Here is a 288,358-nt window from a genome sequence, read left to right as displayed (position 1 = left end):
TTGCTGCCTGTCACCATCACCATTACCCAGACACCACTGCTCCCAGGCCCACTGTGTGCTCACACCACCGACACTCCCAGTGCTTGCACCTCGGCTGCTGCTCCTGCCGCATCTTCTCCATCTTCTGCATCTTCTGCGTGCACTACACCTGCTACCTCTGCTGTGTCTGCTATGGCTGTCATTACTGTGTCTGCTGCTGAGCATTCTCACAAAGGCCACGAGTTAAAGGACGTGCTGTCCACGTGAATCCAAAGCTCCAAAACTGTGAGCTGCTGGCCACAGGCATTGGCTCTAGTGACAAGAAGTGAATGGGTACCCGTGGCCAATGTACTGTTGGGTCAGCCAGGAGAGGAAGGAAACGTAAAAATCCCTAAGAAGATAGTGGGATACAAAGGAGACACCTTCACTCCAGGTGGCCAGACAGCTTCTTGTGCAACCAGAGGCACAGTACACTAGTCAACTATAGGGGAATATTCTAATAGTCCTATTGGATGCTGGTGTGGAAAACCCAAGCCTTCTTATTGTCCATTACCCAATAGCAAAAGACACAGCCTTAAGAAGGCCCTTGAGGGATAAGGAGGGGCTCTGTGGGTGAAGTTCCTATCACATACATATGAACACCTGGGTTCAGGTTTCATGAACAAAGCAGGGCCTGGCAACACACATCTGAAAACCCAGCACTTAGGTCGGAGTCAGGCACATCCTGGGGACTCACTGTCCAGCCAGTGTACCTGAAGGGGTGAGTTCCAGGTTTAGTGAGGGCCCAGTGTTGGATGTGGTGGTGCATACCCATAGTCCAAGCACTCTGGAGGCAGGGGCAGGAGGATCTCTGAGTTCAAAACCAGCCTGGTCTACAGAGTTAGTTCCAGGACAGCCAGGGATACAGCCGTCTCCAAAACAAACAACAGAAACAACAAAATATGCATAGATGGACACCTCTACACACATATATATACACACGCCACACATACACACACATCATATATACATACACACATAGACACACATAGACATTCAGACACATATACAGACATACCACACATGCACACACACACCACACACATACACACACCACACACATATATATACCATATACATACCATATATATACTACACACACACCACACCACACACACACACACACACATACATACCACACACACACCACATACCACACACACATACACACACACACATCCCTACACACACTGCCTTTCACCAATAAGCCCAACTCCTGGAACTAAATCAGGAGTCAAGGTCATGTTAGCAGAGTATGCTGGTGTGTACCTGTACTCCAGTACTCTGGAGGCTCAGGCAGGAGGATTGTGAGTTTGAGGCTAGCCTGGATTACAATAAAAACAGAGGCAGCGAGAAGACAACATATCCCCAAAGCTTGGAAAGTACAGTCAGATGTCCGTTTCTCAGGGAATGGATGTCCTGGGGTGTCATCTTTCTGAGGGAGGGAATATTACACAGCTTTGAACAATTATGGTAATAAAGAGCCTGCCACTGGGGGGAAAAGCAAAGTATGACACAAATAGCATTTACATTGTGCTTAGAGTACTGTAGGGTGTGTGGTCACAGGCTCGAGCTAGAACAAAGCACACAAAAGCAGTAATAATTGCCGGGCGATTTGGACAGTCAGACTAAGGGATTTCTAATGCGACTGTCACGTTGCTTCATCAATACAAATGAAAAGCAAACACCCAACCGTCTGCTGACGGGTTTTCTCCCCCATGATAAGATAGCTGTGTCTATTTAAGGGATTTCTCTTCCAAAACCCTACTTAGCACAACAAAGACGGTCTAAACTTTTAGTTCATTTCGAATGAGCCCCTCGTAATAGGTTTATTCCCATTCACGGCGTGTGTAATTTGTGCATTTTAGGTGATTGATTATACAGGAATTCAGGGGTTTTCATAATTTCCTGATGGGTTTTTGAAGCAAACAATGCGCATTTCCTATTTCCTAAACAATCTGGATCACAGAAAATATCCAAAATAGCTCTGCCCGAGCCGTCCTTTCTTTCCTCTAATTTCGAGTGCGTTTTAGTTGTCCCTCCTATACTCCTGTGAGGAGGAATTCTGCTTTTGAAGCTGCCTGTCCTCGCAGACAAGAAATTATAGTCATCTTACCCTAATGTGCCGCTGGGTAAGAAAAGGACTTATTATCCTTCAAGAATCTGCACACAAAGGCTTCTTCCCAGCAGGCAAATTCCATCTCTGTGGGACAGGTAAGCATCAAAGCTGACCCAGAGGCTTCTGAGCACTGGGAAGTGGTGTTTGCGTTGCTGTCAACACCAGCAATTGTACAGATTCCTACACGGTGGGGTTGGACCTCCAGGTTACCGTTCAGCCCCATCGTTTCGCGCCTGGGGAAACTGAGGCCCAGCAAGAGGGCTGTGGTTTTCTCAAGCCTGTCTTGCCCGGTTACTGTTGGATGGGGACTACCTCACCATCGTTGTTGGGTTGACACAACTTAATCAAAACTGGGGCCAAGCAAGATGAATGCACCTGTAATCCCAGCAGTCAGGATGCTGAGGCAGGAGAATCCCGGATTTAAGGCCATCCTGTCTACAGCAGCAAGTCTATGCACCCGCAGCCCCCAAAATAGAGCTGAGTCTTCTAACAGGTGAGCGTGTCCTACTTGGTTAGTTTTCTTATAATGCACAGAGGTCAGGAGACTACACACTCAGGAGACTCAGGACATGATGAAGAGAGGAAACACTGCTAGTTCTTTTTGTTTAATTGTTTTATGTTGTTCTTTATAAGGGAAAAATTTATTTAATTATACATATAACTTTTTTTTTTTTACTTTTTGAGCCAAGGTTTTTTCTGTGTAGCCCTGTGTGTCCTGGAACTCACCCTATAGACTAGGCTGGCCTTGAACTCAGAGATCCACCTGCCTCTGCCTCATGAGTGTTGGGAGTAAAGGTGTACACCACCACCACCCGGCACATCTAACTGTTACTACAAGAGAAAACAGGATTTGAAACAAATGCGTTCCATCACAGTATTGGCTGCTTTTATGTGCCAACTTGACACATGCTAGAGTCATCAGAGAGGAAGGAGTCTCTGATGAGGAAATGCCTCCATGAGATCCAGCTGTAGGGATTTCTTAGTGATCAAGGGTGGGGTAGGGCCCATTGTGGGCGTGGCCGGCCTGTTGTGGGTGGGGCCAGCCCATTGTGGGTGGGGTCATTCCTGGACAGGTGGTCCTGGGTTCTACAAGAAAGCAGGCTGAGCGAGCCATGTGCAAACGAGCTAGTGAGCAACGCCCCACCATGGCCTCTGCTTGAGTCGTTGCCTCCAGGTTCTGCCCTGTTTGAGTTTCTGCCTTGACTTTCTTTGGGGGAAACCGAATAAACCCTTTCCTCCCCAGCTGCCCTTTTGGTCATGGTTCTCCATCCCAGCAATAGAAACCACGAATGAGAAAGATGGTTTGGGGGAGCCACTGGCAGAGGAAGACAAACCCTGATGAACATACACTGACCCTGGACCTAGGATGCTCGCAAAATGGCTTTGTCCCGGAAGAGGAAGAAGCTCCCAGTTTAACCCTTTTGTATTAGTGAGGATTCTTAGAGTCACAGAACTTATGGAATGTCTCTCTATATTGAGGGAACTTATTGTGATAAGTTACAGTCCAACTAACCCAACAACGGGCAGCGGTGAATGGGAAATCCAGGAATCCAGTAGTTGCTCAGTCCCAATAGGCTAGTTGTTTCAGCTGGTCTTCTGTAGAAGTAGGTTCCAGAGGGGAACGGAGAGGAGAGGGGGGAAGGGGATAACATTTGAAATGTAAATACATAAAATATGCAATCGAAAAAAGAAGTAGGTCCCAACAGATATGCTAGTTCAGCTAACCCTTGGCTGATGGGGGTGGGAGTGGGGTGGGGGAGTGGGATAGCTCCCAATGGGATATTAAGAGCAAGCAGGCAAAGAAGAGAGAATCTTCCTTCTTCCAATGTCCTGTGTAGGCCTCCAGCAGAAGGTGTGGGCCAAATTAAAAGTGTGTAAAGGTCGGTTTTGTTTCTGTTGCTGTGACAAAATATCCCAGCAAAATTAACTTTAAGAGAAAAGGAGTTTATTTTGTTTATAGTCTGTAATTGCAGGCAAGTCAAGGCAGGAGCAGCCACAGTCAAAGGCAGAGAAAGAATGAACAAACATGCTCAACTTTCCTCTATATGTGGACATCCAGGATCCAAACCTAGGGAATGCTGCTGCCCGTAATGGGCAGAGCTTCACACATCCATTAATATAATCCCAGCGTGAACACACCCACAGGCCAACTCCATCCACACAATCCCTCGTTGGGACTCACTTCCAAGGTGATTCTAGGCTGTGTCAAGTTGGCAATCGACACTAACAGTCTCTTACTGCTTCAGTGGCAGTCAGGAAAGGCTGGTGTAGCTGTTGACACAGACAAGGAATGAGAGAAAGTGGGGCTGGAACTAGGACCAGGATGTAACCATCAGATAACCTGGAGACCTACTTCTGCTAGCCGGGCCCCACCTCCTAAACCTTTCACAAAATAATGCCCTTGGATGAGAAAACATGTGTTCAAAACATGAGCTGTGGAGGGAAAAGTTCAGATCCCAGCCATGACACCTACCAGGCTCTCTGCTGGAAGTTCGTGGGGTCATCCACATTCTTCACAGAGCTGAGGGCGTGACTGCTTTGTCCCACCCTACGCAGGTCAGGCAGTAGCTCCGAAGATGGTTCAGGGCAGTAGCCTTCTTCTTTCAGGTCTGAGCGGATGCCAGTAGCCTGCCAGGCCACTACGCGTGAGGCTTGGCAGCAGCACAAGTGTTGGTTTTCAGCTGAGCCCCTCCAACTCCCTCTGAAGGAGTCCATTAAGCATGGCCTCTTCCCAGCGCAGTACCTGAAGGTTAAGCTCCTCAGAGGTAGATGTTTATTTTGAGATAGCCGCCGGGTAGGCTATTATCCCTCGCCGAAGCGCTTCCTTAAGACAAAGGTCACCAGAAGCTTCCACTGAGGAGAGCCTTGCATAATGCCACTCACGGGGGACCGAGTGGCAGGGGAGAAAGGAGTCTTTTATGGAGAGGAGGAGGAATTTGCTGAAGGGGAGAGAAAGCACCATAGAAAAGTGTTTTTGTTGTTGCTGCTGCTGCTGAAAGCACGTCCCCCATTCAGTGGAAATAGATTTCATCGAGCTCATTTTTCCGGCGGTTTGGGATGACAATGGTGTGCCTATAGGACACAACAGAGGGGCCTTGAACACAGGACTCCACAGACCAAGGTGACACTTGCTTTGTGGCGCTCCACCTATGTGTTTATTTCATGGAGTGCATTTGGGGGTGGGGATGGGAATGGAGGAGCTCCTGCCGGTAGAATGGAGCTGGAAGGAGGCTGTAGGGCCTCTGTGGTCTGAATGCTGGAGGTTGGCGAGAAGCTTGAGGACCCAAGATGCTTTTGTGTCTTCCCAGTGTTGCTTAGTCTGTCTCTCTGTTTCTCTGTCTGTCCATCTCCTCTCCCTCTCCTCTTCCTATTCTCTCTCTCTCTCTCTCTCTCTCTGTGTGTGTGTGTGTGTGTGTGTGTATGTTTGCGTGCATGCACATAGGTGCCCACCCATGCGTGTACACACATACACACGCACAGGCTGACATCAAGAATCATTCCTCAGGAGCCGTTCGCCTACTTTTGAGACAGGGTCTCCCACTGACCTCGATGTATCCAAGCTGGCTGGGCTGGCTGGACAGCAAGCCGCACAGTCCCACCACTACCTCGGCATCCCTGGAACCACAAGCACACACCACCACACACACAGTTAAAAGGAATAAAGCAACGTGATGGTGTCAGGTTCTCCGGCTTACGAGGCTAGCGGTTCACTGACTGAGCGCCTCTCAGTCCTGAAGACCTGTGATTCCAGCCTCTCCTCCCAGACACCTATAGGCAGTTCCACCCTTTGAGTCTCAGGAGGTGCCTGAGTACATGAGCTGGAACGTTAACGAAGATGCTTCATCTCTGCAGCCCAGGGAGAAGCCCTCACCCACGCCGAGTACACAGCTATTGCCTTGGGGTCACCCATATATTCGTTCAGCCTGCAGCTGTTCTCTGGGCTGAAGCCCATAATGGGCAGTGGTAGCATTGTACGTTGGTTTGTAGTTGGGATCCTACGGAGAGAGGGTAGATAGCTGTGAATGGGAAATGAACCAAGGAAGACTCAGGCTCCCTCTTCTGACTGCTCCACCGGACAGCCAAGCCTCTGACACTGTTCTACCCACATCTGGCCACTGGGAGGCATCTGGCTTAATGTCCCACCTTGTTCTAACCTCTGGGGCCACTAAGCAGCCCTCACCTACCCAATTCACACCGTCTTAGCCCTCACCTACCCAATTCACACCGTCTTAGCCCTCACCTACCCAATTCACACCGTCTTAGCCTTCCTTTGTCTTGAAATCCTGCCTTAGTCTCTTTCCTGCCTCTGCCCACCCTTCAGCTAGCTGTACTTCCCGGCTCACATCTGAGTCCTAAAGCACACAAACACCAAAAATGCCCTTGTGCCCATCCCCCCCGCCAGAGTCACCGTTCTGTAATTAGGGATGAAATCATCTTCCCAGGGCTGGTGGCTGAGTCAGGAAAGTCCTCACTTTGCACACATCAGGGCCAGAGTTTGATTCCTCACATTAAACTAAGTAAGTAAATAAATAAAAGCCAGGGGACATGGCAAACATCTTGTACTCCGGGAACAAGAGAGTCCCCAGAGCTCTCTGACCAACCAGCCTAGCCTACTTGGTGAACCGAAAAACAAAGTCCAGGCCATGTCTAAAAAAATATCTTACACTGCTCTTGCAGAGGAGCAGAGTTTGGTCCCAAGCACACACACTGATTGGCTCACAACCACCTATATAACTTTAGCTTCAATGGATCAGGTACCTCTGTCTCCTGGGGCACCTGCTTTCACACGTACATAATTGCACACAAACATAATTAAAGACAAACATTTGAATATGAATATATTTAAATAAATAAAAATACAGTTTTTACAGAAGTTTGAACAGAAGTATCTTGCATAGATAGACAATATTGGTAGATCATTAACTGAAAATCTTAGTGCCAGGCACATGATACCTTCCTAGGAGTCATTGGTCAAGCCCTCAGAACAACGCTGCCCATTACCATTGGTCCTAGTTTCAGGCCGTAACTACATGGTGAGACCCCATTGACGAAGGCAACACACCTTGGTTGCAGGACAGAGAAAGCAACCTGGCACTAACATGGAAACCTCCTCCCTGCTGACTAGGGTTCAAGGTGGAGAGTGGGACTCATACAGCCTTCTGTGGTCGTACCTAATCCTGGACCCTGCAGGCTACAATCCTAGGCTGCAAGGACAGACATGCCTACAGGTGAAATAGTGTCCAGGTGGTGACCAACCCAGTATGACTGCATTTAGGGTCTGCTCCAGAAGAAGAAATTCATGCCTGGTACATAAACCTCATTGAAAGCCCGTAGCCAGGCAGGTCAAAAATCCTGGCCCTCTACTGCTTTGCTAAATGATCTAGGTACTATGTTTACACTGAGAGGTTAGAGCTGCTCTCCACCTTGGTCGGAGAGGCTTCCTTTCATTGTGGATAGTAGCAGTTTAGAGACTCAGAATTGGCTGAAGGGTTGAGGCCAAAGGACTCCCGAATGCTCACCCCTGCGTGGAACATTCATATCAATCCTTTTGTACTCCAAGGCTCCAGGAGCATTGCTAAGAGAGACCTCCATGTGAGTGGCTACTGCCACTTTATTTCAGTTGCCAGTGTAAACTGTTGTGGGCAGACCCAGGGAGTGAGGGAGACATGCAGCAGGGGCCTGCTCACCAGTATCCCGGTGAGAATAATGAAACTTGAAACCCATGCTTTGGGCTGGAGCGATGGCTCAGTCAGTAAAAGTACTTGTGCAAAAGTGAAGACATGAGTTCTGATCCCCAGCGCGGTGCTCAAAGCCAGGCATGGCACTGCACATCTCGGGACTGGAGAAACAGAGACAAGCAGATCCCCAGAGCTCCGGCTTTGAGGTTACAAATGTGTGATTCCTGCCTCCATGTTCAGGGACAGAGCTTATTTAAAAGAGAAAATAACATGACAGCCACCGAGGAAGACACCTGTGCTGCATGCACACCTGTGTTCACATATCTATACAACTAACTAACAAGTCCTCATCTCTCTCTCTCTCTTTCTCTCTCTCTCTCTCTCTCTCTCTCTCTCTCTCTCTCTCTCTCTCTCACACACACACACACACACACACACACACACAACCTTGACTTTGAGAGGGCTTGTTTGCATCGATTAATTGCTAATACATCTTTCTCCCAGTGACTGTTGCACCCCTACCACAAAGCCCTTCACTCCTGAGAGAGATCCTGGCAATCCTTTCCCTGACAGCCCCACTTCTCCAGGCAAGAATTCTGCTAAAATATCCCCACACTTCAGACCAATTGCTGGTACGTCTCTCCCCGAGCATTACATTAACAGAATGTTCTCCTAGGGAGAGAAAGCAGCGAGGCAAAGGCCTCTGAAGGAAGCCTTTGTTGGGGACAATACCTTCAGAGAAGGTGCTCACGGTCCCAGATCAGACACTTAGCACGTGTCTTGGTTGGGGACAGAGGTCTCCCTGAAGCTGCCCACTTCAGTTTCTTCATTGTCAAAGGAAGGAACATTCAAAGTGCTTTGTGCGTTTGCCAAGCAGAGCGTTGCTGGCTGTGTACTTCATCTTCATTACCCAGTGCTCCCTGGAGCACAGGAAGACCTTGACTCAGACACTGCCGCCTTCTGCTTTGGGCACCTCCGCCCACGAGATGTGGGCATTGTTTCCCAGTGTAACCGATGCCAGATGCGTAGACATTGCAGAGGGCACTGCTCCAGGTAAATGGACCCACTTTCTGCTTCCTTTCAAGGCGTTGAGCCTTTCCCTCACCTCCGATGAAGCTGATGGATTGTCTTTGCTTAGGAGGCCAGCAAAGGCTCAAAGGGAAGTATGTTCCATGGGGACCTCCACTTGTCTCAGTAAACGGTGTGGGACACCCCAGGAGGACTGTGGCGTGGCTGAGCTGTGTGCTCTGATATGAGGAGGCTGAGCAACAGGCGTGAAGGGGTATACGAGGTAATTGATTTTATTTTTTAAAATTTTACACAGTATGAGTGTGTGTGCGTGAGTGTGTGAGTGCATGTATGAGTGTGTGAGTGTATGTGTGAGTGTATGTGCATGAGTGTGTGAGTGTATGTATGAGTGTGTGAGTGCATGTGTGAGTGTATGTGCATGAGTGTGTGAATTTGTGTGTGTATGTGTGAGTGTGTGAGCGCATGCATTTAAGTGTGTATGTATGACTGTGTGTATGTGTGAGTGTGTATGTTTGAATTTGTATGTGTATATGTGTTAATGTGTGTGTGTGCGTGTTTATGTGTGCATAAGTGCGTATGTGTGCATGAGTGTGTGAATGTGTGTTTATTGTGAGTGTGTATGTGTGTATGTGAGTGTGTGTGTGTGTGTGTGTGTGAGTGTGTGCATGTGAAGAGAATGTACTCAAAAGCCAAAGCCTACATGTAGAAGTCAGAGGACCACTTGTAAGAGAATGTTCTCCCCAGTAAGGTCTCCCCTTCTGCCACGTGAGTCCCCGGGGAACGGCATTTAGGTCATCAGGTTTGGCAGAAAGCACCTTTATCCACTTAGCCACCTCCCTGGCTGCTAATGGACTTTCTAAAGCACTCTTATGCCACACAGATGCCTAATCCACCCTGGCTGAGGATGAAATAGAAAATGCCCAAGAGTCCTGCTTGCTGGTCTGGGATGCACACTCCCTGCGTACCTCTGAGACTGTGTAGATGGATCCTGTCCTGCCCTGCCCTGTCCTCACCAGCTATGACAACAGTCACCCAGTCTCTGCTCAGACCACAAAGCAGCCATATCCAATATGGCATTTTTACACACACACACACACACACATACTTCATGATAATTGAAAACAAGGACATTAATGTGGTTATCATTTCAGTGTGTATATTAAGGAGCACCAAAAACCTCCATTCAGCAAACTTCGAGTGTGCAGAATCTGGTTACTAACGAGTTCTTACTCTGTGTATAAGACCGCGTCCCCTTTCCTAATGCAGCGTCACATTCTTTGATGTAATGTTTCTCTTTTCCTCATTGGGTGTGGTGGCTGGCTGAGAATGGTACATGTAGGCTCAGATGTTTGAATACTTGGCCTCCAGTTGGTGGGACTGTTTGGGGAAGGGTTAGGAGGTGTGGCCTCATTGGAGGACGTATGTCACTAGGGTTGGGATTTGAGATTTCAAAGTATCCACACCATTCCCAGTGTCTCTCTCCACCCCTTCTTGTGAATCATAACGTGAGCTCTCGGCTGCTGCTCCAGTGTATTTCTGTCTGACGGCTGCCGTGCTCCCTGCCACAGTGGTGATTAATCACTATCCTATTGCTATGAAGGCCATGACCAAGGCAACTCTTATAAAGTCAGAGTTTACCTACAATCTCAGAGGTTTAGTAGTTATCACCATGGCAGGGAGCGTGGTGTTAGGCAGACATGGTCCTCAAACAGAGAGAGCAACTGGGCCTGGCATGAGCTTTTGAAAATTCAAAGCCCACCCCCAGGGACATACTTCCTCCAACAAGGCCACACCCCCTAATCCTTCTCAAACTGTGCCGTTTTCTGGTGACTAAGTATTCAAGTATACGCACCTATGGGGGCAAATTATATTCAGACCACCACAGTGATGGACTCCAGATCTTCAGGAACGGCAAGCTCAAAATAAACTCTTGCTTCTGTGAACTGCCTTGCTCCTGGTGTTATATCATAGCAGTGAAAAAGTAACTTAGACATCTGGCAACCATCATTTTACTCCCCCTGTTCAACTTTGTGTGTGTATGTGTTTATGTGTTGTGTTTATGTGTCTCTCTGTGTGTTGTGTGTGTGTGTCTTTGTGTGTTTGCATGTGTATGTTTGTGTGTATTTATGTGTAAGTGTTTTGTGTGTTTATGTGTATTAGTGTGTGTGTTTGTGTATTTGTGTGTGTGTGTGTGTGTGTGTGTGTGTGTAAAGATCTAAGAGTGAGCTCGGGTTTTCAGGATTACATTTAACCCACAAGCGTCCTTACCCACTGAGCCACCTCATCAGTCCCCTTCCACCTTTCTTAAAATATTAATTCCACATAAAAGAGGCATCAGGTATAATTTGTCCTTGTGTCTGGTTCTTTTGCTTAGCATGATATCCTCAAATTTTATCCATATGGCCAAAAATGGTGAGCATGCTTTTTTTTTTTTGTCTCTTGTCAAAGGGCTGAGATGCCTCCACTATTCCAGCTTTGCTGACTGCAACACCTTTCTCCTCTGAGACTGGTTCCCTCCCTCCCCTTGAGAGTTCTCCCTGGCACATAGCTCATGGCTCTGGCATCTCCAACATCTTGGGGTCTCCAATATAATCCAGGCTTAACCCCACAGCTCCACACAATGGCCTTTTGGAACCTCCACACAGGGACTCCCCTGACCTAAGTAGCTTGCCTTACCTCTGACAATGGTTCTCCAAACCCCTTTCTTTGTGTATTCTTTATGACTCTAAAGCCAGAACCACGTAAATTTGATATGCTCACATCTTGATCCACAGACAGACCTGCCACATCTGTCGGCCTGCTCAAGATGGAACCTGGTCCTTCAGAACAGCTTTTGTTTATTGTTGCTTTTTAGGAGCAGAAAATTCCTTAGGATTTTCACAAGTTGGGAGCTTAGCTGGGGGGGGGGCTACCCTGAGGCCACTCCTACCTCTATTCCATTTCCTCCTACACCCCTAATCTCCTCATCTCTTTCAGCACAAGCCTTGGCCCCAACATTCAATGTCCCAGTGCTCTGTTTCTCTTCCAACTGTACATTTTTTGTTGTGTCTCGAAATCTCTATCAAATAAATCAACCCATTTCTCTTCACCTTAGCCTTGGGCAAGTTCTCAGGATAAGGGCATAAGGCAGCCATGTTTTTTTTTTTTTTCCAAACTACCACAAGAATGGTCTGAAGTCCACTTGCAAGTACGTTACCTTCTGAGCTGGGCCTCTGTAGTCCACATGGCTCTCAGCACCCCTGTCTTCCTTCTAGGATAGTCCACTAAGGTCTGCTTCAGCATTCAACTCCATCTCTCTTCCGGCACCCTGAAGCCTTCCACTTCGTCAAAAGAACCATATGGTCAGATCTGTCCAGAAATAGACCACTCCCTGGTACCAACTTCTGTTCTAGTCACTTTTCCATCACTGTGACAAAACACCGTGACCAAAAACAACTTATGGATGGAAGCATTTCATTTGGCTTATGATATCAGAGGGTAAGTCATATGAGCGAAGGCTCAAGGGCCCTCAATTCACGGGTCACCAGGACAGAAGCCTCAGCTGTTGGCTTTGATTTTAACCTCTCTTCTAGCCCACCACCCACCAGAGGGAGTAGGAGAGAAAGGTTATTAGGCTAAGGGAAAAGTGGTCCATCTGGAGCCCAGGACTTTTGAGAAAGTATGCGAACATCAGCTCCTCTATCCTCCAAAGCTTTGCTCATGCCATCCATCTGTACCTTGGGTCTCTGAGCATTGCCCATTGTCTGCCAGAACACAAATTTCCCAGTACTCCCACAAGCCCCTGGGCATAGGGAAACACAAGTTGAGCAATTCTATCCTCTGCGTCAACTAACATCTCCTTTGTCACATGTCATAGGCTTTATTTCTTCCTTGCTGTCGTCATCCACTACACCGGGATGCATAACAAATCCTTGAGAAGTTAATCCGCTTCTTCCCAAGACTGTGCCCACTGTTCCTGAAGGCAGGGGACCAGACACACCGGCGGGTGACTTGTAACACTTGACACACACTCCAGTGCTCGGGAGACAGAGGCAGCACCCAGGAAGGTGACAGCCATGAAGACTTTCAGGCCCAGGCACCTTCTCCTTTACAAAGCCGCTCTCGTGGTTCTAGGAAAAAGAAACTTAGAGATTTTTCTAAGAATGAGGAACTAAAGGCAATTAAAGAAGGGGGGCAATCAAATGTCATTAATCTTCAGAGGAAGCATTTCGAATGCTGACAGAAGAGAAATAGCAAAGCGGGTGTTCCCGTTATGTTTCCAGAGGGACGGTGGAGGCGGCATGAGGATACGGAGAGCTGTGTGAACTGGGCTCTGGGGCAGGGGATGCCTGTTCTTTGGGGGCAGGGAGAGCCACAGAAGAACACTTTAGAAGCCCTACTTAATTTTGAAAGAAAAAAAAGGGAAATTATTTGCGATTTCAATCTTAGCTGTGGCACAGGCCTCTGCCACCAACAAGGCAAGGGAAATTAGTTGTCATGGCAACCTCAGGTTGCATCATTAAGAATTTTTAAAATGTTGAGAGTTGGGAGGGAGGGTTTAAACACTGAAGGAAGAAAGAGGAAAGGGGGGAAGCAGGGAGGAGGGGGGAGCTAAGAGGCAGAGAAATAAGCCAGGGACAAGTGACAAAAGAAAAAATGGAGGAATAGAGGAGGATGGCTCAGTGAGTAGGGGAACTAGACGTGAAAGCAAGACCTGTGTTCAGATTCTGCAGTTCCATGTAAAAGCCATGTAAGTCCTGAGTTGAACAGAGACAGTTGGATCCCCAGGGCTTCTTGGCCAGATGGCCTGCTTCAAGTTCAGCAACACGCTCTGTCTCAAAAGATAAACTGTCACAGAGGAACACACCTAATGTCCTCTGACCTCCACATGGAGACTCATGGTTGCTCACACCCGCACACCTACGTATGCCATACACACACACACTCACACACACTCATACTCACACACACTGATACTCACACACACACACACACACACACACACACACACACACATCTGAGAAGAAAGGAGAGGAGAAGGAAATAATTCAAGGGCTTGGGAGCAGCAGGCATTTCACCCCGACTTGGGCTCCTCTTGTGTCCTAACTTGAGCATTTCCCTCCTCTTTTTCTACAAAAAAATTCTTTAGAAAGATGAAGAGGGTTACAAGGAACAAACTTCATTTGTTTTGTTTTTTTGAGAGTATTGAGCAGATCGTTCAATTTCATGTTCTGTTTACAGAATTCTTAACCTGAGTTCACCCGCTAGACAAGAAATTAAAAAATTAAACTTTGTAATCAACATGCAACTTCTCAAAATTCCCCTGTGGGCCTTCCCGTGCAGGAACAATAATGAGGTGCTCTTAGAAAAGTTGTCATTCAAAGAAACATGATGAAGGCGCTTGTTAGCTATCACTTCAGCATTATGCATGTGTTCATGTGTATGTGTGCATATGTGTGTATACATATATGTCCATGCATATGCACATGTATATGTGTGTTCATGCATATGTGCATGTGCATATGTGTATGCATGTATGTATATGTATGTGCATGTGTATATATGTGTATATATGAGTTTGTGTGCATCTGAATGTGTGTATATATTTGTGCATGTGTATATATATGCATGTGTGTGCATTGTGTATATATGTATGTACATTTGTGTATGTGAGTATGTATATCTGAATGTGTGTATATTTGTACATGTGTGTATATGTGTATGTGTGTATTGTGTACATATATATGTGCATGTGTGTACATGTGTACATATGTATGTGTGTGCATGTGTATATTTATATATATGTGCATGTGTGTATGTGTGTATATATATGTGTACATGTGTTATATGTATATATGTTTGTTCATTGTTTGTATGTGTGTATATATATGCGTGTGTGTGCATATGTTTGTATGTATATGTGTACATATGTGTGTACATGCCTTCATACAAGAGGAAAAGGAAACATAGATAACCAGCAAGATCATTATGCTTACCTGGGAAAGATCTGGAAAACCTCTGCTTTCAACTTTGAAGCATACGGACAGTTCTCCGGCGGCCCCGGAAGTCCTCACTCCTCCCTCAGCAAGCCCTCGCTTGCACTTGTGGCTGATCTTGAAAGATGACTCCTGCTCGTGGGGCTCCATTCCTTCCATGGAAAGTCATCAACTGTCCTGTATGTCATATGATAAGGAGCTTGGGAACCGAATACACGGTTACTTCTATGGGCAGCATTTCCGGAGCCCCAAGAGCCCCAGGCTGGGCCCCACTTCGCTTCCTCTGTAACAAGTAGTCAGCACCTGTTGGCCCTGAGCCAGCCCTCTGTCGGTTCTCGAGGCCATTTCTTCTCAGGAGGGTGAGGACAGTGTCAGGAAGCTGGTAAGATCAAACCAGTCAGGTGCGGCAAGAAAGATTCCAGCTCGGTATCCTCCTGTGAGGCAGGCTGCCGCTGGTGGGGGAGTCAGAGAGCATTCTGAGACACCTAACACACAAGTTGTCTGAAGGGCTCTATGTATGTGTGAAAAGAAGAGAGGGGTGTCGTTAGGGGAAGGGGCTTGATGCAGGCTGTGCACCCCCCCGGGCAGGAAGTGCTTGCCCAGATACACAAAGGAGACACGTGATAAGGAGAGACACAGTCCGGAGGGAGGAGAGGTTCCCACGGGGTCCTAAGGGCCTTGAATGTCAGGCTTAGGAGCCGAGAGCCTTGTCCTCCAGACTCTCACAAGTTTCTCTGGGCTGGGGAGTGAACACAGAAGCTGTATGCACAGGGACCGTTAAGAAGGCAGTCTTGTTTGTAGTATAGCTTGGGGACTGATATTTCCCTGAGAGATTCAAACTTAAGATTTATTCTCCCTAACCCAGCCAAATGTAGTCTGTAAGAAAGATCCCATCAACTATAAAATGTATGGAATTATTATGGTTATTTATAATAAGAGTCATACTTACACGAGTAAGATTTAGACTTCTCTTTCCGATCCATTGCCATATTTCAATCTCTTAGCAGCACCCCAGTCCTCAGGCTGTGTTTTGTCTTCCCTGGGCTGTAATCACAGACCGAATATGGTTGGGTAGGATAGAATTACCACTAAAGTCCTGTTTTTCCTTGCCAGGGGAGTCAATTCAAGTGTAACACACACCATGGCTTTATAATGTCACACATCAAAGGACTGAACATTTCCTACCAATGCAGCCAGTATACGACCTCCAGACAGTTTTGTCCCAGAAGAGGACTGACCACTCCAGGGGCAACCAGTCATGGCATCCTGAGGTGCCACCCATTACAATGAGGATGATCTAGTCAGGGTGAGGTAAAGATATCATAAGACCAGAAGAGGGGACAAAGGGGACATTGAGGGAAAGTTCACTGAAGTCAAGAGCTAACATCTTGTGTTAGTCAGGGTTCTCCAGAGTCACAGAACTTACAGGTAGTCATAGTAAGAACTACATAGTAAGGGAATTTGTTGGTGACTTACAGTCTGTAGTTCAACTCCCCAACAACAGTCAGCAGCAACTATGAATGAAAGTCCTAGGTTCTAGCAGATGCTCAGTCCCACAAGGCAAGCAGGCGAAGAGAGGGAGCCCTCCTTCTTCCAATGTCCTTATGTAGGCCTCCAACAGAAGGTGAAGCCCAGACTATTGTTTTTTAAGATTTATTTATTTTATGTGTATGAGTACACTGTAGCTGTCTTCAGATACACCAGAAGAGGACATCAGATCTCATTACAGATGGTTGTGAGCCACCATGTGGTTGCTGGCATTTGAACCCAGGACTTCTGGAAGAGCAGCCAGTGGCCTAGAATAAAGGTGTGTACCATCATACCTGGATCTGGGACTTGCTTTGTCCCAGATGACTTTGAACTCAGAGATCTCTTTGCCTTAGTGCCCTGGGATTCATAGCCTCTATTCCTCAAGATCAGATTACAGGTGAGCCTCCCAATTCTGGATTGTGGTTCATTCCAGATATAGTCAAGTTGGCAACCAGGAATAGCCACTACACATCTCTTATAAATTGTAGAAGATGTCCCGACAGCTGTGCTTTAATGGAAACTAAAAATTCTGAAATTCAACATAACGTTTTCTTACGGTCGATACAATTCAGTTTCTGGTGACATCTATGCCTAGTCACGAGCCATCCTCCAAGGCTCCCCGGAAGATGATGTTGTTTGGGCAGGTTGTGGGAAGATCTCGGCATGCCTCTGAGGTTAAGCTCTTTGATTCCTGTGTGCTGCTAAGCTGTTGCAGCCACACAAGGACAATGCTGTGGCCTATGCAGCCTGACCTGTGGAAGCTCTGTGGTGAAACCAAGATATCAAATCATCAGCTTGAGTTCCAGCTCAGCCCCTAGGTGACCCCAAGCAAGGAAGAATTTTTCTGAGCCTTAAGTTTCAGCTTCCCAATCTGCATAAATATGACAATAACGTTTTCTACCTAGTCAACAAAGAAGAGGGGCTTGAAGCGCCCTCCACGGCGAGAAGAACAGGGTCCACTGTCTGTTGCTGTGACAAAGTGCTTGAAGCTGGCAACTTGATCATGAAAAACGTTCTATGTAGTTCAGCTTTGAAACCTGAAAATCCAACATGGAGCAGCCCCATGAAATTCCACCTCTGTCAGAGGTCCTCTGAGTGCATCACGTCGCATGAAGGGTGATAGTGCCGTGGTGAGAAGACATTGTAAGGGGAAGAGATCACATGGAAAGGTACAGTGTTAGAGGAGTAACCCTGCTCTGATGAGGACCTCTCTCGAGGACTAACCAGGGGCTCATGGGAATTAATCTCTTCCAAGAGTCCTCAGCAATTTCCTACTGGGTACACACGTGTGCGCATGTACGCACATGTGCATGCTTTCTCAAGCATACACGTGCACACACAGATTTACACATCTAAAGGCCAGAGGTGGGTGTCCAGTGTTCTCCTTTATTGCTGTCCTGCCCTGTTTTCTGAGACAGACTCTCCCTCTTCTGAACCTTACCAACTTAGCCAGACTGGGTGACCAACAAACCCTGGGCCTCCTCCTGCTTCTGCCTCTCCAGTGCTGGGCTTACAGGAGCCAGGAGCACACCACTGCCAACTCTAGGTCTTTCGTACTGGTGCTCAAGTTTGCTGGTAGACACTTTACCAAAGGAACCATCTCCTGGCCACCTATGTCCCTTTTTAACTTTTTAATTTTTAAATTTATTTTTATTTTATGTACATTGGTGGTTTGCCTGCATGTGTGAGGGTGTCAGATCCCCTGGAACTGGAGTTACAGACAGGTATGAGCTGCCATGTGGTTGCTGGGAATTGAACCTGTGTCCTTGGAAGAGCAGCCAGTGCTCTTAACGCTGACCCATGTCTTCAGCCCCTATATTCTACCCTCTAATGGTGCAGCAGCTACATTCTGAGGACCAAGCTGCAAGTGCTCTCTCGAGCACGCGCGCACACACACACACACACACACACACACACACACACACACTCCTGAGAGACATCCTATCTGAAGCACAGAAGCCAACCTTAGCAGCTCAAAGCAAGAACTGAGCACATCTCAAGAAACACCATGGTGACCTTGCTGACTGAGTCCGCTGTCTGTCTGTGGAGACTCATTCCCCCAAGGGTTCACCCCGTCAGACCTCTTCCTCCAGGCAGGCCCGCATCTCCCTCTTTATTTCTTACTCAAAGTGTTCTTTCCGGAACGCTGTGCGAGCCTGTGTGTGGTATCTTCGATATTAATAGCTCCTAGTGTCAGAAGCTATGACAGCGGTAAAAGTGGGCATGGACTCGGGGCCCCCTCTTTTTCTGGGAGGCAACGCTCCCCCATGCAAAGAGAAAATAAACACAGCCCTGGGAGAGCACAAATGCCAATAACTGTGAGATTTTGATTAAATAATAGATATGTGTTCAGAAACGCTTCTGTATAGTATGTGATTAAGAAAGATAAGTAGACATTCCTCCAGGCCTAATGATAATAATTACCGCCACGCATCAAGAGCAGAATATGACACCAGAAAGTCTGTCATTAACCTTTCCCAGGGTTATTTTTTGGGGTGTATTTTTGACACCGTGGACACGGGCATTCAGATACTAAATACAGCCAGAACTGAAACAATTACCCTCAGAAAGTGCCCTGGTTGTGCCTGGGATCAAGACAGGGGATGGGAAGGGGAAAGAGAGAGACAGAGATAGAGGACGGGAGGGGAGGGGGGGACAAAAAGTCTTTCATATAAAACAGATGCATGCTTAATATGCAACATCTGGCCGGTCTTATAAAGATTTCTATTAACATTTCCGCAACTGTCAGTAACTCGGGAAACTGACAGATCTTCCTCGTTTAAATTTTTTTTTTGCTATAAATAACAACCTAAGACCCAGCTCCATTTTTTTTTTCTGCCTGTGCACAATTTTCGGTCCCTGACATCTGATACCTAACTGTTCAGCACTTCCAGACCTCCCTGGGGATCCATGGCCACTCAGGATTCTCACCTCAATGCCTTCTCCTCTGAAGGACTGGCTTTGAGACTGTTCAGATTCCTTTACTGTACGCCAAGTGTATCTGTCAGCCTCTGGTGCATAACAAAATATACCACCCCCCCCATGCACCACACGCAGTAGCTTCACAGAACAACCACTCATTCTACCTATGCCTTCATGGAAGAGGTCCAGGATGAGCTCCACCGTCTGCTTCTTTCATTCTGGCCTGGATCGTGCGTGCAGTGGTTGCTGGTACTTGGCTGGTCTAGGAGCATCTACTAGGATGGCTCCTTTTGGCTTCATGTTCTCTCTTATATCTTCGTGGCCAAGCCAGGTTTAAACAGAGCAAAGGGTAGCATGCAGAGCCACGCTGGGCCAAGGCTAGGGACCAGCACAGTCACGTCCACAGACTGTATTGGTCAGAGCATTCATTAAACCGGTTTCGTGGAAGCGAGAAATGGATCTAACTCCTTGAGACAAACGGCAATGTCAGACTGCAGGACAGAAGCTGAAGAGCAGCTGGGGCCATTTTCACAAGCAAGATGACCCCAGTGCGGTCATCACAGCTCTAAGAGGGACTAGTAGAGTCTAGGAAGTTTATCCAGGGATACACGGCTGCTTAGAGAAGGGACCTCAATGGTGAGCCTTCTTACCAGCTCTGTTTGTTTGTTTTTGCTTTACCTGTTTATCTTATTCGTGTGTGTGTGTGTGTGTGTGTGTGTGTGTTACTGTGCACATGTGCTATGCCTACAGAGTCCAGAAGATATCGTTGGATCATACCTTACTTAGTGTTCTGTTGCTGTGAAGAGACGCCAACTCTTATAAAGGGACACATTTCACTGGGGCTGGCTTACAGTTTCAGAGGTTTGGTCCACTGTTGTCATGACAGGAAGCATGGTGGCATGCAGGCAGACATGGAGAGGTAGCTGAGAGTTCTGCATCTGGATTCAAATGCAGCGCTTCTGGGACCTCAAACCTTCTTCTCTGAGAAGGCCACACTTTCTGAAAGCGCTATTCCCTGAGTCTATAGGGGACTTTTTTTTTCATTCAAACTCCCATAGATCACCTAGGCTGAACTTGCAGGTTGTCATGAGCCACCCCTGGGTGTCAGTATGACAAGCACCTCTTATCACACAGGTTTATGAGATGATGGGGGCTGGACGCCTGGACCCAGGGCTTTAGCCTTGCTAGCAAGCAGTTGGCTGACTCAACCCTACCCCCAGCTCTACAAGTGTGTTTGTGATTTGATCCACACAAGCAGCATACCAGACTCTTGCCATTTTATAGACAAAGAAACTAAGGCGGGGTGTCCACTGACTGGCCCCAGGTCTGCTAGGGTGAGTGCCACAGGGAGAGATGCCAAGAAGAGTGAGAAGGAGAGCAGAAAGTATGAGCCTCCACACATGGCACTGGACCCGTCTGTACCTGGGCAGGGAGGGGGGAAGGGAGCAGGCAGAAAGAGCTGCAGATCACCAGTTAGTCTGAGTGAGCAGGAGGCAGCCTTCTGGGGAGCCCACAGTATGAAAGTGGGATGGGGTAGAAATGCCTCCCCTCCACAGACGCAGGAGATAGAAGCTGAGCTCTGGGGCTAATCAATGCAACTGGGAGGCCCACTGGCATGTGCCGCATTATAAGATTAAAAGGGGTAGGCTCACTGGGCGTCCAAATCCCAGAAAATGAAGAACACAGGGAGCAGGAAGGAGTAGAGGCCTCCGGGGCAGGAGGGAGTGGACAGGACTGCCCAGCGGAGCTGGACAAGTCCTCAAGCTGGCAGAATGAAAGGAGGAAGGATGGAGATGCTGACTCAAAATAACATCGTGAGGACCTACTGTGTGTGCTCGCCTTTCGCCTACTGTGTGCACCTGCCTTTCCATTCTGAAGGGGCTGGCTGGATCTGTTCTCAACAGCAGATAAAAAGAGGTCGATCCCACAAGCGTTTGGGAAGACTGGGCCCAGTGCCTCCTTGTTTAAGGAGGAGCCAGAAGACAAGCCGGAGAAGACTGTGGGGGCCCAGGGTGTCTGCCTCCCCAGGGTGACATTTCCTGGTAGCTGCAAAAAGCCTCCCACTGGTGTCTCCCATCATGCCTGCCACATGATGCCCTGGCGTTAGAGATGCTATTAACAGGTCTTGGTGTCGCAGGGACAGGAAGCCAGCGCTGCAGAGCCTGAGTCACTGTGAAGCCAGAGACAATTAGACAGTGGGTGCTGTTAGGGATCTTTGGCGTCATCGGTCCATGTGACACTCCACACCTGCAGTCTGTATAGATAAGGACACTGAGGTCAAGGGGGAACAGGACATTCTAGACTTTTCTTTTTGTATTCCTTCCTTTCCTCCTTTCTTTCTTTTCTTTCTTATTTTTATTTATTTAATTTTTTTTGAGATAGCATCTCATGTGTCCCAGGCTGGCCTAGATCCTGATGCTCCTGCCTCTACCTCTAAGGGTGGGGTTACAGGTGGGTACCACTACTCGATGCTGCGGATCAAACCCAGGGGATTCCCACATGCCGGGTGAGCAGTCTGCCACGTGAGCTACAGCCCCTGCACCGAGAGTCCCAGCTATACCCTCTCAGCAACTGAGAACAGTTTGGGACTAGAGAGCAGGGGGCGGGGCTGGTCTGTGATGACCTCGGGGTGTACAGCAAGGCTCCTGGCCCCGCCCTTACATGCCAGGAACATCCCCAGTACGATAACCACAAATACCTGCAGACGTTGTCTGAGGGACCCCATGACTGGGCACTGGGTTCATAGCTGAAGTGACCCCTAACACAGCATCCCCAGTGACAGTCCACGTTCTTATCATTACAGCCACACTAGAGACGCAGGGCCAGTGGCTGCCCCGAGACCTCTGGGATCTTGAGAGAATTCTGAATGCCACTGAATGGTCCTGACACAGCCGGGGTTAGACCATGGGTATCTATATTTAACTGGCATATAATCCAAAGAGCTACGTTTCATCCTTAGGTTGAGGCTTTTTTAGGCTTCGTGCCCACAGCACAAAAGAGGACAGATGGACAGACAGAAAGAAAGGAAGATTTATTTATTTATTTATTTATTTTTAAAGATTTTATTTATTATGTATAAGTACACTGTAGCTGTCCTCAGACACAACAGAAGAGGGCATCAGATCCCATTACAGATGGTTGTGAGCCACCATGTGGTTGCTGGGATTTGAACTCAGGACCTCTGGAAAAGCAGTGAGTGCTCTTAACCACTCAGCCATCTCTCCACAGCACATTTAAAATGGAGCCATTAGGAAAAGCAGCTGGGGACACTCAGCAGGGTCAGCTGACTCCCTCTCATGCTGTCTGTGAAGGCTGTACGGCCAACCCCGAGAAATAACCACAGTCCCAACGGCCTGGCACAAAGCTGACACCCACCATAGTTGCAAACTGTCAGTTCCTGAGCCACGGGGCCAGCGCATTAGCACGGGTGGTTCAGACTCGGAAACTGTGCCTAACAGAGAAATAATGGTTATCAGAGGCCACAGAACAGGAGGCTGCAGTGGTTTGAACCCAACATGTCTCCTGTTGGCTCTCATGTATCCCAGGCTGACCTCGAACTCATTATGTGACTAAGTTCGGCCTTAAACTCCTGATCTTCCTGCCCCCGCTTCCATACCCAGGGGTTACAAACACGGACCTCCATTCTCAGGTGACACGATGCTGAACCCCAGCGCTCTGTGTATGCTAAGCAACGTTCTACAACTGAGGTACAGGCCCAGCCACGGGCTTATACTTTGAATGCTTTCTCTCTAGCGGGGAGGGGGCACTATTATGAAGGCTGATCAGAATATGTCACTAGGAGTGGGTCTCTGAAGGTGGCATCGGGACTGTCTTCAGCTGTGGTCTCCTGCTTCCTGCCTGTTGCCATGTGAACAAGCTATCACTACCAATTCCCACTGCCATGGACCAAGTCCTCCAGTCTACTTTCTCTGTCTTGATGAAAAATAAACCCTTCCTCTCTGGCGCTTTCTGCCGTGGGCTTGAGAGATGCAGAGAGAAAGGGCCATGCGGCATCGTCTCTCTTTCTGGAAGACACAGAGGAGGAAGGCAGTGCTAGCCTCTTCATTCTGCACGAGAATCTCAGGAGAGAATCTGATTGGCTGAATTCTTTTGTAACTGCTCCTTGATTAAAGGTGGGGCAATATTCTGATTGACAGGTCCTCTCTCCCTCCTTCTCCCCCCTTTCTTTCACACACACACACACACACACACACACACACACACACACACACACAAATACACGAGTTGGCACCCAGAGTGAAGCCACTGTCTACGAGGAGGTTGAAAGTCCCCGGAAGCAAAGGAAGCTTCTAGAAAGCACTCCATTCCTTAAAAGCTTCTGGGATTAGCATCCTAGTGGACAGAAGTGGAATTGCTCGGCCTATTAACTTCCGCGTTCTGCCTTCACAATCCCCTGGGAAGTCTGGGTGTGGAAGGTGTGTTAATACTATGGCTGTGCGCAGCTGGCCGTGATTGAAGCATCAAAACCATGTCTGCAAATGTAGGAGCTGGCAGGGCTCCGGTACAGCCAGGGCAGGGTCAAGCCCAGGGATGGTGGCAGTGCCCTGTTAACTGCTGTACCACTTCGGCTCCATTGTGGCCTGTGCAAAGAGGCTCCCTGCCTCGTGGCATGCTCTGCTGCAGAGAGAAAGTTACAGCGGACTGTCATCCATCTCTGCGGCCGCTGCGTGTCCTCCCAGCCTTCTGCTGCCCGAGACCCCTGCTCGTTCTCCCTCCTCACTTCCTCGCTTGTTTTTCCTCCACTTACTCCAGAGAAATGAAACCTTCCCTGTGGGCTCCTCTGTCTCAGCACTGGTCACACCATGCTGAACCCAGAGCCCTGGCTTCCTACCCTTCCAGGGGCCCCTCTGTTTACTCTCAGTGCCCAATGTGATACCCAACTGGAGGTGTGAGCTAAACCACTGACGGCTTAAAGCAGTGATGGATGAGCTGACAGGTAGGACAGATCACAAAAAACCCACGGATAACTAGCGGATGGCAGGTCCATCCACTCTACCTGCCAGTCTTCTGTCTGGAATAAGCCACGCCCAAAGGAGGCACCAGGCAGCTGCTCCACGCCCATTTTTGTACTAAAGGTAGGCACTGTCCCTCCAACTGCACTCAGGGCCATCAGGGGGCGCCACTGTACTCTGAGCTGAAGGATGGGACCTAGAACCTTCAGACCTGCACGGAGCTCCTAAAACCAAGGTGGGTAACATCCGGGGCACTGATGCCGGGGCTGGAAATCGAATCCTTGAAGTCCCAATCCAGCACAGCCTTCCATGTTCATGGAAGTTACTCCCAAGCTTCAGCCATTGTCAACCAAGCAGTGGTGGTCAAGAGGACCTAGCTTTTAGAGCATTTTTATGTGACAGAGAAAGAAAGAAAGAAAGGAAAAAAAAAAAAAAAAACTTACAAATTTCCCTACCCTTCACTCAAAAAAGATTTGGTAGTGGCAACTCATTCTTGGAGTGAGGAGAGGGAGGGCTGGGGGTGTCTTGTGTATATTCAACAAACTCTTTTTTCCCCTCTGTCTCTGTCAAAATAAATGTCAACTATGTGGAGTTGGGCACGTGTCTGTCTCTATGTGTGTTTTTACTGAGCAAAGAGGAAGCAGGGCTTCTTGTCTTAACTTTGAGACACAGAGGTTCAAGGGTGGGACGGACTTTCTCCTCTCCTGATCATTTCTGGACAGCTTGCTTCTTTCAAAAGAATCTCTGTTCTTTTGAAAGCGCACAGAGCTTCTCCAGATCTGTTTCTTGTGAAATAAGGGGGTCAGAAGGCAAACCTACGTCCCTCAGAAGATGTACCCATTTACCATCAATGAAATTAAAAACAAAACAACAAAAACCCCAAAAACATAGAAACCCTCTCCTGCTTACAGGACTGTACCCTGTCACTTTTCCCACAGGCGTGTCGCACACAAATCAAATCAAAACAGAAATCATCACACCCTGTTATGGATCTCAGACACAGTTTCTTTTAATAAAATATGCAAATACTTTGCAGTAAATTGATTTCCCAGTTTCATTCTCTCATCCCCGAATTTACTATTCATGACTCCTCTACTCCTCCTTGAAGCGGAGGGGTGGGGGTGGAGTAGACGGAGAAGACCGAATTTCCTTGCTTTTTTATTTAGTTCAACTGGCACAAAATGTTATGTTTCCTGTGAAATTAACTTTCTGTCTCAACCGGACCGAGGACAGAAGGCAAGAACATATTCTGTGCACTGAATATTCTGGAGGGCACAGCAGGCCTTGGCTAGGGGACTGAGGAAGACTAAAGCTAGACTTTCTCGCACCTTTTCCAGCTGTGACTCCTTTTTACACAAGAAAAAAAATATTTTTGGCATGAGTATATAAAATACTCAAATAAAAATGTACTGGTGATAAATCATCAACACGTCTATTATAAAGAATTCTTTGATAGGCATATAATGTTTCATCTGTTAGAGATTAGAATACATTTATATACTGTTTCTTTTTCATAAAGAATTAATCTTGGGGCCAGTGAGATGGGTTGGAGTGTAAAGCACCTGCTGTCAAACCTGCTGACTGTCATTTGATCCCTGGGACCCACGCAGTGGAAATAAAGACTTCACTGTGAATGCATCTACCGTGCTGCTGTTGCTGCTGCCGCTACCGCCACCATCCTTGGTTGACATGAGAACTCCACTTCCTCAGCCTTCCACTATAGAAGACCAGGTGGAAGTAGGCTCTCTAGGAACCCACCAGGCCTCCAGTACCAGACTGGTACTGCTGGGACATCCAGCCACAAAGACAGAACAGCCCCTGGTTCTCAGTCTCTCTGATGACAGCCATTATTGGACTACTATATCATGGAAGCCAATCTAATAAACCCCCTCTTAATATATATTCACTCTATCAGTTCCGTTCCCCTAGAGAGCCCCTAAGAGACAGAGCAGATCTTGACATTGGTGCAAGAGGCTCACTCTGGAGGTATCCCCAGGAAGCCCAGGAGAGGGAGTGGGGGAGTAGGGCAAGCAAGGACAAAGTCCGGAAATAAATGTGCTGTGGGGTGGGGAATCCAGGCTGAATCTTGCTGGGCCCTCTAATAAAATTCATGCATGTCCAGTCTATAGAATTCTTGCATGCGGCAGGGGGCTAGAATGCTGACCCACCATTGGCTGGGAGATTTCCAAGATTATGGGCTCAGTCTCAAGACAGAGAAGAAGAGGTCAACAGTGACCCGGTCAACTGAGAAAGGGTCAGCCCATTACAGCATCTGATGCTGATAGACTGGCAATGCCTTCATGAAACAAATGTAGGGGATGCAGGGCTTTAACTAGAATGCCAGAGGGCAAGAGCCAGAAGACCTGGGGTGGGGGTGGGGATGTGTAACTATTCTGTGTGACCATCCTGGGTGTCTTGGTGGGGCAGGCCCCCGGCAAGAGAATGAGTTGGTGTTGAAAGGAGACTTTGATTCTCCTTATCTGCAGGGACACACGGAAATCAGGGCCCAACTCCAGAAGCTACTCTCCTTCTTGGAGTGCACACGGCGGAAGCCACAAACTGCCCAGAACCCAGAGAGGCTGAGCCTCTTGTTCCGTGGGAAAAGAACAGGAAGTTGCTACAGAAAGCTGTTGTAGCCATAACTGGTACGTGCACACGTTCACTGTGCAGATGGCTAGTCGGCTTTGTTCCTCAGACCCGACAAAGCTCCCATTTCCATATGCCGGGCTCAGGAAGCCGAGGTCGGTCTTCTTCCAGAAAGCGCTCTGCTCTTTCGTGCTGGATAAAGCATGGTGCAATCTAATGTCCTGGACAGGACGGAGGGCATCGTTCGGGGTTCAGCCACGTTAGAACGATCCTCACATTCGCCATTTTAAGGTCTACATTGGGGGCTTCAACCTCCGGTTGGAGAGATGAGATGCTAAGCCAGGTGGACAATCCTTCCTCTCCCAGTGAAGACCCGCAGGGCCTCAGGAGACTCAAGAAGTCCAAAGCCTCCTTCTGGGCTTCGGCTGTAAAACGTCTGTTTCCACGTTCCTCCCTCAGGCCGTTGTTTCATTATTCAAGAGATGAATTTTTCAAAGAACTTTCAGCCCTATCAGAGCAGGTGCTGAGAAGTCTAAAAAGATAGGGCCCAAGACAGCACTTTGAGGAGGGCAACTCCATTAAAATTGGGTTCCAAGGTGCTCAATGGGAGCCCATGATAATCCAGATTAAACCCAGCCGGAGCTTCCTTTCCTGCTGGGAGGGAGGCACAGCCAGGATGAAGAGGCAGTTTTGTACTCTCGAGGATCCTGGCCATCTTTCTTACCTCAAAGCTCTGTTACCTCATGACCTAAGATAGCTGTCATGCTTTGGCCACCTCATCTGCAGCCCAGGCTACATGTAGGAGGGAAAGAAGGCTGATGGTCAAACAGGCCCCTGTTCCCATTGGCCTTTTAAGAAGACTCCACAGTGGTTGGAGAGATGGCTCAGTGGTTAAAAACACTGATTGCTCCTGAGTTCAAATCCCAGTAACCACATGGTGGCTCACAAACATCTGTAATGAGATCTGATACAGTATATTTATATATAACAAATAAATCGAAGAACAAGAAGAAGAAGAAGAAGAAGAAGAAGAAGAAGAAGAAGAAGAAGAAGAAGAAGAAGAAGAAGAAGAAGAAGAAGAAGAAGAAGAAAAAGAAGAAGAAGAAAAAGAAGAAGAAGAAGGCTCCACAGGTTTGTCCAGCATTGTCCAGAATGTCACATGACTAAATCTAGCTGCAAAGGAGGCTGGGAAGTGTAGTCTTCTAGCCAAGACCATGTTGTCTCCCATAGTGGAAAGACAGACAAGGGGGAAGGGAGGACTGAGCCCAGAAAGTTCAAGTCACCATAAAGCTCTCCACTCTTGTCTGGCTAGGCCACAAATGCATCAGCAATGGCAGAGCTGAGGTAAAGGGTGTTGAGGGAGGGGGTTCTCGGGCTTGCTTGTTAGTGTACTTTGCAGGTGGAAGCCAGCCTGGTTTGTCATTGCAGGTGGCATCTGATCCCCACCCCCCACAGCTTTGCAGGAATCAGGGGAACGACAAAATGTTCCTAAGAGAGGGAAAATTACCCAGAAAAATGTGTCCCAAGAAAAGTGAGCTTTGAAAAGTTTGTCTCTTGCAAAGCATTATCTGTAAGTCCTCCAGCTAGGCTAAAAGCCTGTCCCGTTCCTCCCCAGGATTTCTAGTGAATTAATAATGCCACTGATGAATATTCAAAAGTAGGCAGCTATTGTGCCTCCAAGCACATAATTAATTATTCATTACACATTTTTACTCACTGAATTAAAAAACACAGGGTGCTGTGGGAAATGAAGTGTACTTCACGGCAGGGGCATGAAATTCCACACTGCCCCTTTAAGGACTATTATTCTCCATTTGTGGTTACCAAGCAACATAAATGCTGGGCAATTAGATCATGGGTTGTCCCTGAAGACTGATGGGATAATAAGCTGTAGTTAAGTATTAAGTTGACCCAGTGAAGGTCCCATCTGAATAAACCTGGCTAGGGCCACAGCTGGTGTCTTTTAAATGAAACTTTTACATTAAGACCATACAAAAGGTGACTATTCTGGGAGCATGCGCAAAATGCACTCTCTGTAAGCCCCTGCTAAGGTTCAAGGTTCCTCTGCTCAACACCTCTGTCTTTATGAAGCTATGCCGGCTTTGAGTGGTCTGCTCTCCTGTTGGGCCAACTGGACTGGGACATCTTGATTCACATGGAAAATCACTGGAAGGCTTGCAGAAAGGGTACAGGTACAGCTGAGAACAGAGCCTAGTGCAGAAGAGCTAAAAGTCTGAGATCAACCCTGTTGGAACTAGAACAGAACCAGAAGGGCCAAACAGCCCTGGCAGAAACTGGAGGGGTGGAAAAACCTCCCTGTTTCCTGATTAACCCCTGGTTTCTACACTCTAGCAGAAAAAATATTTCTGTCTTGGGCCCCAAACAAAATCTGCAAGCTCAGAACCAGAACTCCAGACACATCCCTAACTGAGAAGGCTAGGCTAATTCCATGACAAACTTCAAACTGGCAGTTAAGAAGATTGGGCCCCTGGGCTGGAGAGATGGCTCAGTGGTTAGGAGCGCTGACTGCTCTTCCAGAGGTCCTGAGTTCAAATCCAAGCAACCACATAGTGGCTCACAACCATCTGTAATGAGATCTGATGCTCTTTTCTGGTGTTTCTGAAGACAGCAACAGTGTACATATATATATATATATATATATATATATATATATATATATATATAATAAATAGATCTTTATTTAAAAAGAAGAAGAAGAAGAAGATTGGGCCTAAGAAATGAGCAAGTCCAGGCAACCCCAAGCAAGTCAATTACTAATAGAAAGAAACCCCAGGCTCCAACCTTCACGCTGTGATAATGGTTTTAGAAAGCCTAGAGATAGAATAAGATAAAGCTTATCTACCCTGCAATTCCAATATGAATTCACTTGATTGTCTCTCTATCTTGGTAAGGGAAGACCCTAGCCTATTGGACTGCTGCAGAATAAAACACTTCGTTTACATATTATTTGAGTCCAGAGTATTATTTTTCAGCCAATCCTGGACTCTTACATTTGGGGGCTTGTCCGGGATTTGATGGAGCCTGCCCCCCACACCCCACCCCCGAACCAAATAGTGGAGCGTTTTTGTTTTTTTGTTTTTTTGTTTTTTTTTTTTTTTGTTTTTTGTTTTTTTTCCCAGATCTATAAGTCCAGGGTAGCAGTTTTCTTTTATCTTGTTCGTATCTGTGTTTCTGTTTCAGGTTTATTCTGGAAGCTGAAAAGGACAAAGCAGATGCAAAGAAGGACGCTCCTGACCCTCTACCAGAGAAGCTGGCGAACTTGCTAGTTCTCATGTGGATTCTGAACTGGCTTTGAGTCTATGGATTTTCCATGCACAGGGAGAAGGCTGCCTGAGACAGCCTTTTGGTTTGTTTTGGTTTTCCCAGAAATATCCTTTCGTCACTGTATATTCTGCTTATACGTTTTAATTCTCTCATACAAATTTTTCTTTGAGTCCTACGATGGGACAGGCACAAAGCACCCCACTAGACTTGGTCCTGAACCATTTTAAGGACTTTTGCTGAGTCATAGAAGATTTAGGTCTAGTTGTTCATCTCTGTAAACTAACCTTTTTTTTTTTTTCAGGAATGAATGGCCCGCCTATGACCTGAGGAGGGGACTTTCCATCCTTCCATCATTTATAGGGTGATGACTTAGTTTATGAGGCCTGGAGCCACCGAGAACAAGTGCTTTGGGTTTTGCTGCTCCCTACACTTTTTCCTCTAAAAGAGAGTCAGCCTCAACCCCCTGCCTTGCTCTCCCTTTCTGGTCCTAATGAGGGTCTCTGTCCCCCTCCTTATGTTTTTGCCCCAGCCACTGTTGTTGCTGCCCCTGCCCAGCCAGCAGAGGCAGGGAAAGAGCAGCCCCTGACTCCCCGATTCTTCTAACTCACCTCATACTCTGGCCCATACTGCCCAGAAGGCTGACTCTAGTATGACGTTACTCCTCTGGGTTACAGGACCCCCAGATGGTCGGGCAAGACAGTTCATGACATGTGTGTCATTTGCCAGCAATGATCCTTACAATTAGAAGTTACAAAACTCCCCATTTTCAGAAAGAAGAGCAGTTCTCATAGATCTTCCAGATTCAATCATGCTGACTCACCTGCCCACCCGGGATGACTGTCAGCAACTGTTCCAGGTCTGCTTTGTGACAGGAAAGAGGATCATGGGAGCCACCCAGAAACTAGTTCTGGGAGCATATGGACTGCCCACACAAATCCAGGCTGATACTGATGCAGCCTTTCCTTTGACTTGACCTGACTGGGATTTTAACACTGTTGAAGGTAGGGAGAGGCTCTGGGTCCTTTTGATCCAGAAGCCAGAGAAACACCAGTCAGCTGTGAACATGGGTTTTGTTAACCAAGCTGCCCCTGACATCCCTTGGAAGCTTCAGCCACTGAATGGCTTTGCAGCCTGCCTCTGGCACCCAGAAGCTAGGCCCTATTTGCCTTTGAATGGCAAGACTTGGAGAGAGGCTTCATGGGACAACTAACTTGGACAGGCTGACTCAAAAATTCAAAAACTCATCCAAGGCACTGCATGAGAACTTGGGTGAGCACCGGCAGGCACACCCCCAAATAACTGCTCCAGTATGTATTGCAGGCCCTCAACTTGGAGACATGCCAAGAGGCCACAGAGACCTGCTAAAATGGCAGGGTCAACTTGGCTACTGAGTGTCTGCTAAAAAGGCTCAGCTTTGTCAACTTGAAGTCACCTATCAAGAATACATATTCAAGCCAACACATGCTGTTAAATGCCCCAGAAACAAATCATCCTGAAGGCAAATATGAAAATTCCTTGGATCTGCTGGGGGTTTGAAGGCTTTGGGCACCAGGTTTACTGAGATAGCCAAACTGTTATATGAGGCCACTGGGGCCAATAAGAGAATGACATGGATTTTAAGACTCTAAGAAGAGCCTTATTGGAGGCACCAGACATTCATAAGCCTTTCTGCCTCTATGTGGATCAGAGAAAGAGGATAGCAAAGGAGGTGCTCACCCAAACTCTGGGACATTGGAAAAGACCTGTGGCTTATTTATCTAAGAAACTGGACCCAGTGCTCGAAGGATGGCCAGAGTACCTCTGGATCATAGCTGCCACTGTCCTGCTAATCAAGGATGCTGTCAAAATAACCATGGGGCAGGAACTTGTTATTACCACCCCCATTCTATTGAGGGGACCACCAAGTATCCACCCAGCTGGTGGCTGTCCAATGCTAGACTGTTGCACTTTCAGGCTCTACTTTTGAATCCCCCTCACATAAGATACAACCCATCACCCGCCCTAAACCCAGGCACCCTGCTAACTGATCCATACTCAGTCCTCAGACGTGCTGCATGATTGCTCCACAGTCCTGGGGGACATCCAGAACATTATACTCGACTGACATACTGTGGCCAGACATGGAACATATCTATATGACAGATGGGAGTAGCTTCATGCAGAATGGAATCAGGTATGCAGGATTGGCAGTAATGAACTTAGACTCTGTTATTTGGGAACTTCAGCCCAGAAAGCTGAACTAACAGCTCTAACCCAGGCTTTAAAATGGGCAAAAGGAGTCATTTGACTTCAGGACGCTTGACTGTTTTGTAACTATTAAGATCCGAGAGATGCCTTCATCCTCCGCTGCCTCCTGTTGTAAAGCAAAACTCACACTCATGATTGCGGCTTGCTGTTTCTTTACTCACACCGGTATTGGTGAGCCTCTTTGGGTACAAGAAAGCTGTACAAGACGTGTACCACAAGGGCTGGAGAGATGGCTCAGCGGTTAAGGGCACTGACTGCTCTTCCAGAGGTTCTGAGTTCAATTCCCAGCAACCACATGGTGGCTCACAACCATCTGTAATGAGATCTGATGCCTTCTTCTGGTGTGTCTGAAGACAGTGACAGTGTATTTGTATACATGGAATAAAAAAAAAAAAAAAAAAAAAAAAGATGTGTACCACAAAAGAGCAATTGGCTGTGGAGGCAGATGGATCCTAGGACTTAAAATGTGGTCCGTTCACCTAGTGATTGTTTTATCCAAGGGCTCATTTAGGGACATGGGATCTACACTCACCTCACCTTAAACACATGGGATCTTGTTCCATTTAGGAACATGGAGAATGAGACAAAAACCAAAATATTTGCCCCAGTGTAAGCCTCAAAGCCCTATGAGGAGCTAAAAATGGAAAAACTGGGAATCAAATAACTTGAACAACCTGGCTACCACCTAACGCACCTACCCTGGACAGGAGCCAGGGGTTGAGTCATGCATTGTTCAGCTGCTAAAGTTGAAAGGGAACTAGATAGACAGCATCTGAGGACTGATGAAGAGTCCCTGAGGCCCCTGTGGCCAGAGAAAAATCTCTGTTCCATGGTTGTTAAGCAAGAGAGACATGGAGAGGAGTCTTCTAGTGCTAAGCAGTCGTTGTCTGCAGAAAACTACATGGAGACATGGGGTCATGGATGAATGCATGGTTAGAGGCATGCACAGATTAATGGTGTCATAGATGCATGGATGTACCAGTGGTGACATGGATGTACACATGCAAGCATGAACTGGTGAGTAGATACATGAACAGATAAATGCATACATGAGTACATGTATGAATAGATTGGTAGGAAGATATAGGGTAGGTGAGTGGAACATACATGAATGGATTGGTAGATGGGGGAATGAATGAATACATGAACAGATTGGTGGGCAGATGCATGAAGAGATTGATGATGCATGAATGGATACACGGAGAATGCATGTATAGATGGACAGACACAGATGGGTGGGTGGGTCCATTTCCAGGAATGCTTAGCCCTACTTTCTTTGGCTCTTCATGAGGAGCTGAGTTTGCAGGTTGAGGGGTCATTAAAAGGTTCTTGAAAAGTTTCCTCGGGTTTCCTGTGATGACCATCTCTAACTGTGAATCACTAAAAGTCACTGGAGGTGGGCCTGCCAGGATGGCAGACTGAGATGCTCCAACAGTAGAGACATCATTCTCAGAATCAAGTCAGCTACCTGAGTGTCACACTACATAGAAACTTGGTCAGTTATACAAAGCACAGCTCACAAGTGTCTAGCAGTCTCACCCCCTTGAATCTCCTCTCCAAGACTGAGACAATCAGAAAAAATTATAAATCCCTCAAACCAGCAGCATTGGTGCCAGAGGGGTGGTGTCTTATTTGAGGAAAAAGATCAGATACCCCCATGCCTGCCAACCGTGTTGGTGACAGTCACAAACCTTCTGGCGAAGAAAGGCTATGAGTTACCTAGAGCAGGACCATGGTTCTAGCTGGGGCAAGAACATAGCAGCAGAGTAGCCAGCAACTGGACAGAAAGATGTAGGAAGCATGACAACTATAGGGAGCCTTGGTCAGCTCACCAGACTTCTAGGAGTACAGACATGAGCATGCTCAAGTATCTAGACTTCCCAGCATGCCTCTGCCTTGTGTATGGATGCCTGCCTCCCACTAAGGCTGTCATGTTGTGAATCTCTCAACCACTGCGTACCTCAGAGCCCTCAAGATCTGGTACCTCACATGCCAAGCAAGGTCCCAACAGAGAAGTCTGTGAAAACCATCTCCGACTTAAGCCACCATGCTATCTTATAACAAGAAGGTATGAGATTTGCAAAGAAGCTAAGAAGCACAGGGGGTAGACAGTCAACACAGAAACCAGGTCCAGGAGAATCTAGGTATTGGGATTGGCTGACAAAATACCACCCGTTGTAAGGATGTCTTTTTTAAACACAGAAAAGTGCCTTTCAAAACATTAAATGAAAACATGACCACAATGGCTCAAGAAATGGCAAACACCAATTGAACAGAAATTTGTTTTTAAAAACAGAATGAAAACTATGAAAGATACAGTAACAATAAGAAGTGGGTAAATCACAAAGTTCCCAGCACCTGAACTGAAATGGGCTTGAGACAGAATCAACAAGCTTACAGACGGAAGCGGAGGGATTGATCTGCTGATGTGTGTGTCTGAAAATGTCACCACGAAGCCCATTGTAATGCATGCTGGCCAAAACCATAATTAATAAAACACAGAACAATAGTGGAGAGAGGCTTGAAGACATGTGGGACAGGGGTGAGCGTGTCCACATGAGTGACTGGGAGGAGGGAGGAATGATTATGAAAAACCAGTGACCCCAAATTCCCTCAATATTAATGAGCCACTATAGAAAATTTACAGAGATCTACTTGGGCTCATCATAGTGACTGCCTCTTATCGGGAATCATGGAGACCCACAAGCAAAAGACAGATGTACTGCATGTGTTGAAGGGAGAATCTGTCCGCTAAATCGAAGCCTGTTAATCCCGAGCACAAGAGTAAGACAGACATTTTGTACAACTGAGACTGATAGCAAGGCACACTCACGCATGCAGCAGGCTACTATCAGCCTTTAAGCTGAAGGAGATCATGTCACATGCCACACGTAGTTAAACATGGAGGACATTATGCTAAGTGGAGTAACTCGCAGTTCCACTGGATATGGCTCAGGGGATAAAGTGTGGAAACATGAGGCCTTGAGTTCAAGTCCACGGAACTCACATAGAGACAGAGGCAGTGGTTCATGCCTGTAGCCCCAATTCTCTGCTCCAGGAGGGGACGATGGGAGAATCCTCAGAAGTTCATGGACCAGCATGGCATAACCCACTGACTCAGCCCTATCACATTATGTGCAATTACACTTAATAATGTAATTCCTCCCTCGATTCAGAGTGTCCACTTCTGTCCAAAAGTCTGAGTTTATAAGCTCCACCCAGAAAATACACTCCCAAGAAGTAGCGGAAGAGCCTGGGCTCTGAAGTCCATTCCTGTGAGGCCATGTCTAAAATAAAAGATAGGTAGACAAACAATAAATACATGACCTGGGCCATTCCCCCACTTTCTCAGGATTCAACTTTCTAGGGCTCTCCTCCTTGGAAATTTACAGCAACATGGCTAACGTGTCTTTGCACACATGCTTTATCTGAGCCACCGTTTGAGCATTTTTGAATATGATCCCCCAACACTATAATGTGGAATATGATCCCCCAACACTATAATGTGGTGGTATGTGGTGTGAACTTCTTCTGGGAAGACATGAGCTCACCCAAAACAGCACTAGCAGACCAAGGAACCATTCTGCCCAAGGTTAGTTTGGTGAAGCAATGGTTTGGTTGTGCTTCCTTAAAGGAACAGGGGTAAAAAGTTGCATACAGGAGTATGGGTTACCCTAGCCCCAAGCAGCCACATCACTGTACTCACCCCACCATGAATGACAACTTCGCCATAGCTATCATGGTGGTTTGAATGCGACAACCTTTCCCCTTGTTGCAGGATATTTGGTCACACTCTGAACCCTGAGATTGTGTTATTTACTGGAAAAACCTGGTTTTAGTTGTGATGTGGCTCATCCCTAGCACACACCTTTAATCCAAAAGCTTTCTGGTTTTGTTGTTGTTAAAAGGATAAAATGAAGTCATCTATAGGTCAAGAGGCTGAGCAAGCAACCAGCTGACAGGAAGTAAACATAGGAAAAAACCATAGAGAGTAAGAGGGAGTCAGGAAGTAGAGAGGAGGGACTTTCATTTTGAAGGGTTTTTGAGAGGGGATGAAGAAAAGATTCCTTGGGGCAGGGGGATGTAGATTGTGGAGAATAGTCAGCTGGGTCTTTCTCTGCTTCTCTGAGCTAGCAGGTTTCCACCCCAGCATCTAGCTCCTGATACTTTATTGGCAAAATTCAACATTAGAGATTTTGTTTTTTTTTAAAAAAAAAAAATAAGGTTTATATGTTTGAATACTTGGTGTCCCACCCCACCCCTGAGTGGAACTATTTGGAAAGGATTAGAAGGTGTGGCCTTGTTGGAGGAGGTGTCAATGTGTATGTGGATGTATATAGTTTTTAGGAGGATAACAAACATAGAAATGCTCCATAATTTACAGAGAGCTATGGGAATGTAGGAGAGTCATGAGCTCTTCCACCTTGGACAATGCTTAGACTTAGACTTGGTCCACTACCAGTTGTGGGATGTGGACAAGGTTACCTCTCATCTGTTCACCATGGTTTCCTTGGTGCTGAGATGCCCTGAGGAGAAGGTGGAGGAACTCTGGGTGGTACAGGATGTGCACTTTTGATCCTGTTGTTCCAACACCACCATTAGCTAATAATGATCATGATCTTATATTATTATAACTTACATATCCTTATTATATCTATCTTTTAAAAACATCTAATACCTATGCCTCAGAAACTTGCCATACCAGACTTCTCCATAGGACACTTAGAAGGGACACTCCCCCGGCCCCAAGGCCACCTTTATTACTCTGTCTCTGGAATGTTCCCTCATGCTCAGCTTAACATGGCTCTGGTAAGGAATACCATCTCTGTGGATCTTCCCTCTTTGTTTCTTTCAGGAACCTTTCCTGGCACTCCAATACCTATGGCCTTGACAAAAGACATTCTTCACCCATGGTTCTGTCTCCCCCAGGGCTCTATCCAAGCTCCCTAGCCTATGGAAACATCAGGTCAATAGGATAAAAACACTTCACAAGCAGCATAACAAACACCCTGACCCCAGATGCCCAAGTCCTATGAAAAAAACCACAAATAATGAAACCAAATAGTTTTCTTCCTTGCAAATCTACAATACCATGGTAATGGTCCCCAAGAAGAAGAATTTAGATAAATCTTAAGATACAGAGTTCAAAAGAACAACTAAACATATTAAACATGTTCAAAGAGTTTAAAGACTTCAAAGAAGACATGGGGGAAACCCTGAACTTAGAGAAGACGGGGAAAAACTGATTCAAGGCCAAAAAGACCAGCAACTGAAGGAGCCAAGCAATTTAGAATATGAAAAGAAACTTCAATAAGGACAAATAATGAAGAAAGTCCAAAGGGAAGGGTTGGGGAGAAAATTTGCAACTGACCAAATAAAGGTTCAGTGGAAAGGCTCACCAGTGCATGAAAGAAAGGCTTGTAAACAAGAAAGGATGAACTAAATAGTTCTAACAAGGAAAATATTAAAACAAAAACAAAAAATACCAACTAAACAAAAACCTATGTAAGATCTTTGGAATACCATTTTTAAAAATCTATGGTTTCTGAGTTTAGAAGAAGGGAAAAAATTCAAGGTGAAGAAAAAAGGAAAAATCATAGAAGAAAATTTTCCAAATCTTGAGAGATGGAGGTAAAAGAGGTCTACAGAATACCAAGTAAACAGGACCTGGAAAGAAACTTCTCATGACATATTATAGTTTGTCATAGTTAGGGTTTTACTGCTGTGAAGAGACACCATGACCAAGGCAACTCTTATAAAGGACAACTTTGAATTGGGGCTGGCTTACAGGTTCAGACATTCAGTCCATTATCATCATGGTGAGAAGCATGGCAGCATGCACGCAGGCACAGTGGAGGAGGACTTGATCTGCAAGCAGCCAGGAGGAAGGTATCTCTTCTACACTGGGAAGAGCTTAAGCATAGGACTTCAAAGCCCCTCCCACCACTTCTGCTGAGATGCACTTTCTTCAACAAGACCACACCTCCTAATTGTGCCATTTCCCATAGGCCAAGCATAGTCAAATTACCACATAGTTAAAACACAAAAACTCTAGAATAAAGAAAGGGTATTAAAAACTTTAAACAGGATTAAAATCATGTGAGACTTTGACCTATTAAATAATAATGTACTAATACACACACACACACACACACACACACACACACACACAACCAGAAAACTATAAGTGGAAAGGGCCATGTCACATGTCAACATAGGGCTGTAAGAATAACATTTGATTGTCCAATAGAACCTTCTAAATAAAACCAGAATGGTTTCAAGAGATAAAGTTTGCATCTTGCAAGATCATAAAACACAAAATATTAAACCCATAAAAACTGTGTTTTATAAGTGAAGAAATAAACAAAAGCTTTCTATGATAAAAACAGGCTTAAGAAATTTGTCACCACCAAGCCAGGTCTACAGAGGATACTGGGAGGAATTTTTTGAACCAAATAGGAGGTTAAACACATGCTGGAGGCCACAGGGAAAAATAAATGATACAAAAGAAGACAAATGCCACCAAACTGACAAAGCGAGAGAAACTTGCTGTCAATAATAATTTTGGATATTTAAAAGCTTTTAATTTTTAATTATGTGTGACGGTGTGCATATGAATACAGGGACCCTCAGAGGCCATAAGTGGCATATGATTCCCTTGCAATTGAGTTATGTGTTTGCAGGTCACCTGATATGGATGCTGGGAACCCAACTCCAGTCCTCTAGAAAGGACACAAACTAGCAGATTAGATTAGCAAACAATCTAATGTATCTATCTAATGTAACAATCTTATCTATCTGTATGCTTTCTGCCCCTAAGAAACACATCTCATGGTCAAAGATAGATGCCACCTTGGAGTAAAAGGACAGAAAAGTGTATTCTACACATATGAAATGAGTGTACAAGCAACCACAACTATTCAAATATCTAGCACAATAGGCTTAAAACCAAAACTATGCAGAAGAGAGATGGTCACCTTTTGTTCTTCAAGGGGGCAGTCTTTCAAGAGGATCCTATAATTCTAAACATGTATGAACCAAACACAGATGCAGTCAGCTTCATCAAACACACACTACTGGATGTACTGTAACATATTAATCACAACTCAGTAATGGGGGGAGGGGAGAACTCAATACCTCTCTCGCCATCATAAAGGTCATCCAGACAACATATAAACAGAGAAGCATTAGAGTTAATTAATACCAGAAATCAAATGGACCTAGCTGTTATCTGCAGAGCATTCCACCTAAATACTAAAGGTTGCACATTCTTCCCAGGAGCTCTTGGAACTGTCTCTGTAGATTACCCATCAGGACACAGCACAAGCCTCAGCAGATAGAGAACTGAGGAAATAACATTTGTGCGCCGTCTGACCACAGGTGAATAGCATTAAAAATGAACAGCAAAAAAACTTGCAGAATGCACACAAACTTTCAGAACAAAGCACTATTGATGATGAATGGGTCACAAAGAAAGAAGACAGACTCACAGAAGTCCTAGAAATTAATTTTCACCCAATTGTATGAAAATACAACATACGGGTATCGATAGGTTGTAACAAGGGCAGTCTTAACAGGAAAGTTTACAGTGCTAAATGCTTACATAAAGACGTCAGAGAGTATCTCAAATAAGTGACTTGCTTGTATAACTTAATGCCTTGTGAAAAAAATAAACAAAAAAGAAACCAAACCCAGAGCAGTAGATAGGGAGAAATAATATTAAGGCAGCAATTGACAACATGTAAATAAGTGGAATAATCAATGGAATATAGAGTTAGTTCTTTGAAAAGATAAACAAGATGGACAAGTTCTTAGTCAAATTAACCAAAAAGAGGAGAGAAACCCAAGTTAGTAAAATTAGAGAAATGAAAATAAAAACATTATAATAGATTCCAATGAAATCCAGAAAACCATAAAGATATACCTTAAAAACCTATATTTGATTAAAAATTTAAGGTCTAAAAGAAAATAATAAATTATTTTTAAAGGTTTATTTATTTATGTGAGTACACTATAACAGTTTTCAGACACACCAGAAGAGGGTATCTGATCCCATTATACGTGGTTGTGAGTCACCATGTGGCCGCTGGGAATTGAACTCAGGACCTCTGCAAGATCAGTCAGTGCTCTTAACCACTGAGCCATCTCTCCAGCACCAATAGATTTCTATATGAGTACAATAAACCAAAATTTAAACCAAGATGAAATAAATAATTTAGCTAGATCTATAAGCAGCAATAAGTAATAATAAAAGTTCTCCCACTGCGGGGCAAGATGGCGCCGTCATAGTACTAGTCTCGTATTTTTGCAGCTGTTGGCCCCCACCCCCTGCCAAGCTGCTCTTCAACACGATCAAAGTTCTTTGTCCGGGAGCCAGTCAATGCCAAACCTAACTGGGTGAAAGTTGGGCTGACCTTGGGCACCTCGGCTTTCGTGTGGATTTATCTCATCCAACACAGTGAAGATGTGCTGGAGTATAAAAGAAGAAATGGATTGGAATAAACTTTGAAAATAATACAGTCTGTTTCGTGTGATGATCATTGCCATCCATGTAGCTCCATCCAGAGTTGTGGATATGAGAAGAGAAGTTGCATGAGAATATGTATCAGTCAAGGCAACACATACTTTGTTAAAGTAAAGAAATAAAACTACTTGTGTTCTTCATTAAAAAGAAAAAAAAAGTTCTCCCAACAAAACAACAAAACAGCCTGAGACCAGATGGAAGAATTCACAGAAGAATTCTACTGTTACCTTCAAGGACCTGCCACCAATACTTCTAAAGTTACTTCATAAAAGAATCTGAACCATGGTGGTGGCGCACACCTTTAATCCCAGTGCTTGGGAGGCAGAGGCAGGCGGATCTCTGAGTTCCCTAAATTTCTCCCCTCCCTCCTCTCCTCCCCTCCCCTCCCCTCCCCTTCCTTTCCCTCCTTTCCCCTTCCATCTTCTTCTGCTTAGTTCTGTATCTCTGCTTTCTGTCATCTCTTCTTCAATTTCCACTTCCTGTCTCTATTTCCCGGTTGGTGTTTGCCCCTCCCCTCCCTCTTTAATCTCTCTCTCTCTCTCTCTCTCTCTCTCTCTCTCTCTCTCTCTCTCTCTCTCTCTCTCTCCTCCCTCCCTCTCTCCCTCCCTCCCTCTCTCCCTCCCTCCCTCTTTCCCTCCCTCCCTCTCTCCCTCCCTCTCTCCCTCCCTCTCTCCCTCTCTCCCTCCCTCCCTTTCACCCCTCCCTCTCTCACCCCTCCCTCTCTTACCCCTCCCTCTCTCCCTCCCTCTCTCACCCCTCCCTCTCCCCATCAAACAGTTCCTTCTTCAGCCCACATGCTGTGCAAGGAATTTTCCCCCTGTTGCCTGCAGGCAAGTTGCTGAAGAATGAATTTTTAATTTGTTTTTCCCTTATTTGGCTCCTCTACCCAGGCAAGTGGACCTTGTGTACCTCCGCATGGGACTAGAGATGACACACCTTGATCTCTGAGTTTGGTTTTGTCATTCCCCATAGAAATCAAACTCACACGGAAAGCCAAACGGAAGGTCAGAGAGCGGGAGGGACCAGCGCCGGACTCACAAGACCCTTCTATGGGCTTCCGTCCCCAGCAGAAAACTTCGGAGAAAGCCTGTTGCCTGAGTGGCCAGGACAGGAGGAAGCTGCAGTCAGGTCCCCAGCGGAGTGGAAAGCAAGTGCCCCAAAGGGGATCTCTGTGCCTCTGCACCCACAAATATTCACCACAGCGGGCCTGTGCTCACCTCAGGCGAAGTGATGCTCAGCAGTGAGGGGAGGCGGAACTTCCCCGCTGAAGTCTCCCCTCCTTGCTTCAGCCGCAAAAGAGAAACTGAGTCAGGGTCTGCCTGCCTGGATTGCCACCAACCCATAATGTTCTCGGGCTAGTGACACAGAACCGATGTCCCACAGGAGGGTGGAGGGGACACTCACTGTCCTAATTACACCTAGGGCCATTTATATCTGTTGGGTCTGAGCTCAAATGTCAGTCACATCACTGCAAAGTCCCCTTGTCACCCAGGTCAGGGCCTTCTGGCTCTTGCCACTCATCCCTTCCCAGAACCTCTGCTCCTCGGCAATTTTTTTTTTATTAAATTGTGTCACTTGCTGCTGCAACACCCGCACCACACAAATGCAAGTGTCTTTAGACAGGGCCTTGCTGTTCTCGGCACAGAGCCTGTTTGTCACGTGGTAGACAGCCAGGAAATATCCACCGGAGGGGGAATGAATGAGCAAATGGATGAATTAATGAATGAGATCGGCCTTTCCGAGGTTCTGATGCCATCAGTGATGAGAATGGGCAGTCTCTTGCAGGACCAGGAGATACTGACCTAAGATATAGGCTTGATCCATTCAGCCCTTGCCAGACCCCCTTCACTCTAGCCCGAGCCCTCGTGGAGCAGTTTCTCTTGCTTGCCCGCCCCGGGGCCCATCACAAGAGCCTCACTTTCACCAGCCCGCCATCCTCTTAAACCAGATCCTGTATCTCCTTTGGAGTTGTAATTAAAATAACATATTCACCAGCTGTTTTTTTTTTTTTTTCCTCTAGATTTAATCTGCCCGGGCTCTGATTTGCATATTAAAAGCACTAATTAGCCCCTCTGAGTGCTTGGGCACGGAGAGGGCAGTAACTGGTCACAACGTCCCTGCAGACCGGTTCCCAGGGCTCCGGGCAAGGATCCGGTGGCCGCCAAGCCCTGGGCACACGCAGGCAGCCTTTGTTTCCCAGTATTTAGGGACTGGGAGGCTACTGGGCTTCTTCCTCATGGCTCGCCTTCTCTTTGAAGTGTCGTGTTTGATCTGTTTGCTTGTCTGTCGATTTTTGTTTTAATTCCTTTGGAGCGTGTGCGTTTGAACCTTCCTGGCCACGCTGCGGCTCCGAGTCTCAGAGAGTGGGGCTAGCCTTCAACCTGTATGACAGCCAGGAGTCATAAATCCCCGTCCATAGGCTGTGTCCCATCCCAAAGCTGCTCCCAAGGAAGAGCAGGGGGGGTGTTCCAATCTTTTCGTCCCTTTAAGTTTTATCTTTACTGGAACCATTCAAAGGAATAGCTAATTGCTGCTGTTATTATTTTCTTAAAAATAGATTGGGTGCTGTTTGGAGGCGACCGTAAAAGCCACCAGCCTGTGACGTGAGGCTCTAAACAGACCCAGAGGTAGGTAACATCAGCATCCCAGCCCCCAAGATAGCCGGGATTCTCCGCTTCTTGCAGACTGAGCCATTAGCTGGGGATGTGCCTACCCACCCTGTGGCTACGGGAGGGAAACTGAGGCCTAAGCATTGCAGGAGCTAGCTAGGATCCCAGAATCTCATAAACGCCAACCCAAGATCTGCTACCTCCTTACGAACCCCCACCCCACACCCCACACACGTACTACTCCCAGACCTCAGGCTTTCCCGGGAAAACAGCAGGAGCTGGGCTAGGGACAGCGCTGTGCACAGGGGACCGAGCCAACCCTGAAGTGAATGAAGGCAAGAGTTCAGCAAAGATGGGACACAGGAGCAGCCTGCAGATGCCGAGCATGGGGACTTAAGGTGACTGCCATGCACTCTGGGATCCAGGGGCGGCCCTCCCTCCACCCACCCCCACCAGATGTGTCCAAGGGGCACGTGTGACCTGGATTCTGCCTCCCTTGACCTCCTGACCAGCAGCCAGCTCTGAAAGCAGTGTTAGCCAGGCCCAGAGCTTCAAGGTCGAGTGTGCGGCACCGAGGTGTGGGGTCAGGTGAGGAGACAGCGCCAGATGTGCCTGTGGAGAGAAAACCGGGTCAGCGAACAGCTTACATCGTGTGGTCCAGACAGGAATGGGGCAAGAGAGGAAGAGCCAGCAGACAGCGGGTGCCCTGGATCAGGTGTCGGGGAGCCCTGTGGGCGTAGGAGGCAGGCGCTCAACCCTGCTGTTACTGCAGTAGGTGGTAGGGTGATAGTGAGGTAATGGTGAGGGGATGGTGAGGTGATAGTGAGGTGATGGTGAGGTGATGGTGAGGTGATGGTGAGGTGATGGTGGGGTGATGGTGAGGTGATGGTGAGGTGATGGTGGGGTGATGGTAAGGGGATGGTGAGGGGATGGTGAGGGGATGGTGAGGTGATGGTGAGGTGATGGTGGGGTGATGGTAAGGGGATGGTGAGGTGATGGTGAGGTGATGGTGGGGTGATGGTGGGGTGATGGTGAGGTGATGGTGAGGTGATGGTGAGGTGATGGTGGGGTGATGGTGGGGTGATGGTGAGGTGATGGTGAGGTGATGGTGAGGTGATGGTGAGGGGATGGTGAGGTGATGGTGAGGTGATGGTGAGGTGATGGTGAAGTGATGGTGAGGTGATGGAGGGGTGATGGTGAGGTGATGGTGAGGGGATGGTGAGGTGATGGTGAGGTGATGAAATGATGGTGAGGTGATGGTGGGATGATGGTGAGGTGATGGTGAGGTGATGGTGGGGCAATAAGGTGATGGTGAGGTGATGGTGAGGTGATGGTGAGGTGATGGTGAGGGGATGGTGAGGTGATGGTGAGGGGATGGTGAGGGGATGGTGAGGGGATGGTAGGGTGATGGTGAGGAGATGGTGAGGTGATGGTGAGGTGATGGTGAGGGGATGGTGAGGGGATGGTGAGGGGATGGTGAGGGGATGGTGAGGTGATGGTGAGGTGATGGTGAGGGGATGGTGAGGTGATGGTGAGGTGATGGTGAGGGGATGGTGAGGGGATGGTGAGGGGATGGTGAGGGGATGGTGAGGTGATGGTGAGGGGATGGTGAGGTGATGGTGAGGGGATGGTGGGGTGATGGTGAGTCTTGGAAGTCTGGACTCCTGAGCAGCACAGAGATCACCAGGAGAGGACGTGGGGTTGGGGTGAATGAGCTGCTATGAGAAGGGCCTCGGTTCTCTCCAAGGCCCATCCAGGATCCTCTCAGAACAGAAGATGAAGAGATGGAGGGAAAGGCGGTGGTGAGCGAATCTTGCTGTGAGGAAAGGTTAGGGTTTCTGTTTACGAAGGCCTGGGCTGGGATCCGCTCCGTGGTGCGGGCTCTGACTGACCTTACAAAGCTGGGGCTCCAGACTCTTCATTAATATTTCCCCTAAGTCCCGAGTCCCTCTAGGAGATCCCTGTGTTGTGGGGTTGAGCTGGGGTCTGAGAACACTCCTTTCTTTGGTGTCTCCTGATGGTGGTTTGACCTTGAGACAGGCCCCTGAGCCTGTCAGGTGTTCTTCCTAAAACCACCCACGCCCTGAAGCTGGGACAGAGCCAAGAAAGGGGCAGTGCCAGCTGCCGGTGGCCAGGGAAGGCTGTTCGAGAGTGGCTGCAGAGCCTGCCACCCACGGGCTTAGGTTTCTAACAGCTCCCATGGGAACACCGAAGCCTCTCAAAGGCCAAGCTCTCAGCATCTTACAACATTACATCTGTCTCATTCCGCGGGTCAAAGTGGACATGGGCCTGGCCAAGAAGTATGCAGTAGGGGTGTAGACTCCCCCCTTCAGTGAGAGCAGCCTGGGTTCTAGCCAGCACCCCACCACCCAGCAGCTTGTGCACACTGGCAGGTGCAAGAATGTTGTTATCCCTGCACCCCACGACAGTGAATTGCAAACAATAGCATCACTGGGAGAATTCAGAGCTGGGGAAACCTTCCAGGCGCCAGATAGCTCCCGTTTCCAATTCGGACCCATTGAAAGTCCTATTGATTGGGAAGACTCTCGTAGTAGGCTGTGACTTTCAAGGACATGTTTTGTGTTTGTTTATTCTCTGTGTCTGTACACGTGTGAGTTCAGGTGCCCAGGAACCACGGTGCACTTGCGGAGATTTCAGGAGTCACGCAAGGTCTGTCCTCTCTCTGCTGCTAGGCTGCATACACCGGGTAGCTGGCCTCAGAGTTCCTAGCCGATTTCACCTGTTACCGCCTGCATCTCAGTGAAGAACTTCTGAGATTACAGGTGTGTGCCACCGGATGTGTCCTAAGCTGTTCCCCAAGTGGGGAACTTGGGGGATGCCGCTAAATCCAGCCATTTACTAAGTACTTTTGGTGGGTGGTGCTACCTTAGTTTTGAACCACGTAGTCCAATGACTATGGCTCCTGCCATTGTGGAATCCACACAGAGACGGCTCAGCCCAGCAGAGAGCTGCCCTGGGCACTGGTGCTCCTGTCCTGAGTGACCCTATCTTCTGGGCTTCACAGCTGAGCAGAGCAGGTATCCAGAGACCAGGATCCAACACCCAAAAGCTGGGGACAGCAAGAGAGAAAAACCTCCCTTGGATGTGGACAGGTCCTCCTTGGTGGCTTCCTGTTCCCTCTATCTGAGCCCTGGATTCCACCCCCATCTTACTGAGCGCCCCCCACCATGATGCCCTCTTATCAGAGCCCAAGGCTTTTTTCCGGGACCTCCATTTTCCATTGCCTTCCTAGATCTTTCTGCATCCCCACTAGAACAGACACGAAGGAAAGCATGTCACTATCTTAATTGACACTAACCCAGGCTTTGCTGGGGACCATGGATATGGCCTTTGTTCTTAGCTTCAGGGGTAGAGAGCCTTTGAGCAGAATAAAAGATAAATACATAATAAATAATAAATATAGAGGCCAGACATAGGTCACAGCCATCTTCCCTGGCTGTTTCCCTCCAAGGTAAATTTCATCTACTTGCCCTCTTAAGCATGGGGGGAGAACCACCCCCACCTGAGAAACATATGACGCAGTCAGTGATGTCACCTCCTCCAGAGAGCCTCCCAGGCCATGGCACACATGTGGAGGTCAGAAGTCAACTTGCAGGAGTCTCTCCTTCTACCACGTGGGTCCAAGGTCTGAACTTGGGTCATCACGCTTGGCATTACCTGCTGAACTGGTTCCCCAGCTCCTCTGATCTTTGTAAAGATCTTTTTCAACACATTTAGTGTGTGTGTGTGTGTGTGTGTGTGTGTGTGTGTGTCTGTGTCTGTGTCTCTCTGTGTGCCTGTGTGTGCATCTGTGTCTGTGTGTATACATGTGTGTTTGTGTGCATGTGTGTGTCTGTGTGTGTTTCTGTGTCTGTGTGCATATCTGTGTTCTCTGTGCATGTGTGTCTGTGTGTGTGCATGTGTGTATGTGTCTGTGTCTTTCTATGTGTGTTTGCATGTGTGTGTGCATGTACATGTGCATCTGTGTCTGTATATGTCTTTGTATGTGTACACGCATGTGTGTGTCTGTGATGTGCATGTGTGTCTGTGTGTGTGCATGTGTCTGTCTTGTGTCTGTATGTATGCATGTGTGTGTGTGTTGCCAGGGTTGGAGCCCAAGGCCTTGTAAATGGCGGCCAAGTACTCTCCTCCGTGTGACACCCCAGGCTTACCCTCAGTCTCCCAGCAATGGTGGCTGCTCTGTGCCGTGTGCTGGGATTACGGGAAGAAATGATAACACACAGTTCTCCCAGAGAGACCCTCGAGAGCCAGCAGTTAAGGGATGAATTGCCAGACTACAGAGGAACGGGATTGTGGGAACACATGAGGCCACTGACTAATGTGGGGGCCCATGGAAGGTTTGGGGGAGGTACTAGTGGGAAAGATGAGGAAGGCACCCCTTTGGCACAGGACTGCAGTTAAACTCCAAGACCCCGTGTGAGCTCATCCCCCAACACACAGCTTCCCCCAACATATTCCATCATCACAGCAGAGGCCAAGGGCAGAAGCTGTGACCCTCGAATTCAGCCTAGGAGCCGCATCTTGCATCAAGAATTGCACCAATTTATGAGCCTGCAAATAGGTGCCTGGATTGCACGCCAAAGTCCACAGTACTAAGTTTCAGTGGCAGAAAGATATTGCTGAAAATAATTGTGCCTGGCAGCGCTGGGGCCAGTTCCAAAAGCTGTCCGGTGATCCGGCGCCTGCCGAGCCTTCCGTTACTCTACGCCACAGCCAGCTGCCTCTATATCCTGCCCAATTAATCTGGAATGAGCTGGAGTGAGATGTGCTAGCTACATCATCAACCACCCGCTTCTCAAAGGAAAATCACAAAGCCACTTCCTGGTCCGTGCCCCTATTCCCAGCCTCTCTCCCCTCTCCCATCTCTCATCCCGAAGGGCCTTGCAGCTTGCCAGCCTCTACAGGTAGATAGTACCAGCTTGGAGCAGGAAGCAACAGAGCACCGAAGGGCTGGCAGCCGTTAGCCGTTGACTAGAGTCCCGCTGGCTGGGACAGCAAGGCCCACAGACTCCCACCCGCTGCCTCCCTCCAGTAAGAACACAGCACTGGGTCCTGCCTGGAATGTGCCTTTGGCCCAGCTCATACCGATGAAACTCCAAAGGCATTCTCTTACTGCAGGCAGGGACCTGTTTCTTTCCCCTCCTGGTGCTCACCAAAGCAATGGGGAAGTGAGAGCCACAAGGTGCACAGAAGGAAGAGGGAGAAAGATGGCCGAGTGCCATCTGTCCTCAAGTCTCTCTCTCTCTCTCTCTCTCTCTCTCTCTCTCTCTCTCTCTCTCTCTCTCTGTCCCTGTCTCTCTCTGTCCCCCCCCACTGTGTCCCTGTCTCTCTATGTCTGTCTGTCTGCCTCTGTCTCTCTGTCTGTCTCTGTGTGTCTGTCTGTCTCTCACTTCTCTCTCTCTGTCCCTGTCTCTCTCTGTCTCCCCCTCTCTGTGTCTCTGTCTCTCTGTGTCTGTCTTCCTCTGTCTCTCTGTCTGTCTCTCTCTGTGTGTCTGTCTGTCTCTCACTTTCTCTCGCTCTCTCTCTCTCTCTCGCTCTCTCTTGCTCTCTCTCTCTCGCTCTCTCTCTCTCTCCTGCCTGCTGTAGCAGCCCCAGGCACGTATGCTTCACCCTGTTCCTCAAAGGTGTACATGTCATGAATGTGGTTGTGTTCGGGACCCCAGATCTGGGCAAGACCAACTGACACCATCATTCATTCCCCAAATCGGGACCTGCTTCCTAGAACGTCTTTTCCCTCAGGAGTCCAAGCATCACGCTATCCTTCCATCGTGGTGGAGGGGTAGAGCTGAGGGCAGAAGCCATGTATACTGGACGACTCCGGCAGTGTTTGGAGATTACTCTTCTCTTGCCCTCTTCCCCCCTTTCTTGGCCCCCATTTTCCCAATCTTGGTGTGTATGAGACCCCAAAGGCTCCTTTTGTAGGAAGCTCCTACACTTGTTACACTTCTTACCCTCTCCTGGGCTATTTTTGGTTCCAGAAAGGCCTTCTGAACCCAAAGGGTGGCTGCAACCATCCTGTGGCTTGCAAGGGAGTTGTTCTTGGGAAGTAAACAGCCACCGCCAAAAGAACATCATTCCTGGCTTCTTCTTGAGAGTAGCTGTGAATTCGGGGGTCCCCTGCTCTTCAAGCTCCTTTGAGCTGGGCTGTGTCTTTGGAGTATGTTTGCTTTCTCTGTTCACACACACACACACACACACACACACACACACACACACTCACACACACTCACTCACACACACGGCCTAAGTCCCAGCCTCAGCTAGCAGGAACTCTTCTCCACAGCTCCCACACAGTGCCCGCCCCAGCTGCGGACCTCTCCACTGTATGTCCCATCCTTCTCCCTCAACGTGTCCCTCAGCTCCACCTCCACCCTACTCCCTAAAAGGGGACAGCAACCTCCCAAAAGAGGGTGCTTTGGGGAGCCCACCTTGACTTAGAGAAATGCTTTGCACCAGCACCTACATTTGCAGGGGGTTCTGGGTAAAGATTGGAGTTGAGAATAAGAAAGCCTGCTATAAGAGAAAGAAGAAATGGGATAGTTAATTGTCCCCCCAAGATAAACACCATCAAAGTCAAGCAAGGTTTCCAAGTAGGGACTGGCTATCAGCTGGGTTCCTGGCAGCCAAGTCGGCACACGAGGGTGGGAGGGGCTGGCTGGTACAGGCCGGGCTGGCACAGGGTCTCCACTCGTGCAGAAAGTGACTCCAACAATTAAGCTCGGTCTTTGTTACCCCCCTCCCCCTTCCTCGCAAACCCCGTGTCCCACTGTGCAGGGTACCACAGTCGCCCTCCCTGTCAGGCCGTTCGCAGTAACACCGCGGCGCCGTGGAGAGGGGCTAATTGGATTTGTTGTCACCTCCTGAAGCTGCCAGGAGCTCACGTCTGCTCTGGTTACAGATGAAGACATCACGGTGACAGGCTCAGAGACAGCTCAGCTGGCATCCCAAGGCCACTAATAGAGCCATGTTGATTTAATGTCCGAGTGGAGAGGTGCAGACAAGCTGTTCAAGTTTTCCCGTCCAAAAGAACCAGGGATCTACCATCCGTCATCTGTGGATCAGTAAATAAACTTCTGTGTGCCTCACCAGCGCCACAAAAGAATGGTAAACTATTTTAAACAGGGAGTGGGGACTCTGAAATAGAGCATCTCTCTGGTTTATGCCGCCCTCAGGGAGCCCAGCGAATGCCATCAAACATAAATTTTACTTAACTGTGTAATTATAAATGGATCCTGTTTGCTTTAGAGAGGCTGATAAGCAAAAGGTGTGCCCCATGTGTGTGCCCCCGAGGTTTGTGAGCACGTGGAGAGACACCATTGAAGATGACGAGTCCTCTTTCTTCTCAGTGGTGCATTTACCCAAGTGATACCCATTTATTGAGAACCTACTGGGTGCTGGACATGGCGAGATGGAACTTGCCTTTCAAAAGCTCCTCGGCAGGACATAGATGGCTGACTAGAACCTTGATTGATAAACGTTAATAATTGTGTAACAGGGGGAAGATGGAAGAGGGGGTAGCTGTCAACTCTGTAGATACAAAAGTCCAAGGTCTACTTGCGGACATCTGGCAGTGGCCACAGGGTCCAGACTACACTGCCTTAGTCCACACATTATTACAGACCCTACCTCCTACTCTCCCCAAGCTGAGTCCAATGAGCTTGAAATGACCAGCCTTCGCCCTCCTAGTGGTCCACGGTTCATGTGGCTTCCCAGGAACCTGAGATCAAGAGGTAACCCAAGAGGGTGCACAAAAGATATGTCCTCCCAAAGTCTAGGATGGCAAGGGGGTGTTTGAGCCACAGACCCTGTGGGTCTTAAAGCTCAGACTGTTCCACCCAGCACAGAACATACAGGGCTTGGTCCCATGCACTCAGACAACACCCCTCCTGACAATCCTCCTCCCAGACCCACCATGCCCACCTCTTCTTCATCCACACCCACTTCTCAGAGGGCACCTAAACGGGTACCCGCTGAACATGTCTCACAGTCCGAGTGCACCGAGTGCCCGCCTGCTCAGACCAGCCCTACTCGCTTTGCGGTTGTGGCTATGTAGACCTGGCTGGCCTGGGACTTGCTTTCGTAGACCATGCTAGCCTCGAACTCTGAGCTCCTCTGCTTCTGTCTCCCAAGTGCTGAAGTTAAAATGTGCACTGCCACATCTGCCCAGCCCTGCTCCTCCCCCAGCCCCTCTCTGCAGGCCTCCTTGGGTGTTCCCACCCTCTATCAGCACATATGCCAACCACCCTTCTGGCCTGATCTCTAACAACTCATTGGAAACAATGACAGAAGAGACCCCACAAGTCAGTGGAGAGAGCTCTCAAGCTCACCATGCTGGGGAGCCATCCAAACCCCTCATAGGAAGGACTGTAACCCTAGACAAGTTTTCTCTTTGTGGACAGTTTTTTTTTTTAAGTGCCCTGGGAGGCCAGAAGAGGGCATTAGGTCCCCTACAACTGGAGTTCCAGATAAGTCTGAGTGGCCACGTGAGCAGTGGGACTTGAACCCAGGTCCTCTAGAAGAGCAGCCTCCTTTCTAGCCACAATAGCTTTCTTAAATTTAAAAAAAAAAAAAAAACAAGTCTTACTACGCTACCCAGACTACTTTGAACTCAGATCTCTTGCTTCTGCCTCCTGAGCACTGGGTTACAAGTCCATGTCAACATTTGAGTGGATAATTTCTTTAAATAAAGATTTATTTATTTAATGTATGTGGGCACACTGTTGCTGTCTTCAGACACACCAGAAGAAGACATTGGGTCCTATTACAGACGGTTGTGAACCACCATGTGGTTGCTGGGAATTGAACTCAGGACCTCTGGAAGGGCAGTCAGTACTTTTAACCACTAAGCCATCTATCTCTCCAGCCCCTGAGTGGATAACTTTTTACACAGATTTTTTTTTCTTTTTAATCCACATATACAACTCTCTAGAAAAACATAGTTTCTAGCCATTGTTGTAAGAGACACAAATGGCATCTGTCCCGTCCTTATAAATCCCCAATGACAAACTGAAGTACAACTTTACCCTGGAAACTAATGTGCTGTTTGGCTTTGCTTACAGACCGTGGGGGTGAGGGGGTTACCACAGAAAGGGGGTGACCCAAATGCAGCTGCACTGGGAAGTCTTTAGCCATCCTGGATGACAGCTTCCTACCAGAAGAGAGGGAGTCCCCCTTTCAATTAACTTTCCCTAGCACCTCCTGAGACCCAAGGCCACATGCAATTAGGGTAGAATTGTATACAGATGGCTGGGAGGAGCTGGCAGGTTCTCAGGTGAGGGTCCAGTGACCCTCCCCACCCCCTCCTTCCATGAGCAAAGTCAACAGTCAACGAGCCAGATGTGATGGAGGCCTGCAAACAGACACAGCTGGCCAAGTGAAGATGGTGGCTTGGAAGACCATGTCCCACAACAGCCATGAACTTTAAATCACCATCCGCTTCTGACACAGAACATTGAGGACAAAATGAGTTCTCCTGAGATGGTGATGGAAAAGGCAGTTTGTCTACAGAAGGAAGACCTGCAGATGCCTTCACGGCAAACTCAGCACTGAGAAGCATCGGGGTAGCCACTGTGGGGTTCTAGAGAACGGAAAGGGTGACTAAGGGAGCCGGAGCTCTGGAACAGACACTCAGCCATTCAAACAGAAGAGAGCTAGGCATATAGCCCCCAGCCCACAGAAGTACCGTCATTGAAACCAGTCAGTTCCCTTAACACAGGAAAGGGCCAGGCAGTGACAGTGCACACCTTTAACCCCAGCACAGAGGCAGGTAAATCTCTGTAAGTTTGAGGCTTGCCTGGTCTACAGGCAAGTTCTAAGACAGCCAGAGCTACAGGGAGAAACCCAGTCTCAAAAACAAAACAAAACAAAACAAAAAAGACCCAATATGCAGAAAAGGAAGCCAGGGAAGGCACACAGGCAGAGGTCTAGTTCCTTCAAATCTAAAACTCAATGCCAATAGTCATGGGAGGATGGTAATAGAACCGCAGTTACCAACTCAAAGGCAAACACAGAAAAGGTGCCAGCAGGGAGAGGTGGGAACAAGACTCTGGGAGAAGAGAAATGATGGATGGAAGTCAGCTTTAGAGAGTAAACTTAGGTGATTTAAAGGTGGTAAGATAGGTGGGAAAGATGAAACAAGTGTGCCTCCACTACACACACACACACACACACACACACACACACACAAAGACACACACACAAACATGCACATATACAGTGACACACAGATGCACAGGCACATAGCTATAGACACCCCCCAAAAGCCCCCACACACAGACAGATACACACACACAAACATGAACAGACACACAGACACCCCTTCACACACACACACGTGCACACACACATATACAGATATACACAGAGACACACAGATACCCTTATACACACATGCACACACACATCCATACAGACACACAGATATATACACATAGACACACACAGAGAGACACACAGAAATACATTGACATACACAGACACACATGCACATACACACATCCATACATTCAGATACACAGACATACATAAACACATAGACACACACAGACACACAGAACTGTATAGACATACACAGACACACATGCACACACATACATGTACACACATGCATATATACACACAGGAAAGGCATGCCAGAGTCATCAGGACCATCAGAGAGCTGAGAACAGGTGAAGTAGAAGCCTGCGAGCTGGTTGAATGCTGGCGTTGGTGGGAGTGAAAGTCCAACTGGTGCTAGCTGGCTTTCTAGGACCCAGGGCAACCAGGACAGGGTGTCATGCTCTGTCGGTTACCCCCTGCCCCGCCCCTCTGTGAAACTGCCCCCCCTCAGTAGAAGACCCAGTGGGGTTTGCTTTGCAGTGAGAATAAAGTAAGGTGGGCAGGCGGTCAGCAACCTAGCGTGGAAGACCCTGCTTTAAAAAATGAGTGCCAGGAGGGAGGAAGAGAGAGAGTTCCCTCCATTCTCCCTCAGCTCAGGATCCTGGCAGCCTTCTGATCCCCCCCAACATACACACACACACACACACACACACACACACACACACACACCTGAGTGTCCTGCTCCTCCATGGATCAGCTGATCCCCTTTGGAGGGGACTCTTCATGGCAAACAATTACAGGTTCTGATCTTTTGGTGTCCCCAAAAGAATGACCAGATGGCCACTAAGCCATCTTAAAATGCTAAGCATCGGTCTACGGGTCCTTCCCAGGAATGAAAAGTCTTGTGTCCTCCGGTGTTTGCGTCCTCTCTTAATCACAGGGGAGTATCCAGGGACCAGCAGATGTGACAGTCAGAGCTAAAGACAAGCCCTTCAAAAGGAAGGGGGAACGTGGTCCAGGGAAACAGCAAGAAAGGCCACAGCATCTGCTAAGCAGCCTTTGGGACTGGTAAACAGTGGGAACCTCAGAGGGAGCTCATGGGGGCTGGAGCTGGGTTTGGTTGGTACAGTGTTTGCCTAGCATGCATGAAGCCCTGTGTGTTTGCCAGGGTTCTCTAGAGGAACAGAACCAATGTTGTGAATACATACATATTAAAATAATGTATTGAATCAGTTCAAGTTGAAATAGTAACAATGTCTGGATCACACCGAAGAGGCCGAGAACCCAGTGGTTACGAGGTCCTTAAGGATGAGTGAGTGCCCGACCGGTCCCAACCGAGCACCAAAACCCTGGATGGTTTCTGCAGGGCCACTGGCCCTCAGTCTGTAATGGAAGTCTGGAAATTCTGGCTTTGATAGCAGGGACCCACAGCAACAGGGTAATTCAACTTAGCAACAAGAGGCAAGGCCAGGCAAGCAAGAGGCTCCCTCCACAGGAGATGATGCTACTTGACATTAACTACAACCATTGCACCCTGGGTTTGATCCTCCGTACCACATGAACCAGGCATGGTGGTACCCAGCACTTAGGTGGTGGACGCAGGAGAATCAGAGAGTCAGTCCTCAGCTGCATAGCAAATTTGAAGTCAGCATGACATACAGAAGACTGTGGGGGTGGGGAGATGGGTTAGGACAGGAAGGTGTAGGCAGCAAAAGGCTGGCTTTAAGCGGAAACCGTAGAGAGAAGGCGGTCAAGCGGAGGAACTCGGAGAAGCAAAGAGATAGGCTAAGTTATTCTCCGCCGGTGGAATGAGCGAATCCAAGCCAAATTCCAGCATATAAAAGCAGGTTTACTGGGAAGATGGCTCTGTGCTGGGTTCACTGGGCCCAAGGAACAAAGCCAGGGAAGTTGCCATAGGGAGGGACACAGAAGAGGAAGAGAAAGAGTGTGTGCACACAGAGAGAGAAAATGCAGAGGGGAGGACAGACTGAACTGTCTGGGTTATACAGGGAGAGGGGAAGTTTGGAGACCTGGAGGCTGGGTCCGTTAAAGATGCACCTCAGCCCTTTGTCCTGCTCTGGAGCCCAACATACACAAAGCACAAATCTAGATTTACTTTCTGAAAGGACTCAGACTCATTCTGTGATCAGAAGAAAATAACATATATAATAAAGTTATAGCTGAAGGCCTGTGCTAGCACAAGAGACAGCCTGTTGGCAGCGGGTGGATATGAAAGCTGCCTGCAAGGTCTCTCTTCCCACGGGCGGCAGGAGAATGAGGCCTTGAGAACTCTAAGTCAGCCTCTCTGTGGCTCTCGGCCCAGCTGGGATAGGAACTTAGAGGATATGCCAGAGCCTGGGTGTCTTTCCCATCATTTCCAGAAAAGACCAGACCTCCCCCTCAAAAAGAAAACCCAAATGCCCAGTTAACTCCTGGGAGCTGCAGAGCTGAGGGGATCTGGGGTGGGGGGGTCCCTCTACACTTCACAGGGGCACTGGAACACTTCTTCCAGATGACAAGTCCACGGGCCAGGTTATGGGGTAGTCAAATCCCTGCAATGAAGCTCTGGGACAGAGGCTTTCAGCTCAACAGTGTTCCTTAAGTAAGAGAAGACAAGGTTCATAAAATAATGATCAAGGTCTGGTCTTCAAGTGGGGCTCCTAACAGCAGGGAGATGGGCCATCTCGGACTCTGTTGCCCACCTTTGGGACCCTTTCCCCGTCCTGGGCTGCCCCAGTGGGAGAGTGTCCCCAGTCTCACTGCAACTGGGTGTGTCAGGGTTGCTCTACCTTGATAGCTATGGGAGGCCTCCCCTTTTCTGAAGAGAACAGTGGGGAGTGGATGTTAGAGAGAAGGGGGACAGGCTGGGCAGAAAGGGGGAGGGGAAACTTTGGTCGGGATGTTAAATAAATAAACCAAGGTCACCCTAACCACAATGAAGTCTTTTTTTTTTTTTTGATGGTATTTCATGTTTTATTCTTTAGGAAAAAAAGTCTCCCTCCCTCCCTCCCTCCTTCCCTGCCTGCCCCTATGTCTTAAATGTTTATATACATTCCTATTTAAACAGTAAATTAGACATCTTATTTACATGAATTTCTTTGTTCTCCCAAAGGAGTGCCTAAAACCGCACTCCCACCCCTTTATTGGATATAAATGCTCACCTAAATTGGTTTTGATGATTGTTTTAAGGAGCTCCAATGGCACAATCAGCTGGCGCTTGGTACTCATACGTATTACTGCCTCAAAAAGCGAGAAAGAACCACCAACTAAACTGTTTCCCCATTTTCTACTAATTCGATCAAGTCAGAAGCCAGTCTGTCAGGCAAGGGTCTTGCAGAGTTGCTCTCACGCGGTAGATTCTCAAAAGAAAGCCAGGGGATGAGCCCTTTCTCTTCTTCTCCAGATGGATGCATTCCATCCATTGAGGTATGACATCTTTGTTTTTCTCTTCTTAGTCCTGTACCCCATAGAGCCCCTTGGGACAAGTTTTGGGGCTTCTCTGGCCCTGGCACCAACAGCCAGTAAGAAGGCCTGCGGAAGCTGCAGGCCTGGCTCAGGGAAAAGTGCCCGGTTCCTGGAGAGAATCACAGTGCAGCCTCTTCAGTGCAGCCCTGCCAATCATGACACGAAATTCCTGCAGTCTTGAGGCTCCGTGGAACTGAGCAAAGGCACCAGCAACCGCAAAGATGTGGACGCTGACGAGTGTGAAACCATGTGTCACATTTGCCAGGAAAGAAGCCCCCAGGGAGACGGGCAGCATAGAGGGTGGCCCCTGTGATGTAGAGGCTAGCCATGACGTTAGCCAGTCTATCTGCCCCATGGTGGCAGCCTTCAGGAACCCTTCTGAGATGACGTAATGCAAAGTAGAGATAATTCCACTCAGGCCTAAGCCCAGGAACACCCTTAGAGAAGAGTGGGGAGACCCCTTCTGAGTGCCGTGCACCGTGTGGAGGCGCCATGAAAAGGAAAGGCACAGAACGGCTCCCAAGGAGAACAATCCACAGACCACTTTCTCTTGCAGAGGGTCCCCAAGAGATATATTAGGGCAAAACATATAAAAGACCTCCAGATTATAAAACATTAAAAAAATTATAAGACATTAAAAAAATAAATAAATAAAAGATATCCAGGCACAGAAAGAATGCACAACCTAGAAGACAAGTCTAAATGTTGCCCGTCTCTGTGTGTGTTCTAAAAACAGGCCCAGAAAGAAGGCACAAGAGGCCGGTGTCCAAGGAGAAGGAAATCATTGTCCTTAAGCCAATCAGATAGCATGTCGTGAGGGATCGCTCGCCATCGACCTTCCCATACCTTACAGACGCTTCCACAGCATGATGGGCTCACAGAGACGGGACACGCCCATAAACCCGGGAAATGTCATCATTACACTCGAGATCCTCGGGACTATTTTCATAATTGGAAGAACAAACAGGTGTCTCTAAACTGGGCTCCAAATCTCCTCGGTGATCATTACGTCCCCTTGTATCAGCGAATTGGTGCCCTTTTCTGAGCCTTGTATCCGGCTCTGGAGTCCTGGTGCACCCAATCGGTGTTCGGCTGCCTCGTTCATAGGATACCAAAGCCTTTCTTACAAAGTGCTTTCTTCCCGTCCCTTCTTGGGAGAATGGATTTTTAAGGGATGGTGAGTTAACCCTCCTTCCAACCCGGGCAATCTTCTGAGCCCAGAAAGCCGCGCGCTCGCTCGCCCTCCCTTGAGCCACAACCCCTCACCCAAGTTGGCCACTGCCTGGGGGGGGGTGATGCAGTGCTTTGGGGAGGGGAGAGATGCAGAGGGAGGAGGCCGCTCGCTGGAGCCGCCGCTGCCCCCACCTCGGTACCGGTACTGTCCGAACTGTGCTCACGCCTGCTGCTACCCCACAATGAAGTCCTGGATGCATGTGAAGCTGGGAACAGTTGACCTGCCCCTGACCAGTGTCCCCGCAGGCCCCAGTTCATCCCACAGAGCATTCTCTTCCTCAAGGCCTGCTTAGTATAACCCCCAGGAAGAAAGAATCCATAAGGCCAGGAGTAGAAGGTTGTAGTCTTCCTCACTGACAAGGCACTGCAGAGCCCACTGGCCTCGTGGCTAGGAAGGAAGGAAGGGAGGGAGGGAGGGAGGGAGGGAGGGAGGGAAGGAGGGAGGGAGGGAGGAAGGGAGGAAGGAAGGAAGGGTAGGTCTTATGCTGCCCCACCCACGAGCAATCTTTGTTGTCTCTAGTTGTGTGGTCCCAGGAAAAAGATGTGTCTTGTTTGTTATTAGAGCCATGGTTTCCCTCATCAAAGAGCCATCTTGTGTTCAAGCTGCCGGCACACAGTGAGTTCGTAGGTGATGTCATTGTCCCACTCCTGCGGGCTCCTTTGGCTATAAGCTGCTTACTGCTCACCATAGCTTCAGCTGGGCTCTTGGCCCGGAATGGAGGGTTTTCTTCCAAGAAGGCTGGCTCATACGGCTTGCATTGGCTGTGGCCAGAGCCCTGTGGTCCACTCCACTAGTGGCTTATGCTCTGTTACAGGCCAGTGACCAGTTAGTTCTAAGAGTGTCCCAAGAAAGCCAAGTAGAAACTATGTCACCCGTCAGAATGTAGCCTCAGAAGGAATCTCTATTCTGTCACGGTCACAAGCCCACTGTGATGGCTTGAAAGAAAATGGCCCCCATAGGCTCAAAGGGAATGGCATTACTAGAAAGGATTAGGGTACTTGGCTTTGTTGGAGTAAGGTGTGGCCTTGGTAGAGGAAATTTGTCACTAGGGTGGCCTTCAAAGTTTCTGAAGCAGACTTCACATGGACTTTGGGTAAGCATGTTTCTTCCCTATGCTATCCGCACATCTGCCCCACCCAAGCTGGGAGCATTACCTCTATCTGGTCCAGAACCTTCCAGAAGGAAGAGTGCAGAAATCCACAGCGTCGAAGAGCCTGTGCAGACATACACACCATTCCTGCTCACTTGCTATTGGCCAAGCTCAAGGTCACTAACAGGGGACCAGGGGAGACGGGGGAAAGCCACACCGGAGGTATGGACTTCCCATGGGCAAAGAGAATAGAAATAGTGACACATCCAACACCCTCCTCAGGTGACAGATAGCCTCTGTAAAACAGACTCAAGCCAGGCCAACAGAGCTAAGGACAGTCATCTTCGGTCTCCCGTGTGCTCTGAAGCAGGACAGAGCATTTATCCTCTATGGTGGTCCTAAGGAGGTGGGTGTGAGCCTGAAGCCTCTGGCAGCTGTCTGGGTACCATGAGGAGACAGAACCCTCCCAGTTCCTCATAGCACCGCTCGGACCCCTGCCACCAGGTGTAACAGGGTCTGTTTGCTTGTAAGGATCTGCTCAAGCTGTGAGTTGGGTCCTGTGACTCGGGGAGTCCTGATAACTGTAAGGTGACTGGAGGCTCGATTTGTCTATGGCAGTCGGGCTTCCCACAGGTGGGCTCTGCATCGCTGTCACACAGAGACTTCTTCAGGATAGAGACCTGCAGCACGTGTGTCTGATCCCTATCTTTGTGGGGGGTGTCCTTCTGTTGCTGCCATAAAATCACCAGGACCCAAAAGCAAGTTGGGGAAGAAAGGGTTAATTCAGCTTATACTTCCAGATTGTTGGAAGACAGTCAGGACTGGAACTCAAGCAGGTCAGGAAGCAGGAGCTGATGCAGAGACTATGGAAGGATGTTACTTACTGGCTTGCTTCCCCTGGCTTTCTCAGCCTGCTTTCTTATAGAACCCAGGTCTACCAGCCCAGGGATGGCACCGCCCACAATGGGCTGAGCCTCCCTCCTTGATCACTAGTTGAGAAAATACCTTACAGCTGGATCTCATGGAGGCATTTCCCCAACTGAGGCTCCTTCCTCTCTGACGACCCTAGCTTGTGTCAAGTTGACACACAAAACCAGTCTGTATGGTCACCTAGGGAACCAAACACATTTGAGGGGAAGACATTCATCATGAAGTACCTACTGTGTGAATCACTGTGTCACATACTTATCATTCTAACCTTGAAAACCTCTGTGGGGTGAACGCTACTGCCGAGAATCTAAAATGTGGATCTGTCCTCAGCCATGCCACAGTCAGAACCAGCTGGAACCGGAGCCTGCCCTTACCAGTATTGCTGACAGTACTGTCTCCCACTGTGTCCGCTCAAGTTCTGATCGTCTTAGTTGGTGTCTTACTTAGGGTTTTACTGCTGTGAAGAGACACCATGACCACGGCAACTCTTACAAGGACATCTGATTGGGGCTGGCTTACAGGTTCAGAGGTTCAATCTATTAGTCAAGGAAGGAGCATGGCAGCATCCAGGCAGGCATGGGGCAGGAGGAGCTCCGAGTTTTACATCTTCATCTGAAGGCTTCTAGCAAAACACTGGCTTCCAGGCAGCTAGGAATAGGGTATTAAAGCCCACGCCCACAGTGATACACCCACTCCAAGGCCACACCCACTCCAACAAGGCCACACCCACTCCAACAAGGCCACACCCACTCCAACAAGGCCACACCTACTCCAATAAGACCACACCTTCAAGGAGTGCCACTTCCTGGGCCAAGCATATACAAACCATCACATTGGGAACACAGTGGGAACACAGCACTGCTCTTGACCTTTCCTACTTGAAAATGGGGCTGGTGTGTGAGGACAGAAGGCAGGCAGAGGCAGGGGGATCACTTTATCCAAGTGTTCCGCCCCCACGCTCCTTACTTAGACCTTGGGAGAAGAGCTTCAGCGCTCACTGCGCTTAGCCACCTCTCAAGTAACTCACACCCTGTGCCAGCGTTCGTTCGTCTCTTCCCATAGCTCTCAGGCTGCAGCCCGCGCCCACTGCATTCTGAACACAGGTTAACTCTGAAACCTCTGAGCCCGTGGTGTCTGAATCCTCCGCTGCCCAGATCCTCCGCTGCCTCTTACTTCATTCCAATGCTTCCGACCTTACTCAGAGATTATTAAATATAACCCCCATCTGCAGGAAATATGCAAACGCCGTTTCTGTTTGGAAACTAAAATACACAAAACTGAGTCATCAGGCACTTCTCGGCTTCAGCAAGCGCTCCATGCTCAGGCCGGCAGGAAAGCAATTCTCCGACTGTCACCCTGCCTGCTGGGCACTTCTGAGCAGAGTCCAGGCCTGGCTGTCTGAAGCTAGGTCCCTCCAAGCCTTCCTCAGACAGAGCCGGGCTCTGGGGCGGAAGAGGTCAAGGACCCTTATTCTGACCCATAGTCAACTTGAGGGAGTGATGGTGGACACCTCTATGCTCCTGATGAACCCCCAAAACCTGACAGAACCCAAAACCAGTGACAAATCTTTCTCTCAGCTCCTTACCTGAGAGGCTGCTCTCCTTGGCCCAGAAGAAGGGGCTGGACACAGCCCAGTGACCTGCCCCTGAGAGAAACAACAGCTCCGGACAGCCACCCCTCAGACAGGTCCTTACCAACTCTTCCTCCTTCCCTCCACCCCTTCTACTCAAGACATGAGTCCCCTCCATACGATACCGGCCATGAGAGGCACAAGACATAAAAGTCAGTGTACTTACTGGCTGTTCCGAGTCCTGTGCTACACATTTCCTTCCGAACTCACCGAATATCCTACAACCTTCTCTGGACCAACTGAGAACATGCCCAGCTCCTAGCTAAGTTTGAACGAATGATAGGTTTCTCTAAACAGAAGCTTGGGAAAACCTGCCAGGAACATACATGTTCATTCAGTCATTCAACAATCACCAGCAGAGCACTGTCTGAGAGCCAGCTGTGTGCCAGAAGTCCCTGCCAGAAGCTGATGCCCCTTAGAGCCTGAAGTATCCCCTAAGAAAGTAATTGTCCAGTTTGCTGCTCCCTGACGCCCGTGCTGGACAGAGTTCTGTCCCACCACCTTTGAAATTTACCTCCGTGAAGAGAGCATGATTTTTAGTTTGGTGCACTGGTTAAAGTTTGTGCAGAGTCTGATGATTTTCCCATGCCTTGGTTTCCTCGTCTGGAGAAACGACAGAGGACTTACTTCTCGGGATGCGATGGACGCTGTTGTGCATGTTTGGCACATCGTGGGCAGTTCACTGAGTCTGCGGTGGTTGTGAACAAGACGGTCATTTGTACCCACCAAGCTCTCAAGTCCCAGGACAACCTCTTGTCACCTTCTCCTGCCCCACAAGCCTCCCCTGAGGGTCACCAAGCCGCCTTCTGTCTTTGCCTTCTGTCTTTAGCATTGTTGCTCGATGGGCGTCACAGGGCTCTGTCCCTCCCACTCCAGCTCTGTGAGGACTGAGTTGCACAGTGCCTGCCTGTGACCCGTGCAGCTTCTCTTGTGTGAGGAGTTAGTGTGTCATGTTTGCACCAAGTCTTCCTCCACAGGCTGACTAGGTTGGGATGCTTCGAGCTGTGAGAAAGGGGATCAGTATGCAGAGTGTCTGCCTTTAAGTTTTATCCACTGAGCCCCAGGAGGCCAGGGGGGGCGCCTTGGAGCAACTGGCAACTGACTCTCTAGAGCCCCAGCAGAGAGGGGAATCCACCGTGTGTGTGTGTGTGTGTGTGTGTGTGTGTGTGTGTGTGTGTGTGTGTGTGTATACCTGTGTCACACTTGTGTGACATGCCCACAAAATCATCCCCAGCTCTTCACAAGGATGCTGAGAACGAATGGACCGGCTGCAGCACAGGTTAGCAAAGATGCCGCTGCTGACCTTGAACTTCACCGGAGTCCACAGACTTGCACCATACTGACAATAGCAGCGGACTCACAGCCCATTAACTCTTCGGAAGCACTTGCCCTAGAAGATGCCAAGGAGAATCCCTTGGTTCCTCCATCTCCAAGCCAGGCTTACAACTGCACCAAAAAATGTGGGTCTTGGGGGAGCCCCGGCTTTGGAGAGAGCGGGCCTCCAAGCTGCTCAGACACCAAGGATTAACTGCACCCCCCCAAAAAAAATCTCGTACTCCTAGTGCCCAGGAGGTGATGGGGCTGCTACTAAGTGTGTCTAAGCCAAGAACAGCAGCCCAAGAGAACCCAGACTGCCTGCATTCCAGGCCCATTCTCTCTGACAATCACACCAATAGCTCCACATCACTGTGCAGACTCCACCCTTCCACAGTCCGGTGCTTCTGCGGGGGATGGAGAAGGATACCAAGGTCCTTGGGTACTTAGGACAAATGGGAGAGATGGAGGCCTCTGGACACACTCACATGCACACATAAGGCCTCTCTTGATGTACCCAGTCTGGGAAACCCATGTATGCCCCATGTCTACACCCTGATACACAAGGGAAGCTTGGGCGGGGGCGGGGAGCAGAGAGTGCTCTCTGCAGCCAGGCTGGAGGTGTGTTCTTCGCGTGGCAGTACATAAACTCTTGGCAAAGTTGGCTCTCCATGGTTTGCTGAACTCCGGAACACAGATGTCCCATTTGTGTTTCATTAGCGCCTCAGCCGCTCTGCGGCTCTCGACCTCTGCACCAGGCAATAATGGCCTGGCAGAGGCCCATCCGCACCAGCTGGCCGGGGACCTGCTCCGCCGACCAGGGCTGTGTCTGCTGTCAGCCCTTTTCAGGCGACTGGATGGCTCCTCAGCACCAGAATATCTCAGCGGGCCTGTGTGAGCGCGGGGACACTTCACAAGCTTCAGAGGGTGGTCTGTTTGGGTCGGGGGCGGGAGGGGGTGATTCTGGCAGATGGGCTGAGTGGGCACGAGGGGGTCTTTATTAGCCTGGGAGTGAGCGGACGTTAAGAGATACCCTCAGAGGGAGAAGAGGCATCCAGGGCCCAGCTACCCTGGAGGAGGCTAAGAGGAAAAGAGGAGGAAAGATAGATCCGTGGAAAAGGGGGGCAGGAAGATTCGGAGGAGAGGGAAGACGGAGAGAAGGGCTGTTGGGGCAGGAGGCCAGGCAGTTGGAGGTTGAGGCATCCTGAGAGCCTCACCAGAAACTGGGCATAGTCAGTTGGGCCTGGCAAACCACAGCCTGGAGCAAATGATCAGTCAGCCCCTGAGGCCCACAGCAGAGGCCACATAGAGAGCTTCTGGGAGGCAGACTTCAATTGACCAGAGTGTTTCTGGAACTTTTCCTTCACTCTCTGGCCTTCCCCAATCTGTGTTTTTGGGGAGGGCTTCAGAAGGAGCAGACTGTTGTGAGGTGCACAGAGAACCCTGAACCCAGGAGTGGCAGGTGACCGTCGAACCCCCAGATCAGTGAAGTCCTGCAGGAAGTTGGCACAGCCCAAGCTCCCCACTTCGAAGCCAAGGCCTCCTGTGAGGCCCAAAGTGGGGCTGGCTGCTAATAGTTTTGTATGATGACGCTCCAGAACCCCGAACCTGGATCTGCATTCGTATTCTCCTGTCCTCTTCATCTGCACTGAAGTTCCAGATGGATATATTGCCATCAGGAACCTTGCTGTAGTGGGATCTGAGAGGACACGTTCGGGTCAAAAGGGGCCGAGCTGGAGGTGGAAGGCCCACAAAGAAGGGGTAGAAGGAAAGACAGGAAGGCCATTTTTATTGTTATTGTTTATACTGTGCTAAGTATGTTCACACAGTGGAGAACACAGTCTCAATTCACAGCAAGACAGGGACAGAGATGGCTCCAACCCACAAGTGACGTGTGTGCGATCCACACTGCCATCCATGGGCTTCTTGGGTAATCTTGTGCCTGCTCAGATACACATCAATGGGCCCAGGAGGCAGGACCTGGGGCTGACAGTAAAGGGACCCTCCACCCTGGGTCAGTTTTCAACCTTTTCTACTTTGTCATGGTGCAAAGTGCTTCTGGCACCTGCAGGAGAAACTTTGCTTGTAGCTTTGAGTTTGGCTATTACCTGATGCTCTAACCACAGAGCACTCACTGCCAGACCCACGATCAGCAGGGAGAATGACCCACACTCTTCCTGTACTGTCTTTAGGACTCCTTGGCTGGCTGTGGTCCACGAGTCTCCAAGCTACTATGCTTACTGTAGGCATACTACCCCAGCCATGATTACTGTGGGCATACCACATCAGCCATGCTTACTGTGGGCATACCACCTCAGGTAAGTGGAAGAGCAGCTGTCCAAGGGTCCGTCTGAATTGTGTTGGACATTCCCAAGTGTCAAGAACATCAGAAATCTAATTCTGAGTGTGTCAAAGGAACTTGGTTTGCTGTTATGATGGTTGTGGTGACTGTCAGAATCTAGAATCACCTAGGAGATAGGCCTCTGAGCACACCTGTAGGAGTATTGCATTGATTGCATTGAGGTGGGAATATCTGCCCATAGTGGGTGGCACCACTCCCTAGTCAAAATCCTGGACCATTCAAATGAAGCAGCAGTAGTCATCCCTCCCTGCTTCCTGGTGCCTCAACTACCCCATCGTGATGGAGAATATCCTTGAACTGTGAGACTGAATAAACCCTTTCTCCTTTTAGTTGCTTTTGTCAGATTGGTTTTTATGGCAGCAACAGGAAAAGATACCGTCGATAAATGATTGTGTCGACCATAGACTGCTACAGACATGGCTGGTTCCAGGATGGGGGGGGGCATCTTTAAATCTCCTTACTCTATTTTTATTTGTGTTAGCATCACACTCATACAGGTTCTCTCTTCTGATGGCAAGAGGGCAACCATTGCAATAACTCCCCGGGCCCCCACCAAGATCAGCCCCCCAGCTATGGACTGCTTACCGGTCTCTATAGCGACTACTCAGGGGCGGAGACTGAGTGCTGGTGCATGGCTGTCCATCATCGCTCATCATTGGGTCCAAATGAGCTACCCCTTCAGGAAGGTTCTCAATAAGAAAGTCTGTGTCCTGTTCACACAAAGCAGGGGTGCTGTGGTTGCCAGAGGAAGCAGAGCAAGGGGACTGGGGGAGGGGCAAGGGCGGCAGGGCGGAGCCACCTGAGATCCAGCCAACCAGAGTCATCTCCATGCTCCCGGGTGCTCTCAGAGAACCTGCTTACGTCACCTTGTTCTGCTCCAAGCTGCAGCTCAGAGATGCCACCGCCCATAGCCCAAGGGGGCCTTAGGGTGGAGGGGGCAGGGGTTCAGGGTTCTAGGGCAGAAGGGCAAGAAGGCCCCTCCTATACACTTGGCATACCTTGGGAGGGAAAGGGAGCTGTTCCCCTAGTCAGTGACTGGGTTAGAGGGGATATGTGGCCTGGCTCTAGCTAACAAAAAGGCTGGGAACCATGGGACAAGCCTGGAGTGTTGGGAAAGCCTGCTTTGCTGATATGGGGAATGGAGACCAGAGGAGGAGGAAACAAAAACAAATCCACCCCTTTTTACCTTAGCAGCTTGCGGCATCTGAGCGGTGTGGACTAGGGCAGCCGCTCTATCATCACAGGAAACCTCCTATAGATTCATGTGCTGAGGGTGGCCAGGGCGGAGGCGCTGAGCCAGCCAGCCGCCCTGGGCAGCTTGTGTCAGGCATATGGACCTCTGAGGTCTCCCTTCTCCGCAGCCGGAAACCGCCCACCGGATGTCTCCAGGGAGGTCCAGCGTAGCAAAGGCCGGTTGCTGCGCGTGGTTCTCAGAGCCATGACTTTCCCCTGTGCACAAGTCAAGTTCATCACCCCGGGACACAAAAGGAAACCTTTTCCCCAAATAAGTCTCGGGTCTGGTTTAAATGAGCCTAACATTTATGTGGCCAGAAACCGATGTTTCCTTTTACACAATCAGACAAGAGCAGCCCCATCTAGCTTCAGTAGAGGAGGGGAAAGTTCACAGTGCAGAAGCTGAAGGATGCGGATGAATAGTGCCTAAGGGTGAGAGAGCTTCTATGTGTGCTCAGACCTGATGGCTTACAAACTAGAGAAATGGAATCCCAATCCCTGCCCGTGTGTGTGTGTGTGTGTGTGTGTGTGTGTGTGTGTTCACATGGGTACGAGCCTATGTACATGTGCACAGTATAATAATGTAAACAGCATAAGAATAAATAATATTAACATTGTATTTATTTTCAACATTATACTTACTATATTCTTTGACTTTCCTATGGACAAAAAAATATCATCGCCCCCAAATCACAATAATGGCCCCAAAGAAATCCATAGCAGATATCAGGGAGCATGGAAGCAGGGCAGGGAAGCTGGCAGTCGGGTGCCCGGCACCAGGAAGGTAGCCCAGCCATCAATGCCAGCCGGCTGAAGGGTCTCTGGCCCATGAAGAAGGAGAAGTCAGAGAGGGGCCAGGCCCCAGGCTCAGGACCAGTAGAAGCCTCTGCTCCCTGGTCAAATCCACTTCCTTTTAGATCTCTGGGGTTTTGTCACTGCGCTCACGACACAGCAAAGCCCCCTGAAGCAGCCGGGTGTCACAGTCAACCCTCACAGGCCAGTTCCTGAAGCTTGGGGAGTTTGGCACGTGGGAGGTTAATTCTCTTATCAAAACTGTACAAAATCCTAATTTTGCAGAGTGGTAATTTGGGGGGAAGAAAAGCTCAGCAATGGGAAAATGTTGGTTATGCAGCACAGACATCCCGTTCTCAGGGGATCAATTATAAAAACACTCATTCAGCTATTTCTATTCAAATGAACACCTGAAGAGGAGGCCTCAATGGTTTTAAAAGTGTGTGGATATTACTGGATAAACGTTAGTCCAATAAAAGAGATCATCATCCGTTGCTTGTGTACATTTGAGTTGACACTAAAAAGATCTTTGTGGAGGAGCGCGTGCCTGCTGCGGCTCCTGCGTCTCTTTATCTCTTCGGCCTTTAACGCTTTCGCAGCTGAAGGAAACACACCAAGCCCAGCCATCCCCTCAGCCCCAGGAGGAATCCCACATGGGTGCTGGGAAGACCACACGGAGGTGGGCAGCCATGGTCCTGCCCTCGTGACTACGGAGCATCCTGTCCTGAGGCTCTGCCACCAGCTCCAGATAAGAACAGGAAGTCCCTGCTCGAATACAGACAGGACACGGCTCATAAACCATTCTCACTCGGAAATTTGTTTTCTTTCTTCTTAAGGTTTGAGGACATTGCCTGCCTCTGCTCGCAACCATTCACACGCACATGTGGGTAGACATGAACACACACACACATGGCCATATGTCCCTATGCTCACACAGAGACATATGCTCACCCATGGATATGCACCAGTCCAGTACTCACACATGAACACACATGGATATACACAGACATGCTCATACCTCTACAGATAAACTCATGGGTATGTACATGTGTTCTCACATGGATAAACATATGCGAGTTCAGCTCATGTATGCACACGCATGCACATGCAGGAATGTGCATGTGTTCTCACATACATGAATAAGCATACCCATGCTCATGTGTGCACATGCATATGCACACATACATGCACATGGGCATACACACACATACACACACACACACAACACACACATCTTTCTACTTCTTAAATAGAAATTAAGGGAAGCTATGAACCAGGCAGCCTCTCCCTCCAACTGCAGCTTTGGGACATGGAACAAGATTCTAGACAGAGAGCCCACCAAACCCTACTCTCAGCACATGCTCTTTTCATATCCAAGAGCTTGGTCTAGAATGAAATGTAGAATTAAAAGAAGGGAATGGGGCTGGGCATGGGGTTCAGTTGGTTGAGTGCTTGCCTAACATGCATGAGCGAGAGCTGGCTTCAGTCTCTAACACTGGATAAGCCAGGCGTGGTTGCATATGTCTGCAATCCCGGCACCCAGGAGGTAGAGGCAGGAGGGTCAGAAGTTCATTATCATCCTCAGCTATAAGTTTTGAGGCTAGCCTAGGAAAGTGAGACCCTGTCTCAAAAATTAAATACAGAGGACACTGCCCAAGGCCCCTCGGTTGTCTCTGTCAGCGGGTGCAGGAAAAGGAGCTTTGGAGCTATAGTTTTGGGGACTAAAAACAAACATCCCATCCTGTAACTCCAATGCTGGAGAGACTGAGACAGAAAGCTCCTGAGCTGGAAGCCAGCCTGGGATACCCAGGGGGCCCAATATCAAAGTAAATGACGTCAGCCAGTTGGTTTTAAACAGACGTTCATAAGAGACACCTATTTCACCCTCAGCTCTGGAGCCTCTGGTTGGCACACAGTCCCCTGGGCACCCTGGCTTTTCACTAGTATGTTTATCTGTCCTTTCCCTATCCTACCATGGGATAGGTCTGTGGGCCTCCCTCCAGACCGGGTCAATGCACTCCTTCCCTAAGCTGGCAAGGAGAGACAAGGAGACACTCCAAGCATTCCCTGGTGAGCACGGGTCTTTCTTCAGGACAAACTGTGGTGGCTTGCTATTCTCTCCACTATTTTAAGGTGTGGGCCACATCTGCCTGTTCCTGGGCCGAAGAGGGGACAGTGGGAGAGGTGAGGCACAGTGCCAGTTGCAGCCACCTGGCGAACAGGGTAGATTCCTTTGTGTGCTGCTCATTAGTTGAGCCCACTAAGTCCCCATTCCAGGACGAACAGTGACACCTGCAGTTTAACCAGATACATGTCACAATGCGGGACAGTAGCCCAGGAGGTGATGGAGCAGTCTCAGGCCATCTATGGACTTCCAGGAGCTAGATGACATTAGCCACAGGGATGTGCGAGGAAGACTCTGGCCCAGGCTTGCTGCAGGAGCCAGAGAAGCAGTCACTAGGGCCCTGATGTATCCAGGGTCTCCAAAAGCATCCACCTGTACCTGTTGCTGTCCCTAAGCAATCACCAAGCTGGGGTTCACTTAACTTGACAAGCAAAGATCAGACTGCCAGTTACCATGGCAGCTGCCTGGGACAACCATCCATTGGCAGACTCTCCTTCATGGTCCTCTCTCACTCAGCAAACTGAGACCACCCAGTGTTTTCCACCCAGCGGGCTAAGGACCACAGAGAGAAACAGTGTGGCCAAGGTTGTCCAGGGCCATGGTTCCCTGCCCTAGCCTCTGACCACAGACTAGTACAAGGGTAGTGGACTAGTGTACAAGCCTAGTGTACTAGTGGGTCAGTCGTCTCTTGACCAGGTGCCTTCCTTCCCTGCAAAGCCACCATAGGGGACTGCACATGGCTTCTCTACAGATTGTCTCCTTGACACATCCAGTTGCTTTGCCTGTATACACGTACACACACGCAGACGCATACACACACCCCCGGAAGGCAGCGGGTCAGAGGTGGATTACAGCTCCTAAGGTGTGGCTTCAGCAGCCCTGGCTCCATTTCCCCCTCTCTGCACACTGCCTGCAAGTCTGAGAGCCAGAACACCCAGGAAAATGAAGTGAGTCAAAGATTTCTTTATAACTTTTCTCAATATTCTGCTGATTGCCAGCTCGGCAGCAGATGTGCTGTGCTTAATGATGCATAGACAAGAAGCAGCCCCTAATCCCTAAATGAACTTCTTATCACTAAATATATAAAGGGGAAGCTATATCAACTCAATTTAGCTCTCTGCTCTTCTAGCTTTCCCATCGAGGAGCAAAAGGAGAGAATCGGTGTCTAGGAGATTCAGGGGTAACAGGGAAAATGGAGGTGGTCACAGGCTAGCCCACCACAGCACTCAACATCCACATACTAATAGGTACTTTGCCCCCATCCCCACCACAGCACCGAAAGGAATGGTTCGTATGCCTGCACTAGCCACAGTTCACAGCGGCTCTTTCCTGGTCTCTGTTTAAGGGCCCCAGGGGACCCATACACTGCCTTGCCCCCCTAATCTCAGCTTCTTCGAACCTAGACAAGTTTCAGCAAGGCTTTGAACACTGACACTTACATTGCCAAAGGGCTTCACGTTGGTGCTAGGCATTCCCAGGGGGTCATGTGTTGGGTCCAAGTAGACAGATGTGAGGTCCAAGTGCTGATACATACCAGAGGGGACTCTTCTCCCTCACCTGCCCAGGAGGACAACAGAGAAGGCGGAAAGAATAGCAAGTCCAATGGCTCAGGCCAGGAGCCAGTGAGGAGCTGGAAGGCAAGCTGATGACAGCCCGGAGAAGAGCTGACGTTTACCCCCCAACCCCCCAGCAAGTGAAGAGCATCGTCATCATCATCTGAGAGCTCCTGCCGCCATGCTGTGATGGTGACCGAGAGAGCTGGGTTTGGGTTCAGTATTCAGAGACACCCCAACCCACCCCAGGCTAGTCCAGGGCCAGAACAACTCATTTTAAATAGCCCTGTAGCCCAGGTGGCCTGCTAATCTCATCGGAAACTCAGGGAAGCGGTAAGAGGCATGATGGGAAAGCGTGTGCACGTCCTCTACCCACTGAAGCCAAGGGCCAGCTTATGCATATGCAATGTGGACCCACTCAGAAGGCTTTTCCATTAGCGGAGTGGAGAAGCCGTGGCCAGGCTGGGGGAATCTGCATTTCACCTTACGCTGCACACAGCTGGGTTCAGATTGGCACCAGTGCTTATATGCAAATGAGGCCATATCTGTATTCATCAGGACTCCCCAAGAAGCCAGAAGGGACCAGGGGTCCTTCTCTAACCAGCAAAGACAGGATTGGGTCATATCAGGAAGGAGTTAGCTGGTAAGACATAAATATGGGATAGGGGTCATTTCGTAGCCAGGGGTGGGGGGAGGACACACTAGTCTTCCTTAGAATGATCACCTAGGAGAAAGAATTACCAATAAGGACCCAGTGGATGAGTCAGAGTTCTTCCAAGAACCTCCCACCTTAAGGGCCCCATTGATGGGAAAACTGAGGCTCAGAGAGAAACGACCGGCTGGAAGCCACTCACTCTAACTTGTTCCTAAGTGAATACAGGCTTGTCTAACTTTCCTCTGGCAGGTTTGTCAAGACCCAGAAGATCCTTAGAGACCCCTCATATAGAGGCCAGTCAGGTTAGCTAAATAAGCCTACGACCCGGCCTGCCTACAGTGTGCACAACACTATCACAGGAACCTGAAGACCCGTGCTCGTGCATATAGGATGCCTGGCCAGTGTTCAATGTGCTCCCCCAGTTGTTGGAAGGAAAGGCCAGTGCCGTAAGTGTGGCATACTATGTGCCCAACTTGGGCTTAGGAGCCTGGTCAGCTCTATTCCATGTCTGTCCAACTTGAGGCTCTTGCCTTTTAGCTCTGGGCATTCAGCTTGCTGTTCTATATAGCTGGATAGTCCCCAGTGGTTCAGGGTGTGCCGCTCCTCCATCTGGGTCTCATTTGCCACAGTTGGATGACCCATGTTTGGTCCCCAGAACCCATCATGTGAGAACTGATTCCTAAACTCAGTTGTCCTCTGACCTCCAAATGTAGCACAGCCCACTCGGCCACCCCCAACTGTAACACATTAAGCCAGGCACAGTTCTGGCACAGTGGTGCTCATCTTTAGTTCTAGTAGAGAGGCAGCTGGATCTCTAGGAGTTTAAGGCCATCCTGGTCTTCACAGCAAATCCTAGGACAGCCACGGTTTCATGGTGAGACCTTGTTGAAAGAAAGGCAAAAGAGAGGGAGGAAGAGAGAGAGGAAGGAGAGAAGGAAAGAGGAAAAGAGGAAGGAGGGGAAAAAGGGAAGCCCTGGGGTGACAGAGCTTGAGACATGTGTGCAGGACAGTGACTGTGAGGCATAACAGTAGGAACACAAGTTCACAGCTATCCTGTCCTGGTGCTCAGCAGAGCTCAGCAGCCCCAGCACACCCAGAGAGAGCAAGCCTGACCTTAGTGGACAGGTTATGGGATCACCCAGGCCCAGCCTAAGACTCATTCCATTCCTGCTTGGTTCTGAGATTCAGGGCTGCGTTCCAGGGGAGATATAATCCTCGATGGCCAAGATCCTGACAGATTAGCTTTAGACTGCAGCCTGCCTGCCTGTCATTCTTCCTGAATCTTCCCTTTGTCCTCTAAGGCAGGAACTTTGGTTTTGTTTGTTTTTTGAGGCTCGGGCGTTACTCTAAAGTGAGTCTGCTCCTTGGGAGGATAAACTGTTACCACCAAATGTGGATTTGCTACTGATTTCCCTTGAGGTTCTTAGCAACCAGTTAAGGAGGTATTAGGACAGTGATAACATATTTGATTTTGTTTTTATCAATATGAGTTATAGGCCCACAACAGTTTGTTGAAACCCAGAAGCCACTTTCTAGGGCCAGCTTATGCTATGCTTCTGTTGGCCATGATTAAAAAATTGCTTTTCTCAGTCAGAACCTGCACTAGCCAGGAAGGAGGTGATGGATTGGGAGACCGTTAGGAAACGATTACTACCATAAGGGGTTTACCCTTCAACTCCGTAAGAACCTTCCAGTTGCCAGGCTCCACCAGCTGGGTTTCCTGTCATGGTCTGTTTAGTAAACAGCAATGAGAACCTTTAGGTCAGAACCTTTTCCCAGGAGCTTGGACTGTGACCACAGCAGGTGGCTTCTGCTTTGAGGACTCTTTGGTACTCAAACTTCAAGACCCAAGACTGGTTCTTTAGGGCCCATTTAAGTAGAGTCATAGGTTTGAATCCATGGCTCCAGGCTGATGCCCTTAGGAAAACTGTTGGCTTTCTCTGAATCCTTGGGCTCCATGTAGTGATCCAATCCCCACTGGGTTGTTTTGAGAAGTAAACAGGAATGTTACAGGGAACTGGAACGGTGCCTGGCAGAGCCAGGTGCCCTGTCCTTTCCTGTCCTATCATTAGCAACTGGCTCAGACTTCTAGAAGGTACAGACCTTGGAAAATATTCTCTCCACACCCCTCTCCTCCTACCTACAATGGGAACTGTGTTTCAGAGGTTTATTGGGAGAATACCTGAGAGGTCATCCATGTAACACACGTAACACACCAGCATGTCTAGGCTATGAAGGGAGCAGCCATGGAGTTGAGCAGGCCACATGTGGCCTGGGGTGCTCAGTCTACACAATCCACTCATGCTAGGCACCTGAGCTTGGGTAAGCACAGCAGAATCCAGGCTCTCTGCCTACATGTTGGTCCTTCTGGTGCAGAAGCTGAGTATGGTGAGCAGAAGATAGTCCAAGAAGCATGTGTAACAGGCTATCAGGCCAAGCTCTGGGGAACTAATCTTAGTCGGGGCACGGGCCAGAGCCCCACTACTGCTGAGTGGCATGGCTGCATGGGGGCAAGGGGAGAAGGCACACACATTCCTGCCCCGGGTCAGCAGGGGACACCGGGTATGCAGATGGATATCCACAGTCCTTCTCTAGCAAAGGCTCTCAAGGACCTGTCCTCATTTCTCCCCTTCCTGACAGCCCTGCTCCTGTCCCGCCCCCAGCCCACTGCCTCCCGACAGAGCTTCGCATTGTTCACCAAGTACCCTCCCCTTGAGCCTTCAGTAGAAGCTGTAATTAGAACCAGACAGACAAGCACCACCAGAAACCCCGAGCTTCCCCCACTCTGGTTGGGTGGATGTCTAGTGTCTTCTGTTCAGGCTGTGAGCTGCCACACTTGGAAAGGGGGTAGGCACTGTCATTTGGTCAAGCTCCTTTCGAGTGTGCGTGCATGAATTGCGTGTTGAATACAAGATTTGGGGGCTATTAAGAGAAATGTGGGCCTGCAAAAATGGAAATTCCATAAAAGCAGGTCAGGAAAAATAAACAAGCAGAGCCTGAGTGAGAAGAGACCAAGATGCCAGACACCACACTGGCGCAGGTTAGGCGTGGAGGTCCCAGCATTTATAAATGATGGGTGCCAAGGACTTTAAAAGGCTTCCCAATGGGCAAGGGAGATGGCTCAACTTGAAGGCATTTGCCATCAAACCTAACGACCTGAGTTCAATCTCTACATGGGAATTAACTCCCATTAGATGCTCTGACCTCCACATGTGCATCTGCAAACTGTGTTTTGTTTTTGTTAAAAAAAAAAAAAAAAACAAAAAAAAACTTCCAGAGGGAGAACTCTGTAGGTGTGGGTCCTACCGAACAGGTTACAGTCTCAATCTCCACCGGTACTTCAACATACTGTTCCTCACGTACCTCTATTAGTCAGAGCAGAGGTGCCAATAGCATATTTCCAGAATAGGGTGCAGCTGAATGACCAGGAAGCCAGTGGCAGTGCTCACCCTCCCAACAGGACCTTGGACTGGAATCATCTATCCACCCTTGGGCACTGCAGTGTGTGCCTTCCTTTTCTCATGGCTTCTACGAGCTTGGAGCTTGAGCCAGGTGTTGGTTGAGCTGTCTTGACCACAGCCCAGCTCCTAGTTGCTGCTCACAGAGCCTCCAACAGGAACCCATCATGATTTCCTTCACCTCCCTGCTCTAGACGGCCCTGCTGTTTGAGGCTCAAAAACCTATTACCAAAGTGATCCAACTTCCTGCAGCTTCCCAAGGGTGCGAGGAAGCAGCACACAGGGCAAGAGCCCGGAACCAAGCTGCACAGCCATTACCCTAAATCTGGCTCAAGCCCAGCCTCCAGAAACAGTACATCCCCGCCCCTCTATGGTCCTAAGCTCCCACCTCCAGAGGCAAGGTGCTCTCCATCCATGTGCAGTTCATGTTGATCATCCTTCTCTAAGAACTGGATTTTAAAGGGACAAAGGCCACTGCTCACCATGCCGAGCCAAGACTTCTCAATTTGTGTCCACAAGTGAAGCAGCCTCACCCAAACGAGAAGCTTGTTCTTTGGAAAACCTACATCTGACCAGTCATTCTAGCTAATGTGGGGTCATTTGGAATGGTTCTTTTCTTGCTGTAGAAATGCCGGCATGGAAGGGAAGCACTGAGGGATGGCGGACTGCGCTCACTGGAATGACAAGCTTCAGCCCTGCCTGTCACTGCTATTGACCTTCAGATTCTCACCGTCACCCTGTCTTCTCTGCACCCCCTGGGGCCAGACGGCCTCACCATCTTTCTCCAGGGCCTAAAACCAGGCTCCAGATGGTTAGCCTAAGCTAAGGAGGCACACCCAAGATAATTCTCCCGTTGCTACTAGTCAACAGCCGATGACATCAGGAAAAACATAAAACACACAATACGCCCTCACTATTTTTGGCCAAAAGTACAAAGAACATGGAGGCCAGTAGGAAGTACCTGACACAGGATTATGGGTGGTTTCTATTTTACTTCTCTGGTTTAAGAACAAGTGTGCTGCTTGTGGGCACATGTGTTCTGTGTATGCATACCTTCTGTCCTTCACGTGAGCCCTGGCTTCCGGCTGTCAAGCTCGGAGCCTCGCGTCCTTATCTGGAGCACCACCTCACTGACCTTGGTTTCTTGTTCTAGTTGTTTGGGATTTTTGAAACACTTTTACTATGTAATCCAGGCTGGCCTCCAAATCGACACCTACTAGCCTCTGCTGGGATCAAAGGTATGCACCACACCTGGGAAGTTCTTTGCTTTTCAAGTATTAAAATGATAGGTGCGTATTACCTCCGGATCCACAACAAAAATCAGCAGTAAAAGACTCAAGAGAGGCAGATGTTTTAAAGCAACTCGCCTAATAACAAATTAGCCAACTTTAAAGGGGACATATTGAAACTACCCCAAAACTCATGCTTAGATGTTGGTGAGCATTTACCCACTGACCCACCTTCCCAGAACATTCCTAAGATGCAAATCTTTTTCAAGTGAACTGGCCTATACTGGCGTACTACAGACTGGACAAGGCCTCAAATTTCAAATATGGTACTACCAAGGTCTCACAGAAGCCATTCCAGACCTGCCCTCCCAGTTCCTCAGCCACCCACCCACCCCATCACATAACAGTTTTAAGGGTATTTACATCAGACATGCATTTGGGACACGGTGAAGCTAGATGTGAAGTCAGTACCCCAGCCTCCCAAGGAAAAGAGCAGGTTTGTCAGAGTAAGGCACAGCCAAGGTAAAATACAGCCTCCTGCCTAAGTGCACACACCCCAACATCACCATCTTCACAGTCTACACATACAGCAATTACAGTGGTAATTTTGGAGGACTGTTCCCTGTGCCAGCCCTCAGCAAAGGCAAGCAGGCAGGCAGGCCCAACGTCTCCTCACAAGTGGCACACAGCATTTGTCTTGGCATTAAGGAGAGAACGCCTCGTGTTGGAGACGTCCATGCTCCCAACCCACCATAATTAAAGAGGGCTTGCCTGCCCCCGATGTTTTCCTTACTCTGGTCCTATCCAAATCTCACGGCAGGAAAGCAGCTTTGGAAACTGCTGCAGCTCGCTTTGTGCCTGCTCTCTGGTAAGTCCAAGTCAGGTTTATTCCCGAACTCTCCCCTCAAAAAGAAACAAAAGCCAAGACACGATGACCTCCTTCCCTACTACCTGGTAAGCCTTCAGCGGGGTTACTCATACCAACCACACACATACCTAAAATGTCCAGAAACATTTGGATGAAATACGACACAATTCATATCCTCAACGGAATCTCAAGCATTCTTCCTTCTATTACTAAATCTTACTTTTAACCAAGATGAAATCATTGTAGACCATTTAGCTACCAACAAAGAAAGTTAAGGACTTCCAGCTGCTGAGGTCAACAAGCACTGGGAGATAACCATGGACAGACACCACAAACGCATATCAACATTTACCATCTCCACTGGAGAGCAAATGCTAACACTCACCACACGGGCACACTGGGCTTGGAAATCCTTCCTATTCCAATAGCAAGGCTTCTGGCTTGCTTCTACTTGGGTAATCGAGCTAGCTTAGGGTGGCTCTGCTGGCATTTTTCTATCGTGTTTCAAACCTTATCATGGAGTCTCACCCATGAGAACAGGCATGCAAGCCTCAGTGCCACTGGCATCTCAGGCCTTACATGCAACAAAGGCTACTGACCTCTTCTCTGCGAGGCCAATCCTTCTGGAGCCCTTGGTGCCTTATGATGCCCGCATGCCAGAGTGGGGATCCCCCTTGGCCATCACCCTAGGATAGCTATCTATGCAGCAGGTTGGTAGACAGTGTAACCATGCATGAGGCCCTGGGCTCATAATTCCAGCAGCCCTAGATGCCCAATGCAGCACAAATCTGCTAGAGTGGCTTTCTATAGTTCAAAATTCCTGCTGCAAAAGCCAACTTGGCAAAGCCTGGCTGTCATGTAGCCCTGGCTGTCCTGGAACTCTACATAGACCAAGCTGGCATCAAACTTCAGAGATCCTCCTGCCTCTGCTTCCCACTTACCAGAATTAGAGTCATGTATGGGTTAGGCTAGCTCTTAGGTATTTTCAAGCGTCAGTTAAGCACAATGTTGTGTGCCTATAGTCCCAGAACTCCAAAGGCTGAGCTAGGATCACTTGGAATTAAAAGGCCAGCCTGGGTTACACATCAAAAAGTCTTCAAGGAGGAAAAGATTGGGTGGTGAATAGCTTATGCCTTGAATTTCAGCACCCGCTGGGAGGCAGAGGCAGGTGGATCTTTGTGAGCTCAAGATCAGCCTGGTCTACAGAATCCCAGCACAGCTAGGGCTACAGAAAAACTCTTTAAAACTAGCTAGTGACAAACCTGAGAAATGTCTCCCATTAGAGATGTTAAAACTTCCTTGTGAAATCCTGGCTTACGTTGAAACTTCCAATATTGCCCAGAGATGGCAATTACAAAGTATGAGCGCCTGCCTGTGCCAGCGTCTGGGCAGCTAACTGGGCCTTACTTTCAGCTGTCACAACGATTGTGGGAGTCAGTTACATTGGGGTGAATATACAGTTACATACTGGGGAGGTGACTAGACTCAAAACCAGGGTGGCTTCATATACGCCAGGCAAGTACTGAAAGGCTTTGCTACTGTACTTAAAAAGCTAAATTTGTGGCACATGAGTTTAAGGGGTGTTTTGGGCTAGTGAAATCATTTCAAAGAGAAAAACTTTGAATATACTTGTAGCTGTCTTTAGACACACCAGAAGAGGGCATCAGATCCCATTACAGATGGTTGGGAGCTACCATGTGGTTGCTGGGAATTGAACACAGGACCTCTGCAAGAACAGTCAGTGCTCTTAACCACTGAGCCGTCTCTCCAGTCCCAAAAATTTTTATTGAAAAAAAAAAAAAAAAACCAAATGCCACAATGACTTAAAAAGAAAAACCCAGTAAAAGATTACATTCAACAAAACTATATACGTGGGCAATTTGCAAAAATTACAGACAAGTCAGGCATGGTAGCCTGACACAGGCTCTCCAACACTTGGAAGACAAAGGCACGAACATCTATCTGTGAGTTGAGGTGCCAGCGAGGCAGGGGGTCCCAGGCCAGCTACAATAAAACCCTGACTCAAAAAAAAACCAAAACAAACAACAAACAAGCAAAAACAAAAAAATAACTGTACCCAAAATATACCAGAGAGTCAAAATTGTGTGTGTAGTATCCTGACTGATGTGAAATGCAGGAGACAATGTCTAGTGGGCACAGGACTCAAGGCAAACAAGATAAAACAAAAAGCCACCAGCCCCCAGATTCTACGGCTTTCACAGGCAGACAGAATGCCAGTCCTAAGCTTCCAACAGCATGGGAAGCCAAGTCACACTGACACTGCTGTGACACCCAACACCCCTGTGCTGACAGGACTTACTTACTCATCAGGACTTGAAGGACAGAGTCTAGAAGAAATGTGGACTTTTAGTAAAAACCACAGCTTTTCTGTTTTCGATTAAAACTCAAATTTTGCAAAGTCAAATCAGGATGACTTTATGAGTACTCATGAGAAATGACAACTGTTTTGCAGAGGGAGGGTCACAGTGCGTATGTTTCTTCTGAACAACTCAGCCTAGGACTAGAAATGAGAATACGGCAAAATGCAAGGCAAAGGCAGGAGCCTACTAGTACAGTGAAGCTCCAACAGTCTTGGCACGGTGTCCAGGCACGGTCGGCTCTCTGCTGGGGGCAGTATTCTTGGCTGTGAAGGCAGAGCATGCCCTCTGTCACTCATGGGGAGCAGTTCTGCCCAACTGTCTCTTTTCGACAACTTTATCATCAATCTCTTTATTAACAGCTCCACTGCAGCTAGAAAACGCAAACAAGGCCTGATTCTCATGCCAGATTTCTGGAAATCACATAGCACCAGGCACAGCACAGTGTGAAAGTTTGTGAAGAGGGTGTTGTGCCAAGAGAGACAGCGTCTACAAGAGAAGCACAAAGCCGGGACATCTACCTTGAAACAGACCAGCTTGCTTATGCCCCAAACACGCCCCCCCCCCAAATATTCACATCATGTACAGAGACAAGGGGAGCAGAAATGGCCAAGACTGGCTCTGATGCCCAGAAACACCTTTGCCACTTCATTCCAGGCATCCTTGAAGCAAAAACTACTAAATGCCCATGCCAAGACCCTCAAAACTTGAAACTGTCCCACGACTACTCAACACCAGCTGTGGAACACACAAGGCTGAGGTGGAGTTTGCAGGACTGCTGAGAGCCCTACAAAACAGGGATGTCTGAATTACTCAAGTTACTTGTTTTCAGTACAAAATCTGCTAGATCAAAATAACTATCTTATAAATTAATTAAGAGAAATGCTTCTAAGAGGGTTGTAAAATATTTTAACACACACACACACACACACACACACACACATAAATAAGTAAAAATCAGGCCACATCCAAACTATTTAATATGACAAATCTATTCCTGTTGTCTTAAAATGGAACACACGATCTAAAAAGTCCCAAATGTCATGGTAGAAGTGACCCCTGAACACTGTTTTCTGACCTCAGTTGAAGCAAGAAATCTGAGGCAATACTGAAGCCAACCACATCACAGAGGCCTTGCCATCACTGATGCTACCGCCACACCATCCAGAGGAAGAGCTGGAAACTCTGGGGTCCCCTGAGCCAAGACACAGCTACACCTGACCAACAACCACCAAGCACCCAGGAGGCCTCAGAAAGCTGGAGGCATAGCCACAGGACCAACTTGGACAGTATCACCGAGGTGCCTTTGGGTACCGCAGCCTCTGTCCAACTGTCCACACTGGCCAGGCTTGGAGTGCTCCCATCACTGATGCTGTGCGATCAGCCTGTGGCAAGGTTCTGGGGAAGGGAAAGCTCTCTAAGCAGTCAGTCAGTCAGTGTGAAGGTCAAATCCTTCAGCACAAGTGCTTAAGAGAAGATTGAAGGATTGGAGGTACCTGTGTCCTGTGGCTTGAAACAACCAGGAAGGTGCATTAAATGCAAACATTAAAACAACAAGAAAAAAGGGCCTAGGATTGAGACAAGGAATAGGACGGTGTACTTTAATTCCTTTCAACAGTGTCACTTGCTCAGCAACTCGGGCATTACCAGATCAGGAGAGACTTGGGCAGACCTCTAAGGAAGACAAAGGCAGGCAAAAGTGACCCACCTGATGGAATGAAGTCACAAAAAATTCAATCTTATCGCCTTGGGATTACATGTGCCATCATTCACTTGGAACCAACAGTTGTAAGAACTCTAACAGGATGTTTTTTAAAAAGGTTTTTACAGAAGACTGAGCTTGAGCAAACGTTGCTTAGTCCCCATCACTGTTAGTCATGTATGATGGTACTGTTTGTACTGGGCTGTGAGTGCAGTTTAGAAGTCATGTGCTTGCCTGTCACACGGTGAACACCCAGGTTCTGCCCCAGCCCTCCAAACAGCATAATCCTTTACTTTTTTCTTTCCATTGTTAATCCTAGGGAGATGGCAACAATCTTTAAATTGGTAGAGAGGGGGAAACTAGTTCTACAACCATGAGAAATACCACACAGAATGAAAAATAACTTGTTTGTGTACACCTGAAGGCCATGTGTAACACAGAACAAAACACCACCTCATTTACCAAGCTCAGGTCTGAGTCAAGACAGCATCTATTTGTGGTCTGGGCATAACAGAAGTGTGAACTTAAGAAGAAGAAAAACAAACAAAATAACAAAAAACCCATATAATTCAGGCAAAAGGGCAACTTATTTTCATAGTACTGTTGATTTTATTAGAATAAAAATAGGCAAGAGATCCAAATGTATGTGCAATGTCTATAGAAAACAATTCATTCAGCACGAGGTGCTAGGGTCATGCAGGGCAGCCTACAGTGTATACAATGATTGGTCCTTTTCTGTGTCAGTTACTACTGGGAGTTGCTGATGGTTTGCTGCTACCTTGAATGTGGCCAGAATTAACACTACGCAGAGCTTTAAAATATTTTTCTGTGTAGAGAAAAAAAAAAGAGGTGCTAATTAGAAATAAAAGTTTTATTCTAGAATCTACTCAAGACACAAGCACTCAATTTTCAATGATCATTTTACTAATTCAACAAGATACAGGAATACCTATGGGCTACACGAGTGACAAACCTCAGGAAGCTGGGTCCAGACCCCACTGCTAGTTGTCTACCAGAGTAGGGGCAAGGCAAGCTCAATCCTGTAGGTGTTGTGAGTAAGCCTCAAATTGTCATTCTACTTCAGCCTGAAGTCACATACATGATGAAGGTTCTGAGCATTTGGAGTTGTAGAGACAGGATGAATTTGCAGAGCAGCTAACCCTTTAGAAAATGACTTTTATATAAAAGTCTCTCTACAAGACACTAAGATAATCATCCCTAAAAAGTTGGCCAACAAAAACTCAAACAGTCCATTTCTCTTTTATGGAATGTGAGGGTTTAGGAAAAATGTCAAAATTTGATCCAATAAAATAAACAAGAGTCAAGCTGTTTGTAAGATACAATTATAAACTTACTGAAAAACAACAGTGCCACCTGCTGACAGAGAAACACAAACTACTTCAAAGCCAGCACACGAAGAGCCATATGCACCAATAAGAGAAAATGTACAGTGTGTAGTCTAGACAGAACACTACTGCAGATAATGGAACCGTTCACCGTAGCTCTGATCATACTTTCCTCCCCAAAGATCACTGATGCGAACAACTAACGCCTCCTATCATGTGAGACATATTAGTACTGGGTTACAAACAGGATAACCTAAAACAAACCTGCCAAATATAAGCACATTAAATTCCAATCTTCATTTTGGGCCCCGCTACCTATGTATTCATAGAACCAATGAGATTAGATCACTGAAGGGGGGGGGGGGAGTCAAAAGAAACCAGCCAACTGTGGGATTTGTGCCATTTTTTTTTATTGTGTTTTCAATGGAGAAATACATCATCTGTTTACAAAATAGCTCTTGAAAAATACAAGGAGTACAGATACTATAAAACAAAGCAAACTCCAGTCATGAGACACTACTTACATCATGCGAAAGCAACAGTCTGATCTCCAGGTTATGGAAACTAGAAGTAAAAAGTCACTACACAGAAAAGATCCATATCTCCAGCCTGGTGAAACTTGGATGCAGTTACATGGAACGTTTATTAAACTGAATTTTCCCCAATGTGTAAACAAAACGACAAGACTAAATCTGTGCCTGGTGATGTCAATCTAACTCTGAAGCTACACACACAGACACCGGTACATGTCACCTGTTAGCGGACCGTCTTCTTTACTCAAGTGGTGGGAGGAAGGGCAAGGTGACTGCAGAGCAAAGGTGGAGAGCAGAACACTGTATATAAACAATGTAAGTGGTAAAGAAAGCCTTAATTAATGCATAGCTTAAGGGGAAAGACTATACTCCAACTTTGGAAATGAATTTAGAAGGATGGGAGAGTTTAGGGAACCGCAGTGTGACATGAAAATGCACAAATGTGTGACAGAATGCAGCAGAATGAAGGGTCCAGAACCATGCTCACACAGAGACCTGCTGCTACAGGCCTGCTTTATCCAGGTTAACAAGAGTGACTTTATCAACATCTGGTATCCGTAAGACGTCACAAGATGGATGAGAATTCTGTTACTTAATTATGAGAAATCATTGTCTTTAAAGGTTTCTAATTTTTGATAGAACAAAAAAAAAATTCAAAAGTGGAAAGCTGACTGAACGTCAAGTGCTTATTAGAAATGATTTTTAAAATGTTTCTGTATGTAAAATTCACTGACAAATTTTGATAAACTGGTTAAAAATAAAAATTAGTTTAAAAATCTGGAAGAAAATGCCTTTTTGCCTACTTTTAAAATTGAAAATCAATTTGTCTAAGACAGGAACAGGAGTTCTGTGTGGAGTGTACAAAAATCCTCTCAGAGATCAAATGGCCATCCTCCGGAGATGCGTCACAGGTATGGCTTTCAGTCATTCTCAAGTTCTAGCCATGGGACCAAAGTTAGTGTTCTGTGTCATGTAGCCACAGGGTCACGGTTACATGTCATGGCTTAGGAAAATACTGGCATTCTGGTCTCTGTGAAGTAAGCCTTACCTTGTGTATACAAGCAAAAGGAAAAAAAGAAAGGCAAAAAAAAAAAAAAAAAAAAAAAAAAAAAAAAAAAAAAAAAAAAAAAAAAGAGGGGGGCAGGTGGAGAAAGCACTATCTTTTTGAAGACTAACAGACGGAAGGCAAAAGAACAGAGCTTGAGAAAGCTCAAAGACCGCACTTGTTGGCTGATTGCTGATTTGTATGCACTATAAAACAACTCTATAAATAAAAGAAATATTTACTTCTTAATCATAACCTCATCAAAACCAAGTATCGCCTAATTCTTCTTTCAGTGTCCAAAGTCTACCTTAGCATTGACAATTCTCCCTAAGGGTTCCAGCTGCCCGTAAGGACTGAGCAGGTTTCCTCCTGTCCTTTCTGAGGCAGAATGGTACACCACTGCACAAGGAATCCAATTTAGAGACTAATTGTAAAGAAACTTCTTTGGGAAAAAAAAAATTGAAAATCCATTAAGCTGAAAATCTAAAATTAGTTCTACTTTCTAATAAAAAAAATACGTAAAAGTGCATCATCAGAATAAGGAGTTCTTATGCCAGTTTGTATTGCAATTTTCCAAACAATGCATCACACATAAACCCGATCCGGATGTCAATTATGGATACAAACATAGCTTGAGGGTTTTGCTTTGTTTCCTTCTTAAAGGCAGTAATTTTTCTGAAATAGTTAATGCAACTGTTGCTAACACAATAACAATAGTACTCCTGGCTTCACATACTAACCTGGACTTCTGATCCAGTGCTGATGAGCCCAAGTAAGGAGGTCACCAAAAACTAAACCCACTGTCAGTCAGGTCTAGTCTTGTCCCTCCAATCTCCTTTTTTCCTTCCTTCCTTTCTTTCTTTCTTTCTTTTGTTTAAGCATCTGAAGACAACAGGTTGAGTTGGCAGATACTGTTTATGGACCCTGAGGTGGTTTTACCGATTCAGTCTCAGTTTTATTGAATTCTTGATAACAGGAATAGGATTTGCAGGGAGAGCAGGGATATCAGAAAGGTCTGTACTGGATGTTTTCTGAGAATGAAAGCAAAGAACACAGCACAGTTTAAAGCACTGTGGCTTACAGGGTGTGTCTCCCACTGCTTACTCCTACGAAAAGATGCAGCATTATTATGAGGCAAGTATTCAAATAAACAAAAAGCAATTCTAAATGGAAAATATGCAGCGCAAATAAACATAATTATTACAACCCTATATATTCTTGACTTGGAGAAATTTCCACAATAGCGTAAATATCATTTTCATGATTTATCAAAAATTATTCCAGTAACTTCAAATTCACATCTTAAAAATGTTTCACAAAAAAAGAATAAAAGAAACCATTAATAAATAACATTGTTAATGTTGGACTGAGTTTAGCTAAGATACTAACTGCTCTAACAAAATGTGGTGTCTAAGTGCCCTCATGTGGAGGAAATGCTTAAATGCACCTGATACATAGAACTAGCAGTTAGCAGTTATTTTCTGACATTATAAATTATAAAATTAACTATACAACTGAACAATAATTTATCTAAACATTTAGAGAATTAAAAAAAATTGTATTATAAATTATATATATTACAAGGCATCATTCCAAAATACAGAGATAAATCATAAAATGTTTCATGACAAGTTTCCACAGATACAGAAGTTGAGAGCACTCATTAGTCTCACATAGTCCTCAGCCAGCTTCAGCCACAGTTAATGGAAAGCCCATCTTCTCCTTCCTGTGGCCTTTAACCAAGGATTATTCCGAAGCTAAATTCAAGATGCTCCCAATTATCTGTAATTACCTCAATTATGTGTTAATGCTGTACTGAGACACTAGGACCTCCTCAATAAAGCCCCACTCTAAATCACAGGGCACAAGACCAATTCTTTCAAATCAGCATAACTGAGGTGGTTTGACTGGTTTATAAATCCTTTCAATTGAATGAACTCTACTTTGATAATGTAGATAATGTAGATAATGATAATACTTTCAAAGATAACCACAATGGGGCGCCATGGCTGTGGTGAAATGATCAGTGGACAAACTGCAGAAACGGGCAGTGGAGTAGGAAATGTGCATGTAGGAATGCACTTCACACAGTCACCTCACATATATTGCAGTTGCTTCAAAGCAGACAAGCAACCCTTTGAGAAAGTGAGCAGAACTCTGAGGTGTCAGCAACTGCCTCCTTTCCTTTGCCCAGGTCTCACCACAGAGCTCAGATTGTCTCAGCCCCAGAAACTTGCCCGAGCCTCCCAGTGTAGCTGAGGCCAATGTATATATACCACAAGTCAGAGCTAGACAGAGCTTCCTAACAGCTCCAAATCAAGTATCTGCTTGCCTTTAACTTTAAAACACAGAAAACGTACAGGCTTCAAGTCAACTACTTCCACAATTTTAATAGTCTAGCATGAGCCTTCATTTGAAATCGATATGCCACTCTAATATCAAAACCACTGACCAAACTCTCTGTGCTTTTTTTACACTTAGTACCTGAGAGGCCAACAGAGAAGCCGATGCTGGAACAGTTTCTGATGGAACCGCACTTGTCTCTGTTCCAACTTGTTCCTGGGAGACAAAGGATGGGGAGGGGGGAAGAAAGACTTTTTTAAAAAAGAAAAAATAATAATCAAAGAGAATAAATGAGTGTAGTGGTTAATAAAGAAGACAAATTAGCAACTGGACGGTGAAGAGACACATACCTACATTATGTCACACTGTGTCATCAAGCCCTGTTACAGGTTATCTCTCCACTTCAGATACAAATTTTAAGAAATGGCCAAAATATCTCATAGTTCCCAAATTGCTCTAACTTGGATATTTTACCAAGTACTAATAAAAGTATGTTCAGGTACTTTAGAAAATGCTATTTAAACAATAATCAACAAAGCATAAAGAAAGTCCTTAACTGGGGCTGGAGAGGTGGCTCAGTGGTTAAGAGCACTGACTGCTCTTCCAGAGGTCCTGAGTTCAAATCCCAGCAACCACATGGTGGCTCACAACCATCTGTAATGGGAACTGATGTCCTCTTCTCATGTGTCCAAAGACAGCTACAGTGTATTCATATAAAATAAAAATAAATGATTCTTTAAAAAAAAAAAAAAAAAAAGAAGGAAGTCCTTAACTATGTGGGGGAAATGCATAACATCAGTAAATAAAATTATTCAGAGTCACAAAAATTGCCCCACATCTGTAATTAAAGTGGCAAACAGCTGTAAACTATCCTTTCCTTACAGTCTCTCCTGCCCTCTTCTGTCCAACATCAGTGCAGCAATTCCTCTGAGAACCAGTCAACACAGGGTGAACCGTGTCACCCCACAGTAGCTTCACTCAAATAAAGTAGTATATAAAACACACAAACAGATGAAAATACAGATAAAAACATATTTCTAAAATGTGAAAACAGGAGCAATCAACTGTTTTCCCTGAAAAAGGGTTAACAAGACATGAACAGCAAGACTGGGAGAAGTGGAGTCTTTCACAGGGACTACATGTATCAAGTTCTTAAAAATGTCTTAACTAAACAGAGCTGAATGGCAGATATTTACAATGTAGCCATGCTGCAGTAGGAAGATGCAAACTTGTTTTTAATGGAAACAGTTACTAACAATAAGCAACTAGTAAGGTGTGATAAAAAAAAAAAAACTTCCAGTGCAGTCATTATGCAAATTTTATATAACATAAACATATTTTCTCGGTTTGCAAAGTACGATATAAATAGGAAGTAAAAGGCATTGGTGCATATGCATACACGCACAGCTTGAAAGACATCAAAAGAATACTTATTAAAATATTCTTGGTGGGAATTTGGCTAAACTGGGAGCATTAAGCCTTTGGCATATCTCAATTTCTAAAATTAAGTCATTCTCAGTTTGAAGACAGACAGTATCTTCCTTACTGCCTACCTCATTCAACCCAAAGCCTGCTGAAGATGATTTTTCTAACCCAACCCTACTGCCAAACCCAATAGTGAGGTTAGAGTCTCATGGACTGCCTTGAATTCCAAGTACTAGGCAAGTGCTGCTTCGAAAGGTTATCCTACCTTCCATTAAGAGCAGCACCCTCCCTTCTTCTCTCCCAACCCTCACTGACACGTACTGATACTGCTAACACATAGTACCATCATCTTACCTTCTTTCCTCAACGCTAAGTTCCTGTTTCATACACTGCTCTACTCCCATCAGACTTAGGCAATAATTAACATCAAAAAGAAGCCAAAAGGTCTCTTATGGCAAGAGAACCGCACACACTCCAGTTGATTGAGCACCACACTGACAGGCATCCCCACACGCTGGCACTTGTGCCCGTGAGCGGTCTGAAGGCTAAGTTAGTATACCTTTGTCTCTGTCTTATCATGTCCACTCAAAGCAACACAGTTAGCATCTTCACTTGTTTCATCCTGTTTTTAAAAAAAAAAGCTTTATTCTCCAAAATGAAAAAAATTTAGATTAACTGCCAATTAACAATTTAATTTATAAAGTTTTTAAAACTATAAAGATGGGCTAAAATAGATCACAGAATCTCTTCTAAAGGGGCTTTTAAGATTAAATAACTTAGCTTTAATAAGCATCAAAAATTTTAAACATGATAAAGAGTGTTTTTGTAATCCCCATCACATAAAGTACATTCCCCAAACCAAAGAGCTCATGAAGCATTTTTCAAAAGAAAGGAAAGTTCCCTAATCAAACAACCCTAAGAATGTGGAACAGTAGGGTTCCAGTGAAGGACGCTGATTTGCCTACTCGCACACCAAATGAAGTTTTATAAAGAATATAACTTTAACTTTCCCAAGCATAACTACCCAAGAAACACTCATGCACACAGACACACAGCTTTTTGTTGTAAAGCATCAGCATCCTAAAAGAATGCAAGCTAGCACTATGTTCTCGGGTTTATTAACTTAGAGAACTTAAGTGGGCTTGTGCAGGTATGTAAGTATATAAGTGTGCACACAGAAGCCAGAGGTTAACTTTGGGGCAGTCCCTCATGAGCCATCCGTTATCCACCTTGTTTTTTGAGACAGCCACCTCTATTAAGAAGATCTGCCTCCTGGTACTGGGAGCCCAAGCATGTGCCCCCATGTGTGATTTTTTATGTTACTGGTCCTTGTGCCTTATAGCACTTCACAGAGAAGGCTATCTCCTTAAACCCTAATATTTTAAATGCATTTTTAATATTATTAAAATGCAAATATCTTAAAAAGCAAAGAAACTACTACAGGTAACTTTAAAATGTAAACAATTTACTAAAAACTAATTTTAATAATGGCCTTGTTTCTCAGAAACAAGTTAAAAACATTTGTTGTAACTACAGAAATACTGACTAAATGTTACACTTTAGAACTATTGGTCTCATTGTTGATATATATTATGCTATCATAAATACATGTCCATATTTGTAGACATACATTCAAATACTCATATATACCTGAAGTGAAGGACCGGGTGAACAAACGTGTAAAGGAAACACGCTAGTCAGGTCTCTGCTAAGACTGGATGACAGTCACGTGACAGTGCACCTATTACTTTTCCACATAAATTTTCCATACACAAAAGTCTAAAGGGCTTAGTATTTCACCTATGCAAATGACGCCAGGTTCAACTAGTACAACATACAACAAAATTAAAAAGCAAACTTTTAAAGTAAATATGTATTTAATTTAGCCATATGATAGAACAAACTTTCAATGTTTTCTCTATTAGTATACAATGTACACTAAGCTGAACTGAACCACCTCACAGCATCTAAAACCTTCCTATAAACATGTGATTGGAGTTTGTTTGCTCTTACTATTAGGCCAATGCTGGCCTCCTGGCTCCCTGCCCCCAGCTCTGGAAGTACAATACGTGTGATCATGTTCACTATATCGAATAAGGCTTATACCAGACACACAGATACAAGGCAACACCACGAGAGGACAGGGTTAGCACCTTTGATTAAATTTAGTTTTGTAACTGCAAGAGACATTGAGCACAAGCAAGCAATACCCTCCCCTACACATGATTGGGTTAACTGGCTCCAGTGAAACTAAGAAAAAAGGAGGAAGCCTGTACTTTAAAGGACATTTAAAAGACACCAAGAAAATTTAAGTTATTTTCTATTTGTTTAGTTCCATGTTTAAGGGATATTTTGAAAACAGTAGGCTAATCTGAGTTTGTTCAGATTCTGTTACAGATGTGATCTTAAAATTCTACTGATACACAATCCTAGGGAATAATAGCAGCAAGGGGATTCTGTTCTAAGTCACTTAGTGATGGAAGTAAAAGGAACAAGGACTGGAGGACTGGGCCAATGACCCCAGCACTCACAGGGCTCAAGTAGAAAGAGGTAGAAAGGAGAGACTACAAGTTTGAAGCTGGTCTGGATCACATCATGAGTTCACAGTTCATTCAGTTCCAGGCCAAACTTAAAGACCTTACCTTACCTTGACAAACACACAAATAGGCAAGCTGAATTGAGGAGCAGAGTGAGTGGCTGAGCTCACTGGAGCTGGAGCTGTCCTGTGTGAACTTAGGGCATTAATGGCTGCTTTTGTTGGCATTGTTCTGTTGTGTTTGCCACACCACCTTTTATACTCCTAGGACTGTTCTAGACTCATAAGCACAACCGTCACTGTAGCTACTGGGACACGCACTGCTAAGCACTCACGGAGCACCTTATCATGAGATCAGATAGAGAAATCAAAGTCTAGCCTTAAGTCTTATAGATATGAGGTAAAGACATCCAAACTCTGTCAGATACAGTGGTTCACAGCTGTAATTCCAGAACTAAGAAAGCAGAAGCAGGAAGAGCACCTAGATTTACAGCCAGCTTCAAGTACTATTTTTGAGACTGTCTCAAAATCACATTTCCAAATCTAGTTCCTAAAAGGGCTCTGATGCAGAGTTCTCAAAAGGAGTCTTTAATATGGCTGTCTAAAAAAATAAATAACAAGACCCAGCACTCAGGAGACTAAGACAGGAGAATCAAAAACTACCACAAAGGGATTAGGGGAGAACACTGGCCTAAAAATACATAAGGCCCTGGATTATATCCCTAGTACCATGCTCAGAACAAGAACCAAAGGTTTAAAAAGCACTGAACTGCAAACATCAGTTCTCAGAGATTATCTGGATGGGTGAAATATGCTCTATTTTCATTCTAGTTTAGCATCATGAATAACAAAATGTTTCTCCATTAATTACAGGTATTTCTAAAATCAATCTAAAAGAAAGGTATCCGATTACAGATATTTTGCCAATACTCATCAAATTGTAATGGATACCCAAGAGAAACATAGGTTCTTTTTTCTGATATAAAGTTCTTAAATAGCAAATTCTAGAGCAGAATTAATCAGGAAACAGGTGATGGGGGAAGGCAATGGTGACTGTCCTACTGAAGCAAAGCTGAGATTAACTGCAGAGCCCAGGCAGCACAGCTAGACCCTGGGGCATTTAGATGGCACTTAAGGCATAGAGAGCAGCAAACCAGCAGGAGCGATTGTGTGACACACCCAGTGACCACAAACCACCCACAGACTCACAACTGCAACACAATACCCAGTACTTTCCTAACACTGTTTGCATCTCAATCCTGGTTTCACAGTGACTATTAAACATATAGGAAGCTTCCTGAAAGCTGGAGGTCCAAAATAAACTGATCTGCCTTTGTAACCTGTTCATCACAAGAGTAAAGTCAGAGGACTGGGGTTACAGCTTAGAGGCAGAGCAAGCTCTAAGTTCCCTCCCAGGAATTCCTAGCACTCAGTGATTGTTCAGTCCAATTACAATACAAAACCGAGTTAAAGGCAAAGCATTCTCCAAAAGGCCATAAAGAATCAGTACAAATCAAAGTCACTGAAGAATAGTAAAGGATGCAGAAGCTGCCCAAAGCAGAAGCAATGCCGCAGTACAGCCCTCTGCGGTGAAGCACTGCACATGTCCCCGGCCTTACAGAGTATTCCCTACTAGACTCAGGAGCAGGTGAGCCAGGCTGCCATGCCTGTACCTTTACATGTGTGTGTAAGTATGCACATATACCTCGTCTGTTTTGGTTTTCTTAGGACTTTCTTCTTTATGGGGTGAGGATGTTCTCTTGACTCCTACTATAGGATTAGGTACTTTTGTTGCTGCGTTTCCTGAAGGTCTAGGCGATGGGTTTACCAGTCGTGTTGAGGAGACAACTCTAGAGACTGTAGGCTTTGGTGGTGGAGAAATGGCTGGCTGTGTGGCAGTTTGAGGAATGCTTTCGCTCGATGGACCTGAACAGAAAAGATATGAACACACAAATTAAAACCATTACAAACATCAAATTACAAAGAAAGTTGATCCTTCACCTAACTCACTTTATGAATAACTTTATATACTGAAGTTATATAAAGACACTGAAGTGCCATTAAAAGACAAGTGCCAAGCGCATGCCCAGAACATGGGGAGCAGGGTAGGGGTGGGGTATCAAGAGGTATGAGACTAAAACTCTACGTTAAAGGTTAAGAACATGTACTGTTCCTAGCACCTACATTAGATTAACAAGCATCTGTGAACTATAATTCCAGGGGCTCTGATGCCCTCCCCCCGGACTTCTGACAGCCCTACACACACTAGTGCACATATAGGCAAGCAGGAGCACACACACACACACACACACACACACACACACACACACACAATTCATTAAAATATTTTTAAAGGGCACTAAAGAAACTGAATCCACAACAACTTAACCAGCAAACCCATTTTCTAAAATAAAGTATAAAACCAATTATTATGCAAGGGCTCACAAGAGTAGAGTGGCAAACCCAACACCTTACCCCCTGGGCTTTCACTGGAATTTGCTTGTGGCACAGAAACCTCAGAAGCCTGGATGCTGGTCACAGATGCTGCAGTCACAGCTGGAGCAGGACTGCTTCTGCTAAAACAGGAAACAGAACTCTTTTCGTAACAATTAAAAAGCAAATAAAATACATAAAGCAGCACAGACATCAACGGTCTATAAACATGTCATATGTACGTGTCATGTGAAAACCATAGTTCATACAACTGATGCAGCTGCTCTGTACTGTAAACATGGCCAGTGAATATTCACACATGTAGCTTATTATTAAGCTAACCCTATCAAAAGGTAGTGTGTTCATGTCAACTTACTAACAGCAATCAGTATAGCCATCACAACCATCAACAAGATCTCCTGAAAATAAGGTTGTGTGGTAAAACCTAACAGAAAGAAAGTGCCAGACAGCAGGAAGCTATAAATGCTGAATGCAAATGCAGCCTCATCATGTTCTAATTTGTATGGGATATAAATCCTTTTTAGCAATTCTTAAAATGCTCTGTATGTATTAAAACAGAAAATTCTTCTAAGGGAAAAAAATCTTCCCTTTATCTAAAACAGCCCAGTGCAAGCATTTACCCTCTCAACAGTCATGGAGATAAACAGATCTAGACAGGGTGCTCAGTCTTCCTGTCTGTCTCTAAGTAAGCCTGGACACATGAAGGCAGCAACATCACTCATAAATCCAAGCATAATGGTACCCAAAACTAAATATCAGGTAGCAGGGAAAAAACTAAAATTTACTTTCCATAAACCAAGAGTTAAAACTAGAACTTAAAAAAAAAAAAAAAAAAGGGCCAGTCAGGAGATGGACAAGAGGTGGGGACAGGACAGGGTGACCAAATACTTCATACACTCCAAGGAAATTTACCAACTCGTACAACTAATACTAATAAAAATATATTTAGAAAACACTAAGTTAGAATAAAATAAGACTACAGGCAGAGAACCCTCCCTGGTATTTAACAAGCACTTTATCCCAGCCTGCCTCCCTTTTCCTTACCCCTGAGAGCTGCCAGAGCTGTTCAATGGACTGGTCTTCATAGCACTAGTGGGTGAAGGCACAGACATGCTGTTATCACTGTCCATAGACAAGTCAAGGCTGCTGTCATTCAGAGCTGCTAACTTGACTCCTTCTGTTGAATGCTGCAACCAAGAAAAGTTTAATTTATATGTCTCTAAGTACTCAAATTTACAAAATCCATGAATTCTATTGATAAGCACTCATAAACAAATCCCCAATGCCATGAGGACTATGAAAAGCAACGACTGAGGGATCGATTGTGTATATCTTAACCACATATCCAATATGAAAAACAAAAAGAACAGTCTACTTATGTTGATTTACACAGTATAAATTTAAAACTAACACGTAAGTGTCCATGAAACTTCTATCAGAACACTATAAACACTGGCCCATCAGTGCAGTCTCAATAAGCAGGACAATAATGACCACCTCAGTCAGGACCACAAGATTTTGCTGTTTTTAGTATTCTTATTACAGAAAAGGTCACAAGGCCGGGCATAATGATGAACACCCTTAACCTTTAATTCCATCATTCCAGAAGGCAGGAGTTCAAGGACAGCCTGGTTTACAGTTTACAGAACAAGTTCCAGGACAGCCAGGGTTTCAGAGAAACTGCCTGACAAGTCCCATGTTGCCCTCATTTGTGTTAATCCCTGGGCTCAGGCAATCCTCCTGCTTGAACCTCCCAATTTCCTCCCATGTAGCTGGAATTACAGGTATACGCCATACCCAGTGTAATGTACAAATTTTTAGTTATCCCACAATGAACACAGAAATTATGTAAGTAAAAAGCATTCCCACACATGGTAACACCCACATTTAATTCTGACATTCAGCAGGCTGAGACAGGAGGATTCTGAATTTGAGGCCGAACTTTGGGGCTGAACCAGGGATACATATTGATTTTTAGGCCAGCTTGGGATACAGACTGAGACCACACACAAACAATACCCATTTATTACAAAGCAATTACTATTTTATCAGCAAAGATCTTCGGAAGCAAGAGATCCATAGCGGCCACTGTACTTCTTTAGAGGGAGCACAGGGCACAGAGGCATGATTAGTTCAGACTGGCCTCTACTTCAGGTTTCCTACTGTGGAAGCAGGTACAGATACAGAGAGCAAAGAAGCTGCAAGCTGTTGGCTTCACACCACCTTCGGAGTCCTATTTCCACAGTAGAAAATGAAATGAGCAACAATATAAATTATTTCAAACAGGGAGGTAGATAGGATCAAACTACTGTAAGCACAAAGCAAAGTCAAAAACTGTGGTGTTAACATCTGAATGTGAATGAGTCTCCCCACTCAGCAGTCTGTGTATATAGATACAAATGTGATCAGTTACTTTGTTGGATGATCAAACTGTGGACAGTAGATTCTCAGTTAGTAACACTCCCTACAGTTTTTTAGGGAAACATAGCTTAAAAGTATAAGAAAAAATGAACAGAAAAATCCAATTAGAGTTGTATGACAAGTAGTCACATGGTCATTTAATAGTAAGATTTAAAAGCTAATAAAAAACCCATGGTTCTGCAAACTGGTAATAGCTGTTAGAAGTTTTTAAAAATGTCCATTGCCAAGAATAAAAAGAACACAGCCTATTTCCATTCACTTTTGTAAACAAGGTTCTCAGGTTATTTTTGTATTATTTCTTGTATTAATTTTTATTCATATGAGTACACTGTAGCTGTCTAAGACACACCAGAGGGTACCAGATCTCATCACAGATGGTTGTGAGCCACCATGTGGGTGCTGGGAATTGAACTCAGGACCTCTGGAAGAGCAGTCAGTGCTCTTAACAACTGAGCCACCTCTCCAGCACGTGTTTCCAGGTTTTCACTACAGTAAACTTACATTGCAATGTTCATTTTTAACACATGCCTCTCAGACTGTCATGTGGCTCTGATGGTTACATGTGCTTAGCAGGGATCCTAAGTTTGGGCCTCAGCAGTGCTGAAAGCCAATGAAGATGACATGACTCCTATTCAAGCAACTTCCAATGGGCATTCCCTTTTCAGGCCAGGTGTGGGGATGAACTTATGTATTTAACTCTAGCAATCATAAAGCCATCTGAGCTACACACTCAGACTCATCTGACAAAGCAGTCACCTGAAACTATCATGTCCAGGTATCTCTGTAGTTTTCCACTCCTAAGTTGTAACTGATCTTGGCATTAATAACAGATAACAGCTTTATTATTTATTTACTATGTGGCAGGCACAAGTCCAAGTCACTCTTTCTATGTACCAATACACTCACTACAGGAAGGATAAAAATTTGTTATTCAAAACATAATATCAGAATGAGACACTATAATACTTGACCTCTGGTGAACAGTAAGAGTGACGTCCTTTGTAACTACTTATTTTACAATTACTATACAAAGCATGCCATGTAGCCCAGGCTAACCTAGCATCCAGTATATACAGTTTAAGCCATCCTCGCCTTGCAATTCTCCTTATTTCTCATCAACTGGTGGGAATGTAGGGGTTTGCCACAATGCACGGCACAGTAACAATTTTTCTTTTTTATTTGGGGTGGGGGAGGTATAGATCCCATATGTGCCGGAGGATGATCCTGACTTCTAATTCTCCTGCTACAACCTTCCAAAGTCCTGGAATTCCAAGCATGTGTCATCGTGCCCATTTTATGCAGTGCTAAGGGTTATCCCCAGGACTTTGGTGCATGTTAGGCAAATACTCTACCAACTAAGCTACCTTTCTAGTCCCTTGTACAATTAACTCTTATCTTTTATTTTTTTTAATTGGTTAATTAATGAGAAAGAAGGGGGAAGACACAGACACACACCCCTCCAGCAAGGATGTGGAGGTCAGAGATTAACTGCAGGGGTCACTTCTTCTGCAGGTCTGAGGGGTGGGACTCAGGTCATCAGCAGACTGCATGCTCACCTATCTCAAGAGCACACTCTTACTATTTTAGTGAGTGCACCTATTCTCCTACAGGAAACAAGACATCTACCTTCTTAAAAGTACAGTTTGAACATGTAATGACAACTTTGTTCTTTTAGAAACTTAAGACACTTAGGTGAAACTATAAAGGTGTTTTTCTTCCTGAGAGATATGGCATATACAAACTCAGGATGTTAAGTGTCACATTAAACTCTTCCCAGTCATGACACAAGTACACAAGCACAGTGTTGAGAGCAAGATTTCACAAATGGCAAATCTGTCAAATTCTGTCCTCAGTTAATAGCACCCCATTCCTAACGGGACATCAATTCTGAAACACCAGCTTACCTTCTTCCTCTTTTGAAGCACGTGACTAGGCAGCAGCTGATGGAGTTGCTTTCTCTTCACATGCATTGCTGCAATCTTCATATCCAACTCAAACATCTTGCTGTTTATTGCTTGCCTATAAACTACCCAACCAGACATTGTTACAAAGAATAAAAAACGGTTTACTAAGGGCAGGTTTAAATTTATCCAGAAGTAATGTAAATGGGAGCCTTTCCCACAGCCTGTCCTAATCAATGCAATCCAATGGTGGACAAGTCATCCATATAGTGAAGAGCAAAATGCACACTCAATCTTTTAGCACACTAACTCTAGATGAAAGAAAAGAATAACTGTTTAGGAAATACCAGAATTCAAAGTACTCTGTGCATCTGTACCTCTCTCCACCATCCACAAAGTCTAAGACTTTAATCCTGGAAAACACCGCCAGCTGCCACACAGTGAAGATCAAATAGCAAGGAGCCATACCTGAAGATAGTTCACAAGCCAAGAATGGCTGGCGGCACTTGGCTATTATGAGCCAGTGCTGTTTGTGCAGAGGACCTAAGTTTGGATCCCAGAACGCTTGTAAAGTAGCTCACAATTTCCTGCAATTACTTCAGGGGATCTAACACCTTTTTCCTGAGTACCTGTACCTCCACAAACACACTTCTACATATAGATACATCTAATCTTATATATATGAAGACAGGGTGTGGTGGCACATACTTTCAATCCCAGCACTATGGAGGCAGAGGCAGACAGATCTCTGTGAATTCAAGGCCAGCGTGATCTTCGAGTCCCAGGACAGTCAGATACAAAACACATTAATATAAAAGACCCAACACCATAAAAAAGAATTTTCAATGTAAAACTCTATTTTTTTTCTATTCTATATATTCTACTATGAAAAATAATATTGTAGTTCAAAAACAAGATGCTACCAATAAGTACAAATTATTTAGATTACAGTACCTCAGAATAGGAATATTAAAGTGGGGTTCTCTCGTACAACACCTATAAAAACCCAAGAATTAGTCACGAAGACAGGAGATTAAGTTGAAGGTAATCTTAACCTTCATAGTAAATCCAAGGGCAGCCTGGGCTACATTTAAAAAACAAGGAGTGGGAGAACCTCAGTCATAGTTGTACAACCAGTACAACAGTTGCAGCCACTGGAAATAGAAGGAAAAAGCACAAGCAAGTTGCCAAGTCCAGTAGAGACAATAGATTAAGACAGTGTCAGGTAGGTGGTCATAAGGACTATGAAGACAGGAGAACAGTACACTGAACTGCCATCCAACAGAACTTAAGCCGCAGAGTAAGTCTTAGGACAATCTAAGCTACAGAACAAAACCCTACGCCAAAGCCCAAATGACTTTAGTGCAAAGCAAGCTGACGGTACCTGGGTCCAACATTATTTCAGGAAGAAAAAAACCACCAAACCACACACCCTGAGCAAGAACCACAGAAGCCAAGGGAGAAGAGGTCATGGTCAAGGTCAGACAGACAGACATCTAAATTCCTAATATAGAGCTTTCCTAAGACTGCCACCAGGACTCTTGCTAGAAAACACTCTGGTTAGAGAGATATGGCTTGCCAGTTCTCAGTACTTACTCAGCATCAACCTATAACCATCCATAACCCCTTTTCTGGTCTTTGTAGACATCAGGCACACATACACAGTGCACATACATACATACATGTATGCAAAATAATCATACTCATAAAGTATTTTTAAAAGAAAGCCCTAATCCTAAGTAGCAATAGATACCTGGCTTGAATCCACCGTGTCTAAGTATTGCTTACAAACTGCTATATAATTACCAAACTATGCTCTGGACCCTGCTGGGAACATCCACTAACTTTATTACCTTTCTAGTCCCAAAATCTACAATGAACAGTAAAATTAGAATAAAGGAAGAAGATGATGTTCCCTAAAATTACAAGCAGAACTTGGCCTTTCCTTCTACAAAAACTGGATAGTCTCTATGAAGGCGTGGCCATTTGACATTAGACCCATGGTGTCTCACAAACCTTAATGACCAGGGTACCTTATACAAACAGCTAGTCTGAAAAACTACCGTAGAAGAGGTATGAGTGTCTCTCAGATGGGCCTTGACAGGAGTCCCATAACAGACCAAGTAACTTCCTGCTAACAGTAATTAGAGGACTTTGGCTTCCCAGTACCGCAGTCCCCATCCTGGGAACTTGCTTGCCACTTTCTTATAGTGAGTGTCTGTCAGTTCTGTGTGCCTATCAGCTTTCACACACCCTCCCAGCCTCCCTTCCGTACACTGCTTCATACAAGCAACTGGTAAGAGACTGGAAGCCTGTAGAATGTGGCTTGGCTGGAAACAAGATTAATCACTTCCCAGGCAGGTCACACCAGGAGAGCACTGGGTTTGGTGTAACCCCAATTCCAGAAAGCAAAACAGCAGAAAAGAGATTATTACCTTTCTCCTCACTACAACTCATTGGTGTCAAGTGACTGTTAAACTGTCTCCATTTGCCCTCTTTCTTTTCAGTTAAGTAAGTTAAATTTTTATAAAATGTTAAATCAATTTCCATGAAGAAAAACTCAGTGAGAAAAGTAAAAATGTTAATTAACGTGTTTTAAAGTGTGATCTGGAAGATTCTTTTAAAGGGAAGAATTGGTGCTTTAGGACAACCCACTGGCATCCCTGTAAGGCTCACAAATTCCTTCAACTGCTCTGGACATCTGCAAGTGAATCACAAAGATTTTGACAACTAACCACCACTTTAAAGCTTTCAACCAAAACAACATCTTTATCTAAGAATCCACATTCATCCAACATGTACACATAACTGCCCTGCTTTCTGTATGAGCTAAAAATACTCCCTTGGTCTATCTTTACCATAAGTTAGGTGCCTTTAAGTTACCAAAATTTCAGCTTCAATCTCTAAGTTTCAAGACAGGTTGTTTGTCTCAAAATACAGACAAATCAAATTACAAATGAGCTTACCTAACATTGACACCTATCTCAAAACAGAGAAGTTATTTATATTAAACTACTGAATGCATTTAGCGTAATGATTATTGTTCAGTCCCCAATCAATTACTACAAAAAGCACTACAAATCATGTACATTAAGAAACATCGATGGTTTCATTATTCAAGTAAAAACATACCTGTGTCTGTGAAAGACTGGATATCATAGGTGAGGTCGACACTGAGATTTTCAGAGTTTTCAGTTTTTTTAAACACTAACCCAATCACCCACATTGTGCGAAATTCTTCCCTGCAAAGAACATTAGCACAGGCCATTAGGATTCAGAAGAGCATGGCTGTTGATGATGAGTTGACAGGTTAGGCGAGGTATGTGGGAAATGTAATTCAGATGTGTAAGTAAATAAGCTCTAAGACCCAACCCAATCTCAAAATGCCTGCCTTCCGCATACCTGCCATCTAGGCCACTACTATACAAGCAAACTTCCCAAGTCTTACACAGTCTGTTTGTATTGATGAGTCCAAAGTATTCAAGGCACTAATATTTATTAAATGTGTTCCAAAAAGTAAGGGAGGGGATTGGAAACAATACTTTTTAGAAAGTATAACGATACGTACGTACATACATACATACATACACACATATACACACACACACACACAATTTCTATATATAAAGTCTATTCTTTTGATGGGCATAGTGGTGCACATTTTTTAATCACAGCACTTGGGAGGCAGAGGCAGGTGGATCCCAGTGAGCTTCAGGTCAGCCAGGTCTACATGAGTTTCAGGATAACCAGTGCTACATAATATGACCCCATCTCAAAAATGGCAAATTGGTATTTTCTAAATAGTCCTGCATGGTTAAAAAAATGCCTGTAATCCCAACACTTTGGAAGCTGAGGCAGGAGGATTGATCACCAGTTTGAGACCAGGATGGGCTATATACAAGACCCTATCTCAAAAACAAAATTCAAGTAATTCCTTTAAATGATTCAAAGGAAAAAAATTAAATCTATTTCACTAGCATACTCAAACTCAAGAGCCAACTCAAGTGACTCTTAACCTCTAATTCCTGACCATCCTTTCTTCAAAGTTTACCACACATATTGTTCTGAATTCCAATGTAAAAGAGCAACAAAAAAAGCATCAAGTAAATTCTTAGACCCTAAACAAAAAGGTGAGCCTATTTTCATTTACCAGTCTCTGCCAACGGTCCACATTCCATCCAGAATCAGCTATTTCCAAGTTTAAATTAAAATATATTCCCTTAAAATAAAGAGCAAAGATAGATGCTTCATAGAACAGCCTACAACTCTTGTATAAAACTGAAGTAATGTTAGAAATACTCAAAACCGAAGGACAGATCCATAGAATATCAATACCTAATCAGGTAGCAGACTTCATTAGTAAGAACTATTACCAGAGAAAACAATTCTACTGCAGTGCTAATCCTTCTCAAGAAACTAAGGCACACTACACTTTCTGATGAAAGTTATATCCAGAAGAGAAATGTCAGCAAGTTAAAAAAAAAAAAAAATCAAACAACTTCAGATATATAATCAAAAACTTCTCTGTGGATTCTTACAGAACAAAAAAAAAAAAAAAAAAAAAAAAAACAAAAAAACAGTAAGCTGCTGCAGATACATCATCAGAAGAAAAAAAAAAAAAAGCAAAGCCAATACACTCACTCTCTCCAGAAGGAAATAGTTGCATATGCCTATAAGCCAGGAAAAAGTCCAAGCTGAGGCATAGGAACACAAGGTCCAGGCTGGTCTCAGATACTACCTGTCTCAAAAGTCAACCCCAAAGTGCTGATAAACACATCGACACACAGGTGAAAGGGTGGGCATGGGATTCAGTGGGAACATGCTCACCTGTCAGGACTTTCTTTGGGGGCTGGAAATGACTGGGGATTCACATGAGCCAGTGTAATAAATTCATTCTTCTCCAAGCTTCCGACCAGGATACGAATTTTTGATTCCACCAAGCCCACCCTAGACAAATGTCATTAATATTAATGACAGATTCTATGAAAATTCATATGCAAATTAAGTTTTATATAAAAAGGTAATATAAATATTATACACACACACACACACACATATATATATACATAAAATACATATCCCAAAGATAAAACTATGAGACTCAAGTTATGATCTACCAATAAAGGGAGAGCTGGATAAGAAGAGAGAATTAAGTAAATCTATCCAAACAGAAAAGTAACAAGAAAAATGTCAGCAAGCTAAGCTAAGCAGCGTTAGAGTCAAGAAGTGAGCGGTGGTCTCCGCTGCAGTAGGTCAGCAGGCTCCTTGAGCAGCAGCTGCCTCCCACACCTGTGTGCTGAGCTGTCTGAGTCATTTCAGGGAAAGCCTCCTTACTACTCACCATTCCAGACGCTGCTTTTCCGTGGGCGCACTTGCTAGAAGTACAATATAATGCCTTTGAAGATAAAGACAACATGCTATTTACTTTATTTATGTGCTTTGTGCTGGATCTTATAACCATATGTAATAAGGTTCCTCATACTTATAGACCAACATTGATTCAACAAAGGGGTTTCCAATCAGTGTGCACATAAAACCATGTCAGCTAAATTCCATGGTTTCACTACTGGCAAGCTAGATTTTCTACAACAAACTATGAATAATTACAAAAGAGCAGCTGAACTTTCAAGGTTGAGAAAACATTACATGGTAACTCATGTTGCTCAACACTCCAACAGAGTGATTCTACCTAAAAAATTAATGAAGACACTCAATCTATCAAAAGTAAAACATTTTCATGGAAATCAAAAAACAGGGCTCTTGACACAAAAATAATAATTAATATACATACTTCAAAAATAGCATCAAGCAAGTCAGACTTCCAGTAACAAACATCATATGGTATTTATCAACCAAGCTGGGCTGCAGTCAGACCCTCCTCCACCTGCCCACGCAAATGGTATAAACCGCTGCAAAGGGCTGTCTACAGTAAGACTGTCTTGAGTAAAAATATATCATTTCTACTCAGAACTTAAACCACACTTAAAATGTAGAAATTCCAAGTTTATGCTTTGAAAAACATCACCATGGACAAGCATCTATTCTTATGACTTTTGAAAGCAATTACAACTAAATTACTAGACAATTCTTTTTTCTTAAATAACAAAATGAATCACTCTGTATGTATCTTTTCTAAATTCTGCAAGTTACTTTACATAAAAAGCTTCCCCTCAAAAGCAAACTGACATTATTACCTAGTGGATACTAGACAGGAAGGTGTGTCAGTCTGTATAATCTAGTCTGAAAAGTCTGAGAACCGGCTGTGTTCTTTCCCATCTTCCAGGTAATGTTGCCAGTCACAAGCACAAAAGCTGTGAATCAGACACAACTGCCAACCACAGTAAGCCCATCTATGAAGAAGGTAATTCAAATTCTTTACAGCTTTGCAACTCTAAATGCAGTTCTAAAAATTACACGACACCTGGACAATAGATTGGCTTTTCTCTCTGTGGAAAAGTACTGCCAAAATTAACTAAATTAATAGAAACAGAGAAAAAAAATCAGGAGCCCAAGACACATAGAAATGAGGTGTGACTACAGAGATGTGAAATGTGCCCAGCTATGGAGCCATGTTGTCCACAACAAAAGAATTGAGTACTTCCTTTCCCATTTAGTCAGCATTAGTTCAAGCAAGCCAATACAAACAGTCAAGAGTCACATAAAAGCACTCAAAATTCATGCATTTTGTGTGCAGAGAAACATGAACTAAGAATCATACAAATCAAGCAAAATCCTGACATGCTTAACCACATTTCTGGGTTACTGAGTCATTAAAGGAGTTGACCTCATTACGGGAAGAGAAAGAGAAGATGCAAGTGCTCTCACGGTTTATCAGAGCTAGAGCAGACATGCACACAGAACCTTACGAGTGTCACACAGCACAGCTTTTGCAATTCTATCTTAGTACAGTTAACGTGAACTTATTCACTACTCAGGCTGGACAGGCACTTGATCAGCTTGCCTCCATCTCCCATGTGCTGGGATTACAGGCCAGCATCACCATACCCAGCAACAATAGTCATTTTCCCCTTCACTCCCCTGAAAATTAATACTCTTATTGAACACCTGGATCTTCAGCAAAAGATCAAATGATGTACCACAATATTTTGTTTACAAACACAAAAATATACAATCTATTTGAACTTAATTTTGTTGGCAATTCAAATTTTTGAAGGCTATACTTTAACTTCACTATTCAGGACATCCCAATAGAGGGGGTAAAATTTCTTCTTCTGTATAGACACATATACATATTTACAAACAAATATCTCGTAACAAGATTTATGGGATAAATTTATATGTAGCTATATTTTAATATACCGATATAAAATCAATTAGTTTAAAAGAAATAAGCTGCAAATATTTTAACAAAATTTAATAGAAAGCAGTGACTTCTCTAAGAAACCAAAAATCTCTAATTAGTTTTCTTAAAAATCTGCATTTTTACATATTTTACTTCTATTTTGTATGTATGGGTATTTTGCCTCTGTATATCTGTGTACCATGTATGTAAGTGCCCACAAACACCAGAGGAAGGCGACGGATCCCCTGGAACTAGAGATACAGTCAGTCGTGAGCAGTCATGTGGGTGCTGGGAATTGATCTCGGGTCTTCTGGAAGAGTAGCCAGTGCTAACTGCTGAGTATCCTAGTCCCCAACTCTGCATTTTAAAAACACCAGAGCTGGTATCCAATTCCCAAGAATCTCAAGAACCCTCCAGAGCTGATGCATTTCTAGACTATTTTGTAGTCCCCCAAAATGTGATTCCCTTCATGCCCACAAGGCACCAACTAGTTCAAATGTCTCCAAGAAAAATCTAGGGTTAATGCCATTGTGATTGCCTTTCCCCTAAGATTTTATAGATATAGATATAAATTAAATGAATTAAAATTTATGAAAAAAAGTTCTCGGGCTAAGGACATACCTCATCTAGTAGTGGAGTGTTTTTCTAATAAAAAGTTCTAAGAATACTTAAGTTGTTATAGTTATTTACCAAAAAGCATTCTGTAAGTAGGTTTCTTGGCCATTTCATCTCAGTACTTTACCTGGATAGATGGCAGCTCAGATACCAAGCACTGAAAGAAAAACCTATCTCTTAGTCAAAATCTTTATAATTCTCTTTAAAGTCATAAGCAAGATTACAGTTCACTTAAAATGTGCTGCTGCTGGTTTTCTGTTGGGAGCAGGGGATGCTCATATATTCCAAGCTGATTTTGAACTTGTTATGTAGGTCAGGCTGACCTTGAAATCTTGGTCCTCTTGCCTTTATCTCCCTCCCATATTGTGAGATTGTGTCCAAATAAACTCAGATTTTATAAGCAATCGGAAGGCTAATTTTCACACATCCATCATTACATTTTCCTAGTACACTCCTCCCTGACCCTAGTGTAACATAATACCTGAGGTGACCACTACTCACATTTCCTAGTCCCCATGATTTGTTCCTTAACAAGCTACAATTACCAAAATATAGAGTATTTAAGCTTAGAGATTTACAATTCTATGCCTTCTTTCAGGTAAACTCCACCCCACTGTTAGAAAATGGATGAGTTTTCATTTAAGGTGAATGAAATCTCTATGGTCCCCCTCCCAAGAATAGCAGGAGTATTTCACACAAATTAAAATCCTAAGTGAAGAAAAGGTAATACTTCAAGGCATGCTTCACACAAACCCAACCTGGGTGTCAGCAGCCTCAATTCTTCTAGGTCTTGATTACAGCAAACTAAGAACCCCACTTCAGGGTCCAGTGTAGCTGGTGTTTCCCATAGAGACATACTGTTTACAGCTCCAATCTATCTACTGTAAGCAGAGTGCATTCCTCACTGTGTCTTGATGGGCATGCATGCACAGCAGTTAGATCTTACATTCTCCAGGGTACTTGGGTTTAAAATTTTGTGAAACAAACTTATTGCGACAGCTTCCTCTTCATAGTTTTTAAAAGGATGACTGCCTCAGGTATCCTAAGTATTACTAATTCTCCTGCCAGCCAAGACCTTCAAGGAGGTACAACAAAGCCTCGGGTGTGATGAAGATCCACCAGTGTGTGTCGTGCCTCTCACAGTCCCGAGATATAAAAGCATGGTGTGGTCAATGCTAGCATTCATTCACCTTCCCTCAAGCCCAAGCTAATGAAGCAGAATCCATCTTTCTCCAGCTCTTTGAACTACGGATGAGACAGGAAAAGAAGTGCTCATGTATGAGACTCAGCAACAGAAGAGCTGGCATCTAATTTTGGGGGCTTTATTCTTTTTGGTCTAACTATGACTCAAGTATGGTATTTCTTAAGTATTGGCACATATGATTGCTAATGATCGCCACTGTTTCCTCAACAGTAAAGAAACAGATTGATGTGCCGATGAGCAACAGCTCTAGAGATGGGAGTGAACACGAGCACTATGGTACTATGCTGCTCCGACTGACAACACAGCGCTCCCCAACACAACAGGTAAACTGACTCCATCACTGCATTTCATGCAATACAGAAACAAAACACGGAGACATCATAAAGGTCATCATTCTTACTTTTAATTTGGGAAAAGTATAAAATAGTTTTGCTTAAATTATTGTAACAAAACACAGTCCAACATAAAAATGGTCAGGAAAGTCTCAAGCATTAAAGCAAAAATTTAAGTGGGACTTTGCTTAATTTTCTGCCCAGGGCAAATAAAGCTCGAGTCCATATATGGTTTTTGTTCTTTTTTTAAAAATTTATTGTAACTTACATTTTTTTTTCAACACAACACAATTCATGAGGCTTTTAACCTCTAAGGCATTAAAAGCATTACACTAAAGATATTAATAAAAATTATACCCACTTAAATTGTTAGAAAACTATTTGCAGACATATTTTTGAAGGGGGAAATGTGCTACTAATTATTGAAAACATGTAATCAGCCAAACACCGACATTCCATTAGGTCTGTGCATGTTCTGAACTATCCCAGTAAGCTTTCAGAATTAAACATACAAGTTTCTTGAGAGAACCTTAACTTTTTGAGTGCTCACTGGCCTGCTAAGATGCAGACACTACCCTGGTCACAAGTGACAGACCTAGAAGAACTGAGGCTGCTGACACACAGTAGGACGGCTAGTCAATCAAGCAACAAAAGTGTGAGGTTAACACACTGTACTGATAAGGAAAAAAGACAGTTTACTAAAAATGCTAAGTCCTTCTTGACAATGAGAAAAATTCAACAGACACTGGAGAGAAACTTGTCCACTTATCTGGTGAGAGGAAATATCACATATGCCACTGTTAAACCACTACTTAAGAGCAACATGGCTGACATGCCTTAAAATACATACTTGTACTTTTGAAAGAAGTTTGGAGCTTCAAAAAGTTTGGACCACTCTGCCTTACTCAGCAAAATTTCATCTGTGATAGCAAGACCTAAATTAAAAACATATTAGAATATTTGTATGTTTCAACCTAGCAATCTAGAATTTTAAATAATTTTAAACATACCACATGCATTTACTATAGTCCTAAACATTAGCAAATGGAAGTTTTACTTTACAACCTTAGCAGAAAGCACTGGGGAATTTTCTGATCCAGTGCCATTATCAGTAACCCCCACGCTTACAAGGCAGCTCAAAGTGAAGCATAGTAGTTTCCTGAGGAACTAAATGTTCCCCATATAATGTTTCTGCCTTTTAAAATCAATTTACTGCTATCTCTAAATGCCCAAGAGGTCTTTCCCATTAGAAACCCTGTGTGGAAATCAACTTAAGCTGAAGACGGTACCTGACACCTTCAGTCATCTTAGTCTTTGAAGAATTGAGACAATAGTACCTTTAAATTTACAATAAATTTAATCAAGGATCTTCTCAAAGGCAGTTTTGTGTCCCAACCACACTCCAAATTCTTTTCCTAGGAGTGTAAAAAGCCTGTATATGCCTTGAGTAACCCAGGAGGACAAAATGGCACCAACTCTGATGTTACAGGGCTGTGACATAGCCCTGAACCAAGCCATACCGTCCAAGTCTTTAAATGATGCTTCATTCTCCAACATACTGTCAGAGTAAACTGCTTAATCACTGCTGAGTTACTCTCCAATGTATAATCAAAAATAAATACACAAACCTAGACTGGCAATTCAATTCAATCGCACAACTAGCTGACAGCTGGGTCAGCAACAGTAGGTGGACCCTTTGTGTATGAAGTAGAGAAGCAGAAACACTTACCTTGTTTAAACTCCTCAACCATGACCATCCGTGTTGAAACGGACACATTGTACGTGGAGTTCTGTTGTGGGTATGCTGGTGTAATTATAGGCATAAGATGGTACCTATCACTGGGGTTTACCTACATACAACAACAGCCAATCAGTTTCTTCAAGTACATATACAACAGATACTTGGACTTTTACCCCTTGTTAAACTGAACCAATGATTACATTTTACTTCATTCATAGCTGGAGTTGAGAAATAAAAACATGTAAAAAGACTGTTTTATAAGACTTTACAGAATGAAAGATCTAGTCAACAGTCTGTTCCCATGATGGAGATATGACTACCTTGCAACCTGACTGCATGTACCTGCTGGCAAAAACAAAACAGAACAGAAAAATGTAGTTGGAAATCTACTGCTTTTCTGCATTTGGCAGCATAGGAGTGTCTGCAAAAGTACACTTTTAAGCGTTCTTACAAAACTCCTGTTATGTAAGATGGGACTGTCTCCTTCAACCTTCAGCTGTCAGTGTAAAGATTAACACAGGTAGAGCGCTCTGTGGTTCATCCCCACAAAGGCAGCTACAACTTACACTCTCCCTTAAATGCCTTGCAGCTTAGGCAACTTGAAAGCACACAGCTTGGGGCAAAGCCCAACAAATATTAAAAGATTTTGATATTGTAATAAATAACAAATTAAAAAAAATTTTATGATCTCAAAAACCTGTAAAGTTTTGAATCCAAGGAATTCCTCTTATCAACTAATAAAGCTAGTGTTACTAACACCTAAAAAGTATAAGCAGTAAATGCTATCTGTAACAAAATAGATGATCTTCCTTAACACATTTCTGCATCTCTGAAACACTAAACCAGACTCTACATTATAGCATAGTCACTGTGATCCTGCTTAGGAGCATACGCTACATAAAACACTATGCAAGCGCTTTCTAAAACAAGCCAATTTAACAAAATACTTAGATCAAATAAAAAAATATACAGGGATTTTTAGTATCCTTTTATTTTTTTTTTTAAGCACAAATGCCCATACAACTTTGACTTACAAGATAGTGCTATATGGAATAAGTTGTTAGTGAAATTTGTATCAACTGTGTACAATTAAATGTGGTTTACAGGGTACAGCATTACACTTCTCACACCCAAGGACAATTAGAGAGCAGGTCATCTACAACAAGTGAAACACAGGTGCGTCCACTCATTTCTAAGAACTGGGCGGCCTCCTTGTTTATGTAGGTGACTTTTGTTATTGAACAGTGTGAATTTGTAGGGGAAAAAATAATACACTAACCCTTGGGTCCCACACAGGCAAATTAAGATTGCATTCTTCAGGCTGTTTCAATAGCACTGGATTTGGCCATTCCCTGTTCAAAAAGATTGTAGCACTTGATAAGACTATTGGACATTAGCATCTAAACGTTTCTGTTAAACATAACAGCATTTGTGAATGCAACCCTGCATCACTCACTTGGCATATACACCACAGCCTCTCACCCCTTTCTGTTTACGTAATATTCCTCTATGAAATTACATCATAATAACTTTCTCAAACTCATGTCAAACATCTGTTCTGCCAAAGAACTGATAAAGCACTATTCAAATAAAGAAGTGCCACCTCAAGACATTTAGTGTGTTCACATCAACCTCTAACAAGGCTAATCCCATTTAAAGGAAAAACTCCTATCTTCACACTAGTTCCATCCACGGGCACATGTGAAGTGACTTATAACTTATAATCATTAAGGTGCTAGGAGTAACTGTAAAAGTTAACAAGGACAGTCCTTCCTGTGGTTACTATATCTAATACAGTCATGTTATAAAATGTATTAATGCCACTTCAGTCAAGCATAAAGATCAAAGAAGAAAAAATGCTTCTTTTGCTTTGTATAAATCAAGCTGGCCTCCTAGAAATATTTGTGGATCACCTTAAGAGAAGTTCTGCTTCTAACCTTGCCACACCTCACTCTCCATGACAAAGGTAAAGCAGCAGAACTATACTGGAAAGAGCAGCAGCTATTAATTAAATCCAGAGTCTGTTACCAAATGACTACAAAGGAACAATTCTTTCTTCACATAAAGAAAGGAAGGTGTTGCAATATGAAAGACAAATCTCTTTAATTTGACTAAAACCCCAACTCTTAGTGTCAAAGTAACTATCACAAATTGGTAGTGTCTTGGACTTTCCTTATATCAAAACTCATCAACATATGTATCTTGATTAGGAGACTTTAATGGATCTCTCCTGGGCTAACAAGTATCAAAGGATCCGGTGTCTACATTTATTTTTCAGTCACTTAACTTTTTTTTTTTAATTCTTGTAAAAGTGACACCTTTAAGGTTTTGCCAAGGTAATGACCTGCTGAAGGTAAAACACAATCACACAAATAATAGCCTATGGATGGATAGAAGCAATCAGATGAAGAGAGTCGTATGTGAGTTCCACCCACCCTACCAACATAGCAGATGGCAGCACACATTAACAGTAACTAAGAGGTCAGAGTTTATTTGGAGGGTAGCTCACACAAGTAGCATAGGCTTTATCTGCCTTATGACCCTGGCGGAACTAGGGTAAAGAAACAAAGAGTTTAGGTTTGCCTTTTCACATAGTGTCTCTTCCCAACACGGTAGCTGTGTCTTGAACTAAAATTGGTTGGGCTTTTTGGCGGGACTGTTGACTAAACTCAAGGCCTTGTGCGTGTCAGACAAGCAGTCTACCACTGAGCTATACCCTCAGCCCACAAACTAAAATTGAGATCTGAAACCAGCTGTAGAAATGTCACAGAAATAAGACTAAACTTCAGTGTCTACAATCAATTTTATTGTAATATAATCTAAAAACATACCATTTAGAAAATACCAAGAAAAATTTATGTACAAGAGTTGATGCTATTGCATTTGGATAAAGCTGGCAAGTTCTTGCTACTAGCATAGCCCAGGAAACACCACCGAGGAAACCTAATATATTGGAATAGATGTTGTGCCCTGTTGATAAGGGAAAAGCAAAAAGATTAAGTTAGTGCTGATGAAGAGCTTAAATGTTTTTAATAAGCTAGCCAACAAATTCTGAACTCACGTTTGGCCCACAGTTTGATGGCTCTCAGAGTTAACCTGAAGTTGTCAATGTTTGGTACTAGATGTAAAATCTCATCGGTTACCCTGCAACCTGATTAACAGGAGTAAGAGAAACAGAATGGTAAGCCTCACAGGTGTTATGATAATATCATCACAATTTTCCAAGACTATGCTCAAATTCAAACCTTATTCAGTAGAATGACTATGTGAATCCAATAGAGTTAAGAGGCATAAAATCAAGTAGTTTTTTCCTGTACCAGCACAATCCTAAACCACAACTAACACACCTAGCACTCTGCCTACTCCCAAACTTACAACTCATGACTTTTTCCCATATACAATCCCTGAGGAATTAGTCCACCTAGGCTTCCAAAAGTTGTCCCAAAGCACTGGTAATGAGCTTTATTAACTATTTTTAAAGAGAAAAACCCTTTTCCCTTATCTGATAAGATTATAAAGAAACTATCAAATGCAATGAGGGCTACACTCAATCGCTACCAACATTACGTCAGTCTTTTTAAGGATCTAATATGCCACTAATAACAGGGAAAAGTGTCAGGTCATCAGTGAGCAAGTCATCTTTCCAGGTAATGAATACTTTATTATATCCATTATGCATTTACACTGGCTATAAAAGCCTTCATTACAAAGCGTATGTTTTAAAAACTTATCTACTATTTGACAAAAAGCCCTCCGACTTCCTACAAAAGGAAGCAGGCTTTTACATACCATTAAGGCTTCTTATGCATCTTATATCTAGGTTTTTAAGCAGACTGTCATCTCGTAGGTCCAAATCTTCTGGAATAGTCTGCAGTGCTAATCTTGCAAACAAAATATCAATCTAAAACAAAAATAAAATCTAACATTCCACATCTGTCAAACTAATTTTACAGCATTTTCTATTAAAAAAAAAAAATTCCTAAAGCCCTCTCGTCGACCATGAATCTGCAGTGGATAGATACATCAGCCTCCTGACAAGCCAAGCTGTATACACAGGCACATTAAACAGGCTAAAGCATGGAAACGGTGATATGAAATGAAACCTAACAAACAGTACAGGTCATTTCACCCATTAAGAAGCCTAATTACTGACTTTGCTACATGCATACACTGAAATTAAGTGCTACTTTAGCATCTGTAGGAGCTGTAAGCTGGCTGCATACTTAAAGGAGTAAAATATGAGGGAGATATACTCACAATGAGCTCAAAAAAAAAAAACCTCATATTCATTTATTTTCACATAACAAGAAAGCAAAAACAGTAGGTAGTCACCTTATATTTTAATTATAGGTTTTTTTATGTTTAAACACTGGCTATAAGTAAAAAAACGATTTGAATGTAATTCTTAATTAAATTTAACATTTTTGGCTACTTATTAAAACCAATAGTTCAACCTTTCATAAGTTAGCTATCTTATAGAGCAATTCTAAAAACTACCTCTGCAACTATTATTAAACATTCTTTTTTTTAAATATTATTTACTTATTTTATGTCTATGAGCACACTGTTGCTGTCTTCAAACATGACAGAGAAGGGCATCAGATCCCAGTACAGATGGTGGTGAGCCACCATGTGGTTGCTGGGATTTGAACTCAGGACCTGTGGTGAAGAGCAGTCAGTGCTCTTAACCACTGAACCATTTCTCGGGCTCTGCAACTATATTTTTAAAACAAAAAAACAATCATTCTTTCAGGATCAAGTTTTATAATCAGCAACATCATCAGGACACCATTACTTTCACAACAGAAGTAGAGTAACTGAGAATCAGTTCTGTGGCAACACCTTTCTGTGCTCCAAAAACCCTAGGTAGGGTGGGGCACTAACTCCATCAAACTACTTAAAAGTTCTGCCTTCTTACACTCTCCCCATCTTCTGAAAGTATTTAACAAATTAACCTTAATAGAAGGCTATTTGCAAAAACAGATTGCATGCTTAGTGACTGAACTAGGACACAAAGCTCCCATAGAAAGAAGATACCACAGAACTACTTTGCAGTAGCTTCTAGTACTAAGTCCTTTGTTCTCACTTCCATTAGGAGTTAGAAAAGAACCTACCTAATATACATGCTTTACCAAGAATGGACACCCATTTCCGAGACCAAAGAAACTGTTGGTATTAACCAACTCACAAATTCTTACTGGCAACCAAATATCAATCTAAACCGACAAGATTCAGAATAGCCCACACCAAAAGCTGCCCACCAGGACTAGGCCTTACCTCTATTCCATCAAAGCAGAGTTTGATAACTGGTACAAACGCTTCTTCAACAGCCTGTGAGGAAGTGAGCAAGATCAGTTCCTGAAGCTCCACCACAGCCCATGTTAAATGCTTCTACTACCCTTTACTTAGTTTGTCTGAGGCAGACTGGCCTCAAACCAACCACACAGCTGAGAATACCCTGAACTTCTGCTCCTCCTGCCTCTACTTCCCAAATACCGGGATTACAGATAAGCTATATGGCTACTATTGCTACTTTTTAAAATATGACACATTATTCTTTCAACATAATTTAGCATAATTCCCAACAAAAATAAATTCTTAGCTATGAACTTTAACACCCCAACCTTGAGTTCAAATTCCTCCATTTCTATGATAGAAAATGTGGCTGTTCAGAGATTACTTACTGTTTTTGCTTCCATGTCCCAATTTGGAAAGAGTTTACAGGTTTGTCATTCTAGTTTTATTGTAAGATACAAAGACAAATGCATGCTGGGTATTTAAAATTGCCTGGCAAATGACGGCTCAATTAAATAATTCCTCTACCTGTAAATACATTTCTCAACAGAATAAAAGGCATTTAACTCTTTCTCTCTTGCCCCAATAATGTACATACTCTTAGGTCTTTCACTTCTTCTTGTAATTTCAATTTATCATAGAATGAGGTGAAAAAGTCACTTCGATCAACATGTCTTGGTGCAACACACAATGCATCAATATCAGCACCTTAAAAAAAGGAAATCAACCATCACACAGTAGTACAGAAAAAACCTTATCAGGAACAGCCTAAGATTTACTTGACAGGGTATTGGCAAGCTTTCTAAAACTTTGTTCACCTGACAATCACAACCAGCCAGTAGAGAAAGTTACTGCTAATTAATACAGACATACTGTATTTAAAATGAACTCTATAAACAAGTCAAAATGGGGCCGGAGAGATGGCCCAGTGGTTAAGGGCACTGAGTACAATTCCCAGCAATCACATGGTGTCTTACAACCACCTGTAATGGGATCTGATGCCCTCTTCTGGTGTGTCTGAAGACAGCTACAGTGTACTTATATATAATAGATAAATAAATCCTAAAACAAACAAACAAACAAAACAAAACCACCAGATCAAAAGAAGGGTGAGCCACAACTTTCCTGGAAAGTACTAATCCTTGGTCACAAACACAGTTTTCCTTTATGTCCTTTTCAATGGAGCTCAGTGCTTCTCTGCTTAAAGTACTAAAACTAAAAACTTAAAAAGAGATGTCAATGGAATCCAGTCAATGTACAAGACTAGGCATCCACTCAAAAAAGTGACCTGCGTAGGCTGGACAGATGGCTCAGCAGTTAAGAGCTCTGGCTACTCCTCCAGAGGTCCTGAGTTCGGTTCCCAGCAACATGATGGCTCACAACCATCTGTAACAGAATCTGATACCCTCTTCGGCTCTATCTAAAAATAGCGACGGTGTACTTCCATTAAATAATTCTTTATAAAAAGAAAGTGACCTGCAACGCACAAGGCACACAACACATATCAAAAGTAAACATACTATATAAGCCATGAGACAGAGACAGCAGAGTACCAAGCCATACACAGTCCTATTTAAACAGACACCTTACAATGCATCGTTGGCCATTGCTTTTGAGTCTTCTCTCTGACCTCTTCTACCTGAGCTATACACACTGGTTCTGCCTGAGTCTTTTAAGACTCTGACTCATATCTGTGAAAGTGAAATCAAGCAGGTAGTAGTGGTGGTGGTATACACCTTTGAAGCAGAAGCAGGTGAGATCTCTGAATTCATGGACTGCCTGGTTTACACAGAGTAACCCTGTTTCAAAGGGGAAAAGGTAATAAATATAAAAGATAATGAAGATTAAAAACTTAGTTACAGGGGCTGGTAAACTGGCTCAATGGTTAGAGCTGAGCTCCCAGAGCACACAAAGTTAGTTCCTAGAACCCACATAAAATAAAAGTTCTACTAGCTCAGACCAGTCCTCAGCAAATTCAATGCCTTCTTCTGGCTTCTGCAGGTACCTGTCATACATGTGGTATATACAAATAAAGGCATAAGAAAATCCATGTGGAAATACGTATTTTTTAAAGTAAATATTCAATGTGACCAACAGTAGTTATGGTCATACTGGTTCTGCGATAAAGAAATGAGAACAAGAAAATGGCAAGACTTTCTTAGAGCTCAGACACTTTCTTCTCACATCCAGTGATACTCTTTAAAAAGAAGGAATCTATAGATAACTGTCCATAGACCACAGTGGAAGCTGCTATGCGCCCACTTTCCAATGCAGGAAACCAGCCAAGTGCTGTTCGATACAGAAAATATGCCTTACTCCACTGGTAAACTGAGTTTATTAATATACCGCATTACAGACCATGAGGTATATAGAAGCTGTCTGATCCCAAAGAATTAAAATTCCTTAAGGATTCACTTCCATAAAAACTGTCAAAATCTTAATGAAATAAAAGTTCTACTAGCTCAAAATAAGCAAAATATTACTTACCTTTTGTATGTACTCCTAATCTGTAGGATCCAAATGTAAAAATTTTTCCTCCAACATTTTCAATTACAGATTGTGGAAGATTCTGTTGAACAAAAACAAATGGTTGTTAATAAAGCAGGGAAACCAATGCAAATGGCAGAACTTATTTCTCAGTTGTTATTTATTAATTTATAAGGAGGGTCTTTTAATTATTTTTTGTTTCGTTTATTAATTCCAAAAAATGGAATTATAAAATGTTTAAAAAGCAGCAGCAGGAATGTGGCTCAGGTGGCAGATTCCTTAAGTGTACATCAAATCCTAAGCTGGTCCTCGGTTCTACATAAAACTGAGAGGGTGGCACACACCTGTAACCATCAGCACCAGGGAGACGGTGGAAGGAGGATCCACACTCAAGGTCATCCTCACCTTTATATATAGACCTCGAGGCCAGCCTGCCTATAAGAATCCCCATCTCAAAATATATGTACATGCCAAGCAGCGGTAGTGCATGCCTTAAATCCTAGCACTTGTAAAAGAAAGAGCAGGCCACTCTTGGTGGCCAGCCTAAAATTAAGTGCCAGGACAGCAGGGCCACATAGAGAAACCCTATTTTAAAAAACAAACAAAAAATACATACATACATTAAAAATAGGTTTATCAAGATCACTCAGTATAGAAAAGCACTCCCAATTACAAATGACAACCTGGGTAACCAAATTCCAGAATCCATATGGTAGAAAAAAGTGACTCCAGCAAAATGTCCTGACCTCCACACATATATCCAAAGTAAGTAAGTGTAATAAGTTTGAAATAAAAAGTGTTATGAAATCCAAAAATATTCACAGGAAGACTGACTTGGGTTCCACGTCAGTCTGGGCTACCATGCTAAACAGTGACATCAGTCAATGGATGAAAACCAACCATAGACCTTGCCTTTTGCCACTCATGACAGATCCATATTATTCCAAGAACACAAGAGAGGAATGAGCATTCATTCTGTTAAACCAAACAATTTAAACCTGAGGGAGAGGGAGGAGATCTGAATCAAAAATCACTAATCTGCCGGGCACAATCTTATAATGCTAGCTCTCAGAAAGACAAGCAAGAACGAAGATCACCAATGTACAAGTCCACTCTGGATTCCACAACATTTGAATAAGTTAAGATTTGTTAGTTCAATCAGGCATGGTGGCATAAAACTGTAGTCCCAGCACTTGGCAAACTGAAATTAAAGGATAACTATAAATCGGAGGACAACCTAGCCTATCTACAGAGACCATGCCTCAAAAAACAATAAAATTATTGGTTCAAAGCAATACTAAAACTGACTTCCCAGGCTCATGGGCTGGAACACTGTGAGTACAGCTATACTATACTATACTATACTATACTATACTATACTATACTAGTGAACGTGAGCTCCAGATTCAGTGCAATCTCCATGGAAATTATAATTACTCTTCACAGAACTAAAAACAACAACAAAAACAAAACTCACATGGAGGAATAAAAAACACAGACTAGCCTAAGTAATCCTACACAGGAAAAGCAGTGGTGGAGGAACCATGATACCTAATTTCAAATTATACTAGAGCCAGTAGCAAGAACATGAAACTGACACAAAACAATAATACACAGACCAACAGATGTCCCAGAGATAAACCTACACAGCTGCAGCCTTCTCTCATCAAAACCTGTGTCCTTGAACCAGTGTTGCCCCAAAATGAGTAGTTCTGGAACTACCTTCACAGGCTGTTATCCACTTAGTTATGGACAGTAACCATATGGGGAAAAAATTTTTACCTGGCTTTATAAATAACAAAATAAAAACACTATATGGGTAACATAAAAACTACTGGCCCTCAGTCTTCATGAAATGGAACACTGGCAGAAAAATTCTAAGATTTATTGGCTTTAAACTTAATTTCTACCAAACAGGCCTTTCTTCTTTTCCAGTGTGCATCTTGCTTCAGTATTAGTGGCCTACAGGCAAAGAGGCAAGATGACAGCAACAATACTTGGTGGTAGCACAGGACACTGAGATGGGTTTGGATTTACGGTGGGTCCATCATCTATCTGCCTTTCACAGAATGGCCCAGTATGTATGTATGTATCCATAGATATCTGCACATCTGTATACAACTATCCACAACAGCAAAATAAATAAGATACTATGGCATATATACAGAGTACAGTTCATTCAGCCATGAAGAGTAAAATTTGAGGGGCTAGAGAAATGCCTCAGAGATTAAGAGCAATGACCACTCTTGGAGAGTAGCCCAGGGTTCTGTTCCCACCACTCAACATGGTGGCTCACAACCAACTCTCACTTTACTTCTAAGCACAGATATGCATGTGGTACATAGACATACATAAAAATATTAAAATATGTACATAATTCATCTTTTGAATGAAAATGGATAGAACCAAAATCATGTTAAGCAAAACCAGTCAAATTCAGGCAAACACTATAGCATATTGTATCTCGTCTGTGCAATTTAGACAGACTCAGAGATGACATGAAGGCAAACCAAGGGACTTTCTAAGGTGAAGACGAACAACAGCAGAAAGGGGCAAGTAACATGGTGAAGTCTAATGCTGCTCACGGATGAAAACATTAAATACAAAGCTTGTTTCACCTGCTTAAAGAAGCACTGGTTCAAGAAATGTATCAGGGCCTCTCAGTCACTGGGAGGGAAGAACCAAACTGCCCATGACAGCAGGGGTGGAACATATCTTTAAAATCCCAGCACCATGAGGCAGAAGGCCAAAGGTAGCCTGGGCTACATGAAACCCTGTCTCAAAAGACAAGGCAGACCTAGTTTCACAAAAAAAATCAATCAATCAATCAATCAATCAATCAAGAAGTTCTGACCAGGAGTAGTGGCAATAACTGTACTCCCACAACCAGGAAGGTGTAGGTAAAGTCATCAATGGATCCAGGTGGTGCGGTCCAAGGCCCACCTAATTACTACACACATACTAAATATATACATACTAAATACATACTAAAACCCTTTATCAAGATATAACCCAGTTGTGGCTTTGTCTACTTGACTAGGGTCTTTAAGCATCTAAGAAAAAGGTCTTCCAATAAACCCATGTTTCCTACACAAGACTAGTACCAACTTCAATGATTAAAAACACTTAAGCTTGGACGCTTCTTGCTCAGCCCATAAAACTTACCTTTCCAATTTTTCTATCAAAAAACTGTTAATAAGTTACATGTGGGACATAAAGATTGCAATTTAGAATGCTCTAGTTCAAGTTTTATCCAAATGTTTAAAATATATAAAGATATTTTAAGAACATTGTCAATTTACTAAAACCAAGTAACTTATTTCTCCCTTTAAGTTACTACCACCTCCTGTCCTGTGAGTCTTTCTTCCCTCGGTTTTGAGTTTTTCAGCTGCATATAAGTTAAACATGCATTTTCTATTACAGCACAAAAATTACTGCTATTTATAGAACTTTTAAGAAATGGGTCAAATACACACCACACAGCTCTAAAACCTTTCTCCTTTACGAGGCTCTTTAACTGTGTGAATGAGTACAGTATCAGTGCCACGGATTCAGAGAATATCACAATGATGATCTAAAACAGAAAAAAAAATTCTAAAAGCACACCAAAAAAAGAAAGAAAAAAGGGGGGGGGGGGAGAGGCAGGGGTGGGACAACACAAGAGCTGGAGATGGCTTGATGGGTAGGAGCACTGGCTGCATACTCATGTTCAGTTCCCAGGACCCACAACCCACATGGCTGCTCACAAAAACTGGAAGTGCAGTTCCAGGGTGATCTGTTGCCCCATCCTGACCTTTTCAAGCACCAGAAACATGGTGTAGTTATACCTAGAGGCAAAACATCCATAAACTTAAAAATAAATAATTACAACAAACAAAAAAATAATTATTCCAGAACTTTTTAAAAAATAGTGAAGATTCTCAAGTACTCTAGGTACCGAATCCAGAACTGGGACATAAAAAATACAATGAACATTTTAAACCACTTTCATTTTTGATTAGAGACATGGCTCTTACAATACACCCCAGGCTAATCTCAAATTCTTAATCCTCCAGCCTTTACTTTCCAAGTGGTAGAACTGAAGATCAATGCCATATCCACCTTAATCAGGGGAATCCTTCCCTGAGAATCCTTAGATGAATGGGCAATAGTTCACAATTACTAGGTCCAACTTTGAAATACTGTTAAAATACTGTAACCAGCAAGTATTTAAAAAAATTTTTTCTTGAAAATTCACTGATTTCAGTTGGCTTCTTCCAAAATAACAAACAACTTGGAAACTTACAAATAAGAATGGCACACTTAAAGATGTTTCAATCCTGGCTACCTGTGCTGCCTCCTTTAAGTCCCAGCACTCAGGAGGTAGAGGCCAGTGGACCTGTGTGACTCTGACATCAGCCTGATCTATATAGTGAGCTCTAGGACAACATACAGCAAAACCCTATCTCAAAAACAAACAACCCGCAAAGACTGAATCCAGTCAAGAAAAGCCAACAGAGAAGACAGCACCTGACTTCTGTGGTATCACCTTACCTTGCTTTCACTGATTTCTCGTATCCATTCTTTCACCAGGTTATTTAATTTTCCCAAAATTAAAATCCTGTTGATAAAGCAATTAGTTATTTATTACTCACTACAAATTAAGTTGTAATAAGTGACTTACTAAGATTTACTTTTCTTGTTTTTAAGACATGGTCTTACTACATAATCCAGACTGGCCTAGAACTCACAATCCTCCCTCTACCTCCCAAGTGCTACCATATCAGACTTTGTTTAGGGATAGGGCTTAAATACGCAATATAGGCTGGCCTTGAAATCACAGGAATATGCTGACCTTTGCTTCTCTAGTGCTGGGATTACAGGTATGGGCTACCACACCCAGCCTCAAAATTTACATTTTATAATAACAGATCAGAAATTTAAGTGTTTTTGCATTGGTGCTTGTATACTCTTTAAGCATTTCCTTTTCTCCTGCATTATGATCAAGGGCCACCAGAATTTTTTAAAATTTTATTTATGTATGTTTTTCCTGCATGTATGTCTGCATGCATGCTTTGTACATACAGGCCAGAAGAGGGCACTGGATCCCCTGGAACTGGACTTACAGATGTGTGAAAACTACTAAGTGAGTACTGGAAATTAAACCCAGGTCCTCAGTAAGAGCAGCTAGCACTTACTGAGCCATCTTCAGCCCACATCAAAAAACTTTTCACTGAGCTAAGGGTTGCTCTGTGGCAGCACTTGCCTACAATGTGCAATGTTTTTAAGCCCTAGCCAAGACTGTTTGGCCTCTCCTCTGCCTAGGAAATCATACTTATAGCAACAGAACTCCTTATAGAAAACAAGTTCTTTTTCAGTGCCACTCTTGAGTGAAACAAACATAAAGATTCAGAGTAAGCTGACCTACTGAGAGTGGGAAATGCCTTAAAACTTACTGACTATAAGCATGCTAAAGCACATGGTTCATGTATTAACTAACTCCTCACCTGCGCTGCAGTTCCTCTTCTTCTTCAAAAACCCCAAAGGGCTTCAGCGTCTCGATGAGTTTCTGTGTGAGTAGGCAGTCGGTCTCCTTGGGGGCTGCTAAGCTGATAGGAGAGGTAATGCCATAGTGCCTCTGTGGCGGCTGCGTTTGTTGTGATCCCTGCGTTGTAACTGGACTAAAAATGGAATTGGATAAACTTTCTTTACTGGCAAAAGAAATTTCTCCCATTTGAAACTAATCAGCACATGGAGAACAAGCCAGTCAGCAGAAGGTACTTCCACACAGCCACTCCTCGCCATGCTGCCCATTTCAGACAGGAGCTGTAGTGCAGCCCAGGCTGGCTAACACTGCCTTCCTGTCTGTCTTGGATGCTAGGACTACAGGCATGTGTCATCATGCTAGGCTCCAAAGTTTTACTTTAAAAAGATATTTTGCTTCACAACAGAATATATCCCTAGATATTTTGAAATTCAAATATATCAATAAATTATTTTTTCTCCTCCAGAAACTTTAACATCATTTCAACACCAAAATAAGTGCAAGAACCCAGATCAACACACTACCAGAAAGCATGTAATACAAAATGCACTGCTAGAGTGCAATTTAAAAAAAAAAAGGAAATCTCTTACAAATTTAACAGTAATTCTTTTGCACTGTTATTTCTAAAGCCCCGATAAATACTACAGGAAAAAGAATGTGTTTCAGCAAGGCATCTGGTGTATAGTAATCCCAGCATTCAGAAGGTAGAGACGAGACTGTCTACAAAACCCTATCTCAAGAAAGGAAAAGCAAATGCTATTTGTTGATGTAAGACACTCTCTAAGTGAGACTTAGCATATGACTGGATGGATGGCATATGTAATGGGGCAAAGAGCACAGACAAATCCAATTTTAAGGGAAAGAGCTGTATTCATACTAAGTTTCTGACACATTTTTAGAGAGTTACATCTAATACTATACATTAAATGCCAGAACACTCTTATGCACAGACCCACTGGGCTCTGCTTTTGTCTAATACCAACACAGAAGTAAGCGAGCCAGAAAGCTCACTCTGCCTGTTAGTGAGGAGCCACATAGTGTCTTTTAATCACTGCATCCTGATGTATTTATGTGTTCTGTCAGCTTTTATTCAGACTAGAGTCACATTTATTGAATAAATAAGAATCTGATTTATCTCCTGCATCAATCAGTGAACTTTCCAGTCTCTTCAACCTGTCCTCAACTGTAAGCCTGCTGAACTGCCATGTTCCTTCAAAAGTCAGGAATCCACCAAGCCTTTTCTTAAAGCTAAAAAAAACTAAAGATTTTATTTTTCAAAATTATACAGTGTCTACGACTAAGATATGGTTAGTCTAACTGAATTCATGTCTTAAATACTATGTTTTTAAAACTGATATGAAACAGCCCTGAAACCACATAACTAAGTCAACCACTCAGGAGGCAGAGGCAGGATGGTGAGTTGCAGACAGGCTGAGATAGCTCTCAGGAAGATGCTGTCTCACCACCCTCCCAACTCTAAGAATATCAACCTTACACGCTTACCCACGGACCCAGCACTGCTTGACACTCATTGCTCCGCTGAGTGTCTCCAACTACAGCCCCATGACTATGCCAGTATATAAATGTAATCATAAATAACATGTTTTATTTTTGTTTTGAGACAAGATTTTCCCATGTGGCCCATGATAAGCTGTAACTTTTCACCTTCCTGCTTCAGATTGGGTATGCCAGGATGAGAATGTGCCACAGTGTCCAGGTCTCATAAGAGGTTTTAACATTAAGTAAAGGTAAAAACAAAACCAAGTCTAAGCTAGGTTTGTTTAATACAGCACTTTCACAAACAAGTGTGTGCTGAGATCACATTTTAGTAACTTTAAAGTATGGGTTGTATAAGCAAAGAAACTATGTTCCTCTGCTTTCTTCACCCTGGCAGTTATAAACTCCTTGCCTATCAGTTCAGTTTAGATTGTTAGCAAAATGCAAATCACATTAGCTTCACTAGTACTCACCATCCCATCCCACCCCCCCCCTTCAGTTTTATTATCAAACACACAAAAGCTTGGCACTTTCCTGTCAAGGTCACTTTATCAGTGTAGGAGGAAACAGGTTTAGATTTATAAACCCACACAAAGCTCTTTAATCTAGAATAAGACGTGGTGTGGCGTGCCTACAACCTTAGAATTGAGGTAAATAAAGGATTCAAGGTTACTCCTCCATTAAATTAAAAGAGGTAAAAATAACTTCATCCTATTCTTTTGGGGAGGGGGGTTCCACATTAGTCTCTATGCAAAAATGGTGAGGAGATAAATCATATGATTTACCTCAACTTAAAATGTAGTCACCTATATACATATTAAATGTAGACTGAAATCCTAGCACTAAAGAGGCTCAGGTAGGAAGTTAAGCACAAGTTCAAGGCCTGCCTGGTCTACACTGCAAAATCAGGTCAGCAAAGCCTAGAAAGATGTCTCAGGAAAGAAAGGGTAAGGGTAGGGACACTGCTCTTACGTGTCCCAACAGAAGTAAGCTTGGTTTATCCTTTTAAAGTGAAATGTGGCACTGTTCACCAAACCTTAAAAGCAGACACCAACTTTCAAAAAGCATTTAGCCAAACAGCTTCAGCTCTAGCCATCCATCTCTCAAAGCTTCTGACCCTGAAACACAATAGCCTCAGCAACACTTTTAAAGGCCAGGTAGATCGGGCTCACCTAATCTACAACACATCTTTAAGAACATAACAAGCTGGGCACGGTGACTCTAGGTTTAAAATCCAGGCACTCTGGCTGAGGAAAGAGAGTAGTCATGAGTTTGGAGCCCTGAAGTACTACAGAAAAGCTATCTTGGGAGATGGGAAACAGCACATAACATCTTGCACAAATGTGTGTGACTTTCAAAAGCAGAGCATGATGGAATGTTCCATACTCCTAGCTTCAAAGAACAGTAGAAGGTAAGGAAACTGACACAATACTACAATTCTGGTATTTGAGAGGTTGAGGTGGAAAACATATAGTTGAGGCTAACCTAGGCTACAGAGTAAGACAGCATTTTTAAAGCCAAACAAAAAGAACTAGAAAGATAGTTCAAAAAGTAAAGGGTACTTGCCACCAAACCTCGGGACCCTAAACCAACTCCCACAATCCCTAGAATCGTAGATCTAAGTGCCTGCAAACATATAAACAAATCTAATTTTAAAACCTTTTAACTGAGGTGACAAGATGTCTCAGTAATTAAAGATACTTGTTGCTAAGCCTGACAATCTGAGTTCTCTCTCAAGAACCCACATGATGGTTAAGAAAAAACTCCCACAGGCTATATCTGTCATGAACTTCTACATGCACATTGTGTCGTGACCAAACAACTCCCTTAGCACCCCCCCACAACCAACCAATCAAACACACACACACACACACACACACACACACACACACACACACACACACACGTAAAGATGTTATTTCCGGACCAGACAGGGCTACAGTGAGATCTGGTCTCAACACCCCAAGAAGAACTGAGAACAACAGAGAACAGCCATGCAGAAAGAAAGAGCAAATGACTAACACATGAGGACGTGTCTGCAGTAGTGTCTTACCAAATAGTTACTCTTTTAAATAGTTTGCCATACAGTTTACACAAAGCTCAGACTGCTCATGTATCTCTGACTCCAAATACTGGAAACCTGGAACAGGGTGTGGCTCTCCCTACAACAGATCCACTTTGTAGCAACTACCCAATCAAACACACACTATCATTCTATGTTAAAATTGAAACTTAACTTGCTGCCTATTCTTTGAAAGCAATTAAATAAATTACAATAATTATTTACTAAAACAATGCCTATATACTTAAATGTCATTTAAGCAGTAAAAAGAAATCTTGGCAAAAAAGGAACAAGAACCATCTTAAAGGTACCGTAATATGGATTTAATATTAATTCTGGGGGCTAAAGAGATAGCTCAGTGGTAGAACCTGAGCCAGAACCAAAATCAAGACTTCCTCCTTAGAATTTTATTTTCCTTGGGTATTTGGCACAGATAAAAAAACAAGCACAGAATTATGAGTATAAAAATGTAGACTGTAGGGGGCTGGAGAGATGGCTCGGTGTTTAAGAGCACTGACTGCTCTTCCAGAGGTCCTGAATTCAAATCCCAGCAACCACATGGTGGCTCACAACCATCTATGAGATCTGATACCTTCTTCTGGTGTGTCTGAAGACAGCTACAGCATACTCATATAAAATAAATAAATCCTTTAAAAAAAAAAAAAAAACCTAGGAAATCAAACATGATTCCCAACAATGTGCAATATAATAATACTAGGTAGGATAAGAATTCCATATAGAACCTCTTAAAAATCAGTACCTTCAAAATTATCAAGCATCAGACTGGCAAGATAGTTCAATTGGTAAAGGCACCTGTGACCAAGGCCTGATAACCTAAGTTAAACTCACAGGATATACAGATAAAAGAACTCACTGGTTCTTCTCTGACATTCACATGCCCATGTTGTCATACACTTACTACTCACACAGTCAACCCCTCCACCCATAGACACACAAGTAAACAATATTTTAAAAAACTACCAAGGGTATCAACTTAACAAATTTTAAGGGAAACTGCCTTAGTATCAGATGTTACAAAACACTATGACCAAAAGTAACTTGGAGAAAGGGTTTATTTCAGCTTATACTTTAGGGTCCATGATGAAGAGGTCAGTGCAGGAATTCAAGCAGGAGTCTGAAGTCAGGAATTAAAGCAGAGGTCACAGAGGGAACACCAGTTTACTCGCTTGCTCTCCACAGCTTGCTTCAGTCTCATTTCTTGTACAACCCAGGACCACCAGCCCGGATATGGCACCGCCCCAGTGGGCTGGGCTCTCCCATATCAATCATTAGTCAGGAAAATACCCTACAGACTTGCCTACAGGCAATGATTCATTTTTTTCAACTGAGGTTATTTTACCTGATAACTTCAGTAGTGTCAAATAGACAAAAAAACTACGGCGGACAGAAACTATTAGAGTCTATGTCACTGCTTTACACATTATAAGCTGGTACTGTACAATTAAAAGTTGTGCAGTGAACATACAGAATTAAAGGCACAAAGAAATGAGAACTTGCTAAGCATACAAATGGTCTTGTTTTCATGAAAAGTAAAATTTTAAAACTTGCCTAGAGGCAAATGAAGGTCAAATTTAAGTGTACTGATAGCATAAAATTGACTTAACAAGTATGAAATATTTTGCTGAACAAAAAAAATCTTAATTTATGTTATTAAGCCAGAAAGATTTTTGCCTTAAGTAAAAAAGATGAAGGTGGTTAGGGGAAAGGAATCAAACATGCTCATAAATATACTTAATAGCAAACAGCCCTCCAGAAACCATAACCAGCATGTAGAGCAGCAAGCAATTCACCCACATTAATCTCCAATCTTAAGAGCTGAGAAGATGTCTTAGTCAAATGCTTGACACACAATCATATCTGAGTTCAAATCCCTAGCACTCCTCTAAAAAGCCAACTCCAGCTCCAAGTATCTGTGACACCAGCCCTTTTAGAATAGGAGAAGACAGAAGTGGATCCATAGAGCTCAGCTGCCAGCCGGGGAAGCTTGAGGACTCCAGATACGGAAGAAGAGCAAGAGAGGAAGACATTCAATGACAATCTCTGGCCTCCACAAGAATGTGTGTAGATGGGTGCACCCTCACCGGACATACATGTGTTTTCCACTGCAGAAATTATTTTTCTAAAGACTACCTAGTAATATCTTCTTTCCCCCGTTTTTCCACTAGTTTATTTTTGCTCTTAATATTGCTTTGTTTTAAGTTATGTTTCTCTTAGATACCTTAAACAAAGAGACTAAAGTTGCAGCCTTAAAAAAAAAAAAAAATCACTGTGTAAAAAAAAAAAAAAAAAAAAAAGACTATTCTGCATATTATGTCCATCCTGCTCAATGTTTAAAAAAACACACCACCATCTTAGATCTCAGCCTACTCCAAGGCTACACAGGACAATTCGACCTTCTACTTCCACCCTCCAATCCTTTCTTAAAATACACAAAACATCCTAACACTTTTTTTATGGGTTCTGTCCATCAAAGCTTTATTATACTGCAAAATTATAGTTGAGAACTGAAGCATTTGTTTTTATAACAAGACTCAGCATAATGTACCTGTGAAACAGGAGTTTCAAAAAAAAAAAAAAAATCCTGTCTCTAACAAGTAGTAAGTAAAGTACATTTCTGTAAATTTCAATTCCAGCTAAACAAAATATGGCTGGATTCTGATTCTACTAACAGCTTCTGCATTCAATCTTACTTTCATCATGTAGCTTTAGCTGTGCCCAAACTTAAAACCCTCTTCATCACTTGTAGAGCTGAGATTCTGGGTGTGCATTACTACCACTTCACAGGCCTGCACCATGGGATTCTTAAGGCATTCCTCACCAGTAGTGCAAATGTCAAGAGCAAAACCAGCAGAAGCTCTCAACCCTGTTAAAAGGACCTCAGTAATGCCCAGTACCTTCCCAACTGCACCAGCAGACCATACTAAGCCACAGCCCCATTCTCTTATCTTTTAAAAGCTTTTGCTTCCTAAACTTTTCTAAATTTCAAGACTAAAGCAATCAAAAGGTCCCAGCATTTTCCAAATTATGCATGTAATTATATGCAAAACATATACCTGTGAAAATGTTTTGCAATGATTCAATCCAGTCTGCTCATTCACCTGAGCTGTCTATGTTTCAACCCCAATTTGCATGTCCTAATTAACAGGCACACCAAAAACCACACTGGATATCCAACACAAAACATCCAGGAAATCTCAACTCAAAAGAGCAAAGGTAAAAATCATGGCAAGTGATGCTGGAACACAGAACAAGGCATGCCATGGAGTGGTGGGCTCCGTTAAAGGGCCCTCATAAAAGCAAATTAACAAGGAAGGCTTGTGCTCCTGAACTAGGCAGTCTTTGATTTCCCTGGATTAAGAGTCCCAGTGCACTCTGGATTAAGATAGGACAGCTTGTAAGAAACTGGCTGTAGAGTTCAACTCCCGTGAAACACACAACAAAAAGGGTCATATGCACATCAATCTGTCTTGGCTCCATTTTTTTACACCTGAAGTAAATAGCAGACTGAAACTTAAAGCACAGAACTGAACATTCGGGAAGCTTGTGCACCCTCTTTGTTACGTGCCACTTCACACGTGTGCTGAAATAAAAACTGCAATGGAAGGAAACCTGTACTTCACTCCCAGACACAAGTTAACTTCACTTCTAATCTCAAGTCTCCCCTTTATGGTGTGCATCCATTTTTTTAGCACTGATGTATATCAGAAAGAACCGTCTGGATGAGCTAATACAAGGTTATCATGTGACAACACCCCACTCATTCACATCTATCTGAATCCCACTGAAAAACACCAAACGTCGTTATAGGCTCTATTCTCATGCCCCTTTACCCTTGTTCCATGAAGAATGAGTCAATGGGAACTTTATGAATTTTACATCTGTATACTGCGGTTAATTAAGCCCAACAAACATTATCACTACAGAATTACTGCTGACATGTCTCTGGACTAAACATCAGGGTCGAGAAGCAAGCTAGCATAAGAGCGCACGAAGTCCATTTTTTAATTATTTAAATTATTAAGTACAATCCAAGAGCTTTCATATTGAGGCTAGTCCAAAATTATCCGCCTCTCTTGTTGTGGAAGAAAAGCAGTCTCACAACCTAAGCCTTTACACCAAGCTATGTGAAGCACAATACAAAGCCTTCATCTACTTTTGAATCCCAACAATGGGCTTCCAAATATCTTTCTTAGGAGGAAAGGGGGGAGGGGGTAAGTTAAGCATAAAAGATTCATCAAAAAGTGTGGAGTAGACCTAGTGACATTAGAAGACCCAAGTGAATTAGCTCAAAGCATACACTCGGAACCACATCCTAAGTGACCAGAGGGCTGGAGGGATCAGGTAGTGCGCCGAAGCCAGGTTGCCTAGTCACAACAAAGCGGGGAAGACGCCGCCCGCAGCCCGGAGTCCGGGAGCAGCCCGGACCCGCCAGCTTGGCCTGCTCCCGGCCCTGGTTCCTCACCAGCTCCGAGGAGGGAAGCGGAAGTGGGGAATTAGGGGGCTGGACGGCGCCATGGTGAAAACGGGACAGGAAGGAACCCGGGAGTCGCGGCCCGCCAGTCCGCGCCCCGCACCGTTCCGCTTTGAGATCTTGCGGGGACCCGCGCCCGAGGAGCCGGAAGCCGCGGCCCAGGGCACCCGTGCGCCTCCCCTCCCCCTCCGCCACCCCCGGGCCCGGCCGGCGTGCGCCTCACTCAGCACGCCAATCACTTACAACGGCATCGTCTCCGGCGCCGGCACCGCCCAGTCACTTCCCCCCCGCGACCGCTGCCGCCCTGGGCATGATCCACCGAGGCGGGAGGGACGGCGGCCTGCCTCAGCCCCAGGGCCAACCCAGTCCTGCACCCGCGCCCCGCCGCTTTAAGCGCTTCTCCTCCTTCCCCTTCGTCCTAACATGGCGCCCGAGCGCTACCACAGCAACGTTCTAGAACCGCTGACGCCGCCACGTACACCAAGCGCACGCCTGCGCACTCGCTGCACGGCCTCGCAGGGTCTGACGGGAGATGTAGTTCTTAAAGCAAACCAGTGCTTTGCCTCCGGTGATCTCATGCTTTCGTGATGGTGCGTGGGATAGGTGCAGGAGTCTCCGAGCGACCGGCAGTAGTTCATTTGCTTGGCGACGCCATCCTGGCGAGTGAGAGTGACGCAGCCGTGGCAGCAATGAGAAGGGGGCGCGGCCCAAGCGGGCGCCACGTGCAGTGCAGCCCAAGCGCGGGGGATGGCTGGGATCGTGGGCTGTTCGGTGCCAGTTGCCCCACCGCTTCGTGGGAGAACTGCCTACTAAATAAACATTTTTGCGAGAACTTAAATGCGTTAGAGACCAGTACAGAGCCTGATCCAGAAGTGTGGCTGTGGGTCCCCTCCCCTGACGATGACCCTCTGCATCTGTGTACCCAGACATGTGCTTCTGATGCCAAATGAGCAAATGCGCAGGGCAGGGGATTCTAGACCAAGGCAATAATTTAATAAAATTGTCAGTAACCATTGGGATTTTGGTGGGTTTTTTTATTGTTTGTATTGTAAGACAGGATCACATGAAGCCCTTAGTTTCTGATCCGCCTAATCCTAACTGTTGGCATTACAGGTGTGGAACACCACTACTGTTTTATGTGATAGATTGGAATGTACTTCTGGGTGTGAATATGGCCTTGTCTCGATGTTTAAGAGTTAATGCAGTTGGGCAGGTGAAGGTCCTGGTTAGAAAACCATCCTCGGAAGGAGGAACTTTCCCTACTATGATGGATTCATCTTAAGGTAATGTCTTTTTCCTTCCTAAAATTTTCACCTCCTGGTACACTTCTTACGAGGTTTGGCGCGGTATGCTCACCCACCATTCTATTCTGTGCAGTTCTTGGAAGGCCCAGCTATTCCTTTTCCTTCTCATCGCTCAAGGAAAAAGCCTTTTGAGGTAAATGGTACTTAGGGCTTCCTTACTCTCTCTAAAGCTCCCTCCCCATCACGTGTCTACAGTTGGTTATCTTATCTCAAAATGTACGGTCCCCCACCCACCCACCCCACCCTGCCTCTTCTCCCGGCAGCTGGGAAATTTACGGCCGGCCTGCCTGCCCTGGAGATTTTCTTTTTAAACTCTTCAAGCTTCCATCATGAATTCCTTTATCAGTGAGACTAAGAACCCCAAGAATTTCCCACACTGTCCCCAATATCCTATGGTAGCTCCCCATAGATTTCCACTCATTTCTTTCCCGCCTTTTCATTAACAGTTGAGGGAGAAAAGGAGCCCAATCCTGCACTCTTAAGGTGCCATCAGTGGGTTTTGTGCTTGCTAGTCGAGCACTCTACCAAGCAGGTAGGAGCCACAGATACATTTAGGGTTTTAGCCAAGACTCTTAGTTCCTGCTTTCTTAGGTGAGACCTGCCTTTGCTACTATAGTCACAGAGATCTGCCTGCCTCTGTCTCCTGAGTGCCGGGATCAAAGGTGTGCACAACCACTACTGCTAGGCATCTCTCTCTCTCTCTCTCTCTCTCTCTCTCTCTCTCTCTCTCTCTCTCTCTCTCTCTTTCACACACACACACAAACTAACCTGCTTAACCAATAATTCTTCGGAATAATGCTAGAGATTTTACCAGTCATTTTTAATGGAGGAAAATCACAACTCATGACCATCCTGAGAAATTAATCTGTGGTTCATATTCTGCAGTGATCAGGGGTAACATTATCTACCTCGACCCATGCATTTCCCATCAAAGGCTCTTCGGTTCCCTAACTTAATGGCTAGAATCCTGGCCCTATCTTCAAGAGTGACCTTGCAGGAAACAATTGCACCTGATAAGCGTGGGCCATTGTAATTTCTTTTACTTCTGACACTGTTGGAGCAGATAACTTCATGTTGTAACTTAAGTTACTACAAATGTGTTATGTGTGCAGAGTTATGACCAACCGACATAAGCCATTGATCAGGAGCAAAGCAAGAGTGCTTTATCTACTTTTCAAATATCTCAGTAAGATTAGAGTTATTCATTGCAATGTATTTTCCTAATGAATCTATTAGCATTCCCCCTCACTACTCTCCCCTCCACCCACACCCACACCCAACAAAAACTAGAATAGCATTTTTAAAAGCAGTTTTTCAAATTACAAGTTTAACTTGAGCTCTCCCTCTGAAGCTCCATGGCCCCTTGATGATGAGTCTTTACAGCATTTCAGGGTTGTTCTTGAAGAGATACTCTGCCTACAATAGAAAGGAAACAATTTATTTGTGCGTGCCTGCATGTGTGTGTGTGTGTGTGTGTGTGTGTGTGTGTGTGCATGTGTACACGTGCGCTCGCATACAATGTATGCCCTTGCTCACATACTCGAATACAGCAGGGCACATCTGTATTACAGTGGACATGGGGCAATCAGAAGACAAGCTCAGGTATCAGGTCTTAACTTCCACGCCTTGCCTGAGACAGTCCCTCTGTTGTTGGCTAATGTGCACATCAAGCTAGCTGGCCTGTGAGCTTCTGGGGACTCTCCCATCCCTGCCCCCCCCCCCATCTCACCACAGAAGCATTGGGACTACAGACACAGGCTGTAGCATCCAGCTTTATAGAGTTTCTGGGCTTTTGAACTCAAGTCCTCACCCTTGAGTAGCAAGTGTTTTCTATCCAGTGAGCCAATTCCCCAGCCAAAGTCAGCAATTAACAAGTTTAAATGCCTCTTATTTGTGCCACCAGGGTTTACGATTTACCCATGGTCTTTCCTTCCAAATAAAAGATCAAAGAACTTAGATAGCAATAGGCAAGCGTGGGTGGGAGAACGGCCCATTGAGCTCTCACCCCTTGCTGAAAAACTGACAGTTGATCATGGCTCCAGGAGAGAGTCCGGCTTTCTTTAGGGACATGGTCCTTGGTGGTTGCTCAAGTCCATAAGAAAGCACTAATCAGATGCTGAGGATTATTAAAGCAAACAAACTAACCACATGAAGTTGGAAAGGGGTGTGAGGGAGGGGATCCAGAAGAAGCCTGAGGCTAAGAGGGGAAGATGCAATCAGAATTGAATGTATAGAGAAGGTTCTCAAAGAATATATATAGATATGCTCAGGAGAAAGAAGAAATCTTACTGTAAGCCGTGAGCATATTAAAAGTTTCCTGAGCAACAAGATATGTGCATTTCCTCAAACTGAACCAGTTCTCTGTTAAATTTCAGTCAAGCTTCATTTTCAATTTGATAATTTAAAAATAAAACCCTGAAGCTATCTCTAGAGATGGCTCAGTGGTTAAGAGCGGTTGTTTCTCTTGCCGGGGACCTGGGTTTGGTTTTCACCCCCACACGTGCTCACAAACTTCTGTAACTCTAGTACCAGGGGACACCAGGCCCCTCCCCTGCCCTCTGTAGGCACTGCACACACGGGAAGGCAAAATAACTGTTTACATAAACGAAATCAGACTTTTTATAAAGTTGTTTGAAGGCCGTCTTACCAGAAAGTCCACGGGGTCTTCGGGTCTCACCTTACAGCACTCATTGAGGCCCTGCATGAGTGTGGGCATGACGTAAGTCATCAAGTAGTTTCTCAGGGGGATGGACTGTGCCTCCAGCAACTCCCTCTCTTCTCGCTTCACCTCCTCCAGCCGTTTATTCTAAGGACACGGAGCACAAGGGCATGGGGAGATGCACAGTCAGGAAAGGTGGCGCATCAGAGCCTTTGGCACTCTTGTCCCCGCAGGGCGTTGGGACTAGACCCATGCTGAGCAATGGCACCTTGGCATTTCCGGTCAGCACAAAAGGATATGATAGTGTTATGACCGCAGCCGGTGCACCGAGAAAAGCATCTGTGAGCTAACTACCTCTCTCTTTGCACTCTGTGTGTTAGATTTTACTCCTATTCCTTTTCAAAGTGTATAAAAGGCTTTCTTTTCTGTTCGTGTGTGTGTGTGTGTGTGTGTGTGTGTGTGTGTGTGTGTGTGTGTGTGTGTGTTGTATCCTCTTGACTCTGCCTCCCCGGAACATGCCACCAATGCCAGGTAGGTTGATGCACCTCCTGGGTCACAGCGGTGAGGAAAGAGCTACTCAGTTTTCAGACTGTCATTCTCAGGAACGTGAGGAGTTCCCTTAATAAAGGATTTTTATTCTTAGTTATGTGTATGGGAGTGGGGGGTGTATGCCATATCAGTGCAGGTACCCAAAAAGGACAGAACAGGGTGCTGGATCTCCTGAGCTGGCCTTAAACATGGTTACCAGCTGCCTGTCCTGGGTGCTAGAAACCCAAGGCCTCTTGAAGAGCAGAGAATGATTTTAACCGCTTAGCCACTTCTCCAGATCCAGATCCAGCCCCTCATCTTTAGGGACCTTGACTACTAAGGCTGAAGCAGGAACTGGCTCTGACACAGGAAAGGATCTCAGGCCTAGTCGGTTGTTACTAGAGGTTTTATCAAAGGCATAAGAAGAAAAAAAAAAGTCTCAAGTAAGAGTTTTGGAAAACCAGAGGGCTAAGAAGGAAGAGCCTGCCCAGGGGTGGGCTTGTGCTTATCAAGGGAGTGACACACTCAAGCATCCTGCAGGCTCCTCAAAGGAAAGCCACGGTGAGTTGTAGTCTAGTCGCATTAGCTATATTCAACATCTGTCTGGCTCTTGAGTTACGCCTCAAAAGGCTGGTAAGAAACATTCTCTGTTTCCTCTCTCTCTTGATGAGTGAAAATGTGAGGCAGCTCCACAGGCGTCTCACATAGAATTAAAACCTGGTAAAGGTGAAGCCAGGGGCCATGAGGACTGCACGAGGGATGTCCACTCTTTCCCCTCCAATGGGGATTCCGGGGAGATTCCTAGAAAATGTCGGTTTTGTAGCCAGGAAAGGGTGCAGCTGTGAACTGCCCCGGAGCCTCCTTTACTTGCTAGTGACAACCGGCCTCTTAGAGAGTGGCCCTTTCTCCTTTCTCCAAACCTTTCCCTGTCTTTCTGCTCAGCAGACAATTCCAACCCAAGCATTGCACGGGCTGAGTGACCCCAGTCCCTTATCCCCTGCCACAAGCTTCTTCGCATTGCCTTCTATGTGTTATTTGTTGTGCTCTTGAGAGAGGGTCTCATGTAGCCCAGGCTGGCCTCAGACTTGCTTCTAGAGGAAGTGGATGATTTTCCCGCCTCTCCCACATGGGTGTTGGGATTACATTTGTACAGTGCCAGGCCTGGATTTCTCAGTGTGTTCCTGAATTCTGTTTGCAACTGTCTTGTTGAGAATTTTTGCATCTATGTTTATCAAGGAAATTGGTTTTTTTTTCCTTCTTTTTCTTTTAATTCTATCTGTATCTGATTTTAGTATCACAGTACTATTTGGCTTCATAGAGTGAGTTTGGTAGAGTTCCTTCCCATACTAGTGAATGGACCAATTTTGGCAGTGTTCAAATCTTCTAAAGGGCTAGTGAGTTGGCTCCATAGGTAGGAGTGCTTGTTGCAAAAGCAAAACTACAGCCAAAACCTCCCAGACTCCACAGAAAAAGTCAGGCATGGGGAGTGGATAGATGTCTCAGTGGTTAAGAGCACTGCCTGCTTTCCCAGAGGACCCAGATAGGATTCCCAGCACCCACACATTAGTTTACAACCATCTGTTAACCCCAGATCCAGGGCAGCCAACGTCCTCTTTTGGCCTCTGAACACCAGTCCCACACACAGTGCATAGACATCCATGTAGGCATAGTTGTGCTGTGTTGTAACCTCAGAGCTGGGGACGACAGGGTACAGAGACAAGTACCAGGGCTTGCTGGCATAGGTCCAACTTAACTTCTGGGTCCGTGAGAGACCCTTTCTCAAGGGAATAAAGTGTCAAGTGATAAGCAGGACACCTGACAAACACCTCTTGCCTCCGATTGGTCACACTTGTGTACACACACACACACACACAAACACACACTGGAGTGTGTGAGGTTGGTAGGATTTGACAGCTGAGAATCCATCTGGATCTGAGCTCTTTTTGTGGGAGAATTTTACTGCTTCAATTCAACTCATTGCATTGTTTATTTATAACTTCTGGGCTTAATTTTGTTAAGTCATATGATTTCGAGATTTATCCTTTATCTTCGGGTTTACAGATTTGAGGAATATACAATTCCAAAGGATTCCCTCATATGTGTCCAGATTTCATGGAGGTCATGGCTCCCTTTTAATTAATTTGGGTTTTCCCTTTATTTTTGTTAAGAGTTTGTTGTTTGTTTGTTTGTTTGTTTGTTTGTTTGTTTGTTTTGGTCATTTGAGCCAGGGCTTCTCTACATAGTCTTGGCCATCCTGGAACTAGCTCTGTAGACCAGGCTGGCCTTGAACTCTCAGAGATCCATCCACCTCTGCCTCCTGAGCACTGGGATTAAAGGCGTGCACCACCAGTGCCAGGCTGGGTCTGTCTGTCTTCATGTTCTCAAGAGCCAGTTCTGTTTGATGAATCCTGCCGGTTGACACTGGTCTTCCGTGCTCTTTGGTTCATTCATTTCCACCTTGATCTTTCTTTCTTGCCTTTTATAAGGGTTGATTCAGTGTCTTGTTTCTGTTGAGCTCTGGGGTACCTCATTAGGACATTTATCTGTGATCTTGCCTTTCTGTTGTTGGTGGAGTTTTTTTGTTTGTTTTTTAGTTTGTTTGCTTGTGCATGTGAGTGTGTGTGTGTGTGTGTGTGTGTGTGTATGTTTGCTTTGGACTTTTTATTTGTTTTTTTCTGAGTCAGGGTTTCTTGCTCTGTAGACCAGGCTAGCCCTTATTCAACTCCAGTTAGCCTGGGACTCTACTGCCCAGGATATAGACTATGACAGCTCGAACTTAGAGAAATTTGCCTTCTGGGTACTGTCATTAATGACAATGTGCCACCATGCCAGATGTCCAGTGTTTAGTTTGTGTTTGTTTTGTGTTGCTCTGCTTTAAATGTGACAGCTACAGCCTCCTACCAGGACTGCCTGGCTCTTGTTGCAGAGATCCTGGGAGGCTCCTCTCTCGGGTTAGTTTTTTGGTTTTTTTTTTTTTTTTTTTTTTTTCTTTGCCTGCAGGCATTTCTTAATTTCCTCCTTGAATTCCTTAGTCACCCACCACTCACTCAAACCTGAGTCCTACAGTTTTGTATATATGTATGTAGTTTTCGAGGTTTCCCCGGTTTGTGTTTTCTGATCAGAACTCCACTGTGATCTGATGAGAAGAATTCTTTGAAAATTTTGCATTTAAGGCGTGCTGTGTGGTAATCTGCTGATCTGCGTGCTGCTAAGGACAATGTGTACTCCCTATCTCTTGGATGGACTATTCTGTAGATGCATGTTAAATCTTGCTGACCTGTGGTACAGTTTAGCAGTTCATGTTTTCTTGGTGAGATTTTGTTTGGAAGACTTATCTAAAACTGAGACTGGGGTATTGAAGTCTCTCGATACTTTTGTATCAAGACCTACAGTGACTTCTTAAGCCTTTCCAAGTCTGATTTATAAAAATTACTATTGTTATATCTTCTTGACGAATTGTTCCCATTATTAGTTTATAGTGTCCCTCTTTGTCTCGTCTGACCAGTTTTGGTCTGAAGTCTACTTTGAGTTAGTTATAAGAATCACTGTGCCAAGCCGGGCAGTGGTGGTGCATGTCTTTAATCCCAGTACTGGAGAGGCAGAGACAGGTGGAGTTTGAGACTAGCCTGGTCTACAGAGCTAGTTTTAGGGTAGCCAGGGCTACATAAGAGAGCCTGTCTTGAAAACAACAGCAATGTGGAGAGCTTTTGGAGTCACTTGGCAAGAATTTGACATTGGGCTAGGACAGGGACAAGGAAGTAGGCAGGGATTTGACTTTGGCTAGGACAAGGAAATAAGCTCAGAGAGGAATCTGATTTTAGGCTAGAACAAAGAAGTAGGCTTCAGGCAATAACTTGACTTTGCCTAGGACAGGGAAGTAGGCTCAGATAATCCTGTCATCTTTACAAGCCCTTAGAAACAGTGATGTGTTATATAGATACAGCTGAACTTGTTTGCATCTAACTAACCATTGGTCTGAACTCTGGGATCCCAATGAGGTTGCTAAAGAAAGGACCTAAGGAGCTGAAAGGAGTTGCAACCTCGTGGGAAGATAACAACATTATCAACCAACCAAACCCTCCAAAACTCCCATGGAGTAAAACACCAACCTCTGTGCTCACTTTGAGAGGCCTATTGTGTATGTAGCTGAAGATAGCAGTGTCTGGCATCAATGTGAGAAGAGGCTTCTGTTCCAGAGAGAAACAATGTAGGGGAATGGCAAGGTAATGGGGAGGAGAGGGGGACCAGAAGGGAGTGCACCATTGTGAAGGCAACTGGAGGGAGTGGAGGGATGGGGGCGGGGTAAACTGATAACATCTCAAATGTAAATACAGAGTATCTAATAAAAAAAAAGAAAGAAATTCAGCAAGTAACATAATCCTATTTTAATTTTTAACATGCCATTGGACCTACATTGTTATTCAGGGATTTAATACTGTCCACTGAAGGTCAACTGATACATTGTTGCAATAGTTTATATGATTATTAAAACTAATAAAAAAAATTTAAAAAAAGAAACAGCGATATGTGATTTTGTTTCTGGCTTTGCTTGTTCCCTGTTTATTCGTGTTCATTGTCTTGCTTGTTCCCTTAACCTAGAGCTGACCTTGTTACTTACTTGTAACTAAAATGGTTTAATAGCAGACAGGAAGAATTAGAACTGGCCCGGTGGGGGTGGGGTCATGCTGCAGTTTTGTCTAATTGTCTCCTTTTTTAATCCTCACTCCACCCTTTGACACTACGTTTTGTCTGGTTTTAAGATCTTTTACTTTACATTTCTTGTGTGTGTCTCTGTGTGTGTCCAGGTATGCGTGTGCCATGGTATATTTGTCTGAGGGCTACTTATGAGAGTCATTTTCTCCTTTAACCATGTGAGCTTCATGGCCAGCACCTTTAACCCCTTGAGCCCATTCTCCAGCTCCACCCTCAACTTGGGGGTATGCTTGCTAGCTAAGTGAGTTTCTTGAAGACAACAAGTAATTGGATCTTGGGTTCGATCCAGCCACTTAATGTGCACGCAGCCTTTCTTGGTATGTCCCTTTGGATTTAAGATTCTTTTCGAGAAGGGTTCGCTGCTTTCAGCCAGCAGGTCAATTGATTGGCTGCTCTTCACGAGCGTTTTTTCTTCTTCCTCCTCGGTCTATGTGGGCTATATAAACAACTAATTCTTTGATCGCCACAGAAACTCTATGAAGTAGGTAATGCCTTTCTCTTCATTTTCAAGATGGGGGACAATGAGATACCAAGGGGAACAGTAATGGGGACCTGTAGAGAAGGCAGTCTACATAATTTGCTGGTTGAACAAAGGCCCGTTAGGCAGCCCCACCCTTTCTGCCTGGGTCTCTCTCTTTACCCTGGGAGTTCACAGCCACCTGTAACTCCAGTTTTGGGGGATCCAACACCTTCTTCTGGCCTCTGTAGGTACTTCATACACACAGCACACAGACACACGTGCAGGCAAAACACCCATACACAGAAAAATTTTTGAGAAGATATAATTCCCGCCTGTGTCACCAGCCGCAGGGTGTCCTGGTCACCAAAGCTGTGTGCTTAAGAGCTTACCTCCCCACTCCCACCCCCAGTTCCTTTCTCGATACTTACTGAGTGCCTGGTGTATGTCAGGCCCTGTTCAAGACACTAAGAATACAGCAAAGAACAAAAACAGGGCACTAAAGCCCACGCAGCTTACGTTGTCTGTGCTAGGAAACGTCAGGAAGAAGTAAGTACGTGAAAGCTACAGTATGTCAAAGACAATACTGGCTGGTTGTGTGTCAACCTGACACAAGCTGGCGTCATCACAGAGAAAGGACCCTCCCTTGAGGAAATGCCTCCATGAGATACAGCTGTAAGGCATTTTCTCAACTAGTGATGGGGGGGGGGACCAAACCACTGTGGGTGGTGCCATCCCTAGGCTGGTAGTCTTGGATTCTATAAGAAACCAATCTGAGCAAGCCAGGGGAAGTAAGCCAGTAAGTGACATCCCTCCATGGCCTCTGCATCAGCTCCTGCCTCCTGACCTGCTTGGTTCTAGTCCTGACTTCCTTTGGTGATGAACAGCAATGTGGACAGTGTAAGCTGAATAAACCCTTTCCTCGCCAGCTTGCTTCTTGGTCATGATGTTTTGTGTAGGAATAGAAACCCTGACTAAGACAGGGGTATCTGGAGAGAGGCCAGAGTGGGTATTTTACATGTGGTGGCAAGGGAGGCTCTTGTCAATAAAGGCATAAGGCAGATAAGGAAGATGAAGGGAGACTACATTCTTTGAGATGGGACTGTTAGAAGCACCCAGGTCACCCTGGACCTTGTGCGTCCCAGGAAATAGGACTGACTTTTATTCGACCGGGCTGGGAAGCCTGCTAGGAATGTTAACAGAGACTGGCTATGCTGGTTGTGTGTTCTGGGAGTGTCCTCGGGAAGAAGTGTGCAGAGTAACTGGGACCTTGTTAAGGGTTGACCTTGTAAATTGAACAAGCTTTACTGACAGGAGCCAGACACGGTGGCTCACAAGTGTAATGCCAAGCAGCTGGGAGGGTGAGGCAGGAGGATTGCCTTGAATTTGAGGTCATTCTGGACTAATGGTGAGTGAGAGGCCAGCCTGGGGCCACACTGGGAGAGCTTGTCTCCAAACAGAAAGTGATCCTGACCTGAAGTGGACAGACTGATGAGAGTGTTAATTCTGGAGGCATTATGCTTTTAATCGTTTTATTTGCTATTTTATATGTATAGGTATTTGCCTGAATATGTGTTTGTACATCGCATGTATACAGTGCCCACGGAGGCCAGCAGAGGGCGTCAGATGCCCTGGAACAGGAGTCCCAGATGGTTGCGAGCCTGCTCGTGGGTGCTGGGACTCACATCCGGTTGCTCTGGAAGGATCGCTGGCGCTTTTTACCCACGGAGTCATCGGTAGCCCTAATGGCAGGGGTACTTATTGGTACCCAGTAAAACACCACGGATGCCTCCTTGCAGTTTTGCGCGTGACAAGTAAAGCTGTCCGGAGCATTTCTATGCTGGCCTAAGGGACGTGCCCCCAGCCTTACACTCACCCACTCCTCCCAGCGCGCTATCTTCTCCGCCATCTCCAGGGCCTCCTTGTGCTCACGTTCTGCCGTCTGAGCAGCCTCCTTGGCCAGGCGTTCCTCCGCAGCTTTCTTCTCCTCCTCTGCTTTTTCTTCATCTGTTAAGCCATAATTCCGAGGCTCCCCGATCTCTTTGATGAGCTGTTTGATAGCAAGTCTGTTCTGGGCGTCTTCAAGTTTTCCTACGTCTTTCAATGCCAGAAGAGAAAAGATCTGCGGATGGATTCTAGACATGTCTGCGATTAGAACAACACACTACACAAGGGTGTGAGGAACGGCCCCATAAAAGTAGCATTTTCCACTTGGCAGCGAGGGTCAGAGTTTCATTTTTCAAGGGCAACTCTACAGTGGAGTCTGGGAGTCAGGGGTGGGAGGATTCGGGCTTCGCTCTTACAATTCTTTTTTTCTGTCTGTCTGCAGCAAGACTGCACTATCTGGCGGTAAAAAGACTGGAAGTCACTATGTAGACTAGGCTACTAGGTCTTTGTTCTTCTGAGTGCTAGAATGGCAGGCACACACACCCCTCTTTTGAATTCCGGAAGTCACCATTGATCTGAGTGGGCAGGCACGGGAGGTGGCTGTACTAGAGTCTGAATTTATTTTTGTCTGTGTATATGGTGTGTGTTTTCCATGTGTGGGCGCTCATATGTTATAGGTGCACATAGACATATGTGCACATGCATGAGGAGCCTGAGGTTGACCTCCAGGTGCCTTTAATTGCTCTCCAGTTTTTAATCAAGGCACGGTCTCTCAATTTAACCAAGAGCTCACTGATAACAGCCAGTTTATCTAGCCCGCTTGCTTAGGTAACCTTCCTTGTACAGCGGGGAATTATAGGCGGGTCGCCATGCCCATCCAGCTTATGTGCCGGCGCCACCCTGCTATCGGGTAGACCCTTCTTCCCCTTTGCTTTGTGTTTTATTTGTAATTATGTATGTGGGATGGGGAATGTGTGCATATCTGTGCACATGCCTGCAAAGGACATAAGAGGGTAACTTCCACAGCCTGCTTCCTATGTTCACTTCATGCTAGAGCAACCGTTTCTCTTCACTTACATGACTCAGACTCTGGGGCTAATGTCTAGGATTAATAGACTAACGTTAGTGTCCAGGCCAGAGAAGACTCACCAGTGCTTCCCAGGTTCTTAGACTGTGTCTGTGAAGAGTAAAAAATTGTTAAAGGACACTGATTCCTTGCCCTAGGGCCTTCTCCTCTGCAGGTAATCGCTCCCGGAACTTTCTTGAGATTTGAGTTCCCAGAATAACCACAGAAGGTCCCGATGACCTCTGCGGAATGTTTCAACGCCCTAGGTGTGCCCCAGGTGTATGATTCATGTGACACATGGTTTAACTGATAAAAAAATGTATGATTCTTCCCCTTTGAATGTCCTCATTGTCCCCTTTGAATTTCCTCATTCTCCCCCTGTCCTCCCCCTCTTTTGTGGTTTTTGCCTTTATAAGCCCGTTACAAGTTCAGGCCGGGGTCGAACTCCTCTACCCCTGCGTGGTATATGAGTCTCGACCCTAGCATGCTGGCCTGAGATCTCACTCTGTTTCACTTTCAATAAAATTCCTCATGCGATTGCAGCAAGTCTGGTCTCGGTGCCTCGCTGGGTGCGCACCTCTCCTGAGATTTGAGTGAGGGTCTCCCTTCGGGGGTCTTTCATCTGCACCGAATGATGGTGGTGACGAGTGGATCTGGGTACTATCTAGTCCAGCTTTTATTTTAGTTTTATTACTTTTTTTTTCAGACTGTATCTCTATGTAGACCAGGCCATCCTGGTCTGAGATTAAAAGTGTGCATCACCACTGCCTGGCTTGGTTTATTTTATCTTCAAGGCTGAGTCCTGGCTGGCCTTGAACTTGTGATCTGGATGCTAAGAAATAAACCCTTAAAGGACTTGGAGTATAACTCAATAAAGCAGTTGCCTAGCAGGCGTGAGGCCCTGGGCTTGATTCCCTATGCAAAACAAAACAAAAAACCAGTAAAAACCATTAAAAGAGCAAGAATGTTCTCTCTGCCGCCTCTTCACTGCCTGACCTATGACATTTAATTGTCCAGGTCTCCAGTGCTTCATGCACACCCCAGAAGTAATGACAACCTTTGTGTCACTGATGTTGGGAAACATTCTGAAAGGCTGTTTGTGGAAACTATGTTTGCTGGTGGGGAGCAGCTGTAGTCACCCAGACAACCTAGACTGACAGAGCTGCCCTTCTAAGAGTGTGTGGGATGGGGACACAGTCTAGTCCATCTCTGAATGTGGCTCAAAGTGGAACTTGGAAACTGTAGGACCCTAGGAGGGAGGCCAGAGAGCCAGAAAAGCATGCCGGTCTAAAGAGACTGAAGATCCACAGAGAGAATGGATCTGGGAAACAGTGGGAAAGAGTGATGTCCAAAAAATAGACAGACAGATAGATAGACAGACAGACAGACAGATAGATAGATAGATAGATAGATGATGGGTGGAGAGATAGATAGGAGATGATAGGTGGATGATGGATGGATGGGTGGGTAGATGGATAGATGGATAGATGATGGATGATGGGTGGGGAGATGGATAGATGAATAGATGATGGATGGGTAGATTGATGGATAGGTAGATGGATGGATGATGGATTGGTAGATGGATGGATAGATGATGGATGGGTGGATGGATGGATGATGGATGGGTGGATGGATGGATGATGGATGGATGGATGATGGATGGATGGATGAATGGATGGAAGGATGGATGGATGATGGATAGATGGATGATGGATGGGTGGATGGATGGATGATGGTTGGATACATGATGGATGACGGATGGGTGAATGGATGGATGATGGATGGGTGGGTAGATGGATATATGAATGGATGATGGATGGATAGATGATGGATGATGGATGGGTAGATGGATGGATGATGGATTGCTGGATGGATGGTGAATGATGGATGGATCTGGGCCCTTTCCTAGCATCTGCTCTGACCCTCTCAAGGTCCTGCATTCTGACTATTAGGCGTCCCTCACCGGGTGCATCTCTTCCTTTGTCATCTCCTCATTGTCGGTGTGAAGATGAAGCCAATTGCCACAGATGGGCAATGAGCAGGGCACGAGGTCGGCACGCAGTCATCCTCCTGTCCTTTCTGCTGTCAGTGCCTCTCCCTCAGATCTTCCTGATCTTTCCATAAATGCTTTTGGGAACTTTATGAAAAAGATACCTGTGACCATTTTTCTGAGATTCCCCACTCTCCCGGAGTTCTCTAAGTACAAATGTCCATGTGCACACGTGAAATGTGTCCGACTTGCAAAGACACGTAACTGGAGGCAAGCCTTAATCACCGCCCAGAGCGGGGAAACAGGAAGAATGGGCAGATAGACTGTCCCCTCAAGGTGTGAGGCAAAGCAAACCCTTCCTTCCTCGCTCCTCAACCCCAGAAGACGTGTCAAGATCCAGAAAGCCAGGAGGCCACTCAGGGCTTCGCTGAGTCAAGTGGCACCAGATTGCCATGCACTCTGGAATCTAGAGCCATAGATGAGGAAGAAGAGGAAGCTAAAGTGTGTTCCTTCCTGAGTGCCTCCTGTGTGCTATGTTTCCAATAAGTGTTTATAAGAAGTGGGGAGTACAGAGGGAGATAGTTTCGTTTTGGGGTAGCTATGGGGTGAGCCGATCAAACTCAGAGGCTGGAGAGGTCTGTGCTGAGCGTTAGTGCTTGGCAGCGCAGCAGGGACAGATCCTGGGGGGGATCCTCAAAGCAGGCAGCAGGAAGCAAGCACATTCTGCTTTTTCAGTTATAGACAGTTTTACATTCGATCCTGAATCTCCTGTTTCTGTATGATGACACCGTCCCAACACCCTGTCCCCAGGTAAAATGGCTGTCCCGGAGGAGTGCTCCTGGAGGGGTGCTCCATGCACCCCGTGGCTTCCTGAGCTTCATCAGGCACACTTTAAACCCGGGTCCTCCCTCAGTCCCAGAATCCCAGTCCCACGTGCACCAGGGGTGGCCGGGGTCTCGGAGGTCACTTCTTACCTATGTGTATCGGGTGAATTTCAATTTCGTCAAAGTAGTTGAAGACCGTCTCATCATCTGTATTGATGTCCCTGTAGTTGCTCAGAGATCGGAGGAATCGGTCCTGGCTGTAGTGAGTTCCTGCCACGACACTCTCCGGGAGGTTCATCACCCGCTCCTTCAGAAACTCGTCAGAGGCATCCAGGCCGCACACAAATTCTGGGGAGAGGGAGATAACTCTGGGATCAGCACAGCAGGACTGGGATGATGGCCACGGCTATCCAACATGTCTGACCCGCAGCCTCGACCTCACAGGGCTGCAAAGGGCCTGTCAGGTTGGCCCCCTTGTTACTTCCTGGAGGAGAAATGCATGCAGACCCCACAACTCCAGAGAACTGAAGCCCAGTTGGCAGTTCATAACCTCCCTTCTTCCCTCCCACCCTCTCTCCCTCCCTCCTCTTTCTTTCTATAAAAGCAGCAGATGTCGTTACGTAGAAACCGTATAATAACCTTGTGACAGTCACAGCTCTAGTCTGTCACCCGTGGATGCTGTGGCAAGACGTCCCCACAGGGAAGGACAGGGGAGGTACAATAGGTCTTGGGGTTGTTTTTCTGGAGTTTTGGTTGTTTTTCCTTTTTTGTTGTTTTCAAGATTTATTTTATTATTTTTATTTTTAAAAGATTTATTTATTTATTTATTATAAATACACTATAGTTGTCTTCAAACACACCAGAAGAGGGCATCAGATCTTATGACAGGTGGTTGTAAGTCACCATGTGGTTGCTGGAATTGAACTCAGGAAGAGCAGTCGGTGCTCTAACCACTGAGCCATCTCTCCAGCCCTATTTTCATTTTTGGTTATGCATGTGCCAGTGTGCATGTACTCCATGTTGGAGCTGTGATCAAAGGGGCGGGAGAGCCGGGGATCCGCTAGCGCTGGGGTGAGCAACCCAGTGTGGGTGCCGGGAACCTAACGCAAACCCTCGGAGAGAGCAGCAAGAACCCTTCCGGTCGCTGGGATAGAACACCATGACCAAGGCAACTTATGGGATGAAGGCTTCTTTTGGCTTATGGTTTCAGAGGGACGGGAGTCCATCGCTGCCATGAGAAGGCAGGTAGGGCAGCTGGCACAGCGAGCTCAGAGCTTCACCTCATGAACTGCAAGCAGGAAGCACAGACGGACAGACAGACAGAAACAGAGACACACAAAGAGAGACAGAGGATAGAGACAGAAATGTGGAGAGCGGGTGTGGCGGCAGTCCAAAGATGGCGCTTGGGACTCTGGCCTAGTCTTGTGACTAGCCCCTGACTTCCTCCTGCCCGCCCCCCATATTAGCCACTCCCACCGTGCGAGCTGCACAGGCGCACCCATGACTCAGATCAGGCCAGATGACGCGGACCTATGAACTGCAGACACGCAACATGGACTAAGGGGGTGGAGTTGAGAGAGGGTAAAAGGGACTGCGCTTGGGGCGGAGGGGCAGAAAGAGAAACAGAAAGAGAGACAGAACGATTTTCACTGGCATGCTGTAAGGTTCCTGAATAAACCACTTTGAGAAGAACGCTGTGTCGTCGCTCCTTTTCTGCTGGTTGGAGACGGTAGCGACACAGAAAGAAACAGAGAGAAAGACAGGACAGACACAGAGAGAGACAGACAGACAGACAGAAGACAGAGAGAAGCACAGAAACACACACAGAGGTAGAGAGAGAACACAACATTCATGGGGATGACATGAATTGTCACTCTTAAAGGCTGCCTTGCCATCAGTGTCATATTGCCCCCCAAAAGGCGTGCCTCCGAGTGTTCAAATGTGCGGGTCTATGGAGACTTTCAAGCCACCGTCAGTTCTCACCTGCTGAGCCGTCACTCAGCCCTCAGTGAGGTCAGATCCCGCTCAGCACTTGGTGCATTTTTGAACTGAGCTGCATGCAGCTGCCTCCGTGACTTGCACAGGCCTTACCATGGATGGAGTTTGCAAAATGAACTCCGCAGAGGCTTTTCAGGATCCTAAACCAGGCAGTCCCGGGGAGGGGGGGGTGTTTAAAGCAATTAACTTCATTCTTCCTTTTGCTAAAATGTATGTCTACATGAAGGAGGTATCTTAGAAAAACCTTTTGGGCATTTCCTGAGCTAGGGAGGTAACTCAGCCCCTAAGAATGCTTGTTGGAGCCTGGCCATGGGGGTGCACACCTTCGATCCCAGTGCTTGGGAGACAAAAATAGGCAAATCTTTGTGAGTTTAAGGCTAGCCTAGTCTACATTTTAAGTTCCAGGGCAGCTAGAACTACAAATTAAAAAAAAAAATCTGTTTCCAAAATACATACATACATACATACATACATACATACTTTTCCAGGCAGCACAGTTGCAGTTCTAGAGTTTAGTCTCCATCCCAAACTGGGCAGCCCAACACTTCTTAGATCTCTAGCTCCTGGGCGTCTATGCTTCTGGGCTCTGAAGGACGCTAAACATGTGTGCACAGACCCCCCCTACACACAAGCATAGGTGTCTCTAAAAAGAAAGCAAATCTTAAAATAGTAAATTCTTCCTTGAAGATAAGTTCAATTCCCAGCACCCACAAGAAGAGACCGACCAGCGTGGTGTCACCCACTTGGAAGTCCTCAGAGATGGAGACAGGAGACGCTCTGGTGCTCCCTGACCAGATGGCCTGGCCAAATTGTTAACTGCCATGTTTGAGAAGGGACACTGTCTCACAAAACAGGGTGGATAGCTCCTGAAAAATGAAACCTAAAGGTGACCTTGACTCTCACAAGCATGTGTCTACCTACATGTGCATGCCTGTACATACCCAGACTTGTAAGTGCACACACACACACACACACACATTCTATTGGAGAGACATTTTCAACTCACCAGGTGTAATTAATTTATCATAGGGAAACATTTTGCCTCTGATATCTTCTTCTTCCTCTTCATCTTCCTCTAGTAAAACAAAAATGTATGTGGTTATGCTTTCTTACCAAATCACTAGGAGGTCGCAGGAAAAGTTCAAACACTATTCTTCTTTAATGAGAAAAAAATGTTTGGCCTTTTGAGACAAGGCTCACACTCTAGCATAAGGCTGGACTTGAGCTCACAGCAATTCTTCTGCCTCAGCCTCTCATGATGGAGCCCAGGCTAGCCTTAAACTTGAAAACTTCGGGCTTCTTCCTCCCCTGTACTGAGATTACAGGCATGTGCCGTGCAGGCCTGGCTTCAGATGTCATACCGTGAACATGCATGTGGACGTGTGTGTAGGTGTGGATACTTATGTGATGCTGTGAGCACATGTATGTGGAGGCTTGAGGTGTATGTGGAGTGTCTTCTTTCGTCACCTCTTACTTTATTTTGGGAGACAGTGTCTTTCATGGAACCTAGCACTCACCGATTTGGCTAGACGGCCTGGTCATCAGGCTACAAGGGTCTGTACGTCCCCAATGGCAGGGTGATAGCCACCAGCCAGTGTGCCCGGCCAGGACTTGGGCATGCTCCTCAGGCTTGTGGGAATGGCAAGCACCTTATGGACCGAGCTGTATGCCCTGCTGGCCTAGTTTAACTAGCAACCATTAATAGAAACCAGCCCTAAGCCGAACCTTGAGCTTAGAAGTCGTCCCCTAACACGAATACCCATTGTCAGACAAACTGAAAAGAAACTGCGTGTGTGTAGACGGTGGAATACTACCCCTCCTTTAAAAGGAGGGGCAACAGCACAGAAGAACCCGAGGGCAGGAGATAAATGCAATACACCAGTCACAGGAGAACAAGCATTGTGTGATTCCCGTATAGGAGGGGCCTGATGTCACAGAATAAAACTGTGGCCTGGAGGTTGCCTGGGTCAGGGGTAGACAGAAAGGGACAGGTTCTAACCAATGGGTGGGAAGTTTGTCAAGCGAGATGTAATCCTAGTACCTGGGGGGTGGAGGCGGGAACATCAGAAGTCCAAGGTCATCCTGAGCTACACAGTAAGTCTGAGGCCAGTCTGGGCTACAAGAGACCCTGTCTCAGAGAGAGAGAGAGAGAGAGAGAGAGAGAGAGAGAGAGAGAGAGAGAGAGAGAGAGAGAGAGAGAGAGAGAGCAAACACACCCAGACAAATTAGAAATCAATTGCTAGCAAGAAGAGTGGCACCGGAAGCCACCCGACTGTAAGTGTGAGTAAGTGGTATAGAGTTAAATGTGCATATAACCATCAGTGGCGCGAGGCTATCACCTTGAATCATGTGGGTGGCAGCAGCCGAGGACAGTGGCTGTAATCTGTCACGTGTGGACTCTTACTCTGACAGACAGGGGGAGGAGTCACATCTAGATGTTGGGGCGCTGGGGTAGATGAGAAAGTAGGGAAAACCTTAGAACACATAGGCACAGGAGAAAATTTTCTGAACAAAACACCAATGGCTCAAGCTCTAAGGTCAAAGATTAACAAATGGGACTTAATGAGATTGCAAAGTTTCAGTAAGGCTAAGGACATCGTCAAGAAAACAAAACAGCAACCAACAGAATGGGAAAAGATCTTTACCAACTCCACATCAGATAGAGGCCTAATATCCAAGGTATACAAAGAACTCAAAAAGCTAGACACCAGAGAATCAAACAACCCTATTAAAAAATGGGGTACAGAGCTAAACAAAACGTTCTCAATTGAGGAATATCGAATGGCTGAGAAACATCTAAGGAAGTGCTCGACATCCTTAGCCATCAAGGAAATGCAAATCAAAACAACCCTGAGATTCCACCTCACACCAGTCAGATTGGCCAAGATCCAAAACTCAGATGACAGCAGATGCTGGCGAGGATGCAGAGAACGAGGAACACTTCTCCACTGTTGGTGGGCTTGTAAACTGATACAACCACTCTGGAAATCAGTCTGGCGATTCCTCAGAAAGTTGGACATAGTACTACCTGAATATCCAGCTATTCCACTTCTGGGCATATACCCCAGAGACACTCCAATATACAACAAAGATAAATGCACCACAATGTTCATAGCAGCTATTTATAATAGCCAAAAGCTGGAAAGAACCCAGATGTCCTTCAGTAGATGAATGGATACAAAAATTGTGGTACATTTATACAATGGAATACTACTCAGCCATCAGAAACAATAACTTAACCAAATTCTTAAGAAAATGGTTGCATCTATAGAATATCATCCTGAGTGAGATAACCCAGTCACAAAAGAACAGACATAATATGCAGTCACTGATATTGGGATGCTAACCCCAGAGGCTCAGACTGCCCCAGAAACAACTCACAGACTGTGTGAAGTTCAAGAAAAAAAGAAAACAAAAACAAAACAACAACAACAACAACAAAAAAAAAATCGTCATGCTCAATCCTTACACACCAAGAAAAACGTTGACTAATTCCGGGTTACATCCTGTTTTACATGTACTTTTTGCTCATTGTAACTAGTAAGACCTTAATGCAGAGTATCAAACCTTAAAAAAAAGAAAAAATAAGCCAAGCAGTGACACAATTGTATTTGTATACATTTATGCAAAAATGTTTAAAATTTTTTTCTTTTATCTTTGTTTTTTAAAATAAAGTTAAAAAAAAGGAAAGTAAAAAAGAAGAAAAGAAAAGAAAAGAAAAATCCCCTTGTCAGAGGATCTCGTATAAAACTCGAGTGAGGTACTCTCCGACTGTTTACCATCCTAGTGTCAGAGGATCTGGCTTATACCAAAAGACAAGCAAATGAAAGTGTATGGGGTACAGCTTCAAGAGGATGGATTTCAAGGCAGGGTTTCTCTGTGTAGCCCTGGCTGTCCTGGACCTCGATCTAGAGACCAAGTTGGCCTCCAATTCAGAGATCCTCAACCTCCCGAGTTCAGGGAATTTAAAGGTGTGTCCTATCACACGCAGCTAGGAGGGTAGATCTTGTGCTCCGTGTTTGTGCTACAAAAAGAAAACAAGAGGTTACAAGAGGTCCCCAGAATTCACATGGTGGAAGGAGAAAATTTATTCCTGCAGCCTGTTCTGACTTCCAAACACATGCCATGGCATGATTACCTCAAAAACTGTCTTTACAGTAAATAAATGCAAGGTGGGGGGGTGGGGACTTAGAAGTTATGAGCTCAGTAACAAACCAAGCAGGGCAGCGCGCTGTGGCTGAAATTCTAGCAGTTGGAGGCAGAGGCAGGAAGTTCAGGGAAGTTCAAGGTTACTCACTGCTATATAGTTCGAGAGTTCAAAGTCAGCCTGAGCCTCTCAGAAAATAAAACATTAGAGTCAGAAATAAGTCTCTCACACTGTTTGTTTGTTTGACTGGGCAAATATTTCCCCAACAGTAAGACTGTAAAAATAAATAAATAAAAGCAAAGTAAATTAGAAACACAGATTTAAGAAGACAAACAAAATGACAAGGTTCCAATTTAAGAGTGTGAACACTCAGAACGGAGAGAGAGCACCCACACTTACGATTGAACAAGTCTTTCGCTTGATCATAGGTCTTTGGGTAGCCATCCAAAATGTAACCTTGGTTCCTACAAGGCATAGATTTGAGCTTTTCTTTCACAAATCGAATTACATATTGGTCTTCTAGCCGACCTGATTTAGAAAACAAAAACAAAACCATAAATATATAAGTTATGGCGACACACACTCCACACAGGTGAGGGTGCTCTAAGCCCCTCCGGAGACTGTTGTGTGGTCAGGCATGCGGTTGAAGACCCCATTCTTTTACCCCTAAAGTCAAACTCAGTCACGTTGTTGTTTCATGGTTGAGCATGACATATTTAAGTGCAAAGTTAAGCAGCAGTGAACTGAGCTACAAAAAAGGAAGAGCAGGGACCGGGGGTGCTTGGGAAACCGTTCATGACACAACTTTTGTGTGAAGCTCATCGAGGACTGAGAAGAATGACATCATGTGGGGTCAAGTCCTACCTGCTTGAAGAATTTCCTTTGGTTTTACGTGGTTTGTTTGTTTGTTTGTTTGGGGGGTCCAGACAGAGTTTTTCTGTGTAGCTCTGACCGTCCTGGAACTTGCTCTGTAGACAAGGCTGACCTTGAACTCACAAAGATCTGCCTGCCTCTGCCTCCCGAGTGTTAGGGTTAAAATTGTGTGCCAGCACTCTGAAGCTTCCCTTTGATTTTTAATTTATGTGCCTCTGTGTGTGTGCTTACACGCATGCATGTGTACGGAAGTGTTGCTGTATGCCTGTGTGTATTAAGTGTGTGTGGGTGTCCTTAGAAGGTATTGGATCCCTGGAACTGGAGTTCCTGGTGGGTATAAGCTGCCCGGTGTGCTGGGAACCTCTTCAAGGCCAGCACATACTCCGAGCCATCTCTCCATCTCCCCCCTCCTTATTTATTTTTTTTACATTTTATTTATTCTGTGGGTACACATGTGTCATCGGGTGCATGTTGAGGTCAGAAGACAATTTGTGAGAGTCGGTTCTCTCCTGCTTCCACATGGGTCTTAGAGGAGATCAAACCCAGGCCCCCATCTTGGCTGCAGTCACCTTTACCCCTGAGCCATTTCACTGCTCCTCAGTTCTGACCTCAGCACATAGTAGTAAATAATACTTCAGTTGTGGGAGTTGAGTGGGGCAGTATTCCAGTACTCTGCATTGCAGGATATTTGATCACCCTGTAAACCCCAAGAGTTGCTGGGAAAAAAAAAAAAAAAAAAAAAAAAAAAAAACCAAACCTATTTCTAGTTGTGGTGTGTCTCAGCCCTTAGCACACACCTTTAATCCCTCTGACTGGAACACAGACAAAACCTTGGTACACACCTTTGATTACAATGAAGGTGAAGGTAGTTTTTGGAAGAAAGCATCTGTGTTTGAAAGTGATGTCAATTGAGTGGCAGATAAAGTGACGAATCAGAGAAAGATTTGACAGCATAGGAGACACCCAATTCTCTAGGGAAAAGAGAGAGGAACAGGAAGTTCCGAGAGAGTGCAGAGAGAAAGAGATAAGAAAAGGCAAAAAAGGAGGAGTTGGTTTTACTGGGAGAGTTTGACAGAGAGAACGAGCTAGCACGGGTGAAGACAGAACGAGCCGGAGTGAGCAGGAACCAGATCAGAACAGATTAGAACATGCCAAAGCTAGCATGAGGCCAAGCAGAGCAACTCAGGAGAGAGACCAGACTGAGTCAATCAGTTTAGAGAGAAGTTTTGAACCAGAACAGCTGAGTTGACCAGCCAGCCAGAGAGCAGAACGAACAAGAGAGGGTGAGCTTTTTCAGCAGCAGGTCTCAGAGGCCGGTCTCAGAGGCTGCAAACATTCGAGGCCTAGATAACATTGTACAGAGGCCGGAAACTTCCAGGACTAGGCCTAGGTTAGCAGACTGAGGCAGTGAACCTAGGAGGTGACAATAATTACAAGAGAATAAAAATTATTTGGTTTTGAACCCTGGGACAAGGGACTGAGGCACATATTTTACACATCAAAGCAGACTTGGCCCCCAGGTTCTCTCAGCATCCCTCAGTCTCTACCTGGCATGCCCTGCCCCCAACACTGAACTTTCCAGCCCAGGGGAACGGCTGCCCTTCCCCCAGAGGCTCCTCCCTATATAATTCAGATGTTTTCTGTCTCTCTCCCTCCCTTCCTTCCCCTCCTCTCTCTCTCTTTCCCTCTCCCTCTCTCTCTTTCTCTCTCTGTTTCTCCCCTCTCTTTCTTTCTCTCTCTCCCCCTTTCCTTCTTCTCTTTCCCTTCTCTCTCTGCCCTCTCTCCAGGTCTCCCCATCTCTTTCTCTCCCCCCCTCTTTCTTCTTTCTCTGCACACCCCACATGGTGTATACCTCTCTCCATTTCGACGACATCCCTGGTCTCACACCCTTAGGGCAAGAGAGCAGCTTCCCAATAAATCTGTCTATATACAATCTAGTCTGGTTTGAATTGGCTCGTTTCAATTACGGAGAAATAACCCATCAGCAGCTATGTTTTAAAATTTTGCTAGCACGTGCTAGCAGGTACACGTTTAGGCTGAGACTATAACTCAGCTGTAGAGCGAGTGTTTGACACACACAAGGCCCTGTGTTTTACACACACACCTCCACCCACTCCCTTCCCAACGAAAGGAGGTGCATGGTAAATATTTGCTAGATCTGGACAGCAAACTCAAGCTGACTTTCAAAGGCTTCAGAAAAGGGCTGAGGCCAGAGCCTAGAGGCTTGGCACCTGCTGGGGGCGCCCCTGCATTTACTACTCCCGGTACCCTGAATAATAATTAATAAAATAAGTCCTTCGAGAAAAATGAGGCTATAATCAGGCTGTGCACACCCTGCTCCCACACCCCTGCCCCTACACCCTCTGTCCCCACACCCCCTCCCCTCACACCCCCTGCTCCAGGTCACTGACCTTTGGTCAGTTCTTTCTTTAGCCCCAACCTGGAGTTCCTGGAAACTGCTAGGAGAGATTGGGAGGGAGGAGTCTGTTCTGCAGTGGGCTCAGTAGTTCTGTGGCAATGTGCTGTGATTCCTTCACAGCCAGCTACTTCCCGGCGGGGGGCACGTCCAGACACAGCCTGTCTATACGCATCTTGATGAGAACTAAAAAGCAGTGTGTCTGGCAAAGCCCCAAAGACTCTTCCAGGGCACACATTGCACCTTTAGCTTACCAGGGAGTCTGTGATGTGAAATCAATAGTTTGGGGGTCCTCGCTTGTTAGCATTTTACAAATGACCACAAAATAAATGATCTCACTAAAAATATGGAGTTTGAGTTCAATCCAGGATACACTGTGAGTTCCAGACCAGCCTAGGCGTATATAGATATATAATGTATACACACACACACACACGCACACACACACACACACACACACACACACATATATATATATTATATACACATATATCTCCAGCCCAGCACACACTAGACTCCAGGTTTAGTCCTCAGCACCACATTCCGTGTATGGTGGCACACACCTCAATCCCAGCACTCAGAAATGAAGGGCAGGAGGATCAGGAGTTCGAGACCACCCTTTACTATATAGCCAGTTTAAGGCCAACTTGGCTACATGAGACTCTGCCTCAAAATGAACAAATGAACAACAAATGTTAAAAAAAAAAAAAAAAAAAGCAAAGCAAGCCCCAAGACTCCCTTCTACTTTCCCGTGCCACACAGGTCACTAGTAGTGAAGAATCAGAAAGTCTTGTCCTTCAGAAGTCCATGCCGAAAGAAGCAAAAGAGGTCAAAGGTATCGTTTAGCATAAGCAGATTCCCCCTAACGATTCCATACCCATAAGGTTTGTAGTTGGTACAAAGAAATAAGTAAAGAAATAAATCCAAAATTAAATAAGTACATAAATAAGTAAGTAAGTGACTTACTAGTATTTGAACCTGGACCTTTTAAGCAGTTGGCTCTCATTTTCTAGAGGGTCTGTTTATTTACCTCTGTTCCGTGTGTAGAAGAATGTGCATGTGCACATGTATGTGGGGGGATATGAAGATGCTGGGGGCCCTTCTCCCTCACTCTCCACCTCATTCCCTTGAGATAGGTTCTCTCACAGGACCCGGAGCGAGCCTGGTAGCCAGCACGCCCTAGCCACCCTGTCTCCACACTCGATGCCTAGCTCTGGGGTATAAAGATGCTCACCCACTCATCTGGTTTGTTTTAAACCCTGAGGGTTGCCGTGACTTTCTGCTCATTCAGAAAGAGAGGTGTGACCGGTAGGTAAGAATGGAGTTCCTGCAGCAGTTTTTGCTCATTTTGGAATAGTAGAGGCATAGCCGACGCTTGGTTTGAATGAGGAATGTTGCCTACAGGAATGAGTGTTTGAACCCCTGTTGTCCAGTAGGTAGCGCTGTTCGTGTTTGGGAACTTTAGGAGGTTCCGCCTTGACAGAGGGAGTGCGGGCTTTGAGTATTTGCAGTCTAGCCGGCTTCTTGCTCTCCCTGGGTTTCATGCTTGGATCTGAAGATGTAAGCCCTCCACTTCCTGCTCCCACTGCCACACCTGCTGCTTGCTGCCATGCTTCCCAAGAGTCCCCAAGAGTTCCTTCTCTGAAACCGTAAGCCCAAGTAAATTGTAAGTTGTCTTGGTCATGGTGTTTCATGACAGCAACAGAAAAGTCATGAAGAGAGGTACCCTAAGGGAGTGCCTACGTGCCTTTCTCTAGACGATGCTCACCTCCCTAGAGATCATTCATGACCTTTGGACAACGTTGAGCTCTGTCTGAGACAGGGGACTGCCCCTTTATGCATACTTGCTTAGGCATAAATGTTACAATGCTCTTTTGAGGGTCATGGTACAGCATATGCAGTGAATGCAGGAAATAGGGAGGTAGCCATAGAGAAGCAGATAGACAGGTCCTTCATCTCTTACCTGTGACGAGAGCACCAAAAGTCTGCTTAACAAAAGTCTCTCAAACAGAATGTAAACTGTAATCTTCATGTTGTGCAAGCCGTGCTTTATATCTGCCACTTTGTATTTTGGAAAAAAACAAATCAGAAAACAACATTTATTTTGGAGTCTGGAGAGGTGCTTAGCAGTTAGGAGCACTGGATGCTCTTCCGGAGAACCCTGTTTTTTTTTTTTTTTTTAAATCTTTAGTGCTCACATAGCAGTGGGCAACAACCATTAGCAACTCATATATATATATATATATATATATATATATATATATATATATATATATATATATACACATAATTTAAAGGGATATTTGTTTTTATTTCATGTATATAGGTATTTTTGCCTATACGTATGTGCACCAACATATGTGCTCGGTGCCTGTGGAGGTCGGAAGAAGACGGCCAATCCTCTGAAGCTAGAGTTGTGCAGGCTTGTGAGCTTCTGTGTGGGTGCTGGGAATCGGATGAACCCAGATCCTCTGCAAGAGCAGCCTGTTCTCTTGAACCGACACATCTCCCTGTCCTCTCATCTCGTGTCTTTGGACTCACCTCTCCCACCAACCTCCATCCATCTTCTCCTCTCTTCAACTTCTAGATTAGACCTATTTCTAAAAGATGCTCTACAAACAAGACTACAAGACTCGCCTGCCGTTCCAGCATGCCGAAGGTTAGGTCTGGAGGATCTCTGAGAGTCTGAGGTTAGCCTGGGCTACACAGGGAGCTCCAAGCCAACCTGGGTGACCTAGAAAGACCCTGTCTCAAAAAGTCTCAGAAGAGAAGAGAGCATGTGCTTTCCATGTGAGCCCTTTCTTATTTCACGTAGCGGATACATTCCTGTTCCTAGAGGAGGGGGCATGTTTCCAGTACTTTTCATTTTCTTCTTTGTTCTTCTTGGGGTGTGGTTTTGTTGACCTTAAAGTCCAGGTTTCCTTGCCTCTGCCTCCCAAGAATACAGTTGTGGAATACTGTGCCTGGTCAACTTCCATTTCAAAGATAGAGTAAGATTCCTCTGTGTGTGCCTGTGTGTGTTTGTGTCTCTGTGTGTGTCTGTGTCCGTGTGTCCGTCCATGTGGACGATATGAGGTGTCTTCCTCAGTTGCTCTCTATCTTACTTTTTTAAAAAAGCTTTTAGATTTATTTATTTATTTTGTTATGAGTGCTTTGCTCACATGTATGTCTATGCACCGAGTACATGCTTGGTGCGTGAGAGGGTCAGAAGAGGGCACTGTATCTCCTGGAACTAGACTTATGGAAGGTTGTGAGTGATCACGTGGGTGCTGGAAATCAAACCCAGGTCCTCTGCAACAACAACAGGCGTTTTAATCTGCAGCCTCATTGCTCCATTCCCTCCTCCTGATTTTTATTTTCTTGAGACAGGGTCTCTATACACAGCCCTGGCTATCCTGGAACTCACTATGCAGACCAGGCTGGCCTCAGACTCAGAGATCCACTTGCCTCTGCCTGCAGAGTGTGAGATTAAAGACGTGCACCAGCATGCTCTGCTTCCCGCCTTAGATTTTGAGACAGGGACTCTCCCTGAACCTGGAGGTCCCTAATGTGGGTATCGGGATGGCCAGTCAGCTCTAGGGATCCACCTGTCACCAGCCGCCCACCCTCCCAAGGTTAGGGCTACAGATGTGTGCCAGGCATCTGAATTCAGGTCCTTGGGTCTAGCAGAAGTAAGGTATCAACTGAGCCATCTCCCCGGTCCCTTTTGTGTTTTCAGACAGGGTCTCTTTATTAACTCCAGGCTACCCTGCAACTCCTGATGGTCCTTCAGCTTCCCCACCTGCCCATCCGTGCTTCACTACCTTAGGACTTCCCACAGTCTTTCCATGAGAGCTGGACTTGTCTACTTTATAAAGAATGAATGAAGTCCAACTGGATGCAGCTTTTAAATCACAACTCTGGTTTTCTTCTCTTTAACTTCCAGTCTATCTTTTCCAACGTTTTAAAAAGATTCATTTATTTATTATATGTGAGCACACTGTAGCTGTCTTCAGACGCACCAGAAGAGGGCATCCGATCTCATTACAGATGGTTGTAAGCTACCATATGGTTGCTGGGATTTGAACTCAGGACCTCTCAGAAGAGCAGTCAGTGCTCTTAACCGCTGAGCCATCTCTCCAGCCCTGTCTTTTCCAATATTAATGATAATTAAAATGTTGCTCTTAATCCACATTTATAATGACTAAAATGGGGTTTAAAAGTAGCTGCCAAGGGAAGGCGGGGAGGGGATAACATTTGAAATGTAAATACAGAGAATATCCAATAAAATATTTTTTTTTTAAAAAGTAGCTGCCAAGCCAAGATTCTCCAGTATCCTGTACTCGGGGAAGTGAAGAGGACCATGAAGATTTCTCCATTCTTAGTAAAAGACTCCCCGAGAAGCCCCACCAGCCAGACTCAGCTCTGTGGACGTAGGTGCACCGAGCAAGCACAGTGACTTCATAGGTAAGGCATTCCGGCTGAAGGGCAGATGTGGGTGGGAGCTAAGACCAGGCTGTGGTGTACCTCCCCGTGGGGCCGGGAAACGGGTGCTGCTGGAGACCTTGGAACTGAGAGGGTCATGTGAGGGAAGGGTGAGCTCCCTGGGTATGCTGAACCCCTGTCCCTGCAGAGGGTTCAAAGGTCTTGTTTTGTTCAAACATACTCAAGGTTCATGTTCTCAGTTCAAGTAAACATGGACAGGAGGGGGTTTGTGGACAAACCTGGTGTCCTAGTTTCGTTTCTGTTGCTGTGATTAAAATAGTATGACAAAAACAGTGTAGGGAAAAACGGTTATTTTGGCTCACAATTACAGGTTAGTGGCTCATGGGGGCAGCGAAACCAAAGTTGCAAGAGCTAAAATGCTAGACACATCATCCACAGCCAGCAGAGAGAAATGAATGCATGCATGCTTAGCTCTTCCTCTATGCTTATATGGTCCTGCCCCTTGCCTAAGGGATAGATGATGCCACCCAGAGTGGGCCTAGTCCTCTAAAAAATTAACAATCGAGACAATCTCCCACAGACATGCCCACGGTCCAACTTGATCTGGGGAATCCCTAACCAGGACTGTCATCCTAGGTGATCCCAGGTTGTGTCGAGTTGACAATTAAAACTAATCATCATACTTGAGAAACTGAAGATCGTCCTAGGGTAAGAGAAGACCAGATAAACACCTCTAAGTGTGTAGGAAGTGGGGTGTGTGTGTATTGGGGTGCCGACTAGGAGAGGCCATGCAGAAGAATAGTGAGTTTGGGGAGAGACTAGGCTACATAAGGAGACCCTACCTCAAAACACCAAAACGAAGCAATGTAGAGCCAATGTTGTCTCACTCTGTAGGGGTGTCTCACTTGTGTATGGGGCTGTCCAGGCCTCTTCTCAAAAGCCTGCGCAGCTCACTGTGCCCTGTTTAGGTTCTTAAACCTCAACCTAAACCCCAGCCACAATGTTCCTACTGCCCCTAAACATTCCATTCAGCAGATTCTTTCCATAGTTCCTTCCTGTGGAATGCCTTATCTTGAGGGATTTCCCTCCCCTCCCCAAGAGAGAGCGACAGCTGTGGGGAAAGCTAGGGCTATATTAGACTCTAAAACCAGACTGTAGTTCCAGACTGTGGTCTCTTGGGCAAGGCAGAGGCCTCACTGTATCTTCAAACATTAGCCTGTTTTCTGTGTTGGCCTCTTTCCCCTCCGGAAAATCGCTATGTAAACATTGTTTCCTCTTGGGCACAACAAGGCAGAAACAAGCCCAGATCAGGGGTTGCACTGAGGTATGTATGTTCAGATCAGGCCGGCCTGTAGCAAGAGAGCAAGAGGTAACCTCAACTAGAGAGAGAACAGGGAGGCCAGAGATCTTAAAAGGCAAGGGGATGTAACTAGACACTCAAGGGCTGGAGTCACAGCCTGAAGCAGATCAAAGAGCCCTGAGCAGTGGCGTGTCCCCTGTGTGGGATGCTTCGCAGTCAGTGCCATGGCTGGGCGAGCAGGTACTTAAGAAACTGCTTTTGCTTAAAAAGCCCCCGACTCCTCGCTTGGGCCCACAGGGTAACTAAAAGCAGACTGGAAGGCAGGCATCTCCTCCACAGTTACTGCTCATCCGTCCTCTGCACTCTGGGCCAGACTCCCACTGAGCTCTGCAGACAGGCATGTTAGACCACCCAAGGAACTCCTCTAAAAAGTGCCATGCTAACCGCCTGCCCCATGTCACCCCCCTTCTAGGCTGAGGTCACAGTGATGACAGTGGTTGTTCTGAGCCTGCGGTCACCTTGGATTTGGAAACGGCAGAACCTCACAGACAGACCTCACGGATCACCCCAAAGTCCAAACCACCATCTCATGGGAATGGGCTTGTCTCTCTGGGGACAAAGGTTTCTGCATCCTGTCCCGAAGAACCTGGATCTGGACAACCCCCCGGGTCACGTGGTGATCAAGATTTCTTAAGCATGCATCCCCTCACCCTGCCCTGTTCTGTCTCTATAAAGTCGGGAGCTGGAAGATGAACAGTCCACCCTCTATCTGCCCCCAAAGGGCCACTGTGACTCAAATCTGCCTTTGCACAGTTGCCATTACCTCTGGGGCAGGCAGTGAGAGCTGACTGTGTTGGGACCCTCTTGTTTCATTAGGGCTGGGGAGATGGTTAACTGGGAAGAGTACCATCTGGGTGCCAGAGGTGTGGTATTCCTGAAGCGATCTCTAAGGCAGAAGTTCTCAACACGTGGACCGAGCGACCATTTCACAGGGGTCACATGACAGATACCCTGCATATCAAATGTTTACAATATGATTCATAACAGTAGCGAATTACAGTTAGGAAGTAGCAACAAAGATAATTTTACGGTTTGGGGAATCACCACAACATGAGGAACTGCATCAAAGGGTCACGGTGTTAGAAAGGTACAGAGCCACCGCCTAAGAGGGCTAAGGAGGACAGTCAGGGTCTATGCCACAGGACACCCCCCCAAAAAAAGAGCAGCAAGCTTCCAGTGCATTCTGCCATCTGAGGACACTGTATCCTTGTTACCTAGTGTCCCCTTAGCCCCCAGGCAACCCCAGGGCATCAGAAACGGCGATTGACAAGAGCGGAGTACGGGAGAAGAAAGCAGCGAAGCTGATCGAGAGCCTGCCATGTGGGAGTCCCAAGCAAGCACTAACTACAACGCAGCATGTAGACTCTCAGTGTTAAAGTAAGATCATGTGCAGGTGACGCTGCGATCCACAGCCTGAGAACGCTAAGGAATCACTATCGCAGAGCTACACCGCCAACCCCCTGATTCATTTTTTTTTTTTTTAAATTAGGAAACTACCAGATAGTCATCAAATTATTTTTCTGGGAAATGAGATAATAGACTATGTATCTTGTTGTTGTAATATTTTCTGCAGCACAGGAGCTTTAACAAAAGATTTTACTTTTGCTTTTATTTGTGTGTGTGTGTGTGTGTGTGTGTGTGTGTGTGTGAATGGGCACGCACTTGCACACGAGAGGGCGGTGCCTGTGCAGTTTCCTCTGGAGCTAGAGTTATAGGCTGCGACACGGGTATGTAGGTGCTGGAAAAGCAAGCGGAAGCTCTTGACCACTGTGCTATCTTTCCAGCCCTCGGACAGCATTTTAGAACCAGAGGGGAAGCTAAAGCCTCGCCCAGAGCCTGGCTCAGCTCTGGCTCCCCGGCTCTCTGGGCATCACCTGCGTTCTGCTCCATGCTTTCCTTGATGCCATCAAGGAGCTCCTGGGCGTCCTCTATGTTCTCCTCTTCCTCCTCCTCTTCGGTTTCCTCTTCTCCTTCCGCTGACTCCTTGGGTGCGACAATCGCCTCCTGTATGCCACGGGGGTGATCAGGTTGTGCCGCAAAGCATCTGGCTCATGAGCCTGGAAAAAGCCTAGGCTGGGAGTTACCCTATCACTGACATGGTGCACAGTCCTGCGGGAGGTGATCTCCCAAGATGGATAGGGGTCTTGAGGATTTCCTTAACTCTGCTTTTCGGAGAACAGAACTATATTCTGTGCTAACTCTACAACCACCCAGGACTGATCAGTTCTCCAAGGCACTACATTGTGTCTTTTCTGTCTTTCTTTCTTTCTTTTTTAGGATTTATTTTATCTCCCCCCCCCCCTTAATTTGAGGCAGGGTCTCAGTATAAGTGGTTATAAGCGGGTGTTCTTAACCACTGAGTAATCTCTCCAGCACCTAGTTTGTACCTTACTTGAAGGAAACACATTTTATAAAACTCAAGGATTTTAGACTAGGTGCAGCCGTGTAGTATAATTACATGCTTAGCATGTTCAAAGCCCTGGGTTCCATTCCTAGAACCCCTAAAATAATCTTTCACAATTACTTATAGAAGCATACCTTGTTTTTACCATTCCTAAGAGAATTATTATTTTTAAAAAGATAGTAAATAGTCGGACACTAGCCCGAGAAAAAAAAAATACAGTAAGTTTTAAAACTAAACTAAAAGTGTTCCAGCCCACAGGGAGAAGATGGGATGCTCTTGGGAAAGGCTGGAGGCAGAACCCCAACAAAGTAGCTGAGTGTGTTACCAGTTTGGCTATTGCTTCAGAGATCACATCCTTCAGCTTGATGTGATGCAGTTTGTAGTATTTGGCCAGCTCTTCAGAGATGCTGGATTTTCCCACACCAGGAGGACCAAGAATGCAGATCTTGATTGGCTAAAAGGGAACCGAGAATATATCTCTTAGGAGCTAGAAGGGGTGTTATTTCAGGACTGTTCTTTTCCAGGTCTCTGGATCCTTGAGAATGACTTCAGCAACTCAACCAGACTCCTGACTGTTCCGTCTGTGATGGTTTGAGTAGGTATGTCACCCTTTGGCTCAAGCATGTGAATGCTTGGCCCTAGGGAATTGTGCTATTAGGTGTGGCTTTGTTAGAATAGGTGTGACCTTGTTGGAGAATGTGTTTCACTCGGGGACGGGCTTTGAGATCTTATAAACTCCAGTCTGGTCAGTGTGTCACAGTCTCCTTCTGCCTTCAGATCCAGATGGAGGACTCTCAGCTCCTTCTTCAGCACTATGTCTGCCCACACACTGACATGTTTCCTACTATGACAATAATGGACTAAATTTCTGAAACTGTAAGCCAGTCCCAATGAAATGCCTGCCTTTATAAGAGTTGCCATGGTCATGGCATCTCATCACAATAGAAACCCTGCCAGTATGATTGCTACCCCATCATCCTGAAGATACCTGCCCCTTTGTCAAAGTAGCTCAGAGCCATTCATTCCATAAGAATTAAATAGCATCAGCGCTCTGACCTGGGCCAGTGGAGAATAAAGAACTCAACAGCCATGCTCAGGATGTTTGGCGTGGTAGTACATGCATGCTAGTAATCCCAGGATTTGGGAGATGGAGGTAGGAGGGTCATAAGGTCAAGGCCAGGCTCACTCAGCAGACTAGAGAAAAACAAGCCAGGGCATGTTATGTGAGACTGTCTAAAAACAAACAATGAGAGAGAGAGAGACAGACAGACAGATGGACAGACAGAAAACATGTGCCCAGGAACACCTAGAGGTACCCAGGCTTTATATGCCACCAGTTTTATTTGTCCTGGACCATTCTTACAAAGACACAACAATTTATGGTTCAGGGCACAGAGTCCTACATTGTCACTTAGTTGTGTTTGGACTGAACTTGGTCTTCAGCAGTTTAAAGTTAATTTATTTTGATTTTTTTAAATGATCTATTATTTTTAATAAATAAATTTCATTTTAAATGAAATAAATATCATCTCTTTATTTCAGACAAGAGCTCACTAGATAGCCCAGGCTGGCCTTCAACCTGTGAAAATCTTGCTTCTCCCTTCTGATCATTTTGTTAAAATCACTACTTTCCGTTGGGCATGGTGGCACACATCTTTAATCCCAGCACTCAGGAGGCAGAGGTAGGCAGAAATCTATGAGTTCAAGGCCAGCCTGGTCTACAAAGTAAATCCAGGACAGCGAAACCCCGTCTCCAAAAACTAAAACCAAAAACCAAACAAGCAAAAAAAAAAAAAAAAAAAAAAAAAAAATCCACTGCTTTTTCCTGCTTGAGGAGGTTAGAGAGTTCAAGGCTGCGTGGGTTTTATAGCACAAGAAGAGGGGGAGGCAGGGAGGGAGGGAGGGAGGGAGGGAAGGCAGGCAGGCTTGCCAGAATGCTGGAGGTGCTATAGCATTCATAAGCAGTTAGCAAGTACTTTTCTCAAACAGAAATAAAAAAGCATCAGTAACAAGCACTCACTTATGGGACTGTGGCCTAGCATTTTGCAAGTCGTATTTTGAAGCCATAGTCAGAGACGAAGAGAATTCCCACTGGCTGTGTCCATGTGTCTAAAGAACACATAATTTCACTCAGAACTTTGCCACTGCTATTCAGTGGTCCGGGACACGTGTGATAACCATGAACACTGGACTGGATCTGAGTGCCGGAGTTACTGTCACTGTCTGGTGAGGGGCCATAGGTGAGTGTCAAGATGTCGGGCAGTTGTGGAGGTGGGATAGGGCCAGGCTGGACCCCTAGATGGGTTTGCTGTAGCCAGTAGCATGAAGCCTAGCTGTCAGCTGAGCGGGCGGGTTGGTATGCCTCTTCTGTTCATACACCAAGAGTTAATCCTGCATCCTGGGGCAGACTGGCCTTATCCTGGACTAAAACCAGAATAACAATCTATCGCTTTGTTTAACTGACTACTTTGTTGTGATCCATGTTCCCAACACACGTGCAGATTATAAGAGACACGTGGGAAGTGAACCATGCGCTCGGGCGTTTTAACATGGAAACCCTCCCGCTGGTACAGAGGCGTCATCAGTGAGTTCGAAGGACAGTAAACAGTGGCGGTTACCAGTAACCCTCGGCTTTGCTTGTACTCTTTGAGGATGCTGTCGATGTTCTCCACGAATCCTATTTGGGAGACCCAGCGGATGTTAAAGTTCTCCTTCACAAACAGGGCTTCCATTCTGAGGTTGACCAGCAAGTGGTCGAGATGCTCTTGCTGCAGGCAGGAGGAGAGTGTCTTGTTATCCCCCGACAGTCCCCCGACAGTCATCGCAGGCTACAGTTGTTAAGGAAAGCCAGTGTGTGCACTGGACAGGGAAGGCCATCAGCCCGGCACTACATATCCACAGAGCACCTGATATTTCTTCTGCATCTTCACTGTTCTGGAGGTGGGAGCCAGGGCTTCCCCCATGCTCTTGGGCTGCAGCCCCAGCCGGGAGATATGTTTAAAGGCTCTTCAACTCTGGAGCGGAAGGCTTTGTTTTTCTTTTGGCTGGACAAACAGCTCAAGAGAAGGAAAACACTGGACTCCCAAACTAAGCCTCTTCCAGACCTCCCCATTCCCACCCCACAAATTCATTTTTTTTCTTCTTCTTTTTTTAAGATTTATTTATTCATTTTATGTGAGTACACTATTGCTCTTTTCAGACGCACCAGAAGGGGGCATCAGATCCCATTCCCAATGGTTGCGAGCCGCTGTGTGGTTGCTGGGATTTGAACTCAGGACCTCTGGAAGAGCAGCCAGTGCTCTTAACCACTGAGCCATCTCTTCAGCTTCACATTCATTTCTCCTTTCTATTCTAAGACTCTAAGACTCATGTAGCCCAGGTTAGCCTTGGAGTTACTTTGTATCTTAGACTTGACATTCTGGCTCCCATCCTCAGGTGCTAGGATCACAGGTAAAAGCCACCATGCCCATCCTAGGTTCTGCCCTGCCACCATTGCTGGTAAGGGAATCCAGGGCCTCAGACATGCTTTGCTGTTAGGCTTCTGAGACTTTCCTTCTGTTATGTAGGGCTGGATATTGGCCAATGCCTTACCTCCCCAGCCCTTTTTATTTTGATAAAGGGTTTCACTTAGTTGCTAAGGCTAGCCTTGAGCTCTTTCTGTAGCCCAGGCTGGCCATGAAGTCAGATCCTCCTGCCTCTGCCTCTGCCTCCCTAGGAGCTATATGCCCATCAAACCTGGCTTTAGCGCTTTAAATATTTTATAATTTAATGTATATATTTTGTCTTTATTTTGTTTGTTTGTCTGAGACAGGATCTCACATAGCCCAGGCTAGCCAATGATATGCCTTTGGACTCCTGATCCTTCTTTTTCTACCTGGGGTGTGAAGGTTATAAGTGGTCTCTGCTACACCAGGTAGCACCTACTCTTTAAAATAATGCAATCTCGTGGTTAATCCTCCCAAGTAAGTATGTAGGAAAACAATTCCCTAACCCACAAACCCCACCCATCCCCTTCAATATTATTTAGGGAAACAGTTCTTGAAAACAATGGTTTTTGTGTTTTTTTTCTTATACTGACTGTCAAGTCCTTTGTCAGGAAAGCATTTTCTTTGGGTACTTTCTGGATTTTTCCAGGGCCGGTATTTTTGCTGATGCACTGTTAGGGAGAAACAGAGGTTTCATTTGGTTTGCTTACAAGGTTTGACATAAAACTCAAGTGAATGTGAACGTGACCAGGCACGTGTGCTATGAGACATTTTCAAAACAGTCACAGATCCTACCCTCACGTGTTCTGCAAACACCCGGAAGCAGAGATGAGCAAGATGAGGTCTCTGCCCTCAGGGACCACCGAGGTCCAGGAAGAAGGCAGTCATGTGTTCAGATGACTAACCCTTGGGATGTTTGCGGCTGGACAAGCAGTCCATGCAGCTGTCTGTTAAACACGTGTGAAGAAGAGGGCCTGGTGCTTTTGACTCAGCTCCTGGACTGAGCCCCCAGCAGACCAGATCAAAGCAAAATGGAGTCCCTCAGGCTAAGGGGTCCTATAGGCAAATGAAACTGAAGGATGCAACAAACTTGCCCGTAATTTTATCTTTAGTCACTCTGAATATTTGTGCCCCTCTTCCCTATTCACACACTGAAATGTTAACCCTCAAGGTAAAGGTGTCTGATGGAGGAGGCTGCTCGATCATGATGGCAGGATCCCCATAAAGGAGGGCAGTGCTCTCAGAAAAGAATCCCAGGAGAGTGTCCCGCCTCTTTCTCCCATGTGAGATGCACACAGAGATGTGCTGTCTGTGAGGCCTTCAGCTGCTACCAAATCTGCCAATGCTTGGACTTTATACCCCCCCACCCCCACATTCCCATGGTTCCTGGCCTGCCTACTCTGTACATTTTGTTGCTGTGATTTATACAAGCTAAGGTACATGGAGGAGACACAGCTTTGGGCAGGTGAGTAGACTTGCCACCAAGTCCTGGTAACCTGAGCTGAATCCCTGGGATCCCACTGTGGAAGGAGAAAAAACAAACAAACAAACAAACAAACAAACAAACCCAACTCTGGAGAATTGTCCTCTGACCTCTACGTCTGCGCTGTGGTATGGTGTATGTGCAAGATGCACACTAAACTGATGTAATTCCGTTTTAAAGAGTGGTTGGAGACGCCTGATCTGTGAGGAACATGAGAGGGAGACAGGAAGGCTGCCGAGGAAGAACCCGGAACTGCATCGTGAAGGTGAGTGAGGGCCAGGGGAGACCTCAGCAGCTGGGCCAGTGCTTGTGCTATCTGAATTGGCCTGACCCCTGTCTAGAGAGTCTGGAAGTGCCTGTGGGTTGAGTGACCTTCTCTATCAGTCCTGCAGGCCAAGTGTTAGAGATTCCAGCATGTCACCTCGATGGCCTTCAGCGTGGACCCAGTGGTGGCCTTTCTTGCTTTCTTACATGCGCATATTAAACAAAGGTCGTTTGGGAGGTAACTCCTCAATGCTTAGGCTGCAGTTACAGATAGACAGTTGGAGGCTTAAGGACATTTTATTTTATGTGTTCCCAAGCCCTCTCGCACAGGAAGTCAGTGACTAGCATCCAGGGAGTACGGCTGCTCTAGCTAGCCCATCAGGGTATGAGGACAGGACCGCCATACCTTGACCAGGTCTTCCAGGGTGTGGACAGCCTCGTCCACGGCCACCAGGTAGTGAAGCTTAGGCACATGGTCTATGACGTTCTGGATCACTCTGTAGCGCAAGGGGCATACTAACCAGTCAGGGAAAGACAGTGAGGTAAACGGACCTCAGCCCCCCCCAAACCAGGGAGGTGCCTGGTACTTTGACAAGGGGTTCCCACTTACGGTCCACCAAGATCAGGGGTGGGGCTACATCTGCTCTCTACAGATGAAGGGGGAGTGTGTGAAAAAGCTAGGTGACATGTCCCAGATTGAAAAACCCTAGGCAAAGACAGCTAAGTCTGAAGACAGATACATCTGGATCTCAAGCCTGTTTTCTTCGTGACCTGTTTTTCTATCTCTTTGTTTTACTTTTCATCTTATTATTGTTACAGTCAGTTATTATTATTTATTATTCTGACCTGCGGGTTGAGCTCAAGGCCTTGAGCACACTAGGCAGACATACCACCACTAGTCACCACACCCCCAGCTTCTCTCTCTCTCTCTCTCTCTCTCTCTCTCTCTTTTTTTTCCCCACTTACTTATTTTGAGACAGGATCTCACTCAATTTCCCAGACTAGCTTTATACTTGCTTTGGAACCAAGGTGAGCCCTGAACTTTTGATCCTCCTGCCTCTGCCTCCTTGGTGACTGTCATGAACAGGACCATTAGCCCAGATGCAACCTGGTTTCTAAGTATACAATTCCCAACTCCAAGAAGAGGATGTGACCCCGGCCTCACGTCAGGAAGGCTTGCCCACCACGTGGCTCACGTGGGTCTCACAAATGTGCTTGGGGTCAGCGATCTGCAAAGTGAGATACAGATTCTAGATTTGGCAACAGTCTTAAGAAAGTCGCGCAGAGGTGACCTGCGTTATTGACCAACAGTGAGGACAACACCAGAGTCGGTAGGGACAGCTGCTGTGACTGTCCCCGTCTTATGATGAGAGAAGTTATGGTGTGAGGCAGATCCTCATATTTCTGAAAAACACAGGGGTTGGAAGTCCACTGCAGTGGCCTGTCAGCTCTACTGTGGGCTTAGCTTCTTTTTCAGTAAAAAGAGCTTAAAATGTGCACATCTAAAACTTCAGTCAGCTCACGGCAGAGCGAACCGTCTAGCCCATGCCTGGTCCTGGGCTTTAAAAACCGAATTAAGGATTTGTGTGGAGTATTTGGTGTGAAGATTGTGAAAGATTGGGCTGAGTGTGATAGCACTGGTTAGTCTGAGGCAGGGGGATGACCAGCCTATGACCTTCAGTCTTTAAAACCTGCTAACATGGAAGACTCCTGCACTGAGAAGGCACACTTCATCACTTCCTTCCTCGAGTTAAGGTTGACTGAGGCAAATCTACATTTTTTTTTTTCAGAGTAAGAGAGGAGATGGCTGTGTAGCCCAGGTTATCCCTGAACTCACTATGTAGCTCAGACTGGTCTTGAACTCTTCCTCCGGGGTTGCAGGCATGCACCACTGGATGGGGCCATTATATGTGCCATGAAGACTGGGATCTGTACCATTTCCCAGGGACCCCGCTCTCAGAATAATAATAGAAATCACTCAGGTACAGAGCTTACAGGGACCTACATAGAGGTGTAGCCCTGAAGTTTAATCTATTGATTCTCTCTAGGGCCCAGAATGATTCCCATCCATGAGAGGGGAAAAAATCTGGGACTCTAGAACCAGCCCCCTTGGAGACCAGCCTGTAAAGCCCAGGCTGGAACACAAGGCTGGTATTTCAGAAACAGTGACCCAGATACCCACCCTGTTGCTTGCGTCAGCATCTACCTGGAATGGGTTGGGAGGCTTGGGAAGTGTGGAAAATTCAGGCCAAGTGTGAGACTCAAGGGCTTAGAAGAAGCCACCTTTGTGTTACAAGGCAGCAGACTTGTCCCCACCATGGTAGAGAGCTCCGTGTGGGGCAGACTGAGGGTTGGAATGTTTCACGTTGAGAGCCAAAGTTTCTTCAGGCCCTTTGGAGAAAAACAACCGTTCACCTTTAACATCTATATCCTAACACAGTCTGCTAGGTAAACCTCCTGGAATGAAATGTGTTAAGCTTGGCTGATCTCTAACCTTTTCCAACCGTAAAACAGATTCAAAAGTAAAACCCTTGCTCACTATAGAAAAGATGTTGTGATGTCTCGGTCACCTGTTGAACGTGTAAGCAGTGGGCTTGTGGAAGGGTGCGTAGGTTTCTGATCCCTTGCTGCCTAGGCTATGAGAGTCCTAGTGACCTCATCCCTTGCCCAGCCCTTCCCTTAGGAGAACTTGTGGTCACGGCCTTAGGAGGAACTATTTTCTTATTTATTCATAGGACTTGTATAAGATTTAAATTGCGCCGCTGAGGAAGCTAAGGCAGGAGGCTGAGCTGGAGAGCGAGACCCTGTCTCAAAGTGGGTGGAGGGAGGCTCCAGGCTTACAGCTCTCCCCGACTGGTTTCTGGGACTTTGTCCCCTCATCGCAACCTATCCTATCTAACACAATGAGGGGAAAGAAATGGGTTGCCCAGCACGTGTACCCCAAACCCTTTCTTTCCCAGAGAGCTGTTTCTCAGCTGACAGGGTCTCTAAGAGATGAAGCTACACTCCTGTTGGGAAGTGTGGAGACATGGGGTGGATAATGCTTCATCAGATGCAAAATGCTGATGCTAAGTGCCTTCTGCGTGGGGCTGTGAGGAATGAAGACCATAATGATGTGTGTGAGGGTCTGGGCTCTGTGACTGAAGATGAATTACACGTGTTAATCACACATCCGGGAGACCTCTTACCCTGCCAGGTCAACAATGTGAATGGCTGGAATGCAATTGGTCCCGTCCCCAAACACGGGTAATGCGGGCATCTCACCCAGCCAGGCCATCTGAAAGAGAGAAAGGTGGGCGCGAGGGGGGGGGGGACGTTTGCCCTGCTTCGTGGTTCTCCATCACAGCTCACAACAGGTCGGTCAGAGCACTCCAGAAGTGCCACTGTACCTGGCCTCTGGCTGTCCCTCTTGGATCCCCTTTGCCCAGATTCCATCAGTCAGCCCCATAAAAAATCTAGTTGTCAACGCTTAGATCTCATCTTAGTAATCTGCAATATTTGACCCTACAGGAAACTTCTGGGTTTTTGTTTGTTTGTTTATTTTTCGGAAGGTAGACTCTTTTCTACTCTGTTATTTCTCTTTGTCCTTCCTGGGTCTTCCCGCCCCCCCCCCCCAGATCCTGTGGAGTCTGAAGAAGCCTCAATCCTCCTCCCTTCTCCGTGCTGAGTCCCCAGGTGACAATGGAGCCCCATGGTTTAGATGCCTTCCTCATGCCGACTGACTCCCGACTCCTTCCGCTGTCTCTGGATTATATCAGATGTCCAGTCTTGATCTCCTCCTCAATACTTTTTTTTTTTTTTACCTTTTATTAAAGTATATTTGTGAAAAGACAGCCAGATCCGTTTATGACTTTTCTTCTTGCATTTAAAATTCTTATCTTGTGAGGGAGTGAGTGTGTGTAACTGCGTGTCAAAGCAGAGTGTGCAAGTCAGAGGTTGGGCGGTGGGAATTGGTTCTCTCCTTCCACCCACATACTGAAGACTGAACCCAAACCTCTTCTCTCCTCCCCTTCCCTCCTTTCTCCTTTCTTCCCCTCCCTTTCCTTCCCTTCCTTCCCCTCCCTCCTCTCCCTCTCCTCTCCCTCTCCTTCTCCCTCTTCTCCCCTCTTCTCTCTTTTCCTCTCCCTCCCCTCACTCTTTTCTCCTCTCCTCTCCTCTCCTCTCCTCTCCTCTCTTTTCCTCTCCTCTCTTCTCTTCTCTTTTCCTCTCCTCTCCTCTCTTCTCTTTTCCTCTCCTCTCCTCTCTTTTGCTCTCCTCTCCTCTCTTTTCCTCTCCTCTCCTCTCTTTTCCTCTCTTCTCCTCTCCTCTCCTTTCTCTTTCTTCCCTGAGACAGGGTTTTACATTATCTTCTAGGCTGACCTCAAAGTTTCAATCCTGCCTTTGAAGGCACAGTAGGCATACGGCACCACCCCTGCCTTGTAAAACACTTTTGAGAACGCACACAGAGAGAGGGCTGACAGATGGTTGAGCAGGTAAACACTTTCCACACAACTTTACAAAGCTGTCCTCTAAGGCCTGTGCTGGAGCTGAGGCATGTGCAGGCCCCAGCACACACATTATATACACTACAATAATAATGATGATGATGATGATGATGATGATGATGATGATAATAATAATAATAATAATAATGACCAATCAAATAAATGGCAACAAAGAATCCTCATAGTCTTAGTGAGGATGAAGGCAGGGATATGGGCTTGGAAGCTGCTACTTTGTAACCTAATGTGAAAGTGAAATTAAATTAATAATTAAGGAAAAGGAGTTCATTTAGTCCTTGGAAAAGCCAGACCTTAAAAAACGCGTGTAAGATGCCTCCTTCTGCTCCATACTGAAGTCCTGAGGCGACTACATAAGTTGCAAACTTTTTGCCCTAAAATGGATAAAATACAGAAAGACAGAGAAAGGACACAGCATCAGTCATATTGAAGCCAACTTAGTAAGTTAGACGGACACCATTGCAGGCTCTGCCCTCTCTTCTGAGCTCCTGAGTGAGGTATTGCTTAGAGCAGACACAGGGTCCCTTATTGGGGAAGAAAAACTGCACACAATTCAGAAATGTTCCCAGCCACCACCGAGATTGAATGGGGTGAAGAACTAAATCAATTCAGAGCTGTTCCTTGTGAAAACACCCGTGAACTCTATGTCGGCCCCGAGGGAAAGAGAAGCTAAGAAAACAGGTCCTTCCGGAAGGATCTTCAGTCGCCTATATCACAGGGCTTATGTGACTGTGAAACTCATGCCCAGGTGTTTAGTTCGTTTTGAGACAGGGTCTCACGTAGTCCAGGCTGGCCTTGCACTTGTGTAGCCGAGGATGCCCTCTTCTTGTTGAACGCTGGGATTATAGCTTGTGCCACCACCCCCACAGCTTATGTGGTGCTGAGGCTCAAACCAAAGGCTTTGTACATGTTCACCCAGTACTCTGCCAACTAAGCTAGAGACCCAGACCCTTTACCAGGTCTCAGTGCAAGGATTTTGATTGACGTAAATGCTTTTCTTTGCCCAGAGAAGTCACTGTGGCCTTGATGGTACTTTGTGGTGACCAATCCGGGTTCAGTGGCATGTGCCTGATGAAGCTGCTCTGGAGGATAAGGTTGGAAGATTACTCGGGCCCATGAAGTGGACTGACCAGCCTGGGTGTCTCAGCAAGACACTGAAAAGCCAGAGAGCTTTGAGCAATGAATGGTTGGCACCATATTAGTTGTTGTTTGTTTGTTTATTTTTGTTTTTGTTTTTTCTGGATTGCTGACATGGGGCCAAAATACAAAAGATGTAGTGACGTCTAGGTTTCTTTCTATTGCCTAACAGTGCTTTCCAGAGTCTGAGATGGACCCGCGGTCTGCAAGCATGTGCGGCACGAGCTCTCGGGCATCAGACCTGGTCCTCTGACCCCGCCAAAGCTTTCATTCATAGACTGACGGGTGCCCAGCCTAGAACAGAACTGTGAAGTCTCTTAATCACAGTGGGAATTCATTCTTACCCGAGAGAGATTCATGAGTGTGTGTGTTCTTACGGGCACATGCTGGAGGGAGGGAGAGATGGAAGGAGGGAAGGGGAAGGAGAAGAAGTGAAGGAGGAAGAAAAGGAAGAACCACTAGTAGTAGCAGCAGTAATAATAGTAGTAATGATAGTAGTGGTAGTATTTGATGTTGTCCTGGCTGGATAGAGTGGTTTATGATCATAATCCTAGAACTGACTTGGAGCAGGGGATTGCCACAGTTTAAGGTTCCAAGGCACTCCGGATTATAGGGTAGGATCCTGTGTCCAAAAAAAAAAAAAAAAAAAAAAAAAAAAAAAAAAAGCCAAAAGGAAATAGGGGAGGAGGGAGGGGAAGACACGTGTAGCTGGCTGAGCCCAGACCGTGCATAAACAGAACACACAGATAATCATAGCTAACCTAGCATGACTCACAGGCACAGGCACAGGCAGCAGACAATAGCACAGTTCTAAGGACACCAGGGCTTGTTCGGTTGGGCTGGCGTGAAGTTGTTTTCCGTATTTGTTCATGTCTCTTTGCTGTGATAGAACCTAAGCAGTGCACATGTGGGGCGAGCTTAGGGGAGGAGAGGGTTAAGCCGACTTACACTGTCCTGTCACAGTGCCTCATGGAGGGAAATTAAGAAAGAAAAACCTGGAAGCAGGAAGTGACCAGGAGGAAGGCTGCTTACTGGCTTGCTCTCAGGCTTGCACTGAGCGTTTGTAGCCCAGGCACACCTGCCTAGGAATGCCACTGCCCGCAGTGGGGCAGGTGCTCTGTCTGCGGTAGACATGTCCTCAGCCAACCCTGCTGAGGGCTCTCAGGGAGCTTCTTTCCGTGTCAAGTTGACAACAGATCCAACCTAGGACACATTTCTTCGTTCTAATTCTCAAATGGATTTGGATGAACTAGACTGAAAAATTACTGAGATTGAAAAAAATGTATTTATATACAGTTAGCTGGTGCTTGCCTTTAATCACAGCGTTTGGGAGGCAGAGGCAGGTGGATCTCTGAGCTCGAGGCCAGCCTGGTCTACAGAGGGACCTCCCGGACAGCCAGGGCTACACAGTGAACCTTTCTCATAAGGAAAAACAAACAGACAAACAGGCTGGGTAAAGAACAATTACAAAGCACTTAGGTAGTATATATATGAGGCTCTGCGTTTGAGAATGATCACCAGGAAGAAGGGAGGGAGGGAGAAGAGAAAGAAGAGGAGGAAGAGGAGGGAGGAGGAGGTGATAGTGTGAATGAAAATGGATTGTCCCCATAGGGTCATGAGGAGTGTCACTATTTGAAAGGACTGTGACATGTGGCCTTGTTGGAGGAAGCGTGTCAATAGAAGTGGGCTTTTAGGTTCCCAAAGCTCATGCCAGGCCCAATGTCTCGTTCCTTCCTGCTGCCTGGGGGCCTGGATGTGGAATCTCAGCTCCTTCTCCAGTGCCAGGCCTGCCTGGATGCTGCCATGCTTCCTGCCATGGGGATAATGGCCTGAACCTCTAACCTGTGAGCCGGCCTTAAGTAAATGCTTTTCCTCTGTAAGAGTTGCTGTGGTGATGGCACCTCTTCACAGCAGTAGAACACTGATGAAATAGAAAAAAAATAATGTTTTTCCTTCATGTTGGGCCTGGTGGCGTGTGTACGTGATCTAAGAATTTAAAGGGTTAAGGCAAATTCAAGGCAGACTGGTCTACATAGCAAAACTCTGTCTTTGAAAAACAGACTTGGGGCCAAGTACACTGCCAAACACCTTTAATCTTAGCAGTCAGTAGGCAAAGGCAGGCAGAGCTCTCAGTTCAAGGCCAGCTTGGCTTATATCTTGAGTTCTAGGACACCCAGGACTACCTAGTGAGACACCGTTTCAAAGAGGAAAACAGAAAACTTATTTTATGGGGCTGGAGAGATGGCTCAGTTGTAAGAGCACTGGCTGCTCCTATAGAGGATCTATATTGGTTTCCCAGAACCTGCCTGGCTTCTCTCACCACCTGTACCTCCACACACTCGAGAGCTCACTTGGAACACACACAACACACACACATGCTCATACTTGTGCACACACATTACATATGCAGACCTGCAGGCGAAACGCTTGTGCACATAGACTAAACATTAAAAAGAGGGCTTTTCCAGTGAATTTTTGTCATTTAGAGTTAGGATGGGTTAGTATATTATATAATAAAGGCATTGATTTAAAAATAAATAGCTATTTTAACAAAGGTGTGAAGAGGACATTGTGGCTTTGGACTAGTAGACACTTACTAATGAGCCACGAGTGATCAGCAGGGTGTTAACTACAACAAAATAGCAGGATATAGAGCTAGAAGACCTTTAGATAGACCAGTATGTTTTTTTTATTTTGTAGTCTACGACATGCCTCATTGGTTGAGCACATATAAGGCCTTGGCCCACTCCCCAGGATCCAGCTTGCTCCAAAGTTGAACCAGAATGTCTAATTTTCTCCCCTTCTGTTTGTCTGGTGTGTTGTTGTTGTTGTTGCTTTGAGACTGGCTCTCACTATTCCTGACTGTCCTGGAACTGGCTCTGCAGACCACACTGCTCTCAAACTCAAATCCACCTGCCTCTGCCTCCTGAGTGCTGGGATTAAACGTCTGTACAGCCTTGGGCTTGTTTTTGAGTCAGGAGTCTCATTATGTGACTCACACTGGCCTTGAATGCACCATGCTCCTGCCTTACCTTCCTAGGTGCTAGAATTGCAGGTGTGATCCAACACCCTACATTCTGCTGTTTCTGCAACCATTTCACGCTCACTGTACGTTCAAGACCACAGGTTCTGCAGGGACAGAGCTGACGTTTGAAATCCCTGTTGTCATGTTTTATGAAACCACCAGGTGGCGCTTCTGAGCCGTCACCCCTGAGCTGCTGCTCTCTCTGCTTTTCCTTTCTCACACACACTCACTTGGCCTTGGGTTGAATGGGATGATGGCGGCAGCACCTGCCTCACCAAGTTCTTCAGAGGTCACGTGAGTCCGAGAGTCAACGTGGAACATCTCAGGTGAAATGCTCAGCACCTTCCAGGGCAGGCAGTTCAGCCAGCAAGCCCTGATCTGCTTCCCAGTTACCATCTACTCATTACAGGCCACTAGATAATCTACTTTAGTAAAAGTTAGAATTGTCATACGTGCCAAATGACAAAGTTTGCTACAATAGTAGCTTTTCTTTAATGGTGGGTGCTGGGAACTGAACCTGAGGCCTTGCCATACAAGGTAGTCACTTGGTCACTGAAGTCTATCCCAGACCTATATTCCCACCCCATCCCCACCCCTGCTTTTTTTTTCTTTTTTTAACGTTTTATTTTGATTTTTTTTTCAAGACAGGGTTTCTTTGTGTAGTCCTGGCTGTCCTGGAACTTGCTCTGTAGACCAGTTTAGCCTCAAACTCAGAGATCCATGTGCCTCTGCTTCCCAAGTACTCAGATTAAAGGTATGCACCATGACCACCTAGCTAAAAGTTTATTTTTTAATTATGTGGGTGGGTGCATATGAGTCTAGGTGCCTTAAGATCCCAAAGGCATCGGACCCCCTGGAGCTGGGGCCTCCTTCTGGCTGCTACACACTAAACTTAGGTCCAAGGTCTTAACCACAAACTGAACTTGGGTCTGTGCTCTTAACCACTGAGCCATCTCTCCAGCCCCACCCAACCCTATCAGTCCCTTCCTTAGACCGAACTTCCTAAGTTGCCAAACTGGGCAAGCACTCTTTGTATCCCAGACAGGACTTGAACTTGTGGCCTTTCTGCCTTGGTCTCCCCAGGTGAGCAGCTGCAGACCCTGGCTCCACTGCTGTAGTTTAATTCAGAAAGCATCCTGCTGTGTATCCTAAGCTGGCCCTGAACACCGAGTGACAGGTATGTGTCACTGGCTCCAGCTTATCGACACCCCTTAACAATCAGCTGTGCTACCTCCTCCCCAGTGTTTAGTGACTGACAGATCTTGTTTTGAATGACAGTCCCTACCCCACTTCTAAGATCCCGCAGACAAGCTTAGGAAGGCTCAGGACAGTGGCTGGACAGCCCTGGCTCTGTGATCTTGAACAAACTAGCCCCTGGAGTCCCCAGCCTCTTTGTTTGTTTTCAAAACAAAGTCTCTCAGACATAGCCCAGGCTTTTCTGGAATTCATTATGTAGATCAGGCTAGCCCAGAACTCACAGAGATCCTCCTGCCTCAGAGTGCTGGACTTAAAGGCAAGTGCCCTCACAGCTGCATTACCATCTCTTTCTGTAAGAGGGACACTACACTTTTCAGAGCTATCTGAAAAGTACTGAGAGAGATTCTAGGAGCCACGCGCATGTGGTCCCTTCCTTCCCACCCCTACTGGGTTATTTACGCAGACCCTTCAGCGGAGGAGAGCCTGAGTTTAGCTGGGGGCCCAGCATCGGGCTTTCAGGTCAGCGGGATGGATCCTAATCTGGGCCAGGAACTCCCTAAGCATAGAGTATACTGCTTGTGCCAAAGCTCACACCCGTGAGGATGTGTGAGGAAATAAGCCACGGAGTTTGCAGAGCTGTAGTAATGTGCCCTGGCCATGCAGAGACAGTCTGAAAGGGGATCGGGGCTGAGTATGCAGAGGACGTGCCCGGGTCATCACCTGACCACTACACAGTGGTCTATGTGTCCAGACTTACATTTTTTCCAAATTTGAGGACTATTTTTTCGGCGTTGATGTGTTCCAGGAAGTTGGGGTGATGTTTCCTTCTTCGATAATCCTCTTCCGTGAAGGGGACCTCGCTATCATCCTAAGGGAGACACAAGGCAAAGCTGGTGCCACAGAGCCAAGGGAGGCTGTACTGTTTCGGGAGCTGGATGTCAGTCCTCACCATCCACCTCACTGGAGAAAGAGTCTCTTTGGTTTTTGGTTAGCAAGCATCTGAGCTGGCTGGCCCTTAAGCGTCCAGGGACATTCTTGTCTACACGGGAACTCTGAGATGACAGCCATTCATACCATGAAATTGACTTTAATGGGGTTCTGGGAACTCAGAGTAGGGAACCTCTTTGTTTTGAGTTCCTGCCCTGACTTCCTTTGATCAACAGCAACATGGAATTATAAGACAAATAAACCCTTTCATAGTGTTCTGTTGAAGCAGTGGAAACCCTCAGATGGGGCTGGAGAGATGGCTCCGTGGTTAAGAGCACTGACTGCTCTTCACCACAGGTCCTGAAGAGCACCTTTGGCCACTGAGTCATGCCCCAGCCAGGGCTGATGCCTTTTAAGGAGGCCTGTAGCACAATCTGAATTTTAACAAGGTTGTCATGGACCACAGACAGGAAGGGAGAAAGTAAAGAATGGAATCCACCACTAGGTGGCGATAGATTGCTTTTCTCGTCCCGTCTTAGGTTCTTTCGTTCTTTCTTTCTTTCTTTCTTTCTTTCTTTCTTTCTTTCTTTCTTTCTTTCTTTCTTTCTCTCTTTCTTTTTTTATTGTGTGTACGTGAGTATACCTTCACTGTCTTCAAACACACCAGAAGATCCCATTACAGATGGTTGTGAGCCACCATGTGGTTGCTGGGATTTGAACTCAGGACCTGTGGTGAAGAGCAGTCAGTGCTCTTAACCACGGAGCCATCTCGCCAGCCCCATCTGAGGGTTTCCACTGCTTCAACAGAACACTATGAAAGGGTTTATTTGTCTTATAATTCCATGTTGCTGCTGATCAAAGGAAGTCAGGGCAGGAACTCAAACAAAGCAGAAACCTGATGCAGAAGCCATGGATGGGTGCAGCTAACAGACTTGACCAGCCTGTTTTTTCATGGAACCCAGAACCACTTGTTCATCAATCACTAATTAAGACAATACCTTACAGCTTGATCTTAAGGTGGCATCTTCTCATCTGAGGCTCCCTCTTTTCAGATTACTTTAGTTTGTGCCCTGAGGACAGACTTTTGCCACAATTAGAGTTTTCCTTCTTGTGGTCCTGGACGTCTAGTATTATGTATGGTGCGCATTCAACAAACTATTCTTGCTTCACTAAGATTGGTGTATGACTCCCAGACCCCAACATGAATTGCTTAGGGTTGATGAACTCTGTTGAATGCTAGAGATAGAGCAGGGTTCAGGAGCGCAGGGATACCCAGCTCACTCAGTTTCTACTCACGGGGTCCAGGGGTTTGGATCTCGCCCACGTCATCACTGTCGACAACAAAATGAACACCTTTCGCTTTTCAAAATGGCTGACTTCTTCATTCAGTGCTGTGGGGCCAAAAAAAAACCAGAGCAGCCATTTAGACCTCTGCAAGAGGTAGCATGTCAGAGGGTAAAGACCATGGGGTTCACAGAGGGCATTTCTGCCAACCTTGGGTTTCAGGTGTGGGTGTAATTTAGGATGTATCTTCCTTTTACACTGCAGCCATCTTGGGGTGGGGGAGGGTAGAGGGTGGGGGTGGGGGTTCTACATGGGGGAGCACAGGCTGTGGTAGAAAGCACAGTTGAGGTAGAAATGCAGGTTATGAACAAGGTGTGGTGAGTGTGTAAAACAGACATGCACAAAACACAATGAGTGTGTCACCGTCACCAACAGAGGGTTCTGTCACAGGCTGTGCCGAGCTTCCCAGAGTCAAGGTTTCTGGTGGCACTGGAACAGTCTTACTGTTTGTTGTAGGACCTTGCTGAGGTACAGAGTGAGGTCAGAGGGCATCTGGCACATTTCAGTCTTGCTAGGGGATTCCTTAACCAGTCACACCCTGCAGCGTGGGCATCCTCACTGGGGACCAGGAAGTGTGGCCGAACTAAGCCTGGGGACCCCATGCAATGCTTTCATGCTTAAACCAACTGCAAATGTTTCTTTGACGATTTGTCTTTAACTCGAGTAAGCAAATCATCTCTTCCGCTTCCTTTCCCCCTTTTAACTTTTGCTCTCCGCCACGCTTCACTTTGGCCTCATTTGTGAATATGTGTCCCATGTCTAGGGCTCTAACTGGGTCACCTTTCTAAAAATGTGGGGCACTTATAATAGGCTGGACATCTTCTGCCTGTCTCCCTCCACCCCCTTAGACACACTCTTTGGATGCAACGAGTTTACCCTCGGGGCCAGGAGTTCATTCCTCTCTCCCGAGACATCTGCTTTCCTCCCACAGTGCCCACGAAACACAGAGCGGGAGAAGAATTCTGCAACGTTTCAAAATCATGAAGTGTCGGCAAAAAGCACGATGTGTTAGAGAGGATTGTTTCTCTCTTTCTCCCTTTCCCCGTCCGCTAGTCTACCCTCCAACTAGATACGGAGCAAAGGCTGACCGGAAATGTCTGACTCCGTCTGCACCCTCCAGGTGCCTGGTTTGTGCACTGTTGGGGACTGAACCCCTTCGGCGGTTGGTTAAGAACGTGTGCTATTCTTGGAGAAGCCCCGAGTTCAGTTTCTGTGGTGCACACGTCAGTGGCTAACAATTGCCTGTAACTCCAGTTCCCCGGGGGCCTCTGTGAGGACACACACAGACACACACAGAGAAACACACATAAGAAACATACACACACATTCACACAGAGAAACAAACACACTTAAGAAACATACACACACGGAGAGAAACACACACAGACATTCACACAGAGACACACACATACACACCATTAAATACCACCCCCCATGGTGGCCAAGTGACTTTGCCCACAGAATGAAGTGGCTCTGACTATATTTTCTGACACAGAAACATTCTTCTCCTCCACAGTCCACAGAAACTAGTTAAGCCATTTCCTCCCAAAAGAGATGTGAAGATTGTTTTTTTTTTAAGAACTAAGAGAGAATCGAGGTGCGCTCTACGAATAAGTCCCCGGAAAGCCAGTACAAGGGTCATGTTTGAGAAACGATCAGTTTTCCTGGATGAGTCAAGGGGCTCTCTCTAAATAAAACCTGTCTATATTCACTGTCTAACATTCACAGCCACGGGCCGTCCGGCTGAGGCCAGCAAGTGTGAGAAATAGCTTAATACCCTGGGGCACACTGGCCTTGAACAATGCACACATCCTCTTCCCAAAATGTTTTCAGTAGCCTGAGACCATTAAGTTCGAGCCCTACACCCGCCCCTCTCCTGACACGGCACCCACAGCACAGTGGCAACTTAGAACTCTATTCGCACCAGGAATGCTGGGTTTTTTTCTTTTGGTTTTTCAAGACTGAGTGTGATGGCTGTTCCCAGTTGTCAGCTTGACTATATCTGGAATGAACTGCAATCCAGAAATGGAGGGCACACCTGTGATCCAGATCTTGAGGTTGGAAGACACAGGCTTTTGATCCAGATCTTGAGGCATAGCGGCCACGAAAAGCCTAGGCCCGGGTATGGTGGCACACACCTTTAATCCCTGGGAGGCAGAGGCCAGCACATCTCTAAATTCTGGGACAGAACAAGTTCCAAGTAAAGAACAGTTTAGGTCCAGGCAGGGTGGTGCACACACCGTTAATCTGGTCCACACCATCTGCTGGAGACCTACAGAAGGTCAGTGGCGGAAGGCAGGGTCTTTCCTGCCTGCTTGCCCTAACTTGCCAGCACATCTGTTGGAACCTATACAGAAGACCAGGAGAAACATTAGCCTCGTGGGGCTGAGCAACTCTAGTTGTCAGGTTTGGTATCGAGTGCCTTTCCCGGCTGAGCCAACTCACCAGCCCCTGGACTGGCTTTGGGCGCAGACGCAGTGGGGTAAACTGCACTCTCAGAGCGACCTTTATTATTTTTTATGGTTTTGGGGTTTTTGTTTGTTTGCTTTTCAAGAGAGTTTCTCTGTGTAGCCCTGGCTGACCTGAAACTGACTCTGCAGACCCAGCTGGTCTCAAACTTAGAGATCTGTTTGCCTCTGCCTCCCCAGTGCTGGAATTAGAGGTTCTACCATTACAGCCTGGCTCTCATGTTCACCTTTCAGAGAAAATTCCCTAGTTACCATCTTAGGCCTATTCATAAGTCGGTACGGATATGATTAAAACCAAGTGCATCATGGGAAGAGACACTGCTCTTTGAGTTACAGGGTTTAAATCTGTCAATTAAAATAGAGAACCACTTCTGGTCCCAGCCACCATCTGAGAGCAGCAGCCACGGTCCTGCACTACCCTATGGCCTCAACATGGGCCACAAGGTGACAAAGAAAGTCAGCAAGCTGGATGTCAACGAGACACAGAGGTTGCCGCGGGCGCCTCACCAAGCACACCAAGTTTGTGTGGGACATGATCTGGGAGGTGTGCGGCTTCGCTCCCTATAAGAGGCGCGCAACAGAGTTGTTCAGCGTCCAAGGACAAGCGCAATGTCAAGTTCATCAGGAAGAGGGTGGGCACATATATCCGTGCCGAGAGAAAGCGGGAGGAGCTGAGCAAAGCGCTGGCAGTCATGAGGAAGGCGGCAGCCAAGGACTGATGAACCCTCCGCCTCAATAAAAGATCCTTCCTAAAAGAGAGAGGGAGGGAAGGAGGGAGGGAGAGAGAGAGGGAGAGGGAGAGGGAGAGGGAGAGGGAGAGGGAGAGGGAGAGGGAGAGGGAGAGGGAGAGGGAGAGAGAGAGAGAGAGAGAGAGAGAGAGAGAGAGAGAGAGAGAGAGAGAGAGAGCGCTAACCTTAATATGTCCTTTAGCAGTTAAACTCCGTCTGTTGAACTCTATTAAAGAAACCCAAACAACAATTAGGGCCTTGCGTATACTCACTCATGTGGTCCACTGTATTCCTGTCTTTTTAAAAAGTATTTTTATTTAATGTGTATGAGTTTCTTTTCCTGCCTAGATAAGTGTAAGCCATTCTCACATAGTGCCAGAAGTCCAGAAGGACTGGAATGATAGCTTAGTGTCAAGCTCCTGCTGCAGTGACTGTCCTACCATAGTGAAGAGTACCATGAGCTAAGCCAGAACAAACTTTTCATCCTTAAGACGCTTTCGCCAGGGTGTTTTATCGCAGCAACAGGAACAAAACGGGGAGGCTGTCTTGGGGTTTTACTGCTGTGGACAGACACCATGACCAAAGCAACTCTCATAAGGACAGTATTTAATTGGGGCTGGGTGACAGGTTCAGAGGTTTGTTCATTATCACTAAGGTGTGAGAATGGCAGCATCCAGGCAGGCATGGTGCAGGAGGTGCTGAGAATTCTACATCTTCATCTGAAGGCTGCTAGCAGAAGACTGACTTCCAGGCAGCTAGGATGAGGGTCTCAAAGCCCACGCCCACCATGACACACCTACTCCAAGGCCACACCTACTTCAACAGGGCCACAACTTCTAATAGTGCCACTTCCTGGGCCACGCATATACAAACCATTCCAGAGGCGGAATTATACAGTAAGACTGGAACACGCACCAAGCAAACAACAAAACACCCCAGAAGACCCCTGGGTCTCCACCCCCAGGTGCATTCATTAGCACACATTTCAAACTTGGAGGAACTCCTTAGACCAGTTCTTCTAGGACTCTCAAAGGCTGAGTGCTTTCTACCCCAAGTTATATAATATATATTATATTATTATAATATATATAAATAATGCCATATAACATTCTTTATAGCAATGTTCCATATAGCTCACTGACCAGAGACGGCCCACAAGGCTTCCTCCACTTGCTGCACACTCTCAGTGATGTTATAGATGACAACATCACACTCCAGGAGATACGGGAGCAGGTCTTCCCGGGAGATGCCCTGAAAAGAAAAGGGAGGACCCCACAGGCAGTGTTTGCAGATAGATATACTTCTATTCAACCGAAATCTCTGCTCTTTTGTGTGCAGCTCACATGTAACAGAGGAGTCAGTGAAAACAGCCTGGAATAAGTGATTGCAGAAATTGCAAACTGGGGGGTGGGGTGGGTGGGGGAGGCGCTGGAGAGATGGCTCCCTGGGTAAAACCCGAGTTTGCAAGTATGAGGGAAGAGCTGGGCTCTGTCCTCAGATGAAAACACAATGCTGCCCTTGATGGAAGTGTCTCCCACTTGTCATGCTGGGGAGGTGGAAGTGGGAGTGTCCTAGGGTCTCCCTCAGGCGCCAGCCTCACCTACTGGGTGAACAGCAGGCCAGTGAGAGACTGTCCCAGAGGAGGAAGTCAACAGTCCTGAGGAAGACACCTAACACTTTCAGTTTCTGTACACAGGTGTCCGTGTGTCCATGTTTCTCCAGGCCCTTTCAGGTCCTTTGACATTCACCTATCCTAATTTGCTTAGGTGACTATAACAAAGTGGGGGGCACTGGGTGTCTTAAAGTACAGTATTGCATTACTACCATGTAGGGGATGAAGTCTAAAGCCAAGGTGTACTAAGCAAGTGTGGTTTCTTATAGAGGGAAGAATCTATTCCTCTCTTCTTTTTTAGCTCTCAGGGAGTGATGAGTATTGTGGAGTCCTTGATCACATTGTGAACCCTGAGATTGTGCTATTTGCTGGAAAAAAAAAAAAAAAAAAAAAAAAAACTGTTTTCTTGTTGTGGTATGTCTCAGCCCATAGCAAACACCTTTAATTTCTCTGGCTGGAATACAGACCCACCCTTAGCACATACCTTTAATCCCAAACAATGAAGGTAAAGTTAGTTTGTAGAAGGAAGCACCCGTGTTTGAAAGTGATGTCTAATTGAGTGGCAGACAAGGTGATGAATCAGAGAAAGATTTGACAGCATAGGATCTGCCCAACTCTCATAGGAGGAGAGAGGAAAGGGAAGCTACTTAAGGGAGCAGTGCAAGAAGAGAGAAAAAGAGAGGAGGCAGTTTTATTGGGACAGTCCTACAGTGACAGATGAGAGAGAGAGAGAGAGAGAGAGAGAGAGAGAGAGAGAGAGAGAGAGAGAGAGAGAGAGATACAGAGTGGGGGGAGGTGTGCGGGTTCCGGTGAAGGGGAGAGAACTCCAGTGGGCAGGGAGGGAGAACCACTTCCTCTGCCTCCACTGCTGGTGCTGTTCCACCTCCTTCTCAGCTGCTGTTGCTTCAGTTGCAGGGCTGAACCAGTAGGAAACTGACTAGCAGGCAAGGGGTGCAGGGGAGCTTCCGGCAGCCATTTCAGCAGAGCACGGCTCTTCCCAAGCGGCAGTGTTACAGCTCTTAACAACAGAAGCTCTCAGGCGATGGAGTAATTCCTGAACACCTTTATTCCTTCTGGATAGGATTCTTATGTATAGTTTTGGGGCGGGTCAGGGTCTGACAGCAGGTATTTCCTATTGGCTTGACCTGAGAGCTTGGGAATGCCCCATCTACATATGGGAGGGCGTGGTCCTGCTTCTACACTACGGCCACAAACATCTCTACAGGGTTTGGGGGGGGGGGGTCTGTGGGAGGGCTGTAGCTACATGAGAGGGGCTTGTCCTCCTGGGAGTTTAAGGAAGCACCTACCATCCCTTAGGATCACAGGGACTTGTGTCGACTGGTAATCAGGATACCTTTCACAGCCCGCCACTCCACTCATGACCAAGAACAAGTTATGAAGGAAAGGGTTTATTTGGCTTTCACTTCCACATTGTAGCCCGTCATTGAACAAAGTCAGGACAGGAACTGAACCAGGGCAGGACCCTGGAGGCAGGAGCTGATGCAGAGGCCATGGAAGGGAGCGCCACTTGCTTGTTTACTACCCATGGCTTTCTCATTCTGGTTTCTTATAGAACCCCAAGGAATCACTGGCCCAGAAATAAGACCACCCACAATAAGCTGGCCTTGCCCCCTATCAATCACTAGTTAAGACAATGTCCTAGATCGGGGACCTCCCGGCAGCATCTTCTCGGTTAAGGTCCCCTCCTTTCAGACAACTCTAGTTTGTGCATCAAGCTGATATAAGACTAGTCAGAACAGTAGGATAATGAGGTAAATCTTCAGGCATGGACAGGTTATTGGGTACACTGAGATCTATAGTGGGTTCAGAGAGTAGAGACCCAGGTAGACATAGAGGTTCCTCTGGGAAAGAAAGCCTCTCTTCTAGGGGTACAAAATGTCTCCCAGAGAGGACAGGGTCCTTGTCAGGTGAAGGTTGCACAGTTGCTCTGTAGGCAGAGAGATACGAGGCATTCAAGTCCCCAGGAGCTCTTTACCCCGCACCATTTCCCTTTCATGTAAGGTTTATTCACAGGGCCTCCAGAGAGGGATTTTTCTGATTTGGAGGGAAAGACTAGAGGAATCTCTTCCAAGAACACCTCCCTTAAGTTCTTTGTGTTGGCCCCAAATTTAGAGTGGAGACATCTCCGTCACAGTGGAAAGGTGCGTCCTGGGCTGAAGAGATGGCCCAGTAAGCGAAGCGCCTGAGTTCTGACTTCTAGCACCCCTGCTGAGTTGCTTGCAGCAGTGTGCATAGAGATGGTGTGCAATAGTCTGGGGAGATGGGAAGCCCAGACAGGAGGATCCCTGGAAGCTGGTGGACCAGTTCACCTAGTGTAGTCAGCAAATCCATCAACGCAACTCTGCCCGAAACCAAGAGCAAGGCAAAGATGGCGTCTTCTGACTTCTGCGTGTGCACTGTGGCATGTCCATGCCTGTATTTGTGCACAAGGGTGAAACACAAAGTTTAAAAAGAAAGGAAGGAAGGAAGGGAAGGAGGGAGGGAGGGAGGGAGGGAGAGAGAGAGCACAGCTGGAGAGATGGCTCAGAGGTTGAGAGCACTGGCTGCTCTTCCAGAGGTCCTGAGTTATAAATCCCAGCACCCACATGGCAGCTCACACCTGTCTGTGGCTCCTGTTCTAGGATATCCGACACCCTCACGCCGATATACATGCAGCCAAAAACCACCAATGTATATCAAATACAAATGTCTAAATTACTTAAAACAGTTGTTTCCCATGTTTCCTCAGGGAGCCAGCTTGCAGAACGGAAGAGTGATGGCAGAGACTGGTAACAGACTGATAACGGGCTGGCACAGAAGGGGTTCTCTGCCTTTGTCAAGTCCCAGGGAAAACCATGGAAGCTTACCGGATATGTTTCCACAGCGAAGTCCGGCCTGACGCTGTCTGGCTTGGCCAAGGTGCCCACGATCTGGAAGGTGCCTTCTTTCACTTTTGTGGTGGTACCTTCTGGAGCTACAGCTGCTGACTTTGTCTCGTCCTCTTCTTCTTCCTCTTCTCCAATCTCTTCCAGTGAAGCCCCAGCGACACAGTTAGCCAGGAACTGCAAGAGAGGAGGCATGTCCCTGGCGCTAAGCAGAGATTTGACCACGGGAAGCCTTTGTCAGTGAGTGATGGTTCTGGGCTCATGGACGGAGCCAGAGCCCTGTGCATCATGGTCACAAGGTTGATATGATGATACCCACAATGCAGAACAGTAGCCACATATCAGAGGACCTTGACTAGCCGATGACACAGGCACAGAGAGTTTCAGCAAATGCTTGCCTTAGCGGCAGGCAGAGCTGGGCGCTGGTGAAAATGTTTGTCTTGTTCAATTGGAACACAGATATACAACATATATAAGCCCCTGAGGTGATTTAAAATCATTTTGCCAGCTGGCATGGTGGCACATACCTTTAATCCCAGCACTCAGGAGGCAGAGGCAGGCAGATCCCTGAGTCTGGTCTACAGAGTGAGTTCTAGGAAACTCAGGGCTATATAGAGTAATCCTGTCTCAAAAACAACATAAAAACAAAAATTTAGTTTGCTTAACATTTACCATCCCCACTTCCCCCTGCCCCATCTTTCTTTTCTCTCTCTCTCCCTCCCTCTCTTCCTCTCTCCCTCCCTCCCTTCCTCCTTCGGTTACATCTGAATAATGAAAAACCGGGAAATTGGTTTTAAAGCTTTATTTTAGTACTGGGGATCAAATGCAGTTCCTTGCATGTGCTGGCCAAGATCACAACCACAGCCGTCAGCCCTAAATGTTTTATTTGGTCTAATAAACACAAACACATTATTTATCAGTTTAATATGGAATCAACCTAAATGATTCCAGTTATGGTGCGTATTAAGCACAGGGTTCACACATGCTAGGCAAACGCTCTACCACCGAGATGTTTTTCACCTCTAAAAATTGGTCAGCTATTTATGCCTTACTATTTTCATAGACAATTTCTTGCTATGTAACCCAGGTTAGCCTCAGTTTCTTTAAAAGATTTATTTATTTATTACATATAAGCACACTGTAGCTGTCTTCAGACACATTCAAAGAGGGCATCATATTTCATTCCAGATGGTTGTGAGCCACCATGTGGTTGCTGGGATTTGAACTCTGGTTGCCGGGATTTGAACTCAGGACCTCTGGAAGAGTAGTGAGTGAGTGCTCTTAACTGCAGAGCCATCTCTCCAGCCCTATTTATTTATTTATATTTTTAAAGACTCAATCTGTAACGTAAAACCTCTATTTTAGTTCAGTGTTAATTAAAAAAAAAAAAAAAACCATTATGAAACCAGGACAACCGAGATCGTGAGAGAACAAAACAACTGGGGGTGGGAATAGAAAGAAAAGTGAAAAAGCAATACTTGATGAGATACATCTCCAGCTATGAAGGGAGCTGCTTCTGGGCATCTTCACACTTCTCTGCCGCATCCTTACACTCGGAGCCTTGCTTGCTCTGAGAGCATGAGCGGTTCATCCCGTTCTGCCTGGTCCAGGGTTACACTTGTGCAGCCGGCGGGCAGGCCACCGCCCCTTGATAACCCATGCTGGAATTTAATTTCGCCACAACTGGCCATCTGGTGATTTGCTTTAATGAGTCACTAGGGGGTTTGTTTCCACAGACCATCTTGGGAGGCAGAAAACCTGAGGTCTAATCTCCCTCTGCTACTTAATCAGCGGTGCCCAGTGGGCACCTCATCACTATTGACTTCCCACAAGCCCAAGAATCCTCATCCCAAGGCCGTCAGGGATCCAGAGCCCTCAATGGTGGGGCCTCTGCAGGCTTGTGCCAAGGTTGATTTTTATTTACGTGTATGAGTGTTTGTCTCTCTTTCTCTCCGTGTGTGTATGTGTGCCATGTGCATACAGTATACCCACAGAGGCCAAAAGAGGCATTGGATCATCTTGGACTGGAATTATAGACAATCTAGATCGCCACGTGGTTGCTGGGAATTGAACCTGGGTCCTCTGGAAGAGCAGAAGTGCTCTTAGCCCTGAGCCATCTCTTCTGCTCCTAAAACATGGCTCTCTCCCTCTCCCCACCGCACCCCTCCTTTCTGTGTGTGTATGTGTTTACCCTAGATGTAGAAAGGTGTCTTTTTCTTTATTTCTCCACTTGATGTTTTGAAACAGGATCTCCAACCGAAGCCGGAGGTTTATCCTCTCAGCTCCACTGCTACTTCTTGCTCAGTTTCTACCTGGATGATGGGAGTCAGACCTCAGGTTATCATGCTTCTGCCTCAAGTAGGGTCTCCTGCTAAGGCATCTCCATACCCCTCTTGGAGTTAAGAAAGCTTAATGGGAACTGGTCGGAAATTGTGCTTAGCACAAAACAGATGCTTAAAAACGGCAGCTAGATGTTTTATGGGTGACAAAATGGCCGGACTTACACTTTGTCTTCTCCAGGCAGCCCATAATATCTATATGATCTATACAATCCTTTTCCTCTCTTGACCCTCAGTCTCCCCATATCCAAACACCTGGGTTTCCAGGAAGGAGCATGGGTCCAGCCTGCATAGGGACAGGCCCTAGAAGCCCTGAGGTGCTAGGATTGGAATCTTCCCCTGGGGAGGCTCCTAACAGCCAGTGGAGTGGTGCAGGCCTTTGCTGTGGAGATAGACCGGGTTGAGGGTTGAGGGCCAGTTTGGCTCGGGCCACCGCTCACCTTTCCGATGTTTCCGCTGCTATAGGTGTCCAGCTGGTTTATGAACACCCTCTGTATCTTCAGAACTTTTTCCGTCGTCGTCGCAGGAACTTCGTCTTCAGCCATGGTGGAAGCTGTAGTAGTTGCTAAGGTGAAAGAGTCCTATCGGTTGCTAAGGAGGAGAGGCTGGGCTTTGGAAGGCTGAAAAGATCAGGCTCCCTGGGATGTGGCTTTGGCTCTGGGTGGGGCGTGGTTCGCTTTTGGGTGTGGCGTGTCCTAAAGTGAGGGCTCTGGATAGGGCGCCGCTCTGGGGGAGGATCCGTTGGGGGCGTGGCTCAGGGTCTTGCCGGGGCGTGTCCTAAAGGGCGGGGCTGCTATCCCTGGAGAGTTCTTTTCCAGGGTTCAAATTGTCTGCTTTCTGCACATCTCCTGTAGGACGCTCTGCTCAGTTTAAAAACTTCTCTACTGCAAAGAAAAGCAGTTGCCACGAGTTTTGAGGTCAAGGACCACAGCGTGAGAGCTCACCACCACAGCCTGTGCAACCTAGTTGCTGCTTGGTGCACACCGTTCTCCTGGTTAAGGGGTTTGACCTAGTTTGCTTCTCATTGTTGTGATAATACCAGCTCAAGACTTATATAGACTATCATTCGGGGAAGAAGGCATGAACCCGGAAGCAGGAACGGAAGCAAAGAACTTGGAGGAACGTGGCTTACTGGCTTGCTCAGCCTGCTTTCTTAAGACAACTCGGGATCAGAGGCAGGACTCCCACAGTTATCAGTTCTCTCCCCTATCAACGAAGAAAAGCCCATAGACATGCCTGTAGGCCATTCTTGGGGAGGCATCTTCTCAACTGAGATTTCTCTTCCCAGATTGTGTCTCCTAAAACATTTTTAGATTTTTTCCCCCCTGGGGATTTGGTGGAGATGCCTAGAGGCACTTTGGGCCCAGGAATTCGCACACAATCATGAAGTTTACACTCAGACCGTTTGGACTCTGGGTCTTCTTTACAAACGAGAATACTTGTGCACGTGCTGAAATAAACCAAAGCCAACAGAAATAACACGTTGCAGGTGAGATTGCTCAGAGGGTAAAGGAGGTGCCACCAAGCCTTACAACATGAGTTCCATCCCCCTGTCCCAAAGAGAACGAGCTCCAGCAAGCTGTCCCCTGTACATGTGCCATGACACACACCCATCTCCACAAATAAGTTAATGAGATAAACAACAACGTTTATTTTGCTTTGTTACTGGTCTTCAAAAGTTGTGGTGGTTTATAACTACAGTCGGCTTGTCTTGTTGGAAGAGTCCGATTGTGCTGAAACGCTTTTAAATACTAACTTGTTAAATCTAAACCCATTAACTTGTTATATGTTAAATATGCACGCATATATAGAAATTAAATATTTACTTTTATGTGCACGTGTGTTTGCCTGCGTGAATGTTTCTGTGCCACAAGTTTGCCTGGTGCCATCAGAGGCCAGAAGAGACATTGGGTCCCTGGAACTGGAGGAGCAGAGAGAAATGCGAAGCGCTGTGCGCTGTGCTGGAATTGGGAACCATAGGCAGGTCTTCTGCAAGAGCAGCCAGTGAGTGCTCTTGACTGGAGTCTATTGATTTTATTATAGCAATTGCTGCATCATCCCAATAGTTCTTTCCTCCGCATGCAAGTTTCCCATCAGTCCAAGCCTCAGCAATGCTGCGCCTAAAACGAAGAGATTGAAAGGGAGAGTTCTGAAGTCAGTGTGGCCGGTTCCCAAACTTCTGTGTTTCCTCCTCTGTTCGCCTACTATGAACCAAGCAGCAGCTTTTGTTCCCGATCACTGGAGTGAGCATCTGGATAGAAGGCACCGAGGGTGGTCACAGGGCCAGCAGCTGACCTGCTGGGTGGGAAGCACTTGGGTTCAGTAGAGCAGGAGAGGTGGGCGTGTCGTTACGGGAGATGATGCCTCTGCTCTCTTCATGGGCACACTTGGAGCAGACAGACTAGCATAAACTTAGCAGAAAACCCATATCCAACATCCATCTCTTGTCCTTTTTCTGTGTGCTGGGTTTCAAATGCAGGAATCTTGCACAACTAAGTATGAGCTCTCCCTGAGCTACAACTTCCAGGCCTGAATTCTCCCCTTCCATTGCAACAATTAGAGTGTAACATGAGAATTACCTTAAAACCAGCGATTGATGTTTTAATGTTTAATTTCACTTCCTCTTCTGTGTATCAGTGCATTTTATAGCCTAGGTTTTTAGAGTGTGATGCCGCCCCCTGTCATTCTTCCTCAGTCTTGAACATTGCACGCGTCCCTCAAAAGGATAGTGTGATTTAACATTCTTCTGTGATTTCTCATGGGAGGAAAATCAATCTGTGCAGCTATAGTTTCTTGACTCATTTATGTCTCAAGGTTTTCAAATTACTCTTACTTCTTGTATGTGGCACAACTTTTTGGAGTTGGTTCTTTCCTTCTATGTTGTGGGTCCCATGGGTTGAACTCAGGTGTTAGACTTGGTAGCAAGTCCTTCTTATCCCCAGGGCCATCTTGGAGCCAGCATTTATTATTTTTTTAGTTTTTGAAAGTTTAAGATGACCTCTCAACTCTCCCAAGTTATCCTTGAATTTGTGATCACAAGAGGCTTGGATTATAGGCATGTGGCACCTCACCTGGCTCCGGAAGCCTTGCACAGGATGTGCCTGGTCAACAGCACACTCTCCAGTTAAAGTGCCCTTCGTTAAACCCTGGATATGCTATGAGAGCTATGTTATGAGGACAGTTATGTTAACTGAAGAGATGACATTGTTAAACTCTTTAGCTGGTTCGGTGGTGGTGCACACATTTAATTCCAGCACTTGGGAGGCAGAGGCAGGTGGATCTCCCAGTTTGAGGCCAGCCTGGTCTATAGAGTGAGTTCTAGGACAGCCAGGGCTACAGAGAAATTCTGACTTAAAAAAAAAAAAATTCTTTTTCAAGAACTTATGGCAGGCTGTCTGGTCTAGAGGTAGTACTTTTGCTGAGCCATCTTGCCTGCCATGGCCCAACTATTTTAAATTTTCTTACTTTATTAGTTGAGTCGAACACCTTTCACGGGTTATTTTTGTACCCCTTCCCTATTTTGGAACACTTTTTAAGTGGTCACGAAACAGCTTTCATTTTTCTTCCCTTTTGAGTTGTCTAAACTCATCTGCCCTTTGTTGTAATCCTACCTCAGGGTCTCAGCCAGCCTGGGCTGACCCCTCCCCCCTTCCCTCTGTAGCTAAGCAGGAAGGCCTTTGCTCTCCTGTCTTCACCTCCCAAGTGCTCAGGTTATGTGTGAGGCCATGCACAATTTATTTTGAAATTGACTTGAGGCAGAGGATATTTTTCTTTAGAAATAAAATCAAGGCTTAATTTATATGGTTAATCTTAAAAACTCACTTAGCTTAGAATGGAGGTCTGCCTGTGCTTGTGTGTGTGTGTGTGTGTGTGTGTGTGTTTACTGATCCCCTTATTCTGAATAATAAAGAACAACTCCCTTCAGTCATTTCAACTCAAAATATGACACTGATGAATTTTTAAAAAGATGGCACAGGAGATCTTAGAATCAGTCACTTATCACAAAATAAAACAATTTCAATTTTTAAACACGATTGCATTATACTCAACTCAAAATTGGGTAAACAATTTTATTCAAACTCTACAAACATCATTTTTTTCTTTTAATATTAGCCTGAGATTAAGCAGGAGAAAGCTCAGCCTGAGGCTGGGCTTCACCGTGCATACCTGCAGGCGCCCAGAAACCACGCCAGAAGGAGCCTCTGGAAAAGCCAAACTCCAAACACTCTGTGAACTCTTGACGGCATAAGGGATGTGAACAGAACTCTACTGGGCCTGGCCCACCCGATTATTTTGAGTTTTTGAAACAGTTTTGATCCTCAGGATTGAACCTGGTGCTTACCCATGACAGGCAAGGGTTCTACCCTTCACCTTCCCTCCCATGGTCTTCAGAGGCTAAATATGCCCACTGGAAACTAAGGACAAAAACATCTGCAGCTGACCAGTATAAGGAGATGTGCCCAGGTACGCACGGTGGCTAATCACTGCTGATGCAGCCGCTTTGGGCGACAACTAAAAGAACAACGCCCAGGTCCTTTCTGTTTGTCACATACTGGAAAACATGCAGCAGCATGGAGGATTTTATTATGTTTATAAACTCCAGGAACTGTAATAAAATATAAAATACAGAGCATCTCTTTTTTAAACATCAAGTTTCTGAATGCTTCATTCATCCTTTGGTTTCAAACCATACAATGCACTCATGTTACACTGTTCATGTGGCAATGAGACGGAGCACTGTCCGGCTGCTGGGGATGAAGGGTGCTGTAGGAATACCAAAGCATTGCTTTATACAAAGTAAGCATTGAAGCAAAAAATACTTCCTGAATATATATGTGCATATATATATATATATATACTGTACATTGTAAACAAACATTCGGAATAAGAATCAACACAGGCCAAAATACCGTTTCCTAGGAAACCAGGATCTTTTTCCTTCGAAGTGATTCACACGGAAGGATGAGGTGAGGCCTGTTCCTCTATTTGCTCATGTGCTTAGATATCGTGGAAGGGAGTAATTGTTACATTCATTTGCTAATGGTCTGTCCATCTGGGTTGGCTGGCTGTTGCAAACTAGGAATAGAGAACTATTTCTGTCCCTGCCCTTCACTTTCTCCTATTAAGTAACATATAAGCCATTCATCTGCATCCGTCCATTTGGTAATGTAAGTAGATTAAGTAGAGCAGTAAATTCCAAAATTTGTGCAGGGGAAACCAGTTGACAGTTTGTTTCCAGTAAGGCCAGTAACAAAATAACCACTACAAAGTCAGTCCAAGCTAGTAGTAAACCCCTGATTTAGCAGGCTGAATCCAGGTCTCAAGTTAGGTGATTCTAATTTCTCTATCACTGTGCAAATGTAGAGTTTTCTATGTAAAAGAGAGCGCTGGCAGCATTGAAGCCCGGTAATAAGAGAATGAAGCGCTGAGTAGGTACTGAAACGCAGAGCGACTGTGTGTAAAACTCAGAATAATGGTGTCAGAGCAATGGTCTCCAAATCCTCTTAAATGAATCTGAAACTAAGACAGTTTATGAATCAATTATGCTGTGAGTCAAAAGCCTACGTGTGAAGGAATGGTAAACACATAAAGCCAACGATGTACTTTCTACAGTGATTATATGCAAGGGTGTCAAGTCTTCTGTTAGATTCTATACCAACAGTGGCCCCATTAGGAGGAAAATGAGTCATGACTGTCCATCTCGTTTCAAAGCTTCCAGTCTCTGAAGGAGTGCATTTCCAAATGCTTCCCGATAGGCAGGGCTGAGCGTATCCAACAAGGAGTAGACTGTCTCATGGTAGGGGGTTTGCAAATGATCCTCCACCTGGTCAAAAGCATAGCCCACCACCTACGAGAGAAGGGCAGCAGTGAGCGGTCATCAGCTTCCCTCCTGGCACAGAAGGCAAGAGCCGAGTGTAGTGATGCCATTTCTCAGCGGAGGACATGCATTTCACTGTTAGCAATCTATAAGTAGCTTAGAGCACAGGACCACCACCCACAATGTGCTTCCCCATGGCTCTGTAAGGTTTGGTTTGCTCACTTTTGTTCCTTTTCCAAGTGTTAAAATCTTGAAAATGACATAATAAAGATTATTATTGCTTTTAAGACAGGGTTTCTCTCTGCAACCTGGCTGTCCTAGAACCCACTTTGTAGACTAGGCTGGCCTTGAATTTAGAGATTCACCTGCCTCTGCCTCCCAGGGATTAAAGGCAAACACTTCCATGCCTAGCTCTGAAACCACTTTCTATCTTTATCTTTTTATTTTAAATCATGTGTATGTGTGCCTGTGTGTACTTGAGTGCAGATATCCACGGAGGCTGGAGGAGAGGAGTGGACTTCCTGGAGCTGCAGTCACAGTAGCTGTGAGCTGCCTGACTGTGGGTGCTGGGAATCACACTGGTACAAGAGAAACGTGCATTCCTAACCACTGAGCTCTCTCTCCAGCACCCACCCATACTGAATTCCACACATACTCATGATCTCCTATACCAAGGGACCTCCTTGCAATGAAGATACTGGTAGTGAAGCTTCTCCATTCCAGCTTGCCGCTGAGAATTGACCCCAGGGCTCTACCGTTAAGCATTTCTTTCTTCCTTTTAAATAAATATTAATACAGGGTCTCACTATACAGTCCTGGCTGGCCTCAATATCAGAGATCCACATGCCTTTGCCTCTGCCTCCTGAGTGCTGGGATTCATTGGCTGTATCACTACGCTCAGTCTCTGACTGTCTACAAAAACTGAAAAATATTGTGTACACACACACACACACACACACACACACACGGCATATCTATGGAAGTCACATGCTAAGTCTGTGAAGTTTTCTCTTTCCTCTTTTATGTGGGTTCTGGCCCATACAACATGCCAGCCTGCAGCCCCGCCCCAGCACCTGGTTTGAGGTGGAAGTGAGCTGAGCTCTCTCAGCACAGTAACTATAAGGGCATCCCCTGCGGAGAGCCCATTCTGGGAGACTCAGCTACAGGAAGGGAAGAAAGTCATTTGGGTGCTAATGATGAAAGCAAGCTGAATCAATACTTTCAAAATGTATTTACTCCCTCAAAATTCAACTGTTCTATGCTGATCAAAAAATTATTAACCAAAATTTTGGGCAAAATATTTCATTTTTTTTGAAGATACCCATGTCTGGTTTTTATGTAATGGTTCTCTTTATCCTTTGTGATAAGATGTTTAAAAAAAGATATACTTTTTTTTTTCTTCTAAAAATAAAAGTGAGTTACCCTGAGCCCTGCTTCTGTGAGCTCCAGGCAGTATCTGTTTCTTTCCTTTGTCTCCACATTGATGTAAGCCACATCATCTGCACAGGGCAGGCTTTTTGAGACAAACATGTTGCTGACAGCAAAGAGAACATCGTTTACAACTGCCTCAGCCTCCAGCTGCATGTCCTTCATATCCGTTCCTTCAAACCCATTGAGCTCAGAGCCTTCTTCAAATCCAGACATACTGCTCAGCTCCACAGGATTATAGTCTGTTTCCATTCTGTAAGAAAGTAGTAACAGATTATTTTAATGGCAAGACTTTCAAACTGGACAAGGGCAGAAAGCAGCAACATTCTTCACCAAAGTATCACAAGAACAGTCTCTAGATCACATACAAAGATTCTTCTCTGAAACCTCTTGACCCAGGACCTCACAGTCCAAATCACTCTTAGTACTGTCTTCCATGCTCCAACTAGTATGGCCCATGAGCCCACTTAAAGCATTCCACTGCTTTTCTACTACAAAGCTCCTCCAAAGAGAAGCATGGCCAGCCTATCCCAGCATCCCAGCAATACCCCAGCTCTGGTACCAACTTCTATCTTAGGGTTCTAATGCTGTGAAGAGACACCATGACCAAAGCAACTCTTTGTTGTTGCTTTTTGTTTGTTTGTTTGGTTTTTTTTTTTTTTTTTTTTTGAGGCAGGGTTTCTCCACGTACCACTGGCTGTCCTGGATCATGCAGACCTTGAAATCAGAGATCAGTGTGCCTCCAAGTGCAGGAATTAAAGGCTATGTGTTACCAAGCCTGGCTATCACAGCAACTCTTATACAGGAAAACATTTAATTGAGGTTGGCTTATACTTCAGGTTTAGTCCATTTTCATCATGGTGGGGAGCATGGCAACATACAGGCAGACATGGTGTTAGAGAAGGAGCTGAGAGTTCTACATCTTGATCCATAGGCAGTAGGAACAGACCGAGACACTAACCTGGCTTGAGCTTCTGGGACCTCAAAGCCCACTGCCCCCTACACTTCCACTGACAATGTCACACCTACTCCAAGGCCACACACCTCCCCAAGTGCCACTCCCTAGGAGCTTATGGAGTAGCTTTCATTTACGCTACCACCTAAGCCTTACAATTGGTATCAGTATAAAAGATAAACAGGCCGAGAGGCAGCTCGGTGGGCAGGTCACTTGCTGTATCAGCATGAGGACCTGAATTCAATACCAGTACTCAGGTAACCAGCCTGGCATGGCTGCAGATACATCTGTGAGCCAGTGCTGCCAATGCTGAGAGGAAGAAGGATGGAGCTTGCTGGTGGCCAACCACCAAATCCAGTGAGACGTAACATAAGGGAAGAAAGCCAACAGTAACAGAGCAGGACACCTAATGCCCTCCTCTACCTAAAATCATTTTCAGTAGTTTCACAGTAAAAATGACAGATAACTTTGATTTTTTTTCTAAAACTTAAAAAAAATTATTTATTTATGAGCATATGCATGAATACATGCTTGCCACAGCACGATGTGGCAGGCAGGGTCTCCTTCTAGCTTGCGGATCCTGGGGATCAAACTCAGGTCACTAGCCTTGGCAGCAAGCACCCTTATCCACTGAGCTATCTTGTCAGCCTTAAAACATCAATTCTTATTTTGATATACATTTGCCTTTTTTTAAAATAAGATTTTAAGATTTATTTATTTGTTTATTATATATAAGTACACTGTAGCTGTCTTCAGACACACCAAAAGAGGGCATCAGATATCATTACAGATGGTTGTGAGCCACCATGTGGTTGCTGGGAATTGAACTCAGGACCTTTGGAAGAGCAGTCAGTGCTGTTAACCACTGAGATATATCTCTAGCCCCGATATACACTTGTCTTATTGCCATTTTTAGCTGTCACACAATGTCTCAGCAATTGAGTGTATAGCTTTATTTATTTGTGTTTTGAGACAGGGTTTCTCTGTGTTGCCCCGGCCGACCTGGAACTTGTAGACCAGGCTGGCCTCCGCTCCTGAGATTTAGAGGATACCGTACCATAGCCAATGAGCACATGGTTTTAAATGTGTAATTGTTTCCTTAATTAGATTCAGAACTAGAACTGCAAAGTCAGAGGATGTACATGTTAACTTTCAACCGGTGTCCCCAATGCTGGATAAAGCCTTGCTGAGTGACTGACTCTAGCCCAACTGCTAGGGAGGGGCACTTTCAGCACACGCTCTCCAATCCTTTGTAACTTTTGTCAACCTGTGAGGCAAAGGACAAAAGCTCATTGTCTTAACTAGTATTTCCTTGATTTAATACCTTTTTGGAAGCTTACAGAATATTATTATCTGTCAAGTTCACACAGACATAGAAAAGAACCCAGTTTGTTTGAAATGGGTTACTGTATGTCTTTAAACATGTTTCCCTTACTCAACTAACACATTAAAAGTAGTGTTTGGTTTTACAGAATTGACCATTTAATACAGTTTATAAACTCAGTTTGGTCCATTGGTTCAGTGGTTAGGAATAAGTGCTTTCACTGACTTGACTCTGGTTTGACTGAAAAGAAGAAAATCAGCTTGGAAGGTTTCAGCTTCTAAGCACCACGAATGTCATGTCTTTACCTTGGTAATTAAGTACAGTTACAGACATCAGAATAACCATTGCACAAAAAGATGTTCATAAAGTTCTCTCAGTAGGAGTCCAGCACTGGCAGGAAGATAGCCTTACAGGCTGGCAGAGTATGCCACCAGATGCATATTGGGTAACAATCAGCCCCACGTTCCAAAAAGAAGACACCTAGGAGACTTTATGAATTCTTTTGAGAATGATGTGGAAGATTTAAAACTTTTGACAATGACTTATTTTAGTTATGTGTAGGGGTGTGTGTGTGTGTGTGTGTTTGTGTGTGTGTGTTTTCGGATGTGTGCAGAGGCCTAAGGAGGCCAGAAGAAGGCGTTGGTTCTTCTGTGGCTTCAGTTAGAGGTGGTCATGTCACCATGTGGGTGCTGGGAGAGTAAGGAAGTGCTCTTAAGCACTGTTCTCTCCTGCCCATAACAGACTTCCTTGCTTTGACCACCTTTCCCTTGCTTAGTTACACCCAGACTTTCTGAGGGAATCGGAATGCCTCTTTCCCTACTGAGTGGAGTCAGCACATGATGTGGCTAAACCTGATTCCAGTTCTTAGTTACAGTGAACTTCTTCACAGTCTTTTTAGTCCAGTCATGGCACACTTTTGGCAGCCATCTTGTGATGAGGACAGCCAAGAATAATGCTGGTAAGGGGAAGACAGCAGCGAGAGCCTGAGAGGCGAGCAGGACACCCGGCCAGCTTCCCACCTCTGTACTTTGAGTTACGGAAGCCAGTAAAGTCCCTGTAAGCTTTAGTGTCCTAAGGCCTACTTCAGTAAGGGTTCTCAAACACTTCGACCGCCCTTCTAGCTCACCGTCCAAAGGTGTAAGAGAAAGATGGTAAATCGGACAAGGGGATATGGACCTGTTTAGAAGTAGTTCTTTGGGGTGAGTCCAATCTCTGACAGGATATCAACAGGCCAGTGTTCAGAAGTATCAGCCACTGTGGCATGATCCAGCAAAAACTGCTAGGACTGACTCCGCCAAATCAACACAAGTCAACAAAAATGACCGAAACCAGTGGAGATGCAAAAAATGTTCTCTGCACGCTTCTCTCAACAAAATAAAAATCAACAAAAAACCAAGACCACGAAGAGTTACACCCCAAACAAATGCCCCATCACTGCCCATTGAGTCTTACTCATACTCTCCAAACATCACGTGTCCTCCCAAGGTTCTGCCTCAGCAATGCACCACGCAAGCCTGCATCACATGATACAACACCAAACTTTAATTTTGGTCCCCTTACATCGCTGGCAACAGAAAGCATTGTCACTGATTTGGTAGTAGTCCACGCAAAATCAAACACAGAAGCTGGTCTAGCTCTCTAACAGCTTTACCAAAGTAATGAGATTTAAAATACAGAATTCTGACGAGGATGAATATTTTTATGCATGTTGTGAAGAAAGTCGCTGGCGAAAACGTTTATAGAATTATCGACGTGTTTACTATTAGCTTCCTACTGCTGTTGTAACAAATGACCAAAAACTTGGTAGCTTAGAGGAAATAACCATCAACTCAGCAGCGGGAAGTAGCACCTTTATTTTCTTAAAGTTCTGGAGGTATGAAGCGTAAAATCAAGATGTCCGCAGGGCTTGTTCCTTCTGAAGACTCAGAACTGAATTCTTCCTGGTAATTTCCAACGTCCAAAGGCCACTTGGCTTCCTTGGCTCATAATCCACTCCTGTCCTCTGTTCCCCAAGGCTGCTCTAGCTAACGGCTGCTGCTGAGTGCCAAGTCTCTTGGCAGACCAGCCAGTGACCTGGTGACAGAATGACTATATTGGGCAAATTTCCCTGAGGGAAGGCCGGTACTCTGTCCCCAGTACTCTGTGTATGACTTGCCTCTCCTGCATGTACTACTTCTCCCCACTTATGGAATCTATTATACACTGTCATGTGAGCCACTATGTGGGGTGTTGGGAACTGAACCCAGGTCTTCTGCAAGAGCAAGTGTTCTTAACTGCTGAGCTATTTCTCCAGCCCTGATACATTTTTTTTTTTTAATGAGTGCTCTGCTGCATATACCTTCTCATGCCACAAGATCCCCTTATAGGTGGCTGTAAGCTGCCATGTGGTTGCTGGGAATTGAACTCAGGACCTCGGGAAGAGACGTCAGTGCTCTTAACTGCTAAGCTATCTCTCCATCCCCCTTATACTGTTTCTTAATTAAGGGTCTTAACTCTATTTACATATTTATGTAGAACATTTTTTGTTTATTTTTAGACTGGTCTTGAATTTGCTTTATAGCTAAGGATAACCCTGACCTTTTGGGCACCCTGTCTCATCTCTTTTAAGTGCTAGAATATACAGTACAGGCATGCACCACTGGGCGTGGCTTTATCCAGGATGTTCTCTAAGAACCAGACAAACAAACTAAAGATATTTACTAGTATTTTAATGTCTAATTTGGGAAACAAGACAGCATGTGAAAAATTTATACAAGTATCAGAACCATACATATGATAATCATAACCAAAGAAATACGCTTAATTATGCAGAGCTGGTAACTACTACAGAAAGCAAAGCCATGCTTTGGTCCAACTACAAGCTCTATCGTTAAGTGTCTTCATACTTGGGTGGCTACAAAACCTTCCTGAGCGGATGGCACTCTTATCTATAGAACACGGACACTGGACAGCAGCCTCTACTGTGTAAGATGCTCTACGGTCTGACATAACTTATGATGGGGCCTGACTCATGGGGCATTGGCATATTCATTGGCAGAAAGGGTTCTTAAGAGGGCTAAAAGAAGGAAAACCTAAGGAGGGTCTGCACAGGATGTGATGCTGAGAAGGACAGTCTAGGTGAAACGTGAGGACACACCCAGGGAGGTGTCCTGACCTAACTTGCCATAGAGCTTCACTAGTGTGTGATTTGCTTCTGCTTCCTTCTCTTTCTCACGCCGCCTTCCTTTCCTTTCCTTGTTGTTCTGTTTGGCCTGGCTAATTCTCAAAATTCTATCTGATGGCTTAAAAAAAAAAAAAAAAAAGACACATGGTGGCCTCAGGCTCGCTATGAATCCTACAAGATGTTTAACTTCTGATCTTCCAGAGCGCTGGACTAGATATATAGTTACTTATGAGTTTGTGTGCTTTTGGTGGTTGCTTCAGCATTTAAGGGATATGCTTTATCATAATGCAGCCATGACAGATGTTACATTGCTCCTGATGTATGGGAACCATACAAGTATCCTGGCCCTTTTGTCACAGCTATTATGCTCTATTTGTTAAAAACTCTTAATACATGTTAACTTTGCCTGCTTTTGTCAAAGTCTCATGTAGCCCATGCAGACCTGGAACTCAGTATGAAGCCAAGAATCAACCGAACTTCTGAGTCTCTTACCCTTCAAGGGGGAGAGGGTTGGTTTGTAAGCAGTCAGGGTTGGTTTGCTGTGGAGCTGCTGCTGCGGTGTAAACGCAGGGCTCCATGTCACATGGAGACTGGCTCGTGCATTACTTCTGTGAGGGGCCCTCTGCTCACTCCCCTTCCCTTGTTCCTTTTATGAAAGTTCCTACTGCTGTTTTCAGATTAGCAGACAGATCTGCAGTATGGAGTCACTGACTCCAGTTTTCTTCTTTTTTGATTTTTTTGAGACAGGGTTTTATCTCTTGTAGCCCTGGCTGTCCGGGAACTTCCTCTGCAGACCAGGCTGGCCTCAAACTCTGAGATCTGCCTGCCTCTCTCCCCTGAGAGCTGGGACTAATGATGTGCACAGGCACTGCTGTCCCCTCCCCCTACCGATTTGCTTTTCAGAGGTCATTTCTGCTTAATCTGCTCAAAATTTTCTCCACTTCTTCGAATATATGGGCTCACCACCATGGTTTAGATATTCTAGCTGCTCTTTCGATGTTACTTCCTGGTTAGTGTCAGCTGACATGTCTCCTCTTCTCCAGGGTTTGTGTCCACTGATTTGCACACCTGCAGGTTTCACTGGACTCAGGTGTTGTGCACTTCTTATTGAGTGCTGTCTTGGATGCAGTGATCTGGAAACAGCTGTATCCTTCAGAGTCTGGCCTTGGACTTTCCCCAGGGATAGGCAGTGCTACATAGTGAGACTTTGTTTCAAAACGACGACAGAGAGAGTGCTGCTCTTCCAGAGGACGTGAGTTTGGTTCCCAGAACCTATTTCAGACAGCTCACAACAGCTAACACCCCACCTACAACCCTCACTCCAGGGGAACCTGGGTCTCTACTGTCTTCCTTTGGCCTCTGTAGGCACCTGTACTCCTGAGTGCATACCTGCATATGTAAGTGTAATTTTTAAGAACACTGAGGCTGGGGTGTAGTTTCATGCATGTACAAGGCTGTGGGTTTAGTCCTCAGCACCATAGACATGAATCAGTTAACTTAAAGGAACACTGACAGTTCTGATTTCTCAGTTATGGTCTGAAATGACACATCTCCAAAAGGCTTGTATTCTGTGTCCTCATCTGACAGTCACTGTGCTGTAGCTCAGTTACAAGGCCTCTGACTTCATCACTACATCAACCTGCTGGAGCCACCTGAGTTTCTGAAAACACACACACTCTCAAACACACACCCCTACCACTTTATCTTTTCTCAGGTGTCACTAGGTGAGCGGCCCTGTTCTGCAGTGTCCCCTTTGTATGACATTCTGTCTCCCATCAGGAGAAGCAATGCAATCCATAGCTGGGATCAAATACAGCTTTCCTCCTCTTAAGCAGTTTATGTCAGACATTTTGCCTTGATAGTGAAAACTAATTCGTGTTTGACTTTTTATTTTTAAAGCTTTATTTTATGTATATGAGTACACTGTAGCTGTCTTCAGACACACCAGAAGAGGGCATCAGATCCCATTACAGATGGTTGTGAGCCACCATGTGGTTTCGGGGATTTGAACTCAGGACCTCTGGAAGAACAGTCAGTATTCTTAACCTCTGAGCCATCTCTCCAGCCCTCGTCTTTCCTTATGGTACAAAAATGCATTGTTTGCAGCAGGAGAAACAATGAACAAACTCGTGCCACACTGGGGATCACAGGTTTGAGGAAGGAGAAGCCAGGCTGTGCTTCGATAGCTCAAGTAACCTGTAGCAATGTTTCACAGTCTTACTTCGTTCTAAACGAAACTTAAAAAAATGAAGGGGGATTAAGAAAAAAAAGCCAATCAATTATAATTAGCATTGTCCAAAATTTAGGCAAAGCTCAAATCTTTTAAAATCCTTATATCTTGTCCATTTCTTTTTAATGGCTCTAGCACACGCACAGACACTCACATACATACTTAAATGTGTAAGTAATTTTTATTCACCTTAAGTAATTGTTGTCTTCCAGGCTTACTGCTGAATAAACTCATCCTTTCTAGCTCTTGCTGCCTAGCTGGTCCAACTCAGCTGTTCTGTCTCAAATTCCTCTTCAAGCCAACTGAGAAAAACTGGCTTTTCTCAGCTTTTGGCATTTTGCTCTCAGCCTCAAACTAACTCCAGCAATCTGTTCTAACTGTTCAGCTCCTTATTCTCTGGTGTCAGCTGCCTGTTGACCTGCACTGACCCTCTGAAGTCAACTGCCTCAACCGACTGCACTGACCAAACTCAGGTCCTCTGCCTGCACTCAGACACTTCAAACTCCTTAACTCGGACTGCACCTAAGCAACTGATGAGAACTCAATGGACAGACTGAACTCAGATCTGCATGTGCCTAGCTCCTGACCCACCACCACGCCTGGACCCAAGCTTTTCTTTACCTTGCTCTGTACCAGGCTGGCCTTGAATGCAAGAGATTAAAGGGGTGCCTGACTCCAGCTGGATCACACAGACTTACACGGTCTTTGGACATGATCCCTTTCGAGAACAGTCATGGTACTGAGTTAAAATTCCTCTACTCTTAAAACTTTCCCCCTTATTTTTGAAGTTAAAAATTCTAGGTCAGTCACCTGACAAATGTCTATTTTCATATATACCCTGTAAAGTTACTCTGCACTCCAACTTAGCAATGATAGGCACACACACATCACTGCAAAACAAGCCAAAGGAACTGCACTGTGTTCTGTTGACCAAGGAGAAGCTAGGGTGAAGATATGCAGGGTGCTATCCTGACTGTAAATGAAATTCTAAGATTCTTAAGCACTGAATGCTTTAAAAAATGCCCCCCCTCCCAGCTGGCATGACTGATCCTTACTACATGGCTCTCCAGAAAGTGGGTTCTTGGAACTACATTCTAATGAACATAAAACAAACCATTAGATACAGAATGCAGATCACAGGGCTGGAGGAATGGCTCAGTAGTTAAGAACACTGGTTGTTCTTCCAGAGGACCCAGGTTCGAGTCTCAGGACCCATGAGATACAGGTGCACACACACAGTGCACATTCATCATGCAGGTGGACTACCCAGTGCACATACGTCAATTTGAGGAAAACATCACTCCTTTCCTTTAAGCCTTCCATTGCTCTCCCACAGTGAGCAGTCTTCTGTGGCTAGAACCTTCAGAGGCAGGAACTCCACAGCGCATGTGTTATTCTCAAGCGTTTGTTTTTATGAGGTGTCCAGAAAGGAACCTTCAAAACACCCACACAAGTGATTCAGGGTTCTGCTTTCTCCATCTGTTAGTAATTTTGAGGACCCATGAAATTATCAAGATGCTGACGGCTGGGTCTTTTCTTCCCCACGCCTTATTTATCCAGGCCTTGTTTTGTTGAGTTGTGGACTCAGAGCAGTGGTGCACAGAGAGACGAAGTGACAGATGTGTATCTCCTGACAAGAAAGTGTCTGACAGGGCAGGAATCCCAAATCCTCCCTGTAAAGCAATGTGGCTTTTCAGATGACACCACAACAGTCAGGCAGTAACAGGGATGGTGTTCGTTAGTGCCTTCAATTCTCATCTCACATGCACCAGTGGCAGTGTGGAGAGCTCAGTGGGTTCTCCTGCAGCCTGCTCAGGGCAGGAACCTCTGTTGGGCACTTTGGGACCCAGACAAGATGCTCCCTGTTCCTGCTGCTTCACTGGTTATCACTGAAATCTACCATTGAACAGTACTGACAGGCCTAGATAGGGAAACATAACTGGGTTGTTGGGAAGTTCAAGAATTATGTTGGGGTCAGGTGTGGTGGCACTTGCTTATAAACCCAGCACTCAGGGGTACAAGGCACAAAGATGGTGACTTGGAGCCCCATTTGCAAGTATTAGATCTACCTTAGTAACAATGAGACTGTGTAACAAAATAAAAAAAACACCCCTGGGGATGGGCACACAGCGTATGTAGGGGGTCCCAGCCTTGATGTACAGCAACAACAACAACAACACACACACACCAAAAATTTGTTTTTTAAAAACTAAAAACCAAAAATTTATTAAATATATATGGGTGTCTTGCTTGCGTGTGTGTCTGTGTATCACAGAAGATGTTGGATTTCAGGAGGAGTTACAGACTGTTGTGAACTGCCACATGGATGCTGAGTATCAGTCTTGGGTCCTCTAGAAGAGCAGCCAGTGGTTCTTAACTGCTGAGCCATCTCTCTAGCCCCATATTCAGGCTTTGTTGTTCATTTTGATCTCACTATGTATCTGACTGGCCTGAGTCTCTGCCTATGTGGTGCTGAGGTGTGTGGACCACCACGTTGAGCTTTACTTGTTTTCAAAGTTTTTTTTTTTCTTTTTTAAGTTATTTTAAATCATTTGTAGGTGTGTATGTGTCTGTGAGTGGGTATGTGCATGTAAGTACTGGTGGCCTCTGAATCCAGAGGCCAGATCCCCTGGAGCAGGAGTTAGGGCCTTCTGAGCCACCCCACACAGGTACAGAGATAAATCTGGGTTCCCTGGAGATCAATAACCACTGAGACATATCTTCAGTACCCTGACCTTGTTTACTGTCTCATTATGTAGCTGAGGGTAGCCTTCCTTGAATGAGTCATCCTCCTGCCTCTGCCTCCCAAAAGCTGGGATTACAGGCATGCTTGAAAATCCCTTCAAAGGAGAAAGGCAGGTCCAGATCCTAAAGAGATGCACATGCACGGTGATGACTGCGGCTGCGGTATGGCAGCCTTGACACTGTGGTCCTGTTCTGAATGTACAGCTCTTTTGTAAATATTCTTTACATCTATATATTTCTCTGTGTGTTGTGCACATGCCATGGTGCTCATGCAGAGGTCAGAGGACAATTGGGGGAACTTGGCTCTCTCCTATCATATGGGTCCTGGGGAACTGAACTCAAGCTATCAGGCAAGGCAGCAAGTGACATTGCCTGATGAGCCAGGTCACTGGAATGTGATTTTTTGCTGTTGAGACAGGGTCGTAGTAACTGAGGCAAAACAAGCCTGATACGTAACCAGGGATGACCTTGAGCTCTTGATCCCTGTGCTTCAACTGCCCATGTGCTGGGGTTACAGGTTTATTCCCCTGGGCTCTCCCACGTAAGTCTTCAATACAATCAACACTATCACAGTGAACTGTGTGAATCCTGTTTAGGATTATTTTGATCTGATGCACTTGGTTTCTGGTACATGCGTTCTAAGCTTCCAATGAGAATTCCTTTATAATTTTTACAAAGTTGACAGTACTTGGCTGAGTAATTAATATCTTCATCTTACTGCATTAATGCTAAGGCACCAGCATTCCTCGTTAGGAACTTGCCTTTGACAAGCATTAAAACAGCCCTGTGACTTGGAGTTTGAATCCCATTTAAGCTAAAGGTGTGACGACAGTTCTCAAATCTTAACTATGCCAAATTTCTCCTAGAAAGTATGAAGTATTCAAGGCAACACTCTTAACACTTCTGGTGTCGTGCGCTTGTTATTGTGGGATTTTCCACTTTCTTCCTTAGTATTTGGAAGTGCAAGGCATCCTATAAACAGCATGAATGTTATTTTATATTGTGTTCAACAAACCATATTAAATAGTCACTGAACAAAGCCTAAAGTCCAGTTCAAAACCCCTAAGGCCTGACACACAGGCCCTACCTGGGCTCCCCACCTATCTTTGTTTATAGTACAGAGAGTATTGTCATTATTTACTTGTGAGGTTCAGAGTCTCTTTGAGCCAGGGTCTCCCCATGAAGACCAGGCTGGCCTTTAACTTACACAGAGAGCCATCTGCATCTGTTTCTCTAGTGCTGTGATTAAAACTGTGTGCCACAATGTCATGTAAGCATGTCTTATTAGCGTCAAAATATGCCTGGAACCCAACCGGTTCTAATCTCCAAGGCCATCGTCTGGTGCACACCACAGACTGGATAACCACACTGTCCTTCAGCACCGCTTTCGTTGTTTTCACCTTTGGTCCTCTAAGCCCCAACACCCAGCTATGAGCAACACCGTAGTTAGTAATCTTAGGCCAGATTATGTCGTATTACTTTTTATTCCACCAGGAGCAAAGTTCGATTTCTTGCAATGGCCTACACTCCTTCCATTTACCATTAGTTCCTGCTCTTCCTGTCTTTCCTCAAGTTCCTGGAACTTACCAGCATTACTCAGGTGATAAGCCTTTGCAGGTGGTGTTCTTGTCTGAAAGATAATTCAGATTTCTCCAACTAAAATAGCATCTTTTAAAAATAGGAGGCCCTTTCTTACAATGCAGGTAAAAGTCTCAGTGGGGTTAGGTGGCGCAACCCTGGCATTTTAGCATGGCTAAAGGTGGCAATGTAGGCTCAGAGAGGGGGGCTTAGATTCAAAGTGCAGTGTCAAGTGTCAGGAAATCTTAACTCAGGACAGCAGACTTCCGGGCCTGTAGGGGCTGCTCTACTAAGGAGCCAGCTGCTCCTCTCCGAAGACTGTTTCCTAAAAGATAAAAATCCGGCTGCGCAGAGCCTCCGGAGAGCACAAAGTCTCTGGCCCCTCAGCGGGTCGGTAGGCGCCAGAATTTAACAGAGAAAACAGTACTGCCCGCAAGCGCCCCCGAATCCCAAGTTTCCTGGACGTCGGCGTGGGGCTCGGCAAATAGCAAACTACTAGATGCTTTGCAAACAAGGCCGGCATGAGGGGTTTGGCGGACAACCTGCTGACAATAGGCACCCGCCAAAACCCGGACAGAAATGCCAGGTCTCCAGTCCTCGCCCTGCATCCTCCGGCGCGCCACTTCCCGCAGGACAGCCCAGGCCGGACCCGCCCCCAGACCCCTGTCAGCCCGAATCCCAGTGTCCGCCGGCACCACCTACCCGGCGGCGACTGCGAGGTAGGGACCCACCAGCCGCAGCCTGCCCGCCCACTCACCTGCGAGCTCCCATGTTCCTCTTCCTCCTCGTCCCGAGGCGTCTGGAGCCGGACTTACAGCGCCGGCACCACCCCCACAGCTGCCCCGCCCATTCACCACCGGAAATGCTTCCGCCCGGACTCTTTTTCCTGACTTTCCAGCCCCCGCAATATGGCGTCACTTCCGCTTGTGCCAGTTGCTCGAGTGCGCGCGGGGAGACTTGGTCTCGCGAACGCGCCAGGAGCGTCTCGGGGACGGGAGCGCGCCCAGTAGATGACAACAAATTTGTCGCGCAGTGTCGGAGTCTGTCTCGCCTCAGCCGCCAGCCCTCTAGCTCTCTTACATACCGTCTCTGGACTAACAGAGCATTTCGGAAGCTCCCGGCTTGGGGCGCCCGGTTCTGTTCAGCGCGCAGTCCCCGCCGGGCCTAGTACGAGCGTCGCGACGCGAGCCATGGGGTTGCCCTAAGGGACGGCCGCGCCGAGCCGGCATGCAGCGGCCACCGCGAACCTAGACCCCACCGCGACTTGGGGACGCCGGCCGGACCCTGAGGCGCTGCCGCTGCCTGGAGCCCAGGTCGGATCCCCGAGTCGCCGCCGCGTGCAGCCCCGGCCCTCCCAGCCTTCACCATGCCTTGGCCATTTTCAGAATCTATAAAGAAGAGGGCCTGTCGGTACCTCCTGCAGAGATACCTGGGCCACTTCCTGCAGGAGAAGCTGAGCCTGGAGCAGCTGAGCTTGGACCTGTACCAGGGCACCGGGTCTCTTGCCCAGGTCCCTTTGGACAAATGGGTAAGCTGCCGTCAGCCAGCAGAGGTTGGAGCTTGCTCTCCCTAGGGCAAGACCTGAGTATTGTCATCCAGCATCGATGACGTTCAGTACTTCCTTGGGAATTGTTTAGGCAAGTGTGGCCAGGCTCTGGGAAGTGTGTGAAGGAAGTGTAGCAAGTTTGTGCTCCTAGATCACGTGCTCCGACTTAAACGGTGTAATGGAGGCACACACCATACGGTACGAAACAATCGAGTCATTGGTTGGGGGTCTTTGAGGCAGGCCCAGGAAAGGAGGTGACCACCCCTGCCCCTTGGGTTGTGAGTGTCTGCGATGTTCCGAAGCAAACAAACCTTATCTCGTTGGATGACGTTAGGAAAAATTAAAGATGAAGAGGAGGTGACAGAAATCCCCAGTTACTTATTGTGGTCTGGATGCTGGTATACTGCGTTTGTAGGGTTGATTGTCTTCATTCACTGAAAGAAAGTTAGGCAAAGGCCTCTTGCCAGTTTGCCTGCTTTGCTTGATTGAGGTTGTGAATGGCCCCGGCAGTACTCTTTAGATTTGCCCTTTTGCTTCACGTGATAGATCGACAGGTCGTAAACCCAAATGTTGCAAAAGCTCGGAATGAAGCTGCAGAGTCAGCCTCTTTTTTTTTTTTTTAAAGAACCTGTTTACTACTGTGGTTGACTCACCTGAGTTTTCTGTATATTCAGTTCACCAGACAGTTGTATTTGCATCAGTGGGTTAAAATGCCTAGTATTTTACTTAAAGGTCTTGGGTTTGTCATGTTTTCCCTTTTCCGAAAAGCTTACATTGTGGAAATTCCTTGGTAACTTGTATTAAGGGGTATGATACAAGGTAATTGTATTGAAACTAGGTGACTTAAACCAGAGAGAATACACAAGATAGCTTAAACAGCTCTAGGTTGAGTAACAAAGACCTGTCCTATACCAAAATAGTCCTAGGCTTTCACAGCCTGCTGAAAGACAGCAGGTTTAGTAATTATCCAAGTTCAGTAATCATAAAAGAACAGTACAGTCCCTGTATGCCAGGTATTATATCACCACACTGTAGAGCTGCTTATCTTTCTTATCAGCAACCGGGAATTTTATTTATTTATTTATTTATTTATTATCTATTTATTTATTTGGCAGATTTATTATGAAGTCCTAGCTCAGGGTAGCCTGGCACTCATGACAAAGCCCTCGCCTTAGCCTCTCTAGTACAGTTTGAATGGGCTACCTTTTTCTTTTCTGTGACCAAACTGTCTTATTCAGAGACTGGAAGATGAGCAGGAGCTGAAGAGGTCAAAGGGATCTGACATCCTCAGAGTAGATTTTATTCATCACTGGTAAAAACTGAATAGGGAGTCTTGAGGGTTGGATGTTTATGAATGTCAAATGGCATTTAATACTTTGTCCGGTGTCACAGTTACAAGTATTACAACAAGAATCCAAATCTGACCTTAAGCCCAGGCTTGCTTTCTTAGGGAGCATAGTATGTGAGCACAGTTGAAGGCACTCAGGGACTCCTGAGCAGCAGTTGGATTAGATGTTATTCTAGGCTTTTCCATTTGTTGGTTTTCATTTCATTCTTACAGGAAATCAGAAATGAGGATATCTGAGGTTCATGGCTTGGCTGCAAGGTCCCTGGTAACATAATTTGTGGATAGACTTAACCGGAAGATTGTTTTGTTTTCCTTAAGAGCACTGTCAGCCAAAGTGATATCAAAGCTTTCAAAAGCGTTTGGTGATTTACTTTACTGTGCTCACTGATGACTAGAGTAAATCAGAGTTGGAAAAGTGGATGCAGCTATGCATAGTTCAGGTTCCAAACTCAGTTATTTTGGGTACTTGATTTTAATGACTTTCAAGACTGAAAAAAAAATGCTTAGATTCATACATGCTAAATCAGACTTAAGTGAATGGCATTTCTAACATTTCAATTATTTAAAAAATTATTTTTGTAGCTTGATTTTTGTTATTTTGTGGGTTCTTTCTTCCACCCTTTTAGCCCCCTAATACTAGATAAAAGAAAAAAGGCAGAGAGGAAAGGGAAGAGATCCCCCAAAAAGTCAGGGGTCAGAAAGGGGGTGATGTTATTGAGAGACTACCTCCTGTTGATTAGGGGCGTTGAATTCCTTGGGGATAGATTTGATCTTCGTTGTTAATGTCTTTTTCTTTGTGCACAACTACTTAACAAACCGAGACCAACACCAGTCAACCAACAACAACCCACCCCACCTCTCAGGGACCTAGCATTTATCTATTTTCTAAAAAGTCCCCAGCATTCCAAACAACCCACTGTTGCAGAAATTATCTGCAGCTGGTAAAATCACACCCCTGCTAGAGCATGAGGCAAATCATAGTTAGCTGCTGTGGGCAATCTGAAGTGGCTCCTGGGATTAAAACAAAAACATATACTTCTGTGTTTTTTTTTTTTTAAAGAAATCACAATTACAAGATTCTTACTACACCCCCCCCCGTGTGTGTGTGTGTGTGTGTGTGTGAGAGAGAGAGAGAGAGAGAGAGAGAGAGAGAGAGAAAGAGAGAGAGAGAGCGCGAGCAAATGTGTATATGTGTGCAGGTATTCGTGGAAGCTGGAAGAAGACATCAGATCCCCTGTAGCTGGAGTTATAGGTTGGTGTTGAGCTGCCTGTTGTGGGTTGTTGGGAACTGAACTCAAATCCTTTGCAAGCATAGCGAGGTTTTCTAACTGCTGAGCTGAGCTGTCCCTTTAGGCCATGTCTCAGTACTTAGTAATGCAGAGGAGTTGGTTGGAATTGGCTGCTAATGTAATCGGTTATTTTGTTAACTAATTGGAAGGTGCTGTGCTTTTTTGTGTGCAGTTGTGAAACTACATTTAAACTTAATTCTTTCAAATTCTTTGTCTGGAATATTTTTAGGCAGGTTGGTAGAGTCTTTCCAATGCTTCAGTTTTTTTTTTTTTAAATAAAATTGTATAGTTAATAATCTAGACTTATCAGACTAGACTTTTTGTTGCTTTTAGTTTTGGGGATAGGATCTTGCAAGGTAGCTCAGTATTGAACTCAAAATTCTACTCAGTCTGTCTCTGCCTCTGGTGTCTATGATTTCAATAGAGATGGTTTTAACCACAAAATCATGGGCCAACAGAAGTATTTTCAAATAGTTTTAAAAGGTAGTAAAAATATCCTTTGAAAAGCAGTTATTTAATGTCATACTTTTCTTTAGAAGTATTATTCTTACTTGGAAAGTCAGATTAAGTATGTTGTATGTTTTTGGAAACTGCCATGTAGCTATTTGGCTACATGGGGATGGTTGTCACAGTCAGAACTGCCACTTTACACAGGTGGAAGCTGCTTATCTCTAAATCCTACTCACAAATACCTGGAAATACGGAAACTAGGAAGCTGTAGTGTTACTGTCACTTTACCAGAGCCCACTGTTATAAAGACAGCATCTTCTGAAGTGGGGAGCATAGCTTCTTGTCTTTCTGTACCAGTTTGGGGTATGGCTTGAAAATGGTTGAGTGTCCCTGTGCCTAGTAAGTACTAGGACATATTTAAATCTAAGATGTGAAACACTTGATACAGAATGTCTGGATGTGTCCTCATACTCCTATGAGTTACCTGTTGTATTTTTGGATAGATACACTTAACTTAGGAGATCATGGACTCATAGAAATCCTGGAATGGAAGGGAGATAGAGACAAGGGTTTGGAACTGTGTAGCAATTGGAATGGGCTACCTTGCAGTTTTATGAGCTCCTGCTTCCTAGAAGTGGGCAAAAAGGGAAAAGGGGTTCATTCTGGTCAGAGAGTGAACTTCGTGACTTACTTTTCAACTCCGGAAGACTAGGAATTTATTTTAATTTATTACTTACAGAATGAGGGATTTTTAAAATGTTTTTTTTTTTTAAATTTAAGCAGTGCACACACACACACGTACACATGCATATATACATGCAAGAACATGTCACATCATGCCTGTGGGGATTAGAGGATAACTTGCATGTATGTTTTGGGGCTCCAACTCAAGTTCCATGCTTGCTGGCAGGAACCATTATGTGCCTTACAATTTTTAAATGGAGGCTTTTATCTATTGGTTTAGCATAGTTCTGCAGTGTGGCACGTGAGACTGGTAAGGAATGGATGTGAGAGTAAAGCGGATAGTGACTCTCATGAGAATTCACTTTGTTTTGGACGATCCACAGCAATGAATTATTACCCGGGAGCCTTCTAATTTTACTTTAATAATTTTTTATTACTTTGGTACTTACATTTTATAGGTGTAAGTGTGCTTGTAATAAATATTGGCTTTAGTTGAATAAGCACTAATGTACAATTATTTCCCCCAATGCTAGAGTTTACACTAGAGTGTGACTTTTTTCCTGACTCTGCATGAAACTCATGGGTGAAAACTGAGAACAGAATGGTCCTAAGCAGGAGAGAATGTCCTTCGGAGGTGCTGCAAGAAGGCAGGAGCACTGCTGAGTAGTTCACTCAAGTGACTGCACCCCCAGCTCTAGAGCCATTAAATCTCATAGGAACACTCCCAGGCACAGCGAAGAGACAAAGTTGTCTGAGTCAGTTTGACTGATCAGCCTGAGAATAGAATTTTCACAGGAGTGAATTTTGGAGTTTATTATTAATGTACAGAGGAGTTTGGCCAATTACCAAGAAGTATATTCATGCATCTTATACATGGAGAATTGTATTGTAGCTTAGTGGGCCCAGTGTAAATTCTCAAACTATTGACTATAGTTCAGAGCTCCCTTTTCTTTTGATACTACCTTTCAGTACTGTAATGCAGCCTTCAAACCACTGTATTTAGGAGGTTAATGTAGCTACAAAAATTGGGGTAAATTTGGTGTATACAGAGAAAAGAGCCCCATCAAATCCAGTTTCTTACATGGTTTACTGATGTTGACAGATACCTGAGGTGTAAAGGCTAAATCATTGGTTTTGTATATTTGAAAATGCTTTGATGTATTTTAATTGTTCACATAAACAACAAAACTCATATTCTCGGTGGAAAAATTCAGGAGTGTGGTGTGAAGCAGTCATCCTTAAACTCAGCTTGTCTGCAGATGGAAACAGGGCAGCCAGATTTTAAATTTAAATGAGAGAAATACTACACAAACAAGCATTTCTGAGCTTACCTTTTCTATTTTATATGGGTGACTTCATTTTTAGTGTCAGGCATCTGTCTAAGTTAGGGTTTTATTGCTTCAAAGCGACATCATGGCCATAGCAACTCTTATAAAGGACAACATTTAATGCCTGGCTTACAGTTTCAGAGGTTCAGTCCATTGTCTTCATGGCAGGAAGCATGGCAGTGTGCAGGCAGACATGGTGCTGGAGAAGCAGAGGGTTCTGATCTTGATCTACGTCTTGTTCTCAGGCAGCTAGGGGAGACTACTTCTACACTGGATGGAGCTTGGGCATATAAGACCTCAAAGCCCCATCTCCATTGTGACACACTTCCCTTAACAAGGCCACACCCCCTAAGGGTTGCTGCTCCCTGTGGCTAAACCTTCAAACATTTGAGTCTATAGGGATCATACCTGTTCAAACCACCACAGCATCTAAAACTTTCTTTAAAATGAATATCAAGACTTAACCTGATTTTAAATATGGAAAATGTACAGTATAGAAGAGGAAAGTCTCTTACTGGACAGTTATTAGCAGCAGTGGAATAGAAAAGGCTAGCAGCTTGTTGTAAAAGTACTTGTAGTTTTGGGTTTCTGTAATTTGCTGTTTCTGTGCCCCCCTCCCCCCTTTACCTTGGCTTGTTTTGGTAAATAATAAAAAAAGGGTGCGACCAGTTCTGGCGAATTATCGCTCTAGTTCTGTCACAGTAAGGACATATGGAACTAACAGTTTATCTCGGCGGCCCCTTGCTGGCCCTCAGTACTCTCTGACCCAGGCGGTCTGCGGGCTGTTTTGCTCCCACTCAGTTCCCTTGGTGTTACCACACCAGGCCCTTGCATCCTAATTCCATGGCAGGCTTGGTGCATCCCGCCACTGCACTTTATTTTGAACTCAGTTAAGTTGCCACATGAAGGAAAACACCACACAGTAGACTCTGATCCAATTGATAAGATATAATTTTCTCATCTAGACAGCACCAATCATCCTGTACAAAACCATTCCTTACAAAATATTCATAACAACCTGTATCTATGCAGAGATGCGCAGAGAGAAATATCCACATCTGCCTCCACGTTCTTCTAGCTCTTTCTCGCTTTGATTCGTCCCTCTCTAAAATTTTGTTTCTGCCCATCTTTCCTTCTCGTCCAGTGAGAGGCCTCGTGCTATCTTGTACCTGACTTCTTACCTAAAGACATTATCTTCCATTGGCTGGCCTGGAACTCATGCAAATCAGGTTGGCCTTGAATGCAGGAATATCCACCTGCAGTCTCGAAGTGCAGGGATTAAATAAAGGCCTGCAGCACCACACCTTGCTTTAATTTCTTCCTAATGACTCTAGGTGCTGCTTATTTTATACTGTGATAGTGATGGTGTTAGGCAAAACCCAAATCCTCCTGACTTATCTGAGTTCAAAGTGGTTGGCTGTAAAGCGGCAGCAGGCCTGGGAACCAACAGTGCAAACAGACATGAGACAGAGCTTGAAGGAGCTCAGGGCTGACTTTGCACAGATAGTGTGAATAACTAGTGGGGACCAGTCAGTGGCCATTCAGCATTTGGAACAAATTGGAAAGGTGAAAAGGCCACTACGTGGTGTCATGAATGGACTGAGAAGAAAAAATACCAGTTTGTACTGTGATCCTCTCCTCTTGTGCACAGCAGTGTGCCATTTCTCCATCAGCCTGTGATGTGCCATGACCCTGAGTTGTATGTGACAACCTGTGAGATACATGAGTTGCTGCACGCAGAAGATGCTTTGGTGCACTCCCCAAAGCCAAGCTTGCATCAAAAAATACCTTGGTCATGGCGTCTGGACTTTCTGAGTCCTGAAAAAACCCTTACATCTGAGCATGTGCTTAGTAAACCCATGAGACACTCCCAAGAGGCACCCAACGCTGCGGTGCTTACAGCTGGCATTGGTCAACAGGAAGGACCCGGCTCTCCATGATAATAGCCACTTGCACATTGTACAACTAATGTTTCAAAAGTTGAACACATTGGACTTTGATGTATTCCTCACCTACCAGCCTCACTGGACCGTCACATGAACTAATTACCGCTTCTTCAAAGTTTTTTTCAACTACAAAACCCAGAAAGAATGCTTCTACAACTAGTAGGATTCAGGTGATATTCTCCAAGAATCCCTCAAATCATGAGTCAGGGACTAAAAAAAAAAATTTGTGTATGTATGTGGCTTTTGCATATCATGTCAAACATGTGGAGGTCAGAGGACGAGTCATCTCTCTCCTTCTACCAAATGGGTTCCCAGAAATACAACTCATTCCTGAGACTTCATGGCAAGTACATAAATGTGCTGGGCCATCTTGCCAGTCCATAGATTTTTCTTTATGCTATAGGAATAAACATTCTTACTGGACAAACAAATAAGTTGATTGTAATGGTTTCTTTTGACTAATAAGGATAGGTTTGGGCCTATTGATAATGGTTTTAAATCCCTGATCCAAAATGACAATCATTCTAACAATCCTACTATGTCTATTTACTTATTTAACTTCTCACTTATTTGTGTATGCACATGTGTGCTGTGTGTGCGTGTGTATGTGCACATGAGTGTGCTGTGGCATGCATATTGAGGTCAGAGTACAGTTTGTGGTAGTGAGCTTTCTTTTTCCCAGCGACCAAACTCAGATTGTCAGGCTTTACCTTTGGCCCTTGCCGTTGCCTTTTCCAGCCTGATAGAAGGAGGAAGGAGAAGGCTGAGACTGAGTGAGAACGTGGAGTGTACTGAGACAGCAGGAGCACTGGGATTTGAGGATGGGCATTCGTAACTATTGGGAGCTATCAGTGTGAGTGCTGACTAAAGAACACAGCTGCCCAGAACATCTGCAGTGTGAAGGATGGAGAAACACATGTGAGTGACATGTCACAGAAGCCATGGGAAATTAGAATTTGAAAACGTAGGGTAATCCTAGGGGCTAGATGAGATGAGAATTTAAGGAAGTCGAGGCTTGGGAAGGTAGCTCAGTTGGTACAGTGCTTGCCCTGAGAGCCTGAGAACCTGAGGTTGGACCTTGAGCACCTCGTAGGAAGTTGGCTACTGTGACATCCCTGTGGAACTGCAGACAAGTGTGTTCTTAGAGCTGCCAGGCCAGATAGTCCGGCACAATCACTGCATTCTACATCCACCGAGAGACCTTGTCTCACTGTGAAAAGTGATAGAGGACGATGGGGACACCTGACATTGACCTCTGCACCGCACGAATGCACACACACACACACAGGGCACATGTATCTGTGTGTTTACCAGTGGGAACATAGCACAAACAGTTTGAGCTTTGCCACCTGCCCCCCAAGAAATAATAATAATAAATAAATGTAAACTTATTTGTTTAAAAATTTAATAAAAAGATCATTCTTGCTGCTGGGTGTGGTGATACACAGTTTTAATCCCAGAAGTCAGAGGCAGGTGGAACTCTCTGAGTTCAAAGCCAGCCTGGTCTATAGAGCTCATTTCAAGACACCCAAGGCTATGCAGAGAAACCCTATCTTGGAAAACAAAACAAAAACATTGTCATTGCTTCTAAATCCTTGAGAAGTCTTCAGGGTTCAGTCAGACCTGAGGAAAGAGCATTGTGTCAGTCAGTGCTCTCTAGGGACAAGAACTGATGGGGTGACTGTGTATGGAAAGGGATTTACCTGAGTGGCTTACAGGCTGTGGTCCACTTAGTCCATCAATGGCCATCTACTAATAGAAAGTCCAAGAATCCAGTAGCTGTTCAGTCCATGAAGCTGGATAGCTCAGCCATTCTTAAGAACACAGAGAAATGGATGAGCACACAGGTGTTTGGCCTGCGTGTGTGCCCATGCACCCACATGCCAGGTCTCTGGAGGTCGGAAGAGAGTTACAGATGGTTGGGAGCCATCACGTAGGCTCTAGGAATCAAACCCAGGGTCTTCTGGAACAGCTGCCAGTGCTTTTGGCCACTGAGCCTTTTTCCCCAGCCCAGCCTTACCTTACATTTTCAGCGCTCAGCACCTTTGTGGGCATCTTCACACCATTGAGAAAGTTGACATTCTGTGATTCTGTTTGTCTGATTTCAAAATGAACGTGGTTGTTTCTCTCTAGTGTCTCAATGAAATCCTGGAGTCAGCAGACGCACCGTTAGAAGTCACGGAAGGATTTATTCAGTCCATTTCCCTGTCAGTCCCATGGGGCTCCTTGCTGCAGGACAACTGTGCACTGGAAGTGAGAGGCCTGGAGATGGTCTTCCGGCCTCGACCTCGTGGAGGTAGGTGTTTCCAGGCGCCCGTCAACCCAGCTGTAAGCAAGTGAGCGTTGGATCAGTGACTTTGAACTGGGTCTGTGACTTTGAACTCAATTGATAGAGTATGAGGCTTTAGCACTGTGTAGAATGTATGTAAGTACACCTATAGAACGGTTTCGCTCCTTAGTCATGCTCCAGAGCACTAATGGATAATACATGCTTATTTATTTCTACTTATCTGAAGTGACTTCTCTTTTATTGTGTTCCCAAATGAGAAAGACTATTCAAAGATTCATGGAGAAATGTTGGAAGGGCATAGGATTAGATTTTTTTAAAGTCAAAATTGAAATTTTTGTAATTTTTAGTTATGTGTATGTAGGGAGGGGCTTGGGTATGTGTGCACATGGCCTCTGGAGGTCAGAAGCATCAGATCCCCCTGGAACTAGAGTTACAAGCAGTCGTGAGCTGCCTGATGTAGGAGCTGGGAAAGGAACTCAGGTCCTCTGTAAGAGTAGTACAGGCTCTGAACTCTCCAGCCTCCAGGACTGGAATTGACAGGACCTTGATTGGTAAGGTCTGGAACAACTGTGGCGCTGAAGAATAATGGCCGCTAGTGGTTCTAGCAGTGCACGGTGACTCACCACATCCATGTTGATAGTAGTTGTGTAAGCTGGGCTTGGATAAGGTGGTGTGCTCTCAGCCGTGGAAGGGAACACAGAGAAATGGGTAGAAAGTTCACTCTAGATAAATGTTGTGTACATATGCATAAATTATAACCTACAGTATTTCCTGAAAAACAAATTTAAATGATGCTTCATAGAACCATAGTGGTCTATTTTAACACAGGTATTTATTTTGAGGCAGTCTCATGGTGCAGCCCAGGCTGAACTTGAACTCACTCTGTAGCTCAGGCTGGCCTCGAAACCATGATCTTCCTGCCTCATCACCCTCTTGAGTGTTGGAATTGTCACAGTTTTCTACCACACTTGAAAAGGTGTGTTATTTAAATGTGTGTGTGTGTGTGTGTGTGTGTTCATGAATGTTGATGCCAGAGAATATGCTCTGGTATTGTTCCTAATACTCTGTTATACTCTGTTTACCTTATATTTTTGAGACAGGGTCTGATATTAGTTTGGACTCGAGTCCTGGGGATCTGCTTGCCCCTGTTCCTTGGTGCTAGGATCACTATGTTAAATTTTTTTTATGACCAAATTTGGGCTTGAACTCAGGTTCTCATGCTTTAAAATCAAGAACCTTATGGATGAAACTATCATCTTAGCTTCCTGATAATTTAATTTATAAACACATTGTATCTAGCCAGGTGTGGAAACACAGATTTCTGATTCCTGCTCCTAAGAGTCTGAGGCAGAATGATTGCAAAATTGAAACCAGCCTGAGTCCATACTAAGATTCTATCTCAAACAAAACTTCCCCAAACAACAACAGTCATCTGATCTTCTGTTTTATATAGTCATTTATCGCTAGTACTATTACTATTATTTGAGTCAGGATTCCCTGGCTGTCCTGGATCTCAGTACGTAACCAGGCTGATCTTGTACTCACAGAGGTTCTCCTGCCTCTGCCTGCTTAGTTCTGGGATTAAAGGTCTGTGTCACCAGTCCTGGCTCTGAATTTTAACCATGGTGGGCAAATACATCTCCTTTTTGCAAGATGAGCCTTGAAGGATTTTCCCTTTAAATAGCAGCAATGTGTCAGTTTGTTTTGAGCAGTGTAAGAAGGTATGGACTTCCTCAGCAGGCGAGGTCTTGGAAGGGTTCTCAGGGATCCGTGTGTCCAGTCCTTCGGACACCCTGCTTTCCCTGCATTCACACGGATTCTGTAGCTGCTGTCATTCGCTCCTTCTGCTGGACTCCCTCCTCCTGTAGTTGGAAGAGCAGGCGTCCCTCAGTCTCCACAGTGTTTCTTGGCGACACCTCTGTACTCATTCTTGTCAGCCATCTCTTACCTCTCCTGATACGGATAAACTGCATACTTACTGATTTTTCCCATCTTTATAGTTGCTTAACAAACCTCAGCTTGCAGGCCACCTTAGTCTGCCTCCTGTTTTCATTCTTCAGACCTTACTGAAACACACCCGTGCTGTTCAGGTTACTGCCTGTAGCTGTTTGAGCACTCTGAGAAAGAGCTGGGCCAGTGTGACAGAACTCACAGCTCACAAAGCCAAATAGATACCCACTGCCTGACCCTTTACACAGGACAGTCGTTGGCTCTTGCTCTGTGGTGTTGAGCATGGGACAGTGTATGAGTAAATATACCTCCTAGGTTTTTGTTGAGTGAATAAAAATTAAAATTTGATAAAAATAAAACTTGAAATAAGAATATGCTACAGACTTGTCTTCCTTCCTTTATTTTTGTTGTTGTAAGGTGATACTTAGTGACCTGTATAATTTCTAGAATATTCTTACTGGTACCATCATGTTGAAAATCTACCATAAATATAATATTTTAAGAAATGGTATTTATAGAACTTTGAGAATTTATTTAGGCTTATGTGTACTTTGTGCAGCAACTGGGTCTGAGCCTATGTACTGGTCGAGCTTCATGACCAGCAGCATGCAGCTGGCAAAGGAGTGTCTCAGCCAGAGACTGACGGATGAGCACGGAGAAGCTTCCCAGCCTTTTGAAGGACTGGAGAAGTTTGCGGAAACCATCGAAACAGGTTTGCATTATGAGCATCTTCACAGCCCAGGGTTTATGCGGTGGTTTGGGGCCTAAGACCCATTCTGTTGTAGGTATTTTTAAAAGAATTACTGTTCTCTGGGGCTGGAGAGATGGCTCAGTGGTTAAGAACACTGGCTGCTTTTCCAGAGGACAGGTACAGTTCCCAGCACCCGCATGGCAGATCATAACTGCCTGTAGCTCCAGTTTCAGAGGATTTGACACCTGTACACAGACATACATGGAGGAAAACACCAATGCGCATAAATTAAAAATAAATAAGTTATTTTTAAAAAGAATTAATTTCACTTGAGAACTGAGGCTGTTTGAAACATTCCGCTCAGCTTGGTTGTATGCTTTGGTTCCCAGGGTTCTCCTTGTTTAGTTGATTATGCCTGTGGGAGGGTCAGACCAGAGATTAGCCTTTCCCTAGTGTCTGTTGTGATGGAATGTGGGGTGTGCTTATGAGCCACTGTGCTTTGCATAATACAGGCTCTGGGTACTTACATGGGAACAAATCCGACTTATGTTGCTATCAGACTAGCAGTTATTTCTTAGTGGGTGGTGCAGTGGTCAGCACTTGCCTATTATGACGAAGACCCAGCAGTGAAGGGAAGAGCTGGGGTGGGGTCTTACTTGGTGTACATGTGGTTTTTCCACTGACAACTGCTTATTTGCTCTAGTACTAAGAAGAGTGAAAGTCACTTTCATAGATACTGTTTTAAGAATTGAACATGTACCAGAAAATTCCAAAACTGGAGCTGCGCTTGAAATCCGAGTAGACAGGTAAGATGATTTTATGTCTGAAAACTCATGACATCACTCTGACATTATACTTGAGGACGCAGGAGGCTGAAGCGATGCTAAATTAGTGTATTGCATAATTTCAGAGTACAGCACTGCTCTCTGAGGTATCCTCTTATCTCATACGGAAACTGTAAGCCCCAGCGAGGGTGTAGTTGTATCCAGGGCTATGTTGAGCTTGCCTAAGCAGTTTTCTTACTTAACTGGAGTGCTGCCATGTTAGCTCTTTCACAGAGAGTGTGCTGTCCACATGTGCACAGTACTAGGAGCATCTGGGTGACGCAGAAGACTCGACTTCATGGTGCTTGGCTTGGGTACTGCTTTAGTGGAGATGGATGATGGCTGGTGCTGTTTGTGAGGATTTTAATGTTAACTGTCTGACGATGATTCACTTAGTTATTAAACCCGTTGCCTCTTACTGGAGCTCTGACTGTTGATTTGAAGTAACTGTTCATCTGTGGTCATGTTATATGGCCTCCTCACTGAAATGTGCATTGAGGGGCACTGGCTCAGTGGCTGAGAGCATTTTCTGCTCTTCCAGAGGACCTGCGTTCAAATCTCAGCACCATATAGACCAGTTCACAATAAATAACCTGTAACTCCAGCTCCAGGAGATCCAGTATTCTCTATGTCCTTGGGGGACACCTGCACATATGTAACGTGTACTCACACAGATACACATACCTAGACACATAAATGAAAAAATGCATATTGAATATTGAAGATGCTTTGTATTTGAGGCCTTTACCAAGGTTTGAGTAGGTTTAGTTTTGTGGTTTCAATCTTTAACAAAGATACACCTCTGAGTAAAATAGCTGTTGTTATAAATCTTTGGAATCGGTGCATTACCTTAGGTGGTATAATAAAACAGTAACATCCAATTAGAACCATGTTTTCTCATCAAACTAGAGATTCCTAACACCAGAAGTCATGACTAAGTCATTCTTTGTTCTGACATGGAAACAAATGGGGTCCCACTTACCAAGAGAGTTTTGTGAGGCTATGCTTGTAATCCTGGTGCTGGGAGGCTAAGAGAGTTAGAGATAGCCTGGGCTACATAGCAGGCCTCAGTTTTCTGAGGGAGATGGGATTGTTTCCCCCTTAGGTTAACCTTAGGCAGTTAATAATTTTTCCCCCTGAAATTTAAGAACTCCTTAAAGCTGTCTTTCTTAGATTTTAGGTCTCTCCTTTTCTGAACATGTTACTTATTTAAATATTTAGTGCAGTGATACCGACACGGTAAAGACTTTAAAGTGTTAATTATAATAGTGAATTATATTTTCATATACTCACACACAGTTATTCTCTCCTGTACCGTTTCCACTCTCTCTAATCCCTTTTCTTCCTAACTGAAGATAATTTCTGGTGGAGGCACATTCTTTAATCCCAGCACTAGGGAGTCAGAGGCCGAGTGATCTCTGAGTTCAAGTCTAATAACTGTCTCACAGACAAACAAACTTCGTTGTTGTTGTTTGTTTCTTTTTCATGGTTTCCTGTGTAACAGCCCTGGCTGTCCCTGGAACTCACTTTGTAGACCAGGCTGGTCTGGAACTTGAGATATACAGCCGCCTATCTCTGCCTCCAAGTGCTGGGATTAAAGGGTGGGTCATCACGCCTGGTGGAACAAACTTCTTTTGAGACAGAATTTTATGCAGGTCAGGCAGCTCTTGAACTCCTGCTCATCCTGCCTCAGCCTCTGGCGCTGGGCTGCGAGCATTCTTATGATAGTCATAGTCTCAGGGCCGCTAGCCATGAAATTTCCCTTTAATGTAGAAGCATTTCCTTCTTCAAACAGTTGTTGCAAGTACGTCCCCAGGAGTCTGTACAAGTGCCCTCTTGTTCCTTTCAGAACTGTGTACTGTGACGAAACGGCTGACGAGTCCTCAGGAGTCAATGTGCATCAGCCCACAGCTTTTGCTCATAAATTGCTGCAGCTCTCTGGAGTGTCTCTCTTCTGGGATGAGTTTTCTGCTTCAGCAAAATCTTCCCCCGTGTGTTCAACTGCACCAGTGGTAAGAAAAGTGGAGCACAATCCCCCAGACGGGTGGGGGTGCTCAGTTGGCAGAGGGATGGCCTAGCATGCATAAAGCCCTAGGTCCCATCGCTAGCACTTGGGAAGCAGCGTCAGGTGATCAACTCAGACAGTGAGTTCAAGGCCACCCTGAACTGTATGTATATGAGAACATGTCTCAAAAAAAAAAAAAAAAAAAAGAAAGAAAAAGAAAAAAAAACAAGCCAAAACCCAACCCAACAAACAACTCAAAACATAGTCATGATTTTTAGAAGTTTTAAATAAAGGCTGTTAGCTTGGGTATCATAGAAATTATTAGTAATCCTGGCCCGGGGTTTTTACCTCACCTTTTGTTATTGATTCTTGGATAAAACACACACTCATACACAGCCTTTATTTTACAATATGCCTTAAGCAGCACACTAGCTGGGCAGCTGCCTACCCTCCATGCTGTTAGAATCTACTTTCCTATCAGTAACCCTGAGTTAGTATGTATTATTTACTGTGTTCCATCTGAGCAGCTCTTAACTTCAGTTGGGCAGCCCTCAGGGCCATGTTTTTATGGCTCTAGGCATGCCTGTGAGGAGTGTGTGTTTGTGTGTGTGTATGTATGTTTGTATGTATTGAGAGACGGTCTTTCACTTTGTCACTGTGTAGCTTAGGTTGGCCTCAGACTGGTGATTTCCAGTGTCAACCTCCTGAATATTGGGATTACAGGTGTTGCTTCCACATTGGTTTGGTTTTCTTATTTACATTGGGTATTATTTGAACAAATATTGTGCACAAGTGCGCATGCATTTACACACACATGCACTCGTGTTCAGACTTGTGTGTACTGTATTTGGAGGCATGTATATGGAGGGAGATCTGAGGATAGCTGGAGTCAGTTCTCCCATGGTTATGTGCACTGTAGGACTTTACTCAGGCCCCAGGAGTGGGCACTTGCTTTTCCCACTAGGCCACCTTGCTGACTCTGTTCTGGTTTCATAAAGGCTTTAATGATTCATTTTTATTTCCGGTGTTATGTTAACACAGTACTGCTTCATTTTAGCTACAAGGTAAAGCTATGCCCAGTACAATGATGCACTTTTGCCAAATACTTCATTCTCTCTCTTTTGTTTTTGGGTTTTCAAGACATTTCTGTGTAGCTTTGGCTGTTCTGGAACTCTGCTCTGTAGAGCAGACTGGCCTTGACTTGACAGAGATCATCTGTCTCTGTGGGAATTAAAGGCATGTGCTACCACCACTGGGCTAATATAGTTTATGCTCAAGAGGATACCTGTACCTACACCCTGACTTACTACTGTTAAAATATTCTAAATAGTTACTTTACTTTTGTTGCCTTGTAGGAAACTGAGCCAAAGCTGTCACCTAGCTGGAATCCCAAAATTGTTTATGAGCCACACCCACAACTAACTAGAACTTTACCAGAGATAGCGCCCTCGGATCCAGTGCAGATTGGAAGGCTACTGGGCAGGCTGGAGTTGAGTCTCACTTTAAAACAGAATGAAGTGCTTCCAGGAGCCAAGGTCAGTATTTTTGTTTCTTCTACCAAACTCCAGGTATTTAGTCTATACAGTGTTTGGTGGTTGATGGCTGTGGACTGTCCTGTGAGCAAGCAAGCTTCTATCTTCACTGTCAGTGTTCTGGTCCACGTTTTCCTGCTTTTTTATGAGTTGCTCTCTCTCTTACAAAGGTCTTTGCCTTGCTAGCTTCTAAGGAGGTTGTTAATGGAGAAGATATTGTAGATAGATGTAAATGCTGAGGAACTAACTGCCCTGCTGTGGCAACATCCTTGGGAAATAAGCTCATGGATGTCTTTGGGGAGCACATATGCCATTTCTTTTCTTTCTTTTTTAAAATTTATTTATTTTATGTATATGAATACACTGTAGCTGTCTTCAGAAGAGGGCACTGAATGCCATTATAAATGGTTGTGAGCCACCATGTGGTTGCTGGGAATTGAACTCAGGACCTCTGGAAGAGCAGTCAGTGCTCTTAACCACTGAGCCATCGCTCCAGCCCACATGTGCCATTTCTGAAAAAAATCTTTCATGGTTCTGTTTTGACTGGATACAGTTCTTTACATTTGTAAGTTTCAATTTTTATGCAGCTGTAAAGTTATGTACACTGCCTTTAGATTTGTGTTGCTTTTAGAGTTCAGCATATTAAGGGACAGAGGAACATGTAGCACTTTTGTGTGGTGCCATTGTGTTCCAGTTCCAGCCAGTCTTGAGTATTTGAAGACACAGTTATTCTTGTCTGTACATTAATGTTTTTACATAGTTACTTGAGTATTTATATTTTATTTAATGTAAAGAAATTAATAGTACATGGAAGCACTAAGTTCTGGAGATCAACACTGGGCAGCATAGAGCCTGGGAATGGTGACTCAGTGGTTGTGACAGGGCAGCATGCCAGATTAGAACTTCAGTCTCTTCCTTCAACCCGAGTCTCTGAGCTGTGTGCTCACGGCATCCAAGAGCGCGTGCTCTGGTTTCGGAGAGCGTTGCCCCTGTGGTCTGTTGCATCTCACACATTTACTTTCAGTGGATGTTTGGGGAAAGTATTGGTAGGAAAGCAGGGGACTGCCTTGGTTGAATTTAGAGAAATTTGTTACCACATTACAGAATTGAAAGATGCTTAGTTATAATTTCATGTTCTATATTTTCAAAAGAAAGCAGTGAGTACTTTGAATTCCAAACTCAGAATTTGCCAATAATGAACTATTTCTATGACAACTAAAAATGAAACACCCGATTTTTCATTCTAATACATACTGGAGTGTGATTTAATCCAAGAAACAAAGTTGTCCAATAACACATTTCCCCACTGTGAGCTGGGTGTCAGTAAACAGTCAGTCTGAGTGCCATGAGCAGCCATGCGGTGGAAGGAGTAGGGCCTTTGCATTTGTGTTTACTTAGGTTCAGACCTAGTTGAGGAGCTGCGTGGTCTCTGCTCTGTGGGTCTGTTTCCTTGTCTGTGACACAGAAGCAGTAATAACTAGAGAGTAGGGGCTGGGTGATGGCTCGGTGCTCACTAGACACAAGACAAACGTGAGGGGAAAGTATGTGCAGGGAACAGGGGAAGCACCCATTAGACTGCTTTCTGTGTGGGTTTCAGCTGTGTCTTCCAGCCGTCATGCTGAAGGCAGGCTGCAGCCTGAGGGGCATTCTTGAGGCATGCTGTGCAGTCTCCTGTGGCTGAGCTGGGCTGATAGACTCTGACTGAATTGGATCTGAGGATTTGGTTGTTCTGAAGAGTAATGAATGCTGTATTGTCTGGTCTCCAGAAGATGTGGAGATAGACAGACAGTATGATGCTGGACTTGCTGATATGGAATTTCTCAAGATTTTTTCTCCTGCAGCAACAGTTGCAGGTCTTTGTGCCTTTTTATTGAGATCATGTGAATTAATAGTGTGAGGTGAAGCTGCCCAAGGCCAAGGGCGATACTTATCTCAGTGCCTTAACTTCTGCCCGTTTATTTTCAAACTGTTCTTATGTTTTGAAGTTGGATGTCGATGGACAGATTGACTCCTTTCATCTGTTCCTGTCACCGAGGCAGGTGCACCTCCTTCTGGATATGTTAGCAGCTATTGCTGGACCAGGCAAGTATGACTCTGCTGGGATCAGTCCTGTAATTGTTGGAACTCTAAAGGGAAATACAGAACATAGATGAGAGTGTATTTTTTTGGGGTATGTGACGTTAAAGGTGTATTGTAAATAGATATTCTGATTACTTTATTGGATTGGATCTTTTATATTGTATTATGGTTTGAATTTGCATTTAGATTATTTATGTCATATTCATTTTAAAAATTGTTTTGACCCATATATTTGGTTGGGGAACATTGCATTTGATATTTCATATAACCAAAAAACCATGTAATTTTTGTACAGTGAGTTGCACGCACATTATTTTTAGGTACTCATCTTTTCTAGAGGTAAGAGTTTAGATTCTTGACTAATTGCTTAAAACTGTTCCTTAGACCTCTGCTTGCTAGAACAGTGGTTTTCTGCTAGTGTGGTCAAGTTGCCATTGTTACTGGATAAAGTTGGGTTTGAGAAAGAAATGCTTAAGTAACTAATTACAAATTTAATTTTGCTTTCCTTTTTTAAACTTGTAGAAAATTCTAGCAAAATAGGGCTAGCTAATAAAGACAGGAAAAATCGACCCATGCAGCAGGAAGATGAGTATCGAATTCAGATGGAATTAAACCGGTATTATCTGAGGAAAGATTCCCTCTCTATGGGTGTGTCTTCAGAGAAGAGCTTCTATGAGACAGAATCGGCTCGGACACCTTCTAGCCGTGGTAAGCAGCTCAGGCAGTCAACACTAGACCCACATTTTCCCCTATGTGGAATTAGACTTGATTTAGCTTCTGTGAAATCGCTTGCAGCGGAGAACAGCAGACCTGCAGGGATGACATTAGCTCTGTTCTATTGGCTCACCTGCACAGCAGTGGGCACCATGCTACCGTTTTCAAGTGTATAGTTGGTCTTGTAAGCAATGGCATTCTCCCTAAAGGAGTCAGTGTGTAAAATGTAGCTCGACACATAACATAGTTTGGGGTTACCTGTCATCTCTTCAGTGTGCACTCACTTGAGTGTATGCTGTGGACACCCTTAAGTAGGAAGCATTGCTGATCTTTCCATCTTGATGGTCTAATTGCCTCCCAGCTTGCTTTACATTACAGGATTTTAGACTGTATGAGTACCGTGTAAATAGTAAGAACCTGCTGAGATGTAAAATGTCAAACCAAGTTAAAATTAAAGCCTACCCAAAGAACTTTAGACATAATGTCTGATCTTGTGTGAAGGTTCAGACAGTCAGTAGAGAGAAGGCACTGGACTGCCAGTAGAGTCCTAAATGTCTCTGGTCCCTCATTCTCTGGAAAGTAGCTATATCCATGAGAAACCAGAGACTACAGTACACTTACACAAATTTTATTATTGACAGTTTGGTGCTGGAGATGAAACCAGGGTCCCGTGTGAGCTGATGCCGTTTGAAAATCTAAATTTTAACTGTTCAATTGCTATACGACAACTAGAAATTTGTTGTATTGCTGCATGTCATATAAACCCAGAAAACACTCGGGGAGACTTGATCTTTTGCTGGTTGTGTGCAGTTGCATGTTCACTGGGCTGCTAAGGAGCATGCTCAGGCACACTCCTGCAGCAGAGACGTATAGCAGTGTCTCAGATGGTCGGAAGGAGGGTTCTGTAAGTGTGACTAAACTTGAAAGAATACACGGGGGATTGCGTCACCAATGACAAAGTATAATTCTCTCTAGAAGAAGAAGTTTTCTTCTCCATGGCCGACATGGACATGTCTCATAGTCTGTCCTCTCTTCCACCCCTTGGGGACCCACCACACATGGACCTGGAGCTATCGCTGACTAGTACATACACCAACACACCTGCAGGATCTCCGCTAAGTGCTACTGTGGTAAAGTATTACTTCATTTCTTCTAAAAAGCTGCTTCTAAGATCCCAGACTTCATTCATGTATCTAAAAACCAATCTTTTGTAGCTGCAGCCAACTTGGGGAGAGTTTGCTGACCATAAAGAACAGCCAGTAAGAGGGCCAGCCTTCCAGTCTGAAGTGGTCCACCCGGCGTCTTTACAAAAAGCTGGTTAGTGTCCACCGGAGGCTTTGAAAATTTAAAGGAGTAGAATATCTCTAAAATAATGTATTTTTCCATTTATCTCTTCCTCCTTTCAGAATAAACATCTAATCTGTCTGTCTGTCCGTCTGCCTACCTCTCTGTATCTATGTATCCATCTCTATCATCTGCCTATTTCTCAGTCATTCATCTACTTCTTTTCCTGTGCTCCTGGGGATTGTACCCAGGGCCTTGCACATGGCAAGCCTGAACTCTGTACTGTCACATTTTATATATGTGTCTTTCCTAAGTTTTCTTCCTTTTTTAAAATTATTTATTTCATGTATGAGTACACTGTAGTTGTCTTCAGACACACCAGAAGAGGGCATTGGATCCCATTACAGATGGTTGTGAGCCACCATGTGGTTGCTGGGAATTGAACTCAAGACCTCTGGAAGAGCAGTCAGTGCTCTTAACTGCTGAGCCATCTCTCCAGCCCACAAGTTTTCTTTTAGCTTAAGTTTAGGAAGGAAAGAATAATTGGACAGTTCATTGAAAAAAAATTTAAAAAGTTACTTATCCATTATATTCATTTTTTGTTTTTGAGATAGGCTCTCATGTAGCTCAGGATGACTAGCTTTGGCCTCACTTGAACTGTAGACCTTTCTGCCTCCACCTCCTAAGTTCTGGGTTACTAGGTGAACACCACCATGCCTGGTTCTCTTTATTTTTTTACATATTTAAATTCATAGATATTATGGGGAAGTATACAATATGTTTCATCACATCATTGCAATTCAAAACTTTTACACAACTGTATGTGTGCACATACATGTGTATATGTATTTCCTGTGTGTTTGTGTGATATGTGTGTGTTCATGTGTGCTTGTATGAGTATGGTATATGTGTTTGTTTTATTGCACAGTATGTATGCATGTACATACACATGTATAAGCATATTGTTTATGTGTGTTTAGATGCATGCTCATGTGTATTTTTGTGTGTGAATGTGTGGGTGTGCTTATGTACACACGTGTGCCTGTGTGTGTCTGTGCAGGTGTATGCAGTGCCAGGGCGTGTGTCACATTGGACATAGAAACCGAGCAGTGCCCAGCCAGTACTCTATCATTATACACTAACTTGCTGAGTTGTTTTTAATTTGTTTTTATATTGTTTAAAAGTTTCGGTTTTGATTCTGCATTTCCCTTCCCAGAATTAGGAATTGAACTTAGTACTTTGAGCATGTAGGGCAGTTGCTTTACCGCTGCTCTGTACTTTTGAACCTTATTCTTCAAAAGGTAACTGAACTAATTTAACTGAACTAAGCTTAAAGGAGAATTTGGTGTGCAGAATTTGGTTAATCTTGATTTTCCTCACACAGTTTTATAGTGTAAAAGGTGTGTCCGCACATTTCCCGTACCTCAGGTATAAGAGCCCCGCATGCCAGATGCAGCAGAGTAGCAGTCTATGCGATGTCTGCCGTGACTCTGACTGCTCTGGGCTTCCTCTCCTTAGAGCCACGGCACCGTCTTGTCATTCTGACTCCTGTAACTTCATGTGTTTCAGCTCTCCCCTCTAGGTCTGTTTCAGTGGATGAATCCAGGCCCGAGTTCATCTGCAGGTTGGCTGTCGGCATATTCTCGGTCTCTGTGCTTCACATCGATCCTTTGTCTCCAGCGGAAACATCTCTGAACGTCAATCCATTGACACGCATGGCCATCGATTTCTTCTCTTGTATAGAAAAGATGGACCCAGCAATATTTTCGACGGGAGATTTTAAGACTTTCCGAGCAGTCTTTGCAGAAGCTTGTTCACACGATCACCTTAGGTGAACTCTCATGATTACTAAAGATACTTATAAAGAACCAAATATGTACTTTTGCACTTCTGTTTACCTTTCTGCATTGGTTTTTAATGGGTAACAGTCACTGCAGTACTACAGAGATCATCCGTAGGGTCCCCTTCACATGGTGCATGAGTTTGCATGCTTCATTTTCTGCTGATTTTTAGAACCATGAGCCTTTCTCAGTTGAGACCTACTAGATGAGCTGATTGAACCAGCAAATACAGGTTTAGCATGCAAATGCTGTGTGTGTGTGTGTGTGTGTGTGTGTGTGTGTGTGTGTGTGTGCGTGCACGAGTGTGCGCGCACGCACGTGAGTATAAAACCTTTATTTATTTTTATGTCTATGGCTGTATGTGCATAGACAGTTGTAAACTGCCATGTGGGTGCTGGGGTTTGAACCTGGATCCTCTGGAATAGCCTGTGCTTAGTTTTATTCGCTGAGCCATATTCAGTCCCAATACTGTGGTTTTTTTTTTTTTTTTTAACATGTATGAGATTTATAGTGACTAAAATGAGTGATATTTTATATAATGTCTGGACAGAATTTGTTTTTAGTGACAGGATCTCATGATGCAGTCTAGTTTGGCCTCAACCTTTGAGGCAGCCTAAGCTAACCTGGGGCCCCCAGCCCCCTTGCTTCTGCCTCCTGAGGTAATGGATGTGAACCACTGTGGTTGGTTTTAGGTAGTGCTGGCCTGAACCAAGGCTTCACCTGTGCAGGTTCACTAGTGCAAGGCTGCTGTGCAGCTGAGCTGTACTCTCAGCCCTAGGACCATGGTACTTCTAATAAAATTATAAAAACAGTTTCCCCAGTTTTGTTAGAGTTCAAAACAGCTTCTGGTAGAAGATATGACACAAAAACTGGGAATCCATCTACTGAAGTTTTTAAAATACCGTATTTTTTCCCCTTGGTTTTTGAGACCATCTCGTCTGTTGAAACACTGGTCTGAAGCTCATGGTCTTCCTGCCCTGTCTTCTAGACCACTGGGATTTCAGGTGTTCACACCATGCCCAGCTTCAATGATGTTTTTATGTTTTAAATTGTTTTAAGAAAACATTTCATATATTTTACAATTCTGAATTTTTTAAAAGAAGTATTTTGTTTTAAGACAGGTTCTTACCTTGTAACATTGTCTGGCCAGGAACTTGGTATGTATTAGACTGGCCTCAAACTTGTCGAGATCCATCTGCCTCTGCCTCCCAAGTAGTGGCATTAAAGGTGTGTGTGTGCTGCAGTGCCTGTCCAGATCTGAGCTGTTTTATCTGCTGCAGTGTTAGCTTGGAGTGGAAGAAAGAAGGGCACTGTTGGGCAGTACAGGAGTCCTGAGAGGTGTTCATAGTAGAGATGTTACGAAATGGGAAATGGGAAGCACATGTATTTTGTTTGAGTAAGTGTGTATTACTATATTTTTATATAATGTTATATTACATTATATAGTAATAGAGTATATATTATTATATTTTTGTATAATAATGTTCTATTACATTATATAGTAATAGAGTATATATTATTATATTTTTGTATAATAATGTTATATTACATTATATAGTAATATGTAGTACTATATACTATTAACATTTGCAATGTTTATGCTATGTTGTTTAATTTAGAAGCATGTGGAGACCCTTAAATGCTTCTTTTGTGATAGATTTATAGGTACTGGCATAAAAGTGTCCTATGAGCAGAGACAGAGGTCAGCTTCCCGGCATTTTAGCACTGACATGTCCATTGGGCAAATGGAGTTTTTGGAGTGTCTGTTTCCAACGGATTTCCATTCTGTTCCTCCTCACTACACAGAGGTAAGTGCTAGACCCTTTTTGGCATGCCTTTTAGCCTTGTTTGGCTTTTTAAAGGAATCAGATGAACAATACTTTTCTTTAAAATGTACCAGTGTCATGAAGTGTGTTAGGGCTGTTTTTTTGTCTTTGGCGTGTTGAAACAAATTTTAAACTATGTCATTTAATTATGTTATTCTATGAAGTTAGACATTGAGACAGACAGGTTATGGGCTGTTACTTTAGTTTTCAAAGTGCTTTCTTAGGTACTGAATGTTTGAAACCTCACAGCATTCTGCAGACGAGGTGCTGAGTTTCACGGCAGCTGGCTGTTTGTGTGGGGCTGGCTGCTCTGACTGCAGAAAGCCTGTCTCACCTACAGAGCTCCTGTGGTCTGCATGGTTGATGTCAACTTACTCTTCTGGGTTTATGTGCTTGACTTCCGCCTACTGTTCTAGCTGAAACCCATCTCCATCTTTGTCTTTAAGCTTCTAACGTTTCATTCCAAAGAAGGGACAGATGCCCACCTTCCCATGTGTCTGCAGCTTCACTATAAACACTCTGAGACTAGAGGATCCCAGGTGAGAGCTCTGTGTGGCCACCACTTCAGATTGTTTAGCCTTCATTTTGTCACAGCTGTAAGTTTTTAACCTAGTTTTACCGTCTTGTTGATAACTATATTGTGCTTTTGTTTTTTAAAAGGGTAATCAAGCAAGACTTAGTTCAGTTCCTCAAAAGGCAGAATTACAAATTAAATTAAACCCGGTGTGTTGCGAGCTGGACATCAGTATCGTGGACAGGTTAAATTCCTTGCTTCAACCACAGAAACTCACTACAGTGGAAATGATGGCCTCGCACATGTATGCTTCATATAATAAGCATATTAGTTTGGTAAGTATGCAGAAAGTTGTACCTTAAGCATAATTAATTAAAATGTACCTAGTACCAGCTTCAGTTGGAGAGGGGTTCTAAGAGGAGTGTCTGGGGGCGGGGTATGTGTGGGGAAGATGACAAACTACTTATAAACTACTCAAGTCAAATCATTGGTCCCAGCTGGTGGCCTGTGTTCTGCTCAAGATGGCTCTTGGCTCCGTAGTCTGCTTGATTGATGGAGACAGTTTTTCAGACTCTGGGTTCTGCTCTGCTCTAGACAGCTTTTCTTGCTATTCTAAAACCCTCTCTGGTTGAGACAGCCAGTTTTCTGCTGAGACAGCTCACTCCTCTAGTAAAAATTACTAAAAGCTCTCTGAATAGCTCCTAGGACCAAAGTCAGGAACCAAGTCATAAATCCTGTTAGAAAAATTCTAAAAGTAATTCTTGGGTTTTCTGATTAAAATCAGAAAGCCAGAAAAAATTCTAAAAGGGCTATGTTTGCTCTCTAAGTAATTCTTGGGATTTCTGAGGTCAGAAATCCTATTAGAAAAATTCTAAAAGAGCTCAGAAATCCTGTTAGAAAAGTTCTTGAAGAGCTTTGTTCACTTTTCAGAGTTCAGGTAGTTCAGCTTTTGCTAGAGAAAAGTTCTAAAAAAGAACTGCAATCTACCTTTTGCTAGCTTATCTCTTGTAGATCAAAAGACCAGTCTGATAATTTACCTATCAGTGATTATTTATTCCAGGATCCCTTTTGACCGTCCCACAAATCAGCATTCCATGACCTTAACCTTTTGACTGTGAGGAAAAGGATAGCAAGTACTTTTTTCTTCCCTCTCTTTTTAATATTGCAAAAGAATTTAGAGATCTGAGTACCTTTGTAAACTTAGCTGGGTGGGACTTTGTGGGGAATTACCATCCAACATGCCTAGACCTATATTAGCCTTGTCCCAGAATGACCTTGAACTTCGGAATCACCGGACTTTGTAAGCATAAACAGACCAACAAACAAAAACCTTAGCTGAGTGGACCTTGCCTTTTCATGTTAGGCTGGCTTATAAGGCAGCTGTCTTTGTTTCTTTATATCTGTGAAGCTCCTTATACAATTCATATTGCATCCTTATATTTTTGCATAGTTGAGAAGTTAAATATTTTCAAACTCATGTTTTTAGAGTTCTTTTCCATAGCCTTTAAGGGCTGTCCTGAAGGTCCCAGCGTTTCCCATTTTGCTGAGACATTAGCCACACCTTTGTCTCCCAGACTCACGCTGTCTCTGATTATCATGGAGTCGTTAAGGTTAACACATTTTAGACATTTTAAAATTATTTTTACTTAAAAATTGTTTTTTCTTATTTTTATTTTTTTGAGATAAGTCTTTATGTAGTCATAGCTGTTCAGGAACTCACTATGTAGACCAGGCTGGCCTCAAACTCACAGAGATCCTCCTGCCTCTACTTCTGAGTACTAGAATCAAAGGCATACACCACCATACCTAGCTTAGAAATGACTTCTACATTTCTCATGCAATTCTAACCTACAACTTTTTTTTTTGTTGTTGTTGTTTTCAAGACAGGGTTTCTCTGTGTATCCCTTCCTATACTGGAATTTACTCTGGGCTCAAACTCAGAGTTCTGCCTGCCTCTGTCTCCTGAGTGCTGGGATTAAAGGCATGCACACCACTGCCTGCTGTGATTTTGATCTTTGCCTTCTTCTCTACTGCGCTATGCATTGATAACAGTTAGGTCAGTTGTAATTCTGCCGAAAGACATCTTGTTGCATTTCTACTGGGTGTGCTGTGTGGTGTCAGCTGTATGAAGAAGGCTCCTCAGGAAGGGTTAAGTGAGAAGGAGAATGTCTTCTGAGATATGCAGAAGAGGAGTGGTTAGGCAAGGAGGTGACAGCATTTTGGCATAGTGGGGTCAGATTCTCTCTCTCTCTCTCTCTCTCTCTCTCTCTCTCTCTCTCTCTCTCTCTCAGACAGTGGTGTGATGACTGCATCTCACTACATCACCTCTGCTCGGGCCTGGTGTGTGACGTGCACTGAAAACTGCACTGGGAGTTCAGTGGGTGGAGTGCTGGCCTGTAGGGCCAGGACCAGCCCCAGGCTGATGTCAGCTTCAGTGGGAAGAGGCTAGTGCAGCAGCAGGTGTCCACAATCACAGCTGCCATGGGGTGAAGCAGTTTTGCCCTTAGTTCCTGGTGTTGAAGCAGCATTCTTTATTTTTCATTGCTTCCTTCTGCTGGGTCTTTAAGTTATGGCCAATCTCTATATTTGCTGTTAACCTCGGGTGTGTTGGGATGACTATATCATCCTCTGGACTTTCTTATTTGATTTGAGATTTGAGACTGGAGTTTATGTTAGAAAGCCAAACAGGGAAGACATAGATTTATGAATAATCCTGTTTTCTAACTTTAGAGAAGCAAGGGAACCTGCTAGAACAGGGCAGGCTGGGGAGGAGTCAGTGGGAGCACAGCACAGTGCCTGTGGGAGGACACCACAGTGGAGCCCATGATAGGGGGCTTTGTGAGAGGGAGGACATTCTATGGAAAATCAGAAAACAACTTTTGTTTGAATGGATGCTTTTGATTGTTAGCTATAGTAATGATTTTAACTGTAGAAGTTAGGTCTGGTTCTTTCTTCCAGCTTCATACTCCCAGAAATAAGACTTGGACTCAAAATATATTTACTAATAGTATGGCCATATAACTGCATTCTTCTCTGACTAGATTATAATTTAAAATAACCCACGAATTCTAACCTATATTCTGCCACCTGTGCTCGGGGACCATGTGTCCGTCTCATCACATCTTCCTGGGTGAATTTTCCTCACCCGACTCTCCCAGAATTCTCTCTGCCTTCTCTATGTCCTACTTCCTATTTCCTGCCTAAACCAATGGCCATCAGTTTTATCATTGACAGGTGCCATTTTCATATAAGCATAAGATTCTCTACGTTTAGCCTAACTGGCTTTGTTAGTGGCTGGTGTGCACGCTTTCTTTGTAGCTTATGGTAAGACATGCTTTGTTCTGGGTGCTGTGGCTCGTGGGGCGTAGCGATGGTATGCACTGAGATGCTGAGCTTTCCTCATCCCGTTTCAGCACAAGGCTTTCACAGAAGTGTTCCTAGATGACTCACACAGTCCTGCAAACCGTCGGCTGTCAGTACAAGTTGCCACCCCAGCACTGCACCTTTCTGTTCGATTCCCTATTCCTGATCTTCGATCAGACCAGGAAAGAGGACCCTGGTTTAAGAAGTCACTTCAGAAGGAGACTCTTCATTTAGAATTTACAGATCTGGAGTCCAAGACGGAGTTTGTGGGCGGATCCACCCCAGAGCAAACTAAACTGGAACTGACTTTCCGAGAGCTATCTGGTAAGGCCGAACACACCTGTTCAGTGTGTGTTCATGGAGTAGACTACATGTAGAGCACTGCTGACAGCACCTAAAATGGCAAAATTAGGAACACAGAGAACAGAGCAATAGCCTCCTCCCAGAATTGTGTGGGGAGTTTTTTAAAATAAAAAAAGAGCACTACAGTGGTTGATTTGGGGGTATTCTTATCTTCTGTAGGAATGAGTGCACTAGCCTTTTCTGTCATCGAATGCTACTTACCTGTGCCATAGGGCTGCGTAGCCTGAGCCTCACTCTCTGCTGGGTCCTGTTTATGCATGTCACAGGCACGCTGTCCTTTTCTTGTCATGGTGGCTGACGAGCGTGTCTCTCCCTGGCTCACAGTGGTAAGGGCAAATCTGACACCTGAGTCCTTGGTCCCCACACTAACTCCCTTCTTTGGGGCATCAAAGTAAAATATGACACAGATCTGTTCCTGCAGGGTAGTGAGCAGAGTGTGTGAAAACTGTCCCTTTTGCTCTTACCTCTGCCACCAGCTTCCTTCACACCTCTCAGCAGCCAGAGTTTCCCTCATCTGTTCTGATCTCTGAATTTGACAAGTTTTTATTGATACTTAAATGGGCATTCACCAGCTACATCGAGGAGTAGGTGTTTGCATGTGTTCTGCCATCTCTTATTGGTGCTGGCTGCAGCTTTCTGTTTTAGAGGAAGGTTATGAAGGGCAGGGAGAAGCCAGGGTGGTAGTTAGCATGAATATACGAAGTACACGCCAAAGTGTGCGTGTATCTTTATGTTCTTAGTGCTCAGTTAGCTGCATGAGCTTTTCTTTCTTTCTTTTAGATTTACTTATTTTATATATGTGAGCACACTGTCGCTGTCTTCAGACACACCAGAAGAGGGCATCAAATCCTATTACATATGGTTGTGAGCCACCATGTGGTTGCTGGGATTTGAACTCAGGATCTCTGGAAGAGCAGTCAGTGCTCTTAACCACTGAGCCTGCTCCTGCATGAGCTTTTCTTTTATCTTCTCTGCCACACTGGAGACTGAATTCAGGGTCTGACATGCTGAGCAATTGCTCTACCTCTGAGCTGTCATTCTAAGCTATAAACATTTCTTCTTGGAGGAAATAACTGGGACTTGGCTCAGTGGTCAAGACGACTTGCTGTAAAACCTCTAAGACCCAAGTTCACATACCAACACCTACATAACAAACTGAGCATGATCTCACATGTGTCTGAAAGTGGGTAGAAGGTGGTCCCTGGAGCCTGCTGCCTGCCAACTTAGTCAAAAAAAAGTGCATGCTCCTGCCTCAAAGGAATAAGATGGTGAGAAAAGGTTACCTGATTCCTCAAATACACACAAGGAAATTGTTACCATGCTCAGTAGGTAGTGAATAGAAGCTGGCATCTTTATGTCCACATCATGCCTAGCACAGGCTACATTAAAGTAGGAACCAGTGAGTGCGCACTGCAGCTATGTGAATGGTCTCAAGCATTTGAGAAGCACGTTGTAATAAAGCCATCTTGGTTTTGTAGGCTCATTCCAGGAGGAGAAAGGAGGGCCATCTGTCAAGTTTTTCCATGTGTCTGGTGGGGTGGATGGAGATACAGCGTCCTCGGATGACTTTGACTGGCCTCGGTGAGCAAATGTGATGTAATTGTAATGTAATTTTCAAAAAGTCAAACTTTGAGTTGGCAAGAATCCACTGCTAATGGCCTTCCTTGTTGTAGTAAATAAAAAGGGCCTGGCCAGTTCCCGAGTGCTGTTCTGCGCTGCTCTATACTGCTCTATACTGCTCTGCACTGCTCTGCACTGCTCTGCGCTGCTCTGTGCTGCTCTGCACTGCTCTGCACTGCTCTGTACTGCTCTGCGCTGCTCTGTACTGCTCTGTACTGCTCTGCGCTGCTCTGCGCTGCTCTGCACTGCTCTGTACTGCTCTGCGCTGCTCTGCGCTGCTCTGTGCTGCTCTGTACTGCTCTGTACTGCTCTGCGCTGCTCTGTGCTGCTCTGTACTGCTCTGTACTGCTCTGCGCTGCTCTGCGCTGCTCTGTACTGCTCTGCGCTGCTCTGTACTGCTCTGCGCTGCTCTGTGCTGCTCTGCACTGCTCTGTACTGCTCTGCGCTGCTCTGCGCTGCTCTGCACTGCTCTATACTGCTCTGTACTGCTCTGCGCTGCTCTGCGCTGCTCTGCGCTGCTCTGTGCTGCTCTGCACTGCTCTGTACTGCTCTGTACTGCTCTGCACTGCTCTGCGCTGCTCTGCACTGCTCTGCACTGCTCTGTGCTGCTCTGCGCTGCTCTGCGCTGCTCTGTACTGCTCTGCACTGCTCTGCACTGCTCTGCACTGCTCTATACTGCTCTGCACTGCTCTGCACTGCTCTGTACTGCTCTGTACTGCTCTGCGCTGCTCTGTGCTGCTCTGTGCTGCTCTGTGCTGCTCTGCGCTGCTCTGCACTGCTCTGCACTGCTCTGCACTGCTCTGTACTCTTCTGCGCTGCTCCCTGGCTTTCTCTGACCTGGGCTGTCACCAGCCATTCCAGGGCGGCCACTTGCCATGCTCCCCCACTCACAGCTCCCTTGTCGTTATCACACCAGGCCCACACATCCCAATTCCATGGCAGGCTTGGTTCATCCCACCCTGCACCTTCTCTTGAAGTCAACTAAGTTGCCACATTAAGGAAAACACCACACACAATAGACTGATCCATTAATATGATATAATTTTCCCATCTAGACAGCACAAAATCCTGTACACATCCATCCTTTATAAAATATTATTTATGCGCAGAGAAGAATGTATACATCTGCCTCCATATTGTTCCCAGCTCCAGTTCCTCACTCTGGCTCCTTCACTCTTTCTAAAACTTTGTTGCACTCATCCTGCCTTCTCATCCAGCGACAGGCCTCATTTTATCTTGTGCCTACCTTTCTGCATAAAGACATCATCTTACACTTCCTTTATTTATTTACTGTGCTACATGCCGTGAAGTCTGCTTGTCTATAAGTGGGTTATGGTCGGCATGGGCTTTATGTTTATAGGTCAGTCTGATCAAGTTAACATTTAATCTGTGCTCACTGTGTAAATTTGCTTATACTTACCTCTTGATTTTTTTGAATTATCTTTGTGATCAGAATGGTATTGAAAATAAATCCACCAGCCATGCATTCCATTTTGGAGAGAATAGCAGCTGAGGAAGAGGAAGAGAATGATGGTCACTACCAGGAGGAGGAGGAAGGAGGGGCTCATTCCCTGAAAGATGTCTGTGACCTGAGGCGACCAGCCCCGTCTCCCTTTTCCTCTCGTAGAGTAATGTTTGAGAATGAGCAGGTAAAAGGGGTGTGGTGAGCGCTGCAGGGTGGTCATCCCGACTGGCCATGGAGAATGCTTCCCTGCTTCCTCTCCACCCGTCCGCTTCTTTCTCTTTGTGTCTTAGGTTAGTTTTGCACTTGTGACTCTTGCTTTCACTTCTGAGTTGTGTGACTACAGCTTGTGCACTACACTCAGCTAGTTCTTCATTTTTGAGAGACCACTATAATCCTGACACTTGGGAGGTGGAGACATGAGGATTGCAAGTTTGAGACCAGATTGGGAGACATTACAAGACCCTCTTGTATAAACAATAACATCACTATCAGCAAGAACTGCCAAATAGCAATAACAACAGCAGAAATAATCTGTGTGTTTTTCATACGTCTTTGTAACTCTTGGTGCCTGTTTTCCTTGATGTATATTCTCCCTAGTTAAAGGCTGTTTTATTTATTTGCACACATAGTAAATATTATAGTAATTTTTTAAATGCTGCTACTATTTTAAGCATAGGTTGCTTCTTTGATGTGCTTTCTCTCATTAAACTGTTGTGTTTTAGATGGTGATGCCGGGAGACCCTGTGGAGATGACAGAGTTTCAGGATAAAGCCATCAGCAACTCACACTACGTGCTGGAGCTTCTGCTACCTAACATTCACCTGACACTGCCCAACAAAAGCTTCTATGAGAAGCTGTATAACAGGTGAGTGGGAGCTGCCCGGCTGCTGTTGATGTCCATGGAGCTGAGTGTCCCAACCTGTGGCAGAAAGAGCACCACCAGCACCTCCCAAACAGCCACGAGAACAACAGGAATAATTTGTAAATTGTTGGCAGTTGTGTGTAACTCCAAGATTGATTGACAACTGCTTTCTCTGCATGTATGTTCTCCTGGGTTGTGGGCATGTGAATGCTGACTTCACCAGCCAGTGTGCTACCTGTTTGCTTTGTCAGCAAGCTGCAAGGTGCTTAGAAGTGCTGGTTTTCTGTGGTGTGAAGAGCATTAGGAGATTTGAGTAGCAGGCCAACAGGCACTGGCTAGGTTTCTCAGGGGTTTTTGTAACAAAAATTGTAATTTACTATGATTAAATACTCCAACACATCAACCTAGGGAATACGGTGAAATGGAATTTTGGGTCACAGACTCGGATGAATGTGGATACTTCTCATAGCCTCTGCCACCCCAGTTTGTATATCTGCCAAATGGAGATGGCACTGGGGTCCACCCAGCAGGGGCACTTGTAGGATGAAATGACATCAGCATCAGGCCTGTAGTGAACTCTTGAGCAACCTCAGGAGGCGGACGTTACCTTAGTCATCCCCAGCTGCAGACCAGTTCTCCTTCCCCTTGTCCTCAGAGACCGTTACTTCTGCAGTGGTTTTGTTTGGTGCCAGATAGCCCTTGGTGCTAAGTCTTAGGATCTCCCGTCTCCCCACTGACCTGTGGTTGTAAGTCTTAGGGTACCAAGGTACACTTTAGTTCAGTAGTCTGGACAAGATTTTACATACCAGGCCATTGAAATACAAAAAGAAAACAGCAGCACATTAAGCAAGGTGTTTGTTTTGTTTTTAAACTATTTATTTTATTTAGAGTGTGTATGTGTGTGCATGTTTGTATTTGTGTGTATTTGTGTGTTTGTGTTTATTTGTGTTTATGTGTATCTGTGTTTGTATGTGTTTGTATATGTTTGTATTTGTGTATTTTAGGGAGCTGAGTCTAGTCTTGAACACCAGCTTTTCTTCTGCTTGGCAGTATGACTTTGGGAGATCACTTAAGCTTTAAGTGGTAGCTTCTTTGTGGGTAAATTAGGCTGGTGATTCTCCCAACTGTCCCGTGGACTGGTGGGAAGGGACTGCTGAGACTGTCCCTATAGCAGTTTGCCAAGTGAAACCTGAAAGCTGTCAGTTGACTGAGCATTCTTCCTATGGTCATATGGTCATTTGGGAGTGCTGTGTTTGTTTTTCTAAAAAGAGAGGTCTCACTGTGCAGCCCTGGCTGGTCTGTAACTTACTGTGTAGACCAGGCTGGCCCGAGACTACTTCTGCCTCTTAGGATTGAACACATGCTTTACTACACCACACCGTGAGTTTTTATCTTTAGTCAGCCTCCATCTTTAAAGTGCATGTAGCGGTGTGACACAGGTGACAGTAGGTGAGTGTCTAATCAGGTGTCTAGTCTCAGATTCCTTTCTCTGCTCTTGTTTTGTAACCAGCTCACTTGCTTTCCCATTGAGAGCACATAACTGCTGTATTAAAGCCCCTTCCCAGGCTCATTTCTATTTCTGCTTGAACTCTTATCTCACATAGGATCCTAGACAGGGGCTTCTTTGTCCGTCTCCCTAACTCATCTGTGCTTTGTGTTTCTAGGATCTTTAATGACTTGCTTCTTTGGGAGCCAACAGCTCCTTCACCAGTGGAGACACTTGAAAACGTTTCCTATGGCATCGGGCTCTCTGTGGCCAGTCAGCTGATAAACACCTTCAACAAGGATAGCTTCAGTCCCTTTAAATCTGCAGTTCACTATGGTAATGTACTTTACATTGGTTCTGGTATAAGCACCTTATTTTGAGTCTCAGACTTGTTTTCTATTTGTATACTATACTTTCTTTAGACATTTCTGTGACTTTCCCCATATCTGTGTCTATTCTGACAAGAACTTTGCTGCTCAAATATGGAATTGTGATCATCATGAACATGTTTGAAATACACTGGGAGACTCATCTCCCCATGGTTCTGTCCTGTGTGAAAGTGCAAAGTGCTGCTGTGATCATTGTAAGCTGCTGCCTTGCTTAGCTGTCAGAACCTGTAATAGTAGGTCTTTTCCCTGCATAGATGAAGACAGTGGATCTGAAGAAGAGACTTTGCAGTATTTTTCTGCTGTTGATCCCAACTATCGTTCCCGTAGGAAAAAAAAGTTGGACTCTCAGAACAAGAACTCTCAGAGCTTCCTCTCAGTGCTTCTGAGTATCAATCATGGACTAATGGCAGTGTTCACTGATGTAAAGGTATGGCTGCCCAGTCCCTACAGTAAAGGGGGATGAAGCTGTGTTAGTGTGGAGCATGGGGGCAGTGTTCCAGGATGCCAAGAGTACAGCTACTGTGAGAGCTAGCTGTATTCTTAGATCCTTGCTGATCTAAGGCCGTATGGCTGCCCTGTAGAAGAAAGCACATGCTAATTTTGCCAGTGAGAGCAGTAATTGTAACTTTTTTCTTTCTCATTTTAAAAGAGGATGGAGCACAGGTATTGGTTACAGAGGACTTACACAGCACACACATTATTCAGTGTTCTGTCCCACTGTATCGGATGGCTCGGGAATCAGACTGCCTTGTGTGGCGTGGAGGGTTTCTCTGAGTTAGATTCAGAATGAGCCAAGACACATTCTTTCTGCATCTAAATAATGGTTATTGGGACCTGAAGCTCAGTGACTAAGAGCCCACCTACTATGTGCAACTACCGTGTGTTTTAGGTTTTATCTCTAGTACTAAAATTTGACCAAAAGAAAAAAAAAGTGACTTGTATTTTTCCCCTCTCTGGTTGTTTTGTTAGCAAGATAATGGAGATCTGGTGGAAAATAAGCACGGTGAATTCTGGTTAGAATTCAGCAGTGGCTCGTTCTTCTGTGTGACAAAGTATGAGGGTTTTGATGACAAGCACTATATCTGCTTGCATTCCAGCAGCCTCAGGCTGTACCACAAAGGTAAGGTGATTGCATTTTCTTCTCTTTTGTTTGGCACGTGAATTTCCTGTTTGATAAGGACAGTCTTGAGAATACAACTTTGATGTAAGTTGTATTCTGTTGGGAGTTCTGGTTTTATTGCCAGAATCATACTTACAGATTAAAACTGTTTTGTTTTGAGACAAGGTCTCACTGTATAGCCAACACTGGTCCTGAACTTGAGATCCTCCTGCCTCAGCCTCCTAAGTTCTAGGATTGTAAGTATGCACTACTTCACCTGACTAAAAATTTTGAGTAGCTGTCTGAATTACTTTGTAAATAGGCACAAAGTCTTTTCCTAGCATTGTAGAATCTTAGTTGCTGTTCCTCCTGTGAGCTTCACTCTCTGTTATACCAGCACTGACCAGGAGAAGTAGGTTGTTGTTGCCATGCTGGCTTTTGACCCTGTGCCCCAGGAACTGTGCAGGTTCTGTGGGGATCTGCAAACACAGCGGCCATAGAGTAACTGTTGGCGTGAGCCAAGAAGAAAATCTAGTTCAACACAAATCAAGAGCCAGTGTGGTTCAAACTGCAGAGTCTGACACTGGGCATTTGTCTGAGGCATATTTCAGTATAGCAAAATTTGAAACTGTCTCCTGCTGTAACACAGCCCTACATGTCATTTCTTCTATGAGGACAGACTACATGTGTCATCTTAAGGGCCTGAGGAGGAGCTGTTGTGGTCTTAATCACACAGATAGTCACCTATCTCCAGTTCTGTTTGTAAAAGTCTGGGGAGCCAGGCATGACCTGGTCCTACAACAGATAGCATAGGAGTTACCAGACTATTAACTGACTCTATTTTTAGCCTCCTGGGCAGAAAACAGGTTATATATCTCTTCCTTTGAAGAGACAATTCTGTATGTTTAATGTCCCTGGTTTTCTAGTGGTTGTAAGCACTAGGCTCTCTGTGCCCTCAACAAGGGTCAAAGGAATAGAGGCTTGTCCTGGAAATTATGTCAGAAATGCTCTAAATCTCAGATGTCTCTGGTGGTGAGCTGCCACAGTGCACAGTCTGTGCTTGACCTCTTAAGGTTGGGTGCCATCAAGAGCACAGGTGAACCAGAACTGTGCATGAATGACCTGGAACCTATTGTCTGAGGAGCACACAATCCAACCATGAGTCATATCCCTAATAATCTCATTTAACGTTTGTGAACATTCCCTGCAAAATCCCAACTACCTCTGATTCTGAGCATGTTGGGTAAAGCACACTCAGCCTATACTGTTGTGAGCTGTCAAAGTCAAAACAATTATGGAACTAATTTCAAATGATCATTTTGTTGGTGTTTTTATCTCAACATGTATCTAGGCGTGGTAGATGGAGCCATTCTCCCTACAGAGACTCGATTGCCCTGTTCAACACGCCCACATTGGTTGGAACCTACAATTTATTCCTCTGAAGAAGATGGGCTCAGCCGAGCTGCCTCGGATGGTGTTGGGGGAGACAATTTGAATATGCTCTCTGTCGCAGTGAAGATTCTGTCGGATAAATCAGAGTCCAACACGAAGGTGTGTGTCTGCTGCTGTCTACTCTTGTTGATCTGCTTGCTCCCAGTGGAGGTTTTTGTCAGTGGTGACAGCGTTGTTTTCTTGGGGAACTTGAGCTGGGGCTCTGGATTGATGTGCTTCTTGTGTTGTCCTGTGCTGCAGGAGTTCCTGGTGGCTGTGGGACTGAAAGGAGCCACTCTACAGCACAGGGTGCTGCCCGCCGGACTCAGCTGGCATGAGCAGGTAAGAGCTGTCACGTGTGTCACGTCCTTTCAATAGCATTTACAAGTCACGACGCCCAGGAGGCAGGTGACCCTTTCCTCAAAGTGCTGTCCCTGTAGCTTCACAGTGTTAGCTTTGTTAGATCAGGAAAAGGAGTGCCTGGGAATGCTGGTCTGGAGGGCAGCCATTACCGAGTGCTGAGGCGGGCAGCTCTTTCAGGGCCACCATGGCTCCAGGCTAGCAGTACAGCCTTGCTCAGGTCATCCGTCAGAACCCTTGCAGTCAGCCCAGGCGAGACCTCTCCATACAGAGTACACTGGGTTCAAATACTTTTTCTTTTTGTCTGCCTTCCTACCCACCTACTTATTTTTTCATTCGTGGGACTAAACCCAGGGCCTCACACACACTGAATGTTGTACTGCCCATTAGAATACAAAGCCCTGTGATGGATCCCAGCAGCACATAAATGCAGCAGACACCCACGACATGGGGATAAGGAAGCCGAGGATGACTCTGAAGTTCCTATTCCTTAACTCTGCCTCTTAGGAAATCAGAGTTTTGAAAAGTAGTCTTCAACAAAGTTCCTTCCAAGAATTGTTCTGAACAATATGTCAGTTGTATTGTTACGTATACTTTTTATTTCACTAAATAGGGCTTTTTTCCATTCAGGCACTAAGTACCACCCAGTGCAGCCCTGTTAGCTCTCGAGACTGAGGAGGCTGAGGGTGTTTAAGGTGGAATGACCACAGATGTAAGATGGGCATCTAAGGTGTCTGGCATTGAGTTACTGGATGTACCCTTCATTTCAAGTTCCAATTTAGCAAGTACTTTAGCCTTGTAATTGTGTTATTTCAGGGGCACAGCATCAGCTATGGTAAGCACACACAGTAAGACATCAGGCTGTGGTAAGCACACACAGTAAGATGTTTGCTATAGTGCTATAGGAAGTCAGCGCATCTCTCCTCTTCCCTGACATCCCTGTCACGCACACACTTTCCAGATGAACCCCTTCACTCTGTCCCATACTTATTAAATGTATTCTACCAAATGTTATTTCTTGTAAAGCAGGTAGTTATGTTTTTGTGATTATAGATTTTAAACTTCTTAAATATTACTGATGAACCTGTTTTGGGATATAACCCTCCAACTTCATTTACAACTTTCCACGTCCATCTTTGGAGCTGTGCACTTGATTACAGGTGAGTCCATGAATGGGTCAGAGAACATTTCATTTAAAAAGCACCGACTTTAGAGCCACCGAGCCTGATAACCTGAGTTAATTTCTTGGGATCCATTTCACAGAAGAACCAACTTCCCCATTTGTCCTTTGGCTTCCACACATGCACCACACAGCCACATGCACACAGGTAAATAAATAAAGTATAATACAAATGAAAACATACTAATTTTTAAATAAATATTTCTACCTTCTGTGGGATTACACTGCAGTTCCAGTACTTACCAGGCTGAAGATTTGAATCCAGTCTGGGCTCCATATGAGATCCTGACACAGAAGAAGTGTACCTAACAAAACAAAGCAGAACCTTCAATAAGCCCATAATTGACTAGTTGAGGTTGGTAGTGTGTTTGGAAGTGTTGCATCAGGATGGTAATCTATTGCTTGTTTTTGCTGCCAGGCCCCTTCACCTGCCCATCCGCTCCCTTCTTACTGTTGAGACATTCAGCATCTCTAGCAGCGTTGCCTTGGATAAATCTTCCTCTACTCTCAGGTACCTGTGACCTCACCCTGCAGTGGCTGCTGTTCAAATGCATCAACTGGAGATACCGGGCTCTTACCCAAACTGCCGTCAGAAATCAGTCAGATCTGAACCACTTAGGCATCCTTCCGCAGGGCCCCTTCCTCAGGGCTGTGCGCCTCCGTTTCTCTCACTGTTGTGTTTCCACTTTAGGGGATGACTTCACCCCAAGTCTCTCAGGTGGCTATTTAGGCCTTTGGTTGGTTTCCTAGTACTAGATGTTATCTCTGGTACTGTTATCTCTGAAGTGGAAACCTTTAGACAGGCCATCGTTTGAGATAAACAACTGGCCCAAAAGCCTAAATGACCATGTTTTGGCACTGCCGTGTGTTTTGGGCCACACGGGTTTGCGGGTGAGGCACTGAGCGTGCCACAGCGAGGTGCTGGCGGTGCTCTGCTTCTACTCGGGGCTCAGTTTTGCAGATGCTGTTTCTTCTCTTTCCCAGAATCATCATGGACGAGGCTGCTTTACACTTGTCAGACAAGTGTAACACTGTCACTATAAACCTGAGTAGAGGTGAGTTCAAAACAATCTCTGGGGTCCATTACTGCTGCTGAGATGTGTGGGAATAGATCAAAGCAGTTTTAGTGTGAGTAGTGTTGGAAAGGTGGGCTCCTGTGAGAGAACTTTTAACAGATGTTGAAGTATGTAATGTTTGCAACATCTTCAGTTTTCAGTTTGAGGTTGTTATATGCCAATGATGTTAATATCTATTTAATATTTAGTCATCTGTTGTAGCTAAAATTACGTGAGATGTCAGATGAAGTCACAGTGACCAGTAGGGTCATGACGCCTGTCTGTAACTCTCACTACCAATCCTGTGCATGGCCATGTATGAACTTAAAAGAAAAGTTAGGTTTTGACTGGATAAATAGTTTTTAAAAAGCACTACAGTAAATATTGTATTAAATTTTAGATTATGTTCGCGTGATGGACATGGGACTTTTAGAGCTGACCATAACTGCCGTAAAATCAGATTCTGATGGAGAACAGGTCAGTTTTAATAAGTGGACATTTTCATTTAAGTTCTATTCTTAAAAGATAAAAACATATTTTTCCCACCCAATGTCAGTCAAAATATTTGGAAACTAGAATTAATTTAAGTACTTTTTATGTGACAAGACAAATGAGTGTATATTTTATTTCAGATTTATTTTATGTGTATGAATGTTTTGCCTACATGTATGTATGTGCACCACACGCATGCCTGCCACCTGCAAATGTCAGAAGAGGGCATTAAACCCCTGGAACTGGAGTTAGACACAGTTGTGAGCAATGTGTGGGTGCTGGAAATTGTCTTTGGTCCTTTGCAGGAGCATCAAGTACTCATAATGTCTGACCTATATCTACAGCCCATGAATGTATATTCTAGTTTCTGTGACCCTGTAGAGGACTTGGTGACTCTTGTCTAAAAAGAACATTTGTCATTTTCTCCCTGTGCCCTGCCCAGACTGAGCCCCGCTTTGAGTTGCACTGTTCCAGTGACGTTGTCCACATCAGAACATGCTCAGACTCGTGCGCCGCGCTGATGAATCTCATTCAGTATGTCGCAAGTTATGGTGACTTACATGCACCTCACAAAGCAGAGATGAAACCTGGAGTCCCACAGAGAAAGCCCAAGGTACAAGGAGGGCACCCATCCCAATGACGTCACTCAGTGGGAGTACTGAGTCTGTCTGAAGGGCAATTCCTGAGTCACCTTCTCTATGAGGCCATTTTACTGCTTGTTCTTTGTTTTACAACATTAATCTCAGCCGACATAATTGTTTTTCAGTTTGGCTATTTGCATCTGTTCTTAGGAGAGAAAACAAACTGTCAGAATGCTGTCAATAAGAAGACTTCCCACAGCAGTCTTCCCTGTTCTCTGCACTCTCTTCAGCTTCTTCCTGTGAGCTGCCTCTCCCTCCCCTGCAGCCTAGTGAGGGAGGCTGCAGGCTTTCACCAGTGCTCACACCTGCAGCACTCGGGTATTTCCCCGTGTCAGTTTCAGGGTCACTGCTTGCTTATGCTCAGTGTTCCCTTTCTGATGGCCTGTGTCCAGCTTGAATGGTACCACATTTGTTTTGGTGATTCTATTTTGCAGTGCTGTTCTTTACAGCCTTTTCTGTGGACAGAATCCTTAGTCTCCTCAGAAGCTATTCAGATAGGTCAGAGTTCTGTTAGCAAGGGTCTGACTGGCATTGTGAGCCTTGTTAGGTCAGCCTGCTCTCCTTTCTGTTCCTCCTGTTCCCATGTAGTGAGGTGACTGAAGACACCCCTCTACTATCTGCTGTTAAAGACATTGTCCAGTTTATGAAAGATACTTTCAGCTTCTGTCTTTCCATTTCTGAGCCATGCTCACATTTGGGGAGCTCTGCCAGGGTTTAATGGATCCACAGTTGCCATTGGTGAAGTGGCGGAGCAGAGCCTTGTGTGTCTCCATTGCGCTCAGGAGTCCAGGAAAAGAGGCTCTGACCTGCAGGGGCAGCAGGAGGGTGGATGACACTTTCTAGGGATCTCTGGCTACACAGCGAGGTTTTAGGAACCCCGTTCCTCCTGCAGGGTCCTGGTTCTCTGTCTGCTCCTGAGCGATGTTTGTGTTTATGGGGTGAGAATGATTACACTAGAAGCTCACTGCTGGGCAGCGTGTAAACTGTGAGTGTGGACTGCTCCTGTGGTCACAGGCAGCTCTCCTGCCCTCTGCTCTACTCCCATGCCATGTACTCGGTGGCTTCCCTGTCTCCTCTGAAAAGAATATTTTCAGATGGCGTCTTGTTAAGGTTTCACTGCTGTGAAGAGACACCATGATCATGGCAACTCTTACAAAAGAAAATGTTTAACTGTGGCTGGCTTACAGGTTCTGAGATTTAGTCCATTATCATCATGGCCGGAGACATGGCAATGTTGCTGGATGAGCTGAGAGTTCAACATCTTTTTTTTCCCTAATTTATTTTTATATGTTCATTGATACTCATGCTATCTGTGTGAGGGCATCAGAAGTTCTGGAACTAGAATCACAGACAGGTGTGAGCTGCCATGTGGGTGCTGGGAATTGAACCCAGGTCCTCTAGGAGAACAGTCAGGGCTCCTAACTGCTGAACCATCTCTGCAGACCTGTATTTTACATCCCAAGACAGCAGAAGGAGACTACATGACACACCCACTCCAACAAGGCCACACCCCCTAATAGTGCCATTCCCTATGGGACATGCATTTAAACACGGGAGTCTATAGGGGCCATACCTGTTCAAACCACCCCAGATGGGTTTTGTTTTGTTGGAGAAATGTCTTACTTTGTTTCCCAGGCTGGCCTTATGTACCTGGATCCCTGCCGCAGATAGGACCACGGTCGGCTTCACCTATTTTTAACTACGCTTTTGGTTGTAGGTAGATTCCAGTGCTCGGTCATCTGCACATGGTCCAGTGCTTCCTGAAGCCGAGCAGCAGATTTTACGGGACCTGATGAGTGACGCCATGGAGGAGGTTGATCAGCAGGCTTCTACCCCTGTCGGACCACAGGCTAATGGTAAGGAGGACTTTTCCTGGAGTGCTGCTAGGGTAGCGGATGTGACATTTGTGTTCTCATAACATTTTCAGTAAGGAACATAGTAAAGACTCATCTGGATCTGTGTATGCACACGAGCAGTCAGCACATGTCTACTGTCCCTTGGAAGAACCAGCCATAGAGATGGGCACTACTGTGGAGGGATTGAGAAATGACACAAAAAGGATCTCCAGCTGGAGACTGGAAGTCTCAGGAGTCTGGTGAAAACTGGCTAGCTGGCTGTGAGGGGGTGCACCTTGGCAAGGTCATAGGTGTCTGGCTGTGAGGGGGTGCACCTTGGCAAGGTCATAGGTGTCTGGCTGTGAGGGGGTGCACCTTGGCAAGGTCATGGGTTTTGTCTGTACAGAGTACAGAGGGAGGTGTGTGCGGTTTGTACATACCTATCTCAGTGCAGTCGGAAAGCACGGAGGGACCAGGTGAGTGAAGGGCCTTGAAAGCTACATGGAATCATGTAAATATCTTACAGTATCCTGTCTGTCCTTCTGATAGGACGAACATGGTTATTTCTATGTTTTGTTTTGAGATAAGGTCTTTTTATATATAAACCTGGCTGTCCTTGAACTTACTAGGTGAATCAGGCTGACCTGGAGCTCAGAGCACCTCCTGCCCCCTCCTCCTTTACTACAGCACTTGGAAGGGAACCTTGATAATTGTAAATCCTGTAATTTTAAAATAAAACTTGGTGGAGCAGGAAATGGGGTATATGCCTATGAAGCTAGTGCATGGGAGATGAGGTAGTGTCAGGAACTCACGGACAGTTTTGGCTGTGTGTGTGTGTGTGCTGAACACATCTTGAAAAGATTCATGGATTATTATAAAACATTCTGCATTAAATGTTCCACTCATTGAATTTAGGGTAGATTATAACTAAGGATCTGAGCTAAGCTTCCAGCTTCCTGTACTTGATAGCAGCTGTGGCTAGCAGGAAGGACCCTGCTTGCATATTACAGATGAGTTTCATTAAGTGCTGGACAGTCAGGGAACTGGCAGGCAGGGCTGTTGGCAGTGTCCGATGCTCGTCTCGGGAGTCTGGAGGCCAAAGCACCGACTTTGGCGTTTTTATGTTCTTCCTCCCACGTCAGTGTTTGATTGAATGAATAGAAAGAATGGATAACTCTACTAAGTAGTATAAAATGTTCTAGCACAGATTTTTCTTCTGTGAATTTCATTTTAAAAATACATGGGAATGGGTTACTGGAGCCCAGGAATCAGCTCGGCCTTCCCTAAGCAGAAAGTCCTATAGTTTTTGTTTGGGTGAGGGTCTGCTACTTGTAATCTTCCTGACCGAGTCAAAATGTCAGTTAATGGGAGCCGACTGTTGTTGGATATTTGAGCTTCTCTAGCACAGAGTAGCTGGGAAGGAACTGTCTCTTTTTTGACACTGTCACTTATTTTCTTAGAGAACTTGAACTTGGTTACCAGTCTCTTGTTTTGTTGTTGAGGTATTTCTGAGTCTTGCTGAGTTAGTTCAGCCCTCCCTAAGCCCCAGCTTCACAGAGCTGTGGTAAGAAGTAGAGAAGGTGTGTTATTACAAGAAGTTTGTAAGGTTACACAGGTTGAGAGCGTTCATGCATCTTTGTCCATGTCTCAGAGGGCCGGATGTTTCTGTCTTGCCATCTAGGTGTCCTGGATGAAAAGTCTCACGCTCAGGAGCCGTGCTGCTCAGACCTCTTCCTGTTCCCAGATGAGAGTGGGAATGTGTCCCAGGAGTCCAGCCCTGCCTACCCGTCGCTCACTCACCACATGATCAGTGACACGGTGACAGGTGCGGCCACTGAAAACGATGACTTCTGTATTCTTTTTGCACCTAAAGCAGCAGTTCAGGTAATAAACCGTTAACAGGGTTACACATTAAGCGGACCAAGGGCATTTCTTCCCACTTGAAAATTACTTCATCTTGTAGTTTACGTTAGTGCTGTATAAATGGGTGTTGACTACTTGCACTGCACTTGGACAGCTTTCTACAGTTAGTGAAGTGCAGTATGTGTCAGGGCAGTGCAGTCAAAGGACAGGAGACAGGCTGAGATGAATGCACACAGAGTGGTGGTGACCATGTCTGTGTGACAGGTTCTGAGAACTCTCAGGTAAAATAAAAACAAACAGAACAACTCAGGATACGTCTGTAATTAGAACAGTGATTTAATTAATATGTTGAAATTTGTCAGATTTTGGTTTAGAATGCAGTATGGCTATAATATATATAATAGAAACACACACAATCTCTATACTTTCATTATCAAATACAAACTTTAAAAATTATTCATAAGGTGATTTTTATAGAAAAGATCTTATTTTAAGACCAATAAAGTACAATATGTTATATGATGATGTTAATGTCAGAAACTATTCCCCACTGGGTGTGGTGGTGCAGGCCTGTAATTCCAGGTCTCAGAAGGCAGGAGAATTGCCTCAAGTTTAAGGCACCAATCAGAGCCGTATAGTGTAAGATCCCACGTCAAAGAAAATGAATAATTACCCCATTTTACATACTGACATCATTAGAGAACGTGGACTCGGGGAAGCCCACTGGCCTGTGAGGCATATCAGTTACTGATGTGAGGAGAGCACTACTGTTGGTGTGTTTCAGGAGAAGGAAGAAGAGCCAGTGATAAAGATCATGGTTGACGACGCCATTGTGATAAGAGATGACTATTTCAGTCTGCCCATCACGAGGACGGACAGCAGCAAAGCGCCACTCCACTTTCCCATCCCTGACATTAGATATGTGGTTAAAGAGGTCTCTCTGGTGTGGCATCTTTATGGAGGCAAGGACTTTGCAACAGCCCCTCCAACTTCTCCAGCTAAGAGTTACACGTAAGTTCATTTGATGGGTCAGTACACCTGTCCATAGAAAAACACATGAGGTTTATTATTTTTATGTGTATGAATGTTTTGTGGGGATGTATGTCAGTGTACCACGTGTACAGTGCCCACAGAGGCCAGAAGAGGGCGTTGGATCTTTTGGAACTGGAGTTATAGACAGTTGTTAGTAGCCATGTGGGTGCTGGGACTTGAACTTGAGTCCTTTGGAAAAGCAGTCAGTGCTCTTAACCACTGAACCATCTTTCCAGCTCTGGAATTTATCTTAAGGATGAGTGAGTTAGCATTCAAATACATATTTTAAATGTCATACCTAAAGTTGGCTGTGACATCATTTGTACTTGTCATATATTCACTAAAATGTTGACTTAGAAGATGTTCTCTCAGCAAGCATTTTTAGGTACCCATCATGCATTTGTTTATGGAAATAAACCAGACCCATTCCTTGCCCTCAGTTCCAGAGAGAGAGAGAACATTGTGTGACTAAATAATGTCCACAGAATGAAGCGAGTGTGTCAGGCAGAGTCTGTTCTTGTCCCAGCCCCTTAGCAGCTAACAGTAGAGCCAAGTATTTTTATTTTGTAAACTTTTTTCCTACTATGTTATGTGTGTGTTTGTCAGTGTCTGCACGACATGCATGCTTGCTTCTCTTGGTTGCCAGAAGAAGGGAGGGAGTTTTGTCCTTTAACTGGAGCTGTGGATGGTTCAACCACCATGTGGGTTCTGGGAACCAAGTCTAGGTTTTCAGTAAGAGCAGCCATTGCTCTTAACTTCTGAGCCATCTCTCCATTCCCAGAGCTATTTGAGTAAGAAAAGCAGCACTCAGTCATGTGAGAAGAGAACACATAGAAAGCACAGATATGTGTGCTGGAACACGTGTGTCTCCCTAGGAGCTTCCTGGGCAGAACCGTTTGGCACAGCAGCTGAGTTCCCTTTTCTCTTTACTGGTTAGTTTGGAATGCTTCTGTCCAGGCTTAGTTATTTTCTGTTGTTGACTTAGATTTCTGAAGCTTCATTCCTAGTGTATCCACTGTCTGGAATCATGATTTGGTTTTGCTCTGTGTCTGAATATTTAGCAAACAAATACCTACTCTAATCATGGTAATAAAATTGCATTTTCAACATATTTACATTATAAATGGCACATTTCCTCAGTGCCACTGGGGCTTGAGCCTAAGGCATTGCACATGGTAAGCATTTGCTATACACAGGAGCTCACTCTGCTCAGACAGGTATCAGTGTACCTGTCCTCAGCCTCAGGTAGCCAGGATTATAGGCTTATACCCCTGGTTCTGGCTAAGTAATATGATTTGGCTGATAGTGCCGTTTATGGAACGTTCCAGTGGTTCTGTACTGCTTTCTCTTTGTATTTTCATTTTCTGGTGTCATTTATTAAATAAAATATTCTTTTAACAAGGAATTTTTCTTTTTTCTACATTTTTAGTAGTCCCCATAGCTCACCTTCTCAAACACCTACAAGGCACGGACGTCACACAGTCTGTGGGGGCAAAGGAAGGAACCATGACTTTTTAATGGAAATACAATTAAGCAAGGTAAGATGGCGTTTTGAAAAGAAGAATCACTTCGGTAGCCATGTCAGTGATTAGTGTTGGGTGATCTCTTGTTATGCCCACAGAGCAGAGAAGTGAAGGATCTTGTAGAACTCTCACTTTTTTTTCATGCTTTGAGATGCCTGAGGTGCTTTTGTTTTCCCAGGCCATTCCTGGTGGCCTTTGTAGTATACAGTTTCTGAGCTCCTCCCAGCATTTGCCTTTCTTTTTGAGTCACTTGAATAACTCTGTTCTATTGAATTATTTGTCTGGGAAGGCCTACCTTTGATTTACACCTATAGAATGTTCCCTATGAACATCTGGAGGCCATAGGGACCAATCTCTGATGGCATTTACATTGATTTAACACCTAGCTTGACCAAGAGGCTCACAGCTTTAATCTCGGATCCAGGGGATTCTATCCTCTCTTCTGACCTCTGTGGGCACTTCATAAACATGGTGCATAGACAAACTCAGCCCCAAAATAGAAATACATAAAATCTCTTTAAAAAACGGAGACAGTCAAGATTGCTGTGTTGTTCTTGTCTGTCCAGGTGAAGTTTCAGCATGAAGTCTATCCCCCGTGTAAGCCTGAGTGTGAGTCCAGCCTCTTAGAACACCCGGTCTCCAGGCAGGTATTCATCGTTCAGGATCTTGAAATTCGAGACCGGCTGGCAACGTCACAGATGAATAAGTTTTTATACCTGTATTGCAGCAAAGACATGCCTCGAAAAGCTCATTCCAACATGGTAAGAAGCCTTGAAACCCACTCTCTGATTTGTTCTGGAAAAACATTTTTACTTTTGTCTAACGGGGCCAGTGCACTGGCTTTGCGATCTCAGCAAACACCTTTCAGCATCCGCAGAGTCCTCATTTGCTATTGTCCTTCAAGAGAGACGGATAAGATTTCTCGAGGTTTTGACAGGCTTTTAAGGAAGGGACGATAAATATGAGCCTCTTCCTCCTCTTCCTTCTTTGTTCTTTGACAGGTTCTCACTATCTAGCCCAGGTTGGCCTCAAACTCAAAATGTTGCAGTTTTTTTCTTAGACGGGAATATGATTATTTAGTATTTACTTATTTATTGTTTGAATGAGAACAAGGTCATTGTGTCACTGGGGAAATGCTCTTCTCTTTCTTGTAGCTGACAATTAAAGCGTTGCACGTTCGTCCGGAGTCCGGCAGGTCACCACAGGAATGCTGCTTGAGAGTGTCCCTGATGCCTCTTCGCCTCAATATTGACCAGGTTTGTGCAGTGGGCAGGTCGATGCATTCGTGAGAGTGAGGCGTGACTGTTGGCCACCACCGGACACCTGTGTGAGGAGAGTGAGGCGTGACTGTTGGCCACAGGTGAACTTTGTGGTAGTCATTTGTGAAGTTTGAAGTCTGGCCTTTTGGTGAGTAAATGCTATGGTCCTGAGGATTCTTTGCACGTGGACACCTAACTCAAGGTCTGCATATATTTTAGAGACGTAAGGACTCCCGGATAGGTTAAATGTTGGAAGGGGTTGTGTTATACATTCTGCAAGAGAACTTTTTTGTCCTAAGCACAAGGACAAAATAGGAAATGATTAGTAAAGAGGCCATAAACTAGATTTGTGGAAAGTTGTAAAGAAAATTTCTTTCTATCCAATATCCTTGGGCTTTCCTTAATGAGAGAGGCAGTCATACATGTATCATGAACATTAAATGGGACGATAATGTAAGGGACATTTAGTTTAGTGCCTGGCATTGTGTGCTGTAGATCAGGACTATGAACTTAGATGAATATCAGCTAAAGCAAGCAGCAGCTGCAGAACATACCTGCAGTTTTAAAATAGCAAAATCTCTGGATAAACCTTTCATCGCTTTGGGTTCAGGCTGGCATATTTGTGGGTAGTATTATTTATTTGGCTGAATAATACTGATTTGATGTTGTCACTAAAATAAATTTAGATAATCTGTTACAGGCAAGTGACAGGCATCTCAGATATCAAGTGAAATGCTCATACTGTAAACAGAGCAGGCAAGTCTGAAAGAACGAGCCATGGGTGTTAGAGGACACTGGGTTTGCAGGTTCTGAGCTAGTCAAACTTTAGATTTGGTTTTTTTTAAATGAGACTATATTTGATATGCATACCTTTACAGATTTTGTGTGTGTGTGTGTGTGTGTGTGTTTGCTTGCACACATGTGTGCAGGTGCCTACAGAAGTTAGAAGAGGGCTTCAGATTCCCTGGGGCTGGAGCCGGAGGTGCTTTGTGAGTTGCACAGTGTGGGTCAGGTGCTGGGATCTGAACCTGGGTTCTCTTCCAGAGCAGCAAGTGCTCTTCCCTTCTAGTCCCTTGATATCCATATTTTAGTTTATTCATATGATGGCTTCCTAGAAATATAAAATATTAATGGGGATGTTGATCTGTGGAGATTCCTACCAAGAGAAGACTAAGTCAGAGTCATCTTTATTGAATGACCTTCCCGATCTCAACAGGCTCAGTTTTCTACAGTACTGACTACAGTTCCTTCTGCAGAGCTATAAAGTGTAATTACTGTAAGGGAGAGATATTGATCTTAGAGACAACAGTGGAGCAAGCAGGAACTGTGGTCACAGTGAGGACGCATGAGAAATGTCCGCCAAGACTCAAGTACCACAGCTATGTAAGCTCCTTTCCTCACTTGTATGTTGAGATGTCACACCATAATTGTACATGAGACCACAAATCTGTTTTCATATCTCATGAAAACACGTAAGTTAAGGGGTGATAGTGCTTGGCCTAATACACTGCTTTCTCCTATATTTGAAAAGCTGCGTTGCTTTTACAGTGAAGTGCACGTGCATCAAAAGAGCACTAGGCCTGTAGCTAGGCAGTGAGTGACACGCAGTGTGGGAATAGGTCCTGTCTGTGGTGCTGAGGACTGTGGAGGTTGTGTAACTAGGCAATGGAGAGGTAAGATGTCGGGGAAGCAGGACTTCCTGACCTCCCGCATGGTTGACTGGGAATATGTGTGAGGAGGACAGAGTGCAGAGATTTCCTCATCTCTACTCTGGACTAAAGACAGTCCTGTCTCCAAAGACCTCTCTGTGGTGGGGGAGCTAACGGAGCAGGTGCACCTAGTCTCTGTGGTGAATACAGCTCATGGATATAGGTGTGGATACAGGCATTCCTGTGCAGAAGACGGAGTTTGGAGAGCAAGGGATGATCAGGAAGGGCTTTCTGGAGATTATGGTACTCCTCTGGCCTGTTCACCAGCTGCAAGGACTGCAAGGGCCTGGGTAGGCAAGGGTGTGAAGGCACCAGAGCTTTGGCCTGGGTGGGAGGCCATCCTGGGGCTCACCTCTGGCTGGGGAGGGCACATGAAACAGCACTTGTAGGTTTTCTTTAATATCGACTACGAGTCCTTCTGCAGAGCTATAAAGCATGATTCCTGTAAGGGATCAGTGATCTGAGAGACAACTGTGTCACATGGTGTCATCCTGTGTCACGGAGTGAGCATAATGTTAAAGTAATTCCTTTAAGCCACACTGTACTGTTAGTTTCCTCTGTCACAGAACCTCAGGCTAGGCGTAAATGCTTTACAGTCAAAGTTTACCATTGAATACTGAACCTAAGTCTTAAATGTTTAAATGACTGTGCTGAGGTATTCTTATATAACTAAGTGTAGAGATCTTAAGTCTGCAGAGGAGCTTGATATACTCTATCAGCTGAAATACCATGTCTTCTCCACCCTGTGTAGTCGGCTTCCCCATCTTGAAATAGCCCTTCATCTTTCCATCACCTCAGTTGACATCTTCCTGGGCTGTGGTTCTGTGTGAATAGAAGGGGGTATGTTTGCTTCCTTCCTCTGGATTATGTCTGTGAGGTTCGTCTGTCACAGGTTGGCCCTGTGGGGTGTCACACTCTACATAGGCCCGGCTTACCCATTTGACTGATGGTTTGCACTTATTTTTTAGTGCTCATAAATAAGGCCATTATAAAATTTGTTTATAAGTGTTTATGGTACTTTGTATGCATGTATATTTTTACAAATAGTATGTATATTTCCACTATATGCATATAGAACATAAAAGCAGAAGGTCTCAGTCATTCAGCTACTGCAAGCAGCCACTTAACTTGCCCCCAGCAGCAGTAAGAGTTCTGGTTGCTTTCTTGTCCTGGCCAAACCTGGTTCATCCTTTTAATTTTATATACTGTATGTAGTGTTTGAGTGTCTTCGTTTGGGGTTCCTTGATGGCTGATGATGTGCAGCCTTTTCTCGCGCTTATTAGCCATTGCTGTATATTCTTTCATGAAGTAGCTGTAATTCGCTGTTTATAGTGGGACATAAACATATAATAAAAAGAGAATCATAAAAAGCCAGGGTTTCTTGTGTGTCCTTAGGCTTCCTTTTTTCTTCAAGAACAAATCTATACCTACTATTTTCCTTTTTTGAACAGTGCTGTAGTTAAGACACTTACATCTAGTGTAATGCTGAGTATGATATAAACATGTAATAAGCATGTACAGTGTAAATAATAAGTACCCGTACCTAGTGTGACATACTATGGAACCCTCTGTGCACCTGCTCCTTGCCTCAGAACCAGGATCTTCCATATTGGTGGACCTGTCTCATACCTCTAGGCAACACATTACTTACAATATTGTCATCTGTGTCATTTAAATACAATGTAAATGGAATAGCAAGAAACTAAATTCTTAGAAGTTGCAAGTCAGACCTTTTTGGTGTGTTGCAACATTGTGACCCTGTAGCTCACTCATACTACTGTGTTTGATGTGAATTTTTTTATATAAAGTTAGAGTTTTTGATGGAGGGAAGGATGTGAAGAGTGTGTTCCCTGTGGACCAGTGCCCCTGAGACTAAAGCGTACCATGCCCACCCAGGCCTAGCTGTTTGGTTTTTAGTTTCTCTATTTTGCAATGTGTGTGTGCGTGAGTGCGTGCGTGCGTGTGTGTGTGTGTGTGTGTGTGTGTGTGTGTGTGTGCGCACGAATGTGCATGTGTAGAACAGGAATGAGCACTGCAGAGGCAGAGTGGTAGAAATGCCACCTTGAGGTGCAGTGGCTGCTATGTGAGGTGAATGACTGGGACTGAGACCTCAGATGCTGTCCTGCAGTTACAGTGACTTGTCTCCATTCCAGGATGCCTTGTTCTTCCTCAAGGATTTCTTCACCAGCCTTTCTACAGAAGTGGAGCTCCTACTAACTCCAGATCCAGAAGGTACTTAACATACACAGTCTGAGGGTTCTGCTGTAAGTAGGAAGACTCTGACTTAGGATGGGGTCACTTCCTTAGAATGCCATTGTGGTGTCACTCAGAAGTGAATCTAGTGCCTGAGGCCACATAGTACTGACTCAGCTGCACGCCTTGGTGGATACTGTCTGAAGAGCCATGGCTACCCAGCACCATCAGAGGACAGCACTACACACTGCTAGGAAAAGCTCCAAGTTGATGTTCCAAGCAGTTTCTGTGGAATGTACACACTTCTCTCCCTTGTGAGGTTAACATATTGCTAAGTCAGGACTGGCTGTCTGTAGATTGATTTTAATTATTGTGCTGTTTTCGAGAATGTGCTTGCCTTGCTCTTTCTCATTTGTAATGTGTGTTCCACGCTCATGTGTGTGAGTCAGCACAGATGTGTCAGTGGAGCAGTAACAGCATAAGGACAGAACAGCAGCTCTGTAACAGGACTGTTTCCTCAGTGAAGTGCAGTGTGCAGGCCGTCAGCCTCAGTTGCTATAAAGCTGGTACTTGAAGGTAGCAGAGCTAACTTCAAAAGCCCCTTGTGTTTTCAGTTACAAAGTCCCCTGGAGCTGATGTCACCTGCAGTTTGCCAAGGCATTTGAGTACCTCAAAGGAGCCAAATCTAGTTGTTTCTTTTCCTGGGCCAAAACAACCTCCCCCAAACCGTAGTGCCAGTTCAGTGGAGGGCAGTAATGGACTGGAGGAGGACTTCTCAACTGAGGAAACTTCATTTAGTGACCAGCCTGTGTTTTTTAGGTAAGTGCATTTATTTTGCTAAGAAATGAAGTTTTCATGCTCTGGAGTGCATGGGTGGGTTGACAAGCATGAGGTGGCTTCAGTGTTTTTTAATGTTGGTGTATAAACTTGGGCTGCTGTGTGTGTAGCTGGCACTCCTTATAGTAATCCTGAGTCTGTGGTGAGAACTCCTCTGCTGCCCGCTTCAGGTCTCTATGTGAATGTGCCCTCATAAACAGGGTGTGGCGTGTCGGCCATTTGCCTCACCACATGCTGCTCTTTTCCCTGGTTCTGAGTCCTCAGTCTACTCCTCTCAGTCCCTGTTATGTCTTCTTCCTGAGGCGGGTGAGCATTCGGGGAGCCCAGGCCCCTGCACCACTGCTGCTTGGCTGTAGTACAGGGTGGCCAGCTGGCCTCTCTCTGGGCTTTCTTCCTCCTTGGCCAGCCGATCTGACCTTTCCTCCTTTCCTCTTTCCTTGTTGGTCAAGGCTAAACTCTTGGCATTGATGGAAAGGGGAGGATCAAAGAGAAACTCACTCCCCAACCCCAGGTCTCTGTACCTCTATAGCCCAAGTGGGCATATTTACAAGTGCCATCATGTTTTAAAGATGCTGTATAATGGTGGTAGACGTAGAAATAATGCCGTGTAGGAAAGGCAGGGAGGGCCACAGATACGGGCTCTGCCAGGTCGACACTTTTCCCTGAAAAATGTTAATGTTCTCCTTTGTTATTTTCCTACAATGATTCTTTTATTTTTAGGAAAATTTGTATTTTAGTGACAACTTCAAGTCTTATATTGTAGTAATCACATAGATTGCCAATTTGTAATTATAATCTTGAAAGCAAGAAATTTGACACTTCGTATGAAGACAGGTCACACTGTGTGGGCCAGGCTAGCCTCAAACTCTGGACCTTCCCTCCTTATTCTCAAGTAGCTGAGGATACAGACATGTGACATTCTTAATAATCTAGCTGAAGTAAGACAGACCTGTGTAGTATTACCTGTTAACTTAGGCAAATGTTGATTTTTTTTTTAAAAATATTTATTTATTATATGTAAATACACTGTAGCTGTCATCAGACACACCAGAGGAGGAAATCAGATCTCATTATAGACAGTTGTGAGCCACCATGCGATTGCTGGGATTTGAACTCAGGACCTCTGGAAGAGCAGTCAGTGCTCTTAACCACTCAACCATCTCTTCAGCCCACAAATGTGGATTCTTTTAGTTTTTGCTAAGTTATTTGAAATATGGAAAATATCTTATAGATTTCATTTCTGTTCTGGAGGGTCCAGAACCCTGAAGTGGTAATGAGTGGTAGCACCTCAGTTACTCCTCCACAGATGGAGGTTAATGCCCAGAGTTAGGCTGGCCTGTGGGGATCAGGGAGCTGCTGAGTTAGGTCCTGACCATCTCCCACCTGCTCACTGACTTCCCAGTGATGCCATAAGAGTCTTCCTCCTCCCTCTGCAAGTGGCTGTTACTGAATCCATATGGGAAGAGAGGAGTGGGAAGGGCTGAGGCAGCAGTAGCTGGGTGAGCTTCTCTAGAAGTTTTCTGTGTAACCAAGAACATCTACTCTGTTGGGTAAAATCATGTTTCAGGTTCTGAGCCCTCAGTTTGCCGTCTGCTCTCAGTATATAGTTTTAATTTCACCCAGCATTCCCAAGTGCTGATACATTGTCATCGGTCTACAAGCATTAATTGAAACAATTCTCACCAAATTTCACCAGTGTATGTCATTTTTACAGTGACGAAGAACTGAGCCTCAGAGCACTGACCGTCCACACTTGCATCCACACTTGTGGTGTTAGAAGCAGGGGCCAGGCCGGGGCCTAACTCTGCTCACTTTGAACAGGGGTGATCTTCTTGCCTTTTCTGACTTGTTAAATCTGAAGGTCACTTTTATTATTTTGTCCTCTGTATGAGAATATGTAAACATTTTTCATAAGGATAAACATTTAATAAACCAAGGAAAGTTTTTGGTGACAATATTTAAATACATTTAAACACAATAGAGGACATTTAAATAAATATTTAATAAACTAAGAAAAGTTTAAAACAGTTAAAAACAATAAAGAGAATTTATCTGTTTAGTCATGATTTTAAGACAAGGAGGAACTAAAAGACATCCTTTTTTATTAAGGACATAAAATGTACTTATAATTTATTTTGTGGTTGTGTTTTTATTTTTAATAAATTAGGTCTAATTTCATGATCAGTAATTTGAATGTAAATGATTCCCTTTGCTCCCCCAGAGAATTCAGATTCACGGCAGAAGTTCCTATTCGGCTTGACTATCACGGCAAACATGTGTCAATGGACCAGGTGTGGAAACTGCGTGACTGTATAGTTATCTTTATGACATTTGTTTACTGTAGAGGGAGGGAGGGCAGGAGGCAGGGAGGCACTATGTGGAGGATGGGATGAGAGTGGACTCTGTCCTTCCCTGTAGAGGCCTGGGGATTGAACTCAGGTCGTCAGGCTTGGTTCCGAGTGCCTTTACCCTCTGAGCCATCTCTCACTGAGCAGTTCAGTAAACAAGTTATAGATGAACTTAGTGCTGTCATAGCTTATATATGTGCGTGTGTGTTTTGACACAAAGTACAATACCTTTTAAAGTAAATTCTAAGTACTGTGAGTGAAATTTCATACATGTTGATCATTAACTGATTTAATGGGTTGGTTATACCATATAAAATACATTTTTTCTGTAAATATTTTAAGTGTTGTTTATCTTTATTAAAGAATGTCACTTAAACTTAGTAACAGCTGTGTTAAATGTTGAGTCTCTCCTTAGTTTGTGGACTGATTGGCCATCCTTCCTGTTTCAGGGTACGTTGGCTGGGATTTTGATTGGCCTGGCTCAGTTGAATTGTTCAGAGCTAAAGCTGAAGAGGCTCTTCTATCGGCATGGGTGAGTAGACAGGCCTGCTGAGGTGTGAAGGTGAGGGCACTAAAGCTAGGGTGGAGATGTGTCTGTACACTTGCCTGTGTGTCTGTAGGAGCTTAGCCTGGAGCACTGTCCTGATCAGGGCTAGAGTTTACTTTGAGGAGGAGAAGAGACTGGAACAGAGTAGTATTTCTTGAAAGTGTCTGTAGTTTAGGATATTTTAAGATAACCGACTGGAGCTGTGAATTAGCTTATTGAGAATGCAGGAACACAGATGTGGTTGTGACTGGTTGGGCTAGCCTGTGCTGAGCCATGGATGATCAAGGGATACGTGTAGTGGGAAACAGTCATGCACATGCATGCTTCCATGATAGGCATCTTTCTCCATCTGTCTTGTCTCTTGTTATCAGAGCACCCATAGTGCAGTCTTGTGACTGACCCACGCAATGATTGGTGTACGTTTCTCTGGAATGTGGAAGCACTCGGCTGTTTTGAAGCATGTGTAGTACTTTGCACTTGTAATATGTAGTTTCTAAACAGAGACAGACCCGACTTTGTTTGTGCCTTTATTTCTTCTTTGCACTGACAGTCATTTGTTCTAGTTTGCTAGGTATTGACAAATTGTTTTCATATGCAATCACCGAATGGCTCAGTGACATTAAGAAGAACCAGCTACCGGGAATCCTGGGAGGTGTTGGCCCTATGCATTCACTGGTTCAATTAGGTGGGTTGCCTTGAGAGTCTACATGAAGAACATTTTTGTATGAAACCTACATGCGTACTAACATGCACGTAAAACTTTGCTTCTAGTTTCAGGGTCAGAACCCTCCATCTAGGGTTAGACTGTGTGTGTGTGTGTGTGTGTGTGTGTGTGTGTGTGTGTGTGTGTGTGTGTCTGTGTCTGTGTGTGTGTCTGTGTGTGTGTGTTTCTGTGTGTGTGTGTGTGTGTATGTTTCTGTGTGTGTGTGTGTGTCTGTGTGTATGGGTTAGAAATATTAAAATGATGTTTACCCACCCTTGAACTTTTTTTTTTTTTCTTTTTCAAATGATTATTAGAACACTTTGAATCACACACATTGCTTAGCCTGTATTTCTGTTGGGAAGCCTGGCTCTTTGGACCTCAGAATGAGATGAGGAGCCACAGGGTTAGACTCTTCATCTGCACTTCTCATTGTGGTTTCTGTGTCTAGTGCAAGGCCTTAAGGACTTGGTGTGGCTGCCCATCGAGCAGTACCGGAAGGACGGCCGCATCGTCAGAGGCTTCCAGAGAGGCGCCGCCTCCTTTGGTACCTCAACTGCAATGGCTGCCCTAGAACTCACAAACAGAATGGTCCAAACCATACAGGTACTTCCTGACCTGCCTCATCTGGACAGATGCGTGCCCTGGACCAACAACTGGGCTACTTTTTCAAACATACCATGAGGATGTGTAAAATGTTGAGGGTAGACATCACTTGTAATGACTTACTATCATACTTAGTTTACTCTTGATTTTTTTGAAACAAAGTCTTGCTATATAGCTCACACTATCCTCATACTTTTGGTCTTTAGCTTCCCAAGTACTCAGGCGTGCACAGGTGTGCACTACCATGCCCTCTTTGGTGCTTGGTAGTTACTTAGATATCTAGTACTGAACACTTAGGTAACAAAGTTGTAGAACAAATGCTAAGTCTGCTTGCATAGTTTAAGAAAATAACCATTGAATTATCAGGAGATTTATTTCACGGAGCAGTGTGAAAGGGTAAGAGCTAAGTTTAAGAACATGTAATGGGGCAAACAAAAGTGTTGGAAGTTGCTCTGTGAGACATTAAGCATTACAGAGTAACACAGGCATTCTGGGTAATAAGAGGGAGGGGCTGAGTACGCCAGCGCAGTCCAGATGCCAGTTTTCAGCTTACGGTCCCTGTTCACAATAGGAAAGTCCTAAGCTCTTGTTCCACGTGCTGAAGCAGAGGCACAGTCTTTCTCTATGGGCTCTCTTTACCCCTGCAGGAGAGCCCCTCCCTCCACTCTTGGGGTTGAGCTCCTACAGTGTCTTCTAACTCATTACTTCCTTTCCACAAAATGCCCCAGGCAGCAGCAGAGACTGCGTACGATATGGTGTCTCCGAGTACCCTTTCCATTGAGCCCAAGAAGGCAAAGAGATTTCCTCATCACCGGTTAGCCCACCAGCCAGTAGACCTGAGGGAAGGTGTGGCCAAGGCCTACAGTGTTGTAAAAGAGGTATGTAGAAACTTCAGCCGACAAGTCAGGACTGGCTTGCTTCTCTGTTGTCTTTGTTAGGTGGTGAAATACCATGGCCAAAATCAACTTGGGGAGGGTTTGAAAAGCTTTGCTTTGGCTTAGAACTCCACATTGCATCCATAGTGAGGGAGGTCAGAGTAGAACTGAAGCCTGGCAGGAACCTGGAGGCAGGAACCTGGAGGCAGGAACTGAAGCAGAGGCCACAGAAGAGCACTCAGAGGAGCACTGCTTCCCAGCTTCCTCACAGCTGGTTTCTCCTGCCTTTTTATAGATTCAGGAGTGACACCGTCACATAAGTCACTTAAGAAGATGCTCCACAGGCCAGTCTGGTGGGGACATTTTCTCAGTTGATGCTTTCTTCCCAGACGACTGTAACCCATACCAAAGCCAACCAGCACACCCACAGGCAGTGTTTGCTGACTCTCATGTTCTGGAGGAATCATAGCAGCAGACCGTAGCTGCCAGTAGCAGCATACGACCCGTGTGTGGAAAGCAGGAGAAATCCCAGTAGTAAATGGTGGGCTGCTCGCAGGGGTGTGCTGGAGTGGGCTGAAACAGCCTTCCTCACTGCTGTGTTCAGTTCTTTACCTTAGGTTTGCTTAGGAAGTGCTGCTTTTCCGGGAAGACCCAGCCCTGCCCCCATTCCCAGGTCTTTACCACTGTGAGGTGTTCCAGCTTTTCTGAACCTGTTTGCACAGTTAGATTATGCAAGTATTCCTGAGCAGAACACAGAAGTGTTTATATTCTGAGTTTGTCTAAAGAGGACCGTGTGTGTCCTGTAACCTATCTTTCAAGGCCCATCCATGGACACAAGATGCCATTTATACAGCCTCAAAGCATTTGTTATAGGAAGATACCATTCATTCTTTTCTAATGGTGGGCATTTAGTTTCCATTTTGTTCCCTGTGTGATGCTGAAATGAGGAATGTCTTTTAGCTGTATCTGAGTTCACGTACACAAGAAGTCTGTCCTCCAGGGGAATTGTCGAGTGTAATATGGGAACCTCCGCGCTAGTGTTTTACATTTATTTACTGTTCTGCTTACTTTATGGAGATCACATACCACAGTGTTTATGTGGAAGTCCAAGGACCAGTGTGTGGAGTTCTCTCGGGTCTAGGGCATCAGGAGTGCTGTGTTGCTGTCTTCCAGTCCTCCTGATGGGGCCTTTTGCTCCTTTTCCTTCATACTGCTGTGACACCGAGAAGCTTGTCATCATTCTATGTAGGATTTCATTTTGGGGTTTCATTAGGTGTGTTTCTACCGTATCCTGACAATAGTCAGAAGGTACAGCCGTCCTCACAGCACAGAAGGCTTTGAGGTCCCAGAGAATTGGGTCTGAAGTTCTTTATTTCCATTTCTTAATTCCAGTGTCAAGATTACAGACAAACACTTGGCATCACCTTTTATATGTGTATTGGGATCCAAATTCTAGTCCTTATGCTTGTGTGGCCTTGATAAAGGGACTTAGGCAGAAAACGTTTATTTTAGCTCACCATTCAGGGCACAGTGTGCCATGTTGGGGAAGTCAAGGCAGCAGGAGCGTGAAGCAGCTGAGCTTGCTTCCACAGTCAGAAGAGAGCATTGCTGCTGGTGTACAGCTTCCTTTCCACTCTGTACAGTTGAGATTCCCTGCCCAGGGAATAGTCTCATCCACAGTAGCCTTTCTCATTAATTCTGTTCATTAAGATGATCCCCACAGAGGCCCTCTAACCCTGACAGTCCTTCCTTGAGACTCCATTCCCAGGTGATTCTTGACACAGCCAACCAGACAGTTGAAATCGGCCTTTACCCGAGTCATATCTCCGGCTCAGTGGGTCTTTCTGAACACCCACCTCCATTTCTTAGTCCTGGTGGACTTGTGTCAGCCTGGTGCAGCTGCTTGTTTGTCTGTGTGCTAGCCTGTCACACAGACAGCTAGATTCTGGGTCATGATCGCGGAAGCTATCACAGTGGACCCACACTTTCTGTCACTGCCAGCCTGTGCATATTGGCCATGGTGACAAAGGAGGAATGCTGGCAAAGCTATGGTTCAGACTCCTACCTCATGGTCTCTGGATTTTCTATGTAACCCAGAAAAGTGTTTGATTTGGCTTCTTAGTGGAATGTTCTATGGTTCTTTTCTCACACATGGCCAGTAACTGCAGAGGACAGTATTCCCGGCGCTTTCTTGTGCTGCAGCAGAAGTTCTCATTGTAGTCCTCTATCAAGAGCATGTGCTCAAGACGCCCTGTTTGCAGAATTGTATTTAGCTGGAGGACGTCATTGAGGCCTAAGTTGCATTTAGGTCAGGATGTGTTTCTGTGGCTCCTCACTTGAACAAATTCAGCCCCGTTTTCCACACAGTAGCATCACAGAGAAGTGCTGAATCCTGCTGAGTGCCACGTTTCTGAGCAGTTGGGACCATGTCTAGGTAGCTGGATGTCTCCGTTGTTTCTGTGATGGTCTAGGTGGAGACATGTTGCTGAACTGCACTAGTGTGGGCACCTGAGCGTCTGACCTGTGCTTCTCTTTCCTGCCTCCTCACCTCTGCAGGGAATCACGGACACAGCTCAGACCATCTACGAAACGGCGGCCCGCGAGCACGAGAGCAGAGGGGTCACGGGTGCTGTGGGTGAGGTCCTGCGCCAGATCCCACCCGCAGTCGTCAAACCCCTCATTGTGGCCACTGAAGCAACATCAAATGTGTTAGGTGGCATGAGAAACCAAATTAGGCCAGATGTTCGGCAGGACGAGTCACAGAAATGGCGCCACGGGGAGGACTGATCTCCAGTGTGACCGCACACAGTGCGGAGCTGAGGAGCAGGGGCCTAGTGGCAGCTTCATAGAAAACTAGTTAATTTATGTGCTCATCTCAGGAACAAAAGCAGTCCTTAGTAAAATAATTTAATGTCAAAACAACACGCAGCCAAAAACTTGTGACATTTTAGGGCCTAGCACTTGCCTGCAGGAGTGGCTGGTGGCTGGTGTCACGGCCATGTTGAATGCTTGCTTTCATTAAAGTGACTGTAATTGTACTTGTTACGACAAGAGCTCATTGGGAATGTGTTTGTAAACAGTGTTGAGTGCTTAAAGAAAGGGGAGCCCTCCTGAGGCACTGGGGAGCACTCTTCATAGTTCTGGGGAGTTGCGTTTTCAGCTTACAATGGCAGAAGCCACAGGGACGGCAAAGCAGCTAGGACTCGGGTGTCAGGTAGAGCACGGCCTCGCCCCCCACAGGGCTGCCTGCTCCCATCACCCCGAGAAAGTGAGTGTCACAGACAAAATGTGCTGTGCTGCACTTTATCTTCTGTGTGTGTACGTTTGTGTGAGTGCGTGCGTGCGTGTGTGAGTGTGTGTGTGTGTGTGTGTGTGTGTGCACATCCATCTGTAATAACACAAGGTGTGCTGTCTTCTTTGTGTCATTACAAGGTTATATAAATATGATGTGAAATGAAGATGTCTTGGAGTTTTTGGTAAAAGAAGGTGACCCTAATGTAAGTTTCTGTATCCTAAATGCAAGTGAGAATGTGAGCTCTGTGGTGGCCTGGGGCCCACACATTGCTTATATGTCATTGTTAAGTCCTTACTGCAGACCTTTAGTGTCAAGGACATTGGAGTGGGCTTTATTCTTAGAAAGGTAAATAAAAATACTCCAAGTTCTAGTCGACTAATTCAAAGTACCATTTTTACTTGGTTAATAATGTACGTTTTGATAACCTGTTGGGGATGAATAAAGTATTTTTATTTAAAGGTCAGGTTGTTGTATGCGTTGGTGAACATTTGTTTCTCTGAGAGTGTATTTGTTGGTGCAGTGTTCTGATGGACCACAGGACATGTGGAGCCACCTCGGGGCTGATTGTTGTCACTGCCATTCTCTGTTTGTGGTTGGTGTTAAGAGAGTGGCCCAACAGAAAGGACTTGGGGCTGTGCATGGTTGCTGTGTAGAGCTGCGCGCTCTCCCTCTTGGTTTCTAAAGTGCTGGTTGCTCTCGGGGATGGTGGACGCCACAGCGGCGTTCATTTTGTGCGTGAGAGAGCAAAGTCAGTTTCACCCTCTGAGAACTCTGAGCAAAGAGCCAGCCCAACCTCCACTCCAGCCCCAACTCCAGCCACAGTCCCAACCCCAGCCTCAACCTCTAGAGCTGGTAAAAACCAAAACAGTCTTGTAGACATTTGCATACGATGGATTTCCTTTTGTTGCCAGGGGACTTCAAAAGCTACCTTGGAGTGGCCACAGGTGGGGCTCTTGGCATCTGTGCATTGTCAGGACCACTGAGGGCCTGTCTGTATTTGAATGCTTCTAAGTTACACAGGTTGTGACGACATGTAGGGTGTTGGCAGCGTCCTTGGGTTGCCTCATCTGCAGTCACCGAGCAAATGCCTTTACTTATCTCACTCAGCTCCAGTGTCCCCTCTGTAAGTGAGGGGATTTCTGGGCAATTAGGTCATGATGACATGCACACAGTTTAGTGGTGTGTGCCCTTATGCTCAGTGGAGTGCCCAGACCTGTGATGTCACATGGACACTGGCTGTGCCATACCATAGCAGCTGTGGGCTAGCTACTCCAGGTCTCTCCTCTCAGAGTGACATCTTCGGGATCTGGCACCATGTGTAGGTGGATGGGTTGATAATTCTGACTGTAGGAGGCTACACGTGTCACCGGTTGCTGTTGAGGTCCATACAGAGCCCTCCCCACAGAAGGCAGGGAAGCTTATTCCAGATCACTCCGCTGTTCCCACCCTCACTGTATCACATTGGTGTGATTGCCCAGTGTGACTGACTTGGAACCTCTATCTTTTCCTGTCTGTTCTCAGACCCTTTTACTCTGAGCAAACATCTTCCATTTCAATGGAACAGCCCTCTGTACCAGTCTGCTTCACTTGTGCCTGTACTGCGTACAGTCCCTCAGACCCCAGGGCTCCTTCTCTGCTTCCCTTCAAACGCCATTGGGAATGCAGAGTTTAAAGTCCCCTGAAAGGACTGAGTGAGCACAGTGATACCTTCTTTCTGCAGCTGGACGGGCCACTTGGTATCAAAGTCATCAAATACAAATATTTGCACTTAGGCTGAAAAGAAAGATTATATGTAGAGAATTGTATCAGAAATGAAGTTTTTTTTTTTTTTTAAATCAGGAAATTTTACTTTAGTTTACAGGAAGGTCCAGCTACTATTCTTGTTAAGAACACTAGTATGTCACTTGCCAGCCTTGGTGTGAACATTTTCAGGGTTGTGCTGGGTACACTGGCCTTTGAGAGTTCCAAGTGCATCGGTGTGCAGGTCAGCCAGCGTGGCTCAGAAATGTTCTCCATTTGAGACAGAAAAGGCATTCCCATGAGCCACCACGATAGACTTCTTTGTGGGAGAAATCATTGAATCTTAGCATTTCACATTTTGAATCTCAGCAGTTCCTGTAGGCACAGGATGCAGAGGCCTCCGTCGTCCTTCCCTAACTGGCATTGGGCAGGTCGTTCTCTTCAGTCAGCATCAGAGCTGCCCATGCAGTTCAGTGTGAGCATCCTCAGCTGCTCCCTCTTGTAGTGCCCTGGGGCTGGGTAGCCCCACCCTCCACAGACACTCCCCTGTCTCATACATTGGTTGGAATCATCTAGCCTTGTTTGTGTGGCTGGCAGGTCGCACCGACCTGCTCACTCTCTCGTGGGGGTTTTTAGGCTCCCACTTGGTCTTTTCTGTGAGTCCCCCTCTCTTGTCTCTGATGTTAGATCATCTGTCTGCGGAGTGTCCCTACTTTCCCAAGTGTGGCAACTCTGGCTGTAAATAAGAATACTTCTCTGTACAAGTATTTTTGTGAAAAAAAAAAAGCGTAACTTGTTAGTGTAACTATTTAAAGTATGATGACGTTAAGAATATTTGTGAAAAAAATTAAAATGTTTCCTCTGTTTTTGCTTTAAACTTAAGTCTTGTTTGTTGCTAGAGCCGTTTCCTGAGCCCGCCTGAGCCGCTTTTGTGGGTGGGGAGACTTCACAAGGGTCCTACATCCTGGCCTGTCCAGTCTGTTACACCACCAGTGTCTGCGCTGTCTCTGACTATAATGTGAAAGTGTCCCCCTTGGTGATACTGATGGTTTTACTCATTATGCCTTCGATGTGGACGTCTGACAGACACTCTGCGTAGGGTTGGGTTGGAGTATGGAGACAAGTGCTTGGTAAATCTATGTGGAGGAGCAAGCCAGACACTTGAGAGGACACATTAAACAGTCTTCACAGTGGCATGTCACTCTGTCACATTGGCAGTCGGGTGGAAGCATCTCACAGGGCACTTAAGAAGGAAGGGAGGCTGTGTGAGATGCACATGTCAGCCAGGCTTTCCTACGTGCTCGTAGGAGCCTGCTTGCCAGCGGAGAGACACCCCACACCTGCCTCCTTCAGTCGCTGTGTGTGTGTGTGTGTGTGTGTGTGTGTGTGTGTGTGTGTGCGTGTGTGTGTGTGTGAGATTGCATTTGCAGTGGTGGGTTGCTTTGGAGTATCTCCCTCCACCCCATCAACCTTTAGCTCAGAGAAGAGCCCGGCCTCAGGGGCCCCTCCCCTCGTCCACGACAAGGTGTTGGGTGAACAGTCATGGGCAGGTCTCATGCAGTTAGTCATGGCCGCTGGGAGTTGAAGAGTACAAAGGCTAGTGCCCAGAAACCAGCTTTCCACAGGCTCTCCTCCTTCCCGCTCTCCAGCTCTTTCGGCCTTCCTGGTGATGCTCCCTGTGCATCGGAGGAGGTGATAGCGATGTCCAACTTATGACCGAACTTCCAACTGTCGTTTCTCAGGAGTACATGGATTAGTTACGACGCTAGTCCCTGCTGACCCCTGCCAAAAAACATTCTCTGAGCAAGTTGGCAGAGTAATCTGTGGTTGGCTTTCTCCTTCCTGTGCCTTTCCTGCTATTGTGGTCTTTGGAAAGGCTCCCTTTGAAAAAGTGTGCAGAGCAAGCTGCCTTCCTTGCCAGCAGAGGGCACCCATGCTCTCAACTGGAAATTGATACCTTTAGTGTGGCCCCTTTTGACCAGATATGACCCTGTGCACCCAGAGAAGGCTTCAGAAAAATCCTGTCCATAACCATGCTTGTGTCTAAGTCCAGCTTGTTTCAATTAAAAACTTTTTAAAATGTTGCTTCAGGGCTAGAGAGATGGCTCAGTCGTTAAGAGCACTGACTGCTCTTCCAGAGGTCCTGAGTTCAATTCCCAGCACCCACATGGTGGCTCACAGTCATCTGTAATAAGATCTGATGCCCTCTTCTGGTGTGTCTGAGGACAGCAACAGTGTACTCATATGCATAAAATAAATAAATATTGATTTAAAAAACAAAATGTTGCTCCAGCAAACTGACTCAGTGGGTAAAGGTACTTGCTGCCAAAGCCCGACAGCCCAAATTCAGTCCCCAGAACGCATGGTGGAAGAAGAGACCTGAAAGTTGCTCTCTGACCTCCATCAGAGCCTGTTCACATGTGTGCTGGTGTGTGGACTCACCAGTCATAGTGATAATGAATACAGTGGATTGATTTCTCTCTGAAAACCCTGGGCTGGGTTGCATCATGGCATAGGCGATTCCCAGCTGAGACTCTGACAGGCTCAGAGGGGAGTTTGGAGCTTAAAGCACAGGATTGTGTTCAGGTAAGCATTTGTTTTCCGAGTGCTGTGGCTGGCATCCAATCCAAGGGAGGTGTGTGTAAACTAATCTGCATCATCTATGTTCCTCTGAGGATGGAGTTGGGATGAGCAGAGTCACTTGTCTGGGACATAAAATTTGTAAGGGGTACCAGTAATCAAGATAAACAGCACCATTTTTTTTCCAAGATTTATTTTATGTACATCAGTGCTTGTATCTCTGTATCTGCATGTATACCTGTGTGTCAGCAGAGGGCATCAGATTCCCTTACAGATGGTTGTGAGCCACCATGTGATGAGTGGGAATTGAACTCAGGACCCCAGGAAGAGCAAGCAGCCAGTGCTCTTGACCGCTGAGTCATCCCTCCATCCCCTAACACAATGTTTTCAAAACTTGAAGTTGGACTGGAAGGAAGGCGCAGCAGATAGGATTCTAGCTGCGGGATGTGAGGACCCGAGTCCAGATCCCCCGGCATCAGACACAGGACAGCCGCTGCAGTGCCTCTCCTACAGGGAGGGAGGAGGGAGAGCAGGTGAACTGCAGAAGGCTCTGGCCAGATGGAACTGCTTCCACAGTGCTGCCAGACTGTCCCAAACAAAAAGGAAGGTAAGGACAGATGCCCAGGGTTGTCCTCTGACCTCCACACATGCACCTTGGTGTGTGCTCATACACATGTACAAAATTTAAAATAAAAATTAAAACTTGATGTTGGCAGAACATCCACAGGGATTTTAAAAACCCTCAAAATGTACATAAACATGGACTTTGATGTTCTAGGGTCCCTTTCTTGGCCTTGCCTTAGTTGGATCATAATGGTCCTGTCTCTGTCGGCCTACAACTGTTGACATTTTATCCCTCCGGCTTCTCCCAGTGAGAAGTGAGAAGGGGAAGGAGAAAGCCTAGGCAGTGACAGGGGCTGTGCTCCCTGGTAGAAGACAGGTCTGAGAGAAGTACATGGCTGACTAATCACCATCCTGTCACAATGGCCCAGCCGCCCTGGCTCCAGTCCCTTGCTTTGCACATTAGTTCGGTGCTCAGATCTGATGTCACCTCTAAGGCCAACCACACTGTCCTCTAGGCTGCTGTTGGGGAACGATGGCATTAGCTGGGTTGGGGAGAAGAGGCCCCACACCTACAAAATACTTGCCAGATCAGAGACATTTGTGTTGTGGTATTCTGTAGGGTGGGTTGCTGGTGGTGCTGTGTACACAGAGCCCCAGAATGCAGACTGACCTTATAACACCCTGACCCCATATAAGAGTGATGTGTAACTCTCAACCAGAGCCCACTCAGGAGGCAGGAGCTGAGTCCTAAGTTCAAGGCCAATCTGACCAGCATAGGGTGTCTCAAAATTTAAATAGTAGAAGATGACCCAGTGTTTGGAATGTAAGTTCACTGTAATAAATGTAGCTAAGCACGTTTCCTGTGACTATAGCCAGTCAAGGCTGAGAAGTTGACAAAGTATATAAAATTTAAGAGATACGTATGTCTTTTTCAAAGTCTCGTGTGTGTGTGTGTGTGTGTGTGTGTGTGTGTGTGTGTGTGCGCGCGCGCGCGCGCGCGCACGCACGCACGCACACGCATGAGCACTTCTGTGTGCAGGGGTGTGAGGACAACTTGCAAGAGTCATTTCTTTTTTCCCTTCCACTATGTGGGGTCCTGGGATTAAATGCAGGTCATCAGTTTTGGTGGCAAATGCCTTTTTCAGCACCAAGCAACCTCACTGCTCCAAGACAATTCATTCTGTATAGTCCTGGAGGTTGGAATATCTAAGAGCCAGGCTCTGGTAAGAGCTCGCCTGGGACCCATAGTGATCAGCCTGCCCCTGCCTCCCAAATGCTTGAATTAAAGACATGCAACACCATTTTTCTGGCCAGATCTTCATGAACCCTCCTAACACAAGGTTTCCACATTGGCTATAACAGGAAAACATGGAGGTCTGTGACCTTGAACCTTCCATGCCATGGGCTCAGTTCCTTTTGCTGAATGCAAGTAAGAAGACCAATTTTTCTCTGAATTGAATGAGCAGCAGGAATGGCTCTCACACAAGGCCGAGGAGCAAGGCTCTCCCACCCACCATCACTGGCCAGAAAAAAAAAACCACTCAAAAGTGAATCTGAGATACCTGTCTGAGCCTGCGTACTGACACACCTAATCCGTGGCTTTACCCCTTGATGGCAAGGAAAAGGCTGAAGCGTGGTGCTAATCAGAAGAGAATTTATCTCCCAGAAAGATGTCACACGGTTCTGACAGCTTGTCGGAAACTAGAGCTGAAACAGTGACCGGAAGGACCACACCCTGACCAGAACTGCTTAGGTACTCGGACCCCTCGCCTGTGGAGAGTCCCTGGCCTCCTCATCCCTCCTCTCACTGTGGCCGTACTAGATAAATCTCCTATTTCTACTTTCATTATTGTTATTGAAGATGAAATGCCTTCCTTGTGGATGGCCAGACCCAGGTTATAAAGGGTACAGCAGCTCTATTGGTAGGAAGGACTGAAGGTGCTCAGAGATCAGCTGAATTGTAACCAAGGCATCAGCATAGCCTTAGTCTGGTCCCAGGGCCTCTAGGAGCTGCCTGGGGGTGGGTGGAGGGAGGACTGGGGGGAGCTTTCCCACCAAACAGTTCATCTACAAAGGACAAGAACCTGTTTTGGCCATTGCAACATGGGGGCACTCCCCAGGGCTGGAATTTGGAGGGGCATAGCTCTGGTCAGTACCATGATGCATAGTGAGGGCTGTTTTTTTTTTTTTTTTTGTTTTTTGTTTTGTTTTTTTTTTTTTTTTTTTTTTTTTTTTTTTTGTGATAGAGAGCCTGTCTCCTTACCTCTTCAGAGCATCACAAGTAAGACAAGTCCAGAAGCTGGCAGGACCCTGGGGAGGGGGGAAAGCTGTGCCTCTGGACTTGGCCCCTCTAAGAGAGAAAGTGGGAGTTCCTGTGAGATATGGGAGGGCCTGGCTAATTCACTGTTCACATCAGAGTTGGTACCCCAAGTGTGACTGAGCCCAGTCCTAAGTGTGAAATGTACTGTCAGAGCCAGTCACCAGACCTATGAGAACTGAAAATACTTCTTTCTTCTCCATCACTTGCTCTGACCCAAGGCCAAAGTGCCCCCTGCAGCTGGACATAGGAACACAGCAGCCTTCCTGTGTGACTCTGCCAGCTACACCCCACTGCAGATCTAAACTCCAGGCCTTTCAGGCCCCTTCCCCACCCCCACCCCCAATCAGGCTTATAGAGTTTCTTGTGTCTAATAAAGCCTGCAGGCCTGTAAGCAGAGTTTTCAAGGTCCACTACCAGCTCCCTCTTACAGGTGGGATGGCTTCTGGTGATCCCCAGGAAGTGTTCCATCAGCCGGCGGCTCCATCTCTGCAGGCTGAGAAGGAAGAGTGTTCAGGGCCAGAGGACTAGCTCAGTCAAGTGCTTGTCTGGCAAGTACCAGGGCCCGAGTTTAAGCCCAGCACCTATGTAAAGATGCCAGGCATGGGCCTGAGCTTGTGAGACAAGAACTGGTTAGGCAGACAGGAGGATCCTTGGGCATCCCTGGCCAACCAGCCTACCCTAATTACTGAGTTCCGAGTTAGCGAAAGGCCCCTTTTCAAAAGAGATGCCAGTTTGTCCTCTTGAATTCACATATACCTTATGCACACACATGAATACTTGTGCACACATGACTACCCACATATATGCACACACACACACACACACACACACACACACATGCGCACACACACACATGGGCATTAAAAATACATTTGTGCTCTGGTCTCTGCACTGAAGGAGATACTGGTGCTGTGCCAGTAGCCTGCTCCCTAGTCTTGCTATCTCCTGCTTTTGCTTCAGAACCTTGGTCACTGAGTTCTTGTCTAGGGACCTGGAACTCACACCAGCACAGAAGTCAGGCCAGCAGACACATTCAGCCCCTGCCTTTGAAAAGGCATGTGCCAGCTTCCTGGATCTCTTTATTCCTTGGAAGTTGACATAAAGTAACAGACCCCACCAGGGACTCAAGAAGATACAAGGTAACTCACAGTCCCACATTGCTCACAGGATGCTGTGGTCCTCATAGGAGCCATTCCGGAAGGCACACTGGTCCAGCATCCTAGACCATAAACTAAGGCACTGAACTATATCAGAGGTGGCAATTTCAGTCTCCCGGAGCAGCCAGTCATGTGCCACATTTGTAGGAAAACACTGTTCTCAGTACACCGCTACTCAATATACTGCCACAAGGTGGCATCTGTGTCCCAGGGAGCCCCAGGGGATCATCCTGAGGGCACCAAGAACTTTCTCCTCTTGTTCACTCTTACAGATTTTTCAGTGCCAATAGTAGTAGCCAGAGGCTAGACCACCTGCGGACTGGACAAACACACCGTCTGCTTGTTTACACAAGCTGGAGATCTCCCCTCTTATGTGGAATTTCACACCAGCAACGAATTCAAAAGCATTGTTTAAACCCATGGGGTCCAAAGTGCACACGCAAGCAGGCTGAATCCTACTGGTATGTCCAAACCACACTACATTCTCCAGGAAAACATTAAGCCAGGGAAATGGCCATAAAGTGACCACCAAGGTTCGGGGGTCCAGCCTAGTAGACCCATGGCCAGGCTCCAGGAGCACTGGGCTCTTTTAGTAACAGAGTGAGTGAAACTATGTGTCTTAGGGTTTTACTGCTGTGAACAGACACCTTGGCCAAGGCAAGTCTTGTAAAAACAACATTTAATTGGGGCTGGCTTACAGGTTCAGAGGTTCAGTCCATTATCATCAAGGTGGGAACATGGCAGCATCCAGGCAGGCATGGTGCAGGAGGAGCTGAGAGTTCTACATCTTCATCTGAAGCCTGCTAGCAGGATGCTGGCTTCCAGGCAGCTAGGATGAGGGTCTTAAAGCCCACGCCCACAGTGACACACCTACTCCAAAAGGACCACACCTATTCCAACAAGGCCACACCTACTCCAACAGGGCCACACCCTCTAACAATGCCACTCTCTGGGCAAAGCATATACAAACCATAACACTGTGTTTGGACTGTTCTGTGACCTCTAACCCCTTCTGTGTAGATGTGTCAAATGCCCATCCCTCACCTCCTATGCATCCTGAATGTCTGGTCATCGTGCCTTCCCATCCCTGGACACTGACCTTGACCCTTGGCTCTCTTCTTCCTCGGACCTTGCAGGGTCTTCCTTGATGGCAGGTCTGGTGGGCCATCCACCTCCGCCTGTGCAATTCCTTGAGTCTTTATTCCTTATCTCCTTCGCCATCCTTCATCCTCCCTACCCCACCCCAGCCCTGTCCCAGTGCCATGCTTGTCCTTGTCACCTCTGGGATGTTTGAGGACACTCTTGCACTCTGTTGCACTATGGTTCAGGCGTTCCCACAGCATCATTCTGTCCAGATGACCTGTGCTACCCCTAACCCACAACCTCTGAAGCCGTGAGTGGAAACAAACCCTCCCCCTTATTATGTTGACATCTCCAGGTATTATGTCACAGCGAGGGACTACTGTACCACCCAGGCTTGCTTCCTTCTACCCCTCAGCCCATTCAGGCTGACTGACACCATCAGCCTCCCGGAACCATGACAGTCGATCTGTGGAAATCCAAACCCAGCTCAATCTGGCTGCCATGTGAGGCCTGCAAAGCATTAGTGAGTAAGTTCCCACCACACAATCATGCTCAGTGTATTCAGCGGGTCTCCCTGGAGCCCCAGAACACCTCTGCTCTCTGAGCTACATTTGTCGGTGGGCATCAAATAGTCACACCACGGGTCTTTTCTCCTCCAACCCCTGGCTCTGTGACCTCCAGCTCTTTCCTTCTAACTTGAGAGCCCACAGCTCTGCATCTGGCTTGGTGCTCCTTTGTGGACCACACCCTTTCCCTATTTTGCTTGACCAACTGCTAGTTTGTTTTTTTTTTTTTTTTTTCCAAAGCCAGGCTGTCTCTCCCCAGAAGCTGTCTCCACTTGTCCCAGCCAGCCCCCACCCCCGTGTGCTCTCACACCCACCCTGTCACCTGGATGGGTGCTTTTCCTGTCCTGTGACACTCTCTTGGATATTATCCAGAGCTCTTTGGAGGCAGAGGTTCTGGGAGGGTCCCTGCTGGATCCTTGAAGCCAAGGAGAGATTGGATGAAGGTTCCAAGCATTTGATAATATTCGTATGAACTCCAGGCAACAGTCTGTACCCTCCTACTGTGGGGACTGGGTGAGCCCTTAGCTCTTCCTGTCTGTCTCTTCCTCCCTCAGTTCCATGTAGGGTAGACAGGCCCAGCATCTACCCTACATGGAATGGAGGGAGGAACTGACCAGTTCCCTGGGAGCTGCTCAATCTGTAGCCCGTGGAACTTCCTGTTCTGACTTCGGGTTACTTAGAGCTATGCAAGCTCCTCGTGGACAGGGTCTGCAGCGACCTCACCTCTGCCCCCCTCAGCGTTAGCCTAGGAAGGTCTGGGTGAATGGAAGTATACAGACACTTGCTGGGTTCTCGTCTAAGTTTCCTGCCACGGCTGGAGCAATAACCACAGAAAGAGAAATCAGAGCTCAGCTTTATTCTCTCTCTGTAGTGGGGGACAGGGCTGAAGTCAGCCTGTTGACCAAAGCTGGCCTTTTCTGGAGGTTCCAGAGAGGATGTTTGTCTGTTCTTTTCTTTCCAGCCTCTAAGGGTGCCTGTGATCCGTGGCTGGTGGCCCCTTGCTCACAATACTCTGACCTCTGCCTCTGTCCTCACACATTCCAGCCCTTCTAAGTCCCTTCTTAACAGGACCTTTGTGGCTGTTCTCCCTCTGCCCCTAAAAGCTTCAGGATCAGCCTAATCTCCGGATCTTTAGTAATTGCCTCTGCAAGGACCCAGCTACCCTGTTAGTAACTTTCCCTGGGCCTCTTTGTGGGCTGCGGGTCAGCCGACCAGATGGTCTTTATGGTATCAGAGATGGTTGGTCAAGAAGCCAGGCTTCTTGGCTCACTGCTGTTTGAATTCCACCAGGACAGTTGGAAGAGTTCTTTCCTATTGGGTGATCTGGCCATGAGGCTTCTCGAGTACACCATTTATAAAGTTCCCAGAACCCCTGGTCTTAAAGAGCCGGCCTGCAAAGACATAAATCAGTGGGTTCAGGCAGCTGTTGACAAAAGCAAAGAAGTTGGCCAGCTGCAGGCCCAGGTCTGTGAGCTCCTTCCAGGAGCAGTCCCTGATCACTCTCACCTGGACCAGGAAATCCAGGAAGGCAAAGAAGTGGTAAGGGGCCCAGCAGACCAGGAAGGAAGCCACCAGTGTGAGGATCAGTCCCGTCGTCTTGCTGCCCTTGGGACCCCCACACCTGGTCCTGCTGGCCTCTTTTTGTCCTCTCAGGGAGGCTAAGATGTGATAGTTGAAGAAGAGGATAGCACTCAGTGGGAGGAGGAAACCCAAAATGTTCAACTCCACCATCCTCGCAAAGTGCCAAGCTTCGTGGGGGAAAAGCAGGATGCAGGCAGAGATGTTCAGGTCAGGGACGGCTTTGACAGAGCGCAGAAGGAATGTGGGGATGCTCAGGAGGCCCCCAGCTACCCAGATGAGAAGGCAGGTAACATGGGCTTGCCGTCGCTGCCGGTATCCCCAGCTGGTCATGGGGTATACCAGTAGCCTGTAGCGGTCCTGACTGATGGCCACCACCAGGAAGATGCTGATGAACAGGTTGGCCTTGATGACCCCGCTGACCACCCGGCAGAGGTCAGCTCCAAAGGGCCAGTTGAAACGGTTCCCAATGTTCTCTGCCCAGAAAGGCAGGCCCAGTACAAACACCAGATCAGAAGCTGCCAAGTTAGCCAGGTAGATTTCTGCTATGGTTAAACGCTGCCGCCGCCCCTGACACCGCCGTCGCCAAGGCAAAAGGAAGAAGGACAAGACTAAAAGGTTTCCCAGGAGGCCAAAGAAACAGACAGTGATGACAAACCCTGGGAGCACCCGGTACAGCAGATCCCAGGCTTCCAGAGCACCCTCGCAGGAGGTGACATTGGGAAGGGCCTGCTGGCTTCCGTTAGAGGGCTGGAGCTCCAACGAGGCCTGGGACGCCATCCACAGGGACCTGAGATTGAGCAGAGAGTACAGGGGGTCAAAGCCAGTGTAGTCTGTCCCATACAATAACGTCTTATTGGTGCACAGCCATTTTCACTGCTGATGCAGATAGCGTCCGTGCTTATTCTCGTGGACTATGAAGGCACACCAGAGTGCGCGCAGCACAGCCTGTCTGGCCTGCAAAGTGGACAGTATTTACTATTGGCTCCTTTGGAGGAAAAGAGGACTGACCTCTAGATTAAGAGGGAACTAATAGGAACCGAAGAAAGGGCTCATTGGTTAAAAGTACTGGCTGCTCTTCCAGAGGACCAGGGTTTCGGTTCCAGCCACCCACATGGCCACTCAGAACCATCTGTAACTCCAGTCCCAGGGGATCTGTCGCCCTCTTCTGTCCTCCATAGGCATTGCATGCATACTGTGCACTTATATACACACAGGTGAAACCATTTTTTATGTAGGAGGGCCAGGGGCTAGGAATGGTGGCACAGGTCTTTAATCAGAGTGCTCTACAGACAGAGACAGGATCTTTTCGAGTTCTAGGCCAGTCTGGTCTACATAGTGAGTTCTAGGGCAGCAAGGGCTAGGTAGAGAGACCTATTTCAACACATGCATGTGCGTGTGTAGGTAGGTATGCACACGAATGCCCTTGTGCACACACACACACACACACAGAGAAACAGAGAGACAGAGAGAGAAGGAGGGAGGAAGGAGGGGAGGGAGAGAAGAGAGAGAGGGGGAAAGGAGGGAGGGAGAGAGGAAAGAGAGAGAGGAGAGAGAGAGAGAAAGAGAGAGAGAGAGAGAGAGAGAGAGAGAGAGAGAGAGAGAGAGAGAGATTGTGAAATCCCTAACCAGAGGCTGCTATAGTAGCACACACCTGCAAACCCAGAGTCTGAAGGAATTTGGGGGCACACAGGGAAAGTCTGTCTCAAAACAACAACAAAGAGTCACACCCCCAACCCCAGAAACAAACCCAAACAGACCAGACATAGGATAAAAATTCTTTTAAAATGAACGGCCGAAGTCTGTCTTTTCTGCCAGCAAATATGTAGAGAATACTTTCTGTTCGTTGTCTTTTGCTAAGAGACACGATCTACAATTCCATTTAACAGTCCTGAGAAGAAAACAGACCGCTGTAGACTTACCTGGACAGAAAAGCAAAAGAGATCAGAGCTTCGGCTAGGGTCTTTGCTGGTGACTGCTGTCTTGGGAGGCTTCTGTCCTGGGTCACTCTCTGGACACACACTGGTCTTAAATGAAACCACCTCCGTTCCCATGACATCACAGGGGATTACCCGAAAAGTGAGTCTTTCCAGCCAGAGGAGGCTGAGGTTTGGAGGAGGGCGTGGCAGCGCCTTTCACTTGTTACTCAGGGATATAGTAGGAGGGTCTTAGGGATAGGAGGAGGGTCTTCAACTACCTTTTTGCACTTTCTCCGCTGACATTTTTGGCTTGTTGATTTTACCTAACTACTGTGTGTTGGCAAACAGGCCCAGAAAGACACATTTTGGTGTGACCAATACCCTCAAGGCTCACTCCTGACACTGAGTGATGGTTTCCCCAATTCCCTGTTGGCTCCAGGAGGTCTGGGATTTGGCCACGGGTTCTTGGGAGCACACTAGGACAGGCTGTCTTGAATTTGAGCAGTGAAGGACACGCAGCCAAGAATCCATCAGCGTGGACCCCGTTGTACAAACAGTGAGCTCGGAAAACGTTTGACTCACACGGGGCTCAGAGTTGAGTAAGACTGGCCACACTTTTCCTAATCCTTGCTGGCGGCTCGGGGTTTGGGTTTGGTGTGAGTTGGCAACCATGAATCTGAGCTACCCTAGACCTGGCTTTCGGAGAAGCAGACATTCCGAGCTTTCTCTCAGAGCTTGGTGCCAGGATCCTCCAGTCACTGGCCTGCCCTCTGTCTCTATGCCTCCCTATCTCTCCCTGCCCTCACTGCTGGAAGCTGCCCAGGAACATGGCTGACACTCTGTTTCTCAAGGTGAGTCTAACTCATCCAGTGGAGATGCTCCTGCTGTGTCTGGCATCTGGTCTCTCTCCCTCTTTTCTTTTTCTTTTTGTTTCCAGGATTTGACTTCCCCTAGCAACATTTCCAGATGTTGCTAGGGGATGTGGAAACATGGAAGCAGATAGGTAATATGACACACACACACACACACACACACACACACACACACACACAGAGAGAGAGAGAGAGAGAGAGAGAGAGAGAGAGAGAGAGAGAGAGATCTCATGAGAAGTTCTCTTGCCTTCCTCCAGCACTCCTCAGAGGTGTGGCATTGTGAGAAGTCCAGGGTTCGGTAGGCACTTTGTATATTCCTAGGGCTGGCTTAGCCTGAGAAAAGCTCAAAAGCCATGGGCTCTCCTCCCACTTGGCAGTGTAGCCAGGTCTTTTTAGCCAGTGCTGGCTCTCCCTTGATTCACAGGAGTCTTGACTGAACCATGCTGAGAAGCATCAGTCCTGGGCACATGTCTCTCTGCCCAGCAGTGACCCAATCTCGGCAGAGCCTTTGATTAGTTCTGGTGGGAAGAAGGAGGGCCTCACAGCTTCTCTGACCCAGAAGAGATGGCGACATGTCCACAGGAATGAGAACAGCCAAGGGAAGGAAGCCAGGTTTGGGTGGGACTACACTCAGAATCACTGAGGACTGATGAGGCTTCGGGAGGATGGATCTGAGGTGTCTGGATCGGGTTCAGGGCCACCCCTGGGAGGCTGGAGAGCTTTTTGAAAACAGGCTTATCCCCATTGTAGTGGGGAGTTGGCCTAGGGCTGCGGAGCAGAGGCTCCCCTTTGTCTTTGGGGCAATGGATGATGGGAGAGGGAGACATGGGGGCCAAACAGAGGTATGGGGAGAGGAGGGACCATCATCTGTAGTCAAGTCTGGTTCTTCCTTACCATCTGTTGAACTCCCTTTGTTGAGTCAGTCCCCTAGATTTAAAAGAAAAAGTGGAGAATCCAGGACACAGAGAACAAGCTGACCAGTCAATGCTCAGAGTCAGGCCCTCAAGTTAGCTGGGTTTCTCCCCTGCCAAGGCATCTTTTCCTGTTCAGACCTCACCCATCATCTCTGTCCCCTGCAGCCCTTGCACAGCCCCAGGCTGAGGAATACAGGGACACAGGGACCCTTTCAGGCAGCTAGCCTGAGGCAGGGGGCTCTGGGCAGTGCCCTGGGGATGAGAAGATGCTCACTGGAAGATGGGAGCTGGGCCAGGGTCCCATGGACCAGTGGGAGTTGATAAGGGACACACTTAAGCTCTTGGGCCCTGTAATGGGCTGTTTGGAAAAGGACATGGGGACTCCCAGGTGCTCCTCATAAGGG

At 45.5% G+C, this 288,358-nt stretch overlaps 5 protein-coding genes and 1 pseudogene across 14 annotated transcripts; 1 reads left to right on the top strand and 5 right to left on the bottom strand.

Annotated features, from left to right (window-relative positions):
- Nucleotides 1–57,417: 57,417 nt before the first annotated feature.
- Nucleotides 57,418–58,403, bottom strand: LOC308438554 (adiponectin receptor protein 2-like; annotated as a pseudogene). The gene is made up of 2 exons: nt 57,958–58,403; nt 57,418–57,896 (listed from the first exon to the last, which is right to left on the bottom strand). The product of its transcript is annotated as an adiponectin receptor protein 2-like (transcript).
- A 25,192-nt stretch (nt 58,404–83,595) lies between these two features.
- On the bottom strand, nt 83,596–130,841 carry PAPOLA (poly(A) polymerase alpha). 8 transcript variants are annotated; one of them, XM_080915703.1, is made up of 23 exons: nt 130,651–130,841; nt 122,319–122,492; nt 121,366–121,432; nt 116,833–116,914; nt 114,944–115,053; nt 114,328–114,381; nt 112,840–112,951; nt 112,112–112,201; nt 111,882–112,020; nt 110,330–110,402; nt 109,039–109,159; nt 108,160–108,244; nt 105,901–105,930; nt 103,197–103,250; nt 102,683–102,802; nt 100,988–101,097; nt 97,859–97,980; nt 94,578–94,720; nt 93,555–93,655; nt 92,785–93,005; nt 89,103–89,165; nt 87,260–87,334; nt 83,596–85,806 (listed from the first exon to the last, which is right to left on the bottom strand). In XM_080915703.1, the coding sequence occupies exons 1-23, from the start codon at nt 130,656–130,658 to the stop codon at nt 85,711–85,713; spliced, it is 2,250 nt and encodes a 749-aa protein (XP_080771829.1). In that variant the 5' UTR covers nt 130,659–130,841; the 3' UTR covers nt 83,596–85,710. The 8 variants fall into 8 exon arrangements, with proteins under 8 accessions (XP_080771829.1, XP_080771830.1, XP_080771833.1 ...); XM_080915704.1 differs by having other exon boundaries at nt 93,555–93,652; XM_080915707.1 differs by lacking the exon at nt 89,103–89,165.
- Nucleotides 130,842–133,088: 2,247 nt separating this feature from the next.
- AK7 (adenylate kinase 7) lies at nt 133,089–191,396 on the bottom strand (the record flags this gene model as incomplete). The annotated part of the gene is made up of 18 exons (XM_080923008.1): nt 133,089–133,127; nt 134,359–134,517; nt 141,945–142,165; nt 145,986–146,183; nt 148,840–148,908; nt 152,380–152,508; nt 162,929–163,058; nt 163,784–163,912; nt 166,077–166,226; nt 167,537–167,614; nt 169,097–169,187; nt 171,879–171,967; nt 173,483–173,563; nt 179,306–179,416; nt 180,772–180,866; nt 185,158–185,266; nt 188,495–188,689; nt 191,292–191,396. The coding sequence occupies 18 exons, from the start codon at nt 191,394–191,396 to the stop codon at nt 133,089–133,091; spliced, it is 2,178 nt and encodes a 725-aa protein (XP_080779134.1).
- A 4,005-nt stretch (nt 191,397–195,401) lies between these two features.
- Nucleotides 195,402–210,926, bottom strand: GSKIP (GSK3B interacting protein). Of its 2 annotated transcripts, XM_080939816.1 has the most exons (4): nt 210,850–210,926; nt 210,102–210,144; nt 198,092–198,350; nt 195,402–196,699 (listed from the first exon to the last, which is right to left on the bottom strand). In XM_080939816.1, the coding sequence occupies exons 3-4, from the start codon at nt 198,347–198,349 to the stop codon at nt 196,538–196,540; spliced, it is 420 nt and encodes a 139-aa protein (XP_080795942.1). In that variant the 5' UTR covers nt 198,350; nt 210,102–210,144; nt 210,850–210,926; the 3' UTR covers nt 195,402–196,537. The 2 variants fall into 2 exon arrangements, with proteins under 2 accessions (XP_080795942.1, XP_080795941.1); XM_080939815.1 differs by lacking the exon at nt 210,102–210,144 and having other exon boundaries at nt 210,850–210,921.
- Nucleotides 210,927–211,074: 148 nt separating this feature from the next.
- Nucleotides 211,075–273,124, top strand: ATG2B (autophagy related 2B). The gene is made up of 42 exons (XM_080932631.1): nt 211,075–211,620; nt 220,817–220,979; nt 223,483–223,635; nt 224,318–224,420; nt 226,288–226,450; nt 227,799–227,978; nt 229,961–230,057; nt 230,577–230,762; nt 231,744–231,898; nt 231,983–232,085; nt 233,622–233,883; nt 235,551–235,701; nt 236,166–236,258; nt 236,380–236,568; nt 239,647–239,920; nt 241,438–241,540; nt 243,033–243,228; nt 243,767–243,909; nt 245,571–245,728; nt 246,036–246,208; nt 246,751–246,901; nt 248,232–248,431; nt 248,573–248,653; nt 249,725–249,831; nt 250,270–250,362; nt 250,836–250,906; nt 251,307–251,383; nt 251,841–252,011; nt 253,757–253,895; nt 255,556–255,758; nt 256,522–256,748; nt 258,199–258,307; nt 258,859–259,053; nt 259,447–259,548; nt 263,414–263,492; nt 264,068–264,272; nt 266,512–266,581; nt 267,088–267,170; nt 267,749–267,870; nt 268,337–268,491; nt 269,220–269,369; nt 271,923–273,124. The coding sequence occupies exons 1-42, from the start codon at nt 211,459–211,461 to the stop codon at nt 272,151–272,153; spliced, it is 6,228 nt and encodes a 2,075-aa protein (XP_080788757.1). The 5' UTR covers nt 211,075–211,458; the 3' UTR covers nt 272,154–273,124.
- A 10,791-nt stretch (nt 273,125–283,915) lies between these two features.
- BDKRB1 (bradykinin receptor B1) lies at nt 283,916–285,029 on the bottom strand (the record flags this gene model as incomplete). Its single annotated transcript, XM_080913307.1, is given in 3 exon segments — nt 283,916–284,013; nt 284,016–284,040; nt 284,043–285,029. Coding segments are annotated over 3 exon segments (1,110 nt in total).
- Between the last annotated feature and the right edge of the window lie 3,329 nt (nt 285,030–288,358).

The sequence above is a fragment of the Micromys minutus genome (assembly GCF_963924665.1).
Source record: "Micromys minutus genome assembly, chromosome: 1".
Lineage (NCBI taxonomy): Eukaryota > Metazoa > Chordata > Mammalia > Rodentia > Muridae > Micromys > Micromys minutus.
Note: the sequence above shows the minus strand (reverse complement) of the source record. Positions and strands in the feature narration are given on the sequence as shown.

What these genes read in the sequence shown, in the direction of transcription:
- PAPOLA (XM_080915703.1), bottom strand. An exon ending in TCTGCTTTGATGGAATAGAG is followed by an intron (nt 112,952 to 114,327) that starts GTAAGGCCTAGT and finishes TTTTTGTTTTAG; the next exon opens with ATTGATATTTTGTTTGCAAG. An exon ending in CCAGTCTTTCACAGACACAG is followed by an intron (nt 97,981 to 100,987) that starts GTATGTTTTTAC and finishes CTGGTTGGGTAG; the next exon opens with TTTATAGGCAAGCAATAAAC.
- GSKIP (XM_080939815.1), bottom strand. An exon ending in TCACAGAAGCAGGGCTCAGG is followed by an intron (nt 196,700 to 198,091) that starts GTAACTCACTTT and finishes CTTCTCTCGTAG; the next exon opens with GTGGTGGGCTATGCTTTTGA.
- ATG2B (XM_080932631.1), top strand. Translation starts at nt 211,459, where the DNA reads ATGCCTTGGCCATTTTCAGAATCTATAAAGAAGAGGGCCTGTCGGTAC. An exon ending in GACTCAGCTGGCATGAGCAG is followed by an intron (nt 248,654 to 249,724) that starts GTAAGAGCTGTC and finishes TTGTGATTATAG; the next exon opens with ATTTTAAACTTCTTAAATAT. An exon ending in AGGCTCTTCTATCGGCATGG is followed by an intron (nt 267,171 to 267,748) that starts GTGAGTAGACAG and finishes CATTTGTTCTAG; the next exon opens with TTTGCTAGGTATTGACAAAT.